General features: G+C 45.4%; 1 protein-coding gene and 1 non-coding gene across 4 annotated transcripts; one reads left to right on the top strand and one right to left on the bottom strand.

Moving 5' to 3' along the window:
• Nucleotides 1–5524: 5524 nt before the first annotated feature.
• TRNAR-UCU (transfer RNA arginine (anticodon UCU)) lies at nucleotides 5525–5609 on the bottom strand. Its single transcript is given in 2 exon segments — nucleotides 5525–5560; nucleotides 5573–5609. It is a non-coding gene; the product is annotated as a tRNA-Arg (tRNA).
• A 24940-nt stretch (nucleotides 5610–30549) lies between these two features.
• BCAR3 (BCAR3 adaptor protein, NSP family member) lies at nucleotides 30550–267249 on the top strand. 3 transcript variants are annotated; one of them, XM_059069871.2, is made up of 13 exons: nucleotides 30550–30695; nucleotides 55405–55631; nucleotides 152441–152768; nucleotides 181641–181680; nucleotides 237532–237660; nucleotides 240102–240544; nucleotides 243669–243772; nucleotides 244836–245488; nucleotides 250604–250719; nucleotides 254510–254681; nucleotides 257356–257467; nucleotides 262685–262897; nucleotides 265987–267249. In XM_059069871.2, exons 2-13 carry the CDS (start codon nucleotides 55622–55624, stop codon nucleotides 266163–266165), a joined length of 2499 nt encoding a protein of 832 aa, XP_058925854.1. In that variant the 5' UTR covers nucleotides 30550–30695; nucleotides 55405–55621; the 3' UTR covers nucleotides 266166–267249. The 3 variants fall into 3 exon arrangements, with proteins under 3 accessions (XP_058925854.1, XP_058925863.1, XP_058925882.1); XM_059069880.2 differs by lacking the exons at nucleotides 30550–30695; nucleotides 55405–55631 and adding an exon at nucleotides 144296–144543; XM_059069899.2 differs by lacking the exons at nucleotides 30550–30695; nucleotides 55405–55631; nucleotides 152441–152768; nucleotides 181641–181680 and adding an exon at nucleotides 207641–208197.
• The last annotated feature ends 3405 nt before the right edge of the window (nucleotides 267250–270654 follow it).

Raw genomic sequence — 270654 nt, 5'->3', positions numbered from 1 at the left:
TGATATGATACTATACATATAGAAAATCCTAAAAAAAAAAAAAGAAAAAATCCTAAAGGTGCCACCAGAAAATGACTAGAGCTCATCAATGAATTCAGTAAAGTTGAAGGATACACAATTAATATACAGAAACCTGCTGCATTTCTACACACTAACAACGAAGTATCAGAATGAGGAATTAAGAAAACAATCCCATTTACCATCACATCAAAAAGAATAAGAGGGACTTCACTGGTGGTTCAGTGGTAAAGAATCTGCCTTCCAATACAGGGGACGTGGGTTCAATCCATGGTCAGGGAACTAAGATCCCACATGCTGTGGGGCAACTATGCCCACGTGCCACAACTACTGAGCTCGTGTGCCTCAACTAGAGAGCCCGTGTGCCAAAAACTACGGAGCCCGTGCACTCTGGAGCCCATATGCCACAACTAGAGAAGAGAAAACACGCACACCATAACTAGAGAGAAGCCCACACACTGCAATGAAGAGCCCACATGCTGCAACAAAAGATCCTGCATGCCTCGACAAAGATCCTGCGTGCCACAACTAAGACCTGACACAACCATAAAAATAAAAAAATAAAAAATAAAAGAATAAGATACCTAGGAATAAACCTATCTAAGAAGTCAAAAGACCTGCACTCCGAAAACTATGACACTGATGAAAGAAACTGAAGACCACACAAACAACTGGAAAGATATACCATGTTCTTGGATTGGAAGAATCAATACTGTTAAAATGACCATACTACCCAAGGCAATCTACAGACTCAACACAATCCCAAATTACCAATGGTATTTTTCACAGATCTGGAACAAAAAATGTTTTACTTTGTAGGAAACACAAAAGACCCAAAAAATAATAATAGCCAAAATAATCCCGAGAAAGAACAGAGCTGGAGGAATCATGCTCCCTGACTTCAGACTATACTACAAAGCTACAGTCATCAAAAAAGTATGATACTGGCACAGAAACAAACACCTAGATCAACAGAACAGGATGGAAAGCCCAGAAATAAACCCACACACTTATGGTCAAAATTAATCTATGACAAAGCAGTCAAGAATAATCAATGAAGAAAAGACAGTCTCTTCAATAAATGGTGCTGGGAAAAGGGGGACAGCTACATGGATAAGAATGAAATTATAGTATTCTCTAACACCATATAAAAAATAAACTCAAAATGGATGAAAGACCTAAATATAAGACTAGATACTATAAAACTCCTAGAGGAAAACATAGGCAGGACACTCTTTGACATAAGTCGCAGCAATATTTTTTTGGATCTGTTTCCTAGAGTAATGGAAATTAAAACAAAAATAAACAAATGGGTCAAAATTAAACTTAAAAGCTTTTGCACAGCAAAGGAAACCACAGCCAAAACAAAAAGAAAACTTACGGACTGGGAGAAGATATTTGCAAACGATGCTACCAACAAGGGATTAATTTCCAGAATATACAAACAGCTCATACAGCTTAATATCTAAAAAGCAACCCAATAAAAAAAATGGGCAGAAGACCTAAACAGACATTTCTCCAAAGAGGACATACAGAGGGCCAACAGTCACATGAAAAGATGCTCAACATCACTAATTATTAGTGAAATGCAAATCAAAACTACAATGAGGTATCACCTCACACCAGTCATTATGGCCATCATTAAAAAGTCTACAAATAATAAATGCTGGAGAGGGTGTGGAGAAAAAGGAACCCTCCTACACTGTTAGAGGGAATGTAAATTGGTGCAGCCACTATGGAGAACAGTATGGAGGTTCTTTAAAAAACTAAAAATAGAGTTACCATATGATCCAGCAATCCCATTCCTGGGCATATATTTGGAGAAAACTCTAACTCAAAAAGATACATACACCCCAATGTTCATAGCAGCATTATTTACAATAGCCAAGACACGGACACAATCTAAATGTCCACCAACAGAAGAATGGGTAAAGAAGATGTGGGGTGTGTGTGTGTGTGTGTGTGTGTGTATAGAATTTTTTTTTAATATTTATTTTTAAATTTATTTTGGTTGCTTAGCTGTGGCACGCGGGATCTTCATTGTGGCATGCGGGATCTTTTAGTTGTGCCATGCGGGCTTTTTAGTTGTGGCATGTGGACTTCTTAGTTGTGGCATGCAGACTTCTTAGTTGCAGCATGCATGCAGGATCTAGTTCCCTGACCAGGGATCGAACCCAGGCCCCCTGCATTGGGAGCATGGAGTCTTATCCACTGGACCACCAGGGAATATTATATATTGTATTAATATTATACATTCCATATATATATAATGGACTATTACTCAGCCATAAAAAATTAATGCCATTTGAAGCAACATGGATGGACCTAGAGATTATCATACTAATTGAAGTAAGTCAGAGAAAGACAAATATCATATGATAGCACTTATATGTGGAATCTTAAAAAATGATACAAATGAACTTATGTACAAAACAGAAATAGACTCACAACTAAAGAAAACAAACTTATGGTTACCAAAGGGGAAAGCGGGGGAGGGAAATTTGGAATTAATCGACAGTGACTACTACGTATGAAATTAGATAAACAACAAGGACCTGCTGTATAGCACAAGGAACTATACTCAGTATCTTGTAATAACCTATATTGGAAAAGAATCTGAAAAAGAATGTATATGTATATGTATAACTGAATCACTTTGCCAGACACCTGACACATGGTAACTCAACTATACTTCAATAAGAAAAATTAAAAAGAAAAAAGCTAGGCAATGGTTCCCTATTGCCTTTAGGGCAAAGTCCACACTCCTTAACATGGTGTACAAGACTTTCAGGACATGGTCCCTGCTGGAATCACCTTGTAAAGAGATATCTTGTTTACATATTTCTCTATGCTTAGTAGGAGGAGCTCCTAAAGGGTGTATTTATGGCTGAGATCCAGCACAGAGCAGAACATAATGAGTTAATAAATGTTTGTTAAATCAAATTCAGAAAATCTTTAATGGATAAGCAGTATCAGGGCTGACTACTGGAAAGTGAACTTAAGAACAGGCACCAAATGCTTTTTATTCCTTCCTCATTAGCTTAGGAATTTTTTTGCTCTATCTTTTAAAAATTAATTTATTACAAGGATAAGATAGACTTATTATGAAAACGACTCTAACATTACAAACAGGCAATCAGTAAAAAGACCCCCACCCTTCATACCACTGTCCCTCCTGCCCCAGCACTGTTAACCGTTCATATATCCTTCCAGAAATGTTCTCTGCACACACAGTCATGCCAATATACATTATTACTACTATTATTATTAGCATTACTTAACACAAAAAGAATAATATTAAGTATACTCATTTACGCATCAATTTTTTTTATAATCTTGGTTATTTTTCCATAGCAATATATATGGATCTTCCTCATTTTTTAAAGGTCTGTGTTGTATTCAATTCAATTACAAGGCTCTACCATACTTTCTTCAAACAGTTCATTATTGATGGATATGTAGGTTATTTCCAGCTTGAGGCCATTCTATTAAAAAAATATTTTTTTTTTTCCCCCACCGTGCAGGGATCTTGTGGGATCTTAGTACCCTGACCAGGGATCAAACCCAGGCCCTTGGCAGTGAAAGCATGGAGTCCCAACCACTGGATTGCCAGGGAATTCCAGAGGCCATTTTAAACAATGCTGCATTTACAGAAGAAAATTAAATGTCAATCTTAACAACAACATACCCTACATGTTATGAAACAGCTGAAAGATGGTTTCTAGTTGTAGTTTCAATCCATATCTTGTTATGAGTGAAGGTGAGCATCTTTTTATACATAGAATAATTTGTATTTCTTTTTTGTAATTTATCTGTTCTTGAGTTTGGTCATTTTTCTATTGCATCATTGGTCGTTCTCTTACTAGTTTGTAGGAGTTCTTCACATTTTAAGGAAACCAGCCCTTTTTTGTGATATGTAATGTAATTATTCTTTCCTAGTTTGTCTTTTGATTTTGTTTATGGTATCTTACTTTTTGTCTTAGAGAAATTCATATATTTGTATTTATCAATTTTTAAAATTCTTCTATGCTTGGCGTTATATTGCACTCAGATTATTAAATAACTTCATCACGTTTTATTTTACTGCTTTTCCTGGTTTTATTTTTATACCTGTATTTTCTTCATCCGGAATATACTTTTGTAAAAGGAGTGAAGTGGGAGTTTTGTGCCAGAACTACTGATAATGAACACTCTTCGTCTTCTACACTAATTTGAAATGCCACTTTTACCGTTAGTGAGAGTAAAATGGATACAATCTCTATGAGAGCAATCTGGCAGTATCTATCAAAGAATGCACAAATAAACCTTGAACACAGCAATTCAACTTCCTAGGAATCTATCCTACAGATACGTTTGCACTTGTGTACAATAATGTAAGAATAAGGATGTTCACTGAAACATTGTTTGTAACAGGAAAATACTGGACACTTAAAAGACCAACTCTTGGGGACTATTAAATCATTATGATACTTATGTGCAATGGAACAAGGCAGCTCTATTGTATTAATAAGTGAACTAGCAAGCATAATATACTACCAATCGTAATGCTGTATCACCTATATCAGTAACATCAACAAACATAAAAAGAATAGATATAGAAATGCTGACATGTGCATAAAATAAATCTGAAAATACTTCCAAGAAACCATTTTCACTGAAGGCTTATAGAGAGAATTGAAAGGCTGGCATATAGGAAGAACAAGGATGTTTACTTTCCCCTGTACCTTTTTTGACAATTTTGGATTTTGTATTTTTTGCATGAATTGTTTGTTACAATGAGTTTTTCAAATTTCATTCATTTCTTCGCCTTTAGCGAGGCGGAAGCCTAACCTCGTGCAAAGCTATGAACTGTCAGGAGAAGAAGTACAAGATAGTCATCCCTGCCTAGAGCAGCTGACAAGCAGAGTGGACCTCGGGTCTTTTTGCACCGGAATCGTGGGGGAGGGGAGAGGGCGTTCTTATTCGAAAGTCAGATTCCTGGGCCCCACCTTGATCGACTGAATGAGAGTGACGCCCAGGAATCTGCATTTCTGACAGGATCCCACTGGGGATTCAAGTACAGGACAATTCGGAAGCCTTCTGGGCTGGAAGGGCAGCTCACTGTATGGGCGCGTCTCCTCGTCCTTTGCTCACCCTTCCCTAGCAGCCACGCTCGCGCTCCTGGCGAGGGGGCGTACCACCGGGGTCTGGGGGCAGGTCTCCCGGAACACCCTAGGCCCGGGCTTCCCCCGCGCTCTGCTCAGGCCGAAACCGCGAGGCTTCTCTTCGCCGCCGCCCAGGCCGCTCTTCCCAGTTCCCGGATCCGGCTCCGGGGTCGGCAGGGCCCAGGACTGAGCCAGGGAAGCAAGGGTAAGGAGAGACTACTGGTGCGAGCGGCTAGAGGTGAAAGAGCTGCAGAAACCGAAGGCAGTGGGCAGAGGATGCGAGGCCAGTTCAACCCTTTAGGAAAATGAGAGAAAGGACAGGTGTAGAAAATAAATTATTACGTACTGGGGTAAAAAAACTGCGACTCCGCCGGGACTCGAACCCGGAACCTTTGAATGTCTTCAGCCTCTAGAAGTCCAATGCGCTATCCATTGCGCCACGGAGCCACCTGTTGGACTCTCTGCGCATCTGCTCTGTTAAGCCAGAGGCGACGGCCCCGCGCCCTTCCCACCACTCCCTTACCCGTCGGTCTGTATCGCAGAGGCCAGGGCACTGACAGACACCGGCCGCAAGCGCCCGTCCTCACCCGCAGACCGCCTCTTAACGAAACCGGCGAGTCTTGCAAGCGAAGGGCGGACGCGAGTCCGCCGGGTGCCGGCTGGTGCGTCTGAGGACAGCCGCAGCCCGGTCTCCGGCCCGCCCTGGGCACCGCCGTACCTGGCCGCGCAGGACAAATCACGCCCGCGCTCTTCCTCCCCAGCTCCCTTCCTGCCCGATCGCCCCCGCCTACCCGCTCTCCCGCGGCCCGTTCCGCCCGGCCTGGCCCCGCCCCGGCGATGCAGGCCCCAGGCTCGCCGTTGCGCCTTTAAGCCGGGCCGGTAACGCCGGGCACTTACGTCGCACCTTTTAGCGGCCGATCCCGAGCAGCGACTCCTCGGACTTTGAGGCGTGGGCAGCGGCCCCTCCCGGGTCCCTGGCTCGCGGCCAGGAATCCGCCGCGGCAAGTGCGGGTCGCGGCGACGTCTGTGTGAGTGCCTGTGCGTGCTTATTTGCGCGGGGTTCGGTAAAACGGTGTTTGGGTTGCATTTCGCTCCCCACAGACCCAGAGCCGAATTTCTGAGGTATCCGGGCTCTGGTGGACTGAGGGGGGCGACGCGCCCCGCGCCGCAGCATCCTCCGATAGCTCACAGCAGCTATCCCCGCGCCAGGAGCACGAGGCTGCGTGGGCGGCACCGGTGAAGGGCCTGCGCGCGTGGGAGCGCGGGGAGCATGCGTGAGCGGGCGTGTGCGGTGAGGGGGCGCGCGCCCGAGCGTGGCCGCGTGGTTTTCCGGAGGCAGCGGGCAGCCGGCAGCCGAAGGAGGCGGCGCAGCCGGAGTCCGGACGAGCTTCCCGCTGCTCGAAAGGGCGCGGTCGCCACGAATCAGGGGGTCGGTCTGAGGGGGTATTTTTCAGTGCCCCTGTAATTCGCATCAGTAAGACCCCGAAGCCATTTGAAAGAGACGATCTAAGTAAAAATCGCGTGGCTGCCTTGCAAACGCCTCTGCATACAAAACCCTTGGTCCCCGCTCCAATCGGCTTGCGGTTTTCTGAGCCCCGCCTACGTAGAAATTGCGGAGCTGCTGCTGTGCCCTGTGGTCCACTCCATTCCACGCTACCCAGATACTTCAGGCATCAAAGCAAAGCAGTCTCTGTCCGTGTTCTAAAGAGGGAAGGGAGCTCCCAGGAAGGGCCTGGTGGAGTTGGGATCTGTACATTCTTATTTAACTTCACCCCACAACAATGCTATGAGCCAGATACTATCGTCCTCTTTATAAGGAAGGGAAACTGCAGCTAAAAGAGGTTTGAATAACTTGTGTAGGGACACCTCCCTGGTGCGTGTCAAGAACTTTGAGGAATCTGCTATTTTACCCTACATGCAGGCAGGCTAACGTGTCAGCTCATCACAGTTTCATGGATGTTGACAGAACACACAAGACTTCTGGGTCATAGATGAAAGACTATCACAGCAAAAGCATTAGCCAGAGTGTCAACATGATCGTGTCGGTTCTCTGAACCCCATTTCGCACAGGAACGAAGCAGGTGGGTCCAGATGGATGCTTGCACACAAAATGGGTGGCATTATAGAAGACGAATGCTGAGCTTGGGGGACCTACCAGTTTATAGTTAGCAGTAAGCAAGCCTGCTCTTTGTCCCGCAGAGAGACATTCCCTCATCCCTCAAGGTTGCTCACTGCAAACACAGCCCTGAAGAATGGCCCAAATGAGCAGGATCTTACATTCTTAGCACACTCAGCAAGAATGTGCAAGGATGCTAAGGGCCCACGTTCATTGCCTCTCCAAACAGTGGCAGAGCTCTGATTGATGCCAGGCATGTCTCTTTCATTCTACCATAATACATAAAGTTCCTTGACAGTAAGCATTTTATGCAAAACATTGTTATGCCCCCTTTAAGATTAGTGAAATAAAACAAATATCCTCACATGCAGGAAGGAGGAATTCTGACACATACAAAATTAACCCTTAAAATAGAAAATGACTTCAAATTGTATTTGTTTAAACAAATCTTTTTTGAACTCTGAAATGTGCCAGGCACTAGTGGCATCTCAGAGTCTTCACTGGTCCTTGGAATTGCACATGGCTGAACAGGGGCCGAGTGATGCTTAATGCTTCCTTGGAATACCATACAAAGGAATTCTCCTGAGGGCATTGGAGCCAAATCTCAAATGATGAGTCATTGATATGATTAAGTAACAATTCAGACTCATATATAAAAGTTCTGGGAAGGGGGAATTGAGAAAGAAATCACATGCTAAGGAAAGATGCATGTGTCCTTAATTCCACTTAATAAGTCAGACAAAGAATTTTTAGATATTTGTTTCCTTTCACTAGTTGAGATCAAAACGCCTTGTCTAATGTCATGGAAAACATTACCAAGATATGGGGTTAGCAGACAGTGTGGGAAAACCAGGCTTGTGTGACCAACTCTGTGAGCAATCAAGGTGTACTTTTTACGCCTTACAATTAGAAGCCTGGGAAAGCCATGGCAGAACAAACTCTGTGTGTGTTCTCTGACAATTAATAAGTGGTTTGTAATGAGTCTGGCTTTAGAGGCAGCAATGGTAGAATGTAAAGGGAATAAAAATGTGTATTTAGTTACCATCTAAGGAGAAAGATCCGGTAGGTTTTCTCTTCCCTTTTCCTAAATCTAAGAGCTGAATTTTCTCAGGCAGTGCATGCCGTGAACAGCAGCCATCAAACAACCTGAACCAAGAATTCCTGCAGGAAAAAAAAAACAAAAACAGAAAACAACACCTCTTCCTTTCTACCGACAGAGGGAACCAAAGCATGGACTATAACCACCTGTGAGTGGGCTGATCGCTGCAGTTTGCAATTTGAGTTCCCTAAATTAAGCGCTACTTCATCTTGCTGTTTTAAAGTTCAAATCCATTATACACCTCTGGGAGTCTGCAATAACATTTTTCATGTTTGTACAGAAGGATTATTTTTAAATTCCTATGTTCTATTTGCAGAGCTTGGAAGCAGCTTCAGCCTTCCCCAGAAGCTCTAGAAATCTACTGTATTTCTATATATTTTTTATTTCTATATATTTCTATAATATTTTCACTTGCTTTGCTTTGCTCCAGAGGGAGAAGGTTATTGCAGTACCAGTTTAATTCAACTCAATGAGTATTTAGGGAGGATACATTTGGGCCTGCTGTGGGAGATAAAGTGGAAGTTTAAGACACAATCCCTACTTTCAAGGATACTTCAGATTCCTTGGAAGAAATACCTGTGAACATGAAACAATAAGCAGAACAATGCAAGATGACATATGAAAAAGTGGCAAAATGTGATTGGGTATCCCTTCCAGTAAAACATTTTTGAGTTTGCATTTCCAAGTAATAAGCATATACTAAATACTATACTAATTATCTTTTTAAAAAGAAATTTTTAAAGGATGAGATTTTTTTAACATCTTTATTGGAGCATAATTGCTTTACAATGTTGTGTTAGTTTCTGCTGTAGAACAAAGTGAATCAGCTATACATATACATATATCCCCATATCCCTTCCCTCTTGCATCTCCCTCCCACCCTTCCTATCCCACCCCTCTAGGTGGATACAAATCACCAACCTGATTTCCCTGCGTACTATGCGGCTGCTAAAGGATGAGATTTTTAAAAATCAAAGACTCTTGAGAGTAGAGGTTAGGAGCATAGGCTGTGGAGTCAGACTCCTGGTGTTCACATCTTGGTTCTACCTCTAACTGTAAGGCATGATCTTTAACTTTTCTGAGCCTTCTTTTCCTCGTCTGAAAAATCCTAAAGTTGTTATGATAGGAGTTAATCCTTGCAAGGGTTTCTCTCTGTTCTGGCACATGGTAAGTGTGTAGCAACTGTTTGTTGTTATTATTAGCAAGCACAACTCTCAATAAAGAAATCTCACATCCTGCAGGAACAAACCAAAGTTCACATATAGCATCAGTTAAATTTGTTGCAACCCAGGAAACATTCTCCACCTCCTTACCCAACTGCTACTCAGCTATAGACATCACATCTACATGATGTACCAAACAGACCGCTCAGCTTCTCAGACTGAAAACATCTACCTTCAGCCTCATGGTTCCCTCACGGTTCTTCCCCCAGAACCTTGGGTGGATTCTTATTTTCATGTGTCCAACCATGTGGTTTCCCAAAACAAGGGGAAAACAGTCTTTCCCTGAAGGACTTGTGAAGACTCTTCTCTTGCCAGACAAAATCTGCTCACAACATTTGAATGATGGCTTTTTTCATCCTAAAAATCTTAGCTCTGAGTTTCAGCCAGGCCAATAACTAAACTAGGTGGCAAGATGGGAATAGGCGAAGGGAAAAAAAAAAGTGCCAGGATGAGGAAATTTCGATATTAACACAGAAAAGAGGGACAAATGGGTCCTGAAGAAAGTACAGCTGGGGTGAGGGGTTGAAGTGTCAGGAGGTTGGGAAAGTCGGATTGAGGCCACATGTAGCAAAGGGGCTGCGGCAAGCTTGATTCAGGATGAGGCATGTGGATTTCGTGCAATAGCCAATGGGGAGCTACAGTTTCTTTTGGCATGAGAATGGCTGTGTTTTAGAATGGTTCATGTAGGGGGGTGATATATAGGCTGAATGGAATGACGCCCAAGGGTCGGGGAGACTATTACATCTCATTTGATTTGTGCTTGGTGTTGTCTTATGACTTCATCTCTTCAACAAGCAGTGATTGAGGGTCTAGTTGACATATCCATACAAAAGAAAAAGATATGTGCCTGGCTTACTGCCTAGTAGAAATGATGACACAGGTACAAAAACAACTGTGGTGCAAGGTATACAGTGTCTGAGGCAGGTAGCACCAATGATTCCAGACCTCGTGGCTGGTTGACGAGGGCTGCTGACCAGGCTTCCAAGCCTGGAAGAGCTCAGGTAGGATATAGGACCATCCTGTAGGTGGCAGTCACTACCTGCTGTCGAGACGGCTAGACAAAGGCCACGCCTGGCCTGACCTGAATCTTCAAAGATGCACAGGCTTTGAGCCGGCAGAAAGCACATTTATGCATTTAAGCACTGAGCACAGTTAAATGCCAGGGTCTCTGGTCTCTGGGGACACTGTGCTGAGGAAGAAAAATGCGTTCCTTGCTCCCATGTACCCTGCAATCTTGAGCAAAGTCAGACAGGAGAGCGTGGATAGGTACATGGAAGTGAGCTTGACTTGCCAGGAGATAACAGCTGAGAGAGTCAGTGGGAAAAAGATCCCAAAGGACTTTGAATGCAAGGCTATGGGGACCTGAAATTGATCAGCCCATGTCACCTCCTCCACGAGCTTTCCCAGACCAACTTCTTCAGCCTGGTCTGCTGGTGGGGAGGGGCTCCTCTTCTGGGTTCCCAAAGCACCTTGGGAGTCATATAATTTTCTATCTGTTTTCTGTATCCTCTCCAAGACTATAAGCATCTTGCAGGGAAGGAACATGCCTTCTTGTGGATAGATCACAGCAAGCGCCTTTAAATATTGGTTGAGTAAATGGATGAGTCCTGGAGGCAATCAGGAAGCTACTGGACCACGTACCTAGCTTGTCTTTTTTTTTTTTTTTTTTTTTTTCTGGCTGTGCCACACGACTTATGGGACCTTAGTTCCCCAACTGGGGAGCAAACCCAGGCCCACAGCAGTGAAAGCGTGGAGTCCTAACCATTGGACCACCAGGGAATTCCCTAGCTTGTCTTTTTTAACCAGAAGTTCTAGAAAGCTAAATATCCTTGCTTTCTAATTTAGGCAATTCTCCCCAAGGCTTAGCACCATGTCCTGTACAGAGTGGGCAGTCCAGAAATGTTGCCTGAATGATCTTGTGGGAGTAGAAGTTGATCTTCAGTGTCCTAATTCTGCTTTCAGTTACCCAGTTTGTGGGAGTAGGTCTTAAATTCCATCCACTCAGACCCACTTCTCTTCCTTCCAAGTTCTCGTGAAACAAAGGCATTTCCCCACTCCTGGCCCACAATGGATAACCATCTGTTAAAACTTAACGAACTTTAAGTCTTTAGCAGTTGAGAGTAATCATGAAGTAATAATGCATAGTGCCAGACACTATACTGAGTTCTCCGTGAATACATGAATGTGCTCCATCCTTCTCTTGACCCCCTGAGGGAGCAGAGTCATTGCCTCTGTCCCTGGATGGGCAGGCGAGCCACAGAGAATGAAGCAGGATGAGTCCAGGTACCTGCCCCAAGTCCCCAGTTACACTGCACTGCAGCTGCTTCTCCCAGGAAAGGGATCAGGAGGGAACCAGCAAGCAACTGGGAACAGGCTTGTTAGACCAGTGTCCTGAAACTCTGCCACACACTAGAATCCTGATGCCCAGGACGCACCTGAGACCAATTAAAGCAGACTTTCTGGGGGTGGGGCCCTGGCATCATTATTTTTTTAACCATCCCAGGTGATTCTCATAAGCAAGCAAGTTGAGAGCAAGTGCTTTCCTCCCTTCCTGCTAAAATGCTGACCATGGCCCAGGAGCTTCAGCATCACCTGGGAGCTGGTTAGAAATGCAGGACCTCAGGCCCCACCCCAGCCCTGCTGAATCCAAATCTGTGCTTTAATAGATGTCCAGGTGATTTATTTGCATTAAAGTTTGAGAAGCACTGGTTTAGGGCTTAGGTATTCAAACCCTTATTAATCCACTTGTCTTCTGTTATTAGCATTAAGTCCTTAATAAGCAGATCTCAGAACTCCATCAGAAAGCTCTGAATCAATCTGATTTATTGGCCCAAAAAATGACCTCAGAGGAAACTATGCCCTTTTACTTCCCACTGTGCGGGGAACTGAGGAAGAAAAGGTCTATTGCTAGTGAAGTCCAACAGAACCTAAGTCGAGTCCACTCCAGAACAGGCAGAAGAATCACTCCAGGCTGTCTTCCTCCCTCTGAAATAGACTCGAGGACACAAGTAGACCACACCTGGGCTCCCAAGGTGACTGATAAAATCCTCCAGCCAGAGGTGTTCAAGCTTTCAGGGCTTCAACTGTTTCTCCATGGCATGTCTGTGTCATTGCTCCACAAATGACACCAACAATCCTTTGTCCCAATGGAGGTCTTGTTATTTGTCATCAACTTTCTGACTTTAACTAGAAACACTGTCCAATTTTTAGTTCTTTCATTTATTTGCCATTATTTTCGAATGCCATTTGCTTCCCCTCATCTCTGCCAAGTTCTTGAAACTGCTTCACAATGTATGTAAGAATACGATTTTTGCAGGCAGTGGTAGTTTTCAAACCCTCATCTACTCCGCATCCTATGATGATATAATCTCACCATTAAACCTGAGGCCAATATCAGAACAGCCTGGTTCGTCTCTGTAGGTCAGTGGGAGGAGGAGGAGAAAGTCTCAGAGAGGCATGACTGCGTGGGGCAGCGTGGTTTAGAGGGACTTGAAGGCAGTTGTATGACCCTGAGAAATTACTTGACCTCTCTGAACCTATTTTTACACCTCTGAGATGGAGAAAATCATTTCTGTTTCACAGGATTGTCGTGAGAATTAACTGAGCTGCTGACATACACTGACTGACAGTAAGGGGTATAATAGTTACCTATGGCTGCGTTAACTAATTATCCCAGAACTTAGCAGCTTGAAACCATAAAAATGTATTATTGCACAGTTTCTGTGGGTCAGGGAGCCGATTAGCTGAGTGGTTTACAGTCAGGGTCTCTCTTGAAGCTGTTTGGGGTTATGATTACCTAAAGGTTTGACTGGGGCAGGAGGATCTGCTTCCAAGATGACTCACCTCACTCATATGGCTGTTGGCAGGAGGGCTCAGTTCCTCACCTCAGCCCTCTCCACAGGGATGCATCCCCCAGAGTGAATGATCTAAGAGAGAAGTGGAAGCCACATGTCTTTTATGACCTAGCCACAGAAGTCACATACCATCACTTCTGTGTCCTATTGGTCACACAGATCAACTCTAATACAATGTGGGAGGGGACTACACAAGGGTGTGAATAACAGGAGGTGGGTCCATCTGGGAGGCTGGCTTCCACAGCATCTTTAATGTTACTTTCTGCCCCCTCTTAATTTGGCAGACATACTCTCCCTCCCCCACTCCAATCAACAAATATTCTGAAAAGGAAGATAGTTGAAGTGATTCCGTTTTGCTCTTCTCACACTAAGTTACTTTGACTGAGTTGGAAGCTTCCATCCTCATATCAGGTTTACAGTCATGACTCAGAAATTTGGGACTAGACTCAGAATTTATCCCAGTTCATCTGAAGGACATGGAAATCCACTGGAATGGTCCTTGTTTTACTGTTCTTTGGTCCTTGTCCACTTTCCCCTTGAAAGAATCCACTCTATGCATTGTGTTATATCTTCAAGGTGTCAGGTAGACAGGCTCAGGCAGTATCAAATATGCTGGCTGAAATTTCCCTCCTTGTTCTGGAATATCTGCCCTTGAATACAGAGGGTTTAGTTTTGGATCCCTGACAATTTGGTTGTATATCTGTGACCCCACCATTGTACAAATGAATTCACATTTGAAAGGAAAGGGCTAGTTAATATCAAGTTCTCCAACACTAGCAATGTGAAGATGTAAAGAAATAAAGAGAGGGGCCAGCCCTTCCTGTCTGTGTCTATGGGTTATCCTCCTTGTGGCCAAGCGTTTGTCATTTTTCAGCCTGTGGTAAACAATAATGATAAATGGAAAGACCTCTAGGGTATTGTCACAGCAGATTCCGTGCTGGAGCCTTGAAATGACTCATGCAAGTGTTGAATGAACTGATGAATGGATGCATGGATCGATGGATAGATGAATAGATGGATGAATTCCTCAGGTAAAATACGACCATGGGTATATCACCCATATACCTAGCTGCTACTGCCTCAAGTGAGGGCCAGGGTCCATTCCCATTGGTCAGACCTCCACTCTGCTGGGCTAGTACCCACCCTGTATGGGTCATTACAGACAGTACCAAGTCTGGGAGAACGTGGCTCTATGTTGCAAACTGGGTTACAAAGAAATGTTTAGAACCCAATTGATATGCCTTACGCATAGGACTGGCTAGAGCCTGATTGGCTGGGAATCTGGAAGGAGCAGGACCTGATAGACTCAGAGCTGCAACAAATGGATCTTGGAGCAGGTATCAATCAGAATTCAAAGTAGATCAAACTGAGAATGGATGAATATAGCTCTTGAGTAAATCTGGAGGTGAAAGCTGGGAACAACAAAGGGGTACCACGGGAAGAGAGATCAGGAACAAGGGCTGGGTGCACAGAGGCTCGCTGAAGTTGAGAGTAATGGAAAAGGAGCAGGAGGAAGGTTATCAGTGAAGTTCAGCTGGAAGTGACGGAATGCCCAAAACAAGAGAGATTTAAACTTCATTCTGTTTAGGTAACAAAAGTTACCTAACGTGAGCCCTCCATTGCTGATACAGCAATTTCAGGATGATCAAGGATCCAGACTTCTTCGACCTTGTTACTTCACCGTTCTCAACATGTGGCTTCCACTGCATGAACAAAGATATCAGCTCAGATTCCAGCCTTTATGTCCACACTCCAGTCAGTAGTATAGAGGGAGAAGCAAGATGAGCACACCCTCTCCCTTTAAGGCAGGGTTTCCCAATCTTGGTACTACTGGCATTTGGGGTCAGATAATTCATTGTTTTAGGGTCTGTCCTGTTTAGCAGCATCCCTGGCCTCTTCCTACCAGATGCCAGTGTAACTTCCTCCTTCCCCAGTGTGACAAACAACAATGTCCCCTGACATTGCCCAGTGTCCCCTGGAGGGCAAAATCTATCCCGATAGAGAACCACTGCTTTTAATTGACTTCTTGAGGCTGCATCTGATCCCTCTGTTTACATACCACTGATCAGAACTTAGTCACAGAGGCAACTCTTAGCCATAAGGAGCTGGGAAATGTAATCTTTGTTTCAGGCAGCGATGTGCCAGCTAAAACCCAGGAGTTCTATTGCTAGAAAGAAAGTGAGAAGAGGTATAGGGAGATTATGCGAGTGCAAGGGCTTAGCCAAACTTTGGCTGTTTCGTTCCAGGTCCCAGCGCCTAGCTACTGGTTAGGGATGCAACAATGTTAAGTAGGAGGATTTGTGGTCACATCTGCAGCCAATGGCATCTTAGATCTATGGGGTGGAAACTCTCCTCCCAGAGGCTGAGCCTTCAGCTAAGAAAGATGAACACTGGGTTCTCACTCATTGCCTTTCAACATGGCACCCGAACTCAGGTTATGAGTATGTTACAAGGCATAGAACTCCAAGTTGCCCTTGACTATGGAGACTTGCTCTTTGTTTTAATTCCCATGGGACAGCCCAAATGTAGTTTCCTCCCCCCTGTTCTTCTATTTTCCTTCTCTCTTTTCCTCCTTTCTTCCCTGAGATGTTCTTATAAGAGGACTGGATGTAGGATCAGGAGACCCGAGACCTAGCTTCTTTCTGCCACTGACTTAGGGTGAGTCACTCACCTTCTTTGGCATCAGTGTCTGTAAAATTAGGAGCTGACCAGATGATCGCTTGAGTTCCCCCTCACTCTAAAATTGCAGACTCTCCAAGGTCCACAAGACTGCAGGGAGAAGCAGAAAGAGCCCTTCTCTGAGTGGCATCAAGACAGCCCCTGGCTGGGTCTCTGTCTGCCGGACTCCCCTGCCATGTGAAGTCCCAGCCTGGCAGATGTCACTGATCCCCACCCCACGGGCTCCAGATAGGCCTGCTTTGGATGAATGTCACTCTTGTCTTGCTAAATTTCACCAACTCAAGTCAGGCTATATGTGCTCACCACAAACCTATCCTGTGCCAGTCAGATGGATGTGATGCTTCCTGGCTCCCAGCTGAAGGTTGAAATGGCCCTGGTGGTGGCACAGCTGGCCTCAAGGTGTGGTTTTGTTTCATTTTTCAGATCCCCATGTCCTGTTAAATTCTGTTTCCCTAGTTAAAGTGTTTTCATTTCTTTATTTTTTCAATAAACACTTCTTGAGGACCTGTGATTCCCAGGGGCCCCAGGAATACAAAAACAAATAAGTCACAGCCCCTCCCTTTCTGGAGCTGGCACGGAACATGGCCTTGCTGGTGTTCCACAATCTTGTCCTACCTGACTCTCCAGCCTATCTCCCTCCACTGTCTACATGGCTCTGCTTGGGTTCCTCCCACCTGAAACACGGTCTCTTTCCCCATGTGGATTTTGCACATGCACATGCTCAGTCTGAACTGGGGCCCTGCCCCTGCCACACACACACACACACACACACTCATACACATTCACACACACACTCATACACTCATATACATTCAATCACACACATAGTCACACACACTCATGCACATGTACTCATACACACACACACTTCTACCCCCCCCCCCACACACACACCCCTCTCTCCTTGGCCATGCCTTCCTCATTCTGCAGGTTCCAGCAAATGTTCCATCTTTAGGGAGACCTTCCCTGACTGTCCTGCTCCCAACCCCAGACTAAAGTATACCCCCTCTTATATATTCCCATAGCACCCTGACTGTCCTTTTCAAAACCTTCACCATCATCCTCCTGAAGTCTTCTTCTCCCTCACTGGACTCTGACCTTCCTGGTGGCAGTGGGGAGCCAGGTCTCTCTCAATCACTGCCAGCACACAGTAGGCACTCAATAAATGACACATGAATGAATACATGTGCGTGAATGAAGTCATGAAAGGGAGAGGCATACAGACAAATACACTCCATCAAGTGCTGCTCCAGGAACGTGACAAAGGCTGATAGAGTAGAAAGAGCCCCTGACTGCAGGGATGCGGAAGGAATGGGTGGCAAGGCCTCAAGGGAAACTTTACCTGGTCTTGAAGGAGGAGGAATGAGAAAGGTGAAGAGGAGAGGAAAGAGCAGCCCAGGTAGAAGAAACTGCAAGAGTGAAGACATGGGGCGGGGCCTCTGACGTTCCCAGGGCCTGGGGAGATGGTCAGCAGGGCAGACACAGGGAAGCTGTGGGCTCCCAGCCCTGAGCCACTTCTCCCGGGAGCACTGGCCAGCTTCTCCCTTCCGCTCCGTCTCTCCTCTCCTGCCCTTCACCCACCCAGGACACCTTGCTTAAGAGCTTTCAGAATCTCTGGCTCTGGAGTCCTTAAGAAGGCAGGGAGGTCCAGAGAGCAGGATTCTCCCTCCTCTTCCTCTTTCCTTTCCTTCTTCCTCCCTCCCTCCCTTCCTTCCTTCCTTCCATCCTTTACCAAATTCAACTCATATTTACCAAGCTCCTTTTATGTGTCAAAAGTTGGAGAGAGAATTTTCTTCTCATTCTCTTTGAAAGCTTCGAAAAATGAATCCAGCCAGAAACCAGAAGTGGTTCCACTGGGCTGGCGCTGTGGTCGGGGAAGCAGAGGAGGGCTGGCATGCAGGCAAACAAGCCAGAAACAGGCTCTTGGCTGGGTCCCGAAGCAGGCACAGATTTAGAGGGGCCAGGTTGGCGGAGCTGCCAGCATGGAAGTGGGGCAAAGAGAGAGCAGAATAAGGTCCAAAGCTTTGGCCCTGAGATGGAAGGAGACTGAGCTCAGGATAGAGAAAAGGGCATCTTGAATCCCCGCTGGGAGGGGCAGGCAGAGAATGCAGAAAAGCAGGGAGTGTGAACTTGTTTGCTTTCCACAAAAGAAATATTACTGTCTCCTGCCAGGATGACCTCTGGTTCTCTCTGAAGAGACTTTAAACTTTTAAATGCCTTGGTTGCTTTTCTCTACCAGGGAGGAGCTTAATCCTGCAAAATTCATTTCTTCCCTGTGGGTAGGAGGGAGCATCTCTGCCCATGGACGCTGCTGCCTAGCTCCTAAAAGCAAAGCAGAGTGGGGCAGGCCGAGTTCTGAAGGCTGAGCTGCCCGGGGCCAGTGCACTGCAGGCTGATGTGTGCCCGGGCAGCTGCCAGCTGTGGAGGAGACTCAGAGGTGACAGCCTTGGAAATGAGACTGTGGCTCTGAGGTTGACTTGGGGACATAGGTGTAGCACTCAATTATTTTATCTTGTATCACTGAGTGGGGTTTCGTGTGTATTGGCTCCCTGACTTGACCTTGGGTGTTGAGCTAATGTCATCCACGTAAATGTCACCCAGGGAATCCATCCCAGAGCTGACTAAACCCACTGAGGCATCTCAGTCAGTGCTTCTGAGTTTTGATGGATTGCCTGAGAGCTGAGGAAGGGTATGGCTTGGAACAAAAGCCAGGTGTGCAGTTCACAGCCAAGCCTGACAAAGCTGCCTCTCTCACATAACCTTTCCCTCTCAGGCCACCTGGGTGTGCAGAGCCAAGTGCCCCGAAGGAAGCTTTCCACCGGATTAAGTACCTTTTTTTGGATGAGACCGAAGGAATGAGGAGGAGGAGAGGCCCTAGCAGGCAGCTTTGGGCTTACAGAGGGCATGAAAAAATGTCATCTGAGGAATGGGGAGAGGGGACAAAGAGGTTAGTGGGACAGGAAACCTGGAAGGAATAAAGCCAGGAAAGGGAGTGGGAGGGAAAGAGGGCCACAAAGAGAGCAGGAGGAGCCCGCCAGGAGGATGTAGGAGAACAAAGAGGAGAGGGAAGGTGCCTCTAAGTGCCTGGGCCAGAGTGAGGGAGGCCCCAGTGGGAGAAAAGAGCCGCCAGGTTCCTGGTCAGTGTTTCTGGACACCCAGAGTCATCATTTGAGGCCCAGAGGGTCTCACGCTCTGAGCCTATGCATTAGCCCAGCCCGGCCCTCTCAGACGGACGGCCCTGTGCAGGGAAAAGGATGGGCCCCGTAGCTGAGGCAGGGAGCCGTGCCCGCAGCCAGCCACGGGGAGCCCGGCTCCTGGCCCCGACCTGCGTGCACACCTGCCTCACGTCACTTCATGGAGGCGCAGCGGCACGGGGCCTTCTGAGGGCAAAGGTGGAGAGAAGTTATTTCTGTCCCTACTGGTTTGTTCTCAGGGAGTCCTAAACATCCGGCGGGGCGGGTCCACAGGGAGCTCAGGGCAAGGCAGGCAGGGGGTCTGTAGGAGGAAGCGGGTGGTGTTGGCCAGGCTGCGTGGGCGGGGCCTGAGGTGAGGCCCCGGCTTCATTTGTCCATTCAACAAACATGCGTCAAGTGTCTACTAACAATAGAGCAAACAAGCGAGAGTCCCTCTCTCTTGGACTCTAGTTTACGTTCCAGATGACGTTATCGTCCGGGTGACACACAAGTGAACAAGACGACACTTTTTCAGGGATGTTAAACAAACACTTTGGTTTTGTCGGTCGTCTTCACTGCTCAACCAGATTGAGGCTGCTTGGGACAGTGTCGTCTCAACTCTGATGGCAACGGGACCCAGCAGAAACACAATCAATAGTTTTGTGTGTCAATGCCAACTTGATGTGGCACAACACTTTTTGTATTTTTTCCCCCAGCATTTCCATCTCCAGAAGGAGAGTCAACTGCCTCCTAACTGGTATTCCTTCCACCAACGTGTTCCCTAATTCACCTTGCTACACTCCCAGAGGAATCTTTAGAACGTGCCAATGTCATCATGTGATCCCCTGCTTAAAAGTGTTGATGATCTATTGTTAGGATGCCTTTGACTCCTAAGAAAAGGAAAGCCCTGACTCAGCTGCATAGCCAAAAAGACCCTTATCATGTCCACCGACAAGGACTCTGGGTAAGGTGGTGCCCGACAGGCGGATTCAGTGGTTCCGTGATCAGGAACCCAAGTCCTTCCCTTCCTGTGCTCTGCCATGCCCAGGCTGGGCTCCTTCAGGGAGGCACAATGGTTACTGCGTCCAGGCACCACAGCACTCCCTCCTGGGTGTCCACCATGAGGAGGAAAGCTTTCCCAGGGCCCCCAGCGGACTCGCCCTCAGGACTCGTGGACCGGGATTGAGTGAGTCCTCCTCCTGAGTCGCTGGCAAGGGGATGGCATCTTCGTGGTGGCCTCTGAGAGCACAGAGCCGTGTTGGGGCTAGATTTCCTGGTCAAAACACGGGTTCTGTTTATCAGGGAGGCAGAGTGGTGGCTGACGGATGGGTGGGCAACCTCAGTGTCCCAGATGACTTCCTCCCACTTTCAGGAAAAAACTGGACTCGGTGGCAGGGCATCAAAGGTGCATCATGAGTGAGGTCCTGCCTTCTCCTCTGGACTTCCCTTTGTTCAGAACCTCCACTGCCTTTCTCCAGCCACATCAGAGCATCACAATGACCTGGACCCTCTTTGTTCTCTAAGGCCTCAGTACCTTTGCCCACACTGACTGGACCCTCCCGTCTTGTTCTCCCAGACAACTCTCCCTCCGTTACCACTCTGCTCAAGCACACAAATTCCCAAAGCCTTCCTCAGCCCCCGCCTCCAGGCTGAGTTAGTTAGAAGCTGCTCCTTTGCAGGCGGTTTGGTTTTAGCCAACAGGACCTGTCTCTGAAAGCAGGCAAGATATTTAAACTCTCTGAGGACTCTGACTGGTTCTTCTTCTATAAATGGGCATGGGGATGGTAAAAAATGGGTCTAGTAATAGTATATACCTCTTTGGGTTATTGTGAAGATTATCAGATATGTAAAGTGCTTAGCACAGTAGCCAGCACATCAGAAGTGCTCAGTAAATGCCAATTTTTGTTATTTGGTACTAGTTATTATTAGGTCCCTCATGGAGGGGTGTCTGTCTGAAAGATGTGCCAGAATATGATTCTGAGATATTTGATCACTTTTCAAAAGGCCCTAACATTTCACCATACGGTCACTGCATCAAGGTGGGCCTGGAGTCTTTGGAGTGGTGGTCTTCAGTTCAGGCAGACAGTGTGGTGGGCACTGCAGATGTTTCTGAGGCCTCCTTTATCACCATGCTGACTCTCTCTGCATCCTGAGGACTGTCTCTCAAGAGAAATTCAAGGCACCCGCCCACCCATGATTTCACAGAGCTATTTCCTGGCCCTGCCCTTCTCGATTATCTCCTAGATGAGATCAGAGGAGGCTCTGCTCCTGGCCCCTGCAGGAGACCTCTCCTCTCATCTCTGAACTTCAAAGAATTCTGATGTAGAAAGATCTCTGGGGGAGTCTCAGGGGAGGGTGGCAGAGTCACCCTGTCCAGACCCCTCGGTGTTGGAGAAAAATCTCAAGAGGCAAAGATGAATTGAATTCAGTCAGGCCGTCAGTAGTCTTACTGATTTCTACAGAAATTGAGGCCCTGCTGGATTCTGAGAACTCCAGTGTCATCTTCAGATGTGTGTGTGTGTGTGTGTGTGTGTGTGTGTGTGTGTGTGTTTTCTAGGTTTGGAGTTGACTCTTGAAAGACCTAGTGAAGTCACAATGTTTGTGGTGGGTGCAAAGATACTCACACAGTGTTTGTGGAGGGGCAGGAAGTAATTTAAAAGACGAACTTCTCAGCTTCTGCCTGAATTTCCTTTATAAATAGCAAAGGTCCATTATTTAATGCACTTTATAGTTTAGGATTCAAATTTTAATCCACTCTTGAGTAGTCAGCTTATTCCTACAAAAAAAAAAAAAAAAAAAAAAAAACGCAGAAAAAAGGAAGCAACCCATGTCCAAATATTTTAACAGTAACAGAGTGGGAGGTGACCCGGGAAGGTGCCCCCTGCCCCAAACTGTCTTTGCCTGTGACTTGACCCCTTGCCCATTAGAGAGTCCTCCTTAAGGCTAACACATTGGTCTTGATTAAAAATCTGTTGCTGTCTCGTAAGTATGAATTGGTTAGCAAAATTGTGCAACATGGACAACGCAAGGAGGATATAATTAAACCAATGATTTGATTGGTTCTTTTCTATTTAAAAATTATTTTAACAAACATCTAATCAGTACATTTCTGTTTACAAAAACCCCTCAAGTATGTTGATAATACCTAATATCTAACAATTATTCAGTACTTACTATGTACCAAACATTGTTTTAAGTCCTTACATTCCTTTGTTCATTTAATCATCACAGAATCCTAAAGATCTGTTCCAGTGTCACCTTACCATGTCATTTAAAACCACAGTGCCTCACCCGACTCCATTTTATTCCCCATCCACAGCCCTTATCACTTTCTCACACACTATATGTTTACTTCATTACTTGTCTGTGTCTCTCCACTAGAATATTAGCATCCTAATGGTAAGAATTTGTTTTATGCCCAGCACTCAGAACAATGCTAAGCATATAATAGGCCCTCAATAAATAGTTGATGAATGATTGATAGTACTATTATCCCCATTTCACAGATGAGGAAACTGGGGCCCCAAGTGGTTAAGTAGCTTGCTCAGATCATAGCTAGGAAGTGGCAGAAATGGGATACAAACCCAGGCAACTTGGCTCTGAAGATATATAACTACAACAACAGTCTGTTAGCCCAAGTACAGCATGACTAGCAAAGGGCAGGCCTGAATTGGGAATAGTGTATGGAAAAGGTAGATCAAAGTATTCAGCTAGTAGGTAGGAAAGAGAAGAAGGCACTGAGTGGGAGGTCGTAGGCACTGAAGATTAACATCAGCTCTCTGACACTTGTGCTAAGAGTGCTGGTATCAACCTGGTATGAATATAATCACACAGAAACCAACAGATATCTACTGAACCCCTTTTGTGTGCAAAGTACTGAACTTGGGGTTAAGAGAAATATCACAAAGTTTAAAGGAGACACTTGGCACTCAAGGAGCTTATAATCTAATTGTGGAGACAAAGCAGTAGCACATGAAAAACTAAATAGTGAAGTCAATATTATTAAGGGTATCATAAAGTGGCACATGGTTAATGGACAAACCAGGGGCTCAAAGAACAGGTGCTTTACCCTAAAGGAGGGGGGAGTCTCTGAGACCTGGTGTGGATGGGGAAGCATCATGGAGGGAACAAGGCTTCACTGGTGCCGGCAGAGCAGGAGAGCTGGGGAGGTGAACAAGGAGGGTGAGGAAGCAAGAGGAGGAGGGTGGGACAGGAGAACTCCTTGAGCAGAAAATGCTATGAAGCAAAGTGCTGCAGAGGTGCTGGGCTGGGACTTGCAGGGTAAAAGGAGCTGGTTAGTTGCAGAAGAGACCCTGGACTTGGGAGTGGTAGAGAATGGAGCTGAAGGGTGGAATAGAGTCAAGTTGTGGAGGACTTTGAAAGCCAGAATGAAAAATGTAATATAGAGCTTATGGATAGATGTCCGTCTTGAATTGGGAAGCAACCCAGAGACAGAGAAGGAAAATAGAAGGAGAGTAAAAATGGGCATCCTGCCAGAAAGGGTGTGGAGGCACCAAGGAAAAGCTAAGGAACCTAATAGCTGTGGGCACAGGCTTTAGAGTCAGCCTGAGTCCAAATTCCACTCCTGCCACTTCTGAGTCATGTGAAAGGCCAAGCCACTCAACCTTTCTTGAGACTTATTTCCTCGACTATAAAATGAAAAAACAACTACAACAACAAAACATTTCATTAGGTAGCTGTGAAGTTAATCTAATAAGATAATATGATAACATTTGTAAAGCACTTAGCACAATGCTCAGTAAGTGGCAACTTTCAAAAGCCATGGAAGAGATCCACTAGGGATGCTTGGCTGTCAGTTTCAAGAACCAGAAAGCCAGGCCAGACCATGCTGGCCTCCCCTGCGGTGACCCCTTTCAGCTCCTGCTTTGATGCCCTGGCACTCATTGCTTCCTTCACATATGTAAGTGCACACTCGTATATAAAGCTAAATAAAACTCCTGCAGAAACAGGACAGGAAGCTGAAGAGATATCATAAAGTCTCAGCAGGGATTCCTGTTACCAGGATAGTGTTGGTTTAACAGGATGTGGAGGGACCAGGGAAACAGATGGCTGAGAAGTAAATGTTATGGAACAATACAGGAAGGTATTGCCCTCCTAGGCTCAGGACAGACAAACTAGTTCTATTATTATAGCTGCTGCTCCTCTGATGCTTCTTCATCGTCCTTTTTTCCCCTATGTACTGTTTGCTCTCCTGCCCCTGAAGGCAGTTTCAGGACTTTGGCAAAATACAGCTTAGTGCCAGTTTTAATAATTATAGCTAAGATAGTTTAGGGGATTTTGTTTTGTTCTGTCTTCATTTGGGGGGCTGCATTCCTGAATATTTCAGCCTTAGCTACGATGGTTGTTTTGACATTGTCAATCAAGAACTCAATGCGTGGGCTTCCCTGGTGGCGCAGTGGTTGAGAGTCCGCCTGCCGATGCAGGGGACGCGGGTTCGTGCCCTGATCCGCGAGAATCCCACATGCTGTGGAGCGGCTGGGCCGATGAACCATGGCCGCTGAGCCTGCGCGTCTGGAGCCTGTGCTCCGCAACGGGAGAGACAACAGTGAGAGGCCCGCGTACTGCAAAAAAAAAAAAAAAAACAAAAAAACACCTCAATGGGCAGTCTATTTGTAGTCTTTTGAGGAACCTCCATACTGTTCTCCATAGTGGCTGTATCAATTTACATTGCCGCCTGCAGTGCAAGAGTGTCCCCTTTTCTCCACACCCTCTCCAGCATTTATTGTTTCTAGATTTTTTGATGATGGCCATTCTGACCGGTGTGAGATGATATCTCATTGTAGTTTTGATTTGCATTTCTCTAATGATTAATGATGTTGAGCATTCTTTCATGTGTTTGTTGGCAATCTGTATATCTTCTTTGGAGAAATGTCTGTTTAGGTCTTCTGCTACCATACGACCCAGCAATCCCACTACTGGGCATATACCCTGAGAAAACCATAATTCAAAAAGAGACATGTACCAAAATGTTCATTGCAGCTCTATTTACAATAGTCAGGAGATGGAAGCAACCTAAGTGTCCATCATCAGATGAATGCATAAAGAAGATGTGGCACATATATACAATGGAATATTACTCAGCCATAAAAAGAAACGAAATTGAGTTATTTGTAGTGAGGTGGATGGACCTAGAGACTGTCATACAGAGTGAAGTAAGTCAGAAAGAGAAAAACAAATACCGTATGCTAACGCATATATATGGAATCTAAGGGGGAAAAAAAAGGTCATGAAGAACCTAGGGGTAAGACGGGAATGGAGACACAGACCTACTAGAGAATGGACTTGAGGATGTGGGGAGGGGGAAGGGTGGGCTGTGACAGGGTGGGGGGGTGGCATGGACATGTATACACTACCAGGTGTGGAGTGGATAGCTGGTGGGAGGCAGCCGCGTGGCACGGGGGGGTCGGCTCCGTGCTTTGTGACCACCTAGAGGGATGGGATGGGGAGGGTGGGAGGGAGGGAGGCGTGGGAGAGAGGAGATGTGGGAGCATGTGTATGTGTATGGCTGATTCACTTTGTTGTAGAGCGGAAACTGACACACTATTGTGGAGCAATTGTACTCCAATAAAGATGTTTATAAAATTAAAAAAATAATAAAGTTTAAAAAAAAGAACTCAATGGGCAACAGCTTAAATGCCTTCAATATTACCATCAACTGCTTGATTTTTAAATAGAGTTAATTTCTAAAGTATTTTATTAATTACTCACCGATTAAAGCAAAGCTAGAAATTGCAGCTTCATTTCAAAGTATTGCTTGGGGGATACGGTCATGAGAAAACATAAACTATTCTCCTGCCAATTATGCTACAATAATAGAATAAACGAGGTCATGGTGGGCTTCCACTGCAGCTAATTCTTTAATGTGCTAAGTGCCAGGTGTGGCACTGGGTTCTGGACATACAGTGGTGAACAAGAGAGCATAGTCCTTACCCTCATGGAATTTTCTAGTAAACTTTCACAAAGAGCATTCAGCCCTTTGAATAGCAGGCTGACCTAATTATTCACCCACTTGTTCTTTGAGAAATTGTGATGAATTTGTGAATGCACCATTCACATTCTTACCCAGCATCCTTTGTGTATTGAATGTACACATGAATGAGGAAGCAGGCAGGTGTGAATCAGACCAATGTAAACCCAGCGCAGACCCTGACCTTGCCGCCTAATCTGCACTCTGTTCTAACCCTCTCCTAACCAGCCGGAGACAAGCTCCCTAATAAACCGCTGTAAAATTACATTCTAAAGTGACTCCTTATTCATGTTTCTGACCCAAACATGTTTCCTATACATCTGTTGGTGTATAGGGCATCTCTACACAAATGGTACATGGCCCTTCCCCTGTTTTATTTCATTTTCCACTCAAAAGAAGCCTGTGAGGCAGATGGATTAGGCAATGGTATCACATGGATGAGAAGTGACTTCCTCCAGTCTTATAGATGAGGGGAAGCTGGGAAGGCTGGCCGTTCATCCCAGGCCAGGGCTGCCCCCCACCCCAGACCAGTGCCTTCCACACTGACCTCCCACAATAATCTGGGCTCTAGCTTTACAAAGTGAAGTGCACATGTACATCAGCATGTACTGAGCCCTTGTCTGTGTGATGGTCCTCTCTCTGAGCAGGCACAGAACTCCATTTGTTAAGTCACTGATTCTCAAGAATCCCAAGATCCCCCAAACATGAAGACCCCACGGATGCTCCAGAGAATGGCTCAGGTTCACTACTACAGATGCCTCTGCTCCAAGAGTAAATTCCAGTAAGAAAAGAAACAGCTAGTTAATTTCATGCTGAGAAATATTTCTCTCCTCTCCTTCTTGATCTACTTATTTTTCATAATTCTCCTTCTCTGAGCGTCTCCTTTGGGCCTACAAAATGAATCTCCCTGGTGTCCTGGGACAGCACTCAAAAACTATTATATAAAGCCATAAAGGGGAGGCTCTGGGCCATGTGGGAGACACTAACTGTGGCTGAGTCACGTGGGACAGGAAAAGCGCACCTGGGAAGGCGCAGGGATCTCATCTATGATGTAATTGCTGCTCTGCTTGTTTCCATCACTCAAAAAACTATAAGCTCTGTGGGGCAAGTGTGCATCCTTCTCTCCATGTAGCTCCAGTTCAGAGCCTGGTGTATAGTTGGTGATCAATAAATATTTATTGAAAATAGGAAAGAAGGCAGGAAGAAATGTGTGCGGAGGCACCTAAACTTCTCAGAAGTACGCAAAGAAAATGTGGAGACAGAGCTAAGGTCTGGGTAAGAACGGAGTTTGCACAAGACCCGGGGTTAACGCAGGTGGAAACCCCCAGGCCTAAATGTGCTGAAGACACAGGTGTTCCTGGGTTTGGTGTGGGTTGGAGGGCGTGGGCGGAAGGGGAGGGCTCGGTCCCACCAGCCTGGGAGCAGCGGTGTGGCAGCAACCCCAGCGGATGCAGGGGTAACGACTGGGGCAGAGACCAGCGGTGACTCCCAGATGGACCCCCAGGGCAGAAACACTGAGGGCCAGACCTACCCATGTTCCTTCACAGCGCGACTTATGGGAACCTGTTGTTCATGGAAGCCTCAGGTAAGGCGGCAGCTCTGCCATGGCAGCCACAGATGGGGCACCAACTGGAGGTTTTGCAGGTAGCGACATCAGTCCTGAAGGGCGTATTTGGCACTCGGGGACCTCAGGGCTGGGCCTGTGCAGGAGTTGTAGCAGCCGGTTACAGACATTAGTTTAAAACACCCTTGACCCCTTTTGCAGGACCCTTTCACACTCAACTACCCTGTAAGGGAAGCAGGGCTGTCATCCTCTTTTTACAGATGAGAACTAGGTTCAGTAAGGTTGAATAACTTTCCCAAGGTATCACAAGCAATAAGGGGTCAAGGTCTGTGCTTCAGGGCTTCTGACCTCTTCTCAACCATAGCCGCAGAGGCACGGCAGCTGCAATGTTGAAAATGGCCAGCAGAGGGCAGCCTTCACAAAGAGGCTGTCTATTCTAGGGCGATCAAAGCTACCATCAATGCTATTGGGACAGACCCACATCATGGATCCCCTAAGATACACTGAGAAGGATATAACATCATCTCCGGTGATTTTCCTGCCCCCCAAAAGCATATCTAAATCTAAACATGAAACACCAGATAAACTTAAATTCAGGGGCAGACTACCAAATAACTGGCTAGTGCCCTTAAATGTCAAGGTCAGGAAAGAAAGGCTAAGGAACTGTTCCAAATTAAAGGAGACTAAATAGACAAGACAACTAAATGCAATACATGGTTGATCTTTGATGGGATTCCGGGCTGGGAAAAAAGTAATAGATGGAAAGGACATTACTGGGACAATTGATGAAATTTGATTTGGACTGTGGTTTAGATAATAGTATTCTATCAATGTTAAGTTTCCTAAAGTTGATCATTGTACTGTGTTTGTATGGAAGAATGTCCTTGTTCTTAGAAATATTTAGGGGTAAAGGAGCACAAGTCTCTAACTTGCTTTTAAATATTGGGTTGGCCATAAAGTTTGTTTGGGTTTTTCAGTAAGATGTTACAGAAAAGCCCGAACGAAATTTTTGGCCAACCCATCGTTAAGAAAAAACACAGAGAAAATAACACAATAAAAGAAATGGAGCAAAATGTAAGTGATAAGTGAATCTGGGTAAAAGATATATGGAATTTCTATTTATACGATACTTAACTTTGAAATTATATCCACATAAAAAGTTAACAACAAAAAAGAGATTGTCCTAGTTCTCTAGGGTTTGGGCCTTACGGTAGCCACATGTGATTCCAGGCAGAGAGAGCTCCTTCATTGGGGGTGGGAGGAGGACCGAGGGGCCTTTTCTCAGTGAAAGTGGCTTTAGCCACTGTGAAGCCCTGACTTTGCCCTGGGCTGGACAGAGCAGCTGCATACAAAGCTTACCTGATAATAGAACTGCCTGACCTCGAAGATGACCTTTGCAGCCAATGTTCTGAGAAGTGAATGTAATTCACACCTGTGCAGGGAGGAAGAACAGTGGACCCAGCTGAATGCAGAATGGAGCTGCAGGCCCACATCTCAGTAGAGGCTGGGGACACAGGGAGTATTCAAGGCCTGTGAAATACAGAAAAAGAGCATAATTTGGGGTGAATGGAGGAGCCACCACCTAGAGCCCTGCTGAGGTGATCCTTCTAATGGGTAAGACTGCTAGAACCTGAATGAGCAGAGACAAGTATTAACAATAAAATGATACAGTGAGGAGCATCCATAAAAAGGACATCAAGTAGAAAAAGTCCATGGGAATGAGGGCTCCCTCCTCGACCCACCCCAGAATTCTGATTCGTTTCAGCTTGGAATGGGGATTGAGAATTTCCATTTCTAATGGGCCGCAGGGTGCTGCCTGGACCGTATTTTGGGTTGCAGTGATGTAGAGGGTGATGGTGTCCTGTCCACCTCGGAGGAGTCACAGCTGTGAGAGACACATGAGAGCCTCAAGCAAAGTATTCCAAGAGGTCCGAAGCGACTGAGGTCACCTCTGGCCGGGCAGTAGGGATTAGGCACACACAGTAACGTGGATGAAATACCACAGAAACCGGGTTTCAGAGGCAATGGGGTGGAAGAGGGCCTTCTAGGGAGAAGGAACTGCACAGGAGCAAAGGCCAGTCTTGTCCACTTCATCATCTGGGTTCCCTGGAGAATAAAGGGCCCAATGGCAGTGAGAGGTGGGGGAGGCTAAGAGCCAGGTCAAGAATTTGAACTGTGTTTGGAGCCAATGTGGAGGCAGGGATTTCTAAAGATTGACCGGGCAGAGATATAGAGGGTAGACTAGGGGGAGGCTAGAGGCAGGGAAACCAGACAGGAGGTCCCAGCTATAGGCTCCATGAGAGATAAGGGCCTGAGCTAAGGGCACAGCAGTGAGTGTGGAAAACAAGGGGGTTTAAGCATTACAGCTAAGCTGGGGGGTTGAGTTACACAAAGAATCCACTTGTTCTCTTAAGCTTTTGGCCTAGAGTTACCACTGAAATTGATTTGAAGCATTCAAGGTTACAAAGTTGTTGTTTTTTTTTAAACAACCTGCTAAATATATATAAAGACAGGGAGAATTGAACATTAAGTGCAAGCTTCCATGTGAACATCTTCAATAGTCTTCCAGGCAGGAAGCAGGCAGATGGAGACAGTTACGCGCCGATAAATATTTAACAACAAGCTGGGAGTGGAGGAGAGCCCTGATTGGTGGCATCTGTCCATTTCCATGCTGTAAAATCCTCCCACGATGTCTGATTTCAAGCTACCAATATGATGTCAACAAGCTTGCTCCATTCCAGAAACTACACTTGGCTCTGGGAGGTATGAGCTGCCTCTAGGCACACTTCTGAATGGAGGCCGGTGCCAGGGGATGCATGGAGCCACTAAGGCAAGAGGTGGGTAAGTCGCTACTCAGCACCGGTCCAAGGACACGGCAAGAAGCCCAGGGCGCTGACGGCTTTGAGCAGCTAGCACGTAGCTCTTCCCAAAGAGTGGCAAGTGGGAGAGGTGGGGCTTCTTACAGGGCCCCCAGTGCCAACAGGATCAATTCATATGATAGAGGAGAAGGGTAAAGGAAAGAGTCTTATACTAAGAGGAAGCAGAGCCAGTTACGAGTCTGCTACTTAGCAGCCCTGTCTGTGCTTAACTGCCCCAAGCCTCAGTCCTTTGCCTTTAAAATGAGAACGGTATTAACCATGTCCCCAGCAGAATGCACAGCCCAGAAGCATTCAACACATGTCAGAGCTTCTCGCTTCCCTCCCCTTCTCGCCTGTCCCATGCTAAAGCATTCCAAGTGTGCTCCCTCCTCACCTTGGGTTTACACTGGCCCAGGCCCTCTATCTGCCCAGCAGGACCCATCCTTGTCCCCTCAGGACTGTCCCACACACTCGGGGTAGAGCCTGGGAGCCGTGTTCGTCAGTCAGTTGCAGAGAGAGAGGCAGAGGAAAGGAAGCTGCTTGTGATCCTGTGGGCTTTCTCCACTCTGCTCTGTTCCCTGACGAGCCGCAGTGCCTGCTCTTGGATTCCAGTATTTTTCTGATAATTTTTTCCTTTGGCTTTGAAATTGAGATTCTGTTACCTGTAACCCAGAGACCTGAGACACCCTAATTATCTTTCTTTTAAAAGTCTGCTGTAGACAAAAGACTGGGAATCAGGTCTGGATTTTGCCTTTGGGCAAGTGACGTAACCTCCTGGGTCTCGGTTTCTCATCTATACACTGAACAGATGAACGAGATGAATGGAGTGAATTCCAACTCTCGTGTACAGCTCTATTCTATGTATCTTTATCCGAATATGGGATATGTTATAGTGAAATGCCTACTCCGTTTCATTATTCACAAGTGAGTTTGTTTTGAAGACCAGAGATCTTCATATCTGGACATCCCTTAGTAACTCCCTAGCTAAGATAATCTGGGCACAAGAGATGGGTGAGAGAGAGCTCAGCTGGCTCAGATACATGGTTGTAGAGGGTCATGGAGCTTGGGAAGGTTGGTGGAAGGCCGCCGACTGCTGGTGCTGCCATGGAGAAACTTAAGAGATTATTCTTTAAAAGTTATTTTTTAAAATTATGGGTAAAAAGCTAATTAGTATGGAAGATGTAGATATGTATACATTATAAAGAGTTTGCTTTATACCCCTCTAACTTTTTCAGGCCATTATGTTCTACACAGTCTTATAAACTACTTATCTCTGAAATTCCTCATTAAAGATTTTAATTAGTAATGTATGCAGATAATTTAAGATCAAATAATACCAGAGACCTTATAATGAAAAACAAGTCACCTGCCCCACCACTCTCTCCCCACCCACAATCCTGCTCCCCTGAGACAAATTCAAAGCATTTCTTTTTGTTTTTGGATGTGTTGGGTCTTCCTTGCTGCGCGTGGGCTTTCTCTAGTTGCGGCGAGCGGGAGCTACTCATTATGGTGGTTTCTCTTGTTGCGGAGCACAGGCTCTAGGCGCGCGGGCTACAGTAGTTGCAGCACGTGGGCTCAGTAGTTGCGGCTCGCGGACTCTAGAGCGCAGGCTCGGTAGTTGTGGTGCACGGGCTTAGTTGCTCCATAGCATGTGGGATCTTCCCGGACCAGGGCTTGAGCCCATGTCCCAGGCATTGGCAGGTGGATTCTTAACCACTGCGCCACCGGGGAAGTCCAAGTGTTTCTACTTAGAATTTATTTGGGGGTTACCTCCCTATTTCTAAAGAAGAAGCTATTTATTTATTTAGCAAATTCAATGCTTTCATTATTTCTTTCTGTAATAGATGAGGCATCAGTTCATTTCTATCCCGCTCCTATCTCCTCAACCGACTCTTCTAAATATAGTTAGATGACTATTTTCAGAGCTTAACCCCAGGTCCCCTCTTCAACTTCAAAGAACACAATTAAGGCCCCATTTCCCTCTCCATCAACTATAGATAGCATCTCTTTACTCTTCACTTCATAAGGTAAGGACAGCACTCCCTCCTTTCCTTCCTCCACCTCCCCACCTCCGTCAGCCTGTTCCATACTTTACATTTTGTTCTGACAACTTTGTTCTTGTTTATATTTGTCTAAGGTTGATTCTAAGAGTAGAAGGCCAGAAAATAGTGTTTATTTTATTTTGCCAATGTAAACATAGTTCACAGCAGGTCAAAGTAGTGAACTAGGACCACATTTCTTTATGGGACCAATGTCCCTACTCAACAGAGAATGTTTCTGGAACAAATTTATTTTCTTTTTTTACATTCCATCCATTTCCTTTACCTTAGCCTCATATCATGTTTTCCGAGCTTTCATTTCGATCATGCTATTTTTCTATTGATTCTATTTCTCTCCTTTTTACCTCCTCCCTGAAAACTTTTAAAACAAAACAAAACAAAACAAAACAAGAAGCCTCTCCCTGCAGTTCCCTGTCTTCCTGCCCTTGTTTTCTCTGGGTCTGCAGCACAGTTGCCATTATTGCAGTTTCCCTTTGCTGCTTTCAATGATCAGAGTCACTCTTTTCAAGACCCTGATATCTTCCTCTTTCTTAGTTTACACTCTCATTTTGCTGGAATATATCCTTGGGTCACTCCTGAGGATAAACTATACAGAGGTAAAATTTACAGTAATTTCCTACTGCAAATGCCTTAATTCTGCTTTTTCACTTGATTAATAAATTGGCTGTATATAAAATTCCAGGTCAAACATCATATCTCTCAAAGTAGAATCTGGTTTTTTTCTCTCTGGAATCTTGTAGTATCGGCTCTTTATTCTTGTATTGAGAGTTTTTGGTGATCATGTCCAGGTGTGGATCTTTTCTCACTCGTTGTGCTGCGCCTCCATGGGCCCTAATGTTCAAAGACACATGCCCTTCTTCATTCTGGAGAATTATTTACCATCTTTCCTTTATAACTTCCTTCCTTTTGTTTTAACATTTTCTCATTTGGAGATTCCTGTTATTTAGATCCCAAACCTCTAGATCATCCCATTATGTCTTTTGCATTGTCTGTCATGCATTTTTTGTTTTAAAATCTTAAAATCTATACTTGGGAGATTTCTTCAACTTCATCATCTAACATTATTATTATTATTTTGGCAAGTATATTTTTAATTTCAAAGAACTGTATCTTGTTCTCTGTTTTTCTCATAGCACCCTTTTCTTATTTTACCAGTGATGTATTTTCCCATTTGTCTCTGAGGTTTTTGAAAGTTTTTCTTTTGTTTGTTTATTTAATCCTCTCCTGCTCCATGAATTGTCTCTATTTCCTCTAGAATCATGTTTGCTTGTTGGTGGTGGTTGTTGTTTGTACTTTTTCCTATCGCCAAGTTTCCTCTGTATCTGTTTACTCTCGGTTTTTCATTTCTACTAAAGTTTGAGGTTGAGGCAGTAGGAGGCTAATGGGAAGTTTGAAGAGCATGGGCAGAGCCTCTTAGGCTCCTTTCCAGGGAAAGTTGGCAGGAAGCTAGTTTTTTTGTTCTTGTTAAGGGTTCTTAAAGACGGGAATGCCGAAGGCTCCACTCTGGACTTCCAAACTCTATATTGGCTAGCTTGATTTTCCCCAGGTGGTCTGTACAATTTCTTCAGAAAGGAGCTCTCTAATGTTTGACCTAGAGAAAGTGACTGGAACCTAATGTCTAATCTGGGCAAACAGAGGTATTGTCTGCTGCATATATAGAACTTCAGTGGTTTTCAGCCCATTTTCCCTTCCTGCTTTCTGGGATCCTTTTCATTACCAGGCTGAGGCATCTCTCAGTGTCTGGACAGACTTGAGCCCTCATTGCCTGCAGCCCATCCACCTGCTGTATTCATCAGTATTCACCCAGCTCTTTCTGTTTCCAAGGAATTTGTTGAAAATTCTGTCTGCTGATGGCCCCTTTCCTGCTTTCTTCTTTACTGTCGGTTTATGCCATTTTAATCCCTTTATTGTTATTTTAATGGAGGAGTCTCAGATGATAAATACATATGCTAAGTCCTTAACCTGAACTAGAAGCCTGAAATAGCCATTTCAATAGCTGTGTGGTACTCCATAGCAGGGCTGTACCTTAAATTGTAGCAAATGTGTAAACAGTGTTGTGATGAAGATCCAGGTAGCTAAATCTTTATGTACCTCCATGATTATTTATTTAGAATAAATTGTGAGAATAATTACTACATCAAAATGGAAGCATCTATTTTTTTTAAATAAAATTAAACATACATTTACCTTAGAATGCAGCAATTCCAATCCTAGGTCTTACCCAGAAGAAATGAAAACATATTCTCATACAAAGACTTGTACACAAGTGTTCATAACGACTCTATGCTATGTAAGATGGTCCCAAACTGGAAACAGCTCAGATGTCTACCAACTGCTGAATGGATAAACAAATTGTTATATACAATAGAATACCATTCATAAATGAAAGGGAACAAACTTGATACCATCAACATGAATGAATCTGAAACATGCTGAATGAAAGAAGCTAGATACAAAAGAGAAAAAAATGTATTATTCTTCTAATTTATATGAAATCTAGAATAGGCAAAAACAATCTATAATGGTAGAAAGCAGATTAATGGTTGCCTGGGACAGGGGTGAGGGGACAGGAAATCTTTTTTGGGTGATTTAAGTGTTCTATATCCTGACTGAGGTGATGTTTGGAGGGTATATATATATATATATATATATTTTTTTTTAACATCTTTATTGGAGTATAACTGTTTTACAATAGTGTGTTAGTTTCTCCTTTACAAGAAAGTGAATCAGATATACATACGTTCCCATATCTCTTCCCTCTTGCATCACCCTCCCTCCCACCCTCCCTATCCCACTCCTCTAGGTGGTCACAAAGCACAGAGGTGAACTCCCTGTGCTATGCGGCAGCTTCCCACTAGCTATCTAATTTACATTTGGTAGTGTGTATATGTCCCTACCACTCTCTCACATCGTGACCGCTTACCCTTCCCCCTCCCCATATCCTCAAGTCCATGCTCTAGTAGGTCTGTGTTTTATTCCCGTCCTACCACTAATCTCTTCATGACATTTTTTTTCTTAGATTCCATATATATGTGTTAGCATACGGTATTTGTTTTTTTCCTTCTGACTTACTTCATTCTGTATGACAGACTCCAGGTCTATCCACCTCATTACAAATAACTCAGTTTCATTTCTTTTTATGGCTGAGTAATATTCCATTGTATATATGTGCCACATCTTCTTTATCCATTCATCTGTTGATGGGCATTTAGGTTGCTTCCATGTCCGGGATATCGTAAATAGAGCTGCAATAAACATTTTGGTACATGACACTTTTTGAATTATGGTTTTCTCAGGGTATATGCCTAGTAGTGGGATTGTGGGGTCATATGGTAGTTGTATTTGTAGTTTTTTAAGGAACCTCCATACTGTTCTCCATAGTGGCTGTATCAATTTACATTCCCACCAGCAGTGCAAGAGTGTTCCCTTTTCTCCACACCCTCTCCAGCATTTATTGTTTCTAGAGTTTTTGATGATGGCAATCTGACTGGTGTGAGATGATATCTCATTGTAGTTTTGATTTGCATTTCTCTAATGATTAATGATGTTGAGCATTCTTTCATGTGTTTGTTGGCAATCTGTATATCTTCTTTGGAGAAATGTCTATTTAGTTCTTCTGCCCATTTTTGGATTGGGTTGTTTGTTTTTTTGTTATTGAGCTGCCTGAGTTGCTTATAAATTTTGGATATTAATCCTTTGTCAGTTGCTTAATTTGCAAATATTTTCTCCCATTCTGAGGGTTGTCTTTTGGTCTTGTTTATGGTATCCTTTGCTGTGCAAAAGCTTTTAAGTTTCATTAGATCCCATTTGTTTATTTTTGTTTTTATTTCCATTTCTCTAGGAGATGGGTCAAAAAGGATCTTGCTGTGATTTATGTCATAGAGTGTTCTGCCTATGTTTTCTGGAGGGTATATATTTTTATCAAAACTCACCAAACCAAAGCATAGGCTTAAAATAGGTGCATTTTTATATGCAAATTATAAATTCTTATGGTTTTTTTCCTCGTTACATTTCTTAGTATTTCTTATTATATTTTCTTAATATGTTACCATTACCAAAAGTAAAAAAGTAAAAAGTAAAAGGAAACTTTTTACAGACATTTATTTTAGACAGGGAAATTTCATCATAATCTCATACTGCCTTTACTTCCATTCCACCCCAAGATGCAACCACAATGATCAGTTGGGTGTTTCCTTTTCCAGATTATCTGTTAAATACACCAGCAGAGAGCTACATAGACACTTTTTATAGAAATAGGATAATATTACAGACATATTCTTACAACTTGCATATAACATTTTCTAACTTTTGTCTGATGCAAAGGGCCCATCTGCTTTCCCCTGTAGTGACTAGAAAGCACCCTGCACATAACAGGCCTTCACATGTTAGATTCCATGTCTTCATTTGCTTCAAGAGAAAATATTTTAACAACATGTTCAGTTATCTTTTTTTTTTTTTTACTAAAATCACATACTCTCCAACTTTTAGCTTAAGTTCTTGGCAGCCTAAATTCTTTCTACTACTGGAGGGTGGGCACTTCTAGGTGGCAGTCAGGACTGAGAAAGAGACTTGTTGTGGATTAAGAGTGGGGTTATAGGAGGGTTTGTGGGAGGAATTGTAAAGGTCTCTGCCAGCGGAAGAAGCTCTGCTACACAGCCGTCTCTGACTTTATTTCATTTTGAGTTTTCACCCACCACCTGTGTAGGATGCCCCCTTCCCTCTACCTCTTCAAGCGGAATGCCAAGCCCACTATATCCAGTCCCTGAGGATGCAGGGCCACTGCCTGAAACACCTGCTTCTTCCCCTGACAAAGCCATGGGCTGCTTAAATGTTAAACAAACCATAAGCACTTTCCCAAGAAATAAACTCCAAGAATGTATCTGAAAGGGTTACATGGGAGGTGAGTGGACTATAGATTTCTAAATTGGTACAAAAGAACCATCTGGAAAGTGGTTGAAAATGCAGCTTCCCAGACCTCCGTCTATGAAAGTTGATTGTGGGGAGTAGTGTGTGGGGTACTTACCATCTAAGCCAGTTTGAGGAGAACTGGCTTAGATGGTAAATAAAAATGCTCAGTCTTCAAACTTGAAAAGGATGTGAACTGATTGCACACCCAGATGTGGAAGGGTTACAACTCCCTCCTCAGCCTGGCACTGAATTAAAGCTCAGATGTTCCATTCCCCTCCATTATTTGTCTCAGTGGGTCCTGTCTCAGCCTGGGAAATCAGGAAAAAAACACCTTTTCCTTTTGACCTAAAAATTGCATTCCTGTGCTTCAGGAGTTCCTGAGTTGGCCTTGGGTCTCTTTCTTCACCCTTCTAGGAATGTCTCTGGCTTAAAATTTTAATTTTTGGCCCTGTTCCAGTTATCTGTTGCTATATAAAAAACCACCCAAAATTTATTTTTAAAAAAGGGAGGACTTCCCTGGTGGTGCAGTGGTTAAGAATCCGCCTGCCAATGCAGGGGACACGGGTTCAAGCCCTGGTCCTGGAAGATCCCACATGCTATGGAGCAGCTAAGCCCGTGCGCCACAACTACTGAGCCAACACTCAGAGACCGTGCTCCGCAACAAAGAGAAGTCACCGCATTGAGAAGCCACGCACTGCAAGAAAAGTAGCCCCTGCTCGCTGCAACTAGAGAAAGCCTGCGCGCACCAATAGACCCAACACAGCCAATAAATAAATATATTTATTTTTAAAAAAACAGACAAAGCTTAGTGACTTAAAATAATAGTATCAATTTGTTTTGCTTGTGAATCTGCAATTCAGGCAGACCTGAGCAGACCATGTCTGCTCGACATGGTCTCAGCTGGGGCTGCTCAGATGGGAGCTGGGGGACCCACTTGGAGATGGTTCACTTACATTGCTGGCAAGGTGGAGCTGGCTCTGGCAGGGAGCCCAGCTGGGTGTGTGGGCTTGTTCCTCTCAACATGGATCTCTCCACAGGCTGCTTGAGCTCTGTCATAGCATGGAGGCTGGGCTACAGAAGCGAGCACCCCAGAGAGCAAGGCAGGATTGCATGGTGTTTTTGTGACCTATCTTCAGAAGCCACATAGTGTCACTTCTACCGTACTATGGCTTCAAGAAATCATAAAGTCCTTCTCATGTTCAAGGGGAGGGAAAGTAGCCCCCACCACTTGACGAAAGGAGTGTCAAGGTTACATAATAAAAATAGCAGGTGGGATAGGAGATATTATTGCCATCGTCTTTGGAAAATACAGTTTGTCAGTAGACTCTGACCTATTGTTTTTATTATGTATATAGGTTTTTCTGATGCATATTCACAACTTAATTACAGTTATTTCTATTCTACCTCATTTTTTCCTCTTCATAACCCTGCAAGGCAGTTATATCCCTTTTGGCACATGTAAGTACTACTCATATGTATAGCTGGTTTAGCTGGCACATTTTTTTAAAATTATGATTCCTTATGTGAAAAAAATTATGTAAGTATCTGAATTTCTGGCTTTTCCTCACCATCAGAAGGTTGGATACATCGAGGCCAGGCTCTCCTCTTCTCAGCAGTGGGCTGGAGAGTAGTGCTGGCCTCCTTAATGAAGGCCTGTCCTCGACCCATTTGCCACAGTCCTCACCACTCCCTCTTACCCTTCACCCATTACACTTTATGCCTCACAAGCATTTGATTCTGAGGCTTTCTGCTTTAGAAACATAGATCCAGGTTCTACCATAGAAAAGTAACAAATAATAGCAATACTTTTTTTCTCTTTTTTTTTGAGTTTTCAAAGCACTTTCTATAGAGAGCTCCTTTGGGGGGACGGTCTTTCTTTTTAAATCTGATCACTCTTTGGGAGAAGCCAGCAGAGCACTGTTTCTTGTTTGAAGGGCATTTGCAGCTCTGCTCATTTGATGAACAGACCTAAGCGATCTGCCCCAGTTCCCAGAAGGCTCCTGCTGCTCAGTTCCAACCCCAGTCCCCCAGGCTGGCCCTTGTGGGAATCCCCACAATTGAGCACAATTCTTGAGACCTCGAGTTTGCTGTCTGCACTGCTCGATAAATGCTGGATCCCCGTAACACGGAACTCTCAAGAGGGTTAAGGGAAGCTCATACAGGGAGCACCAATGTCAAAGTTTTCCAGGATCACAACCTCACCCAGAGCCAAGTCTGCACACAAAGACCTTCTCTCTAGAAGATGTGTCCAGTGTTCACACCACAGTTCGGGACCAGATCTGAATATTCCTAATGGCTCAGAGGCACAAAGCTCACTTTGTCCTTTCAAGGGCATTTGGTTTTGTTTCCAAAATGTCAACAGATAACTGTAAGTGTTGATTAAACAACCAGATGAGCACGGCCTAGGGAGAACATTCCATGCACAGACTTCCTCTGGCCCTTCCTCTGGCTGTGCCCATGCTATGTAATCAGGACACCTTCCCCTCTGGGGCTTGAGCTGTTCTTCAGCTCTTTAACGCTGGGAAGAACTTCTCACCCCACAGAACAGCAGATGCCTTAGAGTGGGAAGGTCTGTGGTTTCACCATCTATCATAGTAGGCTCAGCCACTTGTGTTCCCCACAGCCCCTAATCCACCACATTCCCCAACCCTCTCCCCATCAGTAACGATGATCCTAAATTTTATGTTATCATTCATTTGCTCTTCATTATAGTTTCTTACCGTCTATTTTAGAAATCTATTGCTGTCTAAAAAACCACCACAGGGCTTCCCTGGTGGTGCAGTGGTTGAGAGTCCGCCTGCCAATGCAGGGGACGCGGGTTCGTGCCCCTGTCCGGGAAGATCCCACATGCCGCGGAGCGGTTGGGCCCGTGAGCCATGGCCACTGAGCCTGCGCGTCTGGAGCCAGTGCTCCGCAACGGGAGAGGCCACAACAGTGAGAGGCCCGCGTACTGCAAAAAAAAAAAAAAAAAAAAAACAAAAAACAAAACAAAAAAAACGCACCACAAAACTTAGTGGTATGAAAGAGTAACAACCTTTCTTCCCTCCCGTATCTGCAATGTGGGCAGGATCCTCACCTCAGCTTCACTCAGCATCAGCTGGGGCGGGTCAGCTGGGGGCTTCTACATATTTCTAAGATGACTCACGAACCAGCTGGCTGTTGGAGCTGGCCTGAGGCCTGGGCCTTGGTTCTTCCTCCTATGACCTGTCCACATGGCCTGGGCTTCCTCACAGCAGGTTGAACACCCCAAGAGAGAGAACCAGGCCGAAGCTGTATGGCCTTTGGTGACCTAGCCTCAGAAGCCACGTAGCATCTGTTAGTTGAAGCAGACACAAAGCCACCAGGTTCAAGGGGATGGATCACTGCCTCCACCTCTTGATGGCCAAGTGGCCAGGTTCTGGAAGAACAGGTGGGACCAGAGATGCTGTTGCAGCCATCTTGTGGGAGTACAGTCTACCACACTACCTATGTAGGTACCCCTAGCTAGTATACTATTTAATTCTGCATGTTTTAAACTTTATAGGAACATTCACACTAAACATATTCTCCTACAACTTTGTTTTCCCCAACATTCATGAGAGTCATTTATTGTTGAGAGAACTTTATTCATTTTAGAACTGTGTAATATCTCATTACACTTACTTATCACAATTTAGTTGTCCATTCTTTTGTTGGATATAAACGTCATTTCCAGCCCTTGTGTGTGTGTGTGTGTATGTGTGTGTGTGCGCGTGCACTTATGCTTTTTGCTATTTTGTACAGTGCTGCTATGAACATTTTTGTAGAACCCTGTTAGTGCACAGGAGCTTAGGGCAGTGGGCCTCAACCAGGGCTGATGTTTTAGCAATGTCAGGAACATTCAGCAAATGTTCCAGACATTTTTGGTTTCTATGACTGTGGTACGGAGCATTGCTTCTGGCATCTAGTGGGCAGAGGCCAGGGATACTGCTAAATATCCTGCAACGCACAGGACAGCCACTTATAACAAAGAATTATGTGGTCCAAGATGTCAATTGTGCTGAGGTTGAGAAACCCTAGCTTAGGGTGAGTGGAATTCCTAGGTGATAGGGTATTTATAGTTTCAACTTTACTATATGATATTAAATAGGTTTCCCAAGTGGTTAAACTAATTTACACTCTGCCAGAGTGGAATGTTCCACATCCTTTGATATTGTCAGTCTTCTCAGTTTTTGCTAATTCATGCGTTTTACCCTTTCTTTTAAAATAGAATTGATTTGTAGGAGTTCTTTATATATTCTGCATATCAGTCCTTTGTTGGTTGTATATGTTGCAAATATCTTCTTCCAGTTTGTGGCCTGTCTTGTCACTTCTTCATGGTTCTTCTGATGAACAGAAGTGCTTAAGGGTTACAGTTAAATTTATCAAGCTTATACTAGCCTTTAGGTTTGTGACTTAGGGGTATTATTTAAGACACCCTGTCCTACCCTGAGGTCCTCACCGCCTTCCAAGCCTGGGAGCCCACCGGAGTCTCACCTCTTTGAGTTGGTACCTCCTGGAACATGGTGTTCCTCTTGCTGACCTCAGAGGACGCTGTCCCTCCTCATCTTCTGGCGTGATTGCTGGGTACTTAAGAGAACCGGCCTTTGGTACTGATTTCCTGACAGACGGCACTTTCTCTGAGGGACTGGACTCCTCCCATGACCTCTCTGTCGCTCTCCCCCCAGGACTGGACTCTGCTGTCTAGGGACTGGCCTCAAAATGAACTGACTTCTCTGGAACCACAGTGTCCCCTCAGTGTCAGCACAGCTAAAAATGCCCCTTAGATATCAGCCTTGGTAGGACTGAGCCCCAGTTTTCTATAGTACATGGCTAGTTTCATCTGGACCCATCTGGGAAACATTCCTCTAGGGCCTGGATCAATAACAGTGGAGCTGAAGATGCAGAGTGGTACCCAGGAACACTGCTGCTCCCAGGAGGGGAGTCCCAAGATGAGCCTGTCTGCTCTGACCATGCACCTTTAAGTCAGGCCTGCCTGCCCAGTGTCCCTCAAAGCTGACCACAGTTGAAGGATGGCCTTGGAGCTCTCTGCTCCATCCATCCATCCGTGCATTTGGGTTTTTAAAAAAATCTTTATATTAGAATATAGTTGACTTAAAATGTCGTGTTAGTTCTAGGTGTACAGCAAAGTGATTCAGTTATACATATGCTTGTACCTATTCTTTCTCAAATTCTTTTCCCACTTATGTTATTACAGAATATTGAGCAGAGTTCCTTGTGCTATACAGTAGGACCTTGTTAGTTATCTATTTTAAATATAGAAGTGTGTACATGTCAATCCCAAATTCCCAATCTATCCCTCCTCCTCCATCCTTCCCCCATGGTAACCATAAGTTCATTCCCTAAGTCTGTGAGTTTCTGTTTTGTAAATAAGTTAATTTGTACCATTTTTTAAAGATTCCACATACTGTATAAATGATATCATGATATTTGTCTTTCTCTGTCTGACTTACTTCACCTAGTATGATAATCTCCAGGTCCATCCATGTTGCTGCAGATGGCATTATTTCATTCTTTTAATGGGTGGGTAATATTCCATTGTATATATGTATCACATCTTCTTTATCCATTCATCTGTTGATGGACATTTCGGTTGCTTCCATGTCTTGGCTATTGTAAACAGTGCTGTAGGGAACATTGGGGTGCATATATCCTTTCGAATCATGTTTTTCTCAGGGTATATGCCCAGGAGTGGGTTTGCTGGATCATATGGTAGCTTTATTTTTAGTTTCTTAAGGAACCTCCATACTGTTGTCCACAGTGGCTGCACCAATTTACATTCCCACCAACAGTGTAGGAGGGTTCACTTTTCTCCATTCCCACTCCAGCATTTATTGTTTGTAGACTTTTTGATGATGGCCATTCTGATTGGTGATATATCATTGTAGTTTTGATTAATAATTAGTGCTTCTGGGCTTCCCTGGTGGTGCAGTGGTTAAGGATCCAGCTGCCAATGTAGGGGACATGGGTTCGAGCCCTGGTCCGGGAAGATCCCACATGCCACGGAGCAACTAAGCCTGTGCACCACAACTGCTGAGCCCGTGTGCTGCAACTGCTGAAGCTTGCGTGCCTAGAGCCCATGCTCCACAGCAAGAGAAGCCACCGCAATGAGAAGCCCGCACACCGCAACTAGGAGTAGCCCCCGCTCACCACAACTAGAGAAAGCCTGTGCACAGCAATGAAGACCCAACACAGCCAAAAATAAATAAACAAAATAAATAATTTTTTTAAAAAAATTAGTGATGTTGAGCATCTTGTCATGTTCCTCTTGGCCATATGCATGTCTTGTTTGGAGAAATGTCTGTTTAGGTCTTCTGCCCATTTTTTGATTGGGTTGTTTGTTTTTTTGATATTGAGCCACATGAGCTGTTTGTAAATTTTGGAGAGTAATCCCTGTCAGTTGCATCATTTGCAAATATTTTCTCCCATTCTGTGGATTCTCTTTTCATCTTATTTATAGTTTCCTTTGTTGTGCAGAAGCTTTTGAGTTTAATTAGGTCACATTTGTTTATCTTTGCTTTTATTTCCATTACTCTAGGAGACGGATCAAAAAAGATCTTGCTGCAATTTATGTCAAAGAGTGTTCTGCCTATGTTTTCCTCTGTTTCATAGTATCTGGTCTTACGTTTAGGTCTTTAATCCATTTTGAGTTTATTTTTGTGTATGATGTTAAAGAATGTTCTGATTTCATTTTTTTATATGTAGCTGTCTAGTTTTCCCAGCACCACTTATTGAAGAGACTGTCTTTTCTCCATTGTATAGTCTTGCCTTCTTTGTCATAGATTAATTGACCATAGGTGCATGGGTTTATTTCTGGGCTTTCTGTCCTGTTCCATTGATCTATATTTCTGTTTTTGTGCCAGTACCATACTGTTTTGATTACTGTAGCTTTGTAGTGTAGTCTGAAGTCAGGGAACTTGATTTCTCCAGCTCCATTTTTCTTTCCCCAGATTGCTTTGGCTATTCAGGGTCTTTTGTGTCACCATACAAATTTTGAGATTTTTTTGGTTCTAGTTCTGTGAAAAATGCCACTGGTAATATGAAAAATGCTATTGATAAGGATTGCAATCTGTAGATTACCTTGGGTAGTACAGTCATTTTGACAATATTGATTCTTCTAATCCAAGAGCATGGTATATCGTTCCCATCTCTCCATTTTGGACTTAACCTGGACTTGACTTTGCTTCCCTTCCCTTCCATTTCCACTCATGACCTGACCTTTGGTGCCCCTCCCTCCTAGATCTTCCCACCTTTGACTTCACATTGGTCTGGGTTTTTCTGGCTTTGACACTCAGCACTTTGTAAGGGCTTTAGGTGAAACTCACCTTTTGGCTCCAGCAGCTCCCATCTCCCTCAGAAAAGGCACCTCATCCTGGCTCAAGCTTCCTTGACCCAAACCTATGGATTTATATAAAGTTGAAGAGACAGATTTCCTGGTGTCCAGTCTGAATAATTGCTAGGTCAAGGAGAAGATAAATCTTAAGGTGGGGAACAAAGGTGAAAGCCAGAGTCAAAACAGCCAAACAGCAGGAAGATGTAGGATGGATAGGTAGAGTGAGGGGACTTGAGACCCAGACATGTGTATGTTGGAGAGCTAGCATGGGGCATTCACGTGTACTAGTTCAGAGCATAATCTCTGTAGACAGATGGGGAACCTCCTAGCCTTACTTGTGTGATCTCTGGCAGATTATCCTCCCAGAGCCCTGTTTTCATCATCTATAAAGTGTGGAGGGCATAACTTGCATGATTATATGAAGACAAAATGATAATAAGTATGTAAACCATTTTCATAGTATTTGGCATAAAGTGTTCAGAATGGCAGCTGTTGTTATCACTATTAGTCCATGAACAAAATGCCAGTTGCCAAGTTCCTTCATGGGTGTACTGTCACAGACCAGGGGTTGGCAAACGGTGGCCCATTGGCCAAGTCCTGTTCACTGGATGTTTCTAAGTAGCCCTTGAGCTGAGAATGGTTTCTACATTTGTAAATGGTTGAAAAAACTTAAAAGTAATATTTTGTGGTGTGTAAAAATGAAATTCAAATTTCAGTGTCCATGAATAAAGTTTTACTGGAGCATAGCTATGCTATTTCTTTTTCACTATCTTACTTTTGACCTCTTTACAGAAAGTTTGCTGACCCCTGTTATAGACCCATCAGACTAGGAGAAAATTAGTCAGTCAGCTGGACCTTGCAGAACTGGTCTATCTTCTCTACTCCATGGCTCTGCACATGCTGGCTACCTTTCTTTTCCCACCAGCCCTCCCCTGGGCCCCCAGAGTATTTTTTGGTGAAGCCAGCCTCAGTTGATCCAATGTACCGATGTCTAGATTTCAAAAAAATGGGCCTGATTCATTTCAGGATCATACCAGAGAGCCAGGACAGGACTGTTTTGAGATCAAAATGAAATAAGATGTGCAAAAGTGCTCTGATAATTCAATGGATGTTATTATTCAGCAAACAATGGTTAAGTGATATTCAATGAGGTTTCAATGTATTTTATTATTTTTTGTACATTTACTAATATGTATCTTTAAACGAAACTATTTTATTAACCAGAATGTTTTCATTCTTGACCAGGCCAAGTAAGTTGGGGTTTTTTTAACTTTTTGGGGGGATAAATTTCTGTATATTTATTTTGGCCACATTGGGTCTTCATTGCTGCGTGCGGGCTTTCTCTAGTTGTGGCAAGCAGGGGCTACTCTTTGATGCTGTGTGCGGGCTTCTTATTGCGGTGGCTTCTCGTTGAGGAGCATGGGCTCTAGGCACGCGGGCTCCAGTAGTTGTGGCTCACGGCTTCTGGAGCACAGGCTCAGTAGGGATGGACCAGGGATGGAACCCGTGTCCCCAGCATTGGCAGGTGTATTCTTAACCACTGCACCACCAGGGAAGTCCCCCAAGTAAGTTTTTAAACCAAATGAAATCACCTGTAAAGCATGTCCGACTCACCCTCACAGTGAAGTTTTGTGCCTCCCAGCCCTGCTTCTAGAGAAAATCCTGGCTCCCACTACCTTGGCTTTGCTTCCTATTCACCTGTCTCCATTTTCTTTTCCAGTCTCTGTGCTTGTGTTTTGGATCACTGGATGGCCATAAGTGACTGAGATGAGAGCAGGTAAAAGTCATTGCATTTGAAAAAGCCAAGGAATTGTGAGACCAGGGTTTTAAGAGCATCATAAGCCAGATTTTGACATTTCCCCAGGTGATGATGAGGGCTGGAGTGGAAGAAACATTCTGAGTCAATCCCTTAATAATGATTATGGGAGACCCAGAAAAGTAGAGGGGAGAAGAGATGGATGGCATGAAAATCAAAGAATTGCAGAAAGGGGACTCCTTCCAGGGCCCACGAGTGAGCTCTTGTCTAACACTCGGACGTGAATTGTCTGAGGAGACACACGTGATGACAAAGCTAGAGACTTTATTGGGAAGGGGCTCCTGGGTGGAGAGCAGGAGGGTAAGGGGACCCAGGAGGACTGCTCTGCCACGTGGCTCACAGTCTCAGGTTTTATGGTAGTGGGGTTGGTTTCTGCATTGTCTCTGGCCAATCATTCTGCCTCAGGGTCCTTCCTGGTGGCACACGCATCACTCAGCCAAGATGGATTCCAGCGAAGAGGATTCTGGGAGGTTGGTAGGACCTACGGACTTGTGTCTCCTCTCTCCTTTTGACCTTTCCCAAATTATTCCGGTTGGTGGTAGCTTGTTACTTCCTCATTCCTTACCAGGACCTCCTGTCACAAGATAACTCATGCAAATGGTTACTGTGGTACCTGGCCAGGATGGGCGGTTTCAGTCAGTGGTTTCTCCTAACAAAAGCTCATTTCTATAAAGGATGAGACAAGCAGAGCACTGGGGGACTAGGACAGAAAGTAGGAGAATGGGCAGCCTTCCCTGGAGAAGGTGGTAAAGGAAGGCTGAGAAGCCTTCACAGAGGAGTGGAGGAGCACTTGGAGGAAAGTCTGAGGTCTGCGGTGTTGTCTGTCTTTCGTGGGGCCCCAGAGGTCACACTGGGGAAGGATGGGAGGGAATCCCAGGAGCAGTGGGAGAAGGGGTCAGCAGGAAGGGCGGTGAAACAAGGCAGGGCTGAGGGTAAGGAGACGTGTCCTGTGGGGTTTGCATTTCAGGTGGAGGCCAAGGGCAACAGGAACATGAGTCACCCCAGGATTAGCTGGCCCCAAATTCAAGACGAAATGCTGGGGGAGGGTTGTTCTCTTCCTAGAGGCAGGAGAGGTAGGGAAGGGTGAACATGAGAGGCCTGATGCCGCTTCAAGGGTGGGAAGGGGCTACTGTGGCTGCCATAAGCCATTCCCGGGGCCGAAAGTGCTTTAGCAAAGTGCCTGTACCCAGGAGTACATGCGTTGCTAATTGCATCCTCATTTCCTGAACAACTTAAATACTAGGCAGTTACTTACAAGAGCTGAAGGAAGAGGCTCGGGTTTCTAATGACATTCTATCAACATGACTAATGCTGCCCTGGGATGCCTTTCCCCTCGGTTTGTGTGAGGCTCACTTTCTTTTTCACCCAGATTTCTCTCAGAGAGGGGTCTTCTATGACCCCTATGCCCAAACAGCCCTTCATATCTCTTGCTAATTGTCTTATCCTGTTTTATTTTCTTCATGCCACTTACATCCACCTGACACCTTCTATACTTTTTTAATAGTTAACTGTCATCTCAAATAGAATGTAAGCCCTCTGAGGTCAAGGGCTTTCTTTTGTTCTCTGCCCTCTTCCTCAGTGCTCAGAGCAGAGCTCAGTAAATATTTGTGAACAAATGTATGGATGAATGGGGATGGTGAGCACAGGCAGCCTGGCCTTCTGGCCATATACAGGCCCTGAGGGATTTCATCTCCCAGTTAGAAGTTGTGGCCACTTTGTTGATTCTGTTAACCCCTGGGTAGTCCCTCTACACCCTGCCTCCTATACAAGAATGAATTGCCTGAAATTCAGTGCCCACGCTGTCTCTCTCAAAGTTTTATACAATTAAATCTGACTGCTAGAAACTCAGCTGCTGGCTTTGACCACTCCTTCCCCCATCTTGTCCTTCCCCCTTAACTGCTTTTTCGCATGTTGGCCAAGAGATATATTAGTGTCAGGAAATTGGGACCCTACCATGATCCATTACAAAGACTTGTGGTTTTCAATAGCTAAGACAGTCAGACACCCTCCTCTCCCACAGAGCCCAGGTTGTGGGGAGCACTGATAACTGAACATGTGATTCTATGGTAGCATAAGGACAACAGGGGAGGAGCTACCTTCAGAAAGGCTCCCCTTGAGGAATGATATCTGAATGTTAAGCCAAGGGATGGGTAGGAGTTAACTGAGCAAGGAAGGGTTGGGTAAAAGCATGTCTCAGGGCAAGTCACAGAGACTAGAAAAGTGGGGCCGGGGAAGGAACCGGAAGGGCCAGGTTCCTAGAGACGGAGCAGGAGGTGGGAGTTGTGGGTAAAGCTAGAGCTGTGACAAGAGACAAGCACATTGGAATCCCAGCTCCCACACTATTAGCTGTGTGACCCTGGGAAAGTTAATGATCCCAAGGAAGGATCAGTTTCCTGATGAAAGAGAATATTAGTCTCTAGGGTAGCTTTGAGGATGACGCAATATAGGTCAAATGCTTAACAAAGTGCCTACCACACTAACTACTCATTGTATGTTGTGCTCTTCCGCTGACTAGTAGTGCACCAGCACATGGTGCGTGTTCAACAGACCTGTGAATGTACTGCAGGGTCCTAGAGGTAGCAGTTCTCTCTCGAGCCACCTGACTCTTCACCACAAAGAAACCCACTCCTCTTGGTAGAGGCTCAGCTCTTTCCCCGGCCCCCGTCTGTAGCAGTTAATAGTGTATCCCTCCAGAAAAATAAGTGCCTTTACCCGCATGTATAGCTCTATACAGATCTGCTTTTCCATAATCTAGCGCCTTTCAAGTTTATACCCATGTGATTGTATTATAACAGTTATTTTTAACCTTGCTTTTTTTAATATATAAATTTATTTATTTATTTATTTCTGGCTGCATTGGGTCTTCGTTGTTGCCCACGGGCTTTCTCTAGTTGTGGCGAGAGGAGGCTACTCTTCGTTGTGGTGCACAGGCTTCGTATTGCAGTGGCTCCTCTTGTTGCAGAGTACAGCCTCTAGGCACGCGCGCTCATTAGCTGTGGCTCGCGGGCTCTAGAGCACAGGCTCAGTAATTGTGGGGCGCAGGCTTAGTTGCTCCGAGGCATGTGGGATCTTCCCGGACCAGGGTTTGAACCCATGTCCCCTGCATTGGCAGGCGGGTTCTTAACCACTGCACCACCAGGGAAGTCCTAACCTTGCTTTTTAAATTTAATTTATCTTAAAGGATGTGTCACAACAGTACATTCAGATAGTTTTTATTCTTTTAAACATCTGCATAATTTTCCATTAGATGGATGTACCATAATTTAACTAGTCTTCTACCAATCAACATTTAGATTATTTCCAGGTTTTCTTTTTCTATTACAAATCAGGTTGCAATAAACATCCTTGAATATATACATGCTACATTTTTGTGACATGGTAAAACTTATATAGGTGAAGTTGCTGGGCTAAAGGGTGTTTGCATTTAAAACCTAGAGAGCTTTATGGCTCCATCCACTTTCAAGATGCTCAGAGGCATAGACAGAGGATACTTTCTGAGTAGCATCCAACCAATCAAGATTGGAAGTTCAAATGTAATACCATATGTTTTTCAGCAAGATTACAGCAATCTAGATTGAAAACTGTTCCTATGAATGGCTGTGTATGGAGATACACACACACACACACACACACACACACACACACACACACACATAAAATGCTAAATCCAAGAAGTTTCACAGGCCAAATTGCATTCACACATGCATTTTTGGGAAATGGGTACAAGAATCAGATGAAGTATCAATTCTCTGTCTTGTCTTAGTAGTTGGAGGATGAATGTTCTTGAAACATGAGTACTGAAACAATGAAATGGAGTTGGATGTATGGTAGGGTTGCTGAGGAGAGCCTGGTGACACGGGGTGGGATGCTATGACTACAGGGGAGGATGTGGTTTTTTATGTAAATTTCTGACCCCCCAATCAGGATGGAGGGATCACTAATCTCCCATAACTAGACTTTGCCAAGTTGTCAGCAGTACTATACCTGAAGAAAACCAGCCAGCCAGTAGAGGGAAGGCCCAAGAAATAAATATCTGTGATCTTATTGCCTCATCTCCATATAACATATAATTTTTGTGAGTTCTTCAGAGTGTTGTCAAATTGGTAAAATACCTTTATAAAAAGCACTATTCTATCTATATCCTAGCATAAAGTACTCTAAAATATGCAGTTAAGGGAAAAAAGCAAGATGAATTAAAACATGTATAGTATGCTAAATTTATCTAAAAAAATATATGCAGTGCTTATTTTTTAAAAATAAGTGCAATAAGGTAAGAGAAAAGACATAAATATTGGAAAGGAAGAAATAAAACTATTTGCATATAATATGATTGTGTACAAGGACATTTAGTCCTTTGCCTAAACGAATCTCCAAATAAACTACTAGAACTAATAAGTAAATTTAGTCGAGTCAGAAGACAAAGGGTCAACATACCAAACCATCAAAAGGCCAATAAGCACATGAAAATATACTGAACATCATTAGTCATCAAGAAAATACAAATAAAAACTACAGTAAGAAAATACTACCTACCCATCCTAATGGCTAAAATTAAAAAGACAAAGTTGAATACCAAGTGCTAGCAAAGATGAGGCATAATAGGAACACTTATGCACTTCTGGTGGGAATATAAAATGGTACAACCATTTTGGAAATTGGTAGTTCTAATAAATTTAAATATATACTTTCCTTGTAGCTAGTAGTGTGCTTCTAAATGTTTAACAATTGGCTTTGGAGGTAGAGGAGAAGGAAGTCCTGATTTATAGCATTTGCCTGTTTCTGTGGCATAAATATTTCCCCCTTGGCTGATTTCAAGCTACCAATGGGAAGTCACTGAAAGTAAAGTTGGGAAGAAATGCTCATAACCAACCCCAAGCTGTACAAGCTGGCTCCAGACCACCACTGCCTATGACCCAGCAGTTCCACATCCAAGTACACACCCAAGAGACATGAATGCTTATATCCACAAAAAGATGACTTCTCTGAGAAAGTTCTTAGCATCTTTATTCATAATAGACAAAAACTAGAAACGATCCAGCTGTCCACCAACCAATGAAAGGATAAACAAATCATGCTGTATTCATGCAGTGAAATACTATTTTACAATTTAAAATAATGAAATATACAACAGCATGGATAACTCTCAAACATGTTATATTAACTGAACCAGATACAAAAGAGTACACTCATAATGGTTGGTTCCATTTATGTAAAAGTCAAGAATAAACAAAACTAATCTCTGGTGTAGAAATCAGAATAGTAGCTATTTCTGGGATAGGACTTGACTCTTGGAGTGGGGACAAGGTAACCTTCTGGGGCAATGGAAATATATTTTATCCTGATCCACTTGTGTGGGTGTGTATGTTTGTCAAAATCCTCCAAGCTGTTCACTTACGTGTAAAGTCACTTCAATAAAGTCCTTGTTGACATTAAAGAATAAAGACAGTGATTTTTGCCTCATTTACAAAAACCAATAGAAGAATAAATCACAATTTTTAAATGGTTATCTACAGAGGGATGGAGGAAACTAGGAAGCGACAGGGTTAAAAGCTAGATTCTGTTTGATTTTGGACTCATGGGAATAATTTACATAAAAATTTAGACTAAATTAAATCAAAATTGAAAAAAGGCAATTCCCTAAAATCAAAATAAAACAAAATATTTTTAACTATATATTGAGTTTGTGGCCAACCACACAGAGGGGAATTATTTCAAGAGATTTTTAACAGAGGAAATTGTAGTACATCCTAGTGGGAGAAATCCTAAGGCAAGAAGAACTCCAAAAAAAAGTCTTAAACTTTTCAATATTCATGTTGTTAGTAATAATATTGGTGTTATTATTCTGAAATTATTAGCTAGATACAAAATAAGCAAATAAGTAATTATGCTAATGTTAATAGAAACCAGGAATTTTACCATAAGAGACAGAGATGCAAATATAGAATTAAAAAATGTAGTAAACATTTTATAATCTCAAATTTGAATGGAAAATATTAGTATGAACTGTTGATACATTTTCTTATTTTGAAAATCTATTTCCTAGTTCTGTCCACTGAAAAGGCCTGGAAACAATGATCAGTCACATGGAATGTGTGAGTTTATAGTCTAGTGCCAGTTTATAGTCTCTTAATACTATTTCCCACTAAATGGAACCAGGGCTTCTTAGGGAAATGGATGGTTCTGGTCTGAGGCAGGAAATGCACATGATCAGCCTGGAGCATCACAACATACTTGAAGTTCCTGGGGTCATGTCAAAAGGACTCAGAGCCAACTTGTCAAGGCTCTAACTAGCCACAAATGGGACAATTTAAACACGAAAAACTGAAAAGAATTGAAACGTGTGAATCGTGTTGAAAATTCACAAGTTTATAATCATGCTAAGAAAAATAATCCTAAAACCATCGTTGGATGATATTGGCAAACCAACTTAATTGTTCTGAAAACAGGCAAGTAAACCTGTTTTCTACATTTGCCATATGAATTGAACTTCAGAGTAACCAAATAGTAGTGGAGGAGATGTTTCTTTTTATAGAAGAATTCCAGCTAATAATTAAGGAATGTCATCATTTGACAAGTCCTAAAAGAAATAATGATTCTAGGCAAAGATAAAAGTATTAGTTTCCTATGGCTGCCATAACAAAGAACCACAAACTGGGTAGCTTAAAAAAGAAATTTAATGTCTCATAGTCCTGGAGTCTAGAGTCTAAAATCAAGGGCTTGGCAGGAAGATGCTCCCTCTGAAACTCTAGGAGAGGATCCCTCCTTTCCATTTCTAACTTCTGCTGTTTGTTGGCAAACCTTGGCATTCCCTGGCCTGTAGATACAACATTCCAATTCCTGCCTTTGTGGTCACATGAACATCTTCTCCCTGAGTCTCTCTGTGTTCAAATGTTTCTCCTCTAATAGAGTCTGGATTAGGATGGGTTTCATTTTAGCCCCATTACATCTATGGGCATGAAGTTTAGGACTTCAACGTATCTTTTTTGGGGGGAAAACAATTCAATCAATCATAATCATCAAGGGCAGCTAGGATCCCAGAAAGACACAAGACATTATCTATTATGGCCAAAGAACTAGACACAAATCAAACCAAGTCTAGATCTAACTACCAATTTACAGAAAAAAGGAGGGACTGAAGAGCATGCTAAAAAACTCCACAGGTATATAATCAGCAAAGTCCAGAATGTGGGAAATTCTACAGGACAAATGACCTGGTTTCCTCAACAAATAAACTGCAAGGAAAAAACAGAGAGAGAACATAGTATAGACATAGTAGACATAGCAACCAAATACCCTGTATAACTCTTGTTTGGAAATTTGAATACTTACTAGATATGTAATGATATAGAGAGATTATTGACAAGTTTTTAAAACATATCTTTAAATGAGGTTCTACTATATAGCATGGGGAACTATATTCAATATCCTGTGATAAACCGTAATGGAAAAGAATATGAAAAAGAATGTATATATATATATATATGTGTGTGCGTGTGTGTGTGTGTGTGTGTGTGTGTGTAACTGAATCACTTTGCTGTACAACAGACATTAACACAACATTGTAAATCAACTATATTTCAATAAAATAAATTTTTAAAAATTAAAAATACATATCTTAATGGTATGGTGGTAACGTTTAAAAAAGAGAGCATTCTTAACTCATAAGAATACATACCCTCAGATAAAATGACATGATGTTTGGCAGGTGGCAGGAGAGTGGGAGATGGGTTAGGCGTGAAGCAGGATTAGCCATGTAAATTAATGAAGCTTGATGTTGGGTACATGAGAGTTCACTATACTATTTACTTTATATGCTAAAATTTTCTATCATATAAAGTTATAAAAATAAGATGCAGTATATTTAATTCAGTGTTTCTCCACTTGGAGCAGTATCAGAATCTATTTTCTGAAGACCTCTCCCTTCCCCAAACTCACTGAGATTTACTGTTCAATATTCTTTTCTAGGATATTGAGTTTCTCTTTTCACAGTCATCCCCTGCAGCTTGATTGATGATGGAGAAGTTTAGTTTTGTTTATTGGAGGCTCCTGTGTAGCTGAAAAAATACTTTTCATTAGGCAAGAAAGGAATTTTTAAAAATTCCTTTTATTTTAAAAGTACTATGTGCATACACAAGGTAAAAAAGACAATCTAAAAAAAGAGCCAAAAAGTAAGATCACTCCTCCTGCCCCAGTTCTACTCCTCAAGGCCTCCACTATTCCAAGTTTCTTGTGAATTGCTCTACACATTTTTTCTAAGCATGTACAAAATAAACTCAATTTGGACCTTACTGCAAGTACCATCTGATGTTTTTTTTTTTCACTCTGCAGTACACATTAGAGACCTTAGCAGCAAAGACAGATTGTCCTCTTTTTTTTTTAATTGCACTATATGGAAATACCATCATTTATTTCAGTCCCCAGTCGGCAAGCATTTTTTTCCCAGTTATTTCCTCTTACAGATAAAGTTGCAATGCACCTTCTTGTACACACAGAGAAAAGGAATTTTGTCGAAAAGCTGCATTTCTGAAGAAAACCCCTCCTTCATTCTTTTAGCTCGGGGCAGGAAGCACCCTGTGGTATGAAGCAATCACGCGGCAAACCGTCTGGACCTGACCATATCACCTTGTGATTCCCCAGCCGCTGGGCAGCTGGAGGCTGGGCGGTCAGGACTGCACCCCGCTCCCAAGGAGGGGAGACGCCAGCACCCCCAGCTCTGTGGTTGAAAACAGATGCCCCCTGAGTCCCCCATGTCTGATGCCCCATCAGCACCATGTCATTAGGTAAGTGCGCTGGCTTTGGAGGAGTCTGGGGCTGAGGCATGTTAAACTCAGACTCACCTGGATGCAGCAGTTGTTCAGTTGGTGGTATGTTTAAAGTTAAGACACTAAATTGCTAGTGTGGCCAATGTCTCCGATGGCCAAGAGCAGTCAGTGATGTGTCCTCCCTGAAAGGCGGCATGCTGAGTGGGTGAGTGAAGTAAGCTTTTATTTTACCTTATCCTTTAAAAAAAATTAAAAACTGTGGCTTGTGTTTAATCCTCTGGAAGTCCTCTGTGTCAGCGAGGCTTTTCTTTTCTGCTGTGTGGGACTTTATGTGGGCATCTCTTGCCAGATATCGGAATTTCCTGGCAAGGAAGAGAGGCAATTTGAGTAACCTGCACACGGACAAATACATTTCACTTCGACAAAGCTTTTCATGTGTCATCGAAGATGTGTGAGAAACCAGACAGAACGCTATAGAAAATGCTCTTTAAAAAACATGACGGCTTTAGTGAATCTCTTGCTACCCGATCTCAAACCGGATAAGTTCAGGCCGCGGCTTCACTGAGGAGGGCTTTGATGACCACAGGGAAAGAGTTGGGGAGATGGTCATGGTCTCAGTTCAGGCTGTGGGGCTTCCTTTCCAGCTTGGACGGTAAGGACCAGGGCTCAGAGCAACATGCATATGACTTGATTTGTTTCTCCTCTTAAAACAATGCTTATGGTGCCTGTTACATGAAAAGTAGATAAAGATTTATTTACAGTCTCTCCCTGAAGAGTGTATTTTGGAGTTTCTCCTCATTGCTCTAAATTACCTTGGTGAAATTTGGCCAGTCCACAGTGATTCAAAGACAAGCGTATGCTTATTGGGAAGGCATCAATAAAAATACTTGCTCATCTGACAAGTCTGATGTTTCCATAATGGCATTTGACTTCAGAACAGAGGATACTGGGAAAGCATTGCACTCGTGCAACTTCAGGTGGGGATTCAAGTGAGGAATGAGGTGATGGGTATGGCAAAAGGGTTGAGTCTCGGGAAAGGATGGAGGTCCTATGAGTTTGCCAGAGGAGATGCAGGATGAGCTGGTTAGAAGTAGAGGTCTGCTCTGTTTAAAAAAAAAAATTTAAGCATGAACATCAAGGAAAAGTAAACAAAGAGGAAAAGGGCTAATGAAGGTGTGGTGCTGGGTGGCGGATGGACTGACCTAGGAAACGCTGGTCATCCTGGGCACAGGGCCCTGCACACAGTCTGTGCCGATTCCCAGGACTGAGGGTCAGAGACTTTAATGAGCAGGGCCCAGGGGAAACCAGTCTCCAGGTTTCATGGGGCTATGGTGAGAAGCCGGTTGGAGACCCGGAGGATTAGGTCCTAACTGAGAAAGAGCCTGATTCTCTAGGCATCCGTCCAGGGAAGCTTTCTGTTTGCCGGCCCCCTGCCCCACTCCCACTCCTCCGCAGGGGTGCCCCATTTCCCATCACCTGTCCAGTCTCTCTGAACAACTTTTACGTTCTGAACTAGTTTAGATCCATAGAGAACCTTTTGTTAAGCATTCATTAGCTTGTAAGATTTTTTTTTTTCACCCTATGAAATTCTTTCAAGCTTTTTGACATTGTCAAGTGCCTCGATGATTGGGTTTGAATAGCTGTGACCTTCAGCTGCCTGAAGACCTGTAATGCCATCCCTGCTGATTGTAGATTCTAACTCAGGGATTTTTTTCTGTCAACAAGAAGAAATACTGGAAAGGGGTATAGGGTCCCCCTTTCCTGACTTTGGGGTCTGTAAGCTAAGACCTGTTCTTCCAAGTAAGCTGCTGCTAGTCAATCTTGGTTCTAGTTCCTCTAAACAGATCAATTTCTTAGAGAGGCAGAATAACAGGGTGCCTGGTTTAGGGGTCAGGACACCTGGATTCAGCATTGCTTCTACCACTGATTATCTCACATGCCCTATGGCAAATCCTTCAGTATTTCCCCTTAAGTAAAAACGAAGGGGTTGAATCACGATGCACAAAGATTTCAATAACCTGAAAGGAGGGGCTGAAATTGATGAGATTAAATTTAAAACAATTGGTTGCAGAGATAGATGCTGGGAAAAAGCTAACACTGCTATTCCTACAGAGAAGGTTTATTTGCCCCTGAATGTGAAACAAGAGTGAGCTGTGGCCACAAGTATAGCTCACAATTTCAGGCAGCATCCATAGAATCTCAGCTGCCAGAATAAGGTTAGAGACCTGCTGTGCTCTGTTCTGATCTGGCAGTGGAATCACCCACCTCCAGCCTCACAGCTGCTTCCAATACTCTCTCCAATGTAGAGTGATTGTTCTTAAAAACCTAAATTTGATTGTGTCACTCTCCTGCTTACAAACCTTCAGTAGCTCCCTATTGCTCTCTGAAGAGCCTCATACAATGTCCTTCATGATCTGGTCCCTGTTGACCTCAAGCCTATCTCTTATCCTCCACTGACCCACAACCTTGACTCTAGTAGTTCCAAACCACAGGTAGCTCCCAGCCCTGGTCCTCTCTCTCTCTCCCCTCTGGAGTGCAGTTTCCAATACACACACAAACACCCCTCCACTTGTCAGCTTTCCCACCCTCTGGGCTTTCAGCGCCCCCTGGGTTTGCCCCTGTCATAGCACTTCCCGCACCATGTTGCAATTGCTTGCAAGTACTCCACTTTCCCATCCCAAGACAGTGAGCCCCTCAAGACAGAGACTATGCTTTTTCTATGCATTCTCAGCACCTACTATCTTCCTGGAAGACACTCAGTAAATATCTGTAGAATCAAGGGAAGGCTAGGGGAGCAACTGGCAAACCAAAGTGCATTCAGAGAAGAGTAATAAAGATGGTGAGGGCAGTGGAAATAAGGTTGAATGACAATCGTAGAAGCTGAAACGGTTTAGCTTGAAAAGGGAGCACCAGGAGAGGCATCACAGCTCACCTTCGTGTCAAGGGCTGCCATGGAAGAGTGGGATATGATTTACTCTAGGCTCTCCAGAGGGCAGGGTTAGACTCTGGCGGGAGGGAGGCCGACATGGTGCGACGTAAGAAGCAGCGATGGAGACCACGAGGGTGTGCTATGTCTGGGTACGTTTGGCAGAAGAAGGATGCCTTGCAGACAAGGGATGGCTTCCTGGTGACCTAAAGAGCCTCCTGGCCCTGAAGGGCCCCAGCACTGTCTCAGGAGTGTGGTTAGAAGGATACTTGTGTTGGGTGAGGCATTCACCCCAATAATATTGAAGGTCCTGCAGGACATGGATTCTATGATCTGCAAGCTCTAAAAGTTCTAAAAGTTTGTGATTCTCTCATCTAGGCCAAAACACCACACAATTTACAAAGCTGAACAGACATTCTGATTCCTGACTTCTCTTCTTTAGCAGCTTCAGAGTATTTTACCTATTCCAAATCCACCCATGATGTGTAGTCCACTTAGCTGTTCCACCGGGAAAGGAAATGGGTATATCGAGAAGTTATATAATCTGCTCTAGTTTTTGCAGGATACCAAGAGGCAGAATCTTAATAGGAAACAGAATTCCCAAGTCTGAGTCATTAAAGCAAATAGCTTTTCCAGGTCCCTGATGACTCCATGAGCCAAGTTGGCCCAAGAAGTTTCATGTTTCTTACCATTTTGCCTTCATCCCATATCTGAAGTTCAAGAATACAGTCATGGCAGAGTGGCTGTGGAGATGGGCTCTGGAACTAGATTGCCTGTGTAACCTCAGACAAATCACTTCCTCTTTCTGCGAATTACTCAGTTTCCTCATCTATAAAGTGGATATTATAATAGAACTAGCCTTATAGAGTCATAAGGATAAAATGAGAATACAGAACATGGGTATATTGAGTACTTAATAAACATTACCTAGTGTTATTGACATTAGTTGAGGACAGGACTTGGAATAAAGACAGTTGATTTCTCATTCCAGTGCTAAAGGCATAGGGCAGTGGTCTTCAGCTCTTCTCTGCACAGCCTCAGAAGTTCCTCAGAGCTTCTGCTGAGAGCCTGGGCAGGGTGAAAGGGACCAGAGATGACAACCATTGGCAAAGAAGAACCAAATGGGGGGGTGAGCACACAGCTGGAGCTCATCTGCTGCGGTCTGCAGCCCTAAGACAATTTGTTAATTCTCTAGAAAAATGAGGGTGTGGTGGGGTTTGCACACACAGCTCCATGTCCTTCCTCCCTCCCCAATAATTCTCTGCTTATGGGTAGTCTTCCCACAAAAGAGAGTTTGGATAAATTGTTGATAACCTTTGAATCATTAGTTTCTTTTTCTCTGAAGACAGGTAATTCATACCTTCTGATGTGTTCCCAGGGATGTTGCCAGTTTACATGCCAACTTATGTATAACATACCTCCCCACCGGATGCCTGCATGAGGGACACAGTCATAAAGGGGCAACACAGTGGCAACGAATATGTCTTAGACACTGAGCTCCCTCCCGGTGGAGTCACTGAAACTCCAAGCCCACTGAAGGCACAGCCCAGCTTTCACGTGACAGAGTCCCAGGGGCCTCATACAGTTTTTAGTGACCATTCAGGTTTTCCCGAGGCTGGGATCAGAGCCACACTCCACTCTGTAGGTGACCTGCATCAACCATCACCACCTCTGCTGGTGCTGATGCTGCACCCCCTTTCTGGTACCCACCTGGGATGGGGCAGGTTCTCCCCCACCAAAGTCATAGCTCTTCTGTTAGATGCCTCAAAGGGCTCTCTTGCTATTCCAACTTAGAATCTTCTTCGCCAAAGACTTGGCATCGATTCCCAGTGGAGTCTGGGCTAAGGGTCAGTTAAGACACCTCCCAGTATCTTGCTCAAAAGTCTTTCTTTCTCATAAGCCTGGACAGTGCGATCCTTCACTGTCTCAGGATAAAGTTCAATCTCCACCAGGGCCCTCCCCAGGGAAGAGATGAGGGACACGCTGCCTCTGTTCTCTTTTTTGATGTCCGAGTTTATCTGGCATCCTGCAGCTCAGCTACATTCCCAACACGCACATCAAATAACTCTCCTGGTGGCCCTTGAGGTAGACAGAGCTCCTGAAGGGACCCTGCCAGCTAGGCTCCCTCTGGGTCCCCCAATCTACAGATATGAATGTGCTTCAGGATTTCAGCACCAGGAGAATTTTCCAAACCTGATAAGAGTGTTATCAGGAAAGAATAAGAAATAATTGTCCTCTTCATAGATTCACAAAAAGCAGGAAAAAAACTCTTAATATTGATTTGGCCCATTCTGGCTCAAAGCAGGGTTAGACTCAAACAATAAGTGTTTAAACTTAGAAAGGAGAGAGAAAAACACCTCCTAGAGACTGAAATGCTAAAATGCCCCCTTATAGGTTGGAGGTTAATGGCCACATCAGTTCCTTTGTGGTACCACTTGAGCCCTTTGCCTATTGTTCTGTCCTTAAGGGAAATCAGAAGGAAGATGGTAGCCTGCCTTGACTATCTCCCATCACACAGAGGAACTCTCTCTGCCTGTGCTCTTATCCACCCATCACACACACACACACTCTCTCGTTCACTCACTCACACTCACACATCCCTATGTACGTTTCCAGCTCTAAACTGTAATCACCTGTGTCTGACTTGGTTCTTGGATGTGAAGGGGGACCCTGGGTATGCAATACCATAAACGTATTTTCCCCAAGAGATGCTTATGCAGCAATCCAGACATTCTCATTGCTCTGCCTTTTAATTAGTTCAGGGAGTTGCAACCTCACAGTGTGGGTGTGCTTGCCAGCTGTGCTTTTCGGGAAGGTATCTAGTCTGTGCTCGTTCTGTTTCCTCCCTCGGTGTTAGGAAATTATAGAGCCGGCTTTCTTTGCTTATCTTGGAAGTGTGTGCACTGACCTTACCCCACAGAGCCCTGGACACTCCAGGGCTTTTCTGAGCCAGTGCTTAAAGGTCCCTGGGGACCAGTGTGGTAACACCCAGATCTCAGGTCTTGCAGCCCTCTGTCCTTGAACAGGGAGAGAGAGGATGGCCTTTGGGCTAAAAGGGATTGTTTTCATCTGTAACTGTTCGGTACCCTTGGGCAACCTACTGCACACTGGTGCCCCCCGGGAGCCCAGAGGAGGGATTTTATGGCTCAGGGGAAACCTGCTTGTCTCCCATGCAGGGCCCCGTTCTGGAGGCCGCCAGATACCTTATCCCCATGAAAGGAGAGGCCCCAGAGAGCCCTTCTGGCCTTCCTTCCTCTGAGCTGCCCTATCTCTACCTCCCCATAGGGGTTCTGGGATGGCTGTAGCTGAAATCAAATCTCTCATTGCTGCTGACTTTTTAGAGTAAACTTTTCTCCTCTACACAGTCTCCCCTTACTTTGTTTATGCAGCCTCCCTCTGGGTGCTCAGATCACACTTCAGCTGTATTTTAACTTCTCCACGTTCCAAGCTTCGGCACATCCCCCTCTTTCCCCTGGCGATGGGGTTTTTCCTGGCTTCTCCCCTAGATGTCTTCCAGCTCAGTCTGTGTAGCCGGGGCCTCTCTGATTTGCTGATTTGCTCCTGTGGGCTGTGTAGGTTTCTACATTGCGTTTTTCAGCTGAAACCCACCAGGGTGAAACTTTCTTTCTTCACTTACATCATGCTTTGGCATGGATTCCTCTCTTTAGTTTCCTTCTGTCTGCACATCTGCTTTTTGGTGGCTATTCCCATCCCTCCTGCCTCTCTCACCTTTTGGGCAGGGGCTCCCTCCTTGGCACTTGGCTTCTCCAGAGACCCTCCTCTCTGCCAATAGGGTCATTAATCACTGCCCTGGCGTCGACTCTGATGCTATAACCTTAGCCACCTGCTCACCACCTAGTCCCACCTGTCCTGTTTTTGTTTGTTTGTTTGTTTTTGTTTTTTGGGGTTTTTTTGTGGTATGCGGGCTTCTCACTGTTGTGGCCTCTCCTGTTGTGGAGCACAGGCTCTGGACGCGCAGGCTCAGCGGCCATGGCTCACGGGCCTAGCTGCTCTGCAGCATGTGGGATCTTCCCAGACCGGGGCACGAACCCGTGTCCCCTGCATCGGCAGGCGGACTCTCAACCACTGCGCCACCGGGGAAGCCCCCACCTGTCCTGTTGATTGTCACTGAGTGTGACCTCAGCTAATCCTGAAGGGTGCCAGCCCCATGACGTCCCTGTCTCTAGACTAAGGCAGAGCACAAGTGAAGGGTCTCGGAGCTCCTTGATGAATGGTGTTTTCCACACCTAGAAATATGTACTTTTGCAACCTCTAATTTCAGAAGAGCTGCCTACTTGAAATGTTGTATTGGATGTTATATTTATTTTTTCAAAAGAGCAGAGTAAATCAAACTTTATATGAATTTGTTTTCATTTAATTTTATAAAGGAGTAATACATTTATATGGTTCAAACCTCAAAAAGTATAAACTCTTATACAGCAAAAATTCTTTCTCCTAACCTCACTTACCTTTTGCCCAGTTTCCACCCTGTGTGGCTCTTCCTTAGTTCTTGATAGCTCTTGGTAGTCTTGTACTAGATTCAAAATCAGCTGAGTGCTCCAAAAACAATGATGTGCCAGCTAGTTAGATAGAAAAGGAGGCCTCTCACTCCGTCACACATGTGCCATTTAGGATTGAGGTACCTGGTCCTCACCCACCCCTGTGGCTATAGATTCTGTCCTAAGGTCTTTCTCTGTCTCTACAACATAGCCTTTGTTGTACTAGGAATTTTTATCTCAGCCATCTTTGTCTACATGTCTTTGTTTCAATGTCTTGAAGCTCAAAGCAGATTCCATTACTTGGGAGCTTAGTGAATTGGCCCCAGTTAATCAGATAAGCCCTAGAAAAATTCCCTGGAAACCTCCAACAGATAGACTTAGAAAGATCCAGCACAATCCGTTTATCACAGCAAGATTACAGCTGATACCCTCCAAATGGAGGAGACCCTGTGGTCCTCTAAACAACTTGAAGAGGGCTCTGATGAGGAAAAAGGGGTCAAGAGTGAAGTGTGGGCAGGCAGGTGTGCTCAGCCTCAGGCTGGGTGCACCCTGAAGCCAGGACTTTCTTTGGACAGAGGTTGGTGGCCCAGGCAGCAGAAGTGACCAGTGTTGCTATAGTCAGAAAGAAAATTTGTCTGGGCAGATGAATCTTTGGAGAGTTCTGACTGCCCACCTCCTGGGCACTCTCACGTCTGAGTCTGGTTGGAAAGGCATCTGGCAGCCTGGTCATTATCAGCACCATCTCTGAAATTGCCCAGAGCAGTCGCCCTTCTATACACACACACACACACACACACACACACACACACACACACACATACACATACCCCACAACACAACACACACACACAACACAACACACACACACACAACACAACACACACACACACAACACAACACACACACACAACACACAACACACAACACAGACACTTAGTGCCACCTCATACATTTGTTCCAAATCTTCACTTCTCTGAAGTGCTTTTAGTTCACTGACTCAAGTGATTCTGCATTGGTCTGGAGGGGTCACCATGGCTGTTTGATGGCCCAGCTGTGAAGCTAGAACCTCCCCTGAGTAAACTTTCTTTGTGTTTGACCTGCTGCCCCATACATCTCTGTGAACTGGCACCGCATTTAAAGATGCTCACTGGTTGATCACAGAGATGGCCCCACGAACCACAAGATTCAGAATCACAAGAATGGGGAAGTTTGCTGTGGTCCCAGTGGGAAGTATTAACCTTCAGTCATAAACATGTGGAAACTGGCATTCTTATATGGTGTCTATGATTTATGTAGTGATACCATATTAAATATTTAGTTAACAAGAAAATGTCACTCCTGAGCCACACCCAGTGTCCCGTGGGATATTGCACTTTGCACCAGGGACAAATGAAGGGAAAGCAATTATTCAACTTGGGTAAACTGGACACATGAAGGGAAAGCAATTATTCACCTTGGGTAAACTACCTGGTCGTTAATTAGGAGCTGGGAGGAAACACCTAAAACCACTTTCCCTAGGAATATCCCCCAGGACGTCTGTTCTAGCTCATGCCTGACTGGAAGATTCTCCAGCCTCTGAGCAGGGACGGCCATCCTGGGAGCTGCTTGGCTTATGCATGAGTTCTTGCTTGGACGGGAGATCTACACATGTGCCACAGCTGGGAGGACACTTGCCCCAGAGGACTGGTACATGGGACCTAGGGTTTGAGTCACAGAGGATGAGATTACAGAGTAAGGACTGGGTCTGTGGATCAGGAAGATCAGTGAGAGCTACTGAGTGGGAGGTGCCTGGGGGACACCTGAGTAAAGGGTCAGTGACATCCTTATTTGGGGGCCATTATCACATGAAATAAGGAGAAGAGATGGGGCCCTGGAAGTGTGGGTGGACTGAGAAGGGGAGAGGCTGAGGATGGATGTCCACAGCCAACAGCCCAGGATGTCTCTGGACAGAGCACAGATAGGGTAGTAGTGATGCATTACCTCTTAGGGGTAAGGCGTAACTGCTGTGGATGGCGTGTTCTGGGTGCAGGGCAGGGGCTGTGGTAGGTCACACCTGCTGTGGTAAGCAGGGGACAGGTGTCTGTCTGAAGGATGGGCATCAGCCTTCGTGGCCTAGTTGGTGTTCTCAGCCCTGCCCTCAGACTGCCAGAGGTGGGTGGTGAACAAGAGGAAATGAATGTGGACTTTCACTGGCACTTTCCAGATCTACACATGAGCCGTGGGTCAGTGATCAGGTGGATGGGTGGTCCAAGGCACACTGCCCTTGCTGGGCAGAGTCATGGTGGGTGATAGAAGTGGGTGGAGCCTGCGGTGTGCCTGAGCCTGGAGCCTGCTCCTGCCAGCTGACTGCGTGCATCTCTTCCCAACTCCTCATTCAGTGATGTCATAGTCACAGCTTGAAATCGGCCATGGTGGGGGCACTTACACGATGGAGATCTGCAAATGCTACATATCAGGGCTTTCTTTTCCAGAGAGCCCATTGTTAAACATTTACCAGCACATCACTCAGGGGTGGAGTAAAGGGTACAGGTCGGCAAATGAAAAGGGATGAGTCTAAAATGAGGGACCTTGACTGCTGAGGAGTTTGGACTTTATTCTGAGAGCTGATGAGAGTCATTGTGGAGCCATATAATTCAGTACATTGCTCGAGAGGGTAGTATTTGAAGTCTGTTTACCTAGGTTCAAATGCTTGCTCTACCACTTAATAGCTGTGTGACCTTGGGCAGATTGCTTAAACTCTCTGAGCCTTATTTTCTTCATCTGTGAAATGGGAGAAATAATGCCTGCTTCATAGTTTATCGTGATATGTAGAAGACTTTTACACATAGAGCACTTAGAACAGAGCCTGGCATGCAGCAAGCATTCAATAAATGGTAGCTATTATAGAAGTGTTTAGACCATTCAATGACATGATCATATTTGTCTTTTGGAATGAACGCTGCAGCTAGGAGAATAGATTGAAGGGGAAAAGACAAAAGGCAGGAAGAGCAAGAGATGGTGAGAGCCTCAACTAGGCTGGAGAGAAGGGAATAGATCTGAGGGATCTTGAGGTGGGGTGGAGAGGGCTGGGAATGTGGTGCGGGGGGAAGGAGAGATGAAGGGAAAATCACAACCAATGAGCAGAAGTGAGCAGCGAAGGCTTTGAGAGAGAGGTGGGTCTTGAAGGGATATCTCTGCGGAGAAGAGATATCTTCTTAGAAGATATATTCTTCTTAGAAGAAGAAGATATATTCTTCTACCCTTATGGGAAGAAGAAGCCATGTGAGAAGAGAGCAAGGGTTTTCCAGAGAGTGTTGCGGTTAATGGGTTTTCAGTCAACACGTGCCATGTGAGTATTTAGATGTTTGATTGATGCAGCTGGAATGAAAAATGAAGAAAAACCAGTAGTTTTGAAAAATCAAAAATCCATCATAAGATTCCTACATCACTCCCAGCTCCACATGCTGCTTCCCCAGCACATAAGAAACCACCTGGTGACAGGTCCAGGCACCACCCCTCACCTGGCTGGGCAGGCAGCCTTCCAACCCAGAGCTGCTCCTGCCCCTCCTGGGTCTGATGGGGGTAGGGACCCTGCAATGGCCCTGATCAGTATTGCTGAGGAAATTCGCCGAGCGCTGGAGGGTTAAAATCTCCCTCTCTTTCCTGAAGGGGAGAGGGAGACAGAGATCTTTCCTGTTTACCCTACGCCTGGCTTTTGGGCGCCTTCCTGTTATCCTAATGGTGCTTTGTTGATGGCACAGACCCTTCTAGACCATTGGGGCAGTATTTCACCCTTGTCACATTTGAAATACTGCTGCCAGAGTCTGGCTAACTGTGTCACAGGCTGCAGTTGCATCAGCCCACAGTCTGAGGTTGGCTGGGGAATAGTGACAAGCTGGTGTTATAGCCAATTCTGCATAGGAGTGTAGGGGAGAGGGGTAATAGGGTGCTGGCAGTTACACTGGCTGGGCCATGCAAGCCCGGAACCTTCACCCGTCTCCGCCAACCATCCTCCACTCAGCCTAGAGAAGGGTGGATAGTGGCAGAGAGCAGGACTTCTCTCTCATTCCATTCCCCCACAGCCTCTCCTCGACCACCACCCACTGTCCCTCCTCCCAAATGAGATGGAAAAACAAAGACGTGGCAATGATGTCAAGGGGGTGAACAGATAGCAGAGAACCAAATTGGACCTGATTAGGTGACTTGGATAACTCAAGTTATTGGGAGAGAGAAGATAAATACATATAAGAAATGTAAAAAGATAGGCAGACATCGCTCCTAGCTTTGGTCAGAATACTTCTCAGATATTCTCCTCCTGGGGTCCCATGAGTCTGCCATGCTTTGCAAATGACATACACCAGGATGCTCAAAGCAGGGTATTGGTTACCTGTTGCAATAACCTTTGGGAATCCAGCAGGGTGGCAGAGCTTGAGGCCATCCCAGAACTAGCTCCCAATTAGGGGCTTTTCTCAGACAAATTACTTGGCTGTGTTGGACCCACTTGGGCTTAAGGCAGGTCATTTGGACTCCATCCCCAAGATGGCAGCCAGTTCATCTTCTGCAGGCCAGGCCTGCCCAGCAGCTCTCAGCCAGTGCTTGTTCTTTTCCAGCCACTGGTGGGGCTCCCTGGAGACCCTCCTCCTCTCCCCTGGCCCTGCCTCCTGACAGGTCAGGTCAACTCCAAGGGATTGGCCTGGAGCAGTGGAAACTGGAGGCCCAGCTCATCCTCCCATTTCTCTGCATCCTAGCAGGCAACGCTGCCAGGCTTCCCTTCAGAACACACACCCTCGTTCTCCTGGCTGCCAGGACTGTTGCCTGCTGATGGGGGGGCAACTGAGTCCCTCCCCGGGAAGTGCCATCACCCAAAAGGAGCTACTTTGCCCAAGGTTATGTCCTCATCCCAGGAAAAACTGCATCCAACGAGTGGACGATGCAGAGGTGCACAGTCTTGGCCCTTTGAGGGCCAACTCAGCCTCAGAGCTCCCTCTGGGATGGGCTGAGGCCTCTGTGCTGACGGCCACCGCTCGTCGTCATGCGTGAGCCTTCTTGTCTCCCTCCCTGACACTATCGTTCCCAAGCGCACTCCCCAATAAACCACTAGCATGTAAATCTCTGTCCCAGAGTCTCTTCCCCCAGGGAAGCCAGCCCATGAGACTTAGAGATACTGGACAGGAGGACTTTGGCACTGAGGTCCAGTCAAGGGCGGTCTGCAGGGAGGCTGGGTGGTGGGAGAAGCAGGGGGTGGAGACCCTCTGTCAAGGATGTTGGGAGGTTGGTGAAGGAATGACCCAGGGAAGGAGTTAACTCTGAAGGATGCCCACCTTGCCCTCTACAGCCCGTGGGGGATTGTCTGGCCCTTTTGAAGGAAAAGGAGAGGAAGAGAAGTACAGAGGAGTCCCGAGGCTCTCTACAGAGGCTCGGCTATTTGTCATACAACTGGCTAAACGCAGACTGCAGAATCCATCTTACTCCTGGTTGCCTGGGCAAATTTCCCTCACAAGGGCATTACTTTCCTCCATCTGAAGTCAGCTGGGAAATTATGCAGTTAGTCTTACCATTAGCTAGCTCAACATGTGAGTGAGATGCAGATGCGAACGATAAGAGGAAAAGATAAGAGGGAAGAGAAACTAGGGGGCTGCTGTCTGGCCGGCTCCTCCTCGGGAGAAGAGGGGAGTAGAAGGGAGGTCATCAGCCAGGCCTCGCCCCCACTCGGCTTGGCTTCATCCCCCAGTCCCCGTGATGCGTGCTCCTTTTGGAAGATCACGGGATTTCCTCAGCCTGAACACAAATCCCCTGACTGTGATAGGAAACAGGAGTGAGGGTTTTCCTCTTTGCACCTCAGCAAGGGACCCAGAGGCCAGACACACTCATCTGCCCGTCAGATCCAGAACAGACCCCAATCACAATGGCTTCCAGACCCGGAGGCTGAGCTGGAACCACAGCCGCTCACAGCACACCCCTCAGGTTCCCCCATGCCAAACCCAAAGAGCTCAGAACAGCTCAGCATCTCCTGCTTGCATTCCAGAAAACTCTTGAAGCTTAGGGTGTACATTTTATAAGGCCAGGGACCCCATATTGGAGGCTAACTTTTACATCGTGTCTGACACAGCAGCCATGGGAATGCAAGGGAACTGTCATGAAAGCCATGGGATTTTCTGAGGGCTGTTGGTGCCCAAAAGCATTCCAATCCTTTCCAGAGGCTGTACCTGGGCATTCCCCAGGGGGCGCTTAATGGAGGGGGCACAATGGGCACAGACACATATCTGTCCAAAGGATATATTACCTCGTAGGAACTAACCGAGGCCCCCTTCAGTTTCTGTTAGTGTTTTTGTTGAAAAATAATTTTTTTAATGTATTTTATAACAATTTCAGATGAAGTTGGAAAATAAGCACAGGATACGAACTTGCTTCATCAGCTTTTTTATCCAACCCTAAGATCCTCCAGGGAGAAGGAAAAGTCAGATGCAAAGTTTACAAGAACTTGTGTAACATAAAGTGGGTGACGGGCTCTCCAAGCTGGCCTCTGGGCTAGTTTCTAGCACGCAGGGAAGGAGGGCTCTGTGCTACTGTGAGGTAATAGAGTTGATTATTAGACCAGTGGCTGGCGTTGCAGAAATAGGGTGGAGAGGAGGGTGCTAAGAGTGAGCGCCGCAAGAAGAGCCCTTGGATGACTCTGGAGCAACCACTGTTTTCTAGAATAGGGGTAACTCATGCTACCAAGGCTACTAACACACAGGGGAAGAAACCCAATTCTGGAACACTACCTGCAATTAAAAGGCAGCTTACTTGGGTTCTTTAAGGTGATGCATAGCTCTAAAATTCTGATCATCAGTTCTATGAATTTTGTCTGTGCAGCTGACAGTTCTCTACCAGCCACTCAAACTGTCAGAGGCTCTAGATAGGAGAGCCAGGCATCCCACAGCACAGGGGACATATTCTCCCCTCTCTTGTTTGTCCAGAGCAGGTGAACGTCAGCTGCAGGCTGGCTCCTGCCTGTGGGATTTCCCGCTCTGTTTGGTCTGAGCCCAGAGTCAGCGTGACTCCAGATAACCTTGATGTGGAATAATAAACAGAAAATTAAAATGACACAAAAGCCCCTATCATCAGCTGTAATCTTAGGTAGTTTTAAATGATGAGATGTTTCCTCCTTTCTGAGCATGTGCATGTGCGTATGTATACCCCCCCGACACACACACACACACACACTTTCACCCTGTGTATCTTTATGAATTTATAAATTTCTGCTTCTTCATCCACATAATGGTGATTAGAAAGTCTGGCTCAATTTCACCTCTGAGATGTGCTGTGTGGGTCAAATGATATCATGCAAGCCCTCCAGAAGGATGAAGTGTTCTAGAAACGGCAGGTGTCCCCACCGACAACCATAGTTTCATTCTTTGTCACATGATTACTCTGCATCTTGCCCTTCATGTTCAGAGAACAAAAGGGTCCAAAGCTTTAGAGTTAGGCTCTCAGTGATCCCTGTGTTGACAAGTCCAAAGCTGAAGGAATACAGCAGGACGCGAGCGTGTTTTTCCTGGAAGGCCAACTGAGCAGTTCTCCAAATGTATGCACGTACGGGGCAGAAGTCCATGCAGCCTTCAAACCTTGATCCAAGACTCAGCATTAACAAAACCAAAACTTTCATTTTTCTCACTGTGGGAGGGCTGCAATCACCCTTTAAGTGGCCATTCAGTTTGAAGTTCAATAAGCACTTTGAGAAACACTTTGAATGAGGGGTGAAAAGTCCTTGGCTTTAAATGGCACTTGATGAGCAGTGCCCATGTCACAGTTTGGGCACCACGTTCTCCCCTGGGTGGAGCACCTTAGTCACAGAGCCAATGCCTGATCCATGCGTGTAGGACAGGGAAGTGTGTGTGTGTGTGTTGGGAGACAGGGGCAAATCTGAGGGAGAATTTTTTACTCCCTCTTCTCTGCAAGATTTCCTGTGATTTAAGTCACAGTAAGTGACTTAAGTCTACATGCATAAAAGCCCAAATGCCAGCTCAATGGGGACCATGGCAACTGGTAGGTGTTCTGGTCTTCCAATAGCAGGAAGTAAGACCTGTGGGCTCTCAGGCAGTCACCGGTTTGGGTTGCTTACCAAAGCTCTAAGTGGAAGCATTCCCCCCTGCCAGTTCTGAAATAGTCCTGGGTATGTGTGTATTGAAAGCAGAGGAAATTCTGCAGGAGGGTGGCCAAGAAGACAGACTAAGCAGAGAGATGTATCACTACTACCGAGAAACAGGCTTCCGTGAGCCAGTGAGACATTTATCCAACAACATGAAACCAGCCTCCATTCCCTTTAGACGACACCATTGAAGATGTAGCCACATCTTTGTCCCTCACCTTCACGAGGCGGGGTGTAACACACGTGGGTTTAATGCAAGAAATACAGTTTGGAAACAGAAGATCTGTATTTAAATCTCAGCTCTATGGACTTGAGGATATGGGGAGGGGGAAGGGTAAGCTGTGACGATGTGAGAGAGTGGCAGGGACATATACACACTACCAAATGTAATTTAGATAGCTAGTGGGAAGCTGCAGCATAGCACAGGGAGTTCACCTCTGTGCTTTGTGACCACCTAGAGGGGTGGGATAGGGAGGGTGGGAGGGAGGGTGACACAAGAGGGAAGAGATATGGGAACATATGTATATGTATAACTGATTCACTTTGTTGTAAAGGAGAAACTAACACACTATTGTAAAACAGTTATACTCAAATAAAGATGTTAAAAAAATAAAAATAAAAAAATTTTTAAAAAATCTCAGCTCTGTCACTCACCTGCTGTGGACTATAGGAGCAGGACCTCTCTGAGGTTATTTCTTCACATGGAGATGGCTGTAAGACCCACTCCAAAGGGTCTTAAAGTTCAACCTACCACAGCTGATGAACGTGACATGTTCTGTAAGTTTACAGCACTGTAGAAATAAATAACGTTACTATTAACGTTATTGAAGAGATTAACTTAGCACGGCGCACCATGTGATTCACCATGGGTCCCCTGTGAGATATCAGCTGCTACAGAGGGGACACTCACAGGACCAGACATTGCCACAGCTAGAACTGGTGCACCGTTCTTTTCCTAAACAAACAACAAATGAACAAAATCTTGCCAGAGTCAAAAGACAACCGTCTCTTCTGCTTTGTTGGCTTCTTGAAAGGCGGCCTACCACTGGCTAGTCCTTCTTTGTGGGGAAGAGCAGAGGAAGCCCCTTTGCTGGTTGTATGGATTGTGGTTCTGTGCGTAGCGCACACCCTGCCCGCGCTGGGCTCACAGCAGTTCTCAGCCTTTTCCCTCAGGTGCAAGACAGATGATGCTCTCAAGTGTGACATTCACCATGTGCTTCCCACAGATCTCAGACTGCCTCTCTCCAGCCCCTTTTCCTGTGTCAGAACGAGTTTCCTCACTGTGAGATGGGAAGATCGTAACCCCCTCACTAAGCAACAATATTGTGCATATAATCACGCATCCACTCTTATTTCAAATCTTTGGTACGTCCTTTGGTTGATAGTAAGTGACTTGTCACAACCAATTGACACCTGATGGTATACCTGGAAGTCAAGACTGAGAACAAATGTCTTCATCTGCAGTGAGGTCAGGAATTGGCTTATGCGTCTTAGTATTTCCAATGCCCAGCACATGGTAGGAGCTCAGTGCCAACTTGAATTGGAAGGAGAACCCTCCCAGCCCCCCACAGATGAGCTGTGGGGCAATTCTAAGCCCAGAGGTGCTGGCTGGTTAGTCAGAGCCCTTTCTGGAGCATTGCAGTCACGGGACAGGATGAGATAGGGGCTCTATGAGGGATTTCACTGCTAGAACGAGGAGCCAGCTCCCTTCACATTCTGTGGTAGTGACAGCTTTAAGTGGAAGACTTAGTGCCTTCTTTCATGTCTGCCTTTGAAGGTGGCCTCTTGCCAGCAAGAGGTGCCTGAGGTTTGGGCTTGGTGGGGATTGGATGAACTAAGCTTGCAGGTGTTACTGCTCAGAGAATACAAGTGAACAGCCAAAGTAGATCTTTAGGTGCAAGGCAAAGAGGTGCATTCTGAGCGCTGTTCGTGAAGACATTCAAAGGCACATGCTTTTATGTGGGTCCTTGGGTAGCTACAGCTCCAGGGGATCTGTGGGTATCAGGACCAATGCTAGCATGGATTTTCCCTTCCAGATATGGAAGGCCCTGCCAGGGCAGCAGCCTGAGCCATACGCCTTCACGTAGGAGCAGTCTGGAGGCTGGCAGCCCACAAGAGTGGGTTGAGATCGCCAATGTGTGGAGAACCTTCTGGATAATTTGTGACAAGTGTGCTAATGGCTCTGGGGGCCAAGAACAAATTGGTCACCCAGCATATTTTTGAGATTAGAATGTATGAATGAGTTGCTCTGTGAATTATTTGTTATTTTCTCCCCACAGCTCAGGAGAAAACTAGATCTGATGGGCTTGGCCTGTGAGGCAAAGCAGGGCTTGTGAGGTAAAGCCTCGTAGTTGGTTCAGCCTTAGGGATGGGCAAAATGGCCTCACAGTCTGAAAACCTCCCTGGTGGTACCAGGCCAGCTTGAAAGTTGACCAAGTCAGAAATAGGAGGAGGTTTCATTCCAGCTCTTGAAAGAAGGGGATTATAAGTGGCAAATAGGAAAAAAGAGGAACTAGAGGAACCAAACACAGTGGGCATCAGGGAGAGGTGTGCGTTGACAGTCGGCTATCACCCACTACATGGGAGGGCTCAGCTGTGGCTTAGGGGTGGGCTTTGCGGTCAGGCCAGACCCAGGTGTCAGTCCTGGCCCTGCCACTTAGTCCCTGTGGAACCTGAGTGAATCATTAGCCCCTCTGATCATCAGTTTCTTCACTGTGAGATGGAAAATCAGGACTTCCTCACTGAGCTGTGGTCAGGATGTAGTCAAGTCAGTATGTGAGGTGCTTGCCATTGTGCCTGGCACAGAGCAAGTACAGTGCTTGGTGTTGTTCCTGTGGTTGCAGTGTGACTGTTACCATTACCAGTGCTGCATAACAAACAGCACAAATTTAGTAGTCAAAAAACAGCCATTTTGTTATGCTCATGGATTCTATGGGTCAGGGATTCAGAAAGGACAGAGGCTCATCTCTGTTCCATGATGTCTGGGACATCAACTGGGAAGTTCAAAATCTGAGATATCTCAGTGGTTGAAGGCTAGTGTCTTCCGAAGTCTCATTCACTCACATGTCTGGTGCCTGGCCTGGGTGAGACTTGAAGATGAGGACTGCTGACAGAGGGCCTGCACTTGGCCTCTCCAGGTGGCTTCCCTACAGCATGGCATCTCAGGGTAGTTGAACTTCTAACATGGTGCCCGGCTTCTTCCAGAGTGAGCATCCCAAGAGAACCAGGCAGAAGCTGAATCGCCTTTTCTGACCTGGACTCAGAAGTGGGCTGCTTCTATTGATTACAAGAAAGTCTTTGAGGTTGGCTGCCTATAGTCAAAGGGAGGGGATTTCTGGATGGAAGGAGTGTTAAAGAATGTGTAGCCATGATTTAGAAACACCAAAGTGAATGTAGAAAAGAATAATGCCTTATGCTTACAGTTTAAAAAGCCATTCACTTAAAAATTTTTTTAATTTATATTATTGAAGTATAGTTGATTTATAATGTGTTAATTTCTACTGTACAGCAAAGTGATTCAGTTATGCATACTATACATTCTTTTCCGTATTCCTTTCCATTATGCTTTATCACAGGATACTGAATATAGTTCCCTGTGCAATACGGTAGGACCTTGTTGTTTATCCATTCTATACATAATAGTTTACATCTGCTAATCCCAAACCACCAATCCATCCCTCTCCCACCCCTCCTCCCCCTTGGCAACCATGAATTTGTTCTCTATGTCTGTGAGTCTGTTTCTCTTTCATAGGAAAGTTCATCTGTGTCATATTTTGTTTTTTTGTATTTTATTTTTTTATTAGTCATCCATTTTATATATATATATTAGTGTATATATGTCAATCCCAATCTCCCAGTTCATCCCACCACCACTACCACCCCTGCCACTTTCCTCCCGTAGTGTCCATACATGTGTTCTCTACGTCTGTGTCTCTATTTCTGCCTTGCAAACTGGTTCATCTGTACCATTTTTCTAGGTTCCACATATATGCATTAATATACGATATTTGTTTTTCTCTTTCTGACTTACTTCACTCTGTATGACAGTCTCTAGGTCCATCCACGTCTCTACATGTGGCCCAATTTCATTCTGTTTTATGGCTGAGTAATATTCCATTGTGTATATGTACCACTTCTTCTTTATCCATTCATCTGTCCATGGGCATTTAGGTTGCTTCCATGACCTGGCTATTGTAAATAGTGCTGCAGTGAACATTGGGGTGCATGTGTCTTTTTGAATTATGGTTTTCTCTGGGTATATGCCCAATAGTGGGATTGCTGAGTCGTATGGTAATTCTATTTTTAGTTTTTTAAGGAACCTCCATACTCTTCTCCATAGTGGCTGTATCAATTTATATTCCCACCAACAGTGCAAGAGGGTTCCCTTTTCTCCACACCCTCTCCAGCATTTGTTGTTTGTAGATTTTCTGATGATGCCCATTGCATTTCTCTAATAATTAGTGATGTTGAGCAGCTTTTCATGTGCCTCTTGGCCATCTGTATGTCTTCTTTGGAGAAATGTCTATTTAAGTCTTCTCTCTACTTTTTGATTGGGTTGTTTGTTTTTTAAATATTGAGCTTCATGAGGTGTTTATATATTTTGGAGATTAATCCGTTGCCTGTTGATTCATTTGCGAATATTTTCTCCCATTCTGAGGGTTGTCTTTTCATCGTGTTTATAGTTTCCTTTGCTGTGCAAAAGCTTTTAAGTTTCATTAGGTCCCATTTCTTTATTTTTGTTTTTATTTCCATTACTCTAGGAGGTGGGTCAAAAAAGATCTTGCTGTGATTTATGTCTTCTTCCTATGTTGTCCTCTAAGAGTTTTATAGTGTCCAGTCTACATTTAGGTCTTTAATCCATTTTGAGTTTATTTTTGTGTATGGTGTTAGGGAGTGTTCTAATTTCATTCTTTTACATGTAGCTGTCCATGTTTCCCAGCACCATTTATTGAAGAGGATGTCTTTTCTCCACTGTATATCCTTGCCTCCTTTGTCATAGATTAGTTGACCATAGGTGTGTGGGTTTATCTCTGGGCTTTCTATCCTGTTCCATTGATCTGTATTTCTGTTTTTGTGCCAGGACCATATTGTCTTCATTACTGTAGCTCTGTAGTATAGTCTGAAGTCAGGGAGTCTGATTCCTCCAGCTCCGTTTTTTTCCCTCAAGATTGCTTTGGCTATTCGGGGTCTTTTGTGTCTCCATACAAATTTTAAGATTTTTTGTTCTACTTCTGTAAAAAAATGCCATTGGTAATTTGATAGAGATTGCATTGAATCTGTAGATCATGTTGAGTAATATAGTCATTTTTGCAATATTGATTCTTCCAATCAAAGAACATGGTATATCTCTCCATCTGTTTGTGTCATCTTTGATTTCTTTCATCAGTGTCTTATAGTTTTCTGAGTACAGGTCTTTTACCTCCTTAGGTAGGTTTATTCCTAGGTATTTTATTCTTTTCACCATTCATTTCATGCAATGGTGAATGGGGTTGTTTCCTTAATTTCTCTTTCTGATCTTTCATTGTTAGTGTATAAGAATGCAAGAGATTTCTGTGCATTAATTTTGTATCCTGCAGCTTTACCAAATTCACTGATCTCTAGTAGTTTTCTGGTGGCATCTTTAGGATTATCTATGCATAGTATCATGTCATCTGCAAACAGTGACAGTTTTACTTCTTCTTTTCCAATTTGGATTCCTTTTATTTCTTTTTCTTCACTGATTGCTGTGGCTAGGACTTCCAAAACTATGTTGAATAATAGTGTGTGCCATATTTTACATTCCACATATAAGTGATATCACATGGTATTTGTCTTTCTCTTTCTGACTTACTTCACTTAATATGATAGTCTCTAGGTCCATCCATGTTGTTGCAAATGCAATTATTTCACTCTTTTTATGGAAAAAGTCCAATCACTTAATCCTCACAATACCTTTGAGAGGTGGGCAGGCAAGTAGTATGACCCCATTTGGCATTGTGGAAACAGGCTCAGAAAGGCCAGTTACTTCATTCTGCTGGCCTTAAGTGTTTATACAAGATGCCCTCTCTGGTCCCTTTCAGCTCTGAATTACGGTAGCTTTCTGTTCCTTGCAGAAAGAGGCAGTCCTGAAAAGTTGGCTTTAGTGAAGGAAGCAGTTTGACCAGACCTCTATTTACTGTTTCAGCAATTTCTGTGACTTCCTGGGGCAAACTGAATTGCTTCTACTTAATCCACACCTGGATTCTGAAGGCAGCTAATTTTAGATTTCTTGGTTCAGTGCCAAGTATCAAAGCAGCATTGAAAGAATCATCTTTGCTCAATTGGAGTACAAATTCCTTCAAAAGATATCAATTCTGGTGCATCATCTTAAGATAAGAAAACTCCGATTTATCACATAACTTTAAGCTGAAACATTTCAGCCAAAGCAGGAAAAGTGAAAAATCAAGATCACCTTTAAGCAAATGACTCACTGAGCAAGTAAATATATCAAGAATGAAGATTTTGGGCTTCCCTGGTGGTGCAGTGGTTGAGAGTCCGCCTGCCGATGCAGGGGACGCGGGTTCGTGCCCTGGTCTGGGAAGATCCCACATGCCGCGGAGTGGCTGGGCCCGTGAGCCATGGCCGCTGAGCCTGCGCGTCCGGAGCCTGTGCTCCGCAACGGGAAAGGGCACAGCAGTGAGAGGTCCGTGTACCGCAAAAAAAGAATGAAGATTTTGATGAATATAAAATTATTAAATTTATATGGATGCAATTCACTTTACTCAATACTTGTGGTCCTGATTGGTGAGTGAAAATTAAACATTTTTAACTTAAGTCCATTTTAATTGACTCACGAGTGATACAAGAATGAGGAATTTCCTAGTAAAAGACTCCTGTGAAATTTGCTTCCTAATTTCAATTTTATAAATTTGGGTTTCTAGAAACTGGATTTTTTTAAAATGTGGTCAACCTATACCACATAGTTTCCTAGTCACTATTAAAAACTCTGATTTTAGGGACTTCCCTGGTGGTGCAGTGGTTAAGAATCCACCTGCCAATGTAGGGGACACGGGTTCGATCCCTGGTCCAGGAAGATTCCCACATGCCACGGAGCAACTGAGCCCGTGTGCCACAACTACTGAGCCTGCGCTCTAGAACCCGTGAGCCACAACTACTGAAGCCCACGTGCCTAGAGCCCGTGCTCCACAACAAGAGAAGCCCGTGCACCGCAACCAAGAGTAGCCCCTGCTCGCCGCAACTAGAGAAAGCCCGAGAGCAGCAACAAAGACCCAACGCAGCCAAAAATAAAATAAATAAATAAATTTTTTAAAAAACTATTCTGATTTTAGAAATTTTGGATCTTTTCTCTGCTGAAACGTCCACGTTGAAAATGACATTAACCAGGCTTCCCTGGTGGCGCAGTGGTTGAGAGTCCGCTTGTCGATGCAGGGGACATGGGTTCGTGCCCCGGTCCGGGAAGATCCCACGTGCTGCGGAGCAGCTAGGCCCGTGAGCCCTGGCCGCTGGGCCTGCGTGTCCGGAGCCTGTGCTCCGCAATGGGAGAGGCCGCGACAGTGAGAGGCCCGCATACCGCCAAAAAAAAAAAGAAGGAAAATGACATTAACCGAGTTTGTTTCCTTTTACTTTATTCAAGATTTGTATTAAAAAAAAAAAATACTAGGGGAAGGCTGATAAAAAGGAGAACCACGAAGGAACATTGACCAAAACTTAGATCCAAACATGTTCTTTTCTGATGGCTTTGGAAGCTTAGTGAGAGATTAGTACAAATCTACCAGCACCATCCCCACTACTTCTTTGTTGAAGGACCCAGTAACATGTTTTTGAGATATACACAATGCCCTGTGGCTAATGCAGATCACCTTGCAACTTGAAACTTAATGATAAGTTAAACTTTTTAAGAAGAATTTAAGCTGGCATGGCACAGTGGTAAGGCTACATAAGCATCCGGTCAAGTGTTCATTCAGCACCTTCGCTGTGTTCAGCATTGTGCTAGGCGTCATGGGGAACAAAAGAAGCATAAGGCACTATTTCTACACTGGTACATCCCAATCTAGCTGGAGGGCTGAGACACTCACACAGGCTGCAGCGAACAAGCCAGCTTCCTCTACAACATTATAACAGGCAAGAATATAGTTCCAGGTATGTGATGCTATTGAAGAATAAATAGGTCAGTCTATCAAGTTCTATTAATTATGTTGTATAGATAATAAGGATGAAAGGAGAATTGGTGAAGGTAGAAATAACATTATAGCCCTGTGTTTATGAAGCTTTTAAAACATTTTCCTATTCATTATTTTACGTATTTATGACAACGTTGGATAAACTCTGAGCCAGGATGATCATAACTCTTGTTTTATGAGCAGAGGAAATTGAGTTCCCGGAAGGACTTTTATCTCAGGGATCTCATGGACATGATCCCAGAGACTCTGACTCCAAATCAGATACTCTTGTCCCTGCATGACACTGACCCCACATGTGGCAGCCTTTTTTTTTTTTTTTTTTTTTTTTTAATGGATGCACCGCGTGGTATACGGGATCCCAGTTCTCCGACTAGGGATAGAACCCATGCCCCCTACAGTGGAAGCGTGGAGTCTTAACCACTGGACCACCATGAAAGTCCAGTGGCAGCCTTTTAAAAGAAGGGTTTTCTCCAGAGGGGACTTGAACTGGGCCTTGAAGGAGAGGCAAGGGATGGGCGATCTGAGGAGACTGGGCATTCGAAGAACCCAAGAAGCTACACCAGAGCAAAAGGACAGACAGGCAGCATGTAGGAGGCAGTAGAAAATGAGCCTGGCTGTAGTGGCTGGTTCTCACAGGGGAATAAAGTGCAGGGAGTTGGACAGGGAGAGGTGGGCTGATCTCAGGAGGCCTCGATCTCTGGGCTGAAAATGGTACGGAGCCACTAGAACCCAGAAGTGATGTGAAGTATTTTTAACAATATTCAACTGGACCCAGTCATTCTGGGAATTCGTGGATATAAAGAAATAACCTTAAATATGGAAAAGCAATTTGCAGAAAGATGGTCATCACAGCTTTATTGGCACCAACATGCCAATAGTGGTGAAGTTAGGCTATGATTGGTTCTTTTTATTCCCATATTTCCCAAATTTTCTACATTTGGGGATAATCATGTGCTTCCAGATACATGAACATTTATGAATGAGCATCCTATGAGGCCATTATAACTGGTCCCCAGTGAGATATGTTCCTGACATAATTTATGACCAGGTTATTATCAGCATTCCCTTGGGGTTGATTGACCCATGTCTTTATCTTTTCCACATCCTGTAGAACTGTTCTGATGCAGCACATAGTCAAGACACATGCGCGCGCACTCACTCACACACACACACACACACACACACACACACACACACACACACCACTTTAGAGCACGGCACGCTCACAAGCTAATATCTAGTGGGATATTTAACCATTAAAATAACTCCATGTGTGTTTTTCTTTGGAAGACAAACCTACTTACTATGAGTCAAAAGACTGCCAACAGGAAATTAGGATTATTAATGGCTGAGAGGTCACCAGAGATAAACCAAACAGACTGGAAAGAGACAGGCAAGCAGAGGAAAGAGGAAAGCATAAGAGAATACACCAACACACTGGCAAGGGCAAAAGATAGTGCTTATTCTCCATTCTGGCTGAGTTAGTGCTATGGCAACTCTAACGGGGAAAGCCATTATTTTTATTTTTTATTTTTTTAAATTAATTTTTATTGGAGTATAGTTGATCTACAATGTTGTGTTAGTTTCTGCTGTACAGCAAAGTGAATCAGTTATAGATATACATATATCCACTCTTTTTTAGATTCTTTTCCCATATAGGTCATTAAAGAGTATTGAGTAGAGTTCCCTGTGCTATGCAGTAGGTTCTTATTAGTTATCTATTTTATATATAGTAGTGTGTCTATGTCAATCCCAATCTCCCAATGTATCCCTCACCCCCCATTCCCTCTTGGTAACCGTAAGTTTGTTTTCTACATCTGTGACTCTATTTCTGTTTTGTAAATAAGTTCATTTGTACCTTTTTTTTTTAGATTCCACGTATAAGCAATATCATATGATATTTGTCTTTCTCTGTTTGACTTACTTCACTCAGTATAACAATCTCATTATTTTAAAAATAATGAATGCAGTAGGCTGTAAACGGCCCCCAAAGATCTCTGGAACCCATTAATGCTGCCTTATAGGAAAAAGTGTCTTTGTAGATGTGATTAAGTTAAGGATCACGAGATAGGGACATTATCCTGGATTATCTAGAAGGGTCCTAAATGCAATCACAAGTGTCCATATGAGAGACAGGGAGATATTTGACACAGACAGAAGAGGAGAAGGTAATGTGACCACAGGGGCAGTGATCGGAGTGACGCAGCCACAAGACAAGGAATGCTGGCAGTCACCAGAAGCTGAAAGAGGCAAGGAACAGATTCTTCCTTAGTGACTCCAGAGGAAGCGCGGCCCTGCCAACACCCCAATTTTGGACAAGTGAAACCGATTTCAGACCTCTGGCCTCCAGAACACAAGAGAATGCATTTGTGTTGTTTTAAGCCCCCAAGTCTGTAGCAATTTATTACAGCAGCCACAGGAAACTAATGCAATGAAAAACTATAACACTGGAAAGGTAGACTCCTCTGGAAAAAAGGTGGGATACGGAAGGAAGGGCAGGTGTGGTCAGGCATGAAGTGCTGAAGAAGAGCTGGGATGCTGAGAATTATGGAAGGATGAGCTGGACTTGGTCTAATTAGCTGTGAAGAGTGAAGGAAGGCAATGGTGCCCAGGAGATGGCTCCTACCAGCTCACAAGAGTCATTATGCACATCTTCCCCCACTCCACGTTCAGAACCATCGTGTTGGGATAGCTTGAAATCAGCCATGGTGATAGTATTTACACCCTGGAAATTGGCAAACACTACTAAACAGGGCTTTCTGCCAGCAAACCCATGGTTAAACATTTGCCACAGAGTAAAAGGAGGAGAAAAAACAGAAGATGGATTCTTTTTAGAACTAGAAGACCAGCATTGTCATTTGCTCATCTCACTACTTGCATAAACATTATGTCCCACCAAAAGAAAGGGGAACATTGGAAAAGTGATCTAATTTTATAGCTTTGAATTCAATGTGAGATTTGGATTTCCTCCTTGCATTTACTTTATTTATATGTATATTATATTCTAGTTTAGGTCACATGGTGGGTCAGGAACAGGGGATACAATAATGCTTTAAGACGTAGTCTCGGGGACTTCCCTGGTGGTCCAGTGGTAAAGAATCCGCCTCCCGATGCAGGGGACGTGGGTTCAATCCCTGGTCGGGGAACTAAGATCCCACATGCTGCAGGGCACCTAAGCCCTTGCGCCACAACTACTGAGTTCGTGTGCCACAGCTAGAGAGAAACCCGAGCACCCCAACAAAGATCCCGCATGCCACAACTCAGGCCTGATGCAGCCAAGAAAATAAATAAAAATAAATAAATAAATAAATAAAGACATAGTCTCAGCTTCATGGGGAAGACAGAATTACAGTAGAATTGGGAAAGTGCTTATAAAAATACAGCATAGGGCTTCCCTGGTGGCGCAGTGGTTGAGAATCCGCCTGCCGATGCAGGGGATACGGGTTCGTGCCCCGGTCCGGGAAGATCCCACATGCCGCGGAGCGGCTGGGCCCGTGAGCCATGGCCGCTGAGCCTGCGCATCCGGAGCCTGTGCCCCGCAACGGGAGAGGCCACAACAGTGAGAGGCCCGCATACCACAAAAAAAAAAAAAAAAAAAAAAATACAGCATATCACAAAGATAATGTGTGGGAAAAGTAAGGGTGGGATGAGGACTTCCCAGATGAGGTGACCTTTGCTCAGTCTGAAGGAAGAGTAAACATTTGCTAGATATGGAAAATCATGGGGGAAAAGGGCAGTTTAAATGGCAAGACTTGCAGTGACCCAATGGGGAGAGAAGAAAGTGAAGAGTGGTGTATGGATGGGAGGTTGACAAGGATGGCGATCAAAGGAACTACTTTCTTCTACAGAAGAGTTAAAAGTTAAATTCACAAGGTTATTGAGTGTGGCCAACTCAAGTCCAGCCTGGACTGGCATTAATAATCAAGGTATCTTGGGCTTCCCTGGTGGCGCAGTGGTTGAGAATCCGCCTGCCGATGCAGGGGACGCGGGTTCGTGCCCTGGTCTGGGAAGATCCCACATGCCGCGGAGCGGCTGGGCCCGTGAGCCATGGCCGCTGAGCCTGCGCATCTGGAGCCTGTGCTCCGCAACGGGAGAGGACACAACAGTGAGAGGCCCGTGTACCGTAAATAATAATAATAATAATAATAATAATCAAGGTATCTAATTCAAGGAATGGAGTCAGGCACAGCACCAGGGACTTCTAGGGGGAACCAGTCCTTTGTGATGGAAGGGTGAAGGAGATCAAGGAGATCAAGCTGGGTGGAGAAAAGGACATGGCAATTAGGATGCAACCCTCTGTGAAAGGAGAGGAGGGGAGGGGAGGGGAGGGGAGGGGAGGGGAGGGGAGGGGAGGGGAGGGGAGGGGAGGGGAGGGGAGGGGAAGGGAGGGGAGGGGAGGGGAGGAGAGGGGAGGGGAGGTAGGAGTTGGCCAGTGGGGGCAGTGGTGGAGCTGGGAACTGGGGTGGAATTCAGAAGACAGTGCAGAAGTCCAGATAAGCAGGCTAGCCTCAGACAGTGTGAGTTCAGCTGGTTCTGTGCTCCATGAAGATGGACAATGACTGTCTACTGCTTACTCCCAACACCTAGCTCAGTACCTAACACTGAGTGGTTATTCAATAAATATGGGCTGGAGAAATAAATGAATGAGGGTTCTGTTTATTTGTTGTTCTCCTAGGGTTCTGTTTATTCCAGAGACCCTGGACACAGGGAAGCAGGCATCTCCATTTTCTTAAGGTGAGGGCCTTCCAATGAACCAGCAGGCTTGGCTCTCAGTCAGAATCATAGGCACTCTGGTTCTGTTATCCTGCTGGCGGGTGGGTGAGACTGGAGCAGGCAGGGATCTCCAGGACCTTAGTGAGCCAAGGTCTAGAGCTATGAATCGGGGCGGCATGTGCAGGAAACACAGGCAGTTGGATATGGCCGGAGCATGGTGTGGGGGGGTAGTAGTGGGAGATGGAACCCGAGTGTCATGTTAAAGGGTACAGATTTTATCCTGAAAGGAATGGGGAGCTACTGGAAGGTTTAAACATAGGAACAACAACAAAGTCAGTTTCACATTTGGGAAAGACCACTCTGACAGCCGTGCAAATTAGATCAGAAGGCATGAGGCAGGGAAGTGCATTAGGAGGCCGTTTCAATAGTGCAAGTGAGATCCCAATCTAACGTAGTGGTGCTGGGACACAGGAGGAGACAAAATCAAGAGCTATTTAGGAGGGTCAGTCAATGACTTGGGGTTAAAGGCAGCAAGTCCTGTAGATGTGATGATGTGATGCTGTTACTCAAGACACGGATCCTGGTAGAAAGCAGGGGGTGGTCCCCACACTGACCATAGCAACACAGGGCATGGAAACCACAGTTAGTACTTCTGGACACTGGACACTACTTCCAGAACCTAGACATGGCAACACCTATCCTCGCCAGAATGGAGCCCCTCAGTGCATGCCTTTTTGAGCCTGGCTTCCCACTCAAAGGCAGGTTTCAGGTGTATCTATTTGCCCGAGCCCAGGTCACATGCCTGCACTTCAAGGGAAGGTGGGAAAGTGAGCACCTAGACTCTGTCTGCTTTCCACCTAAACTCTTAAGGTGGAGAATTCTCTGAAGAAGGCCATTCAGGGGGGCTTGTCAACCATTTTAAAAAATAACAAATCTTCACTAAAAATATGAAGTATGAGGAAAACAAAGGAGACCAAGACAAGAATCCAGAGGAAAGCAAATATTTAAGGTGTACAGGGTATAGAGTCAGTGAAGGAATCCAAGAAGGAAGAACCAGGAACTAAAAGGAGATTCAGAAGAGTAGAGGGTGCGGTGTTGCAGGAGCCCTGGGAAGAGAGGGCTTTGAGCAAGACTGAACAGCCCCTGCAGTGGACAATTAAGAGGCGGTCAGTAGCTTGTGGAAGAGCATTTTCGGGGGTAAGTGGAAAGCCAGAGTATAGGAGGCTCAGGAGTGAGTCGTGTTAGTGAGGACAGAGTGTAGACCTCTCTTCAAGAAGTTTGGCTTGGAAGGGGAGAACAAAGAAAGAGAAAGGAGTGGCACTGAGTGTGAGGGTGTGGATTTGGGTTTTCGAGCCTGGAGCACATCGAGTATGTTTATAGGAGTACATGCTGGGCCAACACTGTGTTCCCCGAGGATGCCCACAGGCTGTGCAGAGAACCAATTTAGTAACAGCCTCTCCCTTTCTGTGCTCTGAGAAAGTTGCTGTGTTCAGCAAAAGGTGTTCTTTTTAAGGTTCTAAACTACCCATGAATCTTTCCATTTTTCGGGATTAAGAACCCAGACCATCTCAACTTTACGTCTAACATTTGCAAATGTTCACTGCAAAAGGCATCCTGAGAGGGTGGAGGGGGTCTGTGGCTTAGAAGGGGGACCCTGGGATTGAGCACGACCTTGTAGTACCTGCATCTGGAGCATCCTTTCCAGCTCTGGGACAGTAATGACACCCAGCTTAGGCTCCTCTGGAATGTGGGCTGGTGGCCACTGCTGCCCACTTCCTTCTGTGCCTGTCCTGGGAGGCTCAGCAAGGTGGATGCTCTCCTCCAGCCCCACATGCTTACAAATCAAGAGCTGATCCACAGTCAGCTGCCTTTGCCCAGGGAGAGCTCAAGAAGAGCATCAGACCTCTGTCAAATTATTCATTAAAGTTGCAGCCTTCTATCACTCCAAAGACCTCTAACTAACCTCTAAACTCACACAAGTACTGTGTATGAGTGAATAAAAGCTTCTGTCTTCTGAAGAGCTCTAAGCAATTTCCCTCATCTTATCACATACCCTCAGAAATATGCCCAGGAGTAAAATTTGTGAATAGCCTCACTTTTTAGATGAGGAAACTAACGAAGGAGTGAGTAAGGCAGGAAGGCGCCACTGCCCTGCACACACAGTTATGAACATCTGGCAGAGACAAAACCAGAATCCAGGACCTTTTTTTCTGCCTAACAAGTCTTAAGAGACTGTGGAATGTTTATTTGATTGTGTTGGAGTGAAGGGGATAGATTCAGGAAAAAAAGATGGTGAGTGGCTGGGAGAGAGAGAAATGCATTTTTATCACCCACATTTCACTGGCATGAAAGATTTTAGCCCAAGAAGCTAATGTTTAGTAAATTCTGAATAACAAGAAAAGTCCATGACAAAGCAGTCCTTGGAAGCAACTGAACAGTGGGTCACCCTGCTCCCCAACAGATGACGTTGACAAAAGCTCTATTCATTTGCTGCAGGGTGAAATAATCTGTCATCCAAATACCCAGCTCCTTGCAGGCAGGCAGAGGCTTAATCGGCTGCCAATCTCTGTTGGGCCCGCCAAGCCGGCAGCACCCCTTTCCCCTTTTCTTCTACCATATGGTCTCCTGACAGAACAAGCAGGTAACACGGAGAGTCTGCTTCTGCCTCACATGGTGGGCTCCACCTGGCTTTCTGAAAGGGTCTGTTTGTGGGAAGAGAGTTGATGTCACCCACAAGACCTCCAACCCCCAGAAGCCTCAGCCATCACACAAGAAGTGGTGTACCTGCCGTGTAGGGCAGACATGTTCGTGCCTGATTTCTAGCTATGGTTCCCTGGAGATAATTAAATTAAAAAGAAATGCCTTTGGGTCTTGGCCCAGCTCAAAGTCAAGTGAGAGAAGGCCTGGAAGGAGAAACTGCAGAGTTTCTCTTTGGGCTAATCGCTTTCGTTTGCAGTTTCTTTCTTCTTTCCGACACCATGTCAGCTTGCTTCCTAAGGGGATTTCCTTGTGGGGAAGACATGAAATCCATTGAATTTGGCTAAGCATCCCATTTAATGAGGGCAATAAATCATGTCAGTGAGGGAGGTCTGGGAGAGCCCAACCAAGGAAGGCGGGACAGGGGTTTCTGTAGGAATGGAGGGCAGACATCTGCCTCAGGCTCAGCCCCATTTATCATCAGCAATACAGTGGAGAAAACAAGGTTTCAAGGGAAACTGCCCAAGAGAGAGACCCACATTCTCTCTTATACTCACTGGTTGCTCATGGAAAGCACCACTATTGGAGAAGCGCTATGGGCCTCTCAAGGCACCTAACCCTGAAGTAGGCTAGCGATACGGATATCTACCCCTGTTAGAGTTCGTCCTGAGATCTAGAGACTAGGCCTGATCTGGACAACCTTGCCAACTTCATACTCTCCCTAGAGCTGGCCCTGCAGTCGAGCACCATTGGGAATAAGTGATTTTGCCACTAAGTTCCAGTGTGACTAAGACCCTCATCACACTCTGAGCCTTGGCTCTTCCAATCTGTAAAGCGGGGATAATAATGCCTATCTAACTAGGCAATTGCAAAGGTAAAGCAAGATGGAAGACGTGAAAGCTCTGGAAAACTGCTATGTACAACGTGGTCGGGGTTACTGTTGCATCCAGCTTGCTGCCTTGCAGGATGTGGGTTAATCCAGACTGGCTAGGTTAGATCCACAGGCTTTCCCTGCACTTTCTCTCACCTCCTACTCTGCATCCTCCTGTCCTTCCCCAGCACATTTATGTGAGATTATACGTTGCCACCATTAAGCTGTAACCCTCCTTTTTAAGGAACAGACAACAATAATGTAGACAGAGAGATGAAAGACCCACAGGCCAACTGATAATCTCTATACAAAGAGAGACATTAAATAAATACCTATTCACATTATGAGCAAATAATGGAGTCAGTGTACTTAGGAGTAACTTGGTAAGAATGGGCTTGTCTGTACTTCCTGGGTGATTGACTGCTCTCAGAAAAGTCCTCACAACATTTTCCAAAGGAGGGAACCTGGGAAAACACCACCTGCTTGAAACCACGTTAGATAAGTGCCTGGAGGAAAAACCACATCAGCATGTTCCTCCTTATGGGCCATCTTTTAACAGTGAAAGAGGCTTATTGGATAAGTTTAAGTGAATTCATGTTTATGAAGCTCCCAATACAGAGGCTGTATCCTACAAAGCAGTGGAAACTGTGATATGTGAGATTTATGGTATAGTGGGGTTGTTTACAGGTCTACCTGCCTCTGCGTATGCTACTAGCCCACTGTTATGGAAGGTCACCTCCAGATCTTTCTTTTTCCTGGGCTCAAATTTTTCCCTAGCATGATTTGGTACATCAAATAAAACCCTGAGAAGACACAATTAATTAATTTATAGTCTATTTCCCACTCCGTATTAGATGAAATATTTTAGGAAAAATTATATGGCATAATTTCTTTAATGCATCTTAACATAGTTTTAATTTCAAATGTCTTTTGGGAATACAACTTCCAAAAGAACTTACACTTAGTTTGAGAGATCTTTGGAGAGTGTTGGCCTAGAGTTTGCTTGACAGAGGCTCCATCGGAGTAGAGGATTACCATGGATAAAGAAACTGCTGCTCTAGACAGGGGACAGCCAGCGTGCAGCATGCCTGGAGCAAGGGGTCCATGAAAAGGAAGGTGGTTTGCATCCATGGATGCAGATTAAGGAATCTGAGTTTTGCTCTGTTGGCAGTAGGGAACCAAAGGGTTTTCTAGCAGGGGAGTAACAATCAAATTAATTCACAGAGTAAGGGAGCCTCTTTGTCTGGAATTGTCATCCCTCTTTCCCCTTCCCACAACACACCTGGGAAGTGTTCTTGAATTAGTCTTGGCTCAAAAACTGAACCCTTGGATGATGATTTATTCCACCACTGTCTTTTGAGGGTCTCTGCTTCCACAGTACAATAGCCAGTGGACTCTCTCTATCCCAAACCAAAAGGAGATTCTTCCAGGAAGCAGTGAAGAGCTATCATGCCACATGACCACACTCCACTAGGATAAAGCTCTTCATGTGATAAAGTGGCAAATGGCTTAAAAATCATCCAGTCCAATACAAGTGAGAAAACTGAGGTCCAGAGAACAAAAATAATGCATCCAAGACAAGTAAAACTTCAGTAGACATTCATGGAGCACTTCTACATTACAGGCTTTATGCTGGCCACTGGGAATATGTAAAAATAAGACATAGTTCCCATCCTCAAGGAGCTTAGAATCTAGTAGAGGAGCACATAAACATATCCTTTTGATTATTTATTTATTTATTTGCGGTACATGGGCCTCTCACTGTTGTGGCCTCTCCTGTTGCGGAGCACAGGCTCAGCGGCCATGGCTCACGGGCCTAGGCGCTCCGCGGCATGTGGGATCTTCCCGGACAGGGGCACGAACCCGTGTCCCCTGCATCAGCAGGTGGACTCTCAACCACTGCGCCACCAGGGAAGCCCTTTTTTTTTTTCCAATCATTTTATATTTAATCCCAAGGGGCATTTGGAATTGGAATAGGTGATTGCTACGGTGCTATTCAGCTCTAAATTTCTATGTATAACTGAAAGCAGAAGCATTTAATGGGGTGGTGAGTGGAGTTGAGTGTTATGGGAAAATAAGAAAGGAACACTTGGCACCAACAGAAGGCTTCTTGGAACTGGTTAGTGTTAGAGCCACCCACGGTGGCCTGTCTCTAAGGTGGCCCCAGTGATTCTTGACTCCTGGTGTTCATGCTCTTGTATAGTCCCTCCAGCATTGAATCATGGCCAGCCTGGGTGACCAATAGAGTCTGGTAAATGGCACGGTGGAGGTCTCAGATGGCACTGTGGGTTTCACCTCAGTCTCTTGAATCATCTAGTGGGGGCAGTCCCCATACGTTGAGGACAGGCAGGCAGTCCATGGAGAAGCCCATGTGGAGAACTGAGGCCTCCTGCCAACAGCCAAGTGAGTGAGCCTTCTTGGGAGCTAATCTTGCAGCCCTGGTGGACATCGACTACAATCTCATGAGCAAAACTGAGCCAGAGCCAAATTCCTGACTCATGGAAATTATGAGAGATAATAATTGATTGTTGTTTCAAGCCACTAAGTTTTGGGGTAATTTTGTTATGCGGCGATAAATAATGAACCTAGCACCCGTGTTTAGAACACAGGTCTTCTGTTACCCAACCCAGTAATCTCCGGACTATTTTTGCAATTTAGCACCCATATTTTTTCTGATACCCAAAACTGATCAAATAATTTTTTATTATCCTTACATAAAGGAAGTTGACATTCGGTAAATATAATTTTAAAACATAGGTTGCATTTTTTAAAATAAAGAGTGATTGAAAAAAAAGTTTATGGAGTTAAACAGGATATTCCAATTCAATATGATGGTGGTGGTATTTCAACAAGTGCCCTTTTCTTCAATTGCCTTCTTTATATGGTGGCATTTTGGCAAGAGGATTTCTTTTCTGTGTGGTAGCATTTCTGAAATAGTTTTATGTGGGTTTCATTGTTTGTTTGTTTTCTAAATAGTAGGTTACAAAAAAAGCACCCTGTTTCAATTTGTGAAACAATGAACTTCAGCAGAAACCTAGGATGGTTTTGTCAGTGATCTTAAACACAAGAGATTTTTAGTACTGGGGATTTTAATTCTCAGTCTTATTCAGTTTGGGGAAGAATTTCTTTTACCAAAAGTAGACCACAAGGATGGTATCTGTATAGTATACGGAAAACTGCTTCTAGTAGGTGTAAATTCCATTTAAGGAGGCCCAGGTGCTCAAGGCAATTAGAGAAAATGGAACCTGGCAGATGGAGAGAAGGTTACCAGAGTCCCCTGGGAGCAGGGCTTTTAATCACAGCCCATGTGACAAACACTTAACGGAGATTTGGGAGATTATTAGAAACCATTAGCACGTTGTCACCCACAGCAATCAAGAGAGTCTTTTGCTTTAAACCTTAAACTATGGCCTTCCACCTTTTCCCTTAGACTGTGATAGACCAGGTTTGGTAGTCACGTGGAGCTACTCTGCTTCTAAAACTCCACTGTAAGGAGCTCATTGGATTATAGTAGCAAGGATGAATGGAGCAAGTGTAATATCCCTCACCCTGGTTCTCTCTGCTCCTACAATCTTCTAGTTGGCTAACTGTGCATCCAAATAGATGTCTTCACTCTGACAGCCTGCACCACCCACCTCCCTTTCTCCAGTGCCCTGGGTAAACTCAAAAGGACATCTTTGGGGTTAGGAAAGCTGGTTTGAGATGCCAGACCCAGACAACTCTCTATTCCTCTCTCTGCATTGAGGCATCGTGGTGTTGGAGGTTGGTACATGGACTCTGAATCCATCACTTACCATGTGTCACTTGGACAAGTTATTTAACCTCTTTGAAGCTAGTTTTTTTTTTTTTTTTTTTTTTTTTTTTTTTTTTTTTTTTTTTTTTTTTGCGGTATGCGGGCCTCTCACTGTTGTGGCCTCTCCCGTTGCGGAGCACAGGCTCCGGACGCACAGGCTCAGCGGCCATGGCTCACGGGCTTAGTTGCTCCGCGGCATGTGGGATCTTCCCGGACCAGGGCACGAACCCGTGTCTCCTGCATCGGCAGGCGGATTCTCAACCACTGCGCCACCAGGGAAGCCCTGAAGCTAGTTTTTAATTTCAACATGCATTCCTTGCAGTGTCATTGTAAGGATTAAAATAATAATGATGATGATAACAAGAGTTGACAGTTATTGAGCACTTGATATATGCCAGGCATTGTTCTAAGTGTTTTCTGGATACTGACACATGTAATCCTCACAACAACCTCATGAAATAGTCACTTGCATCATCCTCACTTAGCTGATGAGGAAACCGAGGCACAGAGAGATTAAGAAACATCCCCACGGTCACAGAGCCAACACATGTCAGAGTGAGGTTTCAAATGCGGGCGGTCTGACCTGAGCTGGTGATCTTAATACTACACTGTAATGTCTCCATAGAGGTATCAGACATTAATAATAATATCTATTATTATTTGGCATGTTCTTCCCAAGATGCAAGCTACTATCTTAGTCTGGGCCTTGCTGCATTGCTGACATTGGGATGTTGAGGGGATATGGGACCCAACCACCAACTTCCACCACTAACTGATGGTCTTAGAACTTCCTCCAAGTACTAACATCTTGAATTACATCTGACTCTGGTGAGCATATTTTCTGAAGCCATCTGACAGATTTTGGCACTGGTCACTTGCTGTCAGCCAAGCAAGGACTCCGGAGCAGAGACCAGCAGGCAGCAAGCCAAGCTCTTCCCTGGGTCATCTGCAGCTGCTGTCAATGAAGCCGGTGACAGAGGATGAGGAAGTCAGCGGGAGCAGTTTCATCCAAGGCTGAACACAAGGGTGTCAGCTGAAAACACAGCCGGTGCTCTGGAGTAATTCCTAACTTCCTATTAGAAATAAACAAAAAGCCCGCTCAACTGAATTTCCCACTCAGCTTCTCGGCTTGGCAGCCAGTCCCTAACGCCTATCACCTAAGATAGCAAAGATATTAGGCTGGATCACTGGACTAGAACAAAAAGGATGGGAAAGGCCATCCCCTCCCTGACCTCTGCTCCTCAGAACAACTGATCCTGTGGGAATCCAGATGCATCAGGGTTTTGGGGGCCGGAAGGGGACAGAGGACCGGGGGTTGGGAGCAGAGAGGACTGAATACAAAGACAAAAGAAGGAAAAGAATGTTGAGTGAGCAGAGGAGACAAGCCCAAGCGCCCTCTTTCCCTGCATCTCGCTGGAAGTCCCAGGCCCACCCAGGGCATACTGACCAAGTCCACCAGGTGAGGGCTGGTGCCAACCCTGATGGCTGGTGAGAGTCAGGAGATTCTCCCTGGGGATTCGGAGATGGTGCTCTGTGGGATTAAATGGATGTCCCAGCTTGTGGACGAGGAGGGAAGGCTCCTCCCCGCAGCCAGCCCCTTAGGTTTGTGCTGTTTACGCCTGTATCTGTGAGAAAGAGCATCTTTGTGGACTGACTTTGTGTGCTGACTTTGCTAGGCCTGGCAGCTGTTGTCAGCCTTTTGTGTCACCATGAGCGACCTTCCAGGTGACAAGATACCTGCCTGATCTGACTTGCCTTCCTCTTGATGATTTTGTACCACCACATCACATGTTCAGGGTTTTCAAGGCTGGAACTTCAGAAACTGTTTTCTTCTTCCATGTACTAAACTCGATTTCTAGGCACATTCTATCCCCTTAGGGCAAGGCTGAGTACATCATTTGCGAGGCTCAGTACAAAATGAAACCATAGGGCTCCTTGTTCAGAATTTATGAATAATGACAAGATGGCAGCAGCAGAGCATTAAACACGCATGGGAACCTTCTGAACCTGGACTCTGCATATGTTATCCGTCTATGAAGCTGGCCCTGCCTCAGGGCCTAAGAGGCTAAATTTCTGTAGGTAAGGCTAATTGAGCCAAACATTATACAGTACATATTTTTAGTCATTTTTTTTATCTTTAGAAGAGTATAACACTGTGCTAAAAGATCAAAGCATAAAGATTTTAACCAGTCATTACTGGATTTATAAAAATGTACGGGGCCTTAAACCCCAGAGGTATGAGCATCTAGGTACGTCACTCATTAACACGTAACTGTTTTTGATCACTGCGTAACATAAACCTAATTTTCTCCCCGCTTTGGTGGCACTGTATTTTCCGTCTCACAGGCTTCTCTATAGCCCCGAAGTAACTCCTCTAACCAGAGCGGGGGTCACCTAAGATGTGGCGGCTGCCACAAAGCCATGCCAATCAGGAAGGACCAGTTCCCAAGGGAAGGGAAGTTCATCTCCCAGCTGTACAGCTAGAAACCTAGGGACCAGAATCTGGGAGATAAACTCACATGACAAGGAGGAAGAAAGAAGTTCAAGATTTGACGGGCAAGTCAAGGTTGGAATTCCAGGTTAGAGGTAGTGCCAGGTCCAGACCCACCAGTCTCCTACATGGGGTCAAGGAACTGTGTCATCCTCAGAGAACTCAGGCAAAGTTCCCCTGACTTCCCTGTTCCTCCCCTGCTTCCTGTTCTCTGGTCCTGGCTCCAAGGTTAACCTGTGCAGACCTGAAGGGTCCTGACTAAGCTTGCCAGATTTAGCAAACAAAAATACAGAACACTCAGTTAAATTTTAATTTCAGGTAAACGATGAATAATGTTTTCGTATAAATATTGCATGGGACATACTTATGCTATAACATGACTCACTGTTTATCAGAAATTCAAATTTAACTGGGCGTCCTGTATGTTATCTGGCAACCCGAGCCCTAACCCTCACCTGACTCAGGACAGCTTCTCTGCCGCTATAAATGCTCCCAGACCTCGTGAGTCTTCCAGCAGGCTTTCCTAGACTTGGCCGCTGGTCCGCCCTGGCCTGCCCAGCCTTCTGGTGATGGACTTCACAGACGTGCTGTGGGAGAATCTGTTACCCGTCGTGCAGGATGACGGTGCCAAGCAGAGACTCATCTCTGACCTGCAGCCAGCTCTGCTCGACCTCCGTGCATTCCTTCCCAGTTCAGCTCATCCTTGGCACTGAGACCGGCGGTGGAGAAGGGCTATAATAAGCACAGCTCCTTCACCGATCTGCAGGATGGGCTTGGGTGGGTTCCAACAGTGACTGTGACTTGGGGATGCTTGTTAGACAAGTTCTCCTCAATTTAGTTTTATTTTTAATCGTCCTTTTTGGAAACAAGCATGAAACATATCAAGTGTCGGGGATGTGCATATTTCCTTATAGTATATCATTTGATCCTCACAACAATACTATGAAATGGGTGATAACTGTCCCCAATTTGCAGATGAGAAAACTGAGGTGTCACTGTCTTACTATTGGCAGGTGCCAGAGCTTGAATTTGAATTCGTGTCTTCTAGATCCAAGTCTGTGCTCCATTACTGCCCAGCTTCATCATTGGCCACCCGAGCAGAAACTTTTAAATAATCATCCATACCTCACTTTCTCTGCAGTAGGATCCCTGTCTTTATCATTCTGCCAATGCAACCCCTCTCGACACTGCTGTTTCTCTATCCAGGCTGTCACCGTGCCTGGAGAGGACAGGAGACTCTTGGCTGGCCTCTGCTTCGAGGCTTTCCCCTCAACTCATCCATTGCTCAAAACTTTGCTTTCTGTAAAGTATATCTGACCATTTACTCCACAACTTAAAAATGGCCGTACATCCACATGGCCTACAGCTGTGGGTTCTCAAACTTGAGCGTGCAGGAGAACTGCCTGAAGAGCTCTTAAAAATTCAGTTTACCAGGCACCATCCCAGAGTTGCTGACTCAATAGGGCTGGGGTGAGGCCCAGGGCTCTGCATTTCGGCAAGCTCGAGATGGCACTCACGCAGATGATCCAGAGACTCCACTCTGAGAAAGGTCTATAGCATAAAATTTAAAATCCTAGCATGATACTTAAGAATCCTCCCAATCTGGTCCAATTTCTATTTTCAGTTTCACCATGTGATTCTCCAGTCCCAGCCGAGGCGACTCTTCCCCTCCCTCACCTTCCCTTCCCGCCCCCCTCCTCTCCCTCCCAAACCTGCATAGGTCAGGGCAAGGAAGTTAAGGAGGGGGGTTCTGGAACCTGACCGTGCCTCAGGCTCCTCGGCTCCATAAAATGGAATAACACAGCATCGCCGTAACAGTTCTATGAAGAGAGTGACTGAGGTACTTGGAGCAGAACCTGGCCCTTAGAAAGCACTCAGTGAAAGTTGGCCATTATTATTTTCGATTTATATAGCTTTACTCATTTTACCTCCTCTTCCTGGGATTTTGTTCCCCTCCTCCTATGATCTGGAAAAATTCCATTCATCCTTGAACATCCAGTTAAGAAGCCCTAGTCTCTGTGAGATCTTCCTAAGCCCCCTCGGGTCCCACTGATTACGTCTCCTCATCCATTCCCCCATGAGTATTGCTTTGCATTCTCTATTCACACGATCGTATTGTACTAGGTAATCACATCTACTCTGTCTACATACATGAACCACCCGAGGGCTCCTAGCTTTCTGTAGGACTTAGTATATTGTCTGGCACATGTTATAGTTAAACTCATCACCAGTCCTCATTCCGTAACAGTGGATGTTCAATCTGTTATTTTAAAATGGAGGTTTGGGAGCTTTTACTTAATTTAATTTAATAACTATGCTATTAAATTAGCTCCTCTATCTTCCCACCTCTGGCTACCACACTCCCTGTTTTCTCTCTCTCCCAGATTCTCCAGGTTTCATGGCGGCAGTCAGTGTGCAGTGACTAGCTTGGCTGCATTGCTGTGCATTCCAAATGCCTTATTTAGCAACGAGTGCTCACCACCCACTCGTAGACAGAGCCCTTAATTCTGATGGCAGGAATGTTCTTCCTCTGCTCTGCCTACAGAATCCATAGGGAGGCTGCTGAATGCTGCGCTTCAGATAGATGTATCTGAGTCTCACAAGGAAGTGTGGCTCCTGCCAGCAGATGCTAGGAGCTTGTTTGGTGGTTCAGGTCATGGAAGATACCTACCTTGGTCCCAGGACCACATTATTCAATAAATGGATAAATGAGCTTTTCATGGGCCTATAAACAATTTTGAGACTTGAAAACACTATATAATTTTTTAAAGAAATGGAAACCATGTCTGCAAAATGGAATAGGATTCCAGCTAGTCAACTGCATCTGAACTTACCTCTTACATGGTTAAATATGTTTCATTTCATGTGAGGTAAAAGAGCATTTTAGAGGTTTTCATATGGGATGTGGTCTCCAAAAGCAAAAGTGCTTGGTGCTGAGGAAAGTCTCAAAAAGGCCCCATGTTGTCTGCCGGGACCGAGATCACAGCTGAGGAGTGGGAGACGAGGGCCTCTGTCTGGGCAGTCAGATCAGGAGAATCACGAGGGATGACAGCAAATTTATCCCACAATTCGGGCTTCTGGCATGGGGTTGTAAGAGCGTTTCTGTAGAATGCTGCTTTTCAAGCTTTCGGCATCAGATTCTGCAGCCTCAGGCCCAGCATGTCCAGGTCCGGACCACTTCTGACCAAGCCAGAGGGCACACCAAAGACTCAGACCAGAAAGCCCTGGTACTCACATTGCTTTTATTTCATCAACAACATTTACATATGTATTCCCCAGCTCGTGCTGAGGAATACAGCAGTCACCAGGACAGGCACAGCCCCTGTCCTCAGGGAGCTTGCAATCCAGTTAAGGAAACACACCTTGAACAGCTCATCACCAGTGGAAGAGAGTTACACAGAGAAGGACAGGCTGCCGTGGGTACTTGGCAGCAAGGTTTGTCTAGTCTGGGGTCAGGGAGGATGTCCCAGAGGAACTGACATCTAATATGATAAGTGAAGGCTGAGTAGGAGCTAACTGAGTGGGGAGTGTTTCACACAGAAAGCCCCTGTCCTGCCTTAAACCTAGTGCTGGGATGCCAGGGATGGGCGTTCCCTGTGTGCCCACTGTTCTGAGTCCCCTCCAAGTTGGTCCAGTAATAACACTGACTCTGTGCCTTGGTTTCCTGGTTTGCCCTGAAACTAGAGTAGCTCTGCCTGTTTCACTGGGACCATGCCCTGCCTGGATGTCCCAGCCTCTGACCATGATGGCTGGCTCCTAGGTGGCCCATGCAAAGCTGTAAGGCTGCCACCACCTGTTTACAAGCATCACCATTGCCCTGGAACACCATGCCCCCACCCACCTCATCTGACCTCCCCAGAGGTCAGCCCAGGCCAGATCACAACCTCATGTGCCACCTACTTTGGCCTCTATGACTGTGGGAACTACCCTATCTGTCTGGCTCTTGCTTGAGTTTCAACCACAGTGAGGCAGATCCTACAGGAATGCTCTGTGTCATAAAGCAACATTTCCCAAACTAGGGCATCCATGCATACCCATGGACTCCAGTTTGAGGAACACTACACTAAAAGATAAATGCAGGCACTGTTAGATGACATGATTATAAACACAAATGTGTGCCTTGAAACCATGTCAGTACTCTGTTGTCAGGGGGTCACACATATGAAAGAACGTTTATTCTTTTAGATTAGCATAAAAATGAATGAAAAATTAATAATTCTTACAGAGAATTCTCATGGTTACTCTAGAATACTTCCTTGGATCCACAGGGGTTTGCAAACTTCATTTGAAACATATGGCCTTAGAGTATAGAAAATACCTCACCTATCTGGACCTCAAACTTTCCCATCTCAGCAATGGGTTTACATTGCCCACCTCTTACATACCTCCAAATGTTGTAAATACCAACTAAGTGAGGTGTGTAGAACACTGTGAACTCACCTGAAGGTGCCATGTAATTACAAATGCGAAGTATTGTTATTTGTCTTCATCCTGTCTGCCAGCTGACAGCCTGTTCACCTCAGTAGCCTTGAACTTTTTCCTCCAATAGTCTCAGTTCCTCTTCTCCCTGTGGAAATGACATAAGGCCAGATTTTCTAGGAGAAAAGCCACTGGTTTCTACTCAGACTGGACTTTGGTTTTAAGTTCTACTCTTCAAATTAACTCCTCTATTGCCTATGTGGCCTAATGCTTGAAAGAAAAAAACAGTGTTTGAGTAATATTTAAACTGCACTAGTACCCAATGAGCCAAGGGCTCTGAGCAAATGGGAGCATCTGAAAAGCGGTACCCACATATACATGGGCTCACGTGTGTGTGTGCACGCGCACTCACGCACACCCCGCACCCAGCTGCACTAAAGTCTCCGATAGGCGATAGGCGGAAGGGTTCTGGCCTGTGTTTACATTGTGCCTTTCATCTGAGGGGCTCACAGCTCCTTGCAAAGAAGGGGGTGTTTATTAATCCTCACCACCCTGCTGTGAGGCTGCGGCCCCAGTGCAGCCCTGGGGAAGGGTGTCTAAGCTCTGCTCTACCCCCAGACAGACGTCCTCCTGTTCCGTCTCCAACGTGGTGTTTTGTAACACCTGTAACGGTCTGGGGAGGGGTCGCCACTGCTTCAGAAGAGGATTTAGAAAATAAATGTTTGGGGTTTTCAGTGTGCTTATTCCTTAGGGACTTTTTCTTCTGACAGGAAAATGGAGAGGAAGGTACAGAGATTTCCCATATACCGCCTGCTCCCACACATGACAGCAGCCTCGTTATCAACATCACTCACATATGGCACATTTTTTTTTGACCAAGGCTGAACCTACATTGATGCAGCATAATCACCCAAAGTCTATAGTTTACCTTGCAGTTCACTCTTGGTATTATACATTCTGTGGGTTTGGACAAATGTATAATGCCATGTGTTCATCATTATAGTGGCATACAGAGTATTTTCACTGCCCTAAAAATCCTTTGTGCTCTGCCTATACCTTGGGGACTTTTTTTTTTTTAACCAAATATCTTTATGATAATAGACCTCTTCATGTGCTTTAAGAGTTTTTAAGAGCTATTCTTCCTTGGGAGTTCTTCACATGCACTCTTTCTTTTCTATTTTTTTAGAAATTTATTTATTTATTTTTGGCTGCATTGGGTCTTCATTGCTGCACACGGGCTTTCTCTAGTTACAGCGAGTGGGGGCTACTCTTCGTTGCGGTGCACGGGCTTCTCATTGTGGTGGTTTCTCTTGTTGTGGAGCACGGGCTCTAGGCGCGCGGGCTTAGCTGCTCCACGGCATATGGGATCTTCCTGGACCAGGGCTCGAACCCGTGTCCCCTGCATTGGCAGGCGGAATCTTAACCACTGCGCCACCAGGGAGGTCCCTACCTGTACTCTTTCCATATGGTCTATGTTCGCCTCAGCCTTGGTCCAGATGCATTTCACAGGTCCAAACCAGGTCTTATATTATCAGACCAGTTTGGATCTTTGATCTCCAGATCAGTGGTTTAATTTTGGACCTTACATGCACATTATATAGACTCAGTTCCTATGTTCCAAGATGCCTCTGCTTTTTTAGTTTTCATGTATAAATTCAATGCTCTCAAAAGCAAAATCTACATCCAATATACTTTAGTAAACCACATATTCCATTTAAGAAGTTGCCTTTTTTGAATAATCAACCCGAGGATAAATGACCAAAGATCTATGAACTATAGGGGAGAAAAAATATTTTCTCACGTTGTATTTTATATTTATGAATGAATCTGAAGTAATGTGCTTTAACTTCAGATTCCCTTATAATATCTTCATTCCAGAGCCTTTAGATCCACCAATAGTCTTTCTGAAAAGAATTATATTTTCAAAGAATTGCATGGTGGTGTCATTTAACCTTCAGTGATTCAGAGATGCTTTATAGGACAGAATAAGCCTTCGATGAACTTGAGTTTCCTTCTGTCTTCTAGGAGAAAGCTGTTTCTGAAGCTTCATAAACTAAGGGGAAACCTACGGTGTTCATCTCATCTAAATCCCTCCTCCAAATAGGGAACTGTTTGAGTCTAGCTAACTGGGCTGGAGTGGACCCTGCAGGGCCGCCACAGGTGGAGGGAGTGTCTCATTTGCTCTTGAATCCTGGGGACTTGTTTAAAGCCGCCTACAAACTACAGTCCAGGGAATATCCATTTTCCCAAACTCTTTTCCCGTAAACACTCAGTAAAATGCCACTTTGGTGTCAATTTTGTATATTTTTATCCATGTATAGTTGATTTACAATATTGTAGTTTTGGGTGTACAGCAAAGTGATTAAGTTACACACATACATACACACGTGTGTGTGTTTATATATATATATTTCAGATTCTTTTCCCATATAGGTTATTACAAAATATTGAGTAGAGTTCCCTGTGCTATACGCTAGGTCCTTGCTGGTTATCTATTTTATATATAGTAGTATGTACATGTCACTCCCAAATTCAGTTTTGTATTTTGTGTGGCAGCTTTGCAGGGATTTCAGATACTAACCCCATTGATAAAGGGTTTGGGGTGCAGGGCAAACAATTCTCCCTCTGCAGCTATTGTTTGAATGAGGCTGATATTTGTTTAGAAATTAGCACTGCTGCAGGTCATGGAGGGGAGAGGCCCATTTGGCAGGGATTGATTGGTATTAGGGGATTCTGGAGTTGCTTTCCAGTGAGAAGTCAGACGAGAGGGGAAAGATACTTCTTTATTTCCTCGAGGACATTTTCTGGGGTTCGAGGTTTTGGAGCAGGTGATGCGGCTGAAGGAGAATGGGGGCTCCCTCAGGGAGGGAGAAGGTGGCAGGGAGCCATTGGCCACGATCGTGGTGACAAGAGTGGACTGGCTGTGTCACAAGGGCTTAGGAAACGCTGTTCTAACTCTATGGCAACTGCTGAAGTCATTTTTCAAAGCTCAGGTCTTTCCACGCAGGTTTTCCTTCCCAGTCCTCTTTCACTCTCTGCTCACACCCACCTTTCCGTGTTGCTCTTTCTGTTGCCCGGGTTTTGCTGGCCTCGCAAAGCTCATCTGGCATCGAGTGCATTGTCTGGGGACAGGTTTCACCCAGGGCCTGTCCTGGGCCACTGGCCCTGCTGATCTTGGCCCCATATACTGTGAGGTGGGTTCTGTGAACCTCCTGCTTTTCCCTACATGTACGAATTGCCTTCTTTCTCTTTTCTCTTTCTCACTTTCCCTGGAGAGGAGAATCTCTCCTGACACTGGGGAGAAGTCACCTGCCCAGGAGGCTTGCTCTTCTGAATCCTGTTTCCCAGCTTTGCCTGCCAGGCCCCCTGCTGAGCCTCACCGTGGGGATCAGGGATGGAGATCTACAGGATTGGGATCCAGTGTCAGAGCCCCCATTGCCTCCTTTCCCCAGATGAGGTGGGGACAGGCAAGGAGAAGGCTCTCAGAACACTGAGCCTCAGAGGACTGGTCCCTCCACTCCCTCCTGCCCTGGGTCCGGGGCATTACTCACTCCTAAATAGGGCTTTTTGTAAGGAGAGGCTGGGTGTTAACACTGTCCACACTCGACCTGAGCTAGAGAAGGAGTGGAGTGTGGGTTTTTGAACTTCCATGTGGAATCTTTCAGCCATGCACTATGTCAAAGGCAGAGAAAGTTGCTTTGATTAAGGTGGCACCTTAAATATATAAATTTTTTAATATCTATTATTTATTTATGTAAGACACAGGCTTCCCACTGATGTTTTCTCCCATTTAGGATGTGTTTTTATAGCTGAGCCCCTGACCTTGCACCTCCTTCCTTTCTAACTTACTCCCCACCCAATAAAATAGTTCATCAGAGGGCTGTTCAGGCCCCGTGGCTTCCCCCTGGCATGCAATCGGTGTTGGATTTCCCCCAGATTTTTTTAAAAAAATAGAATAGATTCAGATTTACAGAAAAGTTGCAAAGATAGCACAGAATTCCCCTATACCCCTCACTTAGTTTCCCCTGTTGTTAACATCTTACATTACAAGGAACATTTGTCACACTAAGAAACCAATACTGGTATATTACCATTAACTAAGCTCCACCCTTTATTCACATTTCACTAGTTTTCCCCCAGTGTTATTTTCTGCTCCAGGATCCCATCCAAAATTCCACATTGCATCTATGCATCCTTATTCTTCTTTGGCCTGTGACAGTGTCTGACTGTCCTTGTTTGGATGACCTAGGCAGTTTTGAGGAGTACTGGTCAGGTATTTTGTAGAATGTCCCACAATTGGCATTTGTTTAATGCTTTTCTCATGGTTAGACCAAGGTTATGAGTTTTGGGAAGACTACCGAGGTGAAGGACCATCTCATCAGAATAAACCAAGGGTACCCATTATCAACATGAGTTATCACTGCTGTTAACCTGGATCACTTGACCAAGTGATTGTGTCTCTCCATTGTAAAGTTACTTTTCCCTCCTTTCCATACTGTACTCTTGGAAAGCAAGCCCACACTCAAAGGAGGTGGGAGGAGTTAAGCTCCACCTCCTGCAGGAGGGAGCATCACGTATATTATTTGGAATCTTCTGTAGGGAAGATTCCAGAGATGTTTTCAAAGGAAGCCAGAAATTCCTTCTAACACTTACTAGAAGGCCAGTGGTGCTGGATGCATGGATTTTGCAGGGCTGATCATGAGGACCCCAAGGAGAGCATCTCATAGAGCCATACCCTGTGTGTTTTCAGTTCCTGGGCATTAGGGGAAGCAGTTTGGAGATAGAGATAGAGATAGAGACAGATATGTGTATATGTATAGATACACATGCATATATCTATCTATCTATCTATCTATATATCTATCTATCTAAAACCACTGAGTCATTCAAAAACATTTAACAAGTGTCCACAAGTTCATAGCACTCTGCTGAGCACTGAAGGCATAGGACAGTAAATAAGGTTCAATGTAGACTGCAGGCACCACACACGAGATTACACACGCAGTTCAACAAATATCTCTGCACACCCACTGTCAGCCCAGTGCCAGGAGCTGATGAGGCAGCAGTTGGAAGTAAGATGAGGAATAGGAAGGAAAGTTCAAGGTGCTGTTGAGGAATTAATTTAGGGGGTGTCAGCAAAGGCCTCCCTGTGAGAGTGGGGTTTCGGTTGAGACATGAAGGATGAGCAAGAGGGAGCCAGGTGTATAGGGGCAGGGGTGGGGCTGCAGGGGGAAAAGTTCACAAGGCAGAGGGAACAGGTCCCATTAAAAACAAATTAGTGTAGGGACTTCCCTGGCAGTCCAGTGGTTAGGACTTCACCTTCCATTGCAGGGGGTGTGGGTTCGATCCCTGGTTGGGCAGCTAAGATCCCAGATGCCTCAGGGCCAAAAAACCAAAACATAGACAACAGAAGCAATATTGTAACAAATTCAATAAAGACTTTTAAAATGGTCCACATCCAAAAAAAAAAAAAAAAAGCTAGCTTAAAAAGAGACATCTGGAAGAACGGAAAGACGGCCAGTATGTCTGGAACCGAAAGAGGTATATATAGAAAGAAAATTCTGTGTCCTGGAAAAATCACATGATAATTTAGTCATATGGAATAGTTCCACTTCCTTAAAATGAACTTGTTTTATAGGCTTTAACACAGAAAAGTCAGTGATGTTTTAACAATAGATTTCTACTTTAAATATTCTACTAAATTTATGGACAAACATACGGAAAGCTCAGGTATTTCAGACATTCAATTTCAGTTCATTCATAAACCAGAAAATACGTATTAGAGAGGATAGAAAAGCCTGGAAGGATATTTTAGGGCCTGCTGATGAGTCCCCAGTTCCCCATTTTAGGACGGAGGCTCTCATTTCTGCAGATGCTGGGAGTGGTGGCTGCTCAGGGCTCACAACTGAGACTCCCAGGCATTGCTCTCCTCTGAAGAGAGCTGTCCCTCCCCAAGGCTGTACCCCTCCCAGGGGGCTGCTCACATCCAGTGACTAGCTGGTAGAGGTACCAAGGCCTGGCCCCTGGCCTCAAATTGAGACAACTCAGAAGGAAGGGCTGTCCCAGCCTCACTACCCCAGGATAGGCTGAGGCCTCTGTTACAAATGCATCACAGTTCAACCTCCCGCTCTGCCCAGTCCCACTTTCTCACACCCTTGCAGGTAGCGTTTTTGAGAGCACCCTCCAGTCAACTACCTGTACACAAATCTCTGTCCTAGAATCTATTTCCTGTATTAGAAATACAGATATACACTGTATTGGTTTCCTAGGGCTGCTGTAACAAATGACCATAAACAGGGTTGCTAAAAACAGTAGAAATTTATTCTCTCTCACTTCTGGAGGCCGGAACTCCAAAATCTAAGTCAGCAGGGCCACAATCCCCCCAAAGGCATTTGCACGCAGCCCTCAGGAAATCCATTTGCAACAGGACTGGTGTGATGGCGGCCCTTTCCTTATAAATGTCCCCAACCCGGGAGGCAGGACAGGAGCCCCAGCCACTGGCAGCGGGTGTCTTTACAAGAGGGGCCTCTGCTCCCCTCTAGGCGTCCCTGTCTCTACTTCGGCTGAGCCCTCAAGCACCAACCAAGGCCCAACTGGATCAGTTCCCAACCCTTGTGAATCACTTTATTGCCACCCAACTGTCTGTCCAAAGCCCCTTCCACCCTGGACAGGGGGTCAGTCCAGTTCTTCTGCTCTGCTGGACAAGGTGCCGCCATGCAGTCCCCAGAGGCAGGTGGCTGATTTGGCTTCTTTTGCACACTGGAATGTGACTTCCTTTTCCAACTAGAGACCGCACAGGATGGAAAATGTGAGCAGGGCAGCCCTTCTAGGATGAAAACCCATCAGCCTTTACTAGCAAGAGCAGCTGGAGGCCCTGCCTTCTAGTCCCACCTGTATAAAACCCCTGACCTTCTCCCGCTGTCACTCAGCCTGTTTCTCCTTTGTCTGCCCCCAGACAAACTCAAGGTCCTACCGTGAGACAAGGTTCATTTCTCTGGACATGTCTGGTCCCCACGACCAGTCTCCCAGGGCTTGTCATTCTTGTGGCTTGTGTGGCAGAGAAAGACAGACATGTCAGGATTTTGAGACAAAAATAAAAAGAAACCAACACCAGGCAGGAAGTCGGTATCCATCATTAAAGATATGCACTCCTCTGGGGGCACCTCCCAGGAGAGCTGGCAGGAAGACTTGGCCTCAAGATCCTGGGGGCAGCGGGCAATGAAGGGCTCCTGAAGGTATGACAGGGACACAGCCCTCGACGACAGTAACAGTAGAGCCACGGGCACTCCTGGTGGGAGGGGGGCCTCGGGACCATCCCACACAGCTCTCCTGGCCGCGCAGGGCGCCCTGTCTGTTTGTCTCCCTGCAGACAGCGCTGCTCGGCCGGAGGGGCCTGGCGTGTGTTTTTCTACTTCCAATCTCACTGCAAGGTCAACTTTCCTGGCTAATATCTAGCACTCTGTTAGGAGCATCATGTTTCCAGAAGCACTTTGTTCCCAGGGCCAAGTCAGTGTTGGGGGAAAATTGTGTTTTTCCAGCTATACCTCGGGGGGCTGCTCTGGGGCTGAGGTCTGGTGGTTCCTTTCTCTCTTCCAGACGCTCTGACGTCCTGCTGGGAGCTTAGAGATCTGCCCGAAGCTTCTAATCACGGCTGCCTCTTTGTTCTTCAGGCTGTGACCTTTATTACATCATCTCAACCCCACCCCCCACCCCCAGCTCCTTGAATCCCCCATTCTTTTTCCCCTTTCTTGGTTGGAGCAAGGGTTTTACTCTCAGGGGCCCAATCCTGTCGCTCTTGTGTGTGACTAATTCCCTCCCCTCCCCCTCGGCTCCGGGCAAAGAGGAAGGGGCCTGTTTGCCCGACTAGGGGGTCTGCATCCCTTGTTGGCAATCAAAGCACAGACACATTCCTGCGGGTGATTTCCTGCCCTGAAAACCAGCCCTGGAGGACAAGCATCCTCTGTTCCCTCACAGCCATCAACCCCTGGGACCAGGACTTCTGTGAGAGGGGATTTATGATATAGAAAGTGGTAAGTTGCCCTTCCAACCTGCCAGTGTCTAGTGTGAAAGTAAGTTGTATTGTTGTTGGGACAGCATGACTCCCCGGAGAAGAAACGGTGTCCCCAAGAGCCTGATGGCCTCCCGCAGCCAAGGGTGTACGAAGGTGACACAGCCCAGGACGGAGGCCTCATTATCCTCAAAGCACCCCCACAGACCCCCGCGGGTCAGCTTCAGCTGTTTGATTTCTGAAGTTAAAAGGCACATAATTATGGTATTGTTTGACTGCCAAGAATTCTGGGTTAATCTCAGTTTTATTTTGACTGCTACCTAAAATAGCCTGTCCCTGAGGACAGCAGCAAAGGCCAGGAGGCCAAAAACAAAAAGGCAGCCCTGATATCCAAGCAGGCCCTCATTTGGAGTCCCAAAGCAGGATGCAGAGTTTTGGGGAGGCTCATGAGTGCATGGGATCAGGCACTTGGAGCTGGGGTCCTCCCCCACCCCTGCCCCCTTACAGAGGTCTTTTTTTTGACACTGACCTAGGCCTGCCCTCTGCCTCACTGGACTGGCCTGAGCCTATGCGAACAGCAGTGATGGCCAGTCGTCATCACACTCTTTGTCCCCAGACACATTCAGGGTCGTTCCTGAGATAGTTTGGAGTTCTGCTTCTGTGATCCGGGGAAACAGGGCGAATAATAGCAACAGCCGACATTACAGAAGTGCTCACACCCGTGGTACTTCCTTCAGTCCTCACCAGGAGTCCTCGTGGTCAGTGCTTTTGCTATCTTCTATTCTGCCCAGAGTGACACAGCTGGTAGGTGGTGGAGACAGAATTTGAACCCAAGGAATCCTGGCTGCAGGGGTTACCCCTTCCCCGCTTCACCACACGGCCTCTCAGGAGAAGAGTGGTCACAGACTCAAAGGCTCAGAAAGAACAGCTCCCACTGCAATCTGTGGGAGAGATGCGTTCAGTTCATTAGTGAAGAGTGGCCCTGGTGAGTGGCGTGTCCCCTTCTTGGCACGCATACAGAATCTTCCTTAGTATTCTCCATCATACTCAGATCAACAAACATTTACTGAGTGTCCCACTCTGTTCCCAAGGTCTCTGGGCCACCAGGCAGTGGGTCTCTATGAAAAGTTCAATGTCATTAAAGGGAGAGTCACAATACAAGACCGTGTGCGCTCTTACGGAGGAATGCTTCCTGTGTGCAGTCAAGGAGGGCTTCCCGGAGAAGGGGACATTCAGGTTAGATCAGAAAGGGCGCTGAGATTTTTCTGGGTAGACAAAGTGAAGATGGATTTTCTAGGCAGAGGGAACAACACGGGCAGGCCGCTGTTGTATTCCACCAGACCCAAGAGGTTCCTGAGGATTCTGAGCCACTGGCCCTGGGTTCCAGTTTGCAGGGCACAGCAGGAACTAAGTAACCATCCCCGGTCCCCCTCACTGCTGGCTCACACTATGCTGACTTCAGAGGAGCCTTCCCTACCCTTCCTTCCTGCCCCACCTAAATGCCTCTGAAATGTTTCCAGCCTGAGGCATCCCTGAACATCTAAGGCATCCAGAGCTGCCAGTCCAGCCACTCGCGGTGGCCGCTATCTGTGCACCGCTACCAGGGGTGAGCATGGTTTCAGCCAGCAGCGCCCAGGGAGCTGGGTCAGGCTCTTTGTAGCCACCTAGCATCCTGATGCACCCCCAGTACTCCCAGCAGAAGTGCACCTTAAGAGCACAGGGAAAGGCACAGAGAACTGCGGGTTCCAGCGGGCTCATTCCTTCTTTTCTTCGCCTCTCAAGCAAGAAAGAGGTAACAAGAAAGCTAAAGGACCAGGCTCTCAGGACCAGTGTGTGTGATATGGGTGGGTGTGTGTTCCCTTTGCTCCTCAGAATATCCTCATCTTCTCTACCTTTTGTTGTTGTTGTTCATTTAACTAAAATGATTCTGAGTTCCTTTAATTAGAAAAGATACAAAAGCAGGCAGCAGTCATGTTCTTCACCCGTGGAGCTGCAAGAGCAGGGAGCAGCCCATCAGCACCCCCCAACTGGTTCTCTACTAGCACTGTGGCCCGGGGAGGGGACTGGCCGTGTGAAGTCACTGCCATCTGGGGGAGGTGGGGATGGTTGAAAGGGGCTCATTATGGATAACAGAAGACACTCCTCTTACACCTATCACTCAGAAATTCCAAGGTTTTTTTTTTTTTTAAGAGCTCTGTGCCAGGAACTGGGGACGAAGACCAAATATATATTTCTTTTTTCTTTTCTTTTTTTTTTTCTTTTTTAAAGATTAGAAAGAGGTAGTGTTCTTTATATTTTTTTTTCTAATTTTTTTTTTTTAAAACAGAGTCACAGATTTATTTATTTATTTTTGGCTGCATTGGGTCTTTGTTGCCACGCGTGGGCTTTCTCCAGTTGCGGCGAGCAGGGGCTACTCTTCGTTGCGGTGCGCGGGCTTGTCATTGCGGTGGCTTCTCTTGTTGTGGAGCGCGGGCTTCAGTAGTTGCGGCACGTGGGCTTCAGTGTGGCTCACGGGCTCTAGAGTGCAGGCTTAGTAGTTGTGGCGCACAGGCTTTGTTGCTCCATGCCATGTGAGATCTTCCCAGACCAGAGATCGAACCCATGTCCCCTGCATTGGCAGGTGGATTCTTAACCACTGCACCACCAGGGAAGTCCCTATATTTCTTATTGTATCACAGTATAACAGGAGATCATTTCCCAGAGGACAAGGGCTCACGGATCAAGAAAGATGTAGCTTTTATACATAAACTGGCCATCACAGTGCCTGGCACTTAGTAGGCCTGCAAAACCAATAATAGCTGTTACCATTATTACATGTTCAGGGAATGAATGAATCATTTGAAGGGTGGAGTATGTGGCAAAGGACATTGGTAAATGACAGGGAAAAGGTGGTGTGGTAGGCAGCCTCCAAGTAGCTCCCAGTGATCCCACCTCCTGGTATTCACATCCTTGTGTAGCCCTCACCTGCACTGTTCCACAGTTGATCTGTGTTGACCAGTGGACTACAGCTGTGCTGAGAGCAGTGCTATGGAGAGGCCCACCTGGTGAAGAAATGAGGCCTTCAGCCAACAGCCCAAAAGGAGCTAAAGAATCTTGTCATCAGCTGCATGAGTGAGCTTGGAAGCAGATCCTCTTTACATGACTGTAGCTCCAGCCAGCAACTTAACCGTAACCTGAGGAGAGACCCTGATCCAGCACCACCCAGCTAAGCCCCTCTCAAATTCTGACCTCCAGAACCATATGAAATGTTCACTGTTTTAAGTGCAGTGTTTTCGGGTGATTTGTCACACAGTGATAGCTAGCTAACACAGGTAGTGTAGTAGAAGATATTGGTGCCCCTTTGCCTACTTCAGAGCTTACCCGTAGCTTTGGACAGTTTCCTTAAATGCTGTATCAATTAGCTTTTGCTACATAAAAAAACCACCCCAAATTCAGTGGTTTAAAGAAATGACCATTTAGTTTGTGATTACAAGCTCAGCAATTTAGGCTGGGCTCACCTGAGTTGCCCTTCTGGGCTGGACTGGGCGGGGCTCACACGTGTCTCTGGTCAGCTGGCCAGGTGGCTGGGGACTTGTTGATCTGGGGGTGCTCAACTGGATGACTCCTCTCTGCTCCACATGGTCTCTCATCCTTCAGCAGCCTGGCCTGGCCTTATTCACATGGTGGCAGCAGTTCTAAGAGTATAAGAGCAGATGCTGTAAGGTCTCCTGAGGCCCAGGCCAAGGCCTGCTTTAACTTTGCAACCTCTGCATTCTATTCCCCAAAAGTCCAGCCCAGATTCAAGGGGTAAAGAAATAGATTCCACCTCTTAATGGAAAGAACTGTGCAGCATTGTGACCACTTTCATGTTCTGTGCAGCCCATCTGCAGCTTCCTAGCTCAGGCACCTCCATCTCCCTGCCTGAATGCATTCTCTGGTCATGAGAGTGAGTTCATCTCTCATATGAAGCAAACCAGAAGGGCTGAGGAGTTAATGCCCTCAGGTCAGCCAATGAGGAAGGGAGCTGATGAACAAATCCCTCAGCTTCCTAGCCCTTGGTCAGATAACGCTAACATGCATCTATACAGTCTCTCGGAGGGACCCAGGGAAATTGAACCAAGTTTCCCGCTGTGGCCAGCAGCTCGTAAAGCACCCTTACTGGCATTCCTCCCTTCCCTGTCTCTCACATCCCCACTGCCTTACCTTGCTCTGCAGATCACCTCCCTCAAGGGATCTTGCACAACTTGCACCCAAATCCTATCTAAGTGTCTATCTACATCAGGTAGGCAGAAGTTAGATCACCCCTGATCTTATAGGCCAAGCTAATGAGTTGGAATTTATTCTGTAAGTGATTGGGCTTCTGAGAGTTTTAAGCAGGAGAAATCTGTATTTTAGGAACAAAATTAATGGCAGTGTAGGAACTAATATCCAGTTCCACTAACTTCCAGGCCAGTGCTCTAAAGTCAGCTTTATACTGTTTCAGGCTTTGGATGTAAGAATACGCAGGTCTTTTTTCCAAAAAATTCATTGATTTTTGAACAGATAATAAATACACGTGGTGCAAAATTAGAAAAACACGAAAGGTCAGATCTATTTTTATAAGCATTTTCACTGCCAAAGGAGCAGTTAAATAGCCATTGTTTCCAGAGTGTTTTCAACCACAGTAGAGCTTGGTTCCTTCAGAGGCTGCTCCTGGCCTGCCTCGCGCACTTCCCGCTCCAGCAGCCTGGCCAGGGCTCTTGTGGCATCCACTGCTTGCAGACCTCTCTGCAGGAGATGAAACTCTTGTCCTCCAGCTAGAGAAAAATTTTGACATTCTTGGTCCAGGGAAACTTGGTGGTGTTGGCAGATGTCAACACCCTTGGCAGATGCCATCTTTGCTCCCTGTCACCACAAATAATTGCAAGTTGGCTGAGCGCTACTCAAATGCATTAAGGTTTGTGGCTTGTTCTGACAGAAATCTAAAAAGTGCATAGTGAAGGCCAAGCCTGCAGTTTTTGTCTGTTAGCTGGGGAGAGGAAGAGTTAATGATTCATAACACCTCAGGTCTTTACATTTTTCCAGAAAAGCTGCCATCTGTCCCTAATGTGAGAGAAGGAGTGCTCTGGGGTTAATTGCCCTGGATCAGCTAAACCATCTGCATTTATTTAAATCAAGTCAAGTCCATAAATAGTTTTGGAGTGTCTCCTGTGGGCCAGCCTGGAGCTCAGCTCTCTGGGGTGTTCAAGTAATCGTGAGCCACCAGCTCAGGCTCTCAAGGAGGCAGACTGGTGAGGTGGCAGGTCTGGTAGCTTCTGGAACAAGGCAGGCCTGCTGAGAACCCCAGCCCTACCACAGGCCAGCTGGGAGATTTGGGGCAACTTAGTTGATCTCCCCAGGACCTTTGTTTCCTTACCTTTAAAATGGACCCGCTTATTGCACAGGGGCAGGTGAAAATCCCAAAGACAGTGCTTTGTTTCCCTCGTTTTTTTTCCTTGAGGAACTTACAAACTAGTCAGAGAAAGAAGACACACAAGTGAGAAGTAAAGAAAACATCTCTAAGAGATCATCAACAGTTCAAAAGAAAACAAAACAAAGAAGGAAGAGAAAACAACAGAAGAAAAAAGAGAAGATATACACAGGGATGATGAATTGCCAAAGTATTAGTCTGCTAAGGCTGTAATAACAAAGTACCTCAGACTGGGTGGCTTAAACAGCAGAAATTTATTTTCCTCACAGTTCCGGAGGCTGGAAGTTCAAGATCAGGATGTCAGCAGAGTTGATTTCTTCTGAGGTCTATCTCCTTGGTTTATAGATGGCCATCTTCCTCCTGTGTCTTCACATGGTCTTTCTTCTGTACATGTCTGTGTCCTAATCTCCTGTTCTTATAAAAACACCAGCCATATTAGATTAGCATCCACCCATATAACTCATTTTACCTTAATTACCTCATTAAAGGCCCTATCTCCAAATATAGTCACATTCTGAGGTACCGGAGGGTAGGACTTCAACATCTGAATTTTGGGGGTAAACAGTTTGGCCCATAACAGGCAACATAATGTTTGCTCTAGAAGTTGAGCAAGGGAGCAAAGCAGGGAGGGAAAACAAAAAGGTACTTCTGGTTTATAATTTTCTTAGGTCTTAACTCAACATGGAATTGCTGTGCCTGGTGCATAGTAGGCATGCAATAGACATTTGTTGAGCAAGTGTTCAAATAAATGAATAAATACCTTATACAGTTTTTGTCACTGGACTTTATGAAAGATGCCCAGAGAAGAGTATATATGGAAGACAAACAGGCAGAATGGGTGACTTTCATATTCAAAAAAGGCTTCCTTCAAGAACAACTTTTGATCTGTAAAGGCACAAGTCAAAAATGGGTATGACAGTTTATGAAATTATGAAAATCATGGATGACAGTATTATAATCTTTAAATCTTCACCAAATATTGTGTTGTTAGGAGTCGATAGAGGATAACCTTTGAACTCGATGAAGTTTCAGAACACATGCAGAGAGAGAGAGAGGGAAGGCAAGAAAGAAAGAAGGTCCTATTTGTGATCAATGCCCTTAGAGAGTTTCTTATCCTTTAAGACACTAGAGAATGAAAATATCAGTAAGGAAGCTAGGGATTCAGTGAGTTCATGGGAGGCTGATTTCAGCGCAAGTTACTTCAGATTCCTTTGGGATTTTGACTTCTATGCTGGAGACAGACCACCGACAGTGTGCATCACAGATCTAGACAAATGTCACATTTTCTGTGGTTTGATGTTCCTTCAGGGAACTTTTAATAAGCACCCACTATGCACCAGGCCGTGTTCTAGGGAGCAAGGACACTGCAGTCAATAAGATGAGTTCTAGCCCTCAAGGAACCCCACCCTAGAGAGAAGCAGATACGTGAAGAGAGAAATTGTGGTTTATTGGGGTAACTTCCCTAATAAAAGTACAATTTAAGTGCTTTATAACCTGAAAATTCTTGTGACAGTAACTAAATGGACAGTCTGTGCATTAAAGAGACTTGACAATATTTGATAATTAAATGAATGGATAAAAAAATACCTGGTAGAAGATACTAAGAGAACGGATTTAATGCCATATGTCCTTTAGGTTACTAGCATGAAACTTACCTATTTACTTTTGAAATTAAAAAGAAGTGGAATGTATAAAAGTTATTTGTCTTTCTCATTTTTAAACTCCCCCTTCCCTACCTGCATTTTAGAACTTGCTAAGAACTCAGAAAATGTTTTTGGGTGGGTAGATGAAAACCTGGATGAATAAATGGGTGAAAGAATGACTGTTTTGCTGCCAGAACTGGGCAGATTTTCCCACTAGAAATTTGTTCACCTTTGAAGGCTCACTATATCCATCAAGAAACCGTTTCTGAGGTCTCTTTGTGTAGAAGTCCTGGAAACTGTCTTGATTCAAAAAGAAAGAAAATAGCATTTCAGTTTCTGGAACCATTGCTTGTGAGTTTTAAAATCTGCATTAAATTGTATAGTGTGGGAAGTTCTATAGAATGGCAAATGGCAGGCCAAAAGTTGTATTGACTGAATATTGATTTCAGCAGCACACACAGAAGGAAACCTCACGGCAGTGATTTCTCACTCTTTCCCTAATTGGAATGAGTTCATTTCAATCTGCGTGTTGCAGAGGAAGGCCATCTCTCTGAAGAGATTCAACATAATTCCTAGGCCCTGGCATTCTTGCCGACATCACCAGGAATTTGGTGATTGGAGGGCAGAAGTCCAGGAAAGCATGTTGGGCCAGGAATCTGGACATCATTAAGTGACTTTTCCTTATGAGAACCTTAATCTTAGTTCAATACTCATGAGAAAATAGTCCTGTGGCTTCATCAAATTGTTTCTCTCCCCATCTCCCTTTCTCCACCCTGACTCCCCATCCTCTCTCCACGAAGATGAGACCCTCGAGTTGTCCAATACAGTAGCCAGTAGCCACATGTGACTATTTAAATTTAACTTAATTACAATTAAATAACATTTAAAATGCAATTTCTCAGTCATACTAGGCATGTATCAAAAATTCTCAAAAGTGCTTCCCTGGTGGCACAGTGGTTGAGAGTCCGCCTGCCGATGCAGGGGACACAGGTTCGTGCCCCGGTCCGGGAAGATCCCACATGCCGCGTGGCGGCTGAGCCCGTGAGCCGTGGCCGCTGAGCCTGCGCGTCCGGAGCCTGTGCTCCGCAGCGGGAGAGGCCACAGCAGTGAGAGGCCCGCGCACCGCAAAAAAAAAAAATTCTCAAAAACCACATGTGTCTAGTGACTACCATAATGGACAATGCAGAGAACATATCCATCACTACAGAAAGTTCTGTTGAACCGCACTGCCCTAGGGGAAAAGGAGAGTGAAGAGCTGAGGAGGAAGGTGGTAATTTTTAAGAAAACACCAATAACATGTAGACCAGCCACAGAGGAGAAGGAACATTCTAGCAGGACGTTGCCACCGGATGTGCAACAAGAGGATAAAGGGTATAAAGTAGGGGAGAGGGTAAAAGCTCTGGGATCAGAATCCAGGTTTCACCCTGGTTCTACCACCCAGCAAGTGTGTAGCCAGGGGCAAGTTATGTGAACTCTCTGAGCCTCAGTCTCTACATCAAGGAAATGGTAGTAATAGCTCTTACGCCCGTAGGGTTGATGTAAGAATTCCTGAGACAGTTAGTATAAAGTACATAGCCTATGGCCTGACATATGGAAAAACTCGATGATGGTAAGACAGATGGGAGTTCGATGAGGCACAGGAGGCAAGAAGGAGATGTAGGGCTTCCCTGGTGGCGCAGTGGTTGAGAATCCGCCTGCCGATGCAGGGGACACGGGTTCGTGCCCCGGTCTGGGAAGATCCCACATGTCGCGGAGCGGCTGGGCCCGTGAGCCGTGGCGGGAGAGGCCACAACAGTGAGAGGCCCGCGTACTGCAAAAAAAAAAAAAAAAAAAAAAAAGAAGGAGATGTAAAGAAGGAAAAGACAAGACATAGAGATAAGACAGCCAGCCTAGGAAGAAGAAATGTCTACAGGATTACAAAGTGACTAGCACAGTTACAGTGGCTGGAGGGCAAACAGCAGTAGGACAGAGCACCAGAAGGCAGCTGGGCCTCTAGACACCTGAGGGGCACAGAGGAAGATCCTCTTGGCCTCAGGATTACAGAGCTGAGCCAGGTGGTGGCAAAAATCACCTATGATTGGTGGTCTTCCTGCCCGTCTGGGGCAGCAGGAATTGCACTGCTAATTGGAGCTTAGCTGTACTCATGTTTATGCCACTGATAGTGTTCAAGAGACCCAGAGAGGTGTGGAACAGGTGTGGCTTTCTGAGGACAGGCGGAGTGAGCCAGGGCTGGGGCTGGAGAGGCCAGAGGTCAAGGTGATGCAGGGTATTAGGGTAAATGCAAGGGGATGACGTTTATTCAGTACCTGCCACAGTGTTCAGCACTCGCATGTCCAATTGCGCCCTACAGCAGTTCTGAGAGGGGCACCCCCATTTTGTGGAAAAAGAAAATGGGGCTCAGCTGGGTGAAGGAACTTGCCCAGGTCACACAGCGGGTAAAGGACAGATTTAGGATCCTGTGGTGTCAAATTGCAAAGCCTATGCAAATCTGCTGAGGAAGGCAAATTGGTAGAGATGCACAGAGAGTGTTTGAAAAGCGTTGGAGATACATTTATTCATTACTGCTCAAGTCCAATGCCATGTCAATGTTGTGGGACCCCAAACATGAATACGACAGGTTCCCTGTCTCCAAGGTACTGGCATAACAGTGAGGGAGACAAGCCAAGAGCAAAATAAGGACAACTAAAGGTAAAGTGCCCAAGCTCATTCATTCAAGAAATACTCTTCTAATTGAGTACCTACTATGTGCCAGGCACTGTGTTAGGCTCTGGGGGTACTATGGTGTGCCGTGGAAAATTGTTTACAAAAATGGTGGCATTCTCCCCTTCCCATTATCCAAGCCCCTTTGCAGTGTGACTTTTTGCCTCCTCCCTTAAGAGATTGTGTCTATTTCTCCACTTCTGAATCTGGGCTGGGCTTGTGACTTGCCTTGACCAATAGAAGGTGGCAGAAGTGACACTGTACCTTTTCAAAATCTTTCCAGAGGCCTTGTGCTCTTGAAACCCTAGAGCTGCCATGCAGACACGCCCTGCCTAGCCTGCTGAATAATGAGAGACATAGGCCCATTCACTTTCATTGTCCTAGCCAATGGCCAGCCACCTACCAGACAGAGGAAGGAGGCCATTTCAGGCCCATCAGCCTCAGCTAATCCAATAACTGATGCCAGGTGCATGAGCAAGCCCGGCCGGATCAGCAGAGCCTGGTCCAGGTCAGCAGAACTCCGATGACCCATAGACACTTGAGGAATAATAAATGAGCACTTTCTTTTAAAAGCCACTAAGTTTTCATTTAGTTTGTTTTATAGCAAAAACTGACTGATACACAAAGCAGATACCTGTTCTCAAGAAGCTTATGGTCCAATGGACCATAAACTTTAATCACAAAATCCTACAGATATATGTCAAGGGAAAGGAAGTGATCATTAAGCCAGCCTCCCACGATGGTCCCCAGTGACTCCCGCCTCCTGGTATTCAGACCATGTGTAGTCTCCTCCCACACTGTGCCAGGGTTGGTCTGCTTGGCCGATAGCATATGGCAGAAAGTATGATGTGTCCCTTCTAAGATTAGGTTACAAAAGACTGCAACTACTGTTTTGGGCTCCTTCTCTTTCTTTCTGATCATTCATTTTGGGAGAAGCCAGCTTCCACATGCTGTGGACACTCAGACAGCCCACGGAGAGGCCATGCCAATGGCCTGATAGGCACTGAGGTCTACCAAGCACCAGCTGAGTAAGCTGTTGGGGGGATCCTCCAGCTCCAGTGACTGGAGCCCAGGCTGACCGCTTGGATGTAACCTCTTGAGAGACCCTGACCCAGAGCCATCTGGCTAAGCTGCTCCCAGATTCCTGACACAAAGAGACTGTGAGATAACAAATGTTTGCTGTTTTAAGCTGGTAGGTTTGGGGGTAATTTGTTACACAGCCACAGATAACTAACAAAAGGAGTTAACTAGACAAAGCAGACGGAGGAGGTGGAATGTTCCAGACAGAGGGAATAGCATGACCCAAGGTCCTACGGTAAGAGCATATATAGCACATCTGAGAAACTGAAGGAGGACCATGTGGCAGGAGTTCAGAGAGCAAGCGTGACACTGCATGAGGCTGAAAGGTCAGTGGAGACCAGAGCCATCAGGTGTGGCCTAGTGAGTCTTACTAAGAAGTTTCCTTTAGGGACAATAAACTAGATTATTAGGGGACCAGGCCTTGGGACCCCAGGAAGCCCAGGTTCTTCAACTCGTGAGGTGAAGAGGGTAGCAGCACAATGACAAGGAATACTGTCCTTCTTTGGCCTTAATCGTGACTTGTAACTATTAGAACTGGGGAAAACCCTTTAGAAACCAAGTCAGGCATCCTCAGTAGTTGCTGCGCTTCATCTCCTATGAGGCTCATCCGGGTACCCTGGTCAGTGGTGTGCTGGGGCTGATAGTGGGCAGCAGAGGAGGGCGGGTGGAAAGACAGAGTGTGGAAAAGAGAGGAAAATGGCAGGAAGGAGGAGGAGCCAGAAAGGGGAAGGCAGAGAGGGAAGGCCAGCGTCAGGGGAGGTGAGAGAGGGACAAGGATGGAGAAGGAAGAAGGAGTGCGCTCCACAGGGAAGCCTAGGGAGCCTGCGAAACGGTCACTTAAAGAGAGTTAGAAACATAGAGCGGGAGTAGGAGACTCTTGGAGACACTGGCATTCAGAAACCTGCAAAACACAGCCATGGAACAGTGTGTGTTAAGGGTTCAAGGAGTGGAACGGTCACTTCAATGGAAAATAAACATATGGAGAGGAGAGAGGCTGCACTTTGGGGAACTCTTCTCAGCCTTACCAGCCATCCTTTAGGGAAGAGTGATGAGATTTGCAGCTGAGGGGTTGGGCAGAGCTCGGCGGGGGCGGGGAGGGTCTTCAGGCTCTGCACTGAGTTCTCTGGTTAGCCCTGCTAGGATACGTTCTCTCCAAATTAGTGATGCTGGGGTTCTAGTTCTCCCCACTCCGAAGCACCCTTCAAAGGGCAAAGGAAGAGGTGGCAAAAACCTGAACCATGAGGGAAAGGCTTCTCCAGCCCCAGCTGTGCCAGGCACAGCATAGCTATGCTTGCCCGGCTTCCAGGATGGCCCTTCCAGCAGGTACAAGACACACAAGGGAAGAATCCACCTCTTGGCCAGCCTCTCTTGGTTTTCAACCTCTCACTCGTCCATACCCTGTCCCACCAGGAACAGATTTGTACTGTTTTGAAAATACTGGGGCTCCTGGACTCACTTCATTCCCTTGTGGATTTGGTCAAGCTGGCCTAACCTTTTTTTTTTTTTTTTTGTCTCGTGAAAAGGAATCTGAAGATATGTGTTCCCTAAAACAGATTTGCAGAAGGAAAGCAAAGCAAACACAGCACTGAGCAGATCTATTTATTTTGTGACTTAATTATGGAAAGATAACATATTTTTTTCCTGTTTTCAAAAATATATATTTGAGCTAGAGATGTGAAAGAATTACATGCTGTTCCATCAAGGAAATAGATTCCACCGAGATAACGGTATAGAAGCAAAACTCCAGTTCTTACAGAGAAAGGTTATGTTGATCAGATAAAGAATTTTTTTCCACCAATCTAAAGCTGTAAATGATAAATAGAACTTTTTTAAAGAAAACACAACAGCTTTTCCATCTAAATTGCCTTCTTTTTTCTCTTTCCATCTCTAGTCCAGGAGATATTCCCCTCCTTCCTCCTTGCTGTTCTGAGTGGGAATTGAGAAGAGGGCTGCCCACTGAGCCCTCACCAGGGCCGGTCCTCATCCAACTCCAGTGGTTGAAGACATCCCTGTACATGGTCCCCTACACAGAGGCAGAGGGCTCTGTGTTCTGGGAACCTCTGCGAACACCTGCACAGACCACAGTTGCGCTCCACTGAAGCGCAAGGGACCCATTTTAAGACAAACTGTCACAGCGTCGGTGCTGGCTCCAAACCACTTCCCGGTTAGGCAGATTCATTGGCCTCTGTTTCCCTCGAGGATGCTTTGAACAGACCACAGACTGTTAGGATCAGAAGGAAGGGAAAAGAGACGTGGCTGTAAATCAGTGCAGCCTCTCCAACTCTTGGGGTCAGAAAGCCGGTCCTGCCGAAAGGACAAGGGAAATATCCTCACCTTAGGGAAGGCCTGGAGTTACCTCATGTACCTCACAGTCAGGGGCCCTCAGGAAGCCCGTGACAGCGCTTGTCCCTTCCTTCTCCCTGGCTTCAAACCAGAAGCTTTTGGAAGGAGAAAGCTCTGACTTCATCCGGGCTCCCCTGCCCTCCCTTGTCTAAACACGAGGAGTTCTTTTTTCAGGTGATTGTGGCTCTTCTCCTAGTGATTCTTTTCATTGCCTTCTTCAAACGTGCAATACGTTCTCCTGATACAAATTGGGTGACCCCCGTTTTAATAAGCCTAGAAGCTGATCCCGCACAAGCATCAACAGAAAGCATCTGGGTATTCTAATCACAGCCAGCTCTCGCTGAAAAACAGAACAGCCTGCCAGCCTCCTCCTGCTGTGTGCTGGGTACAGCCCTGGGAGGGGCTAAGGCAGCCCCAGGACCCCATGGTTCTTTGGGAAGAAAGACGTAACCCCAGCTAGTTCAGGTGTTTAGGGGATTATTGCAATGATCTTTTCATGAGGATTTCAACATGGCTTGTGAATAGGGTCAGTTATATGAGGGACTTTATGTTGGTGACATTGCAAAGATAGAAGGGGGAACTGAAACTGGTTTCTGTCAGTCAGAAGTTTCATTCGGCCAGCACAGTTTCAGAATTCACAACAAGTATTTTTTTTTTTTCAAAGTTCTTTACATCTTCTGAGGGTCACGGTTGCTGTAGAGAAAATTTGTGAACTAAAAACATGGAGATGAAAAAGATCATGACAACTTGCCCAGGACCCACTGTTGGTCGGATCTGGGAAAGGGCTATGTGAAACGGTGGGCGTTCCCAGGAGCACCAGGCACAGCCAGGTCTCGGAAGTGAGGTTAGGATGGTTTTTGGATTCAGCCTACTGCCTGTTCTTTGACACACAGAGGGTTCACTTTCACATTAGGCCCATCCACCAGAGCCCAGATGCAGGGTGTCTGGGGTTTTAATTGTTTTGTAAGCCCCTGGAACAGTGTGAGAAGTGGCCTGGGGACAGAGTTGAGGAGTCTGCTCATTACTGAACGTCATGGTTCAGGGAGCAGTTCTTATCCTTTTCTCCATTCAGGTTCTACGTAAGTGAGCAGTAAAAGGGAGCTGCTTATCTCCTTCCTTTATTTTAGCAGCTCCTGAAGTTCCATTTCCTTCTTGAAACCTCTGACTCAATGGCTGGAGGAATGCTCCTCCACCCCATCCTGTCTACACAGGCCACTTTCGTGACTCCCCTTCACTCGTCACCTTGCAAAGCACGCTCGGTTCATTGCTTCTACACGCTGCCATTTCCTTCTTTGTTTATTTTACGTATGTTGGTCACACATACGTAGTCACACACATGGTCACACATGTGCTTAGGTAAGATTTAAATCTGGCTGTGTTGGTATGGTCAGTTTTTGATTACTCCCAGAAGTATGTTATAGCCATTTAAGCATGCGATATTATTATTTTTTCTTTTCAATAATAACATTTGGCTAATCATTAAAGCATGTGGTGGTGGTCACCTGTCAGCTTCAGCTTTGAATGATCTGGGCTTGGGAACTATCATTATTGCTATCATCATCATTTTAAAGCATGATCACTTATTCTGGATTATGTATATCTACTACATTTGAATAATTGTTATCGTTTTTATTACTGAATAATTTTTATTGTTTTCTTTTGTTTTTTATTACTAAAGTAACACGCACAACATAGATATTTTATAAGATAGAAAAACACCCTTTTGGTATATATACTTTTAGTGTATTTTTCAATGTATATAGGTTTATTTTCTTCTCAACAATAATGGTATACTGTGGTTTCTTTTAGAGTCTGTCATTTCGCTTAGTAAGAGATCATGAATATAGTTCCATATCACAATTCTTTTATAACAGAGATTTTAATGACTGTGTAGTATTCCATTATATAGATTTTATGTAACCGATCTCCTATTATTGGCCATTTACTTTTAAAACACTTATACTAGTATTTACTATGTGCCAGGCACTGCTTTAAGCTCTGTACAGATATTAAGTCATTTAACTCTCAACCCTATGATGTAAGTACTGTTATTATCCCCATTTTGTAGGTAAAGAGCCTGAGATTAAATAACTTGTCCAAGGTCATATGACTTTGTAAGTGGTAGAGCCAAATTCAAACTCAGACAATTTTGCTCCTAATCACAACATTTTCCTCACCTCCCTCTACTTCTACTGAAAGGTAAAGGCCTTCTTTACCTGGGAGAAAGACTCGATCTACATAAGACAGCTCTGGTGAAAAAAGGAACTGCTGTCCTGTGAGTCACTGTTACTTAGAATTATATCGTCAGCTGCTGAGACAACAGGCAAAGAGGCATCTGGGCGGCATGCGCAGTGTGAGCTCAGCCGCCCGGGCAGGCAATCCCAGGAGAGGCTGCAGGCCCAGGCCCACCCACCCCGAGGCCCGGGTCACTCACCCTCTGGCAGAACCACAGAAAGCAGCCCCAGCCTTGCCTGTGCCACCTTAACTTCCTCGCACCAAACAGAGAAGCCTGTAGGAGCTGTTGCATCTGACCAAAGCCAACCTGGGAGGAGGGGGGCAGGCAAGGTAGGAAGCAGCCTGGCTGGCTGCTGCTTTGCCCCAGAGTGCTGGCCATGCTGAGCCAGTGAAGCTGTGGCCCGGGCTGCAGGCTGGTGCTCATCCAGCCTAGGAAGTGACTACTTCTGGGGCAGCATCTGGAGCTTAGGAGAATCCCCTGACTAACCTGCAGAGGCTCCGGGGTGGTTGTTTCCTGGATGATTCTGGATCCTTATTGGTCATTGCCTTGAGACTGGGCTTTGGATTTGGCTACCTTTTTTCCTATCCTCTCTCTTCCGGTAATGATAATCTGATGTCATCACTAGCAATGATAATCGTCTGTTTTACTTATTTAGTTCTCACAGCGGCACTGTGAGATAGAACAATAATTAACAATAATTATCCTAATTTTAGGGATGAAGAAAGGGAGCCACAGAGAGGTTAGGTAACCTGACACAGGTGAAAGGGTGTCAGGTGTGGGGAACACCGGCAGAAATGTGACCTCGACCTGAACCTGCACCCCAAAGCAGGCCACCACGCTCTGGGCCTCAGGAGGCAGCTGTGGCTAGAAGGGGAACACTAGCTGAGCCATCTTGCACCCCTTAATCCCATCCCCTGTGGGAAAAGAAGCAACAGGAATTTGATGAGGGAGAGTGTTAACGGCTGGAGGGGGTTAGAAGTTGCGTTTTATATAAGCCCCAACTTAGGCAGTCGTGTGCAGGAGCTCAGAGGAGATTTATATGAAATAACCTTCATGCATCTCTCCCAGGGAGGTCTATCAGTTTGCCTTTATTCCTTCTGTTACAAAAGAACCTGGAAAACACACACACCACATCCAATGTCAGAGTCACAGGATGTATTGGTCTGGAGAGGCATGGTTATCACTGCAGTCCTAGCAACTGCCCCTCTAAACGCTCAAGATCAGGATGTTTAGATACTGCACAGTCTACAAGGTCCTCTGGCACACACGAACCCTACACTTTGGGTTCCCTCCTGAGTTAAGACTACACCTTCTTCTCCTAGCTGTAGCAGCAGCCCTGGGTGGAGCTGGGACCAACTTACCAATTTAGGAAGTTCGTTGGCTTAATTTGACAACAATCTAAAGAATACAGAAAAGAATCTTTAAGTGGAATTAGGTGAGACTGGTGAAAACTGGCTTTCCTGTCACTAAATGATTACTGGGGTATGTCTATTGTGTTTTGGAGTTTTGTTTTTTTTTTTTTAAGAAAGGATGCATTGTTTTTTCTGCCGAAGTCCTTGAAGGTAGCTCCCCAAAATAGAAGTGCCGTGTTCACTAGGCTTTATAAAATACAAAGAATTGCCGCTATCCTAGTCAGAGGCACAGTGATGTTATTCCTGGATTAATGAGGTAACCCCCTCTGCAGTCTATTCTCCCCACTATGAGCAGACCAAACACTTAAAAGGGCAATAGATCAGGTCACTGTCCTGCCTAATAGCCTGCAATGACTCTCCATCACGCCCAGATAGGGTCCCCAGCCCTCACAGGGTGTCTCTGTGGAGAGGCAGCACTGCACGGGGCCTGAGCGTCCCACAGCCAGTGCACATCCTAGCTCTGTCCCCTCAGGAGCTGTGTGACCTTGGCTAAAGTGTCTACTGCTCTATGTCTGTGTTCTCATCTGTGAAAAGAGGGTAATAGAACTGACCTCATGGACACCTGGCATACTGCACTCATTGGCCACCAGCTGTTTTTTTGTTTTGTTTTGTTTTTTTGTTTTTTGTGGTACACGGGCCTCTCACCGTCGTGGCCTCTCCCCCCGCGGGGCACAGGCTCCGGACGCGCAGGCCCAGCGGCCATGGCTCACGGGCCCAGCCGGTCTGCGGCACGTGGGATCTTCCTGGACCGGGGCACGAACACGCGTCCCCTGCATCGGCAGGCGGACTCCCAACCACTGTGCCACCAGGGAAGCCCACACCAGCTGTTTTTATTGTTCCTTTTGACCTCACCATTCTCCATTCTCCCCAGCCTCCAGCTGATGACACTCCGGTCACACTAACCTTCTTCCTATTCCTCGAACTTGCCAAACTCATGCCTACATTTGGACCTTTGCCCCAGGGTGCCTGGAACTGTCTGCCCACCCTCACCCCCGCACCCTTGCCCAGTCCTGTGAGACGTTGGTTCCTTCTCATTTGGGGGTTTCAACTCAAGACACCTCCTCAGAGAGGGCTTCCCTGACCACCCAGGCGAAATTAGCCCCAGTCACTCTAGCTCACTTGCTGTCCTGTGGAAATTTCTGTGATGATGCAAATGTTCTGTAGCTATACCACTAGCTGCTAGCCATAGGTGGCTCTTCAGGACCTGAAATGTGGCTAGTGTGAACTGAAGAACTGAATCTTTGATTTTATTCCATTTCAATCAAGTTGGACTTAAATGTAAATAACTGTGTGTAGCTAATGGCTGCCACGCTGGACAGCACAGCTCTAGCCCTTACCTGACTTTGTGATCTTCAACGCACTCACCTCTCCCTGAACTTACCTTGCTGACCTGTTGTCTGCTGTTTATGATCTGTCTCCCCAGCTAGAGCGTGCGCTCGGTGGAAGTGGAGTCTTTCCTGCCTCATTCACTGCTGTGTCCCCCATCAGCTGTGCCTAAGAAAAGTGTCTGGTTCTTTGTTGGGGCTCATGAAGAGAATGAATGAATGGGCCTATAAAAGTACTTTGTAAACCATAATGCATTATATAAATGTACTGTATCTTATCATTATATGCATATGTAATAGGAAAGCCTGTGTAGGTGTTCCACTTTTAGCAAAATTCCTAGCGTGCGTGCACACACATGCAAACAAAAACACACAAAGCTGATCTTTAAAAAATGAATAATTTTTAAAAAATGATAGTTTTCTTATTTTATGAATGTATTCTTTATCTCTCCAAATAAGATCCCTCACCCCAGAGAGCAGGATGCTTCACGGGTCTCTGGGCCTGTTTGCCTGCTTCCCAGAGACCAGAGCTTTGGGCTTGACCGGGATTAGCCCTAAAGCCTCTGAAGTGCACGGGTAGCTTCCACTCTGACTGTAATGAAAACGTGAGGATTCCCAAGGGTATTGCAGTATTCTTGAAATTAAAAACAAGGTGGGAGCAGGCCCTCTCCTTCCTGTGGGAGTAGCTAAAGCAGAAGCGCTGAAATGCTATGCCCGGGGCTCCCAGGAGGGCTGAGAGCTAGTCGGTTCCATGCCACTGGCCAGTGTGTGGTTTCCAAAGGGGGCCTGGGCTGTTATCTGACCTCTGTCTTAATGAAGTGTCGCGGCCCACGGCTGCCTCTGAGGGAGCGCTGGGGCTGGAGCAGCAGAGTCAAACCAGGGACAGGACACATCATTTTTGCCATGTACCTCCCCTGACCCTGGGCCTGAGCTGATAAGTTGAGGGCACAGAGAAGAAACAGCCGGCAGCTGTTTTTTCAGATTTTTCTAGCCCATGTGCTTGGATTCCTGGTCACCATTCTCCCTCCCTACATAAAATCTGCCCCATCCTCCCACCCCCGCTACACACACCACTACATCTAGACACATACTTTCCTCCTATAACATGAAATAGGATTCTCAGACCATGTAAAGGAAGTATTAGCAGGGGTGCGGCTTCAGGAAGGCATCTGTTGCAGTGGTGTGGCTGTGATAGGAATGGGATGTGTACAAGGGCATGTGTGCTGTGACCCCAAGACTTTCCACCGTGACGATGTCTCCTCTCAGGTTAAGGTGGGAGTGGGCCATGCCTTTAGGAAGGTGAGGTTTCTTTTGTGGATAAAGCGGTGTGTCCACAGCTCACTCCACCCCAAACCATAGGTTCACGCCTGGCCTGGGTTCCTCACTCAGCCCCTTCCCTGGGCCAGGCCCCACCCTGCCCCTGCAAGTGACTCAGGTGCTCTCAGAGGAGAAGAGGGCAATGGGGCAGGTATCGCTGGATGACTGGTGGCTCAGGGACACAGGAAGTGGTTCCTCTGCTTCAGGCACCCTCTGCCAGATTGCTGAGTCACCAGAAGAATGTTGGGCCCCAGGGCAGCCCTCTGTGTCCCTGTCCTTCAGGGCCTGTAGACACAGGAAATAGAGACAAATTCATCTTTGGAAAGAGGCCCTGGGGGCAGGCCCAGAAAGTGGGCATGAGGGGGGCAAAAAAGGCCACCAGTGTCAAATATGTCCCCCCACCCCCACCGTGGTCCTGCCCAAACCATACTCTACACCATGCTATTCAGTCTGTACTGAGTCATTTTTGTCTCAATGGCTTTATATTATTATTTTATTATTATTTTAATTTATTTATTTATTTATTTTTGCTGTGTTGGGTCTTCGTTTCTGTGTGAGGGCTTTCTCTAGTTGTGGTGAGCGGGAGCCACTCTTCATCGCGGTGCGCGGGCCTCTCTTGTTGCGGAGCACAGGCTCCAGACGCACAGGCTCAGTAGTTGTGGCTCATGGGCCTAGTTACTCTGCGGCATGTGGGATCCTACCAGACCAGGGCTCGAACCCGTGGCCCCTGCATTAGCAGGCAGACTCTCAACCACTGCGCCACCAGCGAAGCCCTGCTTTATATTATTTTGCTTTTTATAAATGTTTGTTCATTGTGTTTTCTCTTTTTCAAAATACTGTGCCTTTGTGAAGAAATGTCCCATGCCAGGAATCTGAGGGGCTGTCCTCATTGCCCAACTGGCCTGACACATGTGGGGAGATGGCTGCCTGCGGGGATGGGACCCCTAGTTTCTTCTGTTCCAGTAGCAGGAACTTGTGGCCAAGGGGCAGCCCATCCCTCAGGGATATTCCTCCTTTTCAGAAGGCACATTGTGGGTCAGGCCCCCTAAGGGAAGCTCAGTAAAGTGCACCAGTGACAGTGGACGACACACCCTGTGAGCTTCCTTCCAGGAAAGTGAAGGATCCCACGAGGACAATTATATTTACAGTTATTCAGCACCTGCAAGTGCCAGGCCCTGTGCTCAGTGCTTCCCTGCTGTTATTGTGTCTAATTCCCCAGGGCCAGTCTAGGAGATGAGTGCTCTTATCATCTCCATTTTACAGTAGGGAAACTGGGAACCATAGAGAAGCAGAGCCATTTGGGAGGTCACACATCCTCCAGCGGCAGAGCTGGTGCCCAAGCCCCGGTCTGGCTGACTCTGAAGGTTGCATTTGTACCCACCACCCTGGCTGTCTCCCCCTTGACACTGGCCGCTGCCGGCTGCCCACAGCCCTCCCTCCAAATCCGCTTCCCTTCCCCAAAGTCCTGAGAATCAAAATCCCCTCCATTGATGTAACTTCCTGTGCAATCTGCTGCAAGATCGCTCCCGACCGTGTCCATTTGTTCTCCGCAGGAGAATCCTGTAAGGGAAAGATTATCAAAATATTTGCTGGCCTTGCAGGAGGTGCTTAGAATCATGCCGAGCACCGCAGGATGTGGGAGGTGCCACCGTCCCTCCTGACTTCTGTTTGTAGCTGGCTGCTGAGCAGGGAAGGAGGGAGCTATATTTAGCCTTCCATGAGCCCATTAGAGATACTCAAGTACAGTACAGATGTCAGACAGATAATAGGTATTTAAGAATTCTCTGGATCAGAGTGCTAGCTGGGATCTCAAATCTGAGCCGAGTGAAGGGCAATTAGCACACTGCTGGAGCCTTGGGTGCTCGGCGCCCCTAAGTGGTGGCATGAGCCCTGGATCCCAGTCAGAAGACCACATCTTGCCTGGCTCTGCCCTTGGACTTGTTTCCTCACCCCTGAAATGAAGTCAGGGGCAGTGAGGAGAGACAATCTTTGGGACGCAGGGCAGGCCCTAAGAGCCAGGCTGTGTGAGTTTGATTACAAGTCCCCACCATAAGAGCTGGGAGACTTTGGGCAAGTGCTGTCACCTCTCTGGGTCTCAGTTTCCTCTTTTATACTTTGTTTGCATGTGTGCGAGGGTTACACGGGTCTCTACGTAATGTCCCTGGAACAGTGCTTGGCTATTAGATAACAAGCTCTCAGTAAACATTGCCATTACTGTTTACGGCCCCTTCCTGCTCACATTTTATTAACTAAATTGTGGGTCTTGCAATTGTTCCCTGAGAGATGATGCTTTGGCTGAGCAGTGGGTTGAGAAACTGGCTGGAGTGAAAGAAGTTTCTTCCTTGCTGGCTCATATGTAATCAGCTCAAGAGTTCTTCTACCCACAAGGTGCAGCTTTAATGCAATGAGGTCACCTGTGTAAAAATCCTTGGGGGCGTGATGGGAGAGGCAAGGAGTGAAATTTCCCCCGAGAATGTTCTGGAAGTATGAATAGGAAGGGAAATTGTAGGGAGATTGTCTTCAGGTGCTAAAGCAAAACTCCTCAAGCTTTTTCAGTTCCTTTTCGCTATTTTGAGTTTCTCTCTCCTCAGGGGAAAATCTTTACAGGTGACACACTGTTAGTTAAAAAATCCCATGTATAAGAGTCAGACAGACCAGGAAATTCAAATGGATCCCTAGAGCTTACTAGCTGGCCAGGGAGATTTCTTCTGTCTGAAGTTCAGTTTCTTCACCTGTAAAATGGAGATAATTTGATATTTATTTTACAGGGTTGTTGGAGAACTAAATATGACCATGTACATATAGCATAAACAGGGGCTCAGAAAAGCTAGCTCCCCCTACTTTGGTCTTCTCTCCACATCTGTGTCTAAAAGGCTCCTCCACTGTGCCTAAAAGGCCTCTCACCTTCTCAGAAGGTGAGAAGATGTACTCACCTTCTGTCCCAAGGCAAAAAGGCAGGAGGCAATCCACAGGTTCCCTTACATCGTGTGCTGTTAGCTTTCAGAACGAGGCTCTAATCCTGCTATAAGTTCCCCTGGCAGGTTAGAACCCGCGGAGTTAGAACCAGGAGTGGATGCTGTTAAGGTGAAGCTGTAAATAGGAAAAGAACAAAGTGGGAAAACTCAACAGCCTCTTCTCCCTTAGCATTCGGCCACAAGCCGGTGGCCTCGCTCTCCAGCTGAGGTCTGCGTTAACAGCTGAGAGCAGCGGTGGTCACGGGTGGAGTTCAGGAGAACATCTCTTTTTACTAGATGTCCTCCAGCCCATTCAGGAATGGGTCATTAGGGTTTAGGCACCTGGGGCCAAAGTCATGAATATATTGACCTTCTTTCCTCTGGCCATGGGGGCCTTGGATAACTGGAGGTGGGAAGGAGGGAGTGGGATGGTGATGGGGGGGTGACAGGGAGGAGGCAGACACAGGCACTGGGCCTGGGAAGCAACTCAATAGGCTGAAATTCTAAGCCCCCACCTAGTAGGGTCCCTCAGGTCCCCCAAGCCCTTGTCATTTTTCTGCCAGATCCTGGGTTTCTCTGGCCATCACCTAAGCTTTCTCACTGCTGTTACCAATGTCTTCGCCATCAAGGTTGTGATCATCACAAATGAGGCCTTTCTGCAAATTAAAAACAAGCACCCCCTTTCCCCAGAAAATGCAGTTCTACACCAGGACACACAGCTTGGCAAATGGGTGCACAGGCTGGATTTCAGGCCTCATTTGCTGCTTCAACTGAGCAACCTTGTGCAGTGAACAACCTGCACATGCCATGCTGTACATGGCAGCCCTGTTTTCCATTTTCTGCTTTAATGATCTGCATTGGTCATGCTGCTTCTGTTGCCTCCTCCGAACTCACTGCTCCTGCCTCCACTCTAGCCCTTCCCATAGCATGGCCGGCTTTTGATAGGTTACAAAAGATAGCCTGGCACTGTCACCTTTTCCAGGCCCCCGCTTTGAAGGAGTTGTGACATATTCACATTAGGGCTAGGTCAGTGGACATTTGAAGGGCTTCACAGCCTCCAATTCAACAATATTCTTTCTAACATTATTCAGCCCTCCAGGCCCAGGTGAAGGTCTGTCCTGTCTCCTATAATAGTGTGAATCCCCTGCTTATCCAAGGAGCTTCTACAGAGGCTGAGGGCAGCATCTGCTTCCACTGTGTTCAAGAGACTACACCCTGGGGTCCTGGGGGTTCTAGCATCAGTCTCAGTCTCTCTACTTTTCTTCCCAGAAGGGCCGGCAGATTGGCTTGTAAATAGCCCTCTTGAAGGCCTGCTCTGATGTCTCAGGACTCCTGAGGGGGGCAGGTATGTGGTTTAGTGTCCCCTCTCCCACCTGGACATCCACAAGCACAGTATTCCCTTACCAGTGACATGGCCCTTAGGGTTTAAGGTGGTCCAGAAACATGGCATTTTATGATTCTACCTTCCCCCTCTTTAAACTCATGGTCTCTGCCAGAATATCTGGACCACCTGTTAGACATGAATGGTTCAAAGCCAAGTTTCTGGAAGTTTGGCCAATAGCCAGAAGAGGCCACTCCCTTTGAGGAGCAGAGATAGCAGTGGGCTGATCCCCTGCTGGTCCTCATGCTTCACTCTGAGAGGCAATATGGGAGGAGAGGATTGGCTTCAGAGACACGTCTGTAGGTACAAGGAAGAGCCAGCTCTCAGCCACTATGGTAACAGCTAGGGCTGGAGGGGGGGTGTAAAGCTGTAAAACTATCCTCAAACTTTCTCTCTTTCCACAGTTAATAGCTGAGTTTGCCAATGTAATCTGGTAAGTGTAGGGTGTTATAAGACCACTTTTGAGGGTCACTAACCTCACTGTACAGAGTCAGAAAAGAAGTTGTTGGAGACGTGATGCCTGGCTGAGGGAGGAGTGGAAGTTGGTTAGGAGGGAGGAAATTGTGAGCATTGACACAGAGGCATGGAGTAAAGTGGTGAGTTGCAGGGAGCCATCCTGAATAGTATGGACTTCAACTTGTGGGTTAACAAGAATCTCCTGAGCGGCTTTAAGTGATGGAGAGATGGGATCGGGCTTGCATTTTGGAAACATCACTCAGGTGGTTGAGTGGAAGGCAGGATGGGAGGGAGAGAGACCAGCTGGGAGACTGTGTCCAGGTGAGAGAGGATGAGGAATTGACTGGAGAGATCATGAGGAGAAGGAGAGGAGGGCATGAATTTGAGGACTAGTTAGGCATAAAGTCCTCAGGACTTGGTGAGTGGTTGGTTATGTGTGTATTTGTGTGGGGTGGTGATGGAGAGAAATAGGGACCCAGGATGTCTTCCAGGGTTCCAGCTTGGGCATCCAGTTGGATGGAGGTCCCATCTTGACATATGAAAATATGAAACAAGGAGGACCTGGCTTTTCAGTTAGTTAGGTTTTGTTGTGCTAATTTTGAACTGTCCATGCCATAATCAACATTTAGCAGGCCATTTGGATATAAAACTGAAGCATAAGAAGCAGGTTGCATTAAAACTATGGAAGTGTGTGTAATGACCAGGAAGAATAGACTGAGTTCAGGACCTGGATACCTCCACTTTCAAGGTGGTTGGAGAAAGTGGACACACAAGGAAGACAGACTGGAAAATGTGGAAGCGGTAAGAAGAGAATCAGGGGGAAACGGTGTCTCAGAGGTCAAGGGGGTAGAAAGATTCATGAAAGAGGAAGTGGTCACCAATGTCAAACATAGTAAAAAGGTCAGGAACACAATGTCTGAATTGTGTCCACTGGATCATGTACTTTGCAAGTCATTGTCAGCCTCAGAGAGAATAATTTCAGTGGAGGGCCTGGGGCAGAGGCAACTTTAGAACTTCAGAGCCTTTGGTGAAAGAAAGAAGAGAGATAGGATGGTAGATGATAGAGGAAGTGGAATACAGGTGTGGGTCACTGGAGCTGGGGGGGTCAATGTCCTCTGAGCATCAGAGGTGCTGTCACAGGACAGGAGTGGGTGGCTTTGAGGACTGTAGCCGGCTCTGGTTTCCATCCAGAAACCATCCAAGTTTCCCAAATGTGTCTGGTTATAAGGACACATGGGATCTGGTTAAACATGGGGTCTCCTGGTCTCCTACTCTCCACCTGGATCTTTCTAATCCAGACCTCTAGGGGAGGACGCTGGGGAATCTGCAAGGTCAAATTTCCCAGGCGATTCTTATGATCAGGCAAGTTTGAGAACATTGGTATCAGGGCAGAGAAGAGGGCTTTAGAGAAGAATCGATAGAGGAGAGGTTTGGAAGACATCTGTGAAAGGAGCAGGGAGTGATGAACCAGTTAAGACGAGAGTCCTGGAGAGGGGTGAAGGAGAGGATTCATGCCCAGAGGGCTCACATTTTGGATGGTGAGCAAGGATCCGCTCCCCACTCCCAGGGAGCTCTACTGTGAAAGAAGTGTAGCAGACACAACTTCTGGTGTGCTGACAGAGAAGACCTAATAGTGTGCCCTGGAATGTGAAGAGCTGAAACAATTGTGGGTCTGGGTTTGGATCACCTCTACTCTGAGGAGTTGTCTCAGATATAAACAAGGTGGTTGAAATTTAGATCAACTCGTTTGCCTGTCTTCCTTTGACTGAACTTCCTGTCCACCTTTCTATGCCTTTATGGTCTGGCCCTCAGGTCCCAAGAACAAATGGTCAGTATTTGTCATCTGGGTTTCAAATGCCAAAGTGCTTTGTTAAGTTACCTCATCTCTGTTTCCAAACAGAGCCAGTAAAAAGCCCGTTCTAAAAAGGAGTTTACACCATCCCGAAAACTTTATGGGCTTTGATAATCCTCTGAGCACCTGGGTGGGTTCCCTTTTCACCCCTTGGTGATTCATGAAGGGCGTCTGGAATCCTGGATCAGGCACCAGAGGAATGCATAAGTGGAGTTCACAGCCCCCGGTGTGGTGCCACCCTGTACCCCACTCTCTGTGTGTATACCTCACCTGAAACACCACAAGGAGCCAGGTGAGGTTGAAGCAGCCAGCTGTGGAAGGAGCAATCTGGGCTTTAGAAACCCTGTCCAATCTATATTCCTCTAATACTTTCTAGACATGTGATCTTGGGCAACTTAACTTCAATTTCCTCATCTGTAAAGGAGGGATAATAATACTAACTCAGGGCACTACAGTGAGTATTGAACGGGCAAACCATGCAGAGATGCCAACTGTAGGTGCTCGAGCAATGGGCAGGGCTGGTCACCATCGTTCACTATAGACTACACTGCACTGAGGGCCCAGAGCAAATGGGAGAGGACAGTACAGGAGACGGGAGGGAGTGTACCAGGGGTGGGGTGGCGGTGAGGAGGGAGGGTCCCTGGAGTTCCTGTTGACTAGTTTCTGTCCCCTGTAGTTACCAAATCGTCACGGTCTGTGTTGACAGAGCATCTTACCTGTCCTTTATTTTACCTTTGTTACCAAAGGTGGTAACAGTATAATATTATTTCATTATAAAGTGTCTCAAGGTCAAGAACCACCTGATCTGCTGTTCCCAGCACCTTATATTCAGGGGACACTCTCTAGGTGTTTGTTAACGGTATAACTCTGAACAAAGAAACAGAAACCACAAGTCTAATCATCTGAAGCACAATCCCCAAGAAAGGCCAACATGACTCAGTGCAGAATATGTGAGGATTATTCACTAACTTCCTTCCATGTGGTGCGTTTGTCACTGCCTGGTCACACTGTGAGGAAGCGCTCCTGTCACACCCTCCGAGTTCTTGTGCCCTGAGACAGACGAGGTCACATGGGGAACACACAAGGGCTTGAACTTCCTGGAAATGCTGACAACTGGGAGGTCTGCCTCCATTCCCATTTAGACGGGTCCTTCCAGCGGGAGGAGGTTAGGGTAGCAAATGGTCTTAGCCCCCCTAAGCCTAGAACAGGGAAAAGGAAATTTCCCCGGGCTGCCCAGGGATGCCCAGGATGACTGCTAGCACTTCCCCTGCCAGAGGGTTGCTGAGCCAGGGCGGGGCCTCTGCACCTGGCACCTGGGAAGCTGGTTAAAATGCGGGTTCTGAGTCAGTCTGTCTTGGGTGGAGCCGAGATTCGGCATTTCTGACAAGCCCCCAGAGATGGCGAGGCTGTGGCTCCCAGGCCACTCAGGGTAGGAAGAGCTCAAGGACAGGAGGCTGGGACTTTGTGATTTGCACCTGTGACCCGTCTACGTGATTTTCTGCCATGGGGGAAATTCAAGAGTGTGTGGAGGTCCAGACTATGGTCCCAACACACTGGAGACTCCCACCCACCCCCATCCTGTGTCTGAAACTCTGTTCAAGAGTCCAGTTCACAAGTATCTATTGAACACCTACCAAGTGCCAGGCAGTGAGTTCACGTCTTACCCCAACCCACCTAGCTTGCTTCTTCTGAGAATCACGTTGCTATTCCCCACCATTCTCAAGAAATTCAACCCAAACTCTCCTCCTCCCTCTGAGAAACAGGGGTTCATGATATGAGGTGATGTCGGCAGTAATGTCAGGGAGTCCAGTCAAGGAGTCATCACATCTTAGCCATATCAACTTGGCTAGTTACTCTGCCTCTGTGTTCTCACCTGTGAAATGGGTTTACTAACCTCTACCTCTCTGGGTTGCTGAAAGGATGAACTGAGATGTATGTAAAGCTCTTAGTCCAGTGCTGGGAAACACAGCTGACATCGTTCAAATTTAGGCTTTGTTTCCTCCCACAGAACATTTGGTGGTCTGCTCCTTGTTGCAGATACTTATGCCAATTCCAGGGTGCTTGACTGTGTTCTATTTGGTAACCTCAATACCGTGAACAGGGCCACTCAGAGGAATTCCAAATGGTCACCACCTAAAAGGAGTGCCCCTCACCAACCGAGTGAGTGGAGGGGAGGGGGGTGATGGGGAGGGAGGGGTTCATGTGAGGAAGGAATCAGAGAAAAGGAAAGGACCAAATTTATGACCCTGGCCAGTTTTCCAACTTTCAGTCCCAGCTGTTCTGCTGCTGGGGTACTGAGGAAGGTGGTAAGCACCTCATTACTGATAATGCAGTACCACAGAATGTAAATAATTTATTCAAAACATAAACTGGCGGACACAAGATTGTTTTTATGATAACACTGCTTTCACACGTTTGTGTTCCAAAGGGCTTTTAAAAGTGTTTATTTTAACATTTCATCATGGCATTTTTTTAAGCACACACAAAAGTAGAGATAATAGCATAAAAAACCCAGCTTTAATGTTTACCCACATTTTAGTAACCAGAGGGTGTCTTGAGTGAAAGAGAAAGTTGTGGGATCGCACCTCATGCCCTGAGCTCGCACACCCCTTGTACTCACGTGGGAGTGAGTTGTGCCATGTTCATGTCTGGTCGGAAAAAAGGTCAAGAACTCTGGCTCTTTCTGAACCATTTCTGGTTGCCATGTCTTCTCTCTGGAGAATGGTAATGACCCCGACCTCACAGGGATTGGTCGAGCCTGAAAAATGGGTGGCGGGGTTGGACCCTCACAAAAAGAGAGAACAGTCCCTCCTTGGCTCCTTCCTGACCTCCGGGGCTTTTGGAAAATAAGGAAGGATCAGGCTGAGGCAGGAGGCTGCCAAGCTGAGAGCCGTGAGCGAGGCTGCACTCTGGACCCTCCCCCGGCTTCCAGCAGACATGTGCCTACGGCCCCCTGTCTCCTCCCAGATGGCTTGGGTCCCGTTTTGTCGAATGATAACTGCTGTTAAGGCAAGGACTATACAGGGCGGAGAGAAAGGGGTAGGGTTATCTGACCCTGGGCTGGGTGGACCCCACCCGGAGGGGGTCTGTCACACTTGTCATCTCTGAAGTGCGGGCAAGGCCCTTTCCCACCCTCAGCAACACTGCGCATGAATTGGTGGCACATTTCCCCCCAGTGGTACTGTTACTACCAGACTCTTACCACTTCTCTAGCACTTTCCTTCTGAGAGGCTGCAGTCACCACCTCCCCACCATGGTATCCCGACACCAGCTCAGACAGTGGGATTTGTGAAAGGAGGGTGGATGTGGAATTAGAAAGTCTAAATTTCAGTCCTGCCTCTGTTATTTAATTGGCTCAGTGACTTTGGACAAATGCCTGAAACTTAATACCCTCATTCTAAAAATGGAATGGTGCTATTTTACCCCAGAATGATTTCAAAACTCACATAAATATTATTAATTTTGTTTTCTTAACTGGACTGACTGTAGGCAAAACTGTGAAAACAGTGAAGTGTTAATTCAGCACTTTTCATGTCCTGGGTCTGAGCCAGCTCCCCGCTTAACTCCCACGTCCTCCTTCTGCACTTAACTTGAAGCACCAGATGCTGCCAGGCAGCCAATCAAGAAAAGAGCCAATCTAATTATCATGCATTAAAGGACTGGTAATTTAATCTTAATAGAGGAAATAGTCTATATTTATCAAGCACTTGCTAAGTGCCTGGCGCTGATCATATCTGTGTAGTTCTCATAACAGTCTCATAACGTATGCAACGATCATCTTTTTACAGATGGGGAAACTGAGCTAGAAGTAAGACACTTGCTAAGAATCACCCAACTAATCAGGAGAAACTGGGATTCAAAGGCAGGTGTGCCTGATTCTGAAAGCAGTGCTACTTATTTATTTATATCATCTTTTTGAGGCACTATGATCTATGAGCACAAAGTCTGAGCCAGCTGGTGCGGGTTCAAAGTTTAGCACCTTTATATATCTCTGTGTGACCTGGGCAAGGACTGAGTCCTTATCTATAAAAAGGGATAAGAATAGTGCCACCTCACAGGATTATTGTCAGAATTAAATGAGTGAATATACATAAAACTCTTAGAACAGTACCTGGCACATAGTAAGTGCTGTATAAATTATTCGTAATTATGAAAGCAATCAGTGCTCATTGGAAAAAATGCAAACAGTTTAGGATAACATGGAGGGAAAAGCAAAGTCCCCTCTCACTCTCCTGTCAACTTCACCCCTCAGTTTGATGGAAGGAAATTCTTCCAGATGTTTTGTACATGTAAATACATAATCCCACACAAATAACAAGTTTGTTATATTTACATTAATGGGGCAGCTTGCTTTTTTCACTTAATAATATTTCACAGATATCTTTCTGTGTCAGGACCTATAGAATTACCTCATTCATATCAGCTGAATAGTATAGATGTGCTATAATTTAGTCATCCCTCTGCAAACACTTTTTAAAAATTGCAAATAATGCTGCTATAAATATCTTGGTATGTACAGGTGAGTGAGCATTTGTGCAGGACAGATTCCTAGAAGTAGAGGCACTGGGCAAAGGGCACATTTACAGCCTGTGTTCTGTTAAGTCATCCATTAAGGATTAACATTGTTTTACAAAAGAGGATGGCAGAGAGAGGTCAGCTCCTAACACAAAGGAATGAGCAGCTAAAGATAGAGTTTTAAGTGATAAGATTGCTAGGAAGATTTTTTTTTTTTTTAAGATGGTAGGTGTGAGAGTCTTAGCTACATCTCACAAACCATGCTCTTGGGCTGAAGCCCACTCATCTGGAAGGCCAACTTTGCTCTCAAAGATTGAGTGAGTACATCCAAGTAAGTGAGGTTTTTCCGTCAGCCTGCCTTCTCCTGTATAGGGGAGCTGGTAGGCTTCATGCTCCTTTCATTTGCTCTAACTGTCCAGGTTCCTTCTTCTGCACTAGAATAATGCTGGCAGAGCTCACCTCCACCTGCCACTGGGCAGTCTGCAGCATCTAAACTGAGCCCTTCCCCACTGTAACTCAAGAGGGCAGCCAGGTGACCACTGCACTAGGTTTCACATACATTTGTTTCTTTGTTCTTCATTTCCATAGTAAAGCATTTCTTCTTCAAAACTTCTCTTCTTTATTTTCACCAGCATCAAGAGTCTGTGCCCCACCCCTCCCTTCTCTGCCTTCCCACAGCACAGGAACCTCTGTTGCAGCCAATCCTTCTCTCTGTACCTGTGCTGTAGTCCCCCCAAGGACAGAAGTTCTGTTGATGTACTCACCTTCATCTCTCTCTGGGCTGGTGATGATTTCCATATGGTAGGGCTCAATAAATTAGTTTTCTAAGTGTCATTTTAATAATAAAAATAATACATGCTTACTGAAGAAAAAAATGGAAAGGGGGAGCTGTGTAAATAAGGAAATTAAAATCACCTGGTATTCCATAATTATCCAGAGGCATTTTAGAGTATTGCCTTCCAACTGTTGTACAAGTTGACAAGCTAATTAATGCAAAGCTGCTCATCAGATTAAGGAAGTAACTGGGGACAAGGGTCCAGAGTTTGGTGAACAGATAGTTCAAATGTGCACATTGTATAGAAAATGAGCCTGTGTTACCAAGAGCTCCATCTCTTTTTCACTCACTCACTCATTCATTCAGTAAGTATTTATTGAGGATCTATCAAACTGTAGCCCTCCTACAGTGACTTCTCTAGCCAATATGACAGGGCATTTATAGCCATCATACAGGCCTTTTGGAAGCTGAGTTGATTTCTTTGCTTGGTAGACCGGGATTCCCATCACACCAAGTCCATGGCTAACTCTTCACAGGCCAGGAGCCTAGAGGGTGAGGCTTCAGAAAATACCACAGCATTTGCTGCTCTGGTCCATGTCAGAGCTGCCCCTTCTTTGGGTCAGTGATTTATTATATAGTAAACTCAGGGAATTCTCAGTCTCTCTGTCTGTGATTGTTCATGTTCAGATTTTCTGTTTGGTCTTCATCAGTGATAGCTTAAGCATCTGTTGTTCCTTACTTGTTACCATTTAGAGCTGGGCAAAGCTGAAATTTTAGGAGTTATTCTTCCTTAAAGTGCATTTTTCCCAGTGCATGCCCCAAGCTACCTGTTAACTAACTAATGATGTTATGGGGTGAGGCTCAACAAATTACTTTGTGGCAGGAGGGGATCTACTCCAGGGTGAGTGCTCCCTGACAAAGCCTCGTGCACTGCCCTGAAGTCATCAACTCCATCTCACTGATTATGTTGTCCTTCTTATGTCTCTTTGGTTGAAGCAGCCCAGGGTTTGGCTGTCTAAACATTAATGTGGAAGCTAGCTGTAGACTTAAAGAAATTAGAATCCTCAGATTGTTTATAACACAGCCCACATCCATGGACTTATATAGGGAGCTTTATGATATAGTACGAAGATGAAAGGACAAACAGTCTAGGGGCCTGGAGTTCATTCATTCATTCAGTATATATCTACTGCTTGCCAATCATGTGCGCCAAACTAGGAACAAAGCAAACGCAAAACCGGACTTGGATCTTAGAGACTATAGAGCAACAGATGTTAAACAAAAATAACAGAAATAAATGTGTAATTATGAACTGTGACAAATTCCAGGAAGGAAAGGAGATGGCAAGACGCATATAATATAGGGAAGGTGTCCCAGAGAATAAGACATATGAGCTGGGACTGATTATTTAATTTCATGGTGCCTCAGTCTTCTCATCAGTAAGATGGGGATAATACTACCCCCTTTAACTCACAGAGACATTGTGGGAAGGGTGATCGTACACATGAAAGGCTTTGAAAAATGCTCGGTGTACCTAAGAGTGAGCATGTTGCTCTCCAGCCAGTGGCAGGTGTTCTCTGGCTTCTTCTACATCTGTCATCAAGCCAGGCATTACTCAGGTACTCAGCCTGCAGACCTTTGATCATTTTCCTTCACTGTGCGAGGCAGCTGGGTCGGATAGACCTGGGGTTTGCCTTGGTTCTGCCACTTACATCTAGAGTGAATTTGGGTAAGTTACTTAACTGCTAAAACTCACTTTTCTCATTTGTGAAATAGGGGCAATAATAGTACCAGCTCACAGCTTAAAACTGGTAAAGCACTCAGCATAGTTCTTGGTTGTTGTTACTCCTAAACCAGTGTAGCTATTGTTATTGTCATTGTTATCATTGCTAATTATTAACTCTTGCCATTTATTTCTTGGTAATAACTTTGGTCCTTAACTTCCATTTCCACTGCCCCAAGTCTAGTCAAAACCCTTGTCATGTGACCATAAGGCTATGGCTATAGCCTTCTAATCAGTGTCCCACCTTGGCTCTCACTTCTCCAGTTCACTCCTTATGGCTTCCAGAATGAGCTTCCTAAAATAACGGGACTTTACACATATCACTTTTTTTCTTTAATATTATCATTGAGGACATATTTGCAGTTCATACCACAAAGAGCTAAGCTTCCTAATATAGAAGGGGGTCCTAAAAAGTCATAATCTAAAGACCTACAAATAGATAGAAAAACAGAAGTGCAAATTCCAAAAAAGAAAAACAAATAGCTACTCAACATGAAAAGATGAGCAGCCTCACTTATTATGAGAACTGCAAATTTAAATTGCACTAAAATTCATCTTTTACTTACCAGATTGGCAAAAATTCAAAAGTTTAATACCTTCTGAAAAGAATGTGGGGAAATAAACGTTTTATTATATTGCTGTGGTATGTAAATTGGTCCAGTCCCTGTGGATGGCATTTTGGCATTACTTATCAACATTACAAAAGCATATACCCATTGACTCAGCAATTTTACCTCTGGAAATTTATCTTACAGATATACTTACACATACCAATGACATATGTTCAAGATTATTCATTGCAGTATCGTTTGAAGTAGGAAAGGATTGGAAACAATGTAACTGTACATCAATAGGGCACTAATTGAATAAATTATGGTACATCTCTTCAAAGGAATACCGTGCAATAATATGGGGAAATCTCCAAGATACATTAAGTGAAAAATATAAGCAAAGTGAAGAACTATAGGTATAGCATGTTACTTTTTGTGTAGGAGTGGGGAATAACACACACACTTAGAGAAATTCTGGCAGCCACACATATTAAAAACAGTTGTTACCTATGGTGGGTGGGAACTGACAGATGGGAGAAAGAGTTAAGAGGGGGACTTTTCACTGTATACCATTTAATATATATATATATATATATATATATATATATATATATATATAATGGTGTGTGTGTGTATGTGTATATAATTTGTGAACCATGTGTAATATATGAACCACATTACCCAATCAAATGCTTATAATAAAAATACTCCTATGGGACTTCCCTGGTGGTGCAGTGGTTAGAAATACACCTGCCAAGGCAGGGGACACGGGTTCGAGCCCTGCTCCGGGAAGATCCCACATGCCACAGAGCAACTAAGCCTGTGCACCACAACTACTGAGCCTGTGCTCTAGAGCCCGCGAGCCACAACTGCTGAGCCCGTGAGCCACAACTACTGAGGCCTGCTCACATAGAACCTGTGCTCCGCAACTAGAGAAGCCACAGCAATGAGAAGCCCACGCACCACAATGAAGAGTAGCCCCAGTTCATCACAACTAGAGAAAGCCAGCGCATAGCAACAGAGACCCAACGCAGCCAAAAATAAATTAAAAATTTTTTTAATTAAAAAAAAAAAAACACCTCCTATTGCTCATCCATGAATGTATTGATCACCTACTATGTGCTAGGCACTGGGGATACAAATGTGAAAGTAGTTGTGATGTGGTGGAAAGACCACTGAACTTGAAGTTAAAATATCTGATTCAAATTCTGACTCTGCTTCTCACTAGCTATGGATCTTGGCACATAGTAGGTAAACAACAAATGTTTGTTGAATGAATTTATAGTTGAAATTACTTAATCTTTCTGAGTCTGTTTCCTCCCATATAAATCAGGATAGAGATGCCTCCTATCTCACAGGGGTATTGTGAAGACAAATAATAGGATGTGTCATCAGTTCTAGTAATAGTTAATGAGAACTATTATATGCTAGGCACTTTCACATTTATTATTTCCTTGACTTCTAACATTTATCTACTCACTCACTCATGAGGAAATAGAGGGACTGAGAGGGATAGTGACTCGTGCAAGGCATCTCTGGGTTAAGTTGTCTTCTAGTCTTTATTGCTACCTCGCCATGGTGCGTCACTCAGTAGAAACTTTACCCATAGTAGGTGCTCAGGGAATTTTGAAAATCAAGAAAAACCAAAGTTTTACCACTGCTCTCAGTGACACTTCAGAGCAACAGGAAGTCAGTAAATGTCTTTCTAATAATTCAGTTTAGAAATGTACCAGCTAGTCTGTTTGAAATTCACTGCACTGAATACTTTGGGAAGATCGAACAAAAGTTAAAAGTTTATGCTTCTAGGGACTTCTCTGTGGTCCAGTGGTTAAGACTTCATCTTCCAATGCATGGGGTGAGGGTTCGATCCCTGGTCGGGGAACTAAAATCCCACATGCCTTGGGGCCAAAAAAACCAACACATAAAACAGAAGCAATATTGTAACAAATTCAATAAAGACTTTAAAAATGGTCCACATCAAAAAATTGTACAAAAAAAGTTTATGCTTCTAATGAGGCAGGAAAGATAAAGATGAACCCACAAAAACACCCATAAGGAAAGGTAGAAACTGATTCTTGAGAATGCTGCACTTAGAATCTTGCAGCCTTGCCAATGGTTCTTTCTTAGGGAAATGAAAAGGATACAAAATATACCAACATGGCACAATTTAAAAAATATTTTAATTGGAGTAAAACATATGTATAGAGCAGTGCACAAACCAATCGATTTTTATAAAATGAGGAATAGTTATTTTTTATTAAATAGGACACATCTATGTAACCAGCACCTGGATCAAGAAATGAATATTGGGCTTCCCTGGTGGAGCAGTGGTTGAGGGTCCACCTGCCAGTGCAGGGGACATGGGTTCGAGCCCTGGTCTGGGAATATCGCACATGCCGCGGAGCAGCTGGGCCCGTGAGCCACAACTACTAAGCGTCTGGAGCCTGTGCTCCGCAACAAGAGAGGCCGCGATAGTGAGAGGCCCGCGCACCGCGATGAAGAGTGGCCCCCGCTCTCCGCAACTAGAGAAAGCCCTCGCACAGAAACGAAGACCCAACGCAGCCAAAAATAAATGAATGAATTAATTAATTAATTTTAAGAAAAGAAATAGAATATTACCAGCACCTAGAGACTCTTCTGGGTTCCCTTTCCATCACTGCACACCCCTCAAGATAACCACTATCTTCACCTTTAACATCAAAGATATGTTCTGGCTGTTTTTGAAGTTTACATGTACCCATTTGTGTCCAGTTTCTTTCACTCAACGTCATATTCATGATAGTCATGCACCTTGTTGAGTGTAGACATAGTTCATTCATTCTTATAGTATTCTACAGAGTTTCTCTTCTGTTAATGGACATCTGGGTTGTTTCTTTGGGGTTGTTATAAAGAGAGATGCTATAAGCATTTTTGAACATGTCTTTTGGTGAATACATGTATATATCTTTGTTGGGTATATAACTAGGGATGGAACTGGTAGGTCACAGACTGTAAGTTAATTAGTAGATAATGCCAAACAGGTTTCTAAAGTGTTATACAAAATTCTCTAATTTTAGCTATTCTGGTGGGTGTGAAGCGAGATCACATTGCAACTTCAATTTGCATTTCTGGGATAGTTAATAAGTTGAGAACCTTTTCATATGTTTTTTGACTTTTTGAGAAATGCCTGTTTATCCCCTATTGAAAAATGCCTGTTGAAATATTCTGCCTATTTTCGATTAGGTTTTTCTGCCTTTTTCTTGCTGATTTGTGAGTGTCTTTTATATATTCTATATAAGTCCTTTTTTGGGATATGTGTGTTGCAATTATCTTGTCTCACTCTGTGGCTTGCTTTTTCACTAATGGTGTCTTAGAATGAACAGGAGTTCTTAATTGTAATTGTATCCAATGATAATTTTTTTCCTTTATGTTAGTGCTGTATATGTTTAAGAAGTCTGCCTACCTTAAGGTCATGAAGATGTTTTTTGATATTTACTTTGGATGGTTTTATTGTTTTACCTTTTACAGTTAGAGTTAAAATCCTTCTGGAATAGATTTTTTGGTATGGTATAAGGTAGAGGTCAAGATTCTTCTTTTTTCTCCATGTGGGTGTTCAGTTGATCCAGCATCATTTACTGAAAAGACAGACCACCCTTTCCCCAGTGCAACACATCAGCGTCTTGAATGTAAATCAAGTGACCATATAATATAGGTCTGTTTCTGTTCTCTCTATTCTATCGTCTATCCTTGCTGCCAGTTACGATTTCTACAGCTTTATAATAGGTCTTTACATCTGGTAGTGTAAGTCCTCCACCAGACTCCAATTTTTTACCCCACCAAGCCATCTAGTACTGGAGTGCCACTTCCACCTCCCACTTGGCTTTCAATATGTCCAGGTGGGTGTGATTGATTTGCTTGTTCCCATGGTTTGGTCATCTGTGGTTACCTGGTCTTTATCCCATCAAACCCCTTTAAACTGAAAGCCAGCCTGATGTCTGCAGACAAGCAAAGCAGATCTGCTGGGTAATGAAATAACGCGGGGAGGGGAGAGGAGTGGATTAGGTGGGGTTGTCTCTCGTGAGGCGTACAGTGGGGAAGTGGTCGATCTACACTTGAGGACTGGCTTCTCGGGAGGTACGAGGAGAGCCAAACTCTAAAATCCGGGCAGAGGAGGGCAAGGCGAGGTCAGTGCATGTAAATGTCGCGGGGGGTTCTGCCAGGCTGCGCGAATAGGCTCGCCGGGGTGGGGCCGGGAAGCCGCAAATCACCAGTTGAGGGCCGGAGTGCGCGCCGCCGGCTTAGAGCCGCGCCTGCAGCTGCCGCGGCCGGGGCTGGGACCTGGGCGGGAGCGGGAGCCGCAAACGCCGGGCGCACGGGAGAGCCGCGCGCGGGCTTCTCGGCTGGCGCGCCCCACCGATCATGAGCGGCTCCTGCTCCGGGAGCAGCCGCGGCTCAGGGCAGACGGTGCAGCGCCTCTGAGCCCCAGCCGGAGATCCCGGGCGCCACGCCGGGAGGTGAGTCTCCGCCGCTTGTCCCGCGGGCGTGCGGCTCCTCTCGGGGCGCCTCGGCCTCCCCCTCCCCTTGCAGGACAGACTGGGAAGTTTGTTGGCGAACTTCAGGCTATGGGGAAAGTAGAGCCGGTGCACCCCACCCCCAGCCGAGTTGGCGACTGGGGGCTGGAGTGGCTGAATGGGGGACCGGGCTGCTCCCTTAGGGGCCTCTGAACCGGCTGGGATTCCCCAGGAGGGGCCCGCGGCGGGAGGCGGGAGGCGACGTGCGGCGAGCATCTCTGCTCTTTGCACTTGAGCGGCATCTTCCCGGGCGCCCTGCGGAGAGGCCAGCCGCGCCTCCCGGTCCCGTCTCTCACTGCCCCAGAAGCTGGTGGGGGTCGACGGATGCCAGGGCCGGGGAGGGGGAAGCCCTGGGCTTGGAGGAGGCGAGTTTCTCCACTAATCTCTTGGAGAGTTTGCAGAGAAAGCGAAGGAGCCCGCCCCGTAACTGTTGACATCTCCCTCCCTCGCTCCCTTTGTTGAGAAAGAATGAATAGTTGGTTGTGTCGCTCCCACTGCGTCGGAGAGGGGAGGGAAGGGAAGGTGAAGGCTGGGAAACAAGGGGCGGTGGGCGAAACAGGCAGGAGGTTCCGGCCTCAGCCCGTCTTTCCTTACCCGCTAAGGCTGCCTCCACTTTAAAAGTTTGATCAGGTGTAGACACTCGTCGGGGAGAAGTCAAGTGGGCTCCAAAGCAGCTGAGGAGCCGACGTGTTTCTTGGAGGAACAACAGTGGGTCGTGGCTGGGGGTTGGGGGTGGAAAACTCTGGTTTTGGTTTTAACTCACTTGAAGCAACGTGCGAAGGTGAAAGATTGCTCGCCTAAGCTCATGTCTGCTTTCATCTAAAGCCATTAGCTGAGATAGAAAGTAGGGCTATGCATTCAGAGATTCTTTTAAACCTTGACCCTTGTATACCAAGGCTCCACTGATCTCTCCAAGGAAAACACATCGGCGGAGGGAAGGTCAGTTTGAGGGCGGATAATCTCCCTGCTTGTTGCCGAGGAGTGAAGCGAGATCCGGGAGGAAGGGGGAGCCCTCGGTGCTGGGGGCAGGGCTCAGAGAGTCCTAAGTGGCAAGGGGCTGCCCAGTTAATAACGGGGGGAAGCCACAGGCCAAGCAGTTGTACGTGAATGTGCAAGGGGACGTATGGAATATAACGTAAACAACTTGCCATGCCAATGGCTCCCTCATTCCCTGACTCCAACTTTCCCTAAACTGCCTCTGAGAAGCCTGACATTTCCAGAATGACTAACCAAGATCTCAATCTCCTATTCATATAGAAAGGACTGCTTGTCAAATGGATGCTAATCTTAAGACCCTTATCATGTAGATCCTGTGCTGTGTTGCTTGCAATACAATCCATGGAAGAATTATTCATACTTCAATCATTTGGCTAGACTTCATAATTTACTTCAAAATAAAGGGATACTCTTAATTCCTAAACCCAAGCAAAACTTCATTCTTAGCAGATAAGCCAATTTTATATGTGTGGTTTTTCCATCTCCTCTTCCTGTCTGCCTCTGCAGAGAGGATATAAAACTACAGATCTGGATTGTAAATTCTCTGTCATGGTCATAATGGGGCAGCGAGGAGGTTACGTTTCCAGAGTTTAAAATATGATAGAAAGTTCTTAAAGACCACATCAGATGACCATCTGTGAATTTAACTTGAAAATATCTCATTTCAGAAGTAAAATAGAAAAATTCAAAAAAGTGGGCTTCTTATCTCTGTCTCGACTTGTGTGTGATCATCAGTTTCTTTGAGACATCTTTATAAAGCAAGTGAGTCAGTCCTGCTGTTCACAAGCATTTCAGAGTACAGCCACTGACTGGGGTCAGGAAGGTAGCACATAGGTTGGGAGTGTGTCAGGCTCACTCTCATCCCTATCAAGATTTCAGCTCTTTGAACGTTCACATGGGTCTCGAGTTTTCATATCAAGATGTAGAGTCTTTGACCTTTGTATATATTTCAAGATCTTGTATTAGACTGAATCAGGACACTGCGTCTGTTTACCTGCACAGTAGAGAGAGGTGAAGTCGGTTGGCCAAAGTCTTACCTGGGCTTTTGTTTAAAGACGGCATATGAGCTCACTTAGTGTGCCTGTGTATCTATGCCCACATCCTACTTGGTTTGCTGTTGTTACATATATTGCTCTAGGTTAAAACATTTCCTTCCTCCCCCTTCCTGGTTGCAGTCTTCCCCAGAAGCAGTGACTTCATTTGTGAACTCTTTTTGTGATAGGGATACAATTACAAGCAAGACAGACATGGTCCCTGCCCTGCTTAGAGGAGACCTGCTATTTTTTGAATGCTTGCTGTATGTCAAGGGCTTACATACACAATCGCATTTACTTTTCACAACAACTCCATGAAATAGGTATATTGTTAACCCATTTTTACAAATGAGAGACTGACTGTCAGAGAGGTTGAGTCACTTGTCCCAGGCCACACAGTAAGACATTGGCACAGTAGGGATTTGAACTTGTGTCTTACTTCAAAGCCTAGGTTCTGAGTCACACCATGTTTGATTTTAAAAAATTAAATAGTACATAAGAAATACATAATGACTAGGAACATCAAGACAGAAACATCCCCAAATGGAGAAAACATGGGAGCCAAAAACTTGAGACTTGAATTTAGTCTCTACTGTGCTCTTCCAACCACATGTTCCCACCTCAAGACCTTCACATTTGCCGAATCCCCTGCCTGGAACTCCATTTGATCCTCTTTTACTGGTTCCTTCTCTTTTTTCAGGTCTCATGTCATTGTTACCTCTTCAGAAAGGTCTTCCCAGACCACAGTAGCGTAAAATAGCCCTCCATCCCCAACAAGTGTCATCCCGTTTCATGTTCTTTAGGGTACTTACGACTGGGATATTATCTAGTTTGTTGTCTTGTCTGCGTTGGTTGGACTTCCCCAAAACATTGTAGGCTCCACAAGATCAGGACCTCATCTAGTTTTTTATATCCTCAGCTCTAGTACATTGTAAACTCTCCGAGACCATATTTTGAGTGAATGAACATTTATTTTCCTTATCTGGAAAAAGGGAGGGGCTTGATTCTCTGAGATTCCATATCACGAGCTGAGATTCTGCCTAGTGGTCAAATGGGGTTGTGGCTCCTCTGTCAGGATGGAAAGTACTGCCTTGAACCTAGATTCCATGCACTTCCACCCCTGGATTTCCCCCCGGTTCCTGGAGTCTAGAAAAAAATAAAAGTAAATAAAACTCAAGTAGGAAACAGAGCAACCAACAGACTGCAAATGAGTTTCTTCCACCTATAATTCTCCCTTCCATTCCCTGCCCTGCTTTAGTTTTTTTGTTGTTGTTTGTTTAAAGTTAGGTCTCTGGCCAGGGCCCACCTCCCCCATCATTGGATGATTCAAGCTTGACATAGGGCCCAGGCTGGAGACAGTCTTTCCAAGTGACTAGACACAGGGCAAGACTGTACTTTAATGGGAAAGATTCCCAAGTTAGAGGCAGCAAGCTGTAGAGGAGAGCCTGGCCTATGTATTTCCAATTTAACCACAGCTGAGAAATTTAACTGTAACTCTGGAAACTTCAGCTTGGGTGATCTTCTCCCTCTGGTAATTAAACCCTACTTCACATCCTTCAGGTCAGCATCCCTTCCTCCGGGAAGCCTTTCCTGGCTGCTAGATTCATCTAGGCCCCAGTCTGCGTGCTCCCATGGCACTGGGAATCATCAACACGTATGGTCATTGCGTACTGTCTGCTTCCTCTGTGGGTAGTCGTTTGACACCGTCTCCAACACCCACACACAATCCCTGCCACCCAGGAGGCCCTCCTTAAATGTGTGTGTTGAATGAAGAATGAAGGACGGCTTCTTTTGCCTGAGTGATGCTTTCTCATTGTTATTCTATTCTGTTACCCAGAAACTAATCTGGGTGCCAATTGCTCTGTGCCAAAGAAACTCGCTTACCTGGTAGTCCTCAAACTTGGCTCCGCAGTGAACAATACTAGGGGAGCTTTAACAAGACTGATGCCAGGGTCCTACCCACCGAGATTGTAATTTTGTTGGTCTGGCTCACGGCTTGGTTGTCGGGATTTTAAAAGCTTCTCCGAGGACTCTTTTGTGCAGCCAGGTTGAGAGCTGCCTATTTAAGTTTTCAGAATTTAGCCCTTGCGTTGGTCCTTATAGGCTTTAAGCAGCCCAGGTGAGAGAGGGCAAGGATATATTCATGGATATTGCATGGTTCCTGACAGTTGTGGAGCACAGCTTCCGGACGCACAGGCTCAGTGGCCATGGCTCACGGGCCCAGCCGCTCCGCGGCATGTGGGATCTTCCCAGACCGGGGCACGAACCCGTGTCCCCTGCATTAGCAGGCGGATTCTCAACCACTGCGCCACCAGGGAAGCCCAAGAGGTACTTACACAACTGTCATCACACCTGATAATAACAAGCTGAGGGATCTACTCACTGGTTTAAATATTCCCTTTATGTTGATGACTCTTAAAAATAGACATCCTGTCCTGGCCCCTAACTGCACATACCAGTATCTAGCCTGCTAGACCGAACTGCCCTACTCAGCAGCCCCAGTGGTGAGCTTGTTACTCTCTCGCCTGCCCACAGGGGTTCTGTCTTGTGCTACTCAGTGTGTCACAGCATAGCCCTGTCCTCCCTGGGCTGTGGCCTCCTTCCTCCCAGCCAGAGGCCTCGAGCTTCTAGCCCCTCGCCCTGCCCTTCCTTTCCCTTCCCTTGGCCACTGCCCCAGGTCGGAGTCCTCCATCACTCCTTGCTGACTTGTTGCTGACTGACCTCCCCACCTCCCTTCTCTCCCTCCAGAATGACCGGAGCTCCCTACCCAGGCACAGACTGGATTCCATCCCACCCTTCCCGAGCTTCCCTAGCACTCACAGTCAGGTTCAGACACCTCAACACAGCCTTCAAGACCATGATCTGGTCCTAAGCTGTGCTTCTTCCAGGAAATGCTTCTCAACTTGACTCAAGCCACACCGCGTGACTCAGTTTCCTGAGCCTGTTAGGGGCACTTCTCTGCCCTTATGCATCTGCTGTCGTCACATCCTCTTGGAGGGCTTTTCCCTACAATTTCATCCTTTCAAAATCCTTCATCTCCAGTGATGCCCTCTCTGAGATCCTCCTTGAGCCCTTTTGTCAAAATTAATTATTCTTCACTCCAGCATGTTAAGGGTCCCATTGATGAATATATTACAGTTGACCCTTGAACAACACAGGTTTGAACTGCATGGGTCCACTTATACACAGATATTTTTCAATAGTAAATACTACAGTACATGGTCCATGGTTGGTTGAATCTGTGGATATGGGGGAACCATGGATATGCAGGGCTGACTATAAGTTATATGCAGATTAGCCCCTCATTGTTCAGGTGTCAACTGTATTGTCTCTTTGAGTTCATAGTCAGGGATTGAGGCTTATGCATCTTTGTTTCTCTGAGTCTCTTATCTGGAGTAGGCACTGTAAATGTTTGTTGAATTGAAAGTAGGAAGGGCAGGTGTTAACATCCCTTGAGAATACAATGAGGTGAGGATAGCTTGCTGAAGGGCATTCTGAAGCACTTCGGCTCAATCTTGAAATAGATAACCCTTGGATAAGCAGAGAGGAAACAAGCTACTGGAGACCCTGGAGCCAGGCAGGGTAACTCTGGTCCGTCGTCCTAGCCTGAAGGTAGACGTGACCAACACTGTGGGCCTTTGTACACGAAGAGGTTCTGTGGGGGGCTTTGGGCCTTGCCACCAGGTTCTTGGGAATGATCCAGGCCTGTCTATAAAGAAAGAAGGTGCTGATAGCTCGGACAGGTGAGAGTTCATAGCTATGAGTGTGTGCACGAAGGGTGAGGGAATCCTCGTCGGCTTACGTCACCTGTGGTCAGGCTGGGAGGGCTGGGGAGTTTGGTTTCTTTTTTAATAATGATGATTAACGTTGAACAAGTGCTGACAGTGTGCCAGGTACTGGCCAGACCCGGGAGGGGCCCACATGGGCACTCACAGTCCATTGTCTGCACCCGCTGGGAGGCAGGCCTTCTGTGTGGTCCCAGTTAGACACAGAGCAGACAGGCCTCAGAATTACCAGGCTTGGCAAAGAACTGAGGACAGGGTTCAGATTATATGTCTTACGTGGAGGGTCTCCTTCCACCCAGCCGCCAGCACTCGGGTGTCTGTCTCTGTTGTAGGAACAGTGGATTGTGTGTGTGTGTGTGCGCGCGCGCGCGCGCGTGTGTGTGTGTTGTCATTTGCTTCCTTTGCATACCCTGCTGTCTTTGTCCTGGTTCCACCTCTTACTCTACCAGCTTCTGGAGGGCTGTGTTCTTCTTGGTTGTCTCCAAGCCACATCCCAAGTCCCCAGTTCCTTTGTGGAACTGTCTCTGTGGTGGTGCTAGCGAGTGATGATTTTCCCTCAGCATCGTTCCCTTTGAAGTGGAAAGGGTGGTCTGTGAGGAACGGGTGCTGCAAGGCTTGAGAAGAGACCACAGTGCAAAGAGATGATCTCCTCACCAGGCTCGGGGAAGGCCAGTGCTTTGGGCTTAGCTATGCAGCTGTGATCTCTAGACCAGTCTGATACCATGACTAGTGGTGCAGATTCTGGATCCTTATGTCTCCTGGGACTAGCCCAAATTTTTATTCAGTCTTGTGTTTCTTTATATATTGGCCTTTAAAATGTCATATAGGGCTTCCCTGGTGGCGCAGTGGTTGAGGGTCCGCCTGCCGATGCAGGGGACACGGGTTCGTGCCCCGGTCCGGGAAGATCTCACATGCCGCGGAGTGGCTGGGCCCGTGAGCCATGGCCGCTGAGCCTGCGCGTCCGGAGCCTGTGCTCTGCAACGGGAGAGGCCGCAGCAGTGAGAGGCCCGCGTACTGCGAAAATAAATAAATAAATAAATTTTAAAAAATAAAATGTCATATAATTTGGCTTAGATCAAAACCATAGTTTGATTTTTAGGGGGCGGAGGTGCTAACTCTGCTCAGGGTGAACATTTCTGCTAGCGGTCATAGCTGGGAACAACTGTCGGGGCTGCTTTTGCACACAGCATTTTCCTTTTCTTTCCATGATCCGTGCTCCCCAACCCTATTTTCTCTTCCTTCTCCACCCTTCCCACTCTTCCCTGACTATACAGGCACCCATGTGCATTGCTCAACCCTGCTGATGGCAAGCAGGTCTCTGACCCCTCTGGGGGACGGTTGTACATGGAGGTCCCCCACCCCCAGTGGCTTTCCTCTCCCGCTGAGCCCCTGATGTATGGAGGAGTAGCCTACCTCCTGACCCCTGACCCTGGCCATCTTCGTTAATTAGCGTACATTGATTTATTTATAAGCAGCAGGTCTTTGCCAGAAAGAATCTGTCCTGTCTCTCTGGGTAACACAACTGAGGGGCTGGTCTGGCACTGAAGGCGTTCTAGCAGCTAAGGAATTCCAGTCATCTTCACCTGTTCTTATCTTTTACAGGGTGGTGGGAATGTGTGAGCTAATTATCTAACACATTTGAAGGTTTTCTCAAATTCATTTATTACTGAAACCTTGAGTCTTTCCTCAGTATTCTTTTTTGTTAGTCATGCTTTTCCATCGGCTTCAGTCATCTGAAGTAACAAAATGACTCATGTGCCTCTAAAGTCTCTGAAATGCATTTGCCCTTTTCCATTGGCAGATCTGCTGCCAACCCAGGAGAATTCTTCTGTAGGATGAAAAAAGGAGATGAGTAAACTGCCCATCGTATTAAATTTCACTAGTGATGCTACTCAGTGTTTGTCCTTTAACACTCTGAATATTTTCTTTTGTTATGTGGTCTATTTCCATTTCCTTTTGTAAGTGGGAAATCAGTTCTTGTGCTTTTCTTAGGTTTATACCTTCACTCTTTTCTTCCCCACTTAGAGTTGAGAATCATGGCTGCGGGAAAGTTTGCAAGCCTTCCTAGAAACATGCCAGTGAATCACCAGTTCCCCCTGGCCTCATCCATGGACCTCCTGAGCAGCAAGTCACCTCTCGCTGAGCATCGCACAGATGCCTATCAAGACGTGTCTATACACGGCACCCTTCCACGGAAGAAGAAAGGCCCTCCTCCTGTAAGGTCCTGTGATAACTTCAGTCACATGGGGACCCTGCCCCATTCCAAATCCCCATGGCAGCATTCACCTCTGAGCCAAGACGTCATCCAGGAGCACCCACTGCAAGACTGGAAAGGCAAAACCTTCACCTTCAGGTAGCTTCTTTCATTTCATGAGTGAAAATGATTTGTTTTAAAGGGCTTTTTTTTTTTTTTTAGGAAAAATGTCATATATGCATAAAGTAGAGCAGATAGGTTCATTAACTCCTGTGGACCCATCACCCAGCTTCAACAGTTATCAACTCATGGCCAGGCCTGCTTTGTACTCCCACCCACTTTCCTTCCTCTGGTATTATTTTGAAGCAAATCTCAGGCCTCATTTTATCTGTAAGTATTTTGGTATGTGTCTTTCAAAGACAAGGACTCTTATTTTAAAAAACATAATAGCCACAATATAAAAAACTGTAACATGAAAAGATGCTCAACATCACTAATCGTTAGAGAAATGAAAATCAAAACTACAATGAGGTATTACCTCACACCAGTCAGAATGGCCATTATCAAAAAATCTAGAAACAATAAATGCTGGAAAGGGTGTGGTGAAAAGGGAACCCTCCTGCGCTGTTGGTGGGAATGTAAATTGCTACAGCCACTATGGAGAACAGTATGGAGGTTCCTTAAAAAACTAAAAACAGAACTACCATATGATCTTCAACAATAAGATATTTTAAGTTAAGGAAAAAAGGTGTGAATTTGGTCGAACGTAATTCTGAATCAGAAACAAACCTAAACCAGTAGTGCTTGGGCATATACCCCGAGAAAACCATGATTCAAAGAGACACATGCACTCCAATGTTCACTGCAACACTGTTTACAATAGCCAGGTCATGGAAGCAACCTAAATGCCCATGGACAGACGGCTGGATAAAGAAGTTGTGGTGCATATATACAATGGAATATTACTCAGCCATAAAAAGAAACAAAATTGAGTTATTTGTAGTGAGGTGGATGGACCTAGAGTCTGTCATACAGAGTGAAGTAAGTCAGAAAGAGAAAAACGAATACCGTATGCTAACACATATGTATGGAATCTAAAAAAAAAAATGGTACTGATGAACCTAGTGGCAGAGACAGGAATAAAGATGTAGAGAGTGGACTTGAGGACATGGAGGGGGGCGGGACAGGGCGGGGAAGCTGGGACAAAGTGAGACACATATTCACTACCAAGTGCTAGTGGGAAGCAGCAGCATAGCACAGGGAGATCAGCTCGGTGCTTTGCCATGACCTAGAGAGGTGGGATGGGGGAGGGTGAGAGGAAGGCTCAGGTGGAAGGGGATATGGGGATGTATGTGTGCATGTGGCTGATTCACTTTGTTGTATGACAGAGACTAACACAGTATTGTGAAGCAATTATACTCCAATAAAGATCTATTTAAAAATAACTAACATCTAAAAAAAGAACCAGTTCTTAATATCTTCCAGTATTTGAGAGTATTTTGAAGGCCAACTTCCTATATCATTAAGTCCCTCAAAAGGAACCACAGCATTTTTTTTTATCATAGCATCAGATTATGACCTACATCCATCCAATTCTTTTTTTTATCTTTTCAAAGAATTTATTACCCTTGACTTTTGCATAAGTCATGGCCTTTATTTTCCTAGCTCTGTACAATATTATCATTAACCAGGTCTTCTTATACACACTGTTATCCCTTTGATTACCCATTGTAATGAAAGATATGAGACACAAGTGAAATAAGATGCAAAATAAACTCCAGCCCAGTTCACAAAATGAGCCACCCGCCATTCATACAGCCTTACGTTTCTATAGCAACAAGCAGCGGCAGTTCCACAGCACCGTCATGTTATAGAACCTGCAGCCAGTCTAGGCACTGCAATTCACTTTCTCTATGTATTTAATTACATCCAGTTTGCAATATGAAAACCAACTGTAGGTGAAATGCCTGTGTATGTAAGTTGCTATGGAAATATGGAGCGGGAAATGTTTAATTCCTTCTTGGAGGGAAAGTGAAATTCAGGGAAGGTTTCCCATTTGATCTGTGTTTTAAGTAAAGAGAAGGTGTCCGCAGGTGTTGAAGAGGGGGAGGCACCTCCAGGTCAGGATGCCGTGTGAACAAAGCCCGGAAACACTGCCGCGAAAGCCCGGAGAACAGAAATTAAACTGCATGGTTGAAATAGGGTTTTTTGAAAGTGAGTCTTCAAAATCTTTTAAAACACTGCAAATGTGTATCCATCTTACTGTGTAGAACTGGTGTATCTTATTTCCTCAGAACAGAAGCTCTTGTTCCTCAGTCACTTCTCAATGACATATTTAGATGATTTCACTCCAGTTAATCTGCATTCATTTTCTCCCCATTAGACACTTTCCCCCTTTATAAAAATGACTGTAACTCATAGAAGGCACTCGTCCATCCAATTCTAAAGAGTTACCAGAATGTCTATAAATCAGGAGCTGCCTCTCCTTGTGTAGGTGGTCCCCACTATCCAGAGATTTCCTGTGAAACCTTCCATCAGCTGAAGCGGTGTGAAATGAAGAAACAATTACCTTAAGACACATCTTGCTAACAAAAGCACAAGCTAAATGGAGATAAAGCCCAGGTGCTCACAGACAGTGCAAAGCTAGGGCAGCGTGGCGCTGAGACGCTGAGTGTGGTTCCAGAGAAGGAGCTTGGCGGTGCCACTCTTGCTGCTGCTGCTGTGTGCACACTGCATCTGTCACAGCTTCCTGAAAACAGACACTGAACACTGTTTTCACTTTTCGTCTTCTTGCACAAAAGCAAAAATCCTCTTCAGATTTCTTTTGATTACCGAAATCAGGTGCTAACGAAATCAGGTGCTTCTTCTCCTAGAAGCTAAGCAATGTAAAGCAAACTTTCGAAAAGCAGGGATACCTGTATTTAGTTGTCAACGTGCTGAAATAAAATTGTGTGTGGATGTATCATCGGGTTAGCTTCAGGATACTTTAGAACAAGAATTGATTTCTCCTTCTATCCACCAGGGGCCTGGGTAAATAAGCCTCATTGTTGTAAAGGCTTCTTCTCTGCATCTCTAATGGGCCTGGTTGTGACCCTGCTTGTTAGAGCTGGTTTAGAAACTCTGCACCCCTTTTCCTGTTGAGGAAGACCAGAAACCTGTGATGCTATCGGGTAAAGCAGGGGATGGTTTCTTCTGCTGTATCTCATGGTGTCTCTCCTTTTGTCCTACCCTGTAGCAAGGAAAGCCATTTTGATCCTAGCTCATTTATTTGTTCCATGCCTATGTATTGAGCGCCTGTGTTAATTAGAGTACATTGATTTTATAAAGCACCATTGCTTCACCAGGAAAATTCTGCCGATTTCCTCTGTGTATCTTAGCTGAAGTGCTGGTCTGACATAGTAGACGTTCTAGCTGTCAAATCATTGCCCTCTTACAAGGTGGGGAAATCCGTGAACTAACAGTATAACAATGGAAGATCAGAAACAGTGTCCTTCCAGAGCTAACATTGTAGTGAGGGACCCAGATAGTAAATACAAGTAAATAAACAAGACAACTACAGAACATAGTCAGTGATGTAGGGGAACTAGAGTGATATGCTAGAGATTTACTGGGGTTGTATCTTTTTTTATAGGGTGGACAGGTCTCTGAGGAGAACTAGTGGACGGCTCTCTGGGCCTAGGGAGAATAAGTGCAAGGAACCGGGGGTGGGAACAAGTTTGGCATGTTTGAAAAACCCCAAACAAGCTGGGGTGACCTGCAGCTGGAGTGTAGCGCAGTGAGAGGCAAATAGTGCACATGGTGGGAAAGAGCTAGGCAGGCAAGAGTTCAGAATTATTTTTAGTTGTGTAATTGCAATATTACAAGAAGAAGATAAGTGGAGGCCCAGATATTCTCTGGAGAAAGCACTGGAGAGTCTGCAAGGTTTCTGACATTAAACCACAATGTTCCCCGGCGTGTTCTGGGGGCCAGAAGGTTCTGCTCTGTGGAGTCTCGCCGGGTGGCCTGCTGATGACAGGTGCACGTGGAGGTGCATACCTGTGCACGGTAATGTTAATGTTGCATCACTGGCACCTAACACTCTGGGATGCAGAAGCAGAGCCATCACTGCTCCCTCTTAGGAAGGATATGAGGTAGCAAAGAAACATAACTTCTGGCTAGCCAAAATTAAGCACAAATGCCAGGCTGCACTATGTGGAGTCAGAACCAGCTGTTACCTGGCTTCCTGTGGCCACTTTTTATTCATTAAGTTAAACTCTATATTGAGCTAGGTATCCATGATGTACCACAAAGAGACAGTTCACAAACTCATTCCCTGAAGTTCTAAGGTCTAGGCTGGGTGTCTGCTCTTACCAAGGGAAACTCCCAGGGGCCAAGGGTGGTAATGGAGTCACCCTTTCTAGCTTGAGGACGTTCTCGATAAACACCCAAGGCCCAAGCTGTCAACCTGCCAGCAGTTCAAAGCTTTTTAACTTGAAAACTGACTTGGACATAGATCAGACCTCAGCAAAAGATCTTATCGGAGGTGGACACAAGTCATGAGTTTCAAGTCCAGGCTGTGGAAGACTTAACAAGCACTGCTGGTTTAGGTTTGTTTCTGATTCAGAATTACGTTCGTCGAAATTCACATCTTTTTTCCTTAACTTAAAATATCTAATTGTTGAAGGTCAGTACAGAAGTAACAAATGCACATCCTTCAAAATGAGGCTGAGTGAGAAGGCGAGTGGCTCTGTGTCAAAGGATCATAAAGTCCTCTTCCCCTGCTCTGCAGTCTTGTTAATGTGTTTTATTTACCTGGCGTTTTTAAAAATATCCTGAGGTGTTCCCAGTTTTGAGGAGTTCAAAGTACCGTATATATATATAAATCCTTTTAAGTATTCCTAATAAGATTATGAGCTGCCTCACTTATTCTTTGGAACAATCCACAGTGTCAACAAGTAACATTTGTGAATGTGAAAAGCTGGGGACAAGATATATGAATGAGAACCTGGGGCTCTAGAACAGAGAGTGTGACTAAGGTGCTGGACAGAACTACCATGAGAAGGAAACAGCATTTCTATTCCTCACTCAGCTCTGACAGCCCAGTGGAGCTGTGAAAACACCAACCACCCACCACCCGAGCTCACTCACCACTGGAAGCTGGGAGCCATATGTGTTTTAAAGTTAAGAGTTTTGGATCCCTGAGTCTACGGACCTAAGACTAGTTAGGTCTTTAACAAGATTATTGATTTTTAAAAAAATTCATTCATTCATTTTTGGCTGCGTTGGGTCTTTGTTGCTGTGCACGGGCTTTCTCTAGTCGTGGCAAGCTGGGGCTACTCTTCGTTGCAGTGCATGGGCTTCCCATTGTGGTGGCTTCTCTTGTTGCAGAGCACAGGCTCTAGGCGTGATGGCTTCAGTAGTTGCGGCACATGGGCTCAGTAGTTGTGGCACATGGGTTTAGTAGTTGTGGCACACGGGCTTAGTTGCTCCATGGCATGTGGGATCTTCCCAGACCAGGACTCGAACCCATGTCCCCTGGCAGGCAGATTCTTAACCACTGCGCCACCAGGGAATTCCCAAGATTATTAGTTTTTTCTTTCTTTCTTTTTTTTTTTTTGGCTTGTTTCAGGTAAACTCTTTTGGCCTTAGTTGTTTCTTTTCATAGTGCATTCAGGGGTTAACTTCAGCTAAGAGTGACTTGCCCAGATGTCAAGTCTGCAAGCCTTCCATTCCATCACATTTGGTGTTGGCATGATGATGGTGGAGCCATCTTGGAGGGCCCCACCCACACTTCATGTGGACCAACCTGCACTCAGAGGGAAGCCCTTCAGACGGTACCTCCTTGTCTTGTGAAATACTCTGATAAGTTGCAAGTTCTCTGTTTTCCCAACAAACATGTTTGCCTTGTTAGTCACTAAAAAGTCACCTTTATTATGATTGAATATTAATTGAATACCCAACCTGTGGGAGGCCCCAGGCCATGCAGAGGAAGTCTCCCCTTTGACCTAAAAATTTGCATTATTAAGCTGTCATATAAACATATGTCATATCCACATGAATTATTACCTCTTAACATTTTATAGTTTTAAAATATCTTAACGGATATGTTCATAAATTGTCTTGTTTGAACATCATAACCTGTGTGAGGGACAGCAGATTTCATCGTTAGCAGCAGCAGCAGCAGCATGTTGTCATCATTACAGTTGAGAAAATGGTTCAGGGATATTGAAGCACCTAAGATTAGACCCTAGTGGGTAACTGAGCTGGGATTAGGACCCAGAAACTACTGTAGGGACTTCCACAGACACTGCGCTCTATAGCCTCCCAAGAAGGCTGGCCCTGCAGTGGGCATCCCCTGAGCTATCTTCTTGCATGGAAAACTTCTGTCCCCGGGGTCTGACTGCAGCGTCTCAGACACACCCCCTTCAGGAGGACAGAACCTTGGCTGCCAAGAGCAGGCAGAAGGCAGGCCTGGAAGGGGAGCTGGTCTCCTCGTTCTGAGACCTGTATCTCTTGGCTTTGTTGTTGTCTTGGCTGCCCTTGGATGTACTTGTGGTTTTGAAAGGTAGCCAAAGCAAGAAGCCCGGCGCTCTTAAACGTGCTGCTTGATGTCACAGAAGGAGCCTTTGTTCTGCAAGCAGAGCAAGGCTTCTCTGAGAGGTCTGCAGACGGGATTTCCTCTTGACATTAGCATTGTTTGGCTGGTGTCCCTTTGATTCATCTATCTTCAAGGATGAATTTTTATTTCGATCTGGGACCTTCCTTGGGCTGAGAGGGGACCAGTTCCTGTTGTGAGAGGTCTGTGTTGCCAGGGTGGCTGAAGGATCAGCACTTGGAGTCCACTGTGGGTCCTTTTCCTGCCTGTGGGTACGTGGAGGCACGCATTCCTGGGAACAGCTGCTGAGAGCCTAATTCCTTCCGCCCCTGTGCTCTGGGAGCATGTGGCTGGACAATGTGGTGTTTCATTAATTTGCATGCACGGAGCTGACTGACTAGTCACAAGTGTTTTAACTGACGGGGGCCAGAAAGTCTGCAGAATTAACCCAAGTTAAAATCCGGTATCCTTTCCCAGGCAGTAAGTAACCTACCATTTCACGGTGTCAGCTCTTCAAAGTTAAAGAAAGAGTGTAAGGCACAGGATCTGTGCAGACCCTTCTCTAAACACTGTTTTAAAGACCTAACTCTGGGCTGTGTTGGTGCCCCCATCTGAAAAATTGTTTTGTGTGTTCCTCTTCAGAACCACCAAGTTCTATAACTATTGCTTTCTCCTTAGCAAAGCAAGATGTTTCCCCAGACATGCAAATAAATCACCCTTTAGCTCACAGGTAATCAGAAGGATCTGCGGTGTGAAGGTCCACACACTAACATCTGCACATTATTTATACATGGGCATGTCTACTGTCTGCAAATTGGAAGATTTTGTACACAGAGGAAAAGTTGGGTTTAGAGTTGAAAAAAAATTATTTACTAGACTAATAGATTCTATTTAATAGAAGGTACATTTATTGAGTTAGCAGAATGATCGTGGCTTAACAGCCAAAATGTCTCCAGAAAGTTAATAGCCCATGCATTGAATTTTTATTTTTAAATTTTCAAGTTGAGTTTTACTAACATTTTGAAATGCCCCTTGGTGTTTGAGCGCAGCTGTTGTGGATGGTTTAGTGAATTCCGAGGAATGGTGCACGTCCAGGCTCCGGTGGCCCCTGGTGTGCTGAGGCCAGGAGCAGCTGGGTCAGAGGTGAGCTCAGCCCTGCTGGGCATCTTGTACGGGCCCAGGGTTGGGGGAGCCCAGAGAATGGGAAATGCCTGCAGGTCCACCAGCTGCCTGACAGTAGTCCTAAATCCTCTACTTGCCTGGATGATTTCAGCCCTAAAGGCTGGGATCTGTGCATTCTCAGCTGTTCTGGGAAAAAACGAAAGGATTTTTTTTTTTTTTTTTTAACTGATTGCAAACCGCAACCAAGAGAATGATCAGAGAATTACACAAAGCTGTCCTTGTTGAGTGGAGCTGTTCAGTATCTTCTCTTTCCCCCAACCTCTCACACCCCAGCCCAACTGACTTGCTTTAAATCCTTTTTTTTCTGGCCTCCTGCATGCTGTTTGAGAAGTGTCAGGTTTTTTTCAGTCTTCTGAGAGTCAGAAACTGTGAGTTTTTCACGCCCCTTAGTATAGGTTAAAGCATATTGTAAACAGAAGAAGCTATGCAGTTACAGACTACTCATGTTCTTATCACATGTGGATTTGGGAGCCATCCCAGCCTGGCCAGAGATGGGAGCTGAAGAAGTTGTTGTAGTTACTCTCCTTGATGGGAAGGAGATGTCTTCCTGGGGCCTGGACTGGAGCCACTGGAGCCTGGAGTGATAAGCCCTCAGGCCACGGCCACCCTGCTGTTCACAGCTTTGTACTGCTGTCACCACCCAGTCTGTCTTTAAGAGACTAGCTGCAGGATTGCATGCAGAATTTCAAGCTCTCTCTCCTTTGAGGCCCCAAACACAAGCGCTGAGGGTATTCCTGTTTACAGATTGTGCTGTTATTGACAAATTACAGAAGGCTGAGAAACCTTCCATGTTGACCCAGCCTTTATGCAGCGGACTGTCCGTGGTTCCAGAATCACTTGCAAACATAGTAAGAGGTAAGAGGTGAGAACATGAGTCACATAACTGAGAGGTCTCAGTTCAGATGCCTGTTTATCCACTACTAGGGGTGTGAACTAGGGCAAGTTCTAAACTATAAAATGAGGGTGAAAATAATCCCCTCTGAAGAGTGCTGTGAAGATTCACTGGTCACTAAACATGAAGGCTCCACCGAATGTCAGCACTCTGACTTTCACTCTGGAGCCTGGTACCGCCTTCTGGGGGTCTGGGTGGAGCAGGTCACGTCCTTGCTCTCAGCTTCCACCTGATCATAGCTGTTTATTCTTCTCCTGCCAACTCTGCTGTGTGACGCCTAACCCTGAAGGCCACTGGTACTTTTGCTGGGACGTTGATTTAGCCCTGGACATCAAAGAAAGCTGCTAGCGACCTTGATGCTGATTCCAGCAACCAGGCTGGTAGCTTTGTGACCTTATGTAAGTTCCTTCACCTTTCTGAATCTCCACGTCCTCAAGGGGTGGCTTGGGGGGTCAAATACAATCCCAAGTGAGGGCACCTAGCCCAGGACCTGGCATGAAGCAGGGGCTCAGATGTTGGTTTCCGCCCTTCCTTCCTCCTGGGAGGCTCCTAATCCTCCTGTGTAACCTGAGACCACGTTCCATGCCTGTGGCTAATGGGGGAGAAAGTTTCCCACGTGTTGATGGAGTCTGGCTGGCGTCCCTCTACCTGGATCTACTCTGAGCTGCCCTACAGCAGTGCATCTTGGCCACCGCTCATGCTTACAGGTGCACAGAAACATCAGTGCACAGAAAGATCAGCACACCATTGTGCTAAGACACAGAACAGAGCCTCCCTTTGGTGGACTGGCCCAGCCCTTGTCTGATTGTCTGATTGTAGTGCTTAATGTCAGTGTCTTCACTGTTTATTCTCTGATGAATATTTATTGAGCTTAGTTAGTGCCAGGTATTGTGCTAGGTACCAGGTACCCAGTGGAGAATAAAATAGATGTGGGCCCTGTCCTTAGGGAGTGCCCAGTTTAGGGGCATGCAGACAAATGCATCAACAGATACATAACTGCAGAATGAGGAGGTGCAAGGAAGGTCACATCAGAGAGCCCTGAGTTCCATGGATTGCGAGAAGGGAATGGCTCTCTGCGGGAGGGAACATTTGAAGATTTAACATAAAAAGAGAATGTAAAATAGTTCATTAATATTTTTATGTTACTATGTATTGATAATTTTGAAATATTAGGTTAAAGGATTATTAAAATTAAGTTCATCTATTTCTTTTCAACTGGCGACTAGAAAAGTTTAAATTACATGTTTTTCACATTGTATTTCTTTTTTTTTTTTTTTTGCGGTATGCGGGCCTCTCACTGTGTGGCCTCTCCCGTTGCGGAGCACAGGCTCCGGACGCGCAGGCCTAGCGGCCATGGCTCACGGGCTTAGTTGCTCCGCGGCATGTGGGATCTTCCCGGACCAGGGCACGAACCCGTGTCTCCTGCATCGGCAGGCGGATTCTCAACCACTGCGCCACCAGGGAAGCCCTCACATTGTATTTCTATTGGACAGTACCGGTCTAGACCTCACCAAGGAGTTTAGATTTTCTCCATAGGGCCAAGGGAAGCCTTTAAAGGGTTTTAAGCAAGGGAGTAGCATGGTCTGATGCAGTTTTAGAAGATTCTGTGGAGAAGTGATCGATGGAAGAGGAGCTGGCGGGAGGGCAGGAGGCGATTGCAACAGTACGGGAAGCAGTGGGGTCTGCTCTGCTATGGCAGTGGAGGAGAAGAAGGTGGGTGGATTCAAGATCTGTTTTGTAGGTAGAGTCCACCGGATGTACTGAGGGTTAGGTGGACTGGGATGAGGGAGAGGGGCAGTCAAGTATGGCTCGGGTAGCTGGGGGCAGGGGGGTGGGACCACTTACGGAGACAGAGAAGATTGGAGAGAGCAGGGCTTCGTTTGGTTGTTGGGCGGCTTTTTCCTGGGAGGAGGAGGTGACGGTAGATTGCAGAGAATCAAGACGTCTGTTTTGTGTGTGCTGAGATGTGTATGTGCCTGAGTGGAGGTGTTAATCATAATACCAGTTGGTATTATGAGCCTGGAGCTGTGGAGAGAGGTCTGGGCTAAAGCCGGAAATGGATGCTGTCGGCAAAGGAGAGAGCTGTGTGAAGCGTAAAGGGAAGGGCCCTAGGACCCAGCCCGGAGGAATCCTGGCACGGACTTCTGGGGAGCCAGCAGAGGAGGCTGGGCGTTTGGTGGGGAGCAGAGAAATGAGGCAGGAGCCGGCACCGGGTTGGTGTTCAAAGGAAGGTGGGGTTTTTTTAAGATGAGAGACAAAATTCAATAGGAAAATATCTAATCTCTTAAGCATGTAATAAAACAAAGCAAATTCTTTCATTACTTGATTCTTTTTAAAAAACATTTTTGATTTGATTAAAGCAGACATGCCCCCGGGGCCGCCCTCCCTGTGGGCCTGTGTCAGCAGCAGGGTGATTAAGCCCGCAGTTCCTTCCCTGACAGGTCTACATGTTCTCTGACAGCTCCGTGGGCAGAGGAGGTACAAGGACGGCTGTGGTTGGCCCTCAGGCTTGTTCCTGAGGGGTGAGGGCTGCTTTTCCAAGGTGCCTGCCCTGGAAAAGGGGTCCCGGGTGTATGTTCCTATATAAGTTTGGTTGAGTGAAATCTTTCCTTGCAGAGGCTCTGAGGACATTCGCTCAAAACCGTAGCACTTGTATTCTGCCTTTGAGTTAGGTGAGAAGAAACCTTTACAAACACACTCCTTTAGGAGGGGATGAGGAATGGTTGGGGGCAGGGTGCATGGGGCGGGTGGGAGTGGAGGAAGGGCAGATAGATACCAGCCAAACAAAGCATCTGCTTTTATCAAAAGTGCTGTGTTTGGGCTTAGCCAGCCCGAAGCCTGATGATTCACTGATTCCAGACCCTCTGTGCCTGCCAAGAGACATAGTGGCCTTGATACGGCTTTTCTTGTTGTTACTCTATTCAGTTTGACTGACTGCCACCAAGTTAAGATTTCAACAGTGGCTTTTAACTTAATGCTGTCCTAGAATTCTGCCGAGCACAAGTTAACCCACGACCGCGTCAAATCTTCATCAACCGGTACCACTTTGTATTAGCCTTGGATTCCTGTAGAGACTCACCACAGTGTAATACGTACGATATTTAAATGGTGCTGTTTTAACATGATTAGGGAATCTGCCCGAGGAGGCGGTTTAATTGCCATTCTTTTAGAATATGTCATGAACACATTCATCAGGCATGGCTGTATTTTCAGATGAGATAGAAACTGACTCATAGAAGCAGGAATTGGCTGCTGAAGTGAAAGAAGCAGGAGTCTGAGAAGCAACCAGGCCTTGGGATCTCTGGTAGCTAGGGAGAGAATCGTGTCCTCATCTACAGTCTACCCTGGGCTGTAGGAGGAAAGATTCCCCAAGTTGAGGGAAATAATAAAAAGGATCTCATGGTCTGAGGCTGTGAAAGGGAAACGCATTTCAGGACAAGTGACAACAATACGCTGTCCACAGTTCGAAGGAGGAACAGGTATGTGGCCATCCCGGGAGCTCTCTTGTTTAAGGAGGTGTAGGAAGAACTGTCTCCAGCCTGGACTGATCCATTTATAGGATCCCCCCAGTGTGGTCTGATGAGCCAGGGCCGATCTGACGAATTCATTCAAAAGTATGTTGAGCATCTGTGTGACAGGCTTTATGCTAGAGATTCAAAGACAGGGCTTTTGTCCAGTTGAGGAGCTCATGGCCCAGGGAGAAGGGGATGTGGGTTTGGAACCATTTGAGCTTACCTGCACCTGTTCTCTCTCTTTGCTGCTGACCTAACTTCCCATCCACAGTGTAGCTAGCCCTCTGTATCACTCCACTAGCTTGATAAGCAATTCTGCTTCTCTTGACCTCTGACCCTAACATCTTTCCAGGTATCCTGTTACTTTTTCTCCTTGACCAGGTGATTGCAGGCTGTGCTTTCTAGGTATAACCCTTCCCTCAGGGCATGCCTCGTCTGTGCCGCCACTTCCTCTCTGTGCTGTCTGGCCTTGGCCCCAGACTTAGGAAAGGTTGGGCCATGCAACCGAAGCCCATATCAGAGTGGCTTCTGGGCTGTGAAAGAACCAGAGTGCAGAGTGAGCAGAGGATTGTGAAAAATGCTACAGGTAACAAAAAGGGCTTTCAAAAATTATGTTTGGAATAATAAAACCAAAGAGAGGGGGGATGTGAGAGAAACCAAACTGCTGAGCTTCTGTTTGGCTTGCATTTGTTCTACCATGGAAATGACTTCTCTGATTGGAAAGGGTAGGATAGAGGTGAAGGAAGACAGTAGATGAGGCCATGACAAGAGGCAGTGAAGACCCAAGGCCCAAGAAGACAGAGGTAGCTTGAGTCTGAGACCATCAAACCAGCACACAATATTGGAGAAATGCTGGCATCACCAAGAGCGACAGGAAAGATGGAGATAGATAAGTATTTAACTTTCAAAAACGGAACTAGGGAGATAAAATGAATCTATAAAATGGTAAGATTGACATCCTTCTCAGGAAGTATTCTAAAAACGATTATTAGGACAATGATTTTTGAATACTTGGTGAAGGAAGCAACAGCCATTAGTAATTAGCAGGGCTTTGCCAAAAGCAAGTTGGACTAGATTAACTTTCCTTCCTGGAGTTACTTTGTTGGTAGATTAGAGGAATGTTGAGAAAGTATGTATGCAAATGTCAATCATCGGTGATATCCTCAGGATGAGAGAGATGTGGGCCAGATGATGGTACGGAAAGCACGCTGTAGGCTGTGTCCGTAGCCCCTTTCTAGCCAACTTTAAAATATCTTTTAGACAGTGGTACTGACATAAAGATCACATTGGTGGATGGTATGAATCTTGGAGGAATAACTAATGTCAAAGTGACAGAAGTAAGATCCAAAAAAGATCTTGGCGTTTTGAAACAACAGACCAAACCTACCTAGAAGGACTATTGGAGAGACAAAGACTTGCACTAGAGTCCAAAAAAACAAAGTAAAAGTAAGGGGTTCGGCTTAATAGCCACATGTGAAAAAATATTTCAGGATTTAGGTAATTGCAGCCTCAGAGTGAGTCAGCAGTATATTATGGTTGTCAAAAAAGCTAATGTGACTTTAGAAGCATTAATTGAAGTTTAATAATCAGACCAAGGGAAGTGGTCACACTTTGCTGCCCAGATCCCATCTGGTGAATTGTTTTTAGGTCTAAACAACAGAAATGGAAGATGAATTCCCCCACTACAGAGCAGTGAGCTTCTGTCTAGACCACTCATCTGCTCTAAAGCACATCTGTTGGCTTAATCATCAAGGAATACCCCTCAGGTTCTTTGTATTAGTGAAAAGGAACTCCTCATGTCATGTGTTAACCCTGGGAGGAGAATAGAAAATAAGCACCAACCTTAATCCTGTCAACTGCTAGTGAGCCTCCTTTAACAAATAAGAAATATGTCTTGAGATGTGGGAGAGTAAATCTCATATTTACTTTGCAAGGTGATGAAACAAAATATATTCTCTTAAGTGCACATCTAGAAGTGTTGTAGTTCTCTGTTTTTAAAGCTACATCCCAGAAAAGTGAACCCTCTTGCACTGTTGGTGGGAATGTAAATTGATACAGCCACTGTGGAGAACAGTATGGATGTTCCTTAAAAAACTAAATGTAGAATTACCATATGACCCAGCAATCCCACCACTGGGCATATACTAGAGAAAACCATAATTCAAAAAGACACATGCACCCCAATGTTCATTGCAGCACTATTTACAATAGCCAGGTCATGGAAACAACCTAAATGCCCATTGACAGACGAATGGATAAAGAAGATGTGGTACATGTATACAGTGGAATATTACTCAGCCATAAAAAGGAAGAAATCGGGTCATTTGTAGAGACGTGGATGGACCTAGAGACTGTCATACAGAGTGAAGTAAGTCAGAGAAAAACAAATATCATATATTAACACATAATATGTGGCATCTAGAGAAATGGTACAGATGAACCGGTTTGCAAGGCAGAAATAGAGATACAGATGTAGAGAACAAATGTATGGACACCACGGGGGGAAAGTGGCAGGTGGCGGGTGGTGGTGTGATGAATTGGGAGATTGGGATTGACATGTATACACTAATATGTATAAAATAGATCACTAATAAGAACCTGCTGTATAAAAAATAAATAAATAAAATAAAATTCAAGAAAAAAGCTACATCCCTTTTTCAAAAGCACAATCATATGCATATTTTATTATATTTTATAATTAATTCCAGAATTGGCTTTTTGAGATGTCTCTTTTTTTCCCCTTGGGCGGCTTTTGGGTTTTTTTTTTTTATCGAAGTAGACTTGATTTAAATGTTGACAGGCTACATGCCTTTTTTAATTTTCAAAGCAATGCACATAATATGCCCCCACCTAGAGTGAGAAAGTAACTCTTTATTGAGACTTTAATGTGATTCCCAGTATCAGCAGAGAAACTGTCCATCTAACTACACACTAGCTCATATTTTTCCAAGTGATATCATATCTCTACCTACCAGGCCAACTCTGTTTTAACCATCTGTTTCTTCATTTTCCCATAAACAGCTGGAAATGGCCCTGTAGTACACTCTCTGTCCTCTTGGTTATCTCCCCGATTAACCTCCTCCCTGGCATTTCAAATGTGTCCAGAGAGATTCATTTTCAGCTGAAGCAGCCAGCCTCTCAAGACCACTTTGAAAACATCTAGTCTCAGTGGGGCTGGGGAGCCAGACGCTGCCCTGACAGCAGTGACCTTCCATTGCTGAGGGAGTTCTGTGAGGCCGTCATGGCTCAGTCATAGGCCTGTGGCTAACTTATCTCCTTCATGTGGCGGCCCATCAGTCCAAGAACAACATTTCTCTCTTGTTCCTTTTTTCTCTCTCTCCAGTGTTATTCTTCCCTTGGTGAACCCATGGAGTGTGGCGGATGGGAGGGGTTAGATTCTACATCTTCTGCGCGCACGCACACATACACACACTCATACTCGTTCATTCATTCAAACCAACGTTCATTGAGCAACTGTGCTCTGGGGATAGAGGTGAATAAAATAAAAGATGGTCCCTATTCTCAGTGAGATCATAGTCCAGTAAGGGAGATAGACAGGAGTACACATGCCGTATTGAATTATAATTATTTGTTATAATAAGGTTTTATAATGCATAGAAAATAAGTGCTGAGGAGATGTATTAATTCTGTGGGTTGGTGCTGGGGAGGGAGGAAAGCAGGGGAAAGAGTGGTCAGAGAAGATGGGAATGAATAGGAAGACGATGGGGGCTCTAGGCTTCTTGGTTCAGGGAATTCCAAATAGTTTGGATTTCTTGGAATGAAAGGAGCAAGGTGAGGAGATGAGGCTGGTGAGATGGGCAAGAACTTCGAACCCTGGATACCATCTAATAAAATTTAAAATGAGAATGCTAGACTCTCCCACGTGTTAATCTTACCTAAAAGAACATGGTCTAGTCAGGAATATCGTCCAGTGGAAGCAAAATCTTAGTAGATTTAAAGCCTGTTGTTGTCTCTTCCTTGCCCCATCGATCCATCCCCACATCTCCTCAAGATGTTGAGATGTTAATTGAGCTTCATGCTGGAGAACAAAGGGTGACTGACAGCTCTAGGTTCCAAGGCCATATCCACATGCAAAGAGGCTGAGGTTGCCAATGAAGGGCGAACTTTCTCCTGGTCGTTGGGTTCACCCTTCCTGATCGTTGATGTGCCCTGGTACATGGGTTGGTTAAAAATGGTGAACCAGCAGACCCCTAGGCTGCAGTTTTGGTCTTCCTTGGCCCTACTAGTACATGTAAACAGAGAGACAGCCTGCTGGTCACACCCATCTTAAGTCTTTTTGTGCTGCATTTCAGTGAAATGTTCTAGGAATGAGTTCATTTGTGATGAATGAACACCCATAAGCAAGAACTCCATCCCAGACACATAAGCCTTCTAGTCCCTGACCTGAGTTAAGTTTTAAGTTGAAGCTTTTTGCACAGTGCTTTCATATCCAGGAACCCTGCTCTACTTAGCAGCTTTGTATAGATTCTCTGTGTGTTCTACAGTCATCATTTGTGAATCATGACAGTTTTGTTCTCCCTTTTCCAATTCTTATACCTTTTATTTCTTTTGTTTATTTAACTGCACTGACTAGGACCTCCAGGACAGTGGTGCACAGAAGCAGTAATTGTGGACATCCTTGTCTTATTTCTGATTGATTGATTGATTTCATCAGTGATTCTCATACTTCACCATTAAGAATGAGGTTTTTCATAGGTACACTTGTCCTTTTTTATTTCTAGTTTGTGAAGAGTTAGCTTTTTCCCTGCTGAGATCATGAAAAGATGATGATATTTTTAAAAATCCTCCCCCCCATCAATTAGAAGCCCAAAATGATTTTTCTCCTTTAATCCTTTAATGTTAATGTGGTGAATAGATTTTCTCATGTTAAAGTGACCCTATATTCCTGGAGTCAACCCAGTTTGATTATGATGTATTTTTGTACATACTTGGATTAGGTTTGTCAATTTTTTTTTTTCTTGCGGCACGCGGGCCTCTCACTGTTGTGGCCTCTCCCGTTGCGGAGCACAGGCCCCGGACGCGCAGGCTCAGCGGCCATGGCTCACGGGCCCAGCAGCTCCACGGCATGTGGGATCTTCCTGGACCGGGGCACGAAACCCTGTCCCCTGCATCGGCAGGCGGATTCTCAACCACTGCGCCACCAGGGAAGCCCTAGGTTTGTCAATATTTTGTTTAGGATTTTTTTCCTATCTATTCATATGTGAGATTAGCCTAGGCTACCCTTTCTTTCTTTTATTGACCTGGTGGGCTTTTGATATCAAAGTTATAGTATCCTCTTTTTCAAGTCTCTCATTTTCAAAGTAATAAGTTCCAGAGTTTGGCAGAACTTCCTGGTTAGAAAAACCATCCAGGTCTGTAGATATTGAACAAATGATTCAAGTTTTTAATCATTATAGGACTCTTCAGATTTTCAGTTTGAATCTATTTTAGTATTATTTTTCCAGGAATTTGTTTTTCCTAAGCTTTCAAATTTATTGGCGTAAGATGTTCATAGTATTCTCTTACAGTGCTCTCTTGTTATCTGTGATTATGCTCCCACTTCATTTCTCTATTGTTTTGTGCCTTCTCTCATTTTCCCCCTTGATTATATCTGTCAGAGGTATATTTTATTAGGCTTCTGAAGAACCAGGATTCATTTGTTGCTCCCTTACTGTATCATTTTTTACAAATTTAATTTCTGCTCTTCTTATCTTTAGTCTTTTTTAAATATTTGTTCTGTTCTCTTAACTTAAGCTGGACACTTGCTTACTTTTAGAAAAGACTGAAATTAATTATTTAAGTCTCTACGTTTCCTCCAAAATACCACTTTAACTGTATCCTACAGGTACTATATCGTACATTCTGAAAATCTGTCTTGTGAGTTTAATCTGGTCAACAGTTACCATGTTTGGTGATAAATTTGGGTTTATAGCTGCCTCTTATTCTGTATGTCTGTACTGTTTGTACATTTTTTTAACCTATGGGTTTTTTAAATTGCCTTATTTTAAATTGTCTTTTAAAAAATACTCTATTCCTATTCACTTAGTGGTTATTTAAAAAATTCTTTTGTATGACTTTAAACAACATAATAGAGTGAAACAATACCTCTCCTTTTTCCTGAGCAATGCAGGACTTAGAACATAAGCTTTGGGTACCTTCCACTTGGCTCATATGTCAACGTTGCCTTGTGTTTTAGTTTGTCTTTTTAAATTGTGATAAAATACACATACCATAAAATTTACCATCTTAGCCATTTTTAAGTGCACAGTTCAGTAATGTTAAGTACATTCACATTGTTGCACAACCAGTCTCCCAAACTCTTTTCATCTTTATTTTATTTTATTTATTTATTTATTTTATTTTTTAAAAAATAAATTTATTCATTTATTTATTTTTGGCTGTGTTGGGTCTTTGTTGCTGCATGCAGGCTTTCTCTAGTTGCTGTGAGCGGGGGCTACTCTTCGTTGTGGTGTGCGGGTTTCTCATTGCAGTGGCTTCTCTTGTTGCGGAGCACGGGCTCTAGGCACGCAGGCTTCGGTAGTTGTGGCACGTGGGCTCAGTAGTTGTGGCTCGCGGGCTCTAGAGCGCAGGCTCAATAGTTGTGGTACACGGACCTAGTTGCTCCGCGGTGTGTGGGATCTTCCTGCACCAGGGCTCGAACCCATGTCCCCTGCATTGGCAGGCGGATTCTTAAGCACTGAGCCACCAGGGAAGTCCTATTTTATTTATTTTTATTGGAGTATAATTGCTTTACAATGTTTTGTTAGTTTCTGCTGTACGATGAAGTGTATCAGCTATATGTATACGTATATCCCCTCGCTCTTGGACCTCCCTCCTACCCCACCCCCATCCCACCCCTCTAGGTCATCACAGAGCACCAAGCTGAGCTCCCTGTGCTATACAGCAGGTTCCCACTAGCCATCTATCTATTTTGCACATTGTAGTGTATTTATGTCAAACCTAATCTCCTAATTCATTCCACCCTCCTCTTCCCACCCTGTGTCCCCACATCCGTTCTCTACGTCTGCGTCTCTATTCCTGCCCAGCAAATAGGTTCATCTGTACCATTTTTCAAGATTCCACGTATATGCATTAATATATTTCCTTTTCTTTTTCTGGCTTACTTCACTCTGTGTGACAGACCTGAAACTCTGCACCCATTAAACAACAACTCCCCATTCTCTCTTCCCCCACCCCTGGCAACCACCATTATACTTTCTGTCGCTATGATTTTGACCACTGTGGGTATCTTACATAAGTGAAATCATACAGTTATTTGACTTTTTGTGACTGGCTTATTTCACTTAGCATAATGTCCTCAAGGTTCTTCCATATTGTAGCATGTGTCAGAATTTTCTTCCTTTTTAAGGCCAAATAATATTCCATGGTATATATACCACATCTTGTTTATCCAGTTATCTACTGATGGACACTTGGATTACTTCCACCTTTTGGCTTCTGTGAATAATGCTGCTACGAACATGTGTGCACAAATATCTCTTCAAAATCTTGCTTTCAGTTTTTGGGGGTATATATTCAGAAGGCAAATTGCTGGATCATGTAGTAATTCTACTTTTAGTTGTTTGAAGAACCACCATACTGTTATTAGATATTTTTCTTATTTTGCACTATCAGTGCTGGTTTAGAGTTGCCTACGTGTTTACCAGTTCTTCGTGCGTCATTCAGTCTTAGATCTTAAGCTTTCCTTCTGGCATCCTTTTCCTGCTTCCTGAAGGGTATTTTCTATTTTCATTTGTCTCAAATTGTCTTTATTCACCCTTGTTCTAGGTAGTTTGCTGGGCAAGAAATTTTGTGCTCCTCACTTTCCCTTTTGACTGATGAAAATCTGCTGTCAGTCTAATTGTCATTGATCTCAGAGAAGCCTTTCTTTGCTCTTCTGCTGCTTTTAAGATCTTCTCTTTGTTTTTGGTGGTCTGTAGTTTCATTACAATGTGTTTATTTCTGTTTACACTGCTTAGGACTCATGGGATGCCTGAATGTGATAATTAGTATCTTCCATTAATTTTGAAGATTTCCCATCATTATTTCTTTGACTATTGCTTTTGCCTTTCTCTCAATTCTCTCCTTCTAGAGTTCTGGTTAATTAAGCCTTCTCATTCTACCTTCATTGTCTCTTTTATATTATTCTTCACCTTTTCTCTCTGAGCTATGTTTTGTATAATCTCTTTATATATTTGTTTTAATTCATAAATGTTTTCTCCAGTCATATCTAAGTTATTTAGAAGGTTATCTTTATATTTCTTTCTATCTAGATATTTTGATCAATTAGCTCTTTATTTCTAGAAGTTGTAGTAGATTATTTTTATGTCTGCCTGTTTCTTCTTAGGTCACTTTTTTATTCCATCTTTAAAAAAATTTATCATACATCATTATTTTATAGCTTATATCTGAAATTCCAATAGCTGAAGTCTTTGGGGATCTCAATCTATTGTCATTTCTGCTAACTTTCAGTCATTGGGGCTTGTTTTCTCATGTATATGGTTATTTCTGAAAGGGAATTTTTGTATTTAACCAAATTGTGGATATCCTGAGTAGCTTTCTGTTGCAGATCTAGTTTTCCTCCAGAAAGGATTTACATTGTTTCCTTACTAATGGTGCCACCAATTTTTTTTCAGTTTTGGATTCTCTGTCAAAGCAGGTCATATAAATTTGAATCCCAAAGGCCTACTTGTGGTTACAGATTCTTAGGGGAGACTATTATTATTCTTTTCCATCAGAATCTGTGGTGGAGACAGTAGCTCTCCTTGGTTCCCTTTGCTAGAGCTTGTTTTTTGTTTCATGTTGTGTTGTGTTTAGCACATTCCTTCTGTAGTGGGTGGTGTAGTCCCGTTCTGATGGTTCAGGTGGGCGTTACGTGGGGCTTTGGGGTTAGCTGCTCACTCTTATGAACCCAGGGCTTAGCCTCCCTGCTTTCCTCCTTACCTTTTTGTTGCTGTTGTTCACGTTTTGTGTTCTTGATTTGTTCTGTTTCTGTATCTGTTTTGTATGTGTCTGTGTTTCCTGCGACTTTCCCTTTCTTGTGACTTCAACATGTATTTGGAAATACATCTGTAATTTCATTATCATTTAATTTTGAGAATATCTGGTCTACCAGATTTAGCAAAGGAAGATCCCATCATAGAAATTTCTAATTTTCTGAGGCCTTATTTGGATTATATAGATATAAGGGTGATTAATTGTGGTTTATATTTTCATTTGTGCATTTTTGTCCTTGTTTATTTATTACTTGGATGCTGTGTGACAAATACTTTTGTACATACTTTGGTACGTGCTTGTTCACATTGGTGAGCAAGACAGAGGTAGCCGCTGACCTCACAGAGCTTACAGTTCTGTGGAAAAGACATAAACAAGCAGTGGCAACTGAGATGGGGGGGATGGAGAAGACCAAAGGGTTATATAAAATGGGGTACTCTTGTCTAGCTTCTGCACAGCTACTTTGCTTTGCTGTTCTCTGGCTTTCCTTCATGAGTTAACTATGTTTGCTGGCGTGAAGGGGTCCCTTAAATGTTATATTTCATCATACTTTAAGGGAAAGATTTATGTGTTCATGATTTGAGGGATGTGAAAGACTCTCCTGAAAGTTGCTTATTTATCTGTCGAGAAGGAAGGAAAACTTATCTGAGACATTCAGTAGCTAAATGGCAGCAATCGTGCAGACTGCTAACTGTGGAAAATGGATGGTAATGAGGTAAAGTCTTATTAATTCAGAACCTGGTAGTCTAGTTAGTACAGTATGGTGCTTGAGGCAGAGGTGTTCGCTAATTCATTCTTAACAAATGTATGGAGTCCCCGCCAGGTGCTAGGCACCATCTACCCAGTTCCCTTAGAAAGATTTCAGTGAGTGTCCTTACCTCTTTCTTCCCTTTCACCCACCAAATCCTGCCATTTACCAAGGTCTACCTATTCACAGTTCTAAAAGTCTCTCAAGTCTGTACACCATCCCCCCACTCCCTCTATCGCTCTAATCCAGGCCTCGTCTTCTCTTACCCAGACCCCTTTAGTATCCTCTCCTTTAGTCTTCCTGACTCCACTTTGCCCCCCACTAATCTGTTTTCTACACTGCTGCAGGGGGATTTTTCTAAAACACAAATCTCTGGTTATTCTCCAGCTTAAGAGCCTTGAACAAATCCCACTGCTCTCAAGATAAAGTCTAAATGTGTTTACGTGGCGTCCAAGCCCCTTATGATCTGGCTCTGCCTCTTCTTCATCCTGGTCTCCCAACCCCCACCAGTCCTGCTGCTTCCCTCAGCCCTGTGCTTCCATTAGTTGTTCTTTTCTTCATTAATTCAGCAAGTGGTTTCTGAGCAACTGCTATGTGCAAAGTACTGGGGACACCAAGGTACACAAAGCAGAGAAAGCCCCACTCTTGCAGGATTATATTCTGGGGAACAGATAGACCATGAGCAAATAAACATTTCATATGGTATCAGATAATATGGGAAAAGAGGAAGCCAGGAAAGGGGATAGAGGGTGGTGGTGCTCATTTAGATAGGATGGTTAAGGAAGCGATGTCTGAGAGAGACCTGAGAGCTGTGAGGAGTGAGCCTTTGAGCATATCTGGGGAGACTACTCCAAGCAAGCAAAGGAACAGTAAATGCCAAGCCACAGCAGCAGGAGCCGGCTTGATGTGTTTGAGCAACAGAAAGAAAAGTCAGTAGAGCTTGGATGGAATAGACAAGCGTATTAGCGTTTTTTTGCTGAGTAACAACACCACAAACTTGGTGACGTAACACCTGTTTGTTACCTCACAGTTTCTGTAGAGCAGAAGTCCGTCATGGCTCAACTGGGTTCTCAGCTCAGGGTCTCACTCAAGACGTCAGCAGCTGCGTTCTCACCTGAGGCTCTGGGGGAGTATCTGCTTCCACGCTCATTCAGGTCATCGGCAGAATTCAATTCCTGGCAGTTGTAGGACTGAGGTCTCCATCTCCTGGCCATCTGCCTGGGGCAGCTCCCATCTCCTGGAGGTGTGTCTTGGGCCTCGTCACAGACCCTCTCATAACATCACACTGGCAACAGGGTCCTTCATGTCAAATCCTCCTCCCTCTTCAAGTAAGGTCCCCTCAGATAATTGCCTTGTCTTAATGTCAGCTGACTTGCGATGTTAATGACATCTGCAAAATCCCTTCACAGCATTACCTAGATTAGTGTTTGACTGACTCACCAAGGGACAGGAATCTTGGGAGGGGGCATCTTTGAAATTCTGCTTAACACAATGAGGTTGGAGAGCTGGCTGGGGTCATGCCAACCAGGGCATTGAAGGCCACAGTGGGGACCTCAGGGTTTCGTTCTGACTGGATGGGAGCTGTTAGAGGATTTTGAGCAGGGGAGTGATGTGAGTAAAGATCACTCTGGCTGCTATCGTGGAGATTGTGGAGATGGAGTAGAATTGGGGAGGGTAATGCAGGGGTCCAGGGGAGAGATGATGGTGGCCTGGGCCAGCGGGGAATTAACTCCGCAACGCTGTGGTTCCTCAGATGTACCATATTGTCACGTGCTTCTCTCATTGCCTGGGCGTGTCTCATCACCACCTACCCCACAGCTTCTTCACTGGGACAAGTCCCTACTCAGCCCTCAAACCTCTCACTGACACTCTCTCACTAACTTGAATTGTGCTGGATCAGTTGATCTGTGTTCCCCACTTGCCTTCAACCTCTCTCTCTCTAAATGCAGGGCCTTTGTCTTTGGTTCTTGTATTTCTGTTGTCTGGCCAACTGCATAGCATATTGTAGATGCTTGATAATGTTTGTGGGATGAATGCAAGAACTGTGGGACATACTGGGCATGAAGTAGACACATCACTACTCTTGGGTTGCTCACCTTGTAGAGGGAGAGACCATATTTAAATAAATACACAAACGGTGAACATGCATGGAAACACCATGCCACCTGCACAGAGGAAGTGTGCCAGCTCTGCACATCACTGTTGTGCTTGGAGTTTAAGGGGAGCCTCAGTCTGGAATAGCTGGATCTAGTTTCTCACATCCCTCCATTGTATGAAATAATCACGTTATTACAAGCAGTTCCGTTTTATGTTTTATCCAAAGGGACATTTGTGTGGCAACACCATTAGCCATTAAGTTAGTCTATAATATTTAAATAAGTAAACATCCACTCACTTAAAACATTCTCTAGTTTAAGACAGACATAGGGCACTTCCATCTCCATCTGCATTAGAACTGCTCAGAAAAGATCTATGTTAGTGAAATTTTGTTTGTGTATTCAAGACAGAAAACCTCTTCACTCAGAATAGCAAACACTTACACATCAAGTGTCCTTTTAAGAGGAAGGATATTATTAACCTGGCTACCGATGAGAAACAAACTAAAATAGTAAATATGTATAACATTTCTGTGACTCCCAGCTAAACATCCCTCTGTATGAACTTAAGAAAGTGGGACGCTGGAAAGAATGATTTGACCAGAGTAAACACAGTGATGTTATTTAAAACTTAATAAACCTAAGAACAAAATAACAGGAGAGTCCAGTTTCATCCTGCTGCTTTCCTGCGGTCTGTGGATGGTGCTCAGCGGGGCAGCCTGCCTGCCAGACTCTCCAGTTGTAAAGAGAGATACACACAACATCACGGATTCACATGGGTGGAGATTCATAATTGACATAAGCAAAAAAAAGATTAAAAAAGCTTTTCATTTACATTGCCAAGTTTCTGTGTTTGTTTTCTAGTGATCTCTTTTGGGGAATATAAAGATATGGTTTAAGGAGTGTTTGTGGCACAGTCTTGTATGAATAATAGGGTATTCTATTTCAAATTAGAGGCTGGGGCTACAGGGCCAACTGCTGTGTTTTCCAGCTCATGTCTTCTTTCTGGTTAGATGGGTTAGGGCTAGGGTTAGGCTGGCTGAGAAAGGAGACACAGCACTTCTGCATTTAAATATGATTTTAATTTGGTTTGAGGCAATGATTTTTAAAGCTTTTGGATTTATAACACACTCACTCAGTTTTATCATACTCTCCTTGTCTTCCCTCCCTTGTCTCTCTAAAAAGGATGAGTAGAGGAATACAAGGATCCACTAGGGCACCCCTTGGTGCACTGAACTAGAACTTGGATCCGCCTCTGCTCTGGGAACAGAATGACCAAGGCTCCCTTAGCAGAGTTTATTTGGGGGCGGGGTCAAGAGGGGACTTCAGTTTTATCCCTAACCAGCAGCTCTTGTTTTCCTTCTCTTTTGCCAAAAAAGAGTGGTGGTTTTCCTGTGGTGGAGGAGCACCACAGGAAAACAGGAGTTCATCCAAGGCTGGGGAGACACTTGGGAGAACACCCCAGGCTCCTAGGTGCTGGGGTCTCTGCGCAGGAGAGCAGGGTGGTGGGGAGAACAGGTATGTTACTGACTTGGGTCCTCGGACTCTTTAATCAATAGAAATTTATGAGAGGCCAGACAAGAAATTCAGGCAAGGCTTTATTGGGACTCGTGCTGCAGCACGAGGGAGTGAAAACAAGTAACAGGTACCCTTCCTCACTCCCTCAGTGGGGGAGAGCTGGTCCCTTAAACGGGGTGAGTGCAGGCGCAGATCGGGGGGTTGGGCCAGGGTGGATTAGGTGGTCTGCCCATCCTCTTGGTGGTGCCGTGGGCAGGGATCATGCTCAGTACCCTACTTCTGCTCCTGGCACCTGAGAAGTGGCAGCTGGGTTCTGGCCTTTTTGTATCTTGTTCATAATGTGCCCCAACCCTGCACGTGTGCAGTTATCTTTAGTTCCTTATAGTTTCTTTATATTCCATTGCTCCAGGAGATATTTGTCCAGGTGCAAGCACTGCAGTAATGGGTCCCAGGTCCCCGCCTGTCTCCCATGGGCCACGCTGCCTCGAGGTGACCCCATCTCTGAGTGGCGACCCTGCTGCAGCTGGGGCTGCCTCAGGAGCCACTCATACACAGCGCTCGTGTTGGTTGTCCCACAACGTCCCCAAGAGAATTTGAGGGGTCTATCCTGAGAGAACTAGCTCGGAGTTTTCAGGTACATCTCTAGAGAAGGGGAGAGAGGAACGTTTCAGCTTTCAGTAGGTAAAAGGAAAAGGATTTTTACAGCTAAGTCTGGTGAGAAGAGCAGATCCTGGACAAAATTCTAGAAAGAATTTACTAAAAGAATGACCTTTGAGCACCTAAAAAAAAAGTTAAAATTGCCGATCATGACTGTGTGGTCTTGGTATTTGGCAGATCTATGTTCCCCCAAATGAATGAAATGAAGCTCAGGGAAAGTATTTGACAATGTTAGTTGCCAATGAAAAAATTCAAGCTTTCAAGTTAGAAGACTTGTATCCTCTACCATAAGCTTGGCAATTCCCAATACCTAGTAACTTCTGCTGAGATCAGTGATGGTATTAACCAATGTGATTCTTTTTTTACGTGATAATGAAATGGGTCAAAATTTGGAAGATCTGCATAACTCAGTGAACCAGTGTTTCCCAGAATAGTGGTTATGGAATCACACATGGACAAAACGTCCATTCAAAGTGCAGGACAGATGCAAAAGAGTAAGAGATATGGTTTCAGATTCCACATCACAGCTTAACATTTAAGAAACTACTACTTGTCAAGTTTTGGTATGTTATCAAAGTAGAACATCCATAATTATATGCAAGTCTATTAAAATATCCCTCCCTTTCCAATTACATAACTGTGTGAATGTGGATTTTCTTTATTTATTTCAACCAAGATATATCACGACATATTGAATGCAGAACTAGATGTGAGGATTTACCTGTCTTCTAGTAAGCCAGATGTTTAAAAGATTTGCAAAAATGTAAGACAATGTCACTCTTCTCACTAAATTTTTGCTATGAAAAACATCTGTCTTTCATTAAAATGTTATTTATTTAAGCATATAATGGTTTACTTTAAACATATGAATTAATATTTTGCAAGTTTCTCAGATTTAATTTCTAATATCAGTAATCAGTATATAACCCACATGAACAAAATTTTTCAGAGTCCTCAATTATTTAGAGTGTAAAGAGATCCCAAGACCAAATCATTGGTTTAAAAACCACACACCTACACTGTTTATCCATGCATTAAGACATACGTGTATGAACGTATATAATGTACATTTTAGGACATACATAAAAATAGAAACTTGAAGAAGATGAGAAACAGCATTTCAGTGGTTCTAACATTTTTCTGCATTCCCAAGGCCAGACCGCTGGGCCAGACCGCTGGGCCAGATGATTAACATAAGACCGGATGCCTATAGGCCTAAAATGTTAATTCGGTAGAAAACCAGAGTCTTAGAATTTAAAGGAGAGTATGACCAAAGCCCTGCTGACAAAGTTTTTAGTCGCTAGCCGGGTGGTCCCATGGTCGCAAAGTCCGATGACATCAATGCAATGTCCAGACTGCAGCAGAGGAGGTGGTGACCCAGCACAGCAGATGGACTCGGCTGCTTTGGGAAACGATGCCTGATTAACACACACAAGCTTGGAGGCAAAGAGTATGCCTGGTTTTCAGGCTCTGAAAGACTGATTTATACCCCTCTTTGATGGAAATGCACCGGGGACTTTGAGCTTAAGCCCTTCTCAGATACTTTGGCCTTACAGAGGGACTCATTTCAGAACCTAATCTGTTTGCACATCCTAGAGGAGCATCTCTGAAGCCACCCTGCCCCTGTGCATGTGCCCCGTGTGCAGCCCTAAGTGGACAGACCACTCCAGGAAGAGCTTTGGGGGTTGGATCCATTTCACAACAAGATGGTGTGCCCCTGAGCTGTGGGATCGACTCCTTGTGTCCCAGCAGGGGTCCTGCTGCCCCTGTTCAGGGGAGAAGGGCTGCAGTCTCCCGGGGTCTCTCCACAGAGGGAAGCATCCAAGCCCCCGAGGGTCTGGGGTTGAGCTCACCCTTCCGGAGGCAGCTGCTTGCCGGCAGTGATCCCCCCGCCTTCTGAAGGATGCGTCCTCTTTGCAGATACACTGACCCCGCTCCCCACTTAAGAAGACTACTCCTGTCGGCTTCAGAGCCATCCTGTCCTTTAAAAAATGATCCCGTCTCTGCAGGGTGATGTGTTGATTTTGTGAAATTTAAGTCTCTGAAGGCAGCTGTCTTTTCACAGAGTCTGTTGAGGGGGGGTCACTTTGCTGTAACTCTGCCGGTGCTGGAAACATCAGCTCTCCTGTCTCCCCCTCTTCTCCTTTGCCGTAGATCCTCTTCCACTATAATAAGTCAGCGTCCTCAGGGACACCACAGCTGTTTACTTTTAATTGTCTGGTTATTCCTAACAGTATTATGATAGACATGAGCAGACATTAAATGGGGAGAGAAAAAACACTGGGGCACCAAAGAAAATTAGGATGAACTGCTCAGCTTGACAGCGAAAGAGAAAGGTGATTTAGAAGCAGAGCTGGGTTCAAAACTCACTCACCCGGGTGCTGGGTGACCTTGGGCAGCCGATCTGCCCACCTGAGCCTCCGTTTTCTGTCAAAGTGGGTGTGACACAGTTGCCTGGTCCAAAGTGCTGCAGGTTTGGGCATCCAGCCCTGCTTTACCCGTATCTCTCACAGCTCTTGGCTTCAGACCGTTAGGCTAATTTTTATGCTCAGAGTGAATCTAGAATTACCACATATGAATAGTCTAACTTTTGGAGCTTGAATTTGACAGGAAAACATGTGGAGCCTCTAGACTGAGGTCATGGTGGTATCCTATACATCCTCCACCCCGAGGAGACACCCGTGAAAGAAATCTGTGTCTGTTCTAACTTCCTTATCTGTCTGCTGTGGGTATTGCCTGGGAGGTGGGCCCCTCTTAATAATGTGAATGAATAGGGTGAAATAATGTTGGATACATTTTACCCAGGGTAAGATTGCATTGTTCCCAGTTGTTCTCATATTTATATTTTCTCTTTTCAGGGATCAACATCTTCTGGACCCAACTCTGGAATATGTGAAGGTAGGAAACCAGGATTTTAACATGTAGTAGGGACCCTGTGGTAATAGATTTCCCATTTCTAACACAATGTTGCCAGATAATGTTGCCCTCTGGCTTGTGTAGGAAGCTGGTTAGATTGAAACCACCAGGACATAATTTGACTGTTTTGGGCTTTTAGTAATCTTTGCAGGGGTCTTATGTCACCCTATTATAAGTTTACAAACTCTTCCCCTTATCTGAAATCCTGGGGGCTAGATGTGTTTTAAAAATTTAGAAGTTTTTAGAAAGGTAATATGGTACATATATATAACACCCCCAAAGGGAGCTAGGGTCAGCATCCCATAATCAAGCCCATTATTTCAGCAGTGAGATGTGAGAATGTTCACATGAAGTGGGATAAACAGACTACAAATGATTTTACATAGTTCAGGTCACATTTTGCCACCAAATGAGGTTGGGTTTGTTCTGCTGCCAAATGAATTATTTAAAATTGTCAGTTTTCAGAGTTTTTGGATTTTGGAATGGCAGACAGGAGTTGTGAAGCTGTGTTTACCTTCACCGGAGGACTGAAGCCTCCCTGAGGCTTTCTGAGCCATTCTTTCCATTTCAGCAGCCACCGTCTTGTTCAGTGGCTACTCTGGGACCATGCGCTGTGTAATACTTTACTTTCCAGTGGGGCTGACATTCAGTGCGTCTAAATACTCAACGCTTCTAAACAATCTTCTGAGCAGAAAGAAATGATGCTTTTCACTTCTTCCCTCTGCCCTACCCCCATTTTTCAGGTGTGTATGTTTGTTTTATTTTATTTTATTTTATTTTATTTTCAAGAACTGTAATTACGTCTGGCACCTACAACAGAAAAGAGAACTCTGATTTCTCGTAACAAAATATATCATTAAATTTTAGGAGAAATCATGGCACAAGTTAGGACTTAAGGTGCTTGCCTCTAGGAGCCACATTTCGTCTTTATTATTCCCGCATCCTGGTTTCGGAGTATTTAGGCCTGTTGCTTTTTGTGTGCCTGTGAGTGTGCCTGCCCCAGGGTTTTGGCATTTCTTCCCTTTAGACCAGAGAATGGAAGGTCTAAAGCTTCTCCTAGAGGAGAAACCTCTAGTAGAAACACGTGGCCACTTGAGGCAGTCATAATAAAGTTTGTTGGAATGGAGGTGGATTTTATTTTTCCCCTCTCTTCTACCCCCGCTGTGTCTGAGCTGTAGCTTGACTGCAGCAAATGTGTAATCCTAATCCAGCAGGGCTGCTGTGTCAGACTCTCTGGTCAGGGCTTTATAAATGATGTGTCTGCTTCCCTCCTGGATGCATCACATATGCTTTTGTGCAGGTTGTACACTGCAAGGAATTCGGGGACACTATCCACATAAATGATGATTTGACTTGACCATAACATAAAAAATGTGCCCTAGACTTCTGCAGTGTGTAAATCACAGCTGTCCTTTAGAACTCACTGCATGCCATGTTCCAGAAACTGGCCATCTCCCACTGCAGGCTCGCTCAAGCTTTGCTCACCCCCTCCCCTTACTCCATAACTCAGTTTTTTCTTTTCCTAAAGTCCCAGCTTTTAAAGATAATCCAATGATGAATTCTAAACCTAAGCAGAGGCTTTGGGAAGGACTTACTTAGTATTGTCTAAGCTATTGCATCTCATTCATGAATATTGGTCATTGTGAGTTGTCGTTTTGACTGAGAAGAGGTGTGAGGTTGTCGGTGCTTCCATCTAGCTGGGCTCCCCTGCCTTCCCTGGCAGTGATAGAACTGCTCTTGGTGGCTCAAGGAGTACCCTCTTCAAGGACTCTCTGAGGTGTTCTGAAGTTTACTCTTTGCTCCCATCCTCGTCTGAATCTGGTCAGAGCTTTAGAGATGAAATCTCTACGTCCCTCCTCGATGCATCGTATTTTTTTTTTTCTTTTCTTTCGCACTTTGCCCTTGGTTTGGAGGAATGGCTTGTGGATTTGCTGAGTGAATGTAGGGTATTTTCATTTGCCTCCATGGGCACTAAAGCTCTGAAAACACACTCATAGAGGCCTTGGGCCTCAAGGTCTGAATGGAACCACATGTCAGTTGTCTTGGGCCAGCGCTGGCCCGTCCTAGCATTTCAGACTTAGCTACCCTCTTGAGCCCTGCTGACCAGTCCATGCCTCCAGGCCCTGGTAAATCGGTGCCAGCTGGTGCCAAGAGCCTGGAGGGTGGCTGAAGATGATTGAGGGAGGTGAGAGGTGTAGATAAAGTGGATGCAGTTTGGCCCTCTGACTTTGAGCTGTTTCTTCCCTATCATCCCCTTTCTCCGGCACGGAGAAAATTAGAGATTCTATGTAAAGTATGTTGCATCCTGTAGGGCCCTTTCTGGCAGAGTCAGAGTTTTAGCAGTTCATTGTGACCTCAGAATGGGGGCGGGGGGCGGGGAGCAAGCAGGTCTCTGACTGGGTCTCATCTTGGCAGTAGAAGCACCCAGTTGGGGCCAACTGACAGCCGTTCTCATCCTTTTAGGAGCCGCCTTCCCAAGTCTCCCTTACCATGGAGACTTTCTAACCATCTTCACCTGGTTTTCCCAGTGCTCTGTTTAAGAGCGAGGTCTGGGACCACCCCTGGTTCCTCGTGTCTGGGCGAGAGGAAGCACTGGAGCTGACCCATACTTCATGGGGTGATGGGTCTGCTGTGTCGTGGCAGGAGAGAGCTGGATAGGGAGTGACTCCACAGTTCAATCGTGTCCAGATTGTACTCTGTGTCCGCCCAACACTCCCCACAGTTGACATTGCTGCACGTCAGTAAGGCAGCGTGAAAGGGGACCCGGCAGGTTGTTGCTAGGTTACGAGGAGCTCCTCTGTGTGAGGACTGGAGGGAAAAGTGCTTGGCGGGGAAGTCCTAGGGCTGTTTGGTAGTTCTTTCATTTCTTCAGCAGGCTTACCTCCTGCTGGAGCCTTCCAGTGGCACCTGGTTACCCTAAGTGATGAATTCCCTGCTTGGATGTGATAAGAAAATTTGAGTAGATCTAAAGAACCCCCAGGGATTTTGGAATCTTATTCTCCACTGTTTCTGTCTCTTTAATTCTGACGGTTAGAGAGGGGAGTTTTCTTTTTTTTTTCTTTTCTTCTTTTTCTACCTTTTCCTTGTGACCCTAGCCCCCTCCTCTCTCCACATTCCCCACTTCCAACGACCCAGTAGCTTAAAACATGATCATCTTGAAGGTCTGAGTTTAACTGTTTTGTATAGTCATGAGATCCTTTTCTGTAATCAAATATAATTGTTTCTCTTTCACTATATCTGAACAAGACTGCTTCTTGCAGACTGGAAAGCAGAAAACTCCAAGCAGCTGCACCTTCCTCCTGTTCTTAAGGTAGTGACTTTGGTTAGTAGTGTACAGCTCTGGAATTTTCCTCCACGTACCTAGCATACCTTACCTTAGATAAAAACCAACTTTTTTTTTTTTTTAAACAGAGGAAATAGCCCTAGGCAAAATTGTTCAGTAGAGTTTATCTTCTGGGCTGCTCTACCTGCTGACTGCCCCCCATTTAGTTTTTGCCATATTTTTACTGCCTTTAAAATGTATTTACTCTGTGTCTAATTTCTTAGACCTGTGTCAGGTAGCTGCTTAGAACATTTGATAAAAATAATTGTACTAAAATGTGAATACATGGTAATAGCTCAGTGTGTTATCCTTCCCAGATAGCATTCCAATAGGAGACTCCAAGTTACACAGCCCCTAAGACTCTCCAGGGAGGGGAGCCTGGTCCACGCTCTGGTCTAATTAGCAGCTTGACCTTGGACTTACCACCTTCTCTCTATGGGTTCTGAGGCAGGAGATAGGTGGGCCCCAGGCTGAGCAGCTAGAGTTTGTCCCTTTCTGGGGAGACAGGAGGGAGGAGAAGCTGAGCCCTGACCAGATAAGGGACAAAGAGACCCATATTCCTCATCCTCGAAGTCAAGGAGACCTTCCCCACTACACAAGCGCAGAAAGGATCCTCGGAGGTCAAAAAAGGAGGGGGCGCTATGCCATAGTAGGTGATGTCAACCTACCCATATAGGTCTCTCTGCTAGAATCCATCTTGGCTAAGAGATGCGTGCGCACACACACACAGTGGAGGACCCTGAGATAAACCAAATACAGACTCAGAACCAGGCAAAGCAAGATGATTGGCCAAAGGAAACCTGGAAGAAATGCCCCATAAAAGTGATTCAAACTACCACGAGGGCATGACTCTTCCTCTGAGTCTGCCTGTATGAGTCTATTCACATGTATCCTTTTCCCTCCTAATAAACACTTTACTTATTTCACTACTTTCTATCTCTTTGTGGGAATTCATTTCTACAAAGCTGATGGGCCAGGGCCTTGCCACCGGCCCTGATGGTCTGGTGGCTAGGATTCAGCACTCCTCCTGCTGCCACCTGATTTCAGTCTCTGGCCAGGGAACCAAAATCCTGCTTCAAGCCACCGCAGGCCAAGACCATTCGAGATCAGTTCCATTTTCCCCACAACTAGAAAACCAGGGGATGGGCCAATGTCCCTTCTAGCTTAAGACTTCTTAGGATCCCCTCTGCCTGTGATAAGCTGGAGAGGAAGGGTTTTGCAAGTGGTAAGGGGTTCTTAATTAATCTATCACTCGATCATAAAATTGCCATATCGATTGGAACAAGGGTGGCATTTTATGTTGTGTCTCACACATTGAGACCAAGGATGTGGCAGATAATAAGTGCCCACCCATCATATTACCTCAAAAGATTGGAGATTTACCCCCAACACTCCTACATTTGCTAGTATGATCCCTGTGCTTTCACTTTTGCAATGCCTTCTTGAACCTATGAAACCTACTTTCATTTTCACTCTTTATCATTCTTTTCATTTTTTTCCTGGGGCTGCTTCTTTAACCTTCGGGAGTTGCCCTCCCCCACCCCCTACTCACTAAACTTTATAAATTTATAGTATTTCCTTTCTTCTTCCCCTTTATACCTATCTTCCTTTTAGACTGAAGATTCAAATTCTTTCCAGCTTCTTCACACACAGCCTTACAGTTATATTAATAGAGTCTCTTTTCTGAGAGTGGTTTAAAAGTATATTTTTTAGAGGAGGAGGTGATTAGCTACAGTAGAGCTGGGTGGGTTGTTTTTGTTTTTTTTTTTAAGAAGAAATGTTTATCACGGTTTTGTGATTTGTGTTTTAGAAGAAATGTTTATTACAGATTTTTTCATTTTAAAATAAACTCCTTAAGAAAGACAAATTGAAAAATAAATATAGCAATAGCAAAGTAGAGAAGACATTGGGAAGCCTGTTTTTTCAAATTAAGCAAGGTGTAGGCAAGGCCAGGCTGTGAACAGCACGGTGCCCTTGGACAAAGCCCGCTCTCCAGGCTCTGCAGTTAGCAAGAGTCGGGACTGAATGCAGCCTTTTGTTCCCGTGAGCTCCCTAGTGGACGAATATCCTTTCTTTTGTCGTCAGCCCTGGTCGACTCTTGCTGGAACCACTTGGCGAGCTTTTCTAAGATGATTTGCGGTTTCTGAGCTTGCTTTGCGGGTTAGGAAAAGGGATGGGACTGGAGCGGTATCTGGAGAGGCGACGAGCGCCCTTGGACTTCTCCTTCGTCTGGGGTGCACACCGGCAGCTCAGGAGCCCAGAGCCACCTGGAGATCAGTCCTTATGGGGTTAACACTCCGAAAATGCTCTTTCTAAGAGGGTCTTACAGACTTGACAGACTGCCCAAGGCTCAGATCTCAGCAAGGCCGTTTCCTGCAGTCGGCCAGGGCTACTTGAGGTCACCCAGCAGATTAAAAGAGGAGTCATTATGCGAATTCCAGCGCCAAGAATAAGTGCCCGGGTTGTGGGAGCCTCGCTGGGGGCGGGGGTGGCGGGGGCTGTAGCCCTATCCCTCCCCACCCCGCTTTGTGCTCAAGATGGCTGCAGCCATGGTCACGGTTAAATAGCCGTCTTTGAGGAGAGTCTTTTTCTTCCACCGGGGAAAACAGGCCAGTCTGCTCTGAATTAGCCAGCTCACAAAGCCATGAAAGGGACTTACCAAAACAATGGTGCACTGTGCATTCCATGAGATTTTAACGAGTTACATGAAGCAGATAATGGCCCGATGGCTGGCTCTGCAGGTTTTTGCCTGAGCTTGCACCCCCAGAGAGCCAGCACCGCCCCCTGTGGATGAGAAGGCCAAACACCGCCTGCCCTGAGTGGGGAGCGGCCTTGGGGCTCACTCTGGGAGCAACGAAGACAGCTCCCATCCAGCACCTCCCACCCCACCCCAAAAAGTTCTCTGCAGATATTCTTGGGAGGTTTAATGTTACTGAATTTGTAAAAGATTGCTGAGGCAGGGTGAGAAGGCAGAAGAATAGGGATGGAGGACAGGCCTTCATTCGATGGAATCCTATCCTGCAGGTCTGTGGAAATATGGCCATTTATACAAAGTAAAAACTCATCATGAAAACGTACGTCCATTTTGAAATCTGTATGTGAATGTTGGTGGTGACATTACTTGTCATTGACGAAAACTGGAAACAGCTCAAGTGTCCTGTGACTGGTGAGCAGGTAAACTGCAGACCCACACAATAACATCCTCTTCAGCCATAAAAAGGAATTGGACTGTTGGATGCAGATAAAACCTTATAGTACAGACAACAAGTCAGCGGTTGAAAGGAGAGAGAGGTCAGCTGCAAAAGGGAATGAGGGAACTTTGGGGGAATGATTGGAATACCTTGATTGGGGTCGTTTCAGAGCTCACAGAACTGTACAGAAAAGGGTGACTTTTACTGTTGGCAGATTATACCTCAGCTGAGCCTGACGTGAAAGAAAGCAAGCTAAATGCTGATCATATTTTAGCCCTTAAGTGCTGCCACCTCACTAAGGGAAATTTTTGGTTTTGAGATGGGCCACACCAGACTGCTGATGAGATGGAGAAAGTGCTGAGCTTGTGGATGTTTTACTGCCTTTGTTCATTCGACAGATAGTTTTGGGCAGATTCTATGTATTAGTAATTGTTCCATTGAGTCAGGCTGGGTAGGAGGAAAGTGTCATCAAGAGCCTAACCTAAGATAGTGGCAGTGGGAATGGAAAGTCAGGGCAGGTGCTGGAGGCCTTTTAGAGATAGAATTAAGAGCTGTTCCATAAGGTGTGTTGACAGTTCCTGGAAGGACTTAAATGGAGGTGGTGATGGAAGCCACCACGGGCAATTCCAGAGTTCACACAAAGCCTGGCATCTTGCCAAAGGCCAGTAAGGATTTTAGGGGAGGAAAGGAGATTTGCAGTTGGAGACCTTGTTACCACAATGACATTAAGTTAATTCATGAGCAGCTGGGGATATCATTAGCCTGGGGGAGGGGTGTGGGGTGGGCAGTTGGCAAACTACAGCCTGGGACCAAACGTGGCCTGCTGTCTATTGTAGGCCCACAAGCTGAAAATGGATATTATGTTTTTAAGTGGGTTTTTAAAACATCAAAAGAAGAATGTGAAAGTTGTAAAATTCAAATTTCAATGTGCGTAAAGTTTTGTTGAAACACAGCCACATCCATTCATTGATGTATTGCCACTTTCTGACTGTGATGATGGAGTTGAGTAGTTGTGACAGAACAGGTGGCAGAGCCTGAACTATTTACTATCTGTCCCTTTACAGAAAAGGTTTGTAGCCCCCTGCTCTAGACTGAATGCACGTACACTGTCCTTGTTTTTGCTCTGAATGATATGTAGTAGGCTTTCCACAAAAAAATCCCATCTTTCCATGCTAACTCTTCCATGATATAGCTGTGGGTCATCGACATCACCTTGACCTTGCCTGATGACACAGCAGTGAGTCCTTGTGCAAGTTGTATGATCTTGCACAATCACAGAGACAAGGCTGTTGCAACACTGCGTGATCTGGACACATCTCAGCATCTCATCAGCTAGACCTGTCTGCTCCGAGCAGCAGCATCTCTCCTGTCACGTTAGCATCTTCAGCTCTTCTGGGTGAACAGGTGTGTGGAAATAGCTTGAGTCCTGACTGCTCTTGCCTGGGGCTTGTCTGGAAAGCTCCTCAGGCCAGATATTGCTCTGCCAGTGCAGCCTGAGATGTGTTTTCTCAGTGTCCCAAGTCAGAAGTGAATTCCTCCTAGGCTTCTGAACTTGATGGTTTGAATCAAGGTCAGACCCTGGAGCTGCCCTCTGGAGGTACTTGAGGGAGCCTGGTGTGGCCTGTGAGTGGAATAACGGCAAGTTCACATTCGTGTTCTGTGCTGCAGCTTTCATCCTTGGATGGAGGAAGAGGACTCCTTTGAGATCCCAAACAGTAGGAGAGTTGGTGAAGAGACTGGAGGACTGACATGTAAGCAAGGATTGAAGCTATGGCTTCTGACCAGACTCAGCTTTATAACTGGACTTCACAGCCATCCTCTTGTGGCCTGTTCACCTCTAACCTCATCTCCTGCCATCCACCTTGCTCACAAACTTTTCCATGCTGGTTTTTCCTGCTGCCGCCGGGTCTTTACCTTTCCCTCAAGCCTGGAATGTTCTTTTGAGGTAGAACAGCTGTGTTCCCCAAAAGATGTGTTGACGTCCTAACCCCCAGTACCTGTGAATGTGACCGTATTTGGAAATAAGGTCTTTGCACATGTGATCAAATTAAGATGAGGTCATGCTGGGTTAGGGTAGGCCTAATCCAATGACTGGTGTCTTATAAGAAGAGAGGAATTTGGACACACAGGGAGCATGCTATGTGATGACAGAGATTGGGGTTGATGTGTGCACAGGCCTAGGAACACTGAGGATTGCCCGTGTTAACCACCACAAGCTAGGAAGGGGCAAGGAAGGGTCCCACCTTAGAGCCTTCGGAGAGAGTGTGGCCCTGCGACACCTTGATTTTGGACTCGTAGCCTTCCGAACTATGAGAGAATACGTTTCTATTTTAAAGCCATCCAGTTTGTGGTAATTTGTTACAGCAGCCCTAGGAGACTAATACAGAGGCACAGCCCCATCTTAGCCATTTCTTGATTGTGTGACTTTGGGCAAGTTTCTGAAATTCTCGGGAGCTCAATTTCCTTAACGGTAAATGGGAGAATGTGGGGCTTAAATGAGTTAATGCACACAAAGTTGTTAGCACAGTGCCTGATAGGTGGATGGCACTCAGGAAATGCTGGTTTTGTAGCTGTCACCCTAGTTCTCAGGTGGCTGGTGCATCCCCACTCAGATTTCACTGCCTCAGAGGGACCTTCCCTGACCCCCCTGCTAAAAGCAGCCTCCGCAGTCACTATCTCATTACTCTGAGTATTATCCTCGCAGCACTTGTGCCAAATTCTATTTGTTTAGTTAAATACAACAACAGCCAGCTCCTCATTAGAATGTGAGTTCTGAGGGCAAGGACCCTTTCTTGTCCTCTGAATAAATATTTAGTAACTGACTGGCTTGACTGATGACCATATACAGCCAGATGGGAAGGGCATTGAAATTCAGGGGTGAGGGAATGAGCTTGTTCCAAAGATCTTTAAGTTTCCTAAAGTAAGTCACACACAGATCTCTAAACATTTTCCAGAAATTCTTCAGTGATTGTATTTCATGACATCAAGGAGGTTCCCACCCCTAACCTTATTCTATCTTCTCTTGCCAACCTGGTATAGGATAAAAACTGCAGGATCACTGTTGTCATCTTAAATACTCCACATGTAGGCAGAGGTATACGCTTTTAAAAAGTGTGGTTCTGGCAACCTCTGTGACTCTGATCTCTCAATCGTCAGCTCAGGGATCTTGTTATGAGCTATGGGGTCCCAGTAACTCATCAACCCGCAAATGAGAGGCCAGGCTCGTCAGCGTTGGAATCGTTTGCTGTTAAGCTCTGCCCTCTAGTGGTAATTGGATGACACAACAGCACAGCGTTTGGCTGTGAGACAGTTTCTGTGTATTCTGGGAGCTTTTAATATTAAATGTAATAGTGTGCCATAGCATTATATTTACAACTTCAGAACTAAGGTCTGTGTTTAAATTATGTAAGAAGGCAAGTCATTTTCATTAGTTCCATATAAGACAGGTTAAAATTGTCAAGGCATTTTATTATTAGAATTAATTGTCCAACGTTCTTGGACTAACAGCTCTAAGATGCTGCAATAATGTTATGTAGATTTTGAGGGGGGGGGTGGCATCGATCTGAAGTTTCACATGTCATTACCAAGAAGTTTTCTTGGAAAAAATTATAGTTGAACTGTGACTTGACAGCTGAAAAAAATGGTGACTTGACAGGAAAGAAGCTGGTATTAGGTGAGGCAGAAGACAGATATCAACATGTTAGAGACTGATGGGGAGACCCCAGCCTGCGGAAAAGTGTGTGCCCAGGCTGACTGTGGCAGGAGAGAATATCTTCTGGGAAGAGTAGGGCCTCTCATATTTATTGAATGGGAAGGGTGAGGAAACTTCAGGTGTTGCTAGGAAATTCTGAGATGGTCAAACTGTTAAAGAGAGCAAGAATGCTGAGCTGGGGAACAATTTGGTTGATTGCCAAAAATTGTGTATAACTACATATTGCTTTGCAACTTCCTTTTTTCATTGGACATCATTCCCTGTTAAACATATGAGTCTACCTCCTTCTTTTGAATGGTTATCCAGTATTCCATTGTATGAAATACAATTATATTTAACCAGTTTCCTACTGACATTTGGGTTCTTGTTAAAAACAATTTTGCAGTCATTTAACAAATGTTTACTGAGTATCTGCCACATCTGCTGGTCGCTGTTCGAGGGCCTGAGGATACAGCAGTGAACAAAACAATGTCCCTGCCTCTATGGATCTTATATTATGGGGTGGAAGAGTGAGAAGACAAAGAAGACAACTGAGTATACCATGTTGGGTAGAAATAAGTGGTCAGCAGAAAAAAATTCATCAGGGGAAGGAACTACGAAATGTTGGAGTTAAGGGGACGTTGAATTTAAGTAGAGTGGCCAGGGAAGGCCTCACCCAGAGGGCGACTTTCTAGTGGAGGGGCAAGTCAAGAGTGGTGTCTGGGGAATTCCCTGGCGGTCCAATGGTTAGGACTGTACACTCTTACTACCAAGGGTCCAGGTTCAGCCCCTGGTTGGGGAGCTACGATCCCGCAAGTCTCGTGGCCAAAAAAAAAAGAGTGGTGTCTGATGGGGGGAGAATGTAGCAAGGGCAAGGCCGTGAAAGCCAGAGCTCACCTTTTCCACTGAGGAACAGCTGTGAGGCCAGCAGGGCCAGAGGGGGTGGCCTTGAGGGAGAATGGTGAAAGCGGATGTGAGAGAATGAGGAAGGGGGACGAGGCAGGTTGCACAGGGCCTGGATGTCCCAGTAAAGATGTTAACTTTTACAGAGTAAGATGGGGAGCCATCTCAGAATCACTTTGGCCTATATGTTGCTGGCAGGCTGTGAGGGACAAGGGTAGGAGCAGGGAGATCAGATGGGAGGCCGTGGTGACCGTCCAGGTGAGAGATGGTGAAGATTTGGATCTGTGATGGCAGAAGGGGCGGTGAAGAAGGGGAATTCTTGACATGTAATATGAAGGCAGAGCCTCGGGATTTCCTGAGGGGCTGGATGTGGGTGCTCGGAGAAAAGAGGCGTGAAGCTCAGTACTGGAAGGATGGCATTGCCTCACTGAGAAGGCTTGGTGTGCATTTATGCGAGAATTTCTGTAAGATAAACACGTATGAGAAGAATGATTGAGTGTTGGGTAATAAGTCAAAATTAACTTCCTGGCAATTAAGGAGTTTTATTTTTCACATTTCTCTCTGTTTCCAAATTTCCTCTAATAATCATTAGTGCTTTTATGATAGTTAACTTATAAAAATATTTATTTATAAATAAATATTTATTTATATACCTTAGTCTATTTATATACCTTAGTCCTATTTATATACCTTAGTCTACTCCATAGATTTGATGCTGAAAACTTGTGGCTTAATCAAAATTATGTAAAACAGGTAGGTTAGATATATAAGAGCCTAAGTTCTTAAACCCTTTGGTCTCAAGACCCCTTTTCAATTGTAACAAATTATTGAGGACCCCAAAGAGCTTTTGCTATGTGAGTTTTAGCTATTGGTTTATTGTATGAGAAATTAAAATGTAGGAATTTTTAATGTTTATTTATTTCATTTAAAATAACAATATTAAACCCATTATGTGATTATAAATAGCATATTTTTATTAAAAATAATCATCTTCCAAAACAAAATTTAGTGAGAAGAATGGCATTGGTTTACATTTTTGTAAATCTCTTTAGTGTCTAGTCTAATAGAACAAGCTTGATTCTCATATCTGCTTTAGCCTTCAGTCTGTTGTGTTATATCATTTTGGTTGAAGTCTAAAGAAAAATCTGGTCTTACACAGATAATGTAATTCAAAAAGGGAGGAATAGCCTTTTTTTATTGAGGTATGATTGACATAACATATTAGTTTCAGGTGTACGATGTAATGATTTGATATTTGTATATATTGCAAAATGATCACAATAAGACCAGTTAACATCCGTCCCCATACACAGTTATAAAAAATTTTTCTTCTGGTGAGAAGTTTCAAGATCCACTCTGCTAGCTACTTTCAAACATGCAATATAGTATTATTAACTATAGTCACCATGCTGTCTATTACATCCCCAAGCACTTATTCACTTTATAACTGGAAATTTTACCTTTTGACCCCCTTCACCCATTTTGCCCACTCCTCAACCGCTAGGAATAGTATTTTAATAGCCTTTTCAGATCATTAGAGATATTCTTCTTTGTTATTATACTAAAACTTGAAAAGTTGTAGTTCCGTAAAGGTTAATTGCAGTGTGGAATCTGAAATCGTATCAATGAACTTTTTTTTTTTTTTTTACTCTATTCCCTTAAAATCCATTGGTCTATCTGGCAATGTGGATGGATCTTACCCATGCATGATTTTGTACCATCGTGCATTGGTCATTTGAAAAATACTGCTTTGCTGAGTTATGCAGGTCTTCCAAATGTTAACATATTTCACTATACAATACCAAAAACTCACATTCATTATTATCGTCTCTCATGAAAAAAATCATTAAAGTATTTACCACTCATGGTGGTAAATACACATTTCTCAAAATTCTAATTTTCAGTTGAAAGCTCAAGTTTTAGCATCGGCAGCAAACACTGTCAGTTGTTTTCCTTGAAGTGACAGGCTCACTTTGTTCATTTTTAAGAAAATGTCTGCCAAATAAATACTCATGTCTGAATAACCATTGTTTGTCAGACATTCTTTGAAGTAAAAATGGCATTCCATGAAAAAGCAGCTAGTGCAGCCTACAACTTAATGGCACAATTGCTTTCCCTCAAACAACCACTGGGCTGGGTGTGCAGGAGAAGTGCTGTATGTCTGCTTCCTGTCTCACCACACAAAAATTTCGAGACATGGACTCAAGGGCCAGGATGTAATAAAGTGAATACAGTAGTCCCCCTGATCCGCAGCTTCAGTCACCCACAGTCAACCGTGGTCTGAAAATTCCCGATATGAACAATTCATAAGTTTTATTTTATGTAGTGCTACAATATTTTTTTACTCAAGTATAGTTGATGTACAATATTATATAACTTACAGGTGTCCAATATAGCGATTCACAATTTTTAAAAGTTATACTCCATAAATAGTTATTATAAAATATTGGCTATTTCCCTGTGTTGTACAAAATATCCTTATAGCTTATTTTATATCTAATAGTTTGTACCTCTTAATCTCCTACCCCTACATTGCCCCTCCCCTCTTCCCTCTCCCCACTGGTAACCACTAGTGTGTTCTCCATATCTGTGAGTCTACTTTACTGTCACATTCACTAGTTCGTTGTATTTTTTAGATTCCACATATATCATACAGTGTTTGTCTTTCTCTGTCTGACTTACTTCACTTAGCATAATGCCCTCCAGGTCCATCCATGTTGTTGCAAGTGGCAAAATGTCATTCTTTTTTATGGCTGAGTAATATTCCAGTGTGTGTGTGTGTGTGTGTGTGTGTGTGTGTGTGTGTGCGCACGCACACATCTTTATCCATCCGTTGATGGACACTTAGGTTGTTTCTATCTTGGCAATTGTAAGTCACGCAGCTATGAACATTGGAGTGCATGTATCTTTTCTAATGAGTGTTTTTTCTTTTTTGGACAATTTGTAAGTTTTAAATCGTGTGCCATTCTGAGTAGCCTGATGAAATCTCCTTCCTGCCTAACCCATGAATCATCCCTTTGTCCAATGTATCCCGTCCGTTAGTCATTTGGTAGCCATCTTTTATCAGATTGACTCTCAAGGTATTGCAGTGCTTGTTCAAGTAACCCTTATTTTACTTAATAATGGCCCCAAAGCACAACAGTCGTGATGTTGGCAATTCAGATATTCTCTTACTGTACCTAATTTATAAATTAAACTTAATCATAGGTATGTATGTATGTATAGGAAAAAGCATAGTATATATAAGGTTTGGTACTATCTGTGGTTTCAGGCATCCACTGAGGGTCTTGAAGCATACTGCCTGCAGATAAGGGGAGACTATTGTAATTCTTACTGCTTCATCAAGGACTTCTTAAGTGGAACTGGTTATTTTTAAAAGAAATATATATTTTTAATGTTTAATATTTTAAAAATAAATTTAAAAAACATGGTAGTCAAGAAATGCAGTGACTACTTATCCAGTTTGGTGCCTCCCCCTTGCTTGCTGCTACAGTCCCAATAGTTTTACCCATCATTGCTTTTGCTCTATCAGCATAAATGTCAACCCAGTGAAAAAGGCAAAAAAAGGTCTCAGTATTATTATGAAAATACTGTTAACCTCACAGACTCCCTGAAAGGCTCCTGTGGGCCTGCAGACCACACTGAGCACCGCCGTCCTAGAGGGTCTCCTGCTACTTACGAGCCGTTATAAAGCTGCAGAAAAACTAATACAAAGAATCACTGTCTGTTTATCTAAATACACATTTTTTCTCTAGCTAAGAAAAAACCCAGCTTGCTCAACAATAGCATTTACATTTAAAATACTGATTATTAATAGAGAAGAGACATCAATTTTCATTTAAAAATAAGAAAAAATTGAGGGTCTATCCCAGAAATAAGGGTTCACAATTGTCTGCCTGTTCTTTACAATTGAGTGGATTGTAAAGCCTCAGTAAATACTAACTCTATTTCATGCGATCAAGCCCTTGCTCATTATATACTGTAAAGAGCTGGGCCACAGCAGTTGCTGTTCTGCTCTAATTGCTTTATGTTAAAACCATGAAAGCCCAGAGCTTGGTGAGGTCAATGCCTGGTTTATGGCAAAGATGCTCAGCTTGGATGTGTGAATGCAGTCAAGGGGTATATTTCCTTGGGGCAGGCTGAACTCAAACATTCCCCTGATCCTTAAGCTTTTGTTAATTGCTGTGTATTTGCCCATTCTCTACTCCCAGCATGGATTAGCTAGCTGACTCCATTCATCCTTTCTGTCAGTGAAGATAAGGATGTGTCAGACCCTGGGAACCAGAGCATGCCACTTGGCCCTTCAGTTCCAGCTCTCTCCAGATGGCATCTAATTGTTCCTTGAATGACCTCAGTGTCCAGGCTGTAAGAACCTGGTCTGAGAGGCTATTTCACATATTTATTAGCTCGTGGATGAGAACTTACTACATAGAGCCCCCATTCACACTCTCAAAAGAGCTTTTTGTACAGAAGAAATGATAAAGCTGATGGACTGTTTCCTGTGGCCACCAGTCTCCAATTGGATCCTTATTTTTCAGAGGCCCAGGTGGGTGCTTTTTGAAAGGGGCTGTGTGGTCCAGTTGTGTCCATCATGGTCCAATCTCCTCCTCTCTGTCTTGCCATGGTCTTTACTGGCAGGAGCCTAAGCAGAAGAGTGCCGTATCCTCTTCTCTCCCAGTTTGCAGAGCATTCTACGGTTGCTCACTCAGAGCAGGTAGTGAGAGTTGGGAATTACTGTGTCTTGGGAGCCTCTTCCCATTTGGGAACCTGGGTAGGTCACAGTTTAAAAGAGTGAAGTGCTTCTAAGTGATGAAGTGGGAACCAGCCCTAATCCAGCCACAGGGACGGCAAGGTGGGTTCACCAGTGAGGACAACGACCCCCATGTGGCAATCCACGTCTCATGCTTCTGTGGTTCTTAACTATCTAGGGGGTGGCCCCTATCTTTTTGCAAATATGATGAATAAGAAACCTGTCTCTACAGATATGCACACACACTTACTGTGCATCTTCTAAGGTGTTTGTGGATCGAGACTGAGAATCCCTGTGCTATCTTCAAATGTTCTGGCCTTGGGCTGGGCATTGGAGTGAAGATGATGATTGAGAGCTGGGTCCTGAGGCCACCAGACAAGGACACATCATTTTAATAGTGCTTCAGTAGCTGGATGCTGGAAGACAGGTTTGGGGCCGGGGCTCCTCACTGGGATGAATAGAACAAGAGCAATAGGTGAAGGATGCCCCATAGGACCACACAGGCTGAGAACCAGGGATCCGTGGATCCTTCCAGGCCGTGCCCACCTAAGGACTACATAGGGAACAAATTTGGGAAGATGTAAATATAATTTGGAAGTGATGCAAATTTCCTTTCTTTTGATCTAGGAGTCATGAGAGTTGGTTGCCCTCCCAGGTAATCCATCGTACCTGGTAAAGTTCTCCTTTGTAAGGGAATGTCTGAGCCTTTGCCTCTGAATCAGGTCCTCTGGCTCTCTACAAAACGGAATAGCCTTTGGAAATGTTCTCCAGGAACATAAGATGCTGCTGTTGCCTGTATAAGCAGGATTGAGAGAGCCATTTATTAGTAGTTTCCCGTAGCCTGGGCGGGATGCTGGTTGTGGGAGCAAAACTTAACATCTATACTCGGTGGCACAGAACATTCTAACTCTATGAATCCCTTTCCCTTTTCTTACAGGCAAATTCATGTCTGCTTTATCCTTGAGAACTCAAGACAACTCAGTTCTATAATGGAGTGTCCTTGGAGTAGGCTGTGAAACACTATTAATATCTACCCATCCCTGCAACATGAGTGTATCACCCTGTTATTAATAGGCATGTATCATACGTGTTTTCATGTAGCATCAGTTTATGTTGGCTCCTTTTTAGCATTTCCAGATTTAGGGATCATGCCTTATACAGGTGAACTCTAGCAGAGCCCAACACAGTGTGTTATATTTCACTCTCAAGTGTTTACCTAATCTCACAATGATAAGGTGAACCTGTAAACTCTCAAACTGCTGATGCGAGCTAGGAAATTTATCACTGGGAAGGGCAGGGGTGGAGTGGCCTGGGTCGATGACTGTTCTCAGGAAGGAAAACACATCTGGACTCTCAGCCCTTGCATCTGTTTCTTTCAGCATGTTGACTGCATTCTCTCAGATCAACTTCTCTATGTAGTTGGGGGCACATGGCTGTTGGCTATTCTAAGCTTATAATCTTAAAGCTTATGGTCCAAAGGGAAAAGGGGACCTCTACCTCTGCTCTGGTTTGAAAAATCCCAAGGAAGGACTCTGATTGGTCTAACTTAGGTCACATGTCCACTCCTGGACCATTAGGTGTTCAGTACTCTGATTGGCTTTCACAACCATTACAAGCATGAATACACATGCCCTGGGGTAAAGGTTTTAAATGCAATAACCACTATTTGCTATTTACATCATTTTTCCCCCTGAATTTTTAGGATGAGAACCTATTAGACTATGTTTCTAATTGTCTCTGTCTACTCAGGGTACATATTTAAATGCTGGCAAATGTTGGCATATGAATGCTAGGTTTTACAGAGATATTTTTGTTTTGATCTTTTCAAGTCATATACTCACCTTTCTCTAGCTTATCTCCCTCCTGGTTTATTTATATGCTGGATATCCATTGCCTCCCAGTTTAATTGGGAGGCAGATTCCCAGATTCCCCTACTGTTACAGAGAAATTATAGGTGGGAGGTGGGGAGGTGGTGCAGAGGGGCTGTGAATTCCCCTGTGATTTATAGTTTGACTTTGGAAAAATTCCTGTATCTGTTGTCACAAGTGGCCTAACCCTGAGGCAGGTGTGTTGATCCTCAAGAATGATCCAGGTGAGTTCTTGCTGCCCTCCCTGGTAACTCTCCCTTCCTTCCCCTGCCTTCCCACTCCTCTGGGTGTACATGTAAGGCCAGGGATTGTACTGTCCTGTGAGCCACTGACAGAAGGAACCTATTGTCCGCATGAATGCTGACTGCCTGGATGTCCCTTCTGAGGTGACATTGTGCTTAGCAGCTGACTGCCTTAGGAAGTGAAGAAAGGAGCTGGTAATCAGTACAGTCCTTCCCGTGCAGCTCACCCTCTGATTCGGCCTTTTCCTGTAGAGAAATGGGCCCAGCTGACATCTCCATACACGACAAAGACGGCCTGTCCCTTAGCCCTCCACTTATCAGCTGTGTGATGGGGCTTTGCTGCCTCCTGGCTTTTCTCAGATTCTGGCCTCAGTATCCATCTGTACATGTCCTGCCCTTTCCCATCAGTAATGATGAGAACTTCTGACCGGGGATATTTCAGAGACCAGCTGTTTATGTTGCCAAAAATATCTGTCACTCGGTTGGAGGGAGAAGGTTGTTGCAGCAGCTATAATTCTGCCTTCTGGATTTGCACAGGATAAGGTACTCTAGGCAACCAGGTGGTATCCATGCTTCCATGATCACATGCGTTAGAGCCAGCCATTCTGATTCATAGTCGTTTTAATTATTAACTCTAAGAAGTGTTTTGATTTCATATGTGAAATAGAGCTAATAATACGTGTCTCCTAGCTTGAGTATTAAACAGACACTATGGTAAAAGTCCTCTGTATAAATGCTGGCTCTTGGGGACCTTGCACCTGGGGTGGTGAAGGCTCCTTTGAGGAGCCCGGCTGGGAGCTGGAACGATGTCTGTGACTGCCACAGTCTGATGGGAGGGACCGCATCCCTGGAGTCTGTGGTTGGGGAAGGGATGCTGAGGGTCTCACTGGTAGCTAGTCTGCATTTACTAAGCGTTGCATGCAGACAGGCCCTTCCGCCAGCTGGGGGAAAGGGTTCTCCTCTCGCAGGTGTTTACAGCTACTCCAACAGCAGACAGGAGAGTGGCACTGCTTGCCTCAAAGCTCTCTATCTCCTCCTCTTACCAGCCGCAGCCCTGCCAAGACTTGACTGTGTCCAGGGTGACTAAGGGAAGGGTGGCTATCTGTCTTTGCCCATGTCTGTGATGACCAGGGTATCCTCTGCACTTCTCTCTCCACTAGAAAAATGATCAAGTTAAGACCCTAAGAAGCTACATCTTTAAGGGCCACTGAAAGTCTTTCTGGATCAGTGAAGATTGTTAGGTCACATGACTCTTGGGTAAAAGCCATGGACCCCTCACCTCAATGAACAGTACTCACACAGCAGTTTGTATACAATTTCCAGTGGTTCATGGAAGCCCCATCTCACCGGAGGTTAAGAACTCCTGGCCTAGACTGATTGGTTCTCATAGCTCTTTGGGCAGGATGCATAATTATCTGGTATGTCCCTGAGATGATACCCATTATCAGTCTATGACCATGAAAAAATGATATTTTCCCACTGAAGTATTGTATTCAGGTGGTTGGAGTTTGCTTGAAAACAGAGAAGGGATTAATTAAGATCATTTTCTCTTTCACTTGGCCAGCTTTCAAGGCTGGAATGAGTCGAGGTGGTCCTGGCTCCACCTCTTACCTGGTGCCTACCCTGCCCTCTGTCCGAGGGTTCCTGCCTTCTCAGGCATCCCTCACAGCCTGCTTCATCCACTCAGAACTTTGGTACCCTTTCTGGGTGGGAGGTGGATGTGTGGTGGCCTTGTAAGATGCACTGTGACTCTGGTGATCCCTGCCATCAGGGGCTGGAGAGCAGGAGGTGCAGGCAGAAAGCAGAATCAAAGATGACACAGAGAAGGTAGCTGGGCGAGACAGGCACGTCCAAGGGCTATCCCAGGCACAGTTCTAATTGTAGAAATGGTTGGCATCAAAGTACCCAGTAATATGGACTGGTGAAGTATGAAGGAGTCAGGCCCATGGGAGGTGGCCCTTCTGAGGACTCTAGACATACGTGGAAGATCTAGTGCCAGGGCAAGAACCTGGAGAGCCAGGCAGGGGGCGTCCAGGTGGGACATAGGCTGAAGCCCAGCTCTGCAGTCACTTGATGTGGGGACAGTGGGAAAGGAGGGGCCACGGGATCCTTAGTCAGACTAGCTGGGATAGTGGTGGGACACGGAGGGCTTGGTAGTTGAAGGTGGACCCAGGAGTTCCCTTGGGTGAGGGCCAAGTGGGCAGATGCTGTGGACGCACGTGCTGCCTGTTAACTCCCCAAATGACAGAGAGTCTGCAGTAGAAAATCATCTTAGGTATCTGAGCAAGTGTGATTCAAACCAATTTTAATACGCAGTGTTAAAAATCGGAAGGCTAAAAATTGTTTTAAGGCTAAAGAAACCTCTTAAACTCCTCGTTGTTCCCTAGCTTTCAAGGCTCAGGAGTCACCTTAGTACCAGTTGGGGTTGGTCAGTAGCTCAGGGCAGTGCTGTCCACACTCTCCTGGCAGGACGTGGGTCCCATAGCCTGCCCTTTGAGTGAGATTTAGGGTGCAGGTGGGCATGTGCCCTGTAGGAGGAATGGAACAGAGAAACAGGTTTTGTGGTCCCTTCCAGTGGAGGGGAAGGGGGAAAGGGAGGCTCACATTGGCTGAGTGCCTAGACTGTGTTGCCAGGCTCTTTATGTGTTATCTCTGTTGATCCTAACAAAAACCCAGTAAGTTGGAGGAGAAAACTGGGGCTCAGAGAGGTTAAGAAATTTCCCAAGGTCACCCAGCTTGCTAGTGGTACAATGAAGACTTGAACCCACCCTGGCTCTCCCTCTACCGTGCCACCTCCCAGCAGCACTTGAAACGTGCAGATATGTGTCTCACAGCTCAGTTTTGGCAGATGTCATTTTGCAGAAGTGCTTGTGAGAGGGGCGAGCCTGTGGCAGCTGAGATGGGAGCCCATGCGGCTGGATCTGGTTGGTGAGCCTTTGCACATTCTGGCTTCATGGATGCCCCTCCGGCCATTTCTGCAGTGCTCTGCATGGGAGGGGCCTCTGAGGGTCTCTTGCTGTCACTATTAGTTGCTGTAAAGGGAAAGAGAAAAGCGTACAGCAAAGAAAGCCTAGGCGCTGCGATGACAGGAGAACAAATGAGCACTCTGGGTGTGTCGCCTGCACAGCGGGTGTAGAATGGAAGGAAGCTTGGGAGGTGGGTGGCGGATCAACTTGGATGAGTAAGACTCCCATGGGTGTAAGGCTGGGCTTCAGGAGACAAGGAATCCCCTGAAATTATATGTAAAACTTTTCAATACGTGCCTTTTGTTCTGAGAGGAGGGTCCGTGGTTTTCATAGACTCTCAAAGAAGGCTGAGGCCGCCAGAAAGTCTGAGTCTGCTGTTTGAGAGGCTGGAATTATGCCCTGTGCATGTTCTTTTAATTTGGCCTTAATGCTAAAAATAGAAAATTGAGCTTGCATAATATAGGATTTCTGGGATGATATCAGGAAATAGGTGGCGGTGGTGGTGGAGGGATGTGTGGGACGGGGTGGTATGTGGCAGCACGAGAAAGCAGAGTCAGGGCTGGATGCTCACCTAATTTTGCTTCATGTTATCAGTTATACAATTTTAATAGCCGGTTAGAGAAACAAATTTGTGGAGGGGATGGAAGGCTCGGTAGGGAGCAATCTGTTTGTAGATACAGTCCTTGGTCTCTCTTTATGTGCTAAGCCGATCAATACCGCTTCCGGATAGAGACCATTTAACAGCCATACTCTTTCATCCCCTTGAGGAATCTGGGGGAACCGTCAGAGCGAGAGGAGGGGCGTACAGCTCGTAAATGCACCCTCTGTGTTCGCCAGCAACACACAACCTGGCCCTAAGAGCTCAGCCGGCACTTCCTGCCCTCCTCCTGCCGCGTCCAGTTTGCATTCCCTTTTGGAGCAGGAAATAAATTGTGTTTGCATACAGGAAAATGTGTTGAACTGTCTTTGGCCGCTTGTGAAGCTGCTGAGTCTCGCGTGAGGAGGAGGTGACTTCTTTCCTGACGGCGTCCTCCACCCTCAGCGGTTTCCCAGTCCCTCTCCTTGAGCCCTGTGGCTTTTATGGGAGGGCAGGTGCTCAGGTGCCCGACCTCCTCCCCTAACACCTCACCTCCTGGTTACTGTGATCAGAGTGACGCAGACAACTTGGTGCCAGGGAAGCAGGGCTGCTGATAGACGCGCCCCTTTCCAGCCCGGGGCTCCTCAGGCGGGACACTCTTCGGGGAGCAGGGCCTGCGGAAGGCGGCCTTGGATCCTTAGGATTGGGCCAGTCTGGGTTAATCTTCCTGCTTCTAGGGCACCAGGAGGAACGTCTTACTCCCTAACTCCTTAAAGCTGTCTTTGTTCACCGAGAGCCAGATCACTGGGGTGTAGTGGAGGCAAACAGCCAGGAAGGATGGATCTTTCTAGGGAGGTGAGGAGTCCCAGCAGTTGCCCCAAAGATGGAGCTGTTTTGACCATGTAGACTGGTGCTGATCTCTTGACTGATGTTCCGAGTGTGTCCCCTGTGGGCAGAGAGACCAGCTGGGCCTTGTGGCCTTGGATCAGTGCCCTCCGATCAAAGCCTGCCTCCCACCTCGGGCAGTGTCACTGTCTGCAGGGCTGCTTGACAGTGACCGAGAGCACCTTGGTGTTGTTTAAGGCTTGATGCCTTGACTCTGGGCTGGGAAGAGGAGTGGAGGTGTGGGCAGCCTTGTTTTCTCGGTTGCCCTGAAACAGGGAAAAGCAGGTACCCGGTAGGCACATCTTCCTCCTCAGAGACCTCGTCCCCACCCCATGCCGTGTTGGAGAGAGGGTCTACCTCACCGGGAGGCTGATCTTCTAGTGCGGACTGTGGCACTTTGGGAAAGGGACTCGGTATGCCTCTCAGCCCCTCCCAGCCCAAGGGCTGCTGCTGACAAGAAGCACTTGTCTGTGAAATATGACTGGCAGGCACCCCCTGTTTCCATGGTTACTAAATAGGGCAGGTTAATATTAAGGCTGCCCAAGGGGAAGATGGCATTGATGGCAGTGCTTGTGCACGGGTCTTCCTCTGGTCTGCTTTAACCTTATTCCCAGACAGGGTGGGCAACATTAGACGGGAGGTCATGAGGATTTTCTTCAAGGGTCCACCTGGCTGTGCAGCCTTGGCTTTTCTCACAGGTGTATTTCTTGGTTCAGAGGAGTGAGCCTCCCAGGAGGCCAGAGGGGGCGCTGGAGAGCACAGCGCTTTCCCAGAGCTCTGTGCTGCTTGCTCCGGGCCACCCCGCCTCCATCAGTCCCTGGGGTTGCATTAGAGATGCTGACCCCTGTCCCCAGAAGAGCATGGTGTTTAGAAAGCCCTGAATGCAAAATTTGACTGGTTCTAAATCACATGTACCAAATCACCAGACAATGACCACCTACCCCAGGTCACAACCCTTTTTCATGGGGCTGTGTCAGTAACCGGTTTAATTATACAACATTAAAAAATCTCATATTTGGTGATCAGATACCAGGTTCTGGCAAAAGCATAGGCTGCAGTCCCTGGTCCTTTGTCTGTCCTCTGCTGTGTGACAAGCCGTTCTCGTCCTCTGTTTCTTTGTAACTAGCATAGAATCATCATTGTGGGGAGAATGGGGGGGGGATTGATCCGTGTGGATGGGAGACATCAAAAAACATAAGTCAGTGAAGGGCACTTTACGAATTCATGCAACTATCATCTTTAGTGGTAATAACAACATGTTATTTTAGTCTCTCTCCTTGGCCATTTCAGGGGAAAATTGATTAAAACCTTTGAGTGCTGCTTTAGAAATTATTTTTTGTTTGGAACAAAAAAATAAAAACTGCTTAGGAAACAGTTACCTAATCAGATTAGCTCACTGTTTAATCCTGACAGAACCAAATCTTCGTGCATTATGGAGACATTTTTTAGAGTAAACAGGCAAAGCCTCAGGTGACAAGAGCTGTGATTCTGCAGTGACCTGAGTGTCTTTTGTTTTGCTTTTACCCTGGCCCTGGAGCACTTGACTAGTAATTCTATGTAATTTACATGTCTGAGTTTTTTAAAGTATATTTTCTTTCAAGAATGCACTTCATTCAGTCTTTCTGTGGGCAGGGTATCAGAATTCAGAGGCTTTGGCTGACTAATCTCACTGAATTTCTGTGCAGGATTTAAGGAGCTGCTTCCCTCCTTTTTTCTGAGCCGAGGATGCTGGCCTCTTGGGGAGTTCCTTCTTATTTATTTATTTATTGGCTGCATTGGGTCTTCGCTGCTGCGTGGGGGCTTTTCTCTCCAGTTGTGGCGATTGGGGGCTAATCTTTGTTGCCGTGTGCCGGCTCCTCATTGCGGTGGCTTCTCTTGTTGCAGAGCATGGGCTCTCGGCACGTGGGCTTCAGTAGCTGTGGCACGTGGGCTCAGTAGTTGTGGCTCGCAGGCTCTAGAGCACAGGCTCAGTAGTTGTGGCGCATGGGCTTAGCTGCTCCATAGCATGTGGGATCTTCCTGGACCAGGGCTCGAACCTGTGTCCCCTGCATTGGCAGGCGGATTCCTAATCACTGCGCCAACCAGGGAATTCCCGGGAGTTTCGTATTCTGACAGAGCTTGTCACTTCCTGTCAAAGGGGAACAGCAGGTGCAAACTGGGCCCCTTACCTGGTGGCTGTTGGCCTGATTGATGAGTCATCCCCACAAAAGTGCTGGGGCCATGGGCCCTGGCTGCTCACGTGGACTTACTCTTTGAACCCCATCTAATGGAAACGAGGGCAGACAGAGAAAATGCTTCCTCATGGGTCCAGTTTATGGACCTTGGGCAACAGTATTGACCCACCAACTGGACCATCTCCAAGGGCCCCTCCAGCTCAAAAACCCCATGAATTCTAGCCCCCCTTGGTGCTTGCTTCCAAGGTCTCAGGTAGACTCCCCAGGGCCCAGGGCTGCATATCTGGGCCCCAGAATCATGGGGGGTCGGGAGCCAGTTGAAGAAGCAGAAAGGAAGTCAGCCCCCCTGGTCGTTCCTGTGATGACAGGCCCTTTGTAGCTCCATCCCCACGTTAGAGGTGTTTATTAGGCTGAGCCTCTGCCCCTTGAGGTAAGTGTGAGATCTGTCACTCTCCAGAGCCCTCATTTAAGCACAGAAGCCACACACCAGGCATTGAACAAACAGTTCTCTATTTTTACAGGCTGACTTGACCTAGTCCAAAGGCCGAGGCCTCCTGAGGATTTGACACTAATCCTGTTGGATATTTCTCATACCTCCCTCATGCCTCATCTGGTGTTGTTCCTTTCTGGACTGAATAGGTTCTGTTTCTTCCTCATTACAAGTTTCTGCCTGTGTGAAGTTTTAGAAAGCTTCAGGACACATTCCATTTTTGAGTGGCCGAAGCCACAGAAAGTTAATGTTTGGAACTGTAGGAGAGGAAGCGCTACAGGCAGAAACCTTGGTTTGATTAAAAAATAAAAATAAAAAATAAAAAACAGGATTGTTGAGAATCCACGCTGACTGGAATGAAAGAAGACAAGCAATTCCTTTTCCCTAAGGTGTCGGGAGGCTCTTGGTAGGGGTAAAGGCCTCTTAGCGCTGGAGAATCGCTTGGCGGTGTTGGACATGAGGTTCGTGCGCTGGATCTGGGTTAGGCAGGACGGGCAATTACAGTGAAGCATTTAAAGAGGAGGAGGAGAGTGGGACAAACAGTTGGGTCACAAGAGGGTTTGTAGCCTGTCCCCCATCCTCCCAACAGGCTGCACAGCCAGGTGGGGAGGGCACAGGCTGCTCAGGGTGTTAGCTGACAGACTTGCTAATTAAACACCTAAAGGCAACTGTGCTTTGCCAATAGTGATGGCTATGCCAACGTTATCAGCTGCAAACTGGCTGCCAGGAGCATCCTAATTAAAAATAAACAGTTCTGGGGGTGGCTGAGAGAGTGGGATGGGGATCCTGCCCAGGTTTCTCAGGACTTCTAGGATTGCTCCTAGGGGAAAGTCACACCCAGTTTGCCTTTGGGTCCTTTTCTCAAAGGAGCCTCTGTCTCATCACAAGGTGGTGTGATGTGTGCTTCTTGAACTCCTAGGTGCTGGGGTGACAAGCAAACAGGCAAAGCTTCTAGGAGCAGATTGTCTGGTGACTTCAACCCTGGCGAGGAAAGGTTGCCTGGGGGGATAATGATTTCTGCTGGGTCTCTAAATTGAGGGGACAGCTAAAGCCCAAAGCCTCTTCTAAAAGAGGTTAGAATTTCATCAGAAAGTGAGTCTGGTCACATGAGGATTTCTGGCACTGTGTGCATGGCAGGCTGGACACCCGCCTGCCAGAATTGAGCGAGTGGATCGTATTGGCTTCAGCGGAGAGGGAAAGTCCCAGCCTGGCCGGGGAGAAGGAGCTGCTCACTCCCCTGCGGCCTGCGGGCTGGAGCAGCACAGCTGCTGCAGCAGGACGGGACCTCTCACGCCTCAGGCCCCCTCTCCTTTAACTCTAAAGAAAGTGTGTGGTCCAGGGACTGAAGCCTGAAAGATGCCTAAGGAACGCAATGCTTTCCACGCCCTCTCGGCTGCTCTGTGCTGCTTCTATCACCGCAAGTCTTTCCTTGGAGTAAAGGTAGGTGTGAGATAAGGTACATCTAAAATTCTTTGGGGGGCCTTGAAAGCACTAGAAAAGTTTGCAGCCCGCTGGCTGTAAAAACAGAGGTGCTGGCTTTGACGTATGGATCTTCATAAGCTCCTAGTGGTGTGTCTCCTCTGGAAGCAGAATCAGGCCACACAGAAGGGAGCTCCTTGTCTGTGCTTTAGGATGAACCTCTGTTTTTCAAGAGACTTTCAGTTTCCTTGGGCTGAAATTTTATACCAAGGTAGCTCAATACTATTTTTCTTTTCTCTCCCTCCCTCCCTTCCTCCCTCCCTCCCTCCCTCCCTCCCTCCCCCTCTCTCTCTCTCTCTCTCTCTCTTCCCTTCTTTGTAATGAAGGCTGAGCCCCTCTCTCCACTTACCCTGCTGCTCCATTATGTCAGTAACATATATAAGTACAAAACCCACCAAATATCTCCTTTCAAATTGCAGTCACATTCCAAAACGTTTCAGTATTCAGAACTTTTTTTTTTTTTAATTTAAAGAAGGCTCCCATCCTTAACCTTTGTTACAAGACATCAATACCAAAGGTAATATGTCAATACACTATTTATTTTGATGAAAATATTCAAAGAACCTCATTTGACTAATTCAAGACGAAGCCTCTGTTCTGTTGCCCAACTGTGACAACAACTAAGAATTCCATTTAGTATAGGCTGTCACTGATCTGGGGGCTTGTCTGCCTTGGAAAAATCCTGTTGGCCCCAGCATGACTAAGGACCTCATTTATTCATGGGAAATAGGAATCAGAAAGCTCTCAAGGAATTCTTCCCACCCTGACAGCAGAGCTCCCTCTCCTAAGGGACTGACTTATTCGGTGCCATTGAAAAAGCTTCAACAGGAAAATTTCATAGGAAATCCTGTTATGGGGAGAAAGAGCCCATTGTAGAAAAATAGACAGTGAATGTGAAGAGGAGAGGCTTCTTCTAATTTTACTGCCCTTTCGGAGTTTTCAGAATAAGCTTTCTAACCATTCAGCCAAGTTCATTTTTGTCTCTTTGTCAAGGAATTTAGAGGAGAGTGAGTAATCATAGGTTAAAAGTGTTTCCTCCCTGATTTAAGAGCCCCTTTCTATCCTGGAGCCCAGTGGGGTGGCGTGAGGACCATGTGGTTTCTGGCCTAAATATGGATCGTTCTAGAGTGGGGCAGATGAAGTCATACCATTAACAGTATTTTAAAGCTGTCAGAGATAGACGGGGAGGTCCCGAAGGGAATCATGCACTGCAGGAACTGGCAGTAGATTTACACTCTAATAGAAGTCCTCCCATAAGCCAACTTCTGCTAATTCAGAAAAGTGCAATTCACCATTTGGTATCTGAGGAAACAGCCCATAAATATCTGGGTCTGAGTGATGAGATTCTGTTTGGAGACCGCTGCGCCTCTACAGTTATTTTCTCCAGGGCCTGCACAGAAAGGCCACAGTAATACATGAGGTTGGTCTAAACTAACCATCCTTTGGCCTCCCCACCACGGCCACTCTTGGTGGTTGACTGTCAGTGGAAACACCCTCCTTCCCACCTGGGCTTCCTATCCCACCCTAGTATGTTGCGTCTTCATAGCACAGAGAGAGGACCTGACCTGCTCACTCACCAGAACCTGAAGCCTTCCCACCCAGCTCAGGCTTTCCCTCTGACTCTTGGGATGTGTTTCCCTGTCTTGTTTTGCTTAGATAGTTACCTGGGAAAGAAAACGTACCTGTGCTCAAATCCCTCATCGTGCCAGTGTTGCCCCAGTGATAATGCTGCATCACTTTATTGACTCCCACTTTAATAAGGGGTTTCAGGTCTCGCTGCTCATAATTAGTTTCCGTTGCAATTAGAGTTTCAAAATTAAATTTGGATTGATTGCCTAATAGCAAAGCGGAAATAAAGCTCCGATTCTTGACCATGGATGCTACTTCCCTTGGCATGAATTTCTCATACCAAAAATAACACTGTGGTAGCCATGGTAACTTTCCATTTGGTCTAATCCATATCATCTCTGGAGAAAGTACAATGTTATTAATAGTGTTTGTTGTATGGGAAGAAAACTAAAAATATAAAAGCTCCTTCATTACATAGGGGACCAATCACACAGGCGCTTTCAAGGAATAAGATCTCATTTGCAGAGATTCTGCAGAATTTAGTATGTCTTTAAGGGCCTTGTGTGGAATACAAAGGCCCTGGAAAAGAATTAATTGGGAGGCAAAGAATGGAGAGGAGGTCAAGGATATGCAGTCATTGTTGGTCCTCATGAGTTGAGGCCATGTCAATGGTCATGACTTTAACATCCCAGAAGGGTTCACACAAGGCACTCGTTTCACAAAAGACCTCTGGATCTCGAGTAAAAAAAGGAAACAAGTTTTGCTTACACCCAGTGGAAAAGAGCCTGTCATGAAGACATTCCAGATCCATGACATTAGTGGAGCACATTCAAGTTTGAAAATCCCTGAATGGTGAATGTCGTAGCCTTTCCATGTGTAAGAACTTCGTTAGGTGGGGGAGTGATTTAATGACAGCTGAGGCAGGTTCCTGCCTTTGAAGGACTTCCCACAAGACCATTAGTCCATAGTGTCATTTCGTGACATTTGCAAAAGCCTTTCCAATGTCTGAGATTCCTTCACAAGTTGTCTCCCTGGGGTCTCAAGACAAGCTGAATCAGGCAGGACAGTAGTTTACCCCTTTCCACAGAGGAGAAGCCGAGGCTCAGAGAAGCTCCCTGCTCCAGAATCATTTAGGGGGGAACCAGGAGTAGAAATCAGATCTTGTGGCCTCAAGCCAAGTGTCCTTTCTCCGATACCATAGTAAGACCAGTGAACATTGACAAGATGATTTTGTCCCTACTAATACTTCAGTTAACTATTCAGTTGGGAAAGCATAGTGCGAACCTCAGCTTTCAGGAAAGACTTCAGGGAGGACGCAGAACTGGTTTTCATAGACTAGGTTGCCTTCCTGCAGCAGTGGCAGGACCACCTTCTGGTTCCTAGAGAACTGCAGAAGGAATTTAGGAGAAGCACAATAGATCCCATTTCTGGAACTGGCCATGGGGACAAACTCCCACTTCTCTGGCCCCTCGAGTCCCTGATTCTCCTTGTGTGTGGGCAGGGGAAATGGAGCTGAAACTTGCTGCCTTATCAGTGGCTACTCCTGCTGAGGGTGGGTGTGATTGTGTCAGGAAACTTCAGGGGAATCAAAGAGACTGGAGTTACCGTGCAAGTGCAGAATAGCCACCTTTCTGAAAGAACACCAACAAGGAGGTTGGAGTAGGGAGTTGGTGGTGAAATGAATCAGTAAGTCTTGGCTAACCAGTCACTAAGTCCAGCGGCACTGGTCTTGTCAACGAGAAGCCGTTGTTAGAAGGCAGTGGATTTTAAGTATATACATTCTCGTACAGAGGTGTGACTGTCTTTGCAGCCACAAAGTGCCCTATAGTGGGAAGAGCTTATATCTTGTGGTTGCTATTGTTGTGTTTTGTTTTGCTTTCAATCATTTCCCTCGCCCCTGGAGAAAGGATTTGGAGCCTCTCTGAATGCACATTATAGCCTGAGGTGTCTCATCTGCACATCCCTGGAGGGTTGGGTCCTCAGAACTTGTTTTCATTGGAAACGACCTTTCTGTGTTGGAGTGTCATGTAATAGAGTGAAAGTCCTGCTCATTTTCCCTGTGGCCCATCCCTTGGTCTGTCTGCTGTTGTGACAGCTTGGTTACTGGTGATACACCCTGGTGTTGACAGTGGCTTAAGTTGCCTTTGTCATGGCGCTGATGCATCGCCAGCACAAGCTGCGCAAGGTGGAAAAAGCCACTGGGGAAATGTCTTTCGAAGTGACTCAGCCCCTGCTTGTGGCAGTTAGTAGTTGCTCACTTATTTCTCCTGCTCCCCCCCCCCAAAAAAAAATAGGCCTAACACAGCTTTTTTTTTTTTTTAAACATCGTTATTGGAGTATAACTGTTTTACAATAGTGTGTTAGTTTTTCCTTTACAACAAAGTGAATCAGTTATACATATACATATGTTCCCATATCTCTTCCCTCTTGCATCACCCTCTCTCCCACCCTCCCTGTCCCACCCCTCTAGGTGGTCACAAAGCACAGAGGTGATCTCCCTGTGCTGTGCGGCAGCTTCCCACTAGCTATCTAATTTACATTTGATAGTGTGAATATGTCCATGCCACTCTCTCACTTCGTCACAGCTTACCCTTCCCCCTCCCCATATCCTCAAGTCCATGCTCTAGTAAGTCTGTGTTTTATTCCCATCCTACCACTGATCTCTTCATGACATTTTTTATCCCTTAGAGTCCATATATATGTGTTAGCATATGGTATTTGTTTTTCTCCTCCTGACTTACTTCACTCTGTATGACAGACTCCAGGTCCATCCACCTCATTATAAATAACTCAGTTTCATTTCTTTTTATGGCTGAGTAATATTCCATTGTATATATGTGCCACATCTTCTTTATCCATTCATCTGTTGATGGACACTTAGGTTGCTTCCATGTCCTGGCTATTGTAAATAGAGCTGCAATGAACATTTTGGTACATGAGTCTTTCTGAATTATGGTTTTCTCAGGGTATATGCCCAGTAGTGGGATTGCTGGGTCGTACGGTAGTTCTATTTGTAGTTTTTTAAGGAACCTCCAAACTGTTCTCCATAGTGGCTGTATCAATTTACATTCCCACCAGCAGTACAAGAGGGTTCCCTTTTCTCCACACCCTCTCCAGCATTTATTGTTTCTAGAGTTTTTGATGATGGCCAATCTGACCGGTGTGAGCTGATATCTCATTGTACTTTTGATTTGCATTTCTCTAATGATTAATGATGTTGAGCATTCTTTCATGTGTTTGTTAGCAATCTGTATATCTTCTTTGGAGAAATGTCTATTTAGTTCTTCTGCCCATTTTTGGATTGGGTTGTTTGTTTTTTTGTTATTGGGCTGCATGGGTTGCTTATAAATTTTGGATATTAATCCTTTGTCAGTTGCTTCATTTGCAAATATTTTCTCCCATTCTGAGGGTTGTCTTTTGGTCTTGTTTATGGTATCCTTTGCTGTGCAAAAGCTTTTAAGTTTCATTAGGTCCTATTTGTTTATTTTTGTTTTTATTTCCATTTCTCTAGGAGATGGGTCAAGAAGGATCTTGCTGTGATTGATGTCATAGAGTGTTCTGCCTATGTTTTCCTCTAAGAGTTTGATAGTGTCTGGCCTTACATTTAGGTCTTTAACCCATTTTGAGTTTATTTTTGTGTGTGGTGTTAGGGATTGTTCTAATTTCATACTTTCACATGTAGCTGTCCAGTTTTCCCAGCACCACTTATTGAAGAGGCTGTCTTTTCTCCACTGTATATCCTTCCCTCCTTTATCAAAGATAAGGTGACCATATGTGTGTGGGTTTATCTCTGGGCTCTCTATCCTGTTCCATTGATCTATATTTCTGTTTTTGTGCCAGTACCATACTGTCTTGATTACTGTAGCCTTGTAGTAGAGTCTGAAGTCAGGGAGCCTAATTCCTCCAGCTCCATTTTTCGTTCTCAAGATTGCTTTGGCTATTCGGGGTCTTTTGTGTTTCCATACAAATTGTGAAATTTTTTGTTCTAGTTCTGTAAAAAATGCCAGTGGTAATTTGATAGGGATTGCATTGAATCGGTAGATTGCTTTGGGTAGTATAGTCATTTTCACAATGTTGATTCTTCCAATCCAAGAACATGGTATATATCTCCACCTATTTGTATCATCTTTTTTTTTTCTTTTTGCGGTATGCGGGCCTCTCACTGCTGTGGCCTCTCCCATTGCGGAGCACAGGCTCCGGACTTGCAGGCTCAGCGGCCATGGCTCAGGGGCCCAGCCGCTCCGCAGCACGTGGGATCCTCCCGGACAGGGGCATGAACCCGTGTCCCCTGCATTGGCAGGTGGACTCTCAACCACTGTGCCACCAGGGAAGCCCTATTTGTATCATCTTTAATTTCTTTCATCAGTGTCTTATAGTTTTCTGCATACAGGTCTTTTGTCTCCTTAGGTAGGTTTATTCCTAGATATTTTATTCTTTTTGTTGCAATGGTAAATGGGAGTGTTTTCTTAATTTTACTCTCAGATTTTTCATCATTAGTGTATAAGAATGCCAGAGATTTCTGTGCATTAATTTTGTATCCTGCAACTTTACCAAATTCATTGATTAGCTCTAGTAGTTTTCTGGTAGCATCCTTAGGATTCTCTATGTATAGTATCATGTCATCTGCAAACAGTGGCAGCTTTACTTCTTCTTTTCCTATTTGGATTCCTTTTATTTCTTTTTCTTCTCTGATCGCTGTGGCTAGAACTTCCAAAACTATGTTGAATAAGAGTGGTGAGAGTGGGCAACCTTGTCTTGTTGCTGATCTTAGTGGAAATGGTTTCAGTTTTTCACCATTGAGAACGATGCTAGCTGTGGGTTTGTCATATATGGCCTTTATTATGTTGAGGACAGTTCCCTGTATGCCTACTTTCTGCAGGGTTTTTATCATAAATGAGTGTTGAATTTTGTCAAAAGCTTTCTCTGCATCTATTGAGATGATCATATGGTTTTTCTCCTTCAGTTTGTTGATATGGTGTATCACGTTGATTGATTTGCGTATATTGAAGAATCCTTGCATTCCTGGAATGAACCCCACTTGATCGTGCTGTATGATCCTTTTAATGTGCTGTTGGATTCTGTTTGCTAATATTTTGTTGAGGATTTTTGCATCTATGTTCATCAGTGATATTGGCCTGTAGTTTTCTTTCTTTGTGACGTCTTTGTCTGGTTTTGGTATCAGGGTGATGTTGGCCTCGTAGAATGAGTTTGGGAGTGTTCCTCCCTCTGCTATCTTTTGGAAGAGTTTGAGAAGGATAGGTGTTAGCTCTTCTCTAAATGTTTGATAGGATTCGCCTGTGAAGCCATCTGGTCCTGGGCTTTTGTTTGTTGGAAGAATTTTAATCACAGTTTCAATTTCAGTGCTTGTGATTGGTCTGTTCATATTTTCTATTTCTTCCTGGTTCAGTCTCGGCAGCTTGTGCATTTCTAAGAATTTGTCCATTTCTTCCAGGTTGTCCATTTTATTGGCCTACAGTTGCTTGTAGTAATCTCTAATAATCTTTTGTATTTCTGCAGTGTCAGTTGTTACATCTCCTTTTTCATTTCTAATTGTATTGATTTGAGTCTTCTCCGTTTTATTCTTGATGAGTCTGGCTAATGGTTTATCAATTTTATTTATCTTCTCAAAGAACCAGCTTTTACTTTTATTGATCTTTGCTATTGTTTCCTTCACTTCTTTTTCATTTATTTCTGATCTGATATTTATGATTTCTTTCCTTCTGCTAAATTTGGGGGTTTTTTGTTCTTCTTTCTCTAATTGCTTTAAGTGCAAAGTTAGGTTGTTTTTCCTGTTTCTTAAGGTATGATTGTATTGCTATAAACTTGCCTCTTAGAACTGCTTTTGCTGTATCCCATACGTTTTGGGTCGTCGTGTCTCCATTGTCATTTGTTTCTAAGTATTTTTTGATTTCCTCTTTGATTTCTTCAGTGATCACTTCGTTATTAAGTAGTGTATTGTTTAGCCTCCATGTGTTTGTATTTTTTACAGATCTTTTCCTGTAATTGATATCTAGTCTCATAGCGTTGTGGTCGGAAAAGATACTTGATACGATTTCAGTTTTCTTAAATTTGCCAAGGCTAGATTTGTGACCCAAGATATGATCTATCCTGGAGAATGTTCCATGAGCACTTGAGAAAAATGTGTATTCTGTTGTTTTTGGATGGAATGTCCTATAAATATCAATTAAGTCCATCTTGTGTAATGTATCATTTAAAGCTTGTGTTTCCTTATTTATGTTCATTTTGGATGATCTGTCCATTGGTGAAAGTGGGGTGTTAAAGTCCCCTACTATAATTGTGTTACTGTCGATTTCCCCTTTTAAGGATGTTAGTATTTGCCTTATGTATTGAGGTGCTCCTATGTTGGGTGCATAAATATTTACAATTGTTATATTTTCTTCATGGATCGATCCCTTGATCATTATGTAGTGTCCTTCCTTGTCTCTTGTAATAGTCTTTATTTTAAAGTCTATTTTGTCTGATATGAGAATTGCGACTCCAGCTTTCTTCTGATTTCCATTTGCATGGAATATCTTTTTCCATCCCCTCACTTTCAGTCTGTATGTGTCCCTAGGTCTGAAGTGGGTCTTTTGTAGACAGCATATATATGGGTCTTGTTTTTGTATCCATTCAGCCAGTCTGTGTCTTTTGGTGGGAGCATTTAATCCATTTACATTAAAGGTAATTATCGATATGTATGTTCCTATTCCCATTTTCTTAATTGTTTGCATTTGTTCTTGTAGGTCTTTTCCTTCTCTTGTGTTTCTTGCCTAGAGAAGTTCCTTTAGCATTTGTTGTAAAGCTGGTTTGGTGGTGCTGAACTCTCTCAGCTTTTGCTTGTCTGTAAAGGTTTTAATTTCTCCATCAAATCTGAATGAGATCCTTGCTGGGTAGAGTAATCTTGGTTGTAGGTTTTTTTCCTTCATCGCTTTAAATATGTCCTGCCACTCCCTTCTGGCTTGTAGAGTTTCTGCTGAAAGATCAGATGTTAACCTTATGAGGATTCCCTTGTGTGTTATTTGTTGTTTTTCCCTTGCTGCTTTTAATATGTTTTCTTTGTATTTAATTTTTGACAGTTTGATTATTATGTGCCTTGGCATGTTTCTCTTTGGGTTTATCCTGTATGGGACTCTCTGTGCTTCCTGGACTTGACTGACTATTTCCTTTCCTATATTAGGGAAGTTTTCAACTATAATCTCTTCAAATATTTTCTCAGTCCCTTTCTTTTTCTCTTCTTCTTCTGGGACCCCTATAATTCGAATGTTGGTGCGTTTAATGTTGTCCCAGAGATCTCTGAGACTGTCCTCAGTTCTTTTCATTCTTTTTTCTTTCTTCTGCTCTGCAGTAGTTATTTCCACTATTTTATCTTCCAGGTCACTTATCCGTCCTTCTGCCTCAGTTATTCTGCTATTGATCCCATCTAGAGTATTTTTCATTTCATTTATTGTGTTGCTCATTGTTGCTTGCTTCCTCTTTATTTCTTCTAGGTCCTTGTTAACTGTTTCTTGCAATTTGTCTATTCTATTTCCAAGATTTTGAATCATCTTTACTATCATTATTCTGAATTCTTTTTCAGGTAGACTGCCTATTTCCTCTTCATCTGTTAGGTCTGGTGTGTTTTTATCTTGCTCCTTCATCTGTTGTGTGTTTTTCTGTCTTCTCATTTCGCTTATCTTACCGTGTTTGGGGTCTCCTTTTTGCACGCTGCAGGTTCGTAGTTCCCGTTGTTTTTGGTGGCTGTCCCCAGTCGCTAAGGTTGGTTCAGTGGGTTGAGTAGGTTCCCTGGTTGGGGGGACTAGTGCCTCTGTTCTGGTGGATGAGGCTGGATCTTGTCTTTCTGGTGGGCAGGTCCACGTCTGGTGGTGTGTTTGGGGATGTTGGTAACCTTATTATGATTTTAGGCAGCCTCTCTGCTAATGGATGGGGCTGTAGAGCTGTCTTGCTCTTTTTTGGGGATAGGGTGTCCAGCACTGTTCGTTGCTGGTCCTTGAGTGAAGCTGGGTCTTGGTGTTGAGATGGAGATCTCTGGGAGATTTTCGCCGTCTGATATTACGTGGAGCTGGGAGGTCTCTTGTGGACTAGTGTCTTGAGGTTGGTTCTCCCACCTCAGAGACACCGCCCTGGTGCCTGGCTGGGGCGCCAAGAGCCTTTAATCCACACGGCTCAAAATAAAAGTGAGAAAAAATAGAAAGGAAAGAAAAGGAAGGAAGGAAGGAGGGAGGGAGGGAAGGAAGGAAGAAAGGAAGGAAGGAAGAAAGCAAGAAAGGAAGGAAGGAAGGTGGAGAGGAAGAAAGGGAGGAAGGAAGAGAGGAAGGGAGGAAAGAAGGGGGGAAGAAAGGAAGAAAGGAGGGAAGCAGGGAAGAAAGGAAGAAAGAAAGGGAGAAGACAGAGTAGGATAAAGTATAGTTATTAAAATAAAAAATAATTATTAAGAAGAAAAATTTCCTTTAAAAAAAAAACCAGAAAAATGGGTCGGTCTAACCCTAGGACAAATGGTGAAAGCAAAGCTATACAGACAAAATCTCACACAGCAGCACACACATACACACTCACAAAAAGAAAAAAAAGGGGAAAATAATAGTATATCTTGCTCCCAAAGTCCACCTCCTCAACTTGGGATGATTCGTTGTCTATTCAGGTTTTCAACAGATGCAGGACACTTCAAGTTGACTGTGGAGCTTTAATCCGCCGCTTCTGAGGCTGCTGGGAGAGACCACCCCCTCTCCTCTCTGTTCGCACAGCTCCTGGGGTTCAGCTTTGGACTTGGTCCCGCCTCTGCGTGTAGGTCGTCCGAGGGCGTCTGCCCTTCGCTCAGACAGGACGATGTTAAAGGAGCAGCTGATTCGTGGTCTCTGGCTCACTCAGGCGGGGGGGGGCACGGATGCGGGGCGAGTCCGCGGCGGCAGAGGCCGGCGTGACACTGCACAGGCCCAAGGCGCGCCGCGCGTTTTCCCAGGGAAGCTGTCCCTGGATCCCGGGACCCGGGTTGGCTGGCTACACGGGCTCCCGGGAGGGCCGGTGTGGAGAGTGGTGGTGGCAGCAGCAACCTTAGCGTCCCACACCCATCTCTACTGTCTGTGCCGACAGCCGCGGCTCGCGCCTGTTTCTGGAGCTCCTTTACGCGGTGCTCTTAATCCCCTCTCCTCGCGCCCAAGGAAGCAAAGAGGCAAGAAAAAGTCTCTTGTCTCTTCGGCAGCTCCGCGCCCGTTTCTGGAGCTCCTTTAAGCGGCGCGCTTAATCCCCTCTCCTCGCGCCCAGGAAGCAAAGAGGGAAGAAAAGGTCTCTTGCCCCTTCGGCAGCTCCAGACTTCAACCGGATTCCCTCCCGGCCAGCCGTGCGCACTAACACCTTCAGGCTGTGTTCATGCCGCCAACCCCAGTCCTCTCCCTGGGATCCGACCGAAGCCCGAGCCTCAGCTCCCGGCCCCCTCCCGCTCCGGCGGGTGAGCAGACAAGCCTCTCGGGCTGGTGAGTGCTGCTCGGCACCGATCCTCTGCGGGAATCTCTCCGCTTTGCCCTCTGCACCCTGTGGCTGCGCTCTCCTCCGCGGCTATGAAGCTTCCCCCTCCGCCACCCGCAGTCTCTGCCCGCGAAGGGGCTTCTAGTGTGTGGGAACCTTTCCTCCTTCACTTCCTCCCTCCCACTGGTGCAGGTCCCGTCCCTATTCTTCTGTCTCTGTTTATTCTTTTTTCTTTTGCCCTACCCAGGTACGTGGGGGAGTTTCTTGCCTTTGGGGAGGTCTGAGGTCTTCTGCCAGCGTTCAGTGGGTGTTCTATAGGAGAAGTTCCACGTGTAGATGTATTTCTGATGTCTCTGTGAGGAGGAAGGAGATCTCCGCGTCTTACTCTTCCACCATCTCTCTTACTCTTCCGCCGTCTCTCTAGCACAGCTTTTTAAAAGAAACCTAAATGCATTCCATTGGCATCTGGGGGCCACAGGGATCTGGTTTCAGCATCAGAGGAAGGACATGACTGACAGGGGCTGGATCCCCTTCACCACAGACCCCGGAGCTTGGATCCTAGCCGAGACCTTGTTTTTGTTGGAGAGATGTGGGTGGGAAGCAGAAACGAGACTGGGATCCTGGGAAAATGCTGTTAGCGGGTCAGCACCTCCGGGACCACAGAGAGATGGAGCTGTGCCAAACACTGGAAAGGACGCTGGGGAGTCGTCGGGGTGAGTGCGCCACAACGGTTGTCACGCACCCACGTGTGAGAGGGCCACAGTACGTGGAGGACCCTGACCTCTGTCACTGGGTTTAAAGATGCCTTTCAGAGACAGACGACCCCAGGGCAGCAGAGGAGACTCAGGCTGTCCCGGTGGGGGAGAAGAGAGGAGTGCCTCCTGGGGTTGGACATCACTGCAGCATCTCTGTCCTCATCTGGATTTTCAGTGCATGTCCATAGCCCCGGGAGCTACTATTGGAATCTGGCTCTGGCCACGAGAATGTCATGGCCTATTTTTCTATCTTATGAAAGAGCTATGATCAGTCTTTTAGTTTGTATGGAGAACTCTCCCCAGTGTCCACTCTAATACGTGTGTGCTTTTATTATTTAAAAAAAATTTTTTTTTTTTTTTTTTGCGGTACCTTGGCCTCTCACTGCTGTGGCCTCTCCCGTTGCGGAGCACAGGCTCCGGACGTGCAGGCTCAGCGGCCATGGCTCACGGGCCCAGCCGCTCCACGGCATGTGGGATCTTCCTGGACTGGGGCACGAACCCGTGTCCCCTGCATTGCCAGGCGGGCTCTCAACCACTACGCCACCAGGGAAGCCCTACGTGTGTGCCTTTACAAAATCAGGTATACAGAGAGAACCAACAAGCTAGAATCCTAGATTCTTTAATTGTAGTAAGATGGGATTTGAGGGACCAACGAGCCCATCTCCCACTCAGAATTCATCTACTCATTCCCCGCTCCCACCCCCACCCCCATGCCCAGCATGTGTATCAAGGGCCTATGGGTGCTGGGGAGACAGAGGGAAAGTTTTTGTCCTAAAGGAGCAATTCCATATCCGGCTGGGGAGATGGGCTCGCAGGCAGCTCTCTCCGAGGTACCACGTGGTGGTGCAAAGGCAAGAAGAATACACAGCACAATGCGAGGTGTTAGGCAGAGGTATTAACCCAGCTCTGGGTCAGGGAACTTCCCCGAGCAGGTAACACTGGGCAGCTCCTAAAGGAGCCGTAGGTAGAAGAGGCCCTGGGGAGAAAAAGGGAGTCACACATGGGACTTCAGGCTGCAGCTGAGGGGCAGGAGGAGATGAGGTCAGAGAGGCGGTCGGCGCACAGATGGTGCAGCGCAGCGGGGAGCCAGCTCACAGCTTGGATGGGAGTGGGGGAGGGGTTGGGGTCGGCCCCTTGTGTGCGGGATGCGCTTGAGGATCGTCACCAGCGTCTCCCCTAATTCACGCCAACATCCTTGAAGCCTCCCATCCGCTCTGCTTGTCCTTGCTCAGCTCACTCATATTTTCCTCTCTCCATCTTCTCTTTAAGCCTGTTTTTAACACTCATCATAAGATCCTGTTTCTTACTCCACAGCAACAGTTCAGACCATCAGGCCCGATACTTTTCCATCCCCACCCCTGCCCCCACAAGCTACAGCTCTACCTGTGTCCGTATCCATGACCCTCTCTTCCTTCCTGCAGCCTCTGAGGATGAAATGTCCCTCTCCCTGACCGAGGCCAGCCCTGCTACCTGTGCCCATGACCACCCTCCTCCCCAAGACTCCTCAGGCACCTTCAGGTTGTCCCTCTCTACCAGCACTTTCCTCTTGGCTTAGACATGCTTTAGTCTTCCCCATTCTAAAAATAATCGTCATATCCATATCTTCCTTCCTGGTCCCTGGCTTCCTCCATCCCCAAAGCTGGTTAACACAGTCTCTGCTTCCTCACTTCCCATTGGCCACTCAGTCCCCTTGACTTGATCAGTGACCTATCCTCGCAACATCCTGTGGCTGCCATCCAATTCTGATGCTATTAGAACTCTCTGCTGCACTTGGCCGTCCTTTCCTGGAAGTCTCCTCTCAACCTCTAGGACACTGAACTCTACTCGTTTCTCCTAGATCCTTCCCGACCCATCCTGCTTTGTTGTTATAGACTGAATGTTTGTGTCCCCGCAGAATTCATGTTGAAATCCTAACCTCGAATGTGATGATGTTAGCAGGTAGGCCCTTTGGGAGGTGATTAGGTCATGAGAGTGGAGCCCTGGTGAATGGAATTAGTGCCCTTATAAAGGGCATCCCAAAGAGCTCTCTTATCCCTTCCACCATGTGAGGACATGGCAAGAACATGGCCATCTATAAACTAGAAGGCAAGCTGTCAATAGACACCGAATCTGCCAGTGCCTTGATCTTAGACTTCCCAGCCTCCAGAAACTGTGAGAAATAAATGTTTGTTGTTTAAGCCACCCAGTCTATCATATTTTTCTTATAGGAGCTTAAATGGACTAAGACACCTGTCTTCAGCTTCTCTTTCTAGCCTGCCTCTTAAAAAAGCCAGTGTCTTCTAGCCCTCTTCTCATGTTCTCTCTATAACCCATCTCTTAGGTGGCATTTGAGACAGCATACCCCCTCTACACTGAGGATTCTCAGGCCCTTCTCTATAGCACCTGGATCCCATGGCCTGGTGAGCCACTCCATCCAGATGGCCCACAAGTACCTCAGGCTCTACATCTTCTTCCATAAACTTGCTCCCCGCTCATGCTTCTGTACTGGAAGTTGATGGCTCAGTCATCTTCCAGGAGCTCCCATATCTTTTCCCCCTATTCATCTTCCATGTGTAATCAATTATAAGTCTTCATGATTTTACTCCTAAACTCTTCTCTCATCTACCCCTTCCTCCTGTCTCTCCCACCAGTACTGTACTTCAGGCCTCATTATCTATTACTGCTTAAAATTCTGCAGTAACTTCCTAACTGGTCATGTGGCCCTAAATCTTCATAGGAGGTCATTTCATTACCCTTCTTTTTGACATTTCTAGAGATGGGAGGTGTACTGTACCCTAAAGGCAATACATTCCCATGTTTGAAAACTCTAAATTGCTAGAAAGATCCTCCTAGTATTGAGTCAAAGTCTGTGCCTTGCAATGTCCACCTTATTCTTCAGTTAAATGGGTATAATAATAACCCTTCAGATACATGTTTTTCCCCTCCTTATTATGACCATGTCTATTTGAGGTCAAATTAGTTGGTATGAGTAGACACCTAGAAATAAGACAGGAGGGAGTCTGGATTCATTTCTCTAGGGGGTTGAACCAAGAATATGTGACCTGCCATCTTGGGACGAGAACATCCCAAACCTTCATATATGTCAACACAGCCCTCATGTTCCCCAGGTCCTTCCTGTAAACATGTCTGGTTCTTTATATACTTTGGGAGACTTGGATTCTAGTTTTCAGGCAATCCTTTACTGCATAAGTCTGAGCAAGTCACGAAAATTCAGGGCCTTGGTCATGTTTTCTCTTGTGAGATATAAATATTCTTGCTACTTATTTAATTCCAGGGACATCATATGATTCACGAGATCTGAGTTGTGTTGTATTAGGTATCTTGTCCCTCTAAGTCCAGCTGCTGCTTCCCTGATCCTGTCCATGACATCTAGAATGGTGTTTGTGTGTTTTTTAAAAAAAACTTGTTAGATGAGTTGTGTGGGTGTCAAGAACTTTGAACTCCTCTGGGAGAAATATATACCTTTAAAGTGGCATGTGTGTGAGGTGTATATTGGAAGCAGTGAAGTCGATGCTTGGCCAAAACCCATTTTGTGATGAGTCATTTAGTTTTACTGAAAACCTACTCCGTACTTAGCTCTGATATATAATGCGCTTTCTGAGACAGTTGTTAGTCATGTACTATTTTGCAAAGAGAGAATTTGGAAAGTCATTTATTCCACCCGCACACTGAAAGGCTTTCTGAATCTTTGGATTTTCCTCCACGTGTTTGGCATATCTCATTTTTCCTTCCAATTACATCTCCTAGTGTCTTTCCATCACAATGCATTTTGTTTATTCAGTAATGCCTCATGCATTTGAGGTGAATTAAGGAAAGGATAGAATTGGGGTTTGGGGTGGTTTTTTGTTTTTTTTTGTTTTTGGAAAGGATAGTATTTGAATTAAGTTGATTTTTATTTTCTGATATTCTTACTGAAGAGCAAATAGGGCAGCCATTTTGGTGAACAGCTGTGTTCCAGATCACTCATAACGTGAATTAAGATGTTGAATTAACAAGCTTGAATTACCAATGGTAAAGATTTCTGGTTTGGCTCTCTTTGTGTTCTGAACTTTGGTCAGCTGGTCTTCAAACCCTTATCCTGGGTCTGCCTTAGCCACCGCCTTAGCCAGGGCAGTCTCTGTTTTTTCATTCGCCGTAGATGTTAACAAAACACTACTCTTACTGAATGGAATCTCACTGCCAGACGGAGTGATTAATATTTCACTTGTGTTGTCTTATTTAGCTTGTGTGTGTGAGAGAGAGAGGTGTTATCAGAAGTCACTTGAGGACATGGTTAAAGGGAGCAAAGCAGTTTAGAGGAGGTTTTCATCGGTCAAACTGGTACTTGGCTTTTATTTGAAGCCCTTCATTTCACTGACCCAATAAAGGATTAAGTGCCACCAGTGAACTTCAGCCTTCATCGTCAATGTGGCACATCCAACTTCTCACTGGGAAGAATCAGAATACAGGGCTGCCTCATGAGGGTGATTTGGATGTCTGTTCCAGGAAGTCATCACCTACATTTGATCTAGAGGGGAGGGTACCCACCATAGCTTTCAGCAGGGCAGGATGTTAACAAATGGCTTGTTGACAATCTTATCGTGTTTCAGTTTATTACCAGAGAAAGGTGAGACCCCCTTGGAGTTGAGCACTGAGTGAGCCCCTGGGTAATGCTTTGTCAAAAGGGTAAGAAACATGATGGACAAACCCACTGGGGCCAGGGGAGGGGTGGGAAGGGAGGAGAGCTTATGGTGTAATGAGTGCATTCAGCAAGTTCTTTCACATGTGAGTAACCTTTGTGAAGGAAAAATGCTATTCTTGGTGTTGGATGTGCTACATTCTGTCACACTTAGAATTCTTCCTGCAGTTTTCAGACCAAAATCAGTCTTCTTCAGTGAAAAATAATTTTCAGTCCCTTGGTGTTTCATCAAAATAAAATTGAACTTCAAGAGCCATAGCTTCATGATCTAGCAGGATTGGGAGGGTGTGGGGAAGAATCATTCTCTCTTGCCCAGAGAATGATTGTGGATGAAAGGCAACAGGAGTTTAACATCAAAGGGAGCCGTGGGTCCCAATCAGAATGATTCTAATGTAATTAGTTTGCAATGGAGGATTAAGTTACTGCTGCCTGCTTAGAGAGTACGCTGCTTTAAGGCTCCAGTCTACACAAATTAAAATTAGCCTTTTTTCATTTACACATATGGAAAGCAGAATTTTAATGCGAATTTCACAGAACCTTGATAAGCACGGAGTTCCACAGATATCCTCTTCATGTTTCTTATTCATGGTTTCTGAGCCTCTTTTGATAAGCATTTGATAAGGTTTGATAATGAATAAAATGAAATCTCTTGGACTTGGGCTCTCTGAGGGGTTTGATGGCATTTTCGTATCTGTGCTAGTGTCTGACGGCCCCTGTATCATCATTTGTCTGTGAAAAGGAAAATCACACAAAGTAAAAAAATGAAGCATCTTAATTTAACTGCAAATTGCAAATCAGTTTTTAATGGCACTGGAGTGAGAATCTGATGTAAAGTGTGATAAATTACTCAGGTTTAATTATAAAATGGTAAAATGGCATCAAAACCCATCTGTAGAATCTTTGCTGAAGATGAGATTCTAGGATTTAGAAAAGAGAAATTTATATCTTCAAGGAACTTAAATGTTAGCATTAAATTAATTGAAGTGTTTCAGAATGCTGAAACTTATTGAGATTTTATGAAATCTCTTTGCTACTGAGTCCTTTCTCAGAAGGAGCCAAAGGCCCTCACTGACCTCAAAAAAGATAAACACTGAAGAACTTCAGCAAAACAACTTGTGATTTATTACTGTACATTCCCTTCGGATGTCTTGTCTCCTCAAAGAGGCTCTGTAGCCCATGTCAGGCCATGGAGTATTTCTTACTCATGTCTGCATCTCCCCTCAGGTCTAGCCTAGGAGGCCCAGTGGCACAGTAGGCACTTGGTAAGTCCTTGAGTTTAATCAAAGGCACAGTGTTCCAGTGACTATCAAGCTCTTGATTTAAAACTGACTACCTGGGACTTCCCTGGTGGTCCAGTGGTGAAGCATCCACCTTCCAATGCAGGGAACATGGGTTCGATCCCTGGTCAGGGAACTTAAGAACCCACACGCCACAGCGCGACTAAGTCCGGCCACCGTAACCACTGAGCCTGCGCGCTCTGGAGCCTGCGAGCCACAACGAAAGATCCTGCGTGCCGCAACTGAGACTGGACGCAGCCAAAAATTAAAAAAAAAAACAAAAAAAAAAACAAAAACTAACTACCTGATTGTTTCTGCAGAACTTTGGCCAACAGGGTGAAGTATTGTGTGGGTTAGGAAGCTGCCTCCAAAGACTGCGTCACTGAGCTTTAATCTCAGGATTGAAAGGAGCAGGCTCAGAGGCAAGGGGCCCAAGTGAGACCGGAGGTCCCCATTTGTCAAAAGCCCAACACCTAACAGGCAGAGAGCCTCCGGGACAGCTCAGGGCCTTTCCCTGCTAGCCCACAGAGTACCTTGTGTGAATTAGAATTAGGCACCCTTTCCTCAAGACGCTCTATTGCCACCTGCCAGGCGGCTGTTGTGTACAAATTTTCAATGGCTGTTTACAAAGGGCCCCTCCTTAGATATAATGTCCCTCTGTTGTACACATCCCGGAGCCAATGGCCAGGCCACTGTGTGGCCACCCCCCACTGCGCTGGGCCAGGCTGAAATGCCCAACTGCCCATGCCACCATTTGCTTTTGTCTACCAAATATGAGATATAAAATTTGAATTTGACATTTTTTCTCTTTGGACTTTTAGTTACAAAATTAATTCTTTACTTAGGTAAAGACTTCGACTTTAATCACAGTTATTAGCATGAGAAACTATTTGTCTAGCCTAGCACCCCAATGGGAAAAGTTGGATTAGTAAATTCAAGCCTTTCTTCACTTATTTTTGGATTGTGATAAAATATTTTTAGGCAAGTCATAAAGCCAGCGAGTGTCAGTCAAAGGTGGCGCAGAACCCAATATACGAATAGTTTCATTTCGAGGCCTTAGGATTGCTACAAATGCCATCCCCTTTCATTCTATTCTACCTCAGATTAAAACAGTTGAAGGTTTGTACTAGAAATCGTTGGGCCTGAAACTGGTGGAGAAGTGGATTTTTGTTTTTCAGCCTGTGGTCAGGGTTAAGAGTGGCAGAAGTAATTGAGATTTATTCATTCTGTGGCTTCGTGATCAATTTATGCAGGTTTTCAACGGTAAAAATACCACTTGGATCTCTGAAAGCCCTTGATATACTTTGGAATTTGGTCATAAACTGGTCCACTGCTTAAAATTCAGCACAAGGCGGTGTTTCAAAGGGTCTGAGTTTCTGAAATCTCCAAAGAATCTCATTTCTAGGCGGGTTTACTTGTAAGGCAACCCTAGATGCTAAGAGGCTTGGTGAGGCTTCAGAATACTCCTGTAATGGTGATCAAAAGTGTGCCTTTTCCAGGGTGGAGGAGCTCCACCTCTTCATGTGTATACATTGTTCGTTAGGGTTCGAGATGGCACAGCTGTCACGTGATCACGTGCCTTGCTGGCATTCAGTGGATCTGAGATGAGGGTCTTTCCGGACTCTGGCATTGCCCTGGCCACCTGGGGACAGTTCACAGCGGCCTCAGAGGGGTTTCCCATCGGCTCATCAGAGGACATGGTCTTTGCTGAGAAATTAGACCAGTTTTTCATGCAGTCGGACTTACAATTTTGTTTGTGATCATAATTTCTGGGTGAGATTTATGAGAAAACATGACCTGTGGAGTTGTTTGCTACAACCCGATGAGTGGCCTGGACTTTTGTGGACCTCTCTCCCTCAGTTGAGTAAAGCAGTCCAGGGCAGAAGAGAGAAGCTTTTGTTTGAGAGTCTGATAGCTTTCTGGGTGTTGTGGCCCGACACTCTGAACTAGGACACAATAGCCCAGAAGCTTGCTCCCTCCCTCTTCACTCTCTCCGCTCCCCGCCCCCTCTCTTCCTCTTTTCATGCACACATTCCCATCCTCCTTTTTTTATTTCAAGCAAGTTAATTCCCAACCTTGGTCATAGAATGAATGACTAGAAAATCATCCCAACCTTAAAAATTCAACAAAAAAACATATTGATGACTAAGCCTCCAAGGCCCTGAAGGACACATCATCTCTGTACCAGGATGTCTCAGCCCTCATGCAAAACACACAACTTTCTTACACTCTCATGCTGCCACTCTGTCCTGTGCGCTGTGGACGTGTGGCCGGCCGGAGTAACCACGTGTGCATGTGAGTACTGAGACGCATGCCGCCGAGGGAAAGTGCCTTCTTACAGGCGCTCAGCGTCACCCTGCACAGATGGAACCATTTAGTGCTACTCAAAACCCCAGCAACTATTGACTTGGAACTGAAATAAACAGAATAAACATACCTACGCCTAAGTAGAAATTGGTAGTTCCAACTTCTAGCTTTTTTTTATTCCATCAGAACTATTGATAAATTCTCAAAGACCAAATATCTCTAAGACCTTCTGATGGGTGGTATAATTCGTTTTTTAAAAAAACTCTTTAGTGAATAACTTTCTGTTTTTTAACTAAGAAGCATCTTTAGAGGGTTCAAATTCTATATTGTTCCACATGAGCACCTACCATATGCCAGGCACTGTGCCAGTGCCTTTTTTTTTTTTTTTAATTCCAGGTGCATCAGGTCAGGTGGTCTTGTGAAGTGGGCACTATTACTCCCAGGTGCAGACAGACACAAGTTAAGAGAAGTCTAGAAAGGTGGCCAGGGTCACCTGTTTTTTTTTTTTTTTTCCTTCCAGTTTTATTGAGGTATAACTGACATACAGGACTGTTACATTTAAAGTGTACAGCATAACGAGTTGACTTACATACGTCATGAAATGATGATCACAATAAGCTTAGTGAACATCCATCATCTCCTGTTGATAGAAAATTAGAGAAATAGAAAAACTACATTGTTTGCCTTGTGATGAGTACTCTAGGATTTACTCTCTTAACAACTTTCATATGTAGCGTGCAGTAGAGTTAAGTATATTGATCATGTTGTACGTTACATCCCTAGGACTTATTTATCTTATAACTGGAAGTTTGTGCCTTTTGACTCCTTCATCCAATTCCCCCTCCCCCACCTCCACCTCTGGTAACCACAAATCTGATCTCTTTTTCTATGAGTTTGTTTGTTTGTTTTTGAAGTATAATTGACCTACAACACTATGTTAATTCCTGTTATGTAACATAGTGATTTGATACTTCTCTACATTCATGATGATTACCATAAGTTTGGTTACCATGTGTCACCATACAAAGATATTACAAAATTATTGACTATATTCCCCACACTGTACATTTCATCCCCTGACTCATTTATTTTGCAGCTGGGAGTTTGTACCTCTTAATCTTCCTCACCTATTTCTCTCATCCCCCAACCCCACTCCCTTCTGGCAACCACCTGTTTGTTCTCTGTATCTGTGAGTCCGTTTCTGTTTTGTTATGTTTGTTCCTTGTTTTGTTTTTCAGATTCTACATATAAGTGAAATCATACAGTATTTGTCTTTTTCTGTCTGACTTATTTCACTTAGCATGATACCCCCTCTAGGTCCATCCATGTTGTGTCAAATGGCAAGATTTCATTCTTTTTTTATGGCTGAGTAATATTCCATTGTGTATATATGCTAGATCTTTTTTATCCATTCATCTATTGATGGGCACGTAGGTTGCTTCCATATCTTGACTATTGTAAATAATACCGCTGTGAACATAGTGGTGCATATTTTTCTTCTAATCAGTGTTTTTGTTTTCTTCAGATAAATACCCATGAGTGGAACTGCTGGATCACATGGTAGTTCTATTTTAAATTTTTTGAGGAATCTCCATACTGTTTTCCACAGCGTCTGCACTCATTTACATTTCCACCAACAGTGCATGAGGATTTCCTTTTCTTCACATCCTCATCAACACTTATTATTTGTTGTCTTTTTAATAATATCCATTCTGACAGGTGTGAGGTGATATCTCATGGTGGTTTTGAGTTGCATTTCCCTGATGATTTGTGATGTTGAGCATCTTTTCATGTACCTGTTGGCCATCTGTGTGTCTTCTTCGGAAAAATGTTTATCTAGATCCTCTGCCCGTTTTTAAAAATCAGGTTGTTTGGTCTTTTGCTCTTTAGTTGTATGAGTTCCTTGTATATTTTGGATATTAACCCCTTATCAGGTATATTGTTTGCAAATATCTTCTCTTCAGTAGGCAACCTTTTCATTTTGTTGATGGTTTCCATCATTGTGCAAAGCCTTTTAGTTTGATGTAGTCCCATTTGTTTATTTTTGCTTTTGTTTCCCTTGCCTGAGGAGACATATCCAAAAATACGTTACAAAGACCAATGTCAAGGAATGTACTGCCTATGTTTTCTTCTAGAAGTTTTATGGTTTCGGGTCTCACATGTAAGTCTTTAATCCATTTGAGTTTATTTTTGTATGTGGCATGAGAAAGTAGTCCAGTTTGATTCTTTTGTATATAGCTGTCCAGTTTTCCCAACACCATTTACTGAAGAGGTTGTCTTTCCTCCATTGTATATTCTTGCCTCTTGCTCATAGATTAATTGCCCACACAAGTGTAGGTTCATTTCTGGGCTCTCTATTCTGTTCCATTGACCTATGACTCTGTTTTTTGTCACCTGTTCTTGACCAACCTCCAAACTCTTTCTTTTTCTCCCCACCCAGTGGCAAGGAAGCTGCCACACGGAGGGTGAAATGGCAAGCATGGTTCCAGCCAGTAAGTGTTTACTGGGTACCTGCTGCGTGCCAGCCACCAGGCTCTGGGAGCCCAAAGCAAGTAAGCCATGGCTTCTGCCCTCAAGAAGCTCATGCCTGGTAGACTGCATTGCCCCCACTGTGCAGCTCACTGGGCTGCAAGGAATGTAATGTGTTCAAAGCTCAGGGATCTGGGAGGAGAGGGAGATGGGGGTCTGTGTTCCTTATGGGCCAGGTCTGAGCCCTGGGAGAGTGAAAACTAGACATAAGAAGCCGATCCATTTGGGGGGAGGAGGGGCTAGAAGAGACTCTGGATCTCATGTTCAGCCCTAGCTGGGGCACCCCTTGACTAAAGTCTCTGAGGATATAATGATCTGTGGCTTTGTAGGTGGTGGGTTGTAGCACTAGACATGGGGGTAGGGAAATTGTCAGGAGGCTATTGTGAAAGTTCAGGGAGAACAGGACATGATAACCTCCACGGGGATTAGAATGGGCCTTGGTGAGAGGTATAATCAGGAATTTCTTGATCAGCGGAAGCCAATTCTGAGGGTTCTAGTTTGAGTAATGAGGGCAGTGGAGGTGCCAATGACTGGGAAAGGAGAAGAGCAGGCTTCGCAGAAAAGATGAGTTCCGTTTATCCATATTGGCATCTGAGCTCTGAAGTGGATTCTGGTAAATATCCCTACCACAGCAGCAACCCTAAAGGCTGGAGATGGGGATTTGGGCATCATCAGCACATTTCAGAAGACTCTGAACTGGCCTTGTGCCGCTAACCCCAGCCCCATCCAGCCCCTCCTGCTCACTGCAGCCAGATTGATCCGTCCGAAAGCATCTTTTTTGTGTACCTGTTGCCATCCCAGGCAGAAAGTGCCAATGGCCCTCACTGTCTGGAGTGTGAAGGTCTAACCTCTCAGCCTACAGTGCCCCTCTGTCTGATCTGTCTGATCCCTGCCTTCCTGGGTCAGGACTTCTCTGGTCACAAGTGACAGGAGTCCAGCACAAACTAACTGAGGTATCAGGGGAGTTTGCCAGTTAACATAATCAGCTGGGGTTAGGGATGTGTGTGCCACTGGGATCCTTCTGTCTCCTGCTCCTCTTCTCTTTGCACAATGATTTCATTCTCTCAGCCCAATCTGTCAACATAAGGTGAAGCAACCTCCATTCTTCCAGTCTCATGACTTTTTCACAAGCAGGTAGGGTGTCCTTCACTCAGTTCCCTTAGAAAGATCCCAGGAAGAAATTTGGTTAGGCCACCTTGGGTCAGGGATTTAGCCAGGTCAGCCAGCAATGTCCAGGGAGGTAGGTTTGAACCACATACTTAGAGAAAAGATGGAGCTCTCCTGGAGAGAGAAAAGGGGTGCTTGGGGTGTTAGGGGGAGAGGCTCTGCCTGCTCTAGCCCTCTCCTCCCCAAACAGCACATTTATCTGACCAGGCCCAGCTGCTCTTAGCTCAAATGCCCAAAGCACCCTTACTGTTCTCAAGTTTTATCCTCAAGGGCCAACCCTGATAACCCCATCTTCTCCTTCCTACGCCCCCACCCCATATGGGGCCTTTTTGACATGGGAAAACCAAAGGATAAAGAGGTGGCGTAACTTGCCCAGGCTAAGGAGCTGCAGGGGCAGGGATGAGATCCCAGCATTCTGTCTCCAGAGCTCAGGGATGTGTTAAACTATATCCTGTGTGGGCTTCTAGGAGAATGTGCCCTCCTGAGGGTAGGGACCCAGCCTGTCATCACCCGCCAGCAGCCTGAAGGTTGGCAAACTGCTTGGTCACCATTGTTGTTGGCCCCAAGATGGTGCCTCCGCAGTCTTTTCCTTTCCATCCACAGCTCCCAGCCTGGGGATGTGGTCTTTCTTGGTGATTTGCACAATTTAAAATTCTGTAGGAACTGGGAAGCTTTCCTTCCACGCAGGGAGAGAATAAAATATTAGTTATAATACAGATGCCACCTTTTCCTAATCCTCTCAATGGTCTCCCACAGCGGCTCTGGGGCTTTTCCACCGGTGGTGGTGAGCACACGCCCCTCATCCCCGGACTTAGGGACACAAACCTCCTGAGAGTCCGGGTCCCCCTGTTGTGCCTGATTTGAAATGCAGGATCGCACATCACACAGCCGTTGCGAGAGGAGACCCTGAGCTCCATTCCTCCCTAGGCTGGAACAGCTTTTTCTTCCTCAGAGAACTGTTGAAATGTGGGTTTCCTTGTTAATCGAGGTTCCCAGCACGTCGGTAGAGCTGGCTCTGTGCCTCCAGAATGTGTTTTCCAACCATCTCCTGGGCTCCAGCTATTCCAGCCTGTCAAGACCAGACTTGCCTGCGGTGTGGGGCTCCAGAGATGTTCATTCCAGATTAGAGTGATTTTTGGAGGCGGCCTCAGCAAGCTAGGACTGGTCCTGGCAGTGTAACCGGACCAGAGGGCCTGAGGCAGGTGAACAGCGAGGCTTCTGAAGAACATTAAGGTAGCCAGTGGGCACTTAAGTACCAGGCTGCTTTCCTTAACTGCTTTCCTCCCAGGTACTGACCCACCCACCATGCCTGTGCGTCAGACCTTAAACACCTCAAACGTAAACTGTTCATTTTATTTAACCAGGTGAGTAGCATTCTGATATAGGCCTATAAAAACAGTTAACAGTGCATGCTGTCTGTGTGCCACGGTATGTGATAAGCACTTTATGGATATTGATCCATTTCATCCCTATTAACCTCTCGTCATATGTTATTATCCCCATTTTGTAGACCAGGAGCTCTACAGAGAGGTAAAGTCACGTGCCCAGAGCCACACAGCTGGTGAGTGGCACGGTGACCTATGGATGGACGGGGCAGGCTGGCCCGAGCTCTTAAACACTGTGCTGTAACATCCGATGACATCAGGGTTATGAAAATGCTGGCAGTAGGAAAGTAGTAGCTAGACTCAGATTTCCATGAAAAGCAGCAATGATAGTAATTGATGAATTTTCATTCAGTTGGACAGTTGTGGGCCTCATCCATCCCCTCATTTGCTGTAGTTATCCGTTTACCTACCTCTCGTCTCAGACCCCAAAGCTAACGACTGGGACCGGAAGAAGTTTTAGAAGTGGAGCCATGTGAGTTGGGTAACCCTGACACAGTAGTTACTAAGCCCTGCCTCCATCCCTCCCTCCCTCCCTCCCTCCCTCCCTCCCTTTCTTCTTTCCTGCTCAAGGTATACTTATTACTTAATTTATGTACATAGCACATTTTCTTACCCCTCCTCCCCATCCTCCCCACCCCCACAAAAAAAGCACTGCTCTCAAATCTCTGATGGATCAGACTCAGGCAAGACTTGGAGTAGAAGATACGTGTCCAGCCTGCATCTTTCTCTCACGGTGGCTGCGGGTGGATTTGGTCCCTGGAATGAACCTGGCAAGACTCGTGGGCAGAATGTTCTTGATGCAAAGCCTAGCAGCTTCCCTTCCTCCGGAGGTTGTGCCCCAGCTGCTGTGTGTGGTAGAGCTCAGGATAGCCAGGGCCCGTGCTGGCACAGTGAAACCCTATTCCATCTTTGGCCTCCCCTCGCTGCCACCTCCTCCCCTCAAGATAAGAGGCTCAAGAAACAAAGAATCAGACTTACCTTCCAGGAATGAAGTTCAAATTTAGGGGCAAATAGTTAGAGAATTTGAGCTTGAAGAAAACGTTGTGTTACTATAAGGTGGTCATTAGTAACATTTATAGCAATTGTTTGAGAGATCGATTATTTGTAATTATTTTCTTGCTTTCTCTGGTAGTTGAAGAACATAAGGTCCAAAAGTCAGTGAGTACTGCACTTCCATTCAGTGTAATCTGCTTTCTTATATGGTCACCCCTCACCAACCACGGGGTTGACAGCCCATCAAAGTACCTACCTACAGTGGCAAAATCAGAGTCAGCAAGGTCAAGATGTCATAAAAGAGGCACCTGGGAAAAATAAAAGTTGCGTTAATATATGTGATTAAAACAATGAGTGAAAGTTCTAGAAGGCATCCTCTCCCAAATGACCACTATTTAATCATGAGAGTGACCATATGTGGGTGACTTCTGAATTGCCTCTTCAGTCGTTTGGGAGACATTGCCCACATCATCTGTAGACGCAGAAGCTCCCAGCGGCCCCCTTGGCTCCTTTTAATGCAGTAGAACCAGCCCTCACCGGCTTGAAATGAAGAGCCCTTTGCAATTCTTGCTCGCTCTGGCTCTGGCTACCCCCCTTCCTCCCACCCCCTCCCCCTTCATCTCCCTCCCTTTCCCTTCTCCTCTTCCCCCTTTAAAATACAAGTCTGGACAACTGTGTAACCCCCTAACTTTTCACAAATCATGCAAGAGCTTAAGGGCATATTTTCTGAAGTCTGGTCTTCCGTCCCAGATTATTTGAGAGGGTCAGTCTTACAGATCTTTTCTCTCTTGTCTAGGTACTTCCCTAGAGTGCCCCAGCTCCTGAGTCTGCAGGGGGAGAGAACAGTAATTCTGGACTTTCCTCTAAGGAGTTAGGACAGAAGTAACAAGAACTGATTTTTTATTTTTGGTAACAAGTGCAAAAGAATTTTATCTCAAAACCTGAAGTAAAAGACTGTCCCATATAAAATGCTACAGAAGACCTTTGATATTTATGGGATGCTGAGAAAGAGACAGGGGGTGGAGGATGGGACATGGCCTGGGTGTCGGCTCTCAGGGAGCAAGGAGAGTATGGGGATAGCTTTTGGGGTCTGGGCGAACACAGTTTCAGTGGAGGGTTACACAGAGGATAGGACCTGCTGGTTGCTGCATTTTCAGAGCTCAGGCCAAGAAGAAGTGGACCCAGGACTCGGCACAAGGGATTTAGGCTAGGTGTACAGACTGTCAGGGTGGCTAAAGAGAGGCCAGGGTCACAGTATCGGTTAGGATTTAGCTCAGCTGCCAGTGACAGGAACACCCAAAATAACAGGCTTAAAAAAGCTAGAAGATCACATGGAAGGCCTGGAGGCCGGCAGTCGAGGGCTGGGGTGTTGGCCTCACCGTTGTGAGGGACCTGGGCTCCTTCAGGATTCTGCTCCCCTGTTCCTATGGTTTGTCCTCTTCCTCACTATCCAGGATGGTTTTGCAGCTCCGGCCATCACATCTCAGCTTGGAAGTCCCACCAACATGGCAGTTTACGCTTCCTTGGCCAAAACTTAGCCATGTGGCCACATCTCCCTGTAAGAGAGAGACTGAGGAATGTCAGTCATCCTTTAGCTGTGTGGCAACCCGCCCGGTTAAACCAGGGCTTCAAATAATTTGAGAGGAAACAGGAGAACCTCCATAGCTAAGAAAAGTCATAGGCATTGGGTTATTTGTTCATTCAGTGAGTACGGAGTAACCATTGTGTTCAGGTATTACCCAAAGGCAGCAGGGAAGAAGGGAGATGGGCTTCTGGTCTCGGGAAGCTTATTATCTAGCAGGAGGCAAGACAGACAATAAACAAATAGCAAATGTGGCCTGGTTGACAATCTACATTCTGTACTCAAGTCTTCCCAACGAGCTGTCTTCAGAGGTACCTGTACATAATTAATGATCGAAGCCGACAGTGTCAAACATCAGTGCTAATGCCGGCGGGCGCTGCAGGCAGCCAACATCAGTATCCCTTTGATAGGAATTCAGCTCATCCGTCAAACACTCCGGGGGGGCCTGCACTGTGAGAAGAGGAGGAGGGAGAAGTAAATAATTAGTAAGCCAGAGCCCCACCTTGAAAACAGCCCAGGAGTCATTCTGTGGCCAGTGCCCTCGTGGGCTGAGGATACGAATCCAGCTGTAAAATCCTAGGTCTTTTTCTTCTTCTTGAGTGGAGGAGGTTTGGGGGGCTCTTTCCTTGCTAAGGTGCAGGACAATGTGATGAGGATAGTTTTGTGATTCCTACAGGCCTTTGAGGCCAAGCTGGGGAAGTTGAGAAAACACAAGGACACAGCCTTTTCCTGCTCATATGACCTTCAGCCACAGTCCCTGAGCCTGGTTTTGCTGGGAACCAGGCAGGTGTCCAAGTTCAGTTCACATGTTGTAAGTGGGCGTGGGTTCTAAATTAAACCCGGAACAAGTGCTACCCACCCAGAACTCCTGTCCCGGCCGCTATGCAGTGACCTAGATTCAGTGGTTCTCAAACTACTTGAGGTGAAGAGCCAGTCCTTTGTTTTGATTTAAGTTTCCTTTTCCGATCTGTCATGAAAAAATGAAATTAAAATCACATACAAAGTACAAATTTAGACTTCTGTTAGTAGATTCAAGAGACATTACTCTGTCCAATTGCTCTAAACGTTTCTAAAGGCGAACTCAATCCTGAACTGGAGTTTGCCAGTAGCAAAGAATTCAGAGCCATCATGACAGCCCAGGGACTACACTTTGGGCAGCACTGTCCTGCAGACCTGGGGCCATGGGCTGGCTGGGACTCGGTCCTTCCCAGCTCTGTGTTAGGACAGCTCTGAAGGAGAATGAGGAAGCTCTCTGGGTGGCCTGGCACATCTCTCCCTGGCGCCCCCTGCCCTGCTCCCCACGTTTTCAGCTGCTACCCGAGTAGACTGATAAAAGGAACGGCTTGGCTGATTCTCCTATCATAGTCCCCGAGTGCAGGTGAAAATTTTACTACACGCTCTCTGCAGCCAGAGAAATGAAAGTTCACAGCTAACTGTAATCATTATCCAGGCTCCTCTACCTGACCAGGGCTTTGGGCATATACTGGTTTGATTAGCAAAACAGCCGACCGCAAGGCCGGCGTCTCCAGCCAGCTGGCCTGGGCTCGCCGGCCCCAGCAGGCTGGGAGATCACTGGTGACCCTGTGTGTTGCAGTTCTCCAAGGAGAGGCACGTCATGGACAGGACCCCGGAGAGGCTGAAGAAGGAGCTGGAGGAGGAGCTGCTGCTAAGCAGCGAGGACTTACGCAGCCACGCCTGGTACCACGGCCGCATCCCCCGACAGGTACCCGCCCCCACGCAGGGTCACACGCCCGAGGCTACCAGGAGCGAGCCCCGGTTCAGCCAGAGCGCACTACTACAGGGTGGCCTGTGGTGACTTAACGTAGACCCGTCTCTAAGGAGACCTTGGGAAGAGCTAAGGTTAGGAATCCAAAGTACGTTTCCCCTTGGCCGGTGAGTGGATGAAGGGGAAGCCGCTGTTCTGTGGTTCTGTAAACAAGGCACAGGCAGAAGGCAGCAGCGCAGGGCGGTACCCAAGGGAATATGAGGCTGGGCTGTGGTTCAGATAATTGAACTCTTGGCCGGCTGCCTGCAGCCTCATACCCTGTGGAGCCTGCTTCCTTCTCAAGGCAGTGGTTTAATTTCAGGTGAACAGGGGATATCATCAGGGCGGGTGACCCAGAGCGACAAGGCCGCCTATGCCCTAGTGGGGCCGGCACTTATTCGCTCTCCATCCCTCCCCTCCCCGGCCCCTGGCCCGGGGGTGGGAAAGAAGAGGAATTATACCAGCGACCACAGACTCACGGCCAGAATGTACTTTGTGTGATTGTCCTCTGGGTCATAGCCGTGAATGATGTTTTTGTATTTTTAATAGTATAGAAATTGAAAAATAGAATAAGTGTAGAATTGAGGTATAGAGTTTCCCTTGGGTTTTTATCGTAACCTGATCTGACCAGTCACGCAGGACAACATGACAGGAAAGGGGTAGCTGAGGGTGAGGGAAGGGCATCATGTTGTGAACGGGTTTTTTTTTTTAATGTAGCAGCTTTCTCAGCATTCTCAAAGAAATAATCCTGATTCTAACTTTGTTTTTTTTCTTCTTTTAGTGTAAAATTGATTGTAGAAAATAGAGTAAAAAGAAGAAAATTATACTCTTACCTGTAATTCTCCCTTCTGGAGATAACCACTATGAACATTTTGATATAAATCCTGCCAGACTTTTCCAAGTCAAGTATGAGCTCATGCTGCATATAGCTTTGCAGCCCACTTTCTTCCCTTAATGATATATCCTGGGAATTTTCTCCTGCTCTGACATGTTCTTCTACATCAGTCTCCGTTGTCTGTGCCCACTGTATGCTTTCTCCATTCTGTACTGGCCGCTCTCGCCAACATCCTTGAAGATACCTACTTGTGTTCATGACTATAATTATTTCCTCAGGCTCAATTCCAAGAAATGGAATTTCTGTGTGAAAACATTTTTAAGGCTAAGATGCAATTTTAAGGTAACCATGGTAGCATACTATTCTAAGCTAGCTGATTAAATGTTGGCATGTCCTAGAAAACTTATCAAAGTTTATAAATCTGATGTCTGTCACCACCATCATTCTCCTTATCATGATCATAAAATTTGTTTCCCATTTGCCATGAGTGTAAATTTTCAGCTATACATCTTTCCCAATTGTATAACTAAAGACTGACAATAATAATGATAGTTACAACCAACACTTTAGTCCTTTAAACCTTTATAGCTATTCTGTAGGTGATATTATCCCAGTTTTACAGATGATGTAAACTGAGTGAAACTTGTCCATGTAACTTGTCACCCAGACGAGCCAGAATGCAAACCCAGGCAGATTAGCTACAGGAACAACCATACTACAACACAGTATAAATTCTCCTTTTATTATAAACATCAGCATCATTATAGCTAATGAGTTTTTTTAGCATCTGCTGTGTTCCAGGCATTGTACTAGTGCTTTGCATATAGTGTGTATGCAGGTATATAATCTTACAAATAACTTTATGAGATGAGAGACCTGGCCCACTTTGTTCCAGGCCCTCCAGAGTAATCGGTGTGCCCAGAACCACGGTCAAGGGTCGATTCCACAGTGCCTGGACTCCATGTGCATGTGGACCCTCCTCCCCATCGACCAGGCCTGGAGAGGGGTGTCTTAGGAGAGGGCTCTGAGGGTGACTCGTAGGTGACAACAAACACCCTCCTCCAATTGTTGGGGGAAGGGGGAGAATCAGACCCACCAGACACAAATTTTCTTTATTATTTTCCATCACTTCATATCCTTCAGGTCTGCATAAATATCATCTTCTTGTGATATCCTCCTAACCACAGTATTTAAGGGGACAGCCCTCATCCCGATTTACTTCTTCCTCAGCTTTGCAACATCTGACATACCATACCTGTTGCTTGTTTGTCCTCACTAAAATAGAAGCTATCCACTAAAAACAGAAGCTCTGAGACAGCGGGGACTCTGGTCAGCTTCATTCACTGCTGTAAACGCAGTGCCTACAGTAGTACTTGGCACATAGTAGGTGATCAGCAAATAGCTCTTAAATGAATGAGTGGGTCTTCTAAGAATCTGGCATTTGACAAAGAGCCGACTGAGGAAGAAGAGACATGATAGCATTGTCCTCTGTTGGCCCAAAGAAGTGGGAGCAGTGCAGCTAAGCTTGCCTTGCCTACTCCTCACTCACCGTTTTGTCCCAAAGGTGTCAGAAAACCTCGTGCAGCGAGACGGTGACTTCCTGGTTCGTGATTCTCTGTCCAGCCCCGGAAACTTTGTCCTGACCTGCCAGTGGAAGAACCTCCCTCAGCACTTCAAGATCCGCCGGACGGTCCTGCGGCTCAGTGAGGCCTACAGCCGAGTGCAGTACCAGTTTGAGATGGAGAGCTTCGACTCCATCCCCGGCCTGGTGCGCTGCTATGTGGGCAACCGGCGGCCCATCTCCCAGCAGAGCGGAGCCATCATCTTCCAGCCCATCAACAGGACGGTGCCCCTGCGGTGCCTGGAGGAGCACTACGGCACCTCCCCCGGCCGGGCCCAGGAGGGCAGCCTCGTTGAGGGAAGGCCGGACGTGGCCAAGAGGCTGAGCCTCACCATGGGCAGCCCCCAGGCCCGAGAGCAGAGCTTGCCCAGGGGCAACCTCCTCAGGTGGGTCAAGGCCTCCTTGGTCGGTGTCAGGAGCATGGGGGACCCTCTGGCTGGGACCGGGCTTAGCCAAGCAGGCGCTCCCCCAGGAACAGAACCATGAATGACGTTAAGAAGAATGTCAGTTGTCATTGGAATAAGTGTCACGAGGCAGTGCGTGATTGGTTCCCAGTTGAGTTGGTGCCGAAAATAAATGATGCGGTTGCTGAGGAAGGGGACGGCTGACTGGGAGAGACCTCCCAGCGAAGGCGGTAAGGGTTCCGGCTAGTCTGAAGGCTAGGCAAAGTGTGCATAGATGCTGCAAAGGGAAGGGTATTCCCAGGGAGGGAGGGGGCTCAGCACAAGCATAAGAGTAGAGCTAGAAAAGGGGCGAGTGTTGTTTGGACGGAGGAAACTGGTGGAGCTGGAACACAGGGTCCGTGCAGCAGGCTCGCGGGGGGAGGTTTAGGGAGGTGACTGACCCCCACCAGATTGGGGAGGCCTTAATGCCAGGCTAGGGGATTGGAGGAGCCTCAGAGACTCAACGTGGGGAACGGGATGTCCTAAGAATCGGACGGGACAGCGCTGTGCAAGAGGAGCGAGGAAGGGGAAGAGCAGGAATAGCAGCTCGCGAGCCGCGGAGGGTCAGGCTGTGCGGGGGGGACTAGGGCAAGGGTCAGGAGACTCAGAACCAGCCTTCTCGAGACTCTTCTGCGTGAGGGGGAAGATGCAGAAGGTCCAGTCAGATACCCCGCGGGAGGGACCGGAGGGCGTGGACTTCAGAGGATCCACCAGTTGTTCCAGCTGAGATGTGACTGTGGGCTTGCTGAGGGCCAGTGTCCAGCAACGGTTCTGGGGTTCAGGAGGGAAGTTAGGCCTGAAGGCTTAGACGAGGGCTTGGTCCAGAGGGAGAGGGTGGTTGACTAGGTCAGAACAGACGAGATTCCTAAGACAGGAGACGTCACGAGCCCAGGGGCTGCAGTCTGGCCCTCGGGGGATCTCGGGGAGAAGAGTTCAGAGAAGTGGAGGCCGGGCTGAGGCGCCCCGCTGTCGACTATGAGTGGCGTGCCCTGCGTTAATACAGGACCTGTCTCGTGGAGAGAGGAGGCAACTGCCAGGAAAGGAAAGCAGGCAAGAGGCAGGCATGGTAGGGCCCCAGCCCCTCAGTTACACGGCTCCCCTTCTCCGGCTCCCTGGCATCCAAGCTTGCGCAACATATTGTATTCCACTCACTGGTTTTCTTTCTGGGCCAGGAGGAAATGTCATAAACTGTAATCTCTAGACTGCAAAAATCCAGAAGCAAAATACAGGACTCTGTGAGTAATACGAATGACGGCTGTGTGCTACTAGGAAGCTCTGGTAGATGTTAGTCAGCGTCTGGCGGTGGACCCTGCTGCCTGTCCTCAAACGCTGGTCCACCCCTGACCTGGTCAACCCTGGACAAGCTACTTACCTGCTCAGGGCCTCAGTTTCCTGGAAAGGTGAGGCTTTTGGGGGTTAAATGGTTTAAGATCTGCGAAGTGCTTCAGACAGTGCCGGCCCATAGAAAGTGCTAGGTGAGTGTCCATAATCCTAATAATTATTGTTTTCTGGAGAACAGTAGAATGCAGGACTCAGGGCAGTTGCAGGGAAGGAGGCAAGAGCTGACATTCAGAAATTCTCCTTTTCATGGTAATAAGATCGGACGTGAGATCCCTTACAATATTAAAAGGGGGCCTCTCTTCTGTTTCTTTTGTGGGGGGCGGGGGTTGGCTGCTGAACTGGTGAGCAGGCAGTCAGTGTCATGAACAGAGCCAGGATGACCCACAGAACCCCTGCCAGGAACGGTGCTGGGGAGGAAGGCCGCCTGGTCAGCCCTCAGCAGCCTGGATTTAAAATACAGATTTATTTATTTATTTTTTTTTTAAAGATAAGAAATGAAAGAAAGGCTGAGAAAGTCACTAGGTCGACAATACAAACCTAACAGAGCCACTCTTCGGATTGCCCTTTGAGAGCAGAGCTCCCTAAGCCTTGTCACCCATTGGCACAGGTTGCAGGCCCAGAGATGCCTAATCGTAGGAGTGGCGTGGGCTCAGCACGGAAGATGCCCCGAAGCCCCGCCCCTCCGCACCAGCGGCTCCACACCTTACCTGACGTCAGGCCTGCTGGTTGGCTGCCCGCTGCCGGCATAGGTGTGTGCTCTGCCAGGCTGCATTCCGGTCCGGTGATGGGGCCCTGGAGTCCGACCGCTGGCAGTGATCACTGCTTAAATATCGCCTCGCTGAAGCTATTGGCTTTTGGAATTTGCCCTCTGCCCTGCTTTATCTCTGAGGGGTTGCTGGAATTTCTCTGTTGATGGAAGTTTGGGGGGGGGTTGTTTTGTTTTATTTCTTTGGTGCCTGCAAAGGTAGGAAAGAACTTGGTGATGTCTGTAACATAAGCTTGTCGGGGGCGTTGGAGAGGGGGAGGCCGATTAAAGTTCATTACGACTTGGCTGGTGCAGTGCTTTCTGTTTTAGCAAAAAAGAAATTCTGTTCTTTCGTGCTAATTAGAGAAATTCCCGGTCTGAATTGGCAAGGGACAGAGGAATGCTAGATGATCTTGTCGTTTTGTTCCACCTTTTCCCGATTCGGCCCGAGGAGGCTGGCGTCGCGTATGACAGCCTCCTCGGGCAACCCTGCAGGTTATCTGGGGGACGCTGAGATTTGCACTGAAATGGAAACTGCCCCGCAGCTTCCTTCCTAACCGTGGCACTGTGAGGCCTGGTGGTAAATGCATGTTAGTTACACAAGTCTTTCCTTCTGGGTCTGTAAGTAATTTTAGGCGCCGTTAAAAGTACACATTCCAGTTCATCAGATTTTCCTGAGAGTATCTTGAAACTTTTACCCTGATCTGCTCAACAGGATGGAAAGGCTCACAGGAGGCAGCCTAGGACCTAACTGGATTGGTCCTGAGGACGCAGGGTCGGAGCCCACGGCAGAGTCATGTACTAATCGCCCGCATCAGTAATTTCCACCCTCCACCAGACATTCCTTTACTCTTAGGCTGTGCGGGAGCACTCTCATTCTGAGCAATCTTTTTTTTTTTTTTTTTTTAAACTTTCCATGACGTTGCCTAAAGGTTTTACGATTTAATGACATGTTTCTGCCCCACTTGTCTTTTGCTTCAGAAATAGAGAGAAGAGTGGTAGCCAGCCAGCCTGCCTGGATCACATGCAGGACAGAAGAGCCTTGTCCCTCAAAGCCCACCAGTCGGAAAGTTACCTGCCAATTGGTAGGTCTTTGGGAATTTGGGAGGAGGGTGACAGTGTTTCCCTGATTTCCTTCAGACTGTTTCCCCTGCTCCATCTGGTCACCTAATTTGGGAATGACAGAAGACTCCATGTCTGCAGGCTGTAGGATGAGGGGTTTGTAGAACTATATCCAAATGCAAATCACCGAGCTGGATGCTTTATGGGTGCTAGCTTTTAGGCCTCATAACAAGCCTTCACGGTGGGCACGGTTATCGTCTTTGCGGCTGAGGAAACTGAGGCGCAGATATTAAGTGACCTGCCTAGATTCATCTGTCTAGTAAGTGGTGAAGCCCGCATTTGAACCCAGGTTTCCTGATTCTAAGCCCAATTGCTAACTGGTGGTCTTCATAATGAATGCACCTCTCCCTTAGTCTCCTCCCTGGGCAGACGGTGAGTGGGTCAGTCCTGGGGCTCCCGGTAGAGACCTCTCTTCCTCTCCATTCTCCTGCCATAACCAGAAGAGTGAGATGGTAGGGAATGTGGGGAAATCAAGTAAGCAATTATGTTAATAGGCGACGGGATTGTTTTCCATTATTTTTGTAACTGACCTTCCTTGGGGAACCACAAGGTGATTTTCCTGCTGCCCCTTTGTAAACCGCTTGGATGTGGGCTATCTCAGTGTCTTTTTCTCCCTTCCCTGTGGCTTTGAGAGTGACTCAGGGACCCCCCTTTATGCTATGCGGCTAAAGACTTGTGTTTCTTAGGGCAAGGTTAGATCACTCACTGCCTTCCAAGCTCAATGTAGTTCCCTGTTCTGACTGTGCTAACCTTCTGTGACCATAAAATGACATTGCTGCCCAGCTGTCGGTGGTTGCTGGGATTTAGAATTCCCCCAGAAGTGGGGTGGGGCCATCTTAGCCCTTGACATCCTCTAGACTGCTCTAGATCGGGCCTGCGGTGGTCATACTGACTTATCTTTTGTGGGCGAAAATCGAAATCCTAGGGCCTGAATTGAGGGCCAGGAGCTGTCACTCTAGTTTGGTCTGTTTCATGTTCTTCTCACAGCTGAGCTTTTTCTGACCCTCCCTCTCTTATCCTCCACAGGTGGTAAGCTGCCCCCTCAGTCTCCAGGCGTGGGCACAAGACCCTGCCCAAACTCACCAGTTTTCAGGACAGGCAGCGAGCCCACCCTGAGCCCAGCGGTGGTTCGAAGGGTCTCCTCGGACGCTAGGGCAGGGGGGGCGCTGAGGGGCTCAGACAGCCAGCTATGCCCCAAACCGCCCCCCAAGCCCTGCAAAGCGCCCATGCTCAAGGCTCCCCGGTCTCCGTCCACCTGGCTCAACTCAGAGGCCAACTACTGCGAACTGAACCCAGCCTTGGCCGCAGGCTGCGACGGGGCAGCACGGCCGCCCTTCTGTGCCCAGGACAGCTACGTGGACCTGCTGACCACCAAGCAGAACGGCGGGACGGCTGCCTGGAACTCTGACACCAGCTACTTGATCCTTGATGATGATGACGGGGCAAAGCCTTGGGAGCCGCTGCCGACCCAGAGGGACAAGGGGCAGGAGGACGAGGGTACATTCGTGACACCCCTCCTGGAGACTGCCTCCTCCTTCAAGCCCAACGACCTTGAGTCGAAGCTCCTTCCTCCTGAGAACAAGCCGCTGGAAACCGCGATGCTGAAGCGTGCGAAAGAACTGTTCACCAACAACGACCCCAAGGTCATCGCCCAGCACATGTTGAGCATGGACTGCAAGGTAGGTGCCCGGCGGGTGGACTTGGTTGGACTTCCGAGTGTTTGGAAGGGGGATCTGTCTGGGCCTCATTCTGCCTTACCTTGTGACTGCTTTGCTCACAGGAAAACTCAGATGATAACCTGGGTGTGGGGATTTATTTAAGGGGTGGGGACCACAGGCCGGGACAACCCTTGCCCAGGCAGGAAGCTTGTACAATTCACCCGAGACAGGTATGCAGGCTGCTACCCAGAGCCGTGCCTTCCCTCTCCCACCCCTGCTGTGTCCTTCTCCCAGCTGGCGTGGATTTTCAAGTTCTCCCCCAGCCTCAACTCCAACAGAGCTGGTGAAGTCAAGTCCAAAGAAGAGTAGATTGTAGACGAAAATGTAGTTTCTGGAGTAGCAGAGCCTTGGTTGTTTTTATTTTCATTGTACATGCTACATGTGTACATTATATATTTGTTTTATTGTTATGAAAATGGTCTTTAGGATAAACATTTTTAAAGTTACTTGCTCAATTTAGAAAAATTATAAAATACAATTATAAGATACAATTTTAGAAAAATTATACAATACAGATTAAGAGAAAAGAAAAAATAAAAATCACACAAAATCCAGCTTCTTGGTGATCACTACTGTTAACATTTATTCCGCAAATAGATACATGTAAATAATAATTGCATGCATATCTATTTGTTTACCACAGAAATGGCACAGGTCTATACATACCATTCCAAACCCTTTTTGTCTTCCATCGAACAACATGTCATGACTGTCTTTCCATCTGACTACATAAATCTGTGTTTACATCATCATCATTTTTGATAAGAAGCGTTTCTTTTAGATATGGGTGGCTTTTGTTCATAGCTGGCCCCAAGACAAGCTCATCCTTCAGAGAGAAATTTCTAGAAAGCAGGTGCTTAAGTCTGGGGTGTGCTTAGCCCATGCCTCAGTATAAGGAGACAGATTCCTTCTTTTGAGCAACAGATAAGGACTTAAGAGAGATTTAAAGTCCTTTTTCATTTGTAGCTCAGTGGAGTCAATTAACTTCAAAGATCAGGGCTTATTGAGGAATTGAGTTTTCCTAAATAAATTTCCTGGGTCATGAATCATGACAGGAAATCTAATCTCAGAGTACCCCCACAGGGAGTTCCTCAGTTGATTGAAGCTCACAGGGGCACAGAGGGCCTCCCAAAGTTCCTTAATAAGGAACATTTAGCAGGTGCTGCCTGCTCTGGGGTGAACGGTCTGGGGGGCTGCCAGGAAAGGGGCTGTGTTGGAAGAACAAGGGCTGTTCGTGTGGTTGGCTGGGTGTCCTTGGGCAGTGCCCCAAGCAGTCAGATAATTTGCCTTGTTAAGACCTTACCTCACTTTAATGTGAGCTAAACCTGTTTGGGCAGGAATAGGATTTAGGTCTTCTGTTCCAGTAAGTAGCTCTTATCCTGGGCCCTGGATCTGAGAGCAGAACCACACCAATAGGCCAGGAGCCTGGCGTGAACCCGTCTGGGTTCTCCACAGAGGAATCTCCTTGTGGAACCATGGGTCCGGGTTTACAGAACAGCCTAATTTCCAGGAGGAAATGAATCCTTCCCCCTGTGGCCTCAGGAGGGGCTTGGTGGTAGTCTAGGAGGGGGTGAGACGCCTGATCACTCTTTGCAGGAGAGTCTGGAACCTTCCCACTGCCTTGGAAGTCTGTTCTCAACTGAAGGAATGTGCAGCCTGCCCTCCTTCTTGTTCTGTTTCTGTTTGCATTTTGTCCTCCTGGTGAGGGTCCCACTCCCCCGTCTGCCTTCAGGCACCCCTGGAAGAGGGGCTGGACAGAGCCCCCAAGCAGCGAGGCAGAGACCTGAGCAGGAGCCCCCTGACTGACCCCTGCTCCCAGCCCCCAAGGGCAGGGCTGTTAAGTCTTCCTTCCTCCCTCCAGAGTCCCCTGCCATTTCCTTATTCTCTTCCTGAACCACCCACTTCAGGGCTTTGCCAACAAAGCACGCGCAACTAGCGTCTGTAAGAGGGAAACAGAACAAAGGCTGTTGTTACTGACTCTAAATGCAACCAGATGGGGCCACCAGAAGCCGAGAGCAGGCGCTGGGCAGCATCTGGGGCCCAAGTGCTTGTTCCCACCTGCGCACAGAGCCCGGGGTGTCAGGACAGGTGGATGGCCCTCAGCGCCTGGAAGCTGCCTGCGCAGCAGTGTGAGCCCCTCCCTGGGCTGATCCCCTCCCATTGGCCTCACTCACCCGCTGGGCTCTGCAGAAGCTAGAAGGGAGGCCCAGCGGCCAAGGGCCTGGCCTCTGGGGATGAACTGCCTGAGTCTAATGCCCCCGCCGCCACCCCCGCCTCTCAGTGTCTCTAAAAGGAGAACAATGCCACAACCCAGGTGGTTATGAATACTAAAGCCCTCATACCATGCCTGCCCCAGAGTGAAGCTAAGTATGTGTTCACTAGTGTTCTGTAGTGAGCCTTGGTTGAGCACCAGTAGTGGGGCAAGCCAGGCCAGGTCGTGGTGGGAGAGGCAGGAGCGACAGTGACACAGAAATTCAGACAACAGCCCAGGTGGGAAATGCTCTGCAGGGGAAAGCACAGGACCTGCAGGGCCTCTGAGGTAGGGTCTTAAACATAGGGGGAGGGAGGGAATCAGGGTGGAGATATCTGAGATGAGTTTTGAAGGCTGAATAGGAGTTGGCCTGATGAAGAACACAAAACACATCTTCCAGGTGGCAGGCAACACACACTTGCCGAGACTCAGAGGTCAAAAGCCGTGGGGGGAGGGGTTGCTTTATGGAGGATTCACCCTGTGTGGGTGGTGAAGGGCACATGGGTCAGCTGGGGGAGGGCCTGGGGTCTTTCCTTCTTGGTTTGTTTTGTTGTTGTTGTTGTTTTTTCCGGTACGCGGGCCACTCACCGTTGTGGCCTCTCCCGTTGCTGAGCACAGGCTCCGGACGCGCAGGCTCAGCGGCCATGGCTCACGGGCCAAGCAGCTCCGCGGCATGTGGGATCCTCCCGGACCGGGGCACGAACCCGCGTCCGCCGTATCGGCGGGCAGGCTCTCAACCACTGCGCCACCAGGGAAGCCCCTCCTTCTTGTTTTTAAGTCTACTTTTGGGCTCGTGCCAGGTTGCTGCCTTCAAAGAACTTTGCAGTTCAGCGAGGGAGACAGGCCCGTAAGAGCACAGTGCAAATCAGAGTCCTCTGCGGAGGACAACAGACATGGATAGTGGAGCCAGGCAATCTCATTTCTCTGGAGAAGGTCCCTGGCAGCTGGGAGGAGAGCAGGGCCAGGCCCCTCTCAGGGCTCCCCTGGGTCACTGCAGCAACTCCCGAGGCAATGGGATGAGGATCAGGCAGAGTTCAGAGATCCTGCAAAGCTAGGATGGCTAAGATCAGGAGGGCAGAGGGTGGCTAGACTAACTCATCGTGGGGCATTGATGTCACCCTGCACTGCCGGATCCAGCTCATAGTAAATCCTCTACAAGTGTTCATCCCTCCTCTGCACCTCTGAGCTGCATGGCCCCAGGCTTTTCCAGGAGACGGAATCCAGGCTCCACACTGTGACCTCAGGATCCCCTTGTTCCATAGCTCAGCCTTGGGGCAAGCAGGTGTCAGCATTTCCTGGTTATACGTCAGGAAAGTGATCAGGGGATTGCATGTTTACACTGAAGGAAAACAGACTGTGAGGGGAGAACGGCTTCCGGAAGCTGTTTTCCCCTCACAGTCTATTTTCCTTCAGTGTAGGGAGGGAATGACAAGCCTTTGACTCTTGTTACACAGAGTATGCATGGATTGGATGTGTTGGGCTTGGAGCCTCTGACAGGGCAGGTGTCTAAACAAGCAAGCAAAATGTGTGTGATTGCAGCTTGCCGGGGTGTGCATCAGGGCTGCCTTGTCATGGTCAAGGTGTAAATCTCTTTCCAGAGATCTGACCAGAATTCTTCCCCCTTCCATGTGGCCAACGATTCACAACTTGACTTTTTAAATAGCTAGGGTTTTAGGGTCATTTGATCCTTGGCAAATTCTTTGAGAAAGGTGAACTTAGCCGTTGTGTTAGAGAAGGGGAAACTGAGGCCCAGAAAGCAGAGTATGAATCCTGCATCCTATTCTAGAGTCTGTACTGGATAGTTCATCCCCAGGGCTGACATGGTGCCTCTGCTCAACCACAGAAGTTAAGGGCCAAGGTTAATAATATCAGCTAAACTTCCAGATGTTTCTCGTGGCCTGTTATGAAGACACCTGGACTGTTCATCTATATACCCGGGATAATTATAGTTGAGGACAACACCAGCTCAAGGAGAGGGATTGTCCCACGCCTGCCGCGTGTCCAGGGTTGGTTTGACCCACTGTATCTGCTAGTTGCACTGTTAGTACATCAGTGCTCTGTGAGTGTCACCAGCCCCGTTTTAGAGATGGCCTAACTCAGAGTTGTAGTATTTTGAGGTAGCATGTAATAACCCTAAGTGGTCAACTAATACCTGATTCCAATAAGCTGTGATCACACACACTAGAATTGAGATGGGGAGAGCTGGCTGGGACAAACAAACCAGATTTCCTTTAAGGAAGACCTCTCGGGGTTGCAGGGGAGAGAAGTGGGTGTGTTTGAGGCCTCAGGTTTCAAATCACTATACACGTTTCTAATGGTTTGCAGACGTACACTGCGTTTCCTGAGCCCAGGAGAGGTGTAATTAAGGGTAATAGGAGCCAGCCCTGCCGTTAAGTGAGAACATGAACGGCAGAGCCTGCAGCAGAGCAGCATTTGGACACAGCTCTGCTTTTCCACTGCAGGGGATCCGTTTGCTCTACGCACACACAGCCCTGCTGTTGGCAGCAAAACATCACAGCAGGATCCAGCCTGTGTTAGACAAAAGCTTGAAGAACTGCACCATTCTCTGACCGGGCAGAAACACCAAATCTGCAGATTCTGCAGACCAATCTAGGTGCTTTCCTCCCAGGTTTTACATTCCAGTATGTGTATTAAAATCCTCCAAATATTTTAAAACTGTATCCTAAGATGCCACTGCTTAAAAAGAAATGCAACAAGTGCATCCACATTGTTCCAGTTTAGTGTATTTCTTTCCATGTGATAAATTCGTGTTTGCAGCAAGCCCACGTCCTGGTCCAGTTCATTTCAACCTGTGTTCTTGACAGGTCACGAGGATACTTGAAGTCTCTGAAGAGATGAGGAAGAAGATGGGCATGAGCTCAGGGCTGGAGCTCATCACCTTGCCTTATGGCCACCAGCTGCGCCTGGACATCATTGAAAGGTGAGCAGTGCTGCTCTACATTTATGGCACTTTCAACTCCACAGGCTGCAGAGCCACAGGTTTTAGAGCTGGGAGAGGCCAGGCACCCACCACCCCAGTTCTGCCTTGCTTGAGGGCGGGTGGCCCAGAAGCCGTAGCCAGAGAATTCCTGGAGAAGCTCAAAGAGACAGCAAAGAGGAAGTCAGGGAACAGAGAGCACGTTCCCATCCCTGCTCCAGGAGCAGGTGGAGGAGCGGACAGACGATCCGCCTGGGAGCACAGCTCACCACAGCCCCTGCCAGCCTGGGGTGGGAGCAGTACTGCAGGCAGGCAGAGCACGGACGCCGTACCACCTGCAGCCCGGCTCACTGAGCTGCGGCACCCTTGTCTCCGGAGTTCACAACTGCTTTAGGAGTTAAGTGGGAGTTTGTGGGGAAGTTGGGAAGAACAGAGTCTGAACAATGTTTTCTCTGAAGGGTGGACGGATGGGGGATCAGAGGTCAGGGGATGACGGAACTCAGGCCCCCGGTGTCTGAAGCATCACTGCCCTCTTCTCACAAAAAGCCGGGGCCCTGGTTATCCATTAAAACCCACTCACTCAAACATCGGATATTTAGAAATTAGAAAGATAGAAGTAGTGAGGCACATTTTTCAGAAAAGAAGCACTAGACTAGATTCTCATATTACCATAGAAGTCGGCCTTTTCGACACAAAAGAAAAGGTAGTTTTTTGTGTGTGAGACTATCTTGTTATCTTAAGTTTTCTGTTTCTCCAACCACGTTCCCAATTGCCATGACACACGTGTGGTCTTTAATGGACAGCCAGGGCCCCGGCTTTTCGTGAGAAGAGGGCAGGGGTGATTCAGGGGCCGGGAGCCCGAGTGCCGTCATACCCTGCCCATGGCTTTCCGTGATGTTCTGGGTCACAGCACTGTCCAATACAGCAGCTCTCTGTGATGGCAGAAATCTCATTACAGCCGCCACTAGCCACATGTTGCTACTGGGCGCCTGAAATATGGCAACTGAAGGATGCAATGTTTTATTTTACTGTGTACTATTTTAAGTGTAAGTAGCCACATGTGGCTAGAGAACAGTGCAGTCCTAGGCTGTCAGCCCCTAGAAGGTAAACATTGTATTTTAAATAGCCTGGGAGGGTCCATAACAGCTGCTTTCAAGGTTACTTGACTATGAAGCAGATAAAATGGCTCCAATACTGCTATTGCCTTGGCTTCACAGCCACAGATGCATCCTGCAGGAAACATCGAGAGTACCCAGTGGAAGACTTCTGGGAGGCAGGAGGGCAGGAAATGGACCCTGCTGCCTTTGATCAGAGGCCAGGGTGGGTGCTTGTTGGCCTGTTGTTCAGTGTCTTTGGGCAATTGTAGGTCCGACTTCCGAATTTCCCTACTTTCCCTGCTCAGACTGTTCTAGATGCTGGCCCCGCTCTCCAGGCGTCCTCCTCCCTCCCCATGCCGCAGGGGCCTGGCTTCTCATTTCCATTAACTTTCCCTCCTTCCTGGTCTGGGCCCCGTGGTCATCATTTCCACAGAGACAGCCGTGCCGCCATGCGTCCCCGTTTCTCATGTGATACATTTCAGCCTGAAAACTCCCCAGTTGCAGGCCTTATTTTATCCGTGTCATTAGGTGTGTGGGGCATGGATTCTAGGCCCAGGCTGAGGTCAGCAGGCTTGAGGCTTCTCTCTGGGCTATTTTCTGACTTCCACTCTTGTCTACATCCGTTTCCTCTTTCTCCTGATTGCCGCCTGCCTGGGGTCTGGCTCCTTGGCTTGTTTCCTGTTCAGGGCCGACCTGTGGGATCTACCTGCTAGGGCTTGGAGAGCTGTTTTCTCCATTACAGTGTGTTTACTAAATAAAGGCCAAGGTTATAGCAGTCCTGCAGGATCAAATGACATTATTGTGTTTGAGAACTGAATACAAACTACCCTTCATTTTAAACTTACCACTTCACCCATTCCAAGGCTAGCAAGCAGAGATATCCTTCCTATAATGTTTAGTGCCCACACCCTGCCGACGCCGGGAGCTTCTGCTGTAGGGCTGCCTTGCTGAGCTGGTTTCCTCATGGTGGTGTACGCAGGAGGCTTGAGGCAAATGTTGGTGAAACGAATGGATATAATTACCCAAATAGCTGTTGATATAATTCCAGGTCTTAAAGAAGTAGAGAACCTGTCTTTTATTAAGGGCCATTAAAACACAGGGAAAAACACTGAATTAAAGAATCAGTTGAAGGCAACATGGGCAGTTAGTTTACTATTAAACATCTAAAATGTTTGGCTCAACCTTAACAGTTTGCAAATGGGTAACAAAACTCTTCAATAAGTACAACAGATAATAAAAATATACTTTAAGCCTATTTTAGGATCCATTAATTAGGAAAGACAGGAAATCAAAAAAGATAAAGAAAAAGGAAACAGAGACCAACAGGCAAAAGGGACCAAGATACAGAGGGAGCGATGCACATATAGATACAATTTTAGTAACTACTATTTGCTGAGTGCTGTGGTGCCAGATGCTTTAATTATCTTTACACACACACACACACAGTCTTTCTCCCAACAACCCTTGTTCCCATTTTAGAGATGAGGAAATGGGGGAGTGGAGCAGTTAGGTAACAGCCTAAGGTCACACTCCAAGCAAGCACACTGCATACCCACAGGTGCAAACACTCACAGACAGCAGAGCCCGTTACTGATTTAACAATCATTAGAGAAACTAGTAATGCTAAGCACTAGATGAATCACACCTCTCTTTGCTCTAGAAGAGTGAGAGAGAGACCAGCACACGTGGGCACAGAGAGGAGCATGATCTTGGAGTAACATCCTTAGCTGTGAACTTTCAGGACAAGGTGGCCCAGTTTCAAAGGCAAAGTCGTATTGTTTCGACTATTGCTTTGAATCGGGGCTTCACCTCCAGCACTGTACCAGCGCCTGGAGAAATTTACCTGAGGCTACTCTGGCCCAAGGCAGGAACTCCTGGTCCATAGGAGGAAGGAGAGGCGGGTTTACAGGCTGTGCTGCTGCCACCAAGAAGGAGACCTCTCTGCGGTCCCATTGTCTGTAGAGAAAAGACTATTCTGCTTCCTGTTTTGGGTCTGCGAGGTTGACCTGTGTAGTTCAGGATGAGAAAAGGGAGGATTGTTGGCAGATACAAGATTTCAATTTTATTAGGTCTGACCTTACAGGGAGATCCTACTGGTCCACTGGTGAGTCTTTGTTCACATCTCCATTCCCTTTCTGGCCCCTGGACCGGAGCCACAGACACTCTGTTCTTAGCTCCTCATTTCTTTCTTTGTTCTGACATCCATGTTGTCTTCCTGAATCAAGCATGTTCTCTCATTTTTCTGTCCCTTGCATCCCCCAGTCCAGGACGCTCAGTGGAGGTGGCCCAGGGCTTCCCTGAGGAAGGGATTCCCCAGTGTGTTGGGGGACCTGGTGTCTCCACAGACCTGTCATGGTGGAAGGTACAAGGAGCCACTTGCACTTTTGAGCAGCTTGACCCCAGGAGGGCCCTCTTCACATCCCCTGCTCCAGGGCTCAACAGCCCTGTCCTGGGGCATCTGTCCTTTTTGACTCTCCATAGGACACCCACTGAGGCCTCCCCGGGGCCCTGCTGCAGTCAGCCTCATGGGGCTGATCTCTCTGTTGAAATCAGCAACCAAACCGGCTGAGCTGCCAGTGCATCTCAGGGCGATAGCAGCAAATGGTGGAAAGCCAGTCCTTGCCCTGGCCAATTTGGTTTCGTTTCCTCCTACTCCTTTTGGCCCTGGGCTTGACTGCTGTTTTCCTCCCTCTCAGACACAACACAATGGCCATCGGCATTGCAGTGGACATTCTGGGCTGCACGGGCACTTTGGAGGACAGAGCAGCCACCCTCAATAGGATCATCCAGGTGGCAGTGGAGCTGAAAGACTCCATGGGGGACCTCTATTCTTTCTCGGCCATCATGAAGGCCTTGGAAATGCCGCAGGTAAATTCTCACTTGCTTTGTGCGGCCCTGTGGGGCCTGTGTGTACTTAATGTTCTGCAAAGTGGTCTGCAAGCCCATGCTTAGCAAATCACAGATGATTTTTGGTAAATCGTATCTTAGTGAAAGCTGCTTTAATTAGGAGGCAAACAAGAGCAGTGTCCCAAGTATTTTGGCTCTGTTTTTAAAAACAGCAGATAATTGCTGACAATCTACACTTTCTCTTTGATATACGATAAGAAGAGTCATCCTCAGGAACTATAGATATTCCTGAAGGACCAGTTAGGATGATCACATCTGGCTTGGGTGTGTTGTATAAGAAAGAGACTGCTTCTGTCTGGGTCACCGGATGTGCGGGCAGTTTGGGGTAATGACTGGCAAACTGGGACGTTTGGGGAACTGATCTCTAAGAATCCCTAGAGTGAGTTATATCAAAGTATGTTCCTCAGATCACCTAAAACAGACTCTGCTGTTAAAAAATTCAGATTCCTGGCCCATCTGCTATATAACCCCCTAAGCAGAGTTTCTGAAATCAGGCACTTGGAATTTATCTGCTTTGACAGACTGTTCTTAGGAGGAGGGTCAAAACTGAAAACCTGCCTTTGAAGTCAAATGGACCTCATAGAGGAAAGTGGTCCTGTTGTCTTGACTGTTAGGAGTCAGCTTTTCAGACTTCCGTTGTGTTAAGCCCTAGGTGCTCGGCAACTTCGAGTATGAGACCACAGTCCCACAAGCCCAACATGCAACCCCTAACACCAAAACCGCTGCTCATTTAGCTTGGCTGTTTCACAGCCACAGATTGTCTCTGAAATCCTGCCGGGTGCTCACTGAACATCCACCATTGCCACTGGGCCACTGTTGCCAAGTCAGGGCATGTTAGGAACATAATTTCCTTGCACGAAAGCGAGGTCACCTTTCAAACAAGAAGCTGAAAAACCTCATGCTTTCACCAGGAAATTTTGAGAGGGGTCAATTCCAATTATAATATTCCAAGAGCTTTCAAAATTCTTTAGATGCACTGGAACTGTATAGGGGCGATATTTGAAATAAGCAAGTTCAGCCATATTTTCATGATATACTGACTTCTACTATACTAACAGGAGTTATAATTTTTCATTTGGGTGTTTTAAATTTACATCATATTTATTTCCTCTTATCCAAAACTGCCTATAATTTTGAGGGCTAACAGGCTAGCTGTATGCATAGGCCCCCCAGCCCAGAGCTTTCTCCAAGAGTAGTGAAGGGGGTGTTTTGTGGCATTAACATGGTTGCTGTCCGTGACATCAAACTCAGCAATTAGGGACTTACCCCAAAGCACCTAAACGTGCCTTTATAGATGGCTGCTTCCCCCCACACAGCAGCATCAGACTCCTCCCTTCTGGAGTACTTCAGCAATGAGGGGGCAGAGTCCTCTAGGGTGTGCAGGGCCCTGCTTGAGGAGGGGAGTGGCTCAGGGCTCAGGAAAAACCCAAGAGGAGAGTCATGTCATTTCTGTGTGTCATCATCTAAACCTGTTTCTTCTCTTCTCAGCTTCTGGTATCAAGAGAGAGCATCCAGGAGATAGGCCTAGCCCAGAGACAAGGGCTCCTTTCAGAAAGGCGGATGCTTCAGGGAGGGGGACGAGAAGAGAGGGAGGGGTGGTAGGAGGCCAGAGGAAAAACAGCCACATCCTTTCCTTCCCAGCAAATCTGCTGATAGTGATCCTTTCTCACCTTCCTCTTGGAATGCACAGGGAGCTCTTAGACCCCAAGGAAATGAATTTCAGCTCTGCCATTTAGCAGCTATGAAACCTTGAGCAAGTTACCTAATCTATTCTGTTTTCTGACCTGTAAAATGAAGCCAAAATACCTGCCTCATAGGGCATGGTGAGGATTAAATGAAATTCCTCAAATACCTGACACAGTTGGCTCTCATTCCATAAATATTAGTTCCCTTCCCTCTTTCCTTGTTTCATGTAGAAAAGGTCAGACACGAGCTTGCTGGTTTTAAGGTGTGAGTGGGGGACCATTTATCTAGGGCAGTCAGAGTCAGTGGCCTATGTTAGTTTTGACTAAATTGTTCCCAAAGAAATGAAAAGGAACGAGTAGTGGCATCATATGGTCTAGGCAATTTTCCACATGTCTCAGACTTTATTACTTACAAGTAACATTAACATGCTATATGCCACATTCTACATCCTTACATCAGTATAACCTCTGTAGAGGACAGTTGGCAACTCCTATCAAAATTTAAAATACAAGTATTTTTTGACCCAGTAGTTCCACTTCTGGAAATTTATCCTCCAGATATTTGGCAATAGAAAAATATGTTTAAAGCGCTTATCTACAGGAAACTAGTTAAACTACGGTTTATGCATAAATGGAACACTAGGCAAAAGTTTAACAAAACAAGACTGTTCTATGCTGTTTTATATGTATTTACACGGAATAATTTCCAAACAATGAACAGGAAAATATGTGTAGTATGATATGCATTTATTTTAAAAGGTGTGTGTGTCTCATGGGTCATTAGAGCAATGTGGAGCAGGGTCTGGGTGGGGATTAGCTTTTCTCTGTACACTCCTTTCAACTGCTTTGAGTTTTTACCATGTACTTCTATCATCCATTCCAAAACTTAAGCAAAAAGGTAGTTTTAAAAAGAGCCTTTTTCAAAATGGTAACACCTTTCTTTCTTCCAGATCACAAGGTTAGAAAAAACGTGGACAGCCCTGCGGCACCAGTACACACAAACTGCCATCCTCTATGAGAAACAGCTGAAGCCTTTTAGCAAAATCCTGCACGAAGGCAGAGGTGAGCACAGGATCAGGACAAGGGGGTCTGGTGGCAGCCCTGGCAGTGTCATGTCTGTTCTGGTTTGATTGAAGCATTTAGCAGGGCATATTATGAGGTTCTGAGTTATCTGCAGGACTGTTGATGGGTCACCAAGACTTTTATCAGATGACAGCATCGCTTGTAGGTCTGCAGTTCCCTAAAACAAGACATAGGCTACTAGTTACCTTATTTTGTGCTTAACTTTATAAATTGAGGTGTAATTTACATAACATTATATTAGCTTCAGGTGTACAACGTAATGACTTGATATTTGTATATATTGCAAAATCATCACAATAAGACCAGTTAACGTCTGTTACCATACATGGTTACGAAACATTTTTTTTCTTCTGGTGAGAAGTTTCAAGATCCACTCTGCTAGCTACTTTCAAATATGCAATACAGTATTATTAACCATAGTCACCATGCTGTACATTACATCCCCCAGGACTTATTCACCTTATAACTGGAAATTTGTATCTTTTGATCCCCTTCACCCATTTCACTTCTCCCCCTACCCCAACTCAGGCAACCACCAATCTGTTCTCTATATCTATGAACTCAAATGGTGTTAGTTTCCTATGCTATAAAATAGGACCTTGTTATTTATCTATTTTATATATAGTATTTTTTTTTTATAAATTTATTTACTTTTTGGCTGTGTTGGGTCTTCGTTGTTGCACTCAGGCTTTCTCTAGTTGTGGTGAGCAGGGCTACTCCTGGTTGCGGTACATGGGCTTCTCATTGCAGTGGCTTCTCTTGTTGCAGAGCACAGGCTTCAGTAGTTGTGGCATGTGGTCTCAGTAGTTGTGGCTCATGGGCTCTACAGCGCTGGCTCAGTAGTTGCGCACGGGCTTAGTTGCTCTGTGGCATGTGGGATCTTCCCAGACCAGGGCTCAAACCCGTGTCCCCTGCATTGGAAGGTGAATTCTTAACCACTGCGCCACCAGGGAAGTCCCTATATATAGTGCTTTGTATCTGCTAATTCCAAACTCCTCATTTATCTCTCCCGTTCTTTCCCCTTTAGTAAACATAGATTTGTTTTCTATTACTGTGAGTCTGTTTTCATTCTGTAAATAAGTTCACTTGTATCATTTTTATAGATTCCACACATAAGTAATATCATATATTTGTCTGACACACTTCACTTATGAAGTATGGTAATCTCTAGGTCCATCCATATTGCTGCAGATGGCATTATTTCATTCGTTTTTATGGCCGAGTAATATTCCATTGTGTGTGTTTGTGTGTGTGTGTACCACATCTTCTTTATCTACTCATCTGTCAATGGACATTTAGGTTGCTTCCATATCTTGGCTGTTGTAAATAGTGCTGCTGTGACCATTGGGGGTACATGTATCTTTTCGAATTAGAGTTTTCTCTGGATATATGCCCAGGAGTGGGATTGCTGGATCATATGGCAACTCTATTTTTAGTTTTTTAAGGAACCTCCATACTGTTCTCCATAGTGGTTGCACTAATTTTCATTCCCTCCAGCTGTGTAGAAGGGTTCCCTTTTCTCAACACCCTCTCCAGCACTTATTGTGACTTTTTGATGACGGCCATTCTGACCAGCGTGAGGTGATACCTCATTGTAGTTTTGATATATATTTCTCTGATAATTAGCAATGTTGAGCATATTTTCATGTGCCTATTGGCCATCTGTATGTCTTCTTTGGAGATATGTCTATTTAGGTCTTCTGCCCATTTTTTGATTGGGTTGTTTTTTTGTTATTGAGTTGTATGAGCTGTTTGTATATCTTAGAAATTAAGCCCTTGTTGGTTGCATTGTTTGCAAATATTTTCTCCCAGTCTGTTGGTTGCCTTTTCATTTTGTTTATGGATTCCTTTGTTGTGCAAAAGTTTATAAGTTTGATTAGGTCCCATTTGTTTATTTTTGCTTTTATTTCTATTGCCTTGGGAGACTAAGAAAACAGTGCTATGATTTATACCAGAGAATGTGTTGCCTATGTTCTCTTCTCAGAGTTTTATGGTGTCATGTCTTATATTTAGGTCTTTAAGTCATTTTGAGTTTATTTTTGTGTATGCTGAGAGGGAGTGTTCTAACTTCATTGATTTGCATGTAGCTGTCCAGCTTTCCCACCACTTGCTGAAGAGACTGTCTTATCTCCATTGTGTATTCTTGCCTCCATTGTCAAAGATTAATTGACCATAGTTATGTGGGTTTATTTCTGGGCTCTGTATTCTGTTCCATTGATCCATATGTCTGTTTTCATACCAATACCATGCTGTTTTGACTACTGTAGCTTTGTAGTATTGTCTGAAATCTGGGAGGATTACACCTCCAGCTTTGTTCTTTTTCTTCAGGATTGCTGTGGCAATTCTGGGTCTTTTGTGACTCCATATAAATTTTACAATTATTTATTGTAGTTCTGTGAAAAATGTCATGGGTAATTTGATGGGGATCACATTAAATCTGTAGATTGCTTTGGGTAGCATGGCCATTTTAACAATATCAATTATTCCAGTCCAAGAGCATGAGTCCACATTTTCTTTATCCATTCATCCATTGATGGACATTTAGGTTGGTTCCATGTCTTGACTTTTACAAATAATGCTTCAGTGAATGGGGCAGGGGGGTGGTGCATGTATCTTTTCAAATTAGTGTTTTTGTTTTATTCAGGTAAATACCCAGAGGTGAAATTGCTGAATCATATGACAGCTCTATTTTTAACTTTTTGAGGAACCTCCATTTTCCATAGTGGCTGCACCAATTTACATCCCCACCAACAGTGCACAAGGGTTCCCTTTTCTCTGCATCCTTGCTAAAACTTGTTATTTCTTGTCTTTTTGATAACAGCCATTCTAACAGATGTGAGATGATATCTCATTGTGATTTTGATTTGCACTTCCATGATGTAGCTGTCCAGTATTCCCAATACCACTTATTGGAGAGACTGTCCTTTCCTCAGTGTTAATCTTGGCTACTTTGTCGCTAATTGACTGACCATACGTGTGTGGTTTTGTTTCAGGGCTCCCTATTCTGTTCCATTCATATATGTGTCCGTTTTTATGCCAATACCATGCTGTTTTACTATAGCTTTGTAATGTAGTTTGAAATCAGGGAATGTCATGCTTCTAGCTTTGTTCTTTCTCAAGATTGTTTTGGCTACTTGGTATCTTTTGTGCTTCCACATACATTTTAGGATTGTGTTTGTTCTATTTCTGTGAAAAATGCCATTGGAATTTTATAAGGATTGCACTGAATCTATAGATTGCTTTGGGTAGTATGGACATTTTAACAATATGAATTCTTCCATTCCGGGAGCACAATATCTTTCCATTTATTTGTGTCTTCTTCAATTTCTTTCATCAGTGTCTACAGTTTTCAGTGTACAGGTCTTTCATCTCTTTGGTTAAATTTACTCCTAGGTATTTTGATCTTTTTGATGTAATTGTAAATGGAATTATTTTCTTAATATCTTTCTGATAGTTTGTTATTAGCATATGGAAATGCAACAGGTGTTTTTTTCTTTTTTTTTTTGCGGTATGCGGGCATCTCACTGTTGTGGCCTCTCCCTTTTGCGGAGCACAGGCTCTGGACGCGTAGGCTCAGCGACCAGGGCTCACAGGCCCAGCCGCTCTGCGGCATGTGGGATCTTCCCAGACGGGGGCACGAACCCGTATCCCCTGCATCCGCAGGCAGACTCTCAACCACTGCGCCACCAGGGAAGCCCTGCAACAGGTTTTTATATATTGATTTTGTATCCTGCAACTTTACTGAATTTGTTTATTAGTTCTAACAGTTTTTTGGTAGAGTCTTTGGGGTTTTCTATATATAATAGGTCATCTGCAAATAGTAATAGTTTTATGTCTTCCTTTCCAATTTGATTGGTTTTATTTCTTTTTCTTGCCTAATTGCCTCTGGCTAGTACTTCCAATACTATGTTGAATACAAGTGGTGAATAGTCATCCTTTTATTCCTGATCTTAGAGGGAAAGTTTTTAGCTCTTCAACACTGAGTATGATGTTAGCTGTGGGCTTGTTATATATGCCTTTATTATGTTGTTGTACATTCCCTTTATTCCCACATTGTTGAGTTTTTATCATAAATGGCTGTTGAATTTTGTTAAAAATAATTTGATCATCTTAATAGATGCAGAAAAATCATTTATCTTTCTTTTATTAATAATAAGTGGTATATCATAATGATATGTGAATGTTGAGCCATGCTTGCATCCCTGGAGTAAATTTCACTTGATCAATGTATATGATCCTTTCAATGTACCTAATTCAGTTTGCAAATATTTTGTTCAGGATCTGTGTTCGTCACAGATATTGGCCTGTAATTTTCTTATCTTGTGGAATTACAAAAGTTACAGTCCTATAGGACCCATGGGCATAATAAGCCCCATTGGCCATCAGAGCTAGGCAATTTAGAGGTGTCCTCTGGAGGCAGCTGGAGAGATGGGAATGCCAGACAAGGGTATGAACTACTTTCTGGGATATATCAGTGAGATGGAGCAAGGCAGAGGGAGAGCACAAATATTGCATCATCCATTAGCCTCCATTGCTGAGAGGGCCTCATAGGTCCCAGTTGTTTGCCAAACCAGAAGCCTGCCTCTCGGGCTAAAGCTTTAAGATTAGCAAATGAGCCTCATTTGCATAATGTCCAGGCACCTCTCAATTGGCTGCCTCTGCACTGAGCCCTGGGGCAGGTGAGTCCAAGCTTGTAAGCCCTTTAAGACCTGTTTCTCAGATGATTATAGCCTTGTGGGTCTTGCAGACCTGAGTACTGTTGGTTTTCAAAGTTAGATGTTTTGAGGGCTTGTCTTTCAAGTGCTGGTCTTAAAAGCTGGGGTACCCCATGTGGGATTCAAGCCCTTTGCTCCTCAGGGAGAAGCTCCAGGTTTTGAGTTCCCTCCCAATTGTGGGTCACTGTGCCAGGGGTGGGGTTTATATATAGAGAGATTCCCAGCCTCTCTTACCTGCTTTGATGTGGGCCTTCTCTCATTTACGCAATGCATTCAGACAGTTATTCAGAAAGATTTTAGTTTTTTTCCAGAAGAAGCTGTTCCATATTTAGCCACACATTCAGTGTGTCCAGAGAAGGAGGTGAGCCCAGGACACTCCTGGGCTCACCCAGAGGAACTCCAGTTCCTCTTCAACTGGAACTCTCTGCGCTTAACTTGGAAAGCAAGCATGACGTGGAAAACTTTACCCCTTGTTTTTCAGAGGCTACGTGTGTTCCCCCAAACAATATATCAGTCCCACTGCTGATGCCTCTTGTGACCTTAATGGAGCGCGAGGCTGTCACTTTTGAAGGAACTGACATGTGGGAAAAAAACGACGAAAGCTGTGAGATTATGCTGAACCATTTGGCAACAGCCCGACTCATGGCAGAAGCTGCAGACAGCTACCGGATGAATGCTGAGAGGATCCTGGCAGGTAAGAGCTGGTTTTGCTAAGCTGCTGTCTACTCTGCACAGTAACTGGAATGAAGGAATGAAAGAGCATGGGTGCTCTCAATAAGAAAGAGACCAAGTAGGAAAGATTAAGGCATGGGAATTCCATTTCCTGTATGGTTGATCACTACTTACTCTTAGTTCCTACCTGTCTTAGGGATCCTGCTTCTCCCCTCCTTTTATGTATTCTCTTGTGCCAGTGGTATAAACAGAGAGAAAGGATCAAGAAAGAATTTGTCAGCTTGTTTACCATTAGTACCTCTGATAATCACTATTAGAAAAGATGATGGGCCAACATGAGGAGTTGGGAGTTCTATTTGACTTATCTGTATTCTTATTTCTTCCCAGACACACTGGCAAGTGAGCTCCCCTGATCTTGGCATCAAAGGGTCCAACATAAGCAAAGCCACTGAGAGAGCTTGGAGAAAAGTACGAACCACAAGTACTTGGCTTTGTATTAGTGTAAAGTGTGTCTTAAGGAGTGGCCAGCTAGGTTAAAGGAGATGGATACAGGTAGGAAGGCCTTCCATGTAGAACTGTGGCTGAGGAAGAGCCAGTGAAGGGTTTTAAACATGGGAGGATGTTATCACATGGTCAGATTTGTTTTCAGTCTGCCATCTTTGTGGAGGAAGGCTGGAAGACTGAAGCTTGCAGGCAAAAAGACCATTTAGGAAGCAAGTACAGGAATAAGGGCTTTACCAACAGTTATCAGGGGTGACTATTTTCTCTTCCTCACTGTATCATTTTTAACACTCTTCACGGGCCCACAGTTTGATCCACAAGGTTAAGAACTATATGGAGCAGAAGAGGCCTATTATTTCAACCTGAAACAAAGTTATTAATTCAGAAACAGAATTTGGGACTGAACAATTTGCACTCTGTCTGCTGTAGGTATAAGCACTACATACCTGTTTCTTTTCTTTTCCTCAGAAAGTTCTCCAGGGTTGGCAGTGTAGGACTCAAACCATAAAAGCCCGTAATTCAACTCACCAGATACTGGAATGCCTGCTTATACAAAACCAATAAGTGTATTACATTAGACGTTGCCTAAGCCAATATATTAGGGTGGATTTTGAGAAAAGTATGCTCTAAGCTGTTTTACAGCAAATCACCTTAAAGGCATCTGATGGTATTTCTCAGTTGATCCTGCTACAGGTTTTCATAGCAAGTTCTCATTGCTAGAAGTGACTGTGAGCCCAGTAAGGGCAGAGATTTGCTCACCAACATATCCCAGCACTCAGCCCAGGTTAGGGGCTCAAAGCATATTAACTGAATGAGTGGAAGTTGTCATCTGGCCTCTGGCTGGTTATCTGCCAAAGATATTTTGGCATCACATGGATGAATGGAATAGAAGGCTTCTATAATCCTCCCCGCCACCAAGATACTATGATCTAGATGGTGAGAATATATTTAATGACAGAGCCAACTACTCCAGCAGTAATCAAGGATGAGAAATATATGCCTGTATGACTCTTTGGCTAGAGGTTTCCCCTGCTCTAATAGAGTTGACTGAGCATCCTTGGCCATAAGCAGAGCAGATGTTCTCTTACAGAAAAGAGAGTTGAGAAACCGGCCCACACGTGACTGTCGATTGTTTTCTGACAACGGTGTCAAGGTAATTCACTGCATAAAGTAATCTTTCAACAAATGGTGCTGGAACTATTGATTATCATATACCAAAAAAAGAATCTCAATCTTTACGTCACAGCATACCCTCAAAATGTAACAGCTAAAGTGTAAAGCATAGGAGAAATTCCTCGTGTCCTTGGGTTAGGCAAAATTTCTTAAGATACAAAAAGCATGAACCATAAAAGGGAACATTGATAAATCAAAATTTTACATTTTGCTCTTTAAAGTCACCATTAAGGAAGTGAAAAGGCACACCACAGACTAGAAGAAAATATTTGGCAAACATACATCAGATAAAGGATTTATATCTAGAATTTAAAGAAATCTTACAACTCAAGGAGAAGAGAAACAAGATTTGAATCAACAAAAGATTTGAATAGACACTACACCAGAGTGGATATACAATGACAATAAACTACATGGAAAAATGGTTCAAAGCATTAGTTATTACGGAAATGTAAATGTAAACCACAGTGAGATACCACCACAAGCTATGACAATATTGAGTTGACAGCTGGACTCTTCATGTTACTGATGAGAATATAAAATGGTAAAGTCATTTTGGAAAGAGTTTGATGGTTTCTTTAAAGTAAACATGTATTTATCATGTGACCCAGTAATTCCACTTCGAGAAATGAAAACAAATGTCCACTCAAAGACTTAATCACAAATGTTCACATTATTCGTAATAGCCAGAAACTGGAAACAATCCAAATGTCTTATCAGTTGGTAAACAGACAAAATGTGGTATGTATGTCCATATAACTGAATACTACTCAGCAATAAAAAGGAATGAATTATTGATAACATACAACAATATGGAATAATCTCATAAACATGCTGAAAAAAGCCAAAGTGAAAGAAGCTTGACATTAAAAAAGTCCATGTTGTATAATCCCATTTACATCAAATTTCTACAAAAGGCAAAGCAATAGTGATGGAAAGCAGATTAGTGGTTGGCTGTGGTGTGGGGTAGGTACAGGGATTGACTGAAAAGAGGTACTAGGGGATTTTCTAGGGTGATTGATGGAATGGTTCTAAAGTGGTGGTGATGGTTGTGCAACTGTATAAACTGCAGCTAAAATGGGTGAATCATGACAAGTAAATTATACAACAATAAAGCTGTTAAAAAAAAAGGTACTTTGAACACTCCTTCTCACAGCACTACGGCCCACGGTGGCTTGTACACACAAATTTTATTCTGTCACGTCTTAAGTGAGTTTACTTGTTATTCTTTTTCTGAAGGTGCTCAGGTCCTTGGAGGGGGGGCTCTGCCCTCCTTTATATAGAGTAGATCCTATATTTTTTTTCCTTGGGGGCATTTTTTGAAAGTTCTGAGAGATGTTCATTTTGATTCTACTTTAAACAAGCAACTTTTCAGTCTATTTTCAACACTGTTTCAAGCAGAACTGAAGTAAGTTTTTTTGGTTTTGTTTTTATTAGGTTTTCAACCAGATGAAGAAATGAGTGAAATCTTCAAGACTGAATTCCAGATGAGATTGCTATGGGGCAGCAAAGGTGCACAAGTCAATCAGACAGAGAGATATGAGAAATTCAACCAGATTTTAACTGCCCTCTCACGTAAATTGGAACCTCCTCCTATAAAGCAGGCAGAGCTTTGATAACTAACTCTCCAGAGAACCTTAGGATATAATTTCAAGCTTATCCAGTTTCTTTTTTGAGAAAGCTTATCATTTGATAAAGTAAAGCAATAATGTGCAAATCTGACAATATACAAGCTTTTAGTATCCACAGGATATTAAACATGTAAATTGCACAGAGCACACTTATTTATGAATTGTTTAAAATTACTACTGATTTTAAAATGATAATTTATTAAGGTAACTATTGCTAATGCTGATCAACAAATTTAAGTGAAGACCCAGCAGCTACATTGGCTGGTTGCTTTCTATTACCAAGGTATTTGACTATTTTAGTTTTAATAATTCCATGTCAGATAAGTGTAAATAGAAGAGTTTAAAGGCATGAAACATTTCAGAAGGTATCAGTTGTATGATATTCTTTAACTAAATATGAAAAATGTAAATAGTCATATGAAAATATATCTTTTTGTGAAACAACTGTATCCAGTCTCTTTAATATTAAACAATTCATTGTAGTACAATAATTCTACCTCCTACCTTCCTGGGGCACCCTCTTCCCGTGCTACTACATCCTGATTGATGATAGTAAGCCAAAATCAATGAGTGGTATGGAAATTTTAAGATTTCTGGCTTAGGGGACAGAGGTGAATAGTGATACAAGGTAGAGCTGGCTCCAGAAGACCTAGGTTCCAACAACAGCTGTGGTGCTTGCTAGCAGTTGGACTTTGGTCAAGTTAACCTCCTCAAGTCAAGTCCCGTGTGCAGCACAGCGCCTGGTACAAAGTGAGCACCAGATGTTAGTTATTTCATGACATTTCACATATTTCAAAATAATTTTTTTCCTCTAGCTGATAAGTATGAGTTTTCCAGATTTGTTTTCTAGGTTTTTGACTTCCCAAAGGGGATACTTTCTAGTTTATCAGTATCTGCCCCAATTTTTTTCTATTGTAGAAAATTTGGAATACAAGACTTTAAAATATTAAACTTCTATCAGTCTGCCACCGTCACTTACCAATTTGCTTTTTCTCTTCTAAATAATTTGGGGACCATAGAGAATAGTATTATATCCCACTTTTCTCAAATAAATTGCAAAAATTTCTCCATGACTGACAGCCTTTGAAAAAAATGATTGATTCCAGAGGTTACACTGTAATTTAACCACCACTCTATTATTGGTCATCTTGAATATGCCTGCCAGAACTAAGTACAAGCCTCTCACTGTGGTCTATTTAATAAAATGGAAATATTAGTTTCAAATCCTGGACTCTGTATTTCCATTAATGGGGCCTAGAATCATGAAGCCCTTCTCCCAGTTTTTAAAAGCCATCATTTTTTATTTCCTGAAAAATCCAAAGCACATTTCTACTTCTGGCAATATGGCGGTTCAGATGCTCTTAGAAAACCCTCTCACTATAACTAAATTTTCAAAAACATACCTTTTAATGCACTATTAAGCTTGATAGAATGAATGGGAAATCCCCAAGGAACAATCCTCTCCTCCCCACCTCACCCATCAAAAGGAACAGCAAATTTAAATCAACTCTGTAAGAGGAACTTAAAAACCTGGGTGGCCCTAGAGGCAAATACTGACATCAACTCAGCAATCAGGAGACAGTGTCTTAGCGGAGCTGCACATGAAATGCCTCCATTAAGTAGGGATCCTTAAAGGGTCCCTGTTAATAGGCTGGAAAAGAAATCCATCTGCCAGCAAAGAGAGGTTCTCAAATAGGTCTGTTCTCAAATAGGTTCTCAAATAGGTCTGGAGTAAAATTCACAAAATTTACAAAACTCAAAACCAAGAAATTGATTTACAGTGGTAACAAAACAAACATATACACACACACGTATATACATATATATATATATATATATATAAGACATAAGCAGGGCTTTCCTGGTGCTCAGTGGTTAAGAATCCGCCTGCCAATGCATGGGACACAGGTTCAAGCCCTGGTCCGGGAAGATCCCACATGCCACGGAGCAACTAAACCCGTGTGCCACAACTACTGAGCCTGCACTCTAGAGCCCGTGAGCCACAACCACTGAAGCCTGTGCACCTAGAGCCCGTGCTCTGCAACAGAAACCACCGCAATGAGAAGCCCGCACACCGCAACGGAGAGGAGCCCCCACTCACCACAAGTAGAGAAAACCCGCGTACAGCAACGAAGACCCAACAAAGCCAAAAATAAATTTTTTTAAAAAAAAGCAAAATTAAAAAAAAAAACCACAAGCAAAAGCAGTGCCGTGAAAAATAAAATGCTGGGAAAAAAAGATTTAGAACCCCAACACCTTCAGATGCTGGAATTACCATATTTTGAATGCAAAGCACTCATATATGGATGTGTATAAAGAAAACATGAACTCAAACAGGAAATTAGTATTAAAAATGATCAGAGTTGGGCTTCCCTGGTGGCGCAGTGGTTGAGTCCGCCTGCCGATGCAGGGGACACCGGTTCGTGTCCCGGTCTGGGAAGATCCCACATGCCGCGGAGCGGCTGGGCCCGTGAGCCATGGCCACTGGGCCTGCACGTCTGGAGCCTGTGCTCCGCAACGGGAGAGACCACAACAGTGAGAGGCCCGCATACCGCAAAAAAAAAAAAAAACAAAAACAAAAATGATCAGAGTTTAAGAGAAACTAAATATACCCTTTAGAAATGTATAATAATGAAATCAAAAGCCCAATGGATGCTAATAATAAACAGAAGGTTAGATCCAACTGAAGCTTTAAATGAACACAAAGAAATATCTGAAGACCATGCCCAGAATACAGCAGAGATAAGAACAGGAAAAACAGAAGAGATAGATTAAAAGAGTTACATGATTTGAAATAGAATGACACAATGCATCTCAGCAGAGCTTGAGAAAGAAAGGAAGGTGGGGAAGAAGGAATTCATCCAGAAGAAAGGTCTGAGATTTAAGAAGGAATGGTGAGCAGAGAAACTGCTAAACTTATAGGTGTATCCAGACAAACACTAAAAATAGTATCTACTGTGTGAGATTAAAAAGTCAATTGAAACAGTAGCACAGGGGCTTCCCTGGTGGCGCAGTGGTTGAGAGTCCGCCTGCTGATGCAGGGGACACGGGTTCGTGCCCCGGTCCAAGAAGATCCCACATGCCGCGGAGCGGCTGGGCCCGTGAGCCATGGCCACTGAGCCTGTGCGTCCGGAGCCTGTGCTCCGCAACGGGAGAGGCCACAGCAGTGAGAGGCCCGCATACCACAAAAAAAAAAAAAAAAAAAAAACAGCACAAACGAGGAGTGGGGTGATCAGTTACTAGAGTTCTGATAAAGTGTTATTCTTTTAGTCAGTAGAAGGATTACGAACTGATTAGCTTTAAGTAAGTATGCAAAATATCAAGGTTAAATACTACAAGAACAGAAATTACAAAGTTTCAAACTAGTAGAGGAAAAAAATGGAGAATACAAACAACAAATATAAGAGACATCGAAAAGTGAAATGAATAGCAGGCACAAAGATAGCAGAAATAAGTCGGAACTTATCCACAGTCATTATAAATGTAAACAGACTGAACCCTCCAGTTAAAAGTCAGAGATGACCAACTAAATTTAAAACAAAACCACCTGGAACTCCCTGGTGGTGCAGTGGTTAAGAATCGACCTGCCAATGCAGGGGACACGGGTTCAAGGCCTGGTCCGGGAAGATCCCACATATCACGGAGCAATTCTGCCTGTCTGCTAAAACTACTGAGCCTGCGCTCCACAACAAAGAGAAGCCACTGCAATGAGAAGCACGTGCACCACAACGAAGAGTAGCCCCCGCTCGCCACAACTAGAGAAAGCCCCCGTGCAGCGACGACCCAATACAGCCAAAAATAAAATAATTTTTTTAAAAATCTTATACTATTTACAAGAGACATAAAGCATAAAAATACATAGAAATTGAAAATTCTTTTAAAAAGGTCAGGATAATTATGAGAGAGGGAACAGGGTGTAATTTGTGAGAGGGATGTGGTGGGTTTCTGAGGTGCTGGTAATGCTTTATTGCCTGACTCAAAAGTTATTGACTTTCTAATAAGCTGTACATTTATGTTTTATACATTTTCTGAATATTTTATAATAACATGTTAAAACATTTTAAAAAATATGTGATACCTAGGCCTATTTGTAACAAAATACGAACTTGGTGAAAAATTTTTTAAACTTTATTCTAAAAAATCTGAAAACCACTGAAAAGTAGTAAATGAAGGAACCATGCTCACAAACTAGAATACTCAGTATTAAGAGATATTCGTTCTTAGAATGATCTATAAGCTCAATGCACTTAATGCATTTGAGTGCTCAGTGCAATCCCACTCAAAATTCAATACGACTTTTCAAGCTAACTTGATAAGCTTTCCCTAAAACTTTAATGGCAAGAAGTCAAGACCATCCTAGGAAAATAAGACAGGGGGAGGGGGGAATCTGTTCTACCAAATATAAAAGCTCATGATTAAGTTACAGTAATCAAGAAACTATCATAAATTTGACAAATGACAGAAGTAACATTGC

This window comes from Kogia breviceps, chromosome 1 (genome assembly GCF_026419965.1).
Source record: "Kogia breviceps isolate mKogBre1 chromosome 1, mKogBre1 haplotype 1, whole genome shotgun sequence".
Taxonomy (NCBI): Eukaryota; Metazoa; Chordata; class Mammalia; order Artiodactyla; family Physeteridae; genus Kogia; species Kogia breviceps.
The sequence above is the reverse complement of the archived record's forward strand: the minus strand, read 5'-3'. Positions and strand labels throughout refer to the sequence as shown.

What these genes read in the sequence shown, in the direction of transcription:
- BCAR3 (XM_059069871.2), top strand. An exon ending in AGGCCTTGGAAATGCCGCAG is followed by an intron (nt 254,682 to 257,355) that starts GTAAATTCTCAC and finishes TCTTTCTTCCAG; the next exon opens with ATCACAAGGTTAGAAAAAAC. An exon ending in AATCCTGCACGAAGGCAGAG is followed by an intron (nt 257,468 to 262,684) that starts GTGAGCACAGGA and finishes CTTGTTTTTCAG; the next exon opens with AGGCTACGTGTGTTCCCCCA.